The sequence below is a fragment of the Schistocerca piceifrons genome, chromosome 2 (genome assembly GCF_021461385.2).
Source record: "Schistocerca piceifrons isolate TAMUIC-IGC-003096 chromosome 2, iqSchPice1.1, whole genome shotgun sequence".
NCBI lineage: Eukaryota > Metazoa > Arthropoda > Insecta > Orthoptera > Acrididae > Schistocerca > Schistocerca piceifrons.
The window spans coordinates 135,729,745-136,018,102 of record NC_060139.1 but is presented as its reverse complement, the minus strand read 5'-3'; the positions used below and the strand labels follow the sequence as shown (position 1 = coordinate 136,018,102).

The 288,358-nt window shown below is 40.7% G+C and overlaps 1 protein-coding gene across 1 annotated transcript; it reads left to right on the top strand.

Annotated features, from left to right (window-relative positions):
- The first annotated feature begins 105,928 nt into the window (after positions 1-105,928).
- Positions 105,929-224,929, top strand: LOC124776487 (TBC1 domain family member 20). The gene is made up of 8 exons (XM_047251503.1): positions 105,929-106,459; positions 109,688-109,804; positions 132,760-132,909; positions 133,208-133,302; positions 149,196-149,389; positions 153,620-153,836; positions 204,447-204,556; positions 222,715-224,929. Exons 1-8 carry the CDS (start codon positions 106,195-106,197, stop codon positions 222,935-222,937), a joined length of 1,371 nt encoding a protein of 456 aa, XP_047107459.1. The 5' UTR covers positions 105,929-106,194; the 3' UTR covers positions 222,938-224,929.
- The last annotated feature ends 63,429 nt before the right edge of the window (positions 224,930-288,358 follow it).

Sequence of the window (288,358 nt, the reverse complement as noted above, 5' to 3'; positions counted from 1 at the left end):
TTGGTTATGAAATGTAGATTAAAACTGAAGAAACAGTAAAAAGGAGATGGGACCCGGATAAACTGAAATAGGCACAGACTTTAGAGAGTTTCAGAGGGAGCATTAGGGAAAGATTGACTAATACAGGGGAAAGAAATACAGTAGAAGAAGAAGAGGTAGCTTTGAGAGATGAAATAGTGAAGGCAACAGAGGATCAAGTTGGTAAAAAGCAATGTAGGAAGCGAAACATGGACGACAAATAGTTTAGACAGGAAGAGAATAGAAGCTTTCGAAATGTGGTGCTACAGAAGAATGCTGAAAATTAGATGAGTAGATCACGTAACTAATGAGGAAGTACTGAATAGAATTAGCGAGAAGAGGAGTTTGTGGCACAACAAAAAAAGGGATCGGTTGGCAGGACACATTCTGAGGCATCAAGGAATCACCAGTTTATTGTTGGAGAGAAGCGTGGAGGGTAAAATTCGTAGAAGTAGACCAAGAGACGAATACACTAAGCAGATTCAGAAGGATGTAGGTTGCAGTAGTTACTCGGAGATGAAAAAGCTTGCACAGAATAGAGTAGCATGGCGAGCTGCATCAAACTAGTCTCTGGACAGAAGACCACCACAACATCAACAACAACAACCACTGTGAGGGTAACAACCCCTACCTCTTGGGGTGGAGGGGGGGGGGCTGAAAAATGGATCGTAGCTCACGACGCGCAAATAGCCCGGCTATATTCATCCAGTATTTGAGAATGAGAGTACTTAATAACTGGCAACCAACTTTACACATAATTTTAAATCTTTACGAGACTTTTTCTCTCTGACACCCCCCACAAAATGATGAAAGCAAAAAGGCTTATTACTAACTACATTTTCGCTGTTCATGCAGTAAAACTGCCTCGTCGTGCATGACGTTTTAAGTTATTACTTCTTTACTATTAACCCCATTTGCAACAAAACTTTGCTGACAGTATTTACATATACCACTGAATGTACTTACAAAAATATACCACTGAACGACACACAGTTCAGGAGATATGACGTCTCAAACACTGAGATGCGTGAAAAACTGCCACATCATGCATGAAGTTTAAATTTATTATTTCTTTACTTCTAATGATGTCCACATGTACCACTGATTGTATCAGCAAAATTATATCGTTGTACAACAAATAGTTCGGGAGATACGACGTCATAAATATTGAGCTACGTTAAACGGAAGTACAGGGCGGAAGTCGCTAGAGATATAGAACAGCTGTGGAATTCCAACCTAACCGTCACCCGCCATACGGCCGACAACCAGGAGTGAAGGTCCGGGGTGCCATCTCTTTTCATAACAGGGCGCCTCTGATTGTCATCTACGGCATCCTAACAGTACAACGGTACGTCGATGACATTCTTCTACACCCCGTTTTGTTGCCCGCCATCTTGGGCTTGAATTTCAGCAAGATTATGCTCGTCCGCACATGGCGAGACTTTCTACTGCTTCTCGTCGCGCTTGCCAAACCCCACCTTGGCCAGCAAGGTCGCCGGATCTCTCCCCAGTTGAGAACGTTTGGAGCATTACAGGCACAGATGACCAGCCATTTCCCGATATTGACGATTCAACCCACCTCCTCAGGGGGATATCAAACAACTCCGTCAACCATTGCCAGGCAGAATAACTGCTTGCATAAGCCAGAGGTGGACGAACGCTTTACTGGCTTGCTCAATTTCTAAAGTTCTTTCTCTTGCATAATCCGTCGAATTTTTCTGAAACTGTGATCATTTGTTTATCTGTACACGAACATCACATCTACCGAATTCCGTTCCATTCCCATAATTCATTCGTGGTGCGTCTTTTGTTTTGTTTTGTTTTAGACTGTAATTCTAGTGAATTACCCGCACCTTTTGTCTGTCTAAGCTCAACTGCAAGCTCTTGACCTACGTCATAGCAACTGCGTTAGGTGAAAATTCCATTGTAACGTATAAACTAAAATCTTCCGTGGTACAAGTTAATTCCACAGACGCTTTCGGCCACTACATAAAATTGCTCGAAATTGTCTGTCCCTTCCCTTTTCAATCGTTTTACTTACGTTTACTCTGTAAGCTTCCTTCGTGTTGTTCAAGTTTTCGTATTTGGTTTCTCTTTTAGGAATTATCCTCTGTTTTACAAACATTTGTGGGTAGTCAGAACCATCACTGATTCACAGTGACATAAATTTTTAGGGGAATAACTCCCATGCACTAACCCTGATATGAGAACGTGGCACATCTTAATTCTGACAGCTTTTTGGGAAAGCATTTTGATGAAGCGAAAATTCTGATCAATCGATTATCCTAGAGAAATTTTCAAGTAGCTTGGTGGTAACTGCGGTAATTGCATACGTGACCCCTGTTAACTCCAGACGTAACAGGAATGGATCAGACTAAGGACTGCCGGCACGAAAAAAACAGGTTACACATGTAATTTTAGAGAAAACCAGAAAGAAGCGCAAGTCGTCATTTCTCAATGTCATCAACGTATCTACGTATCCGCGCAGTGAACCGAATATATTGGCGCTCCATTCCAAATGGTTAATAACAGTAGCTTAAAATAACAATTATTATTATTATTGACCAAATGTAATGAGAATAGAGGCAAATTGTAATACTGACACTGTCCTTTAACATTTAATTACAAATTAATTACGGTTGTGGATATTCAGAGTTTAAACCCGTGAATATACGCCAGCTTTTATCCATAGAGTTGGTATTACTTACAACGAGGAATCCGCGGATTTCTTTTTCTACGCCCACCTCGAACGAAAGCAGTTATTACCACGCACAGTTACCACACATTTGGATTTGATCGATTTGGGGAAAGGGACCAAATAGCGAGACCATCGGTCCCATTCCTTCGGATTAGGGAAGGATGGGGAAGGATATAGGCTGTGGCCTTTGAAAGTGAAAATGGTTTGTTTGTGTCTCAGTAATCGGGAGTAAGCAAAAAGCTGGAAATGATGGCAGAGAGCCACTAACACGGAAACCTAAAATGAATAGCTATTTGGTGAAATGTCAGATGTCACTTTTTTATGATTTTCCCTTTTTCACTGATAATGAAACCCCTGAAGGCAGGTCTATCCTTCTATGTTAAAAGGCTTGCAACATCTTAACTGCAAGTATGTTTATGTTTTCATTTGTATTTCCTGCGTATTTTGTTAAAAGGTCGAATGTTATGGACAACTTTCTTTTCAATAAAATACTTAATGTTACCTCGCTATTGAGTTGGCACAGCATTTTGGGATTTGTTAGCGGAGAGTACAACAATGCATTGTAGCTGACAGTACTTGGCCCCTGTTAGTTCACAGCGCAACAACGCATTATAAAATCTGCATTACTGCGTACCGTAAAAATTTTGCTGTTTCAAAGCACACTAAGAACCGTGGTTCCCTCAGATGAAGTTGAATGTGTTCTCGAAGGGAAAACAAAATCAACCCCCCAAAACTATAAGGGAAATAACAATAAAGTAATCACGATTGAGATGAACATCTTGAAAGAAATGCGTGGAAAGAACGTAGATGCCACAATAATGCGTGGGGAATGCTGGTACTTTTTATATCATTCAAACAGAGAAGTGAGAGAATTCATTTCTGCATAATTTCACTACACACTTCAATTATGGTTCCAACAACCTTGGCCATATTGTGGGATTGCCATTCATCAGTGGTTTAGTCAACCAACCTTTAATGTTGGCCTAAGCCAGCAGGTTGAATATCTAGAAATCTGTGCTATTCTACTGGTAAAGTGCTCATAAAAAAGGAAAAGAGGGAGGACCTTCACAAAACCATTCAATGCGAGGAAGATAACTGCAGTAAATTTTATGTGGACGTTCTGAAGAACGCTTTGGTGGAAGAAAATACCGAATTAGGGGACTAATATGAAGTTTTTACATTTTTTTAAATTTCCTTTTCCAACCATAAAAAAATGTGGAGCCATGCACAAAAATCAATAAAACAGCCATTTTTTAAATTTATATGTTTGTTATTTATTCCAAATTTGTTAACAGGGCATAATCCCTGAGTTTCTAAAATGTGATAACGTTATCATTCTGCTCAATATAAGAGATTTCTGATCAACCATCCTCTTTAAGAGTGGTAGTGCTGTGTTCTGGAATGGAAAACGTGGAGAAAACTCATGAAATGTAGTAATAAATAAGTGTCTTTCGTCTTTCCCGAAAATTCATTCTGATGGACGTCTAGCCTTTTAACAACTGACTTTTCAAATGTTTATTTCATGATACAATCATGGCAGGAATTGTGCAGCTAACTTTTAACACTTGAACGCAAGTAATTACGAAATTTACGGTAAAGTAGTGTCAGGAACCCTCATAAATGCTACGTAATTGTAGTGAGTTTCTTAAGTTAACAAATTAATTTTGTAATGTTGTTTGACGTTCCTTTTGTCTGTCGAGGAAGCTACCGTGGCGCCGCACGAACTTACACCAAGGTTGCGACAAGAAACCGTGCGAGATGAGACAGACGAGGCCATTGATGAGAAAAACTGCTCCCGGATTTAATGAAACGGGTTAACTGTCTAGCGTGTCACACTATCCAGACAATCTAAAGTACAACTCGCCTACTTCGCTTTACCTGTGAGACACGGTTTACCCCCACATTTTCAAAGTCAATAATTAAAAGCTCTATCAATTTTACTAAACGACTATCCTGGGAACCGCGACACGGACCTGAACCCATTTGCAGGCTGCCTATCTAACCGCTTCCAACGGCTAACAAAAATTAGATTTTCAGTACTTCGCGTAAATATTGACCGAATTTAAAATTTTAAAATTCTGTCATTACCTCTTCATTAAGAGGTATAATCTTACGTTAAAGGCAAGTATTACAGTTAGAAACTGTGTTTTTAAAAATATGTGTTAACTTTGCTGTATTGAATTTAACATACTTATTCCGACCGGTTTCGGTTCTCAATCAGCATCCAGAGAAAAGCAAAAAGCAATATATCGTTTAAATTCCATATGTCATGCTTTTCCCCGGATGATGGTTGAAACCCGAAGCCGGTTGAAATTAATGTGTAAAATTCAATACAACGAAATCAATATGCATTTTCTATAACATATTCATGCTGTAGATTGTCGTCTAAAAGGAATATTAGAAACTGCGTGTTTATCTCGAGGCAATTTGATGGCGCGTAAAATTTCCGGAATTTTGATCCAGTATTTGAGAACACTTAGCGACTTCTACCAAACTTTGTACACAATTCCAAACATTTTAAAAACTTTTTCTCGCTGATCTCCCCACACATTTCCGCTGCTCATGCAGTGAAACGCCAGCCTCAGGCATGACGCTACAATTTGTTACTTCAATACTACGGACTCGATTCGCAACACAGTTTGCAGACAGTGTGCTAATATACCACTGAACTCACCTGTACAATTATCTCATTGTACGCCACATAAATGAGACGGCATGAAGTCATAGACGTGTAAATGCGTGAAAAACTAGCTTGGCTTGATATGGCGAGCAGTAAAATCTCACCGTATAACGTTTTAATTTATTACATTTTTACTGTTAACTCTATTGGTAACACACTTTGCAGACTACATCAACACATATCACTGAACGTACCTGCAACAATATATCCTTTTACAACACGTACGAGGCCAGTTCAAAAAAATCCGGGGCATTCGTAATTTTGCGCCAGTGTTTTGTTGGAGCGAAATGCTGTTGGCGTGTGCACGCCTGTATTTACTGTGTAACGCCGGAACTTTCATTGTTGTATCTCTATTAGTTCTTGTTCAGTGCTGTATTGAGTAGAAACTGGTGCCGCACAGTTTGAAACTTTCCAGATGGCAGAGTTAGAGGAGCAGCGCGTCTGCATTAAATTTTGCATGTAACTCCAGATAATGTTTACAGAGACACAGCAAATGATGCAGGAAGCCTATAGTGATGAGCGCTTAAAACGTACTCGGTGTTATGAATGGTTCGCACTGTTCAAAAATGGCCAGAGGGAAGGTAAAGATGGCCCTATTCAGGACGCCATTCGACGTCTACCGACGACGCTAATGTCAGGAACGTCAACGAAATTGTGCGTGTCAGTCGGTAGACTGACTGTCCGAGAAGCTGCAGAAGAATGAAACATTTAAATTGGATCATGTCACGAAATCCTGGCACAGCATCTAAGAATGTATCATGTTGCCGCCATGTTCGTCCCACAGCCCATTAGTCAAGAGGGGAAAGATCTTCGCCTCACGCTCTTTGAAGAGCTTTTGGATCGCGCAAATGAGAACGAGATGTTCCTTTAAAAGAATCATAACTGGTGATGAGACATGGGTCTACAGTTATGATGTTGGGACCAAGGTTCATTTTTCACGATGGGTCGGGGAAGGTTCTCCAAAGCCAAAAAGAGCTCGTCAGATTAGATTAAATGTCAAACCCATGCTGATAGTTTTCTTGAAGAATGAGTTCATCAAGAACTCGTGCCACAGGGGCAAACAGTTAATCGATGGTACTACGGGGACGTGTTGCGACTCCTGCCAGAGAATGTGAGAAGGAAACGGCCTGAAATGTGGCGAGACAATTCATGGCTCTTGCATCACGATAACGCACTCCCACATTCATCCCTGTTGGTGCGTGACTATTGCACAAGAAACGAAATCACTACGCTGTCTCATCCTCCTCACTCTCCAGTCCTGTCCCCTGAAGATTTTTTTTTTATTTCCAAAGTTGAAAACTCCATCGAAAGAACTAATATTTGCAACGATAGGCGAGATAAAGGAAAATTCGCAGACGGCATCGCGTGATCCAGCAAGAGGCGTACCAAGACTGCTTCCGGAAGTGGAAACGGTGTTGGGAGCGGTGCATCAATTGTGGAGGAGAGTATTTCGAATTAGACCATGCACAGTAAGTAAAAGGTAAGTGTAGGAAAATTTCATGGACAAAGTTCTGGTATTTTCTGAACAGACCTCTTAGTTGAGGAGTATGACATCATGAACATTTAGATGCGTGACAAACTACCTTTCGCTTGAAATGGAGCGCAGATTACCCAGTGTATATACATCCAGTGTTTCATACTTTGTGTCTTCCAATAAACTTGAACCGTGATTTCTAACCTTTTCTAAAATTTCTCTCCCATACATGCTTAAACTGTTTTCTACAAGACGGTCCGATTCTATAAAGAATCGTGGTTTACAGGTAACTACCCCTTCCAGGTAAGATTCCCAGATTCGGTCACCTAACTGGAGTTAACAGCCCATTCAACGCTTCCAGCTGGTCCCACACAACATATCGACAATACAGTTACAAGTCAATAGGGTAAGACACACATAAAAACATCACTCTCAAATTTGCACCTAAAGCAGCGAAATCCGTCTCGTTCACTAAAACACTACCGCCCAGCCAGCTACTGCTTCCGAGCTGTTCTGAGGTGTCTGTCTGCCAAACAAGACCACGATCGCAAAAAAAAAAAAAAAAAAAAAAAAAAAAAAAAAAAAAAAAAAAAAAAAAAGAGAGAGAGAGAGAGAGAGAGAGAGAGAGAGAGAGAGAGAGACAGAAACTGTTGATCACAAAAAAAAAAAAAAAGAGAGAGAGAGAGAGAGACAGAAACTGTTGATCACAAAGGATCATCAACTCTCGGTTTCAGAAGTACACAACGAAAACATTACCTTTACCTCAGAGAACACACGACTTCTGCACCTCACTAGGCACCCAAGCCGTCTCCTTGATTTCATGAGCTGCATAACCGGCCCACAAACTTATTTAAAATATTTGTCTCGCAGCCAATCAGAAATCAGGTGCAAAAAGTATATATTGTTTTCCATTCCCTTGTCTCTGCTTACAGCGCTCTTGCACCTAAAGTGCGCGTCATTTACGATGGCGGCCGAGTTTAGGTTCGTTCTGCGCATCTGACATCACAAAACACAGTCAGCCAATGAACAGAGAACGACGTTGCCAGAGCTCGACTACAGTGCCAAGCATGGACGAGTGTCTTCAGTTTTAGAAACGTTCAGTCATAAATAAAATAATTGAACAAAAGCAATGTCTTGATAGCAGACTTTCTTTTATAGAAAGTTTGGAAAAAGCATTCTTTATACCAATTGTTTCATATTCTATTAATTAATTAAACCAAACAAGCAATAACTCTCCTAATTCAGGCGATAGCAAGGAAATTCATTCTCACTAACCGCTTCTTCTCAATAAAGAACAGCGGTAATTGTTTATTTCCTATTGTACTTCGACGAAACGTGAGAAATTCATAGTCATACCAACAGTCTTTGTCGGTATTCTGAGTGAATCTTTAAAGTACTCGAGGATTTCTGTTGAATGACGAGCTGCGTTAGCGTAATGGTCTGCCGGCACGGTAGCTCAGTGTGTTCAGTCAGGGGGTTAGCTGCCCTCTGTAATAAAAAAACTGAGTCAATGGCTCAACACTGAACTTGAACGGGTGTTCTGGGACATCCACACCAAACAAATGCAACGAACAAAATCGAACAAAATGAAAAGAAGAAAAAAAAGAAAGAAAACGGTCTCAGTGTTTAGCTGCTAAGCAAAAGATTCTGAGTTCAAACCTTGTTCGATGCTAAAGATTTTGTTTATTTAAAAACAATATTGAAGTGTCTTACTTCATGAATTTTATTCGTTTGAATGTAATTTTTTGAAATTTCTAGTGGCAACTAAAATCGACCATACAGAAAGTATACGCTGTGGACTTTTACCTCTGCAAACTCTTCAAAATTTCGTGCAATGGTATACTACATTTAATGCTGCACAATAACTGCGTTGAACATCGAAACAAAATTAAGTCATTTATGGGGGGAAGGTATCAGTCAAGAAGATATGTAAAAATCAAATTTTTGGGCCAAATAGTTTTTGTGAAATCGAATGATAAGTATGTCAAAGCAGTCGGAACACCATGTCTGCACAGGCGAGCAGTGCAGTAATGACAAAATCGCGCACAGCGCGGAATGCGGAGAGCACATCTCTGTAGCAGCGAAAGGGTTAATGCGAGCGTGGTGGCTTTACTTCATAAATTGCGCGCTCCCCCCGGAAGGTAAGTTTGCGAACTACACTTTACTATGGAGCTGCTACTCTTGGCGCGTACAACTGGCAACGCAGCAGTCTCCCGCGTCTGGGCGGGCATGCGCGAGCCCACAAGTTAAATGAATCAAACTATAGCAGGACATAACAGCCCTTTCTGCAACGTCCAACCTAGACAACCCAGTCGGCTCCAAACGGCCACCACTTAGAGGATTAGGGAAAATCCAGTCGATCCTCTACAAGCCAAACTCAAACTCCCTTGTTCTAGTAGCTGGAAACTGGATGAGGTGACAACAATACTGATAGTAGGCTAGAACACCTGGGCAGCTAGGAAATGAGGTGTTACAGTGCTAACGAAGTTGCAAAAAAATGAGGCCAAAGCTGCTATTCGCTCATTAAGGAACATCCTATTTCCCTTTAAAAAAAGGAATAATTTTCTTGTGGGAATCTCACATAGACACGACCTGGAGCACCAGTTATGTGTAATTCACGAAATTCAGTGTGTGAATGGGATACTAAGTAAAACAGTAAAAGAGCATTACCTGAAGACAGAGAATTATACACAGAACTTGGACTTCATCTGAATGGGGCAGGCAAAGAATGAATGGCCAAATACAATGAAGAGCCAAAGAAACTGACACACCTGCCTCATATCGTGAAGGGCACCACGAGCACGCAGAAGTGCCACAACACAACATGTCATGGACTGGACTAATGTCTGAAGTAGTGCTGCAGGGAATTGTTACCATGAATCCAGCAGAGCTCTCCACAAATCCATTAGAGTACGAGGGGTTGGAGATCTCTTCTGAACACAGGATATATAGAACCGGGATTGTTGTTGTTGTTGTGGTCTTCAGTCCTGAGACTGGTTTGATGCAGCTCTCCATGCTACCCTATGCTGTGCAAGCTTCGTCATCTCCCAGTACTTACTGCAACCTACATCCTTCTGAATCTGCTTAGTGTATTCATCTCTTGGTCTCACTCTACGACTTTTACCCTCCAAGCTGCCCTCCAGTGCTAAATTTGTGATCCCTTGATGCCTCAGAACATGTCCTACCAACCGCTCCCTTCTTCTTGTCTAGTTGTGCCACAAACTCCTCTTCTCCCTGATTCTATTCAATACCTCCTCATTAGTTATATGATCTACCCATCTAATCTTCAGCATTCTTCTGTAGCACCACATTTCGAAAGCTTCTTTTCTCTTCTAGAGAACTGGGATATCAGGGAAAAAACCGGGAATTTTTTTATCCGGAAGAAAACCGGAAAAAACCGGGAATTTTTTAGAATTTCAGGAATTTTTCATTGTTTCAGTATCAGCTAAATTTTTTAAATTTTGACTAGTAAGAATTGATAGTCTGACAAAGAATTTTACTGTATCCCGCTACTGCAGAATAATACTGCAGCAATGAAACGTAAACGAGAAAATAAAACCAAAATAAAACACAAGTTGCAAAGGAAATGCGCCATTTACAATAACAAAACAGTGCACACAGAAGCGCCTGCCAAAAGCAAAATGTGTCAAAGGCTTTAGGACGAAGACTGTGGAATACTTCAGTAACAGCAAACTGCTTCCGATGAGCGTGACGTCATGACCCTTTACTTTAAGTTCGTCTTTAGCAGTTGGCAGCAGGTGCGTGCGCAGTTGAGTTGCGTGTGAGCAACACCTTCACCTTCTGGCTACTTGATGGGTAGCTGCAGCGGTAACAAGAAGCAAACATGCTACCCAGAAAAAATGACCAACTATCCCGTATTTCCCGAGATCTCCCGTATTTAGACACTTTTTCACAATCTCCCGGCTCCCGTATTTTCAGGCTCAGTGGCCGTTTATCTCCCATTTTTAACTTTGTTTTTCTTATCACGTACCGATATGTAAAAATATTCGTTATATTCCTACCTAGGTAGTAATCTGATAATAGTTTAAAGAGTTTAATCCCACTATGTCTAAAAAGGGAATTGGCATTCAATGACACGCATGAAGTTGTAGAATACCTTAAGCTGGATTGTATTAATGAAGATGAATTATATGAGGAGTTTTGTAGTTCTAATGATGCAATTAAATGTGCTGTCTCTTTAAATGGAAATGTTAGCCAGAAATGGATACAGCTTTTTACAACTTTTAAATTAAATAACGTTAATTTTGAAAACTTATGTAATCTGGTTTGTTTTGTTATGAGTATACCAGGAAGTAATGCTCACACTAAGAGAGTATTTTCTCTTATGAATAATAAGTGGGCTGATGTAAGGAACAGAAGTAGCACAAGCTTAATCATATCTGAACTACAAGTTGCCATGAATTTTCCTTGTCCGTGTAGTGAATTCTTTGATTTTGCAAAAATGATTTAAAACTACTGACTGAGGCAAAATCTGTTGCAACAAATATATAAGTAATTGTGATGTGTAAATAAATAGTCTACTTTTACAAATACTACTTTGATTTTTGGCGAAATTTTGCCGTGCTATTAATCTCCCTGATTTTTTGTCAAGGATATAAGAATCTCCCTTATTTTCGTTTAGAAAAGTTGGTCACCCTAGCCCAAGCTGCCAGATTTGCGCATGTGCGGAGCAGTTTTGGTTGTAGTGTGAAGAGGGATAGTGACTCGTGTTTGCGTTCAGTGATTTTACTGCTTTCTCTTCGTTCACAGTTCACACATCAAATGAAAACAAAACGGATTTCTGTGGCCGGGAGCTATCAAATGAATTAAAACACATCCACATAATTGTAGAAGTCTAAAATATGTTATTAGTTTCAGTTTTCTGGTTTTATTTTATTTCCAGGTTTTTGATGGTCAACAAAAATGAAGTTATTATTGTCGGTTTGCTAAATAAATGTGGTTTTCATTAATCTTTTCCACAGATGCAATCAATTTATAAGAAACAAGGTGTTTCATTCCACACTATTGGCTAGTTAAAACCTTTCACTGAACTTCAAGTGCACATTTTCATCTTCTGGTATGTATGGAATTATGCCATAATAAAGAACCAAACATGGGACAATATAGTACTGGTACTCTAAGGAAATTTGCGTCCCAAAAAGCTCACTGGAAAGCTTGATATCAGTTTGGGGCCTACTTCCTTGTAAATCTGGACATATGAATGTTCCATTTAAGCCAAAGTATGCATTTTAGTATGGTTTACGAAATTACTATGCTCTAATGTCCTATTTTTTGGCGTCATGTAAGATCTATCAATGCTAGATATGTACGTCATCGTAGCTGCCGGCACGCAGGAGCGACAGTTTTCTGGCGCTCTTTGGCAGATGTTGAAGCGAATGTGTAAGAGGTCGTGCAAAAATATTGCGAATGGTTTTTTGAAAAGCTTTATTTTCAAAGGAAATTTGCTTTTACGCAAGATGAATTATGTTATGTGTGAGAATTGGCAACAAATTTCTTAAATCACAAATCGTTTGGCCGCCATTTTAACTAGCACTTTGAGTACCAGCTACTTAGAATAATGTCGAGACCAGAAGACCAGATATTGTCATTGTTCAAAAATTTAATGGCACATATGGGTGATGTATCTTAAAGTGTAACACATGCTAAGAAGACCAATATTATAAGTAAAAGCTAAGCTTTTCTTGTTGCTTATTAATCTTTAGCATCAATATTATATGTGAAAGGGTAGCTTTTCTTGCAGCTCCACTATGTACATTAATTTAAACCATTAACTTTTCCTGTTTGTGTGTTCACACTAGTTATCAGTGATGTTGCTATTGTCTGACAACATCACGTGTTGCATGCTCTTAATATCTGCTGTCATTGGCTGGCGAGACCACATGACATGAGCCACAATTGGTTTACAAAAGCGCATTGCAATGTCTGTTTAAATGCTTTGGAAAACTAATGGGCTGTGTTTGACGGCATTCGAATTTACACTTCCATAATACGAAAACACACTACGCATCTTAATATGAAAATATGCAGCGCACATGTTGCAACACATTATAGATCTTTCCAAAATGTGTTTCTTTTTTTGCTTTTTTTCCCCTTGCCGTGTTTCGTTTTTTAAAGTGCTGGCAAACGCTGGTATACAAAACCTTCACCTCTCAAGGGATTTGTATTTTTACAGCTCAGAGGGAAAGTACACTGTCGCTTATCATGGAAAAAGCGCATTTTCACGTTGGAAGAAGTGTACTTTCACGGGGGTAAAAGTGGGTTTTGAACCGGGAGATCCAGGAAAAATCCAGGAATTTTTTTCTCCTTGTCCATGTGTACACTCTGTATTTAGTTTCATCTGAGTGCTTTGGCAGTTAGGTTTTAGAATCTCTATGTATTACTCTAATTTTTAGACACACTTCCTATGTTTTCTTTGGGTCTACAGTAGAGTTCTGCAGCAGATGTGGATGGTTCGCTTATCTGGGTAGTTTAATTTTCCACGGTCTTGAGTATGGATAGGGACTGTGATTGTTGTGTGTGGATGTGAGCCGAGTTGGTGACACTTTGTTCTCAGCTCCAGGCTGTGATGGCTTCAGTTACACAGCTTGAGGCTGCATTGGAGGGGCATCACTGTTGTGGGCTGGCCATGGGGATCCAATGGGTGTCCAGCACCTCTGAGTCCTCCAATGTCGCAAAAATGGTATGATATTCTGGCGCACCATGTGAAATGACATATGTCCTTGTTATCCCAGAGTCTAGAGGTGGGTGTAGGAAGCAAGCAAGGAAGAAGGTCGAGGCCAGAAACAGGAATGCCTTTGTGCCAAGGGGAACCAACTCTGACTTTGTACAACAGTTCAGAGAGTCACTACGGTGTGTGCAGGAGCAGATGACTTGTGACCGTTGGGTACTGTGGATGACTGCCTGACATCATGGGAAATATCTAATGCTACAAGGAGTATATACGGTGCCTGTACTTATGCTGTCTGTCTTCACAGTATACGTAGAAGTGTCCCGTGATTGGTAGCTATATGCATGATGTAAAAGGGGCGACTTTGTATGGTGCACAATACGAATTATATGTTTACTACATCGATATAAGCTTCCGTCCTCAGTGGCAAAGCAGTCTAATTGAATGAGAGTCTTTCCGTATCTGACGATCTGTAGGCCACTTTTGCAGGGCTTAACTGTCAGTGCAATATGGCGATCTGTACAAAGTAGTCTTGCCAATGAAAGTCTCATTTGCAGAAAGAAAAAGGCGGACAGTGCTTCCACACCGACCACATCAGCAATTCGGTGGGTAAATTCAATAAGAGCCAATCAGAATGCTCCATTCTTTGACAAGACATCCTTTGTTCTGGGACATAGGAGTCTCTACATAGCGGTGAGAACGGTTGCTGTTTGGAGATGTTTGTTGAAAGCAGGACTTAACGATTTACAGGAAGGGTAACACAGGATTTCTTGTTAGGAGCGTCATTTGGTGTTATTCTGGGCTATTTTCGTAAACAGCTCCTGTTAGAGCAAGGATTTCCATGTAGGCAAGCTGAGATATCACGAAAGTTCCTACAAAAGCAACTGATAACTATTTCTGCAACACTTTACTATTTCCATGAGAGACTGATATGTGAAGGACGGGCACTGCTGTTAGGAGCATCAGGAGGAATGCATCATGTGTTATTCTGGGGATCATTGTAAAAGATTTCTGCAGTGTGTCCAGAGGGAGACTTGGCTGTTATATACATGGACATATGACGTCAGTATAACACTGACAACCTTCTAGCTGCACCTACAAGGTTGAGCTGCTCTGTAAACATCTCGCTGAGGGTGATCCGCTGTGCGAACATCTCGCTGGACTGCAGGTACAAAGGCTATGCATCATCACGCCAGCAATGGTGCCTACGTAGATATACGTTTTGACAGAGATATCTCAGGTGTCAATTATGAAAGGGATGTGGCCTCCTCATGCTTGCAGAACCCAAATGGACACGTGTGTGTGGCTCAGCAGCTGACGGCCATGTCATCACTTTGAGGAGGCTGCTGCTGCATCCTGACTCCTGGCAGCATGTGCGGTGGCGTTCTGTGTGAACCAATGGTCAGGGGACGGTGGGTGGTGCGTGCTTCACGATCGAAAGGGATGGGTGTGATGGGTGTTTCATGAGTGTATTCCTTGCGTGAACAGAATAAAAAGAAGGGCGATCGATTTAATTGCTTCTTACAAGACCTGCATCTTTCCAAACAGTAGAAAACGATGAGAAAGAGAAATCCAACCCTTGCAAACTGATTTTTAAAATAAATAAACAATATACCCTTGAATTTCCCTTCATGAGATCCTTCCTCTCCACTGCAGAGCCGCCACTATCCACAGAGGAGGGGAGGGGGAGATGGCATGGTGGAGAGGTGGGGATGGGGTGGCAGGGACTGGAGGGATCGATTTCCTGAAAAATTCTTTAAATAAATAAATAAACTATATTCCATACACTACCTTGAATCCCATAAACTGTTTAAATAAATAATTTTCCACACACTGTCTAAAATGTTTAAACAATATTCCATACACTGCAATCGATTTCAAGACAAATCCTTTGACTAAATAAATAAACTATATTCCATACACTGCCATAAATAAAACAACATTCTATACATTGTCTAAATCGTTTAAACAATATTCCAAACACTGCAATCATTCCCTCCAAATGACCAATCAACTGATCTTTTTCCCACCAGGTTCTTGGAGGGAAGATGGGAGTGGTGGGGTTTACCAGAGGAGGAGAGCCAATTAATTGATCAATTTACTTAAGCAGTCAATCAAATTGTTTAGAGTGGTAGGGCTGTTACAATAACTCAGACCTGAAAGTGTACATGTAGCAGTGAGGGGGAGGGTGTGGGTTGGATGTGTCCTCAGTGGTGGGGGGGGGGGGAGAGAGAGGGGGTGGGGAACAATAGGCTAAGGACATGTCAATCAAAAGGCAGGATCCTTTTAGCAGAACAATAGGTTATGGACCTGTCAATCAAAGGAGGAGAACAATAGGTTAATGACCTGTCAATCAAAGGAGAACATTAGGTTTACCCTTGACTACATACATGCCCCTGATGTAGGCAACTTGCAATAACAAAATGTGCTGATGCCCTTGTTGCCCTCCTACTGGCGCAGCAGTTGGCAACGCCTATATAACAACTGTTTAGTGTCGTTGTTAGATCGGTTACTGCTGCTACAATGGCAAGTTATTAACATTTAAGTGAGTTTCAACATGGTGTTACAGTCGGCACATGAGCGATAGGACTCAGCATCTCCGAGGTAGCAATGAAATGAGGATTTTTCCCGTATGACCATTTCATGAGTGTACTGTGAATATCAGGAAATGGAAATGCCGTGTGGCTAGGGCCTCCTGTCAGGTAGACCGTTCACCTGGTGCAAGTCTTTCGAGTTGACGCCACTTCGGCGACTTGCGTGTCGATGGGGATGAAATGATGATGAAAGACACACAACACTCATGGCCCCGCCGGGAATCGAACCCGGGACCCCGTGCGCGGGAAGCGAGAACGCTACCACAAGACCACGAGCTGCGAACTTGAATATCAGGAATCCGGTAGAACATCAAATCTCCAATCTCGCTGCTGCCAGAAAAAGATCCTGCAAGAATGGGATCAACGACGATTGGAGAGAATCATTCAACATGACAGAAGTAGAACCCTTCTGTTTATTTCTGCAGATTTCAATGCTGGGCCATCAACAAATATCAGCATGCAAAATCATTCAATGAAACATCATCGATATGGGTTTCTGAGCCGAAGGTCCACTATTGTACCGTTGAAGATTGCACAACACAAAGCTTTATGTTTTGCCTGGGCCCATCAACACCGACATTGGACTGTTGATGACTGGAAACGTGTTGCCTGGTCGAGCGAGTCTCGTTTCAAATTGTAGTCAGCAGATGGACATATACAGTTATGGAGACAACCTCATATATCAAAGGTGTTCAAGTTTGGGCGAGTGCAGCTGGAGTGATATGGGACCCCTGATATGTCTAGATACGACTCTGACAGGTGACACATACGTAAGCATCCTGTTTGATCACCTGCATCCATACATGTACATTGTACATTCCGACAGACTTGAAAAACTCTTGCAGGACAATGCGACAACCCATACGTCCAGAATTGCTACAGAATGGTTCCAGGAACACTAATCTGAGTTTAAACACTTCTGCTGGCCACTAAACTGGCTGGAAATGAACATTATTGAGCATATCTTGGATGTCATGAACGTGCTGTTCAGAAGAGATCTCTACCCCCTCGTAAACTTACAGATTTCTGGACAGCCCTGCAGGATTCATGGTGCCAGTTCCCTCCAGCACTACTTCAGACATTAGGCAAGTCCATGCCATGTCGTATAGCAGCACTTCTGCTTGTCGATACTACATTATATAAGGCAGATGTACCTGTTTCTTTGGCTCTTCAGTTTAGTTAACGCCATAATAACCATTTTCGTAATATTTAGTTATTTTATAGTACTGCATCAAAATTCAATTAAATGCACTTCTTTGTGTTCTTTTCTTCATACCAGAGACCACACTCTGCAGGTTGCTCTTTTCATAAAAAAATATATGACGTCGTTTGACATCTCTCGCAATATCGACTACCACATGGCCGGCTATCGACTTTGGGAGAAGGAAGAATATAAATATTATTTCTCCACAATTCACTCGAAGCCAATTTAAGCTGTTCTCTTAGGGTCCTGATTAACCGCACACATTCGCTACATATTCGGAAATAAAGAAACAAATATTTGTGAGGAAAAAAATACAAAATTTATTGTAGCAGCATTTAAAGTTGTGCTGTTAGGTTACAGCCTAATCACACACTCGCAAAATACTATATATTCGGCAATAAAGAGCCAAATATTAGTGAAAAGGCAGAGTGTGAGTTTTATTGCTGCTCGTTTCAGTCGCAGCTATTAAACCTGTACTCTTTAAATTTCAGCATAACCACACCTTCAGAAAACGCCACACAGTCGTAAATAAACAGCGAAGTATTTGGGACAAGGAAGATATGAATCTTAATGCCCCTCTTTTCCCTCGCAGCAATTTGAACTGTTCTCTTTGTTCCTGCCTAACCACACAATTGAAATGCGACACATATTTGGAAATGAAGAGCCAAATATTTGTGAGAAAGAAGAGTACGACTTTTATTGTTGCTCGTTTCAGTCGGATAAAATTAAGCTGTCCCCTTAGATTCCTGCCAAACCACATACCAGGATCGCTAAATATTTATTTCATCCTTCGTTCTCAGATCAGACTGAGTGTGAATAACATCAAATATTACAAAATATGCTTATATTACATTCAATAGAAAGTAAGAGACTGTGTTAACAATGCTAACATGAAAAGAATTGCATGTAAGAGGATGCGAGCCAACAACTTCCGACTTCAGAAACCATGACGTTATTAATTATACTAGCACTGAATCATGCGATGTTTAACTCCCTTTGTGTGGCTGGTTCCGACGGAGGTTCAAGTCCTCCCTCGGGCATGGGTGTGTGTGTTTGTCCTTAGGATAATTTAGGTTACGTAGTGTGTAAGCTTAGGGACTGATGACCTTAGCAGTCAAGTCCCATAAGATTTCACACACATTTGAACATTTTAGCTCCCTTCTTTGTTACCATATTCTATCTTGAAGCCTTCTGTCGTTGATGCATTATTAAGCGACATTTAATGATAACGGTGATGTGTTTGGGATAAATTTTCAGTACTCTGTTACAGTGAAACGGTTTACTGCAAATTATAAAATATGTCTGTTTCATTTTTAATTTGTAAATTATTGACGATAATAACTCACTCTTAAGGAAGCACCCTCATATGAAGGCATCAACCTTCGATAAATAATTACGTGAAATTTTATTACAGTAATAATTATAATAAATCATTCCAGAATAACGTGATTTTGTGAATCTCCGGTACGTGCGCATTAAATCTTATGAGAGGCCTGTATCGAATGCTAACGAAAGTCGATACCCGGTCGTCGATATAGTGTTTGGCGTCAATATGACAGACACATTGCGGGAATTATTGCCAAGGAGTATTACCCACTCTTTGCAGGTTCCATGGAATGCTACTGAGATAATAATATAATGGTAGTGAAACATCATAAAGGAAAACAATCGAACGACGATGGCATAGGTGGATAAGTCAAATAATCATGGCAAAAATAATAAACCACAACCAGTTTGATGCAAAATTCTAAAAGTATGTAACATTTCCTGCTCTTAAAGTCGTGAGAGTAAATTAACAAAATCCAAAGTTTTCAGCTGATTGATTGCGTGTACTTCAAGCTGAGAATGGGTCGTGTTTGCATTTCAGATTATTAATTATTTGAACAGGTAATGCCACATTTATTATTTATATTTAGGCGGTAATTTTAGTTGGAGACATTTGTTGATGTTCCTATGTGATTGCTGCAATATTCTTGAGTTCCTGCTGTTGGTAAATACTGAAACCTAATTTGCAATTCGGATACAGTAACTTTTGAAATATTATCGAATGCTCTGTAATAAACAACTTTTCGATTTTATTCTGAGCTGCACTTTAACAACACTTGATTTCCATTTTGTAATAAAACACCACACATTTTCTGCCGAAACTGAGTACATTAATTACCGTCCATCACTTCAGTTACTTAAACACACTTTCCACTGTCATTAAACAACTGACAGTACTGCCCCATATGGTCGCATCCACCATCACACACATAAATTTATAACAATGTCAGGAGTCTTCGACATTATTGGAAACAATATTTTAATTAGTTTGCAATAACAAATGACGTGTGTAAAATTTCTTACGAATAACATTAGCCTATTCTCGTCAGAAAACTTAAACAAAGTTCTTATGATTAGTTGCTTCAAATACAGACCCTTTCACTTACAAGTATTACATCATCAGTATGGTATTTTTAACAATTAATATTACAATATGTTAATTTTGAACATAATTAAATTTACCTGTCAGTTTCTTACAATTGTCATAGTTCATCAGTACAATTCTTATTATTTTATACAAATTATTGATTACATGTTCTGTTTAAGATTATTAATTAATGTGTGTTTATTTTAAGAACAGCTGGCTTTGTCTTCTTGCAAATCCTTGAAGGATATAGTTCTACTGAAGTAATTTTATATATAGGGTACAAACGATAAATGTTTACAACGTAGCACAGTGGTGTAGAGGAAGTCGAGATGAACAATTTTATTTACAGCACTTTGCGGTCTATCAAGTACAAAAACTACCTCAGTTTGGCTTCCAAAAACCGTACAGTGCATGCGCGATGAGAGAGATTTTCAACATTCTCTGTTTCTTTGTGTAAACTAGTAGTCCTAAAGAAAAAATGAGTATGATCTTTTTTGTAGGAATTTTTCGCAGTGATTTGTTTTCACTGAAGGTCGTGGTATTTTTGTTACTCAAGAAAAGCAATTAAGAGTGACCCTCAAACGCATACTCAATCCCAAACAACCCCCTTCCCCACCACACTAGTCAGAACTTCGATTATGTTGTTCATATGGCTCTCCTTCCTACCATTGCGAAAATACGAATTAATTCCCATGTTTAATCTTTTCGTATCTTCCTTGACTGTGCTGTTATGCAACTGGCTTGATGATCTACTTTTTTAATATTATTAATCTTAACTTTCCTGTGAGGGTAATGAAAGAAAAACGACTTCATAAACGATATGCAAAAGCTATTCAGGTTTGCCATTTGATCTAAACTTAACCCTTACATACATAGTAGTATCGTGTTAAGAAGTCCAAACAAAACGATTAAATTAATAATTTTTCTACTAAAATTCACAAGACTGTGAGTTAAAATTTTCACAAACGTCATTTCTACAATTTTTAACTGCACGACTAAGCTGATGGCGTATTAGCTCAGTCAATGAAGACTAAAGAAAGGTCGAATGTGGCAAATAATTCGTGCAGTTCTAATACTTTGGATAGCAGTGGGAAGGAATGCTATGGACAACATACTAAAAATACTGACCCTGGGGCGGGAGGGGGGGGGGGGGGGTAAGTGTGGATATGGGGTTGCTTTTGAGGATCACTTTTGTACAGTTTTCTTGAATAACTGAATACCGCAGTCTCTATCGAAATCAAATCTCAGGACAAAATTGAACTGCATGAAATTTTCTACAAAAAAGACGTTATTCATTTCTTCTCTAATAATTTGCACGAACAGATCGAGAGAACACTCAAAATCTCGCGTGAAGCGCTTGAGCTGTAGCTGGCGCCGTTTTTGTAGGCCAAATAGAGGTTTGTAGGCCGCTAGGGAAGAACTGATGAGGTTATGAGGGTGAGGGGTGAAGACAGGTGGGAAGCTGTGTAATGGAACAGGGGCCACAGAAAGAGAACAATATCTGACAGTTTCACCATTGGGCCCAACACCAGAATTGCCTTGCTACCTCAGTTAGCTAAAAGAGGCTCAGACAAATGTAAGCATAGTTAATACTCAACAAACTTTAAACAAAAACGGTAGATAGAAGGAGGAAAGTTCTGTTTTAGGTAGTAGCCATGGAAGAGTTGGGGGCCAGATCTTGCAGGAAAAATCAGGTGACAGGTACCAGGCCACAAGATTTTTCAAGCCCAGTGCATGTCTTAGCCACATGATAGAGGATGTAAGATTATTGCGCAAGGATTTTACAAGTGGAGCAGGAAACAGCATTGTTAGGAATCACGGTTACAATATTGAGTGTGAGCTGGTAAAAATATCATGTGTAACAAACCGTATAAATGTTGGCTTTGTTATTGCTTTCATACAGTATGATTGGACCCAATGGAACAACTCTGTCAGGAGTGTCTATATGGAGCTAGGTCAGCTGCTTCAGGAGGCTACTTTATGTTTGGTTCCTGTTGATGCTATTGGGAGGTGGGACTTCACAAGGCACGGCCTGCATCTCAGTATGAAAGGGAAGGATATATTGGCCAGGATAATAGCAAAATCTGTAAATGGGGGGGGGCACTGAAATTCATGGGAGTAGCACTTTTTTAGACTATTTTCAGTGTCCAACGATTCAACATTGAATGAAATTAAGCTAAATGACAAGCTCACACAGGCAGGTACTAGAAATGTTAAAATATCACAAGATTCTCATAAAAGTACACTGAAAAATTATGTCAGTATGCCTATGTCACAAGATTCTTATAAAAGCACATGTAACCAGACACACTATGTAGAGAGGAGGGGTTGCCATATACATTACAATTTATCATAGTGTGAAAAATTTAGAAACTAATTTTTGTTGTTCAGACCAGCATGTGAATGTGAGCTTAAACTAAAAAATGCTACTTTTAGAATTGTAGCTGTGTATGGGTTCCCATTGGGAATATTTCAGCTATTAATGAAAAGCTTGTATTCTTTGTTGTGCTATCTGTCATACAGAGGGAAGCAAGTTGTTTCTGGGGATTTCAGTTTACATTTTCTGAAAAAGTCTGACAGAAAGCTTGACTTTGAAGTATTACTTGGTTCATTCAATTTGATGTCAGTTATCGATTTTACTACTTGGCTAGCACAGGAAGGCAGCAAACTGGAAGATAATGTTTTTGTAGACCAAGATAAATTTAATCAATGCAAATCAATCCTCCAAAATAGTGCAGTCAATTAACAATTTAACAATGGGAAGTTTTAGGGAAAGCTTTCAACAGTTACTACAGAGAACCTGATGCTAATTTAAAATTTAACCTATTTTATGATATCTTTGTAGTCTATTTGAAAACAGTTTCCCTAAAAAATAGTGAATCATAATTGTAAGAAACCATTTAAAAAGCCATGGCTTACTAAAGGGATAAAAATATATTGTAAACAGAAAAGTAAAATGTATCTTATAACTAGAAGGAATAATGATCCAGAAATAATCATACATTATAAAAAGTACTTCACTGTATCAATAAAAGTTACTAGAAAGTCCAGGAGTATGAGTATTATGTCTGAGTTTTGCACCTCTGATAATAAAAGTAAAACAATTTGAAATATTGTTGAAATGGAAAGAGAGCATCTGAGAGCACAGAAAGACTATTTCTATAAAACTCAATGAAAAGTTTGTTAACAAAACGTCAGAAGTGGAAAAAATTTAATAACCATTTTTTAAGTAATGTAGAGAAAATAGGATTCTGTTACTTGCTAGAAAATGCAAGGCTGTAATAGAAGAGGCAAGTCCTATGCAATTTAATAAAACCAAAACTGAACCTACCTCGCCTACTGAAATTAGGAAATTAGAAATTCACTCAAAAGTAAAAGCTCACATGGAGTTTATGGCGTTTCCAACAGAGTACTAAAAGCTTGTTCTCAACAGATTAGTAGGATTCTCAGCCATAAATATAGTAGCTCACTAAAACAGAACATTGTTAAACAATTGCATAAAAAATATGATAGTTCTGATGCTAACAACTACCACCAATCACACTTCTGACAGCTATATCCAAAATTCTTGAAAGAATAATGTATTCAAGAGTAGATTCACATATTTGTAAAAATGAAGTACTAACAAAACGTCAATTTCAATAGAATATCCTATGTATGCTTTCACTGATCAAATATCAGATGGTCTGAACAACCAAACATCACACACAGGGATATTTTGTGATGTCTCAAAGGCTTTTGACAGCATGAATCACGAAATTCTTCCAGATACGCTTAAGTGTCGTGGTATGAATGGAATAATACAGAAATAGTTTAGTTCATACTCAGAGCGAGATGGCGCCATGGTTAGCATGCTGGACTCACATTTGGAAGGACTGCTGCTCAAACCAGCGTCCAGTCATCCTGATTTAGGCGTCACAGAGCTCAGATTTGGATCCCTTATAGTTCTTAATATATATTAATGATTTGCACTCTATGTTCAGGAAGATGCAAAGCTAGTTCTTTTAGCTGATGATACAAGTGTGGTTATCAAGTCCAACAAACAAGAATAAGCTGAGGAAATTGTAAACAATGTCTTTTAGAAATTTATTAAGTGGATCTCTGCAAATGGACTCTCACTAAATTTTGAGAAAACACAATACATACAATTCTGTACAGTGAATAGCATAACCCAAGTGATAAATATAGGCTTTGAACAGCATTCTGTTGCTAAGGCAGAATGTTCATAATTTCTGGGTGTGTGCATTGATGAGAAATTTAATTGGAAGAAACACATTGATGATCTGCTGAAACGATTAGGTCAAGCTACTTATGCTATTAGGGTTATTGAAAATTTTGTTGATAAACATATCAGTAAATTAGCCTACTATGCCTATTTTCATTCACTGCTTTCATATGGCATCATATTTTGGGGTAATTCATCATTAAGAGAGAGAGCATTAATTGCACAAAAGCGTGTAATCAGAATACTAGCTGGAACCCACTCAAGATCACTTTACGGACATTTACTTAAGGAACTCAGGATATTCACCGTACTTTCGCAATACATATATTCACTCACGAAATTTGTTATTAATAACCCATACCAATTCGAAAATAATAGCAAACACTGGAAGATAGGATGATCTTCACTATTCAGCACAGAAAGGGGTAAATCATGCTGCCACAAAAATCTTTGAGCATTTACCAAATAGCATTACAAGTCGGACAGATAGCCAATCAGCATTTAAAAAGAAATTAAAAGAATTTCCAGATGACAACTCTGTCTACTCAGTAGATGAATTTTTAGATATGTAATTGTAGCTGTAAAAAAAAAAAGAAAAAAGAAAAATTATGTTGTGGAAAGGAAACTGACATTTTCCACATCATTAAGAAATGTAGTACTCATGATCTATGGAACAAGTGTTAATGTAATGTAATGCAAATGTCTTATATCAAAGTTTTTGATTTGACATCCTCTACACACAGTGGTACATTGTAAATACACTCCTGGAAATTGAAATAAGAACACCGTGAATTCATTGTCCCAGGAAGGGGAAACTTTATTGACACATTCCTGGGGTCAGATACATCACATGATCACACTGACAGAACCACAGGCACATAGACACAGGCAACAGAGCATGCACAATGTCGGCACTAGTACAGTGTATATCCACCTTTCGCAGCAATGCAGGCTGCTATTCTCCCATGGAGACGATCGTAGAGATGCTGGATGTAGTCCTGTGGAACGGCTTGCCATGCCATTTCCACCTGGCGCCTCAGTTGGACCAGCGTTCGTGCTGGACGTGCAGACCGCGTGAGACGATGCTTCATCCAGTCCCAAACATGCTCAATGGGGGACAGATCCGGAGATTTGCTGGCCAGGGTAGTTGACTTACACCTTCTAGAGCACGTTGGGTGGCACGGGATACATGCGGACGTGCATTGTCCTGTTGGAACAGCAAGTTCCCTTGCCGGTCCAGGAATGGTAGAACGATGGGTTCGATGACGGTTTGGATGTACCGTGCACTATTCAGTGTCCCCTCGACGATCACCAGTGGTGTACGGCCAGTGTAGGAGATCGCTCCCCACACCATGATGCCGGGTGTTGGCCCTGTGTGCCTCGGTCGTATGCAGTCCTGATTGTGGCGCTCACCTGCACGGCGCCAAACACGCATACGACCATCATTGGCACCAAGGCAGAAGCGACTCTCATCGCTGAAGACGACACGTCTCCATTCGTCCCTCCATTCACGCCTGTCGCGACACCACTGGAGGCGGGCTGCACGATGTTGGGGCGTGAGCGGAAGACGGCCTAACGGTGTGCGGGACCGTAGCCCAGCTTCATGTAGACGGTTGCGAATGGTCCTCGCCGATACCCCAGGAGCAACAGTGTCCCTAATTTGCTGGGAAGTGGTGGTGCGGTCCCCTACGGCACTGCGTAGGACCCTACGGTCTTGGCATGCATCCGTGCGTCGCTGCGGTCCGGTCCCAGGTCGACGGGCACGTGCACCTTCCGCCGACCACTGGCGACAACATCGATGTACTGTGGAGACCTCACGCCCCACGTGTTGAGCAATTCGGCGGTACGTCCACCCGGCCTCCCGCATGCCCACTATACGCCCTCGCTCAAAGTCCGTCAACTGCGCATACGGTTCACGTCCACGCTGTCGCGGCATGCTACCAGTGTTAAAAGACTGCGATATAGCTCCGTATGCCACGGCAAACTGGCTGACACTGACGGCGGCGGTGCACAAATGCTGCGCAGCTAGCGCCATTCGACGGCCAACACCGCGGTTCCTGGTGTGTCCGCTGTGCCGTGCGTGTGATCATTGCTTGTACAGCCCTCTCGCAGTATCCGGAGCAAGTATGGTGGGTCTGACACACCGGTGTCAATGTGTTCTTTTTTCCATTTCCAGGAGTGTAGTTCTCTTTTGCACCCTGTACATAGCATTAAACATCATTTTACAATTAAATGTTAAAATATGACTATAAATGTATGTAATGTAATTGTGAGACAAATGAATCATGTATGACAATATGAGAGTCTCTGTCAGTTACATTACGAGGAGTGAAAAGTGTTTGACATGGTGTACCTCCTGCAAAATGTTAAGAAACCATGTGGGATCGGTTTCCAGATATGTGAGTGGTTCAAAGACTCTTAAGTAACACAAGGGGCATTCAGTATGTAATGCAACACATTTTTTTCTGAAAGCAGGAGGTTTTCATTCAGGATTCCAATACACCATATTATTCCCCACTCTTTGGTTACAAAACCTTATTTTTCAACATAATCGATGCAATAGCCTTAAGCCACCTTACTGGAAGGCCTTGTATGCCCTCAGGGTACCACTCTACTGTTTGATGTAGGAGCCACCATCTTGCTAGATTAAAACCTCACCATCATTCACTTACTGCTCCCCATGGAGTGCATTCTTCATTGGGCCAAACACATGGAAGATAGAAGGTATGAGATCCGGGTTGAGGGTGGATGAGGATGAACAGTCCAATCAAGTTTTGTGAGCTCCTCTCAGGTGCACAGACTTGTTTGAGAGCTTGCAGTGGCATGGAGGAGAAGTTCTTTTGCATTTTTGTGGCGATGAACACGTTGAAGACGTTTCTTCTATTACTGAGGAGGGTATGTGCAGCCAGCCGTCACATGAGAGATCGGAGAGGTTTGCATAGTCTTGATGCGGTGATGCCAGGCGCCTCGCCCATCGACTCACCCTGCTTTTGTTCACTGTTAGGTCTCCACAGTCATGCTGCAAACGCCTATGAATATCCGCGACGCTGAATGACGGTTCTTGCTTGCAATGCACCTTCGTCACAGACGCCAATTTGAACGCTACGTACAAAGCCACCAGTGACAGGAATTTCGTGAAACTTAGGAGTTGAAGTGGGAATATTCCACGATGTTGCACAACAAATTTCGCTTTTTTCCACAGAAATTCGCTGAGAAAAAAAGTGTTGCGTTGCTTATTGAATGCCCCTCGGTGAACCCAGAACGTTTTCCTGGGCAGCGAGTGTTCATAAGTCCGACCCCGGTAACTGAGTGGTCAGAGTGACGGAATGTCAATCCTAAGGTCCCGGGTTCGATTCCCGGCTGGGTCGGAGTTTTTCTCCGCTCAGGGACTGGGTGTTGTGTTGTCCTAATCATCATCATTTCATCTCCATCGACGCGCAGGTCGCCGAAGTGGCGTCAAATCGAAAGACCTGCACCAGGCGAACGGTCTACCCGACGGGGGGCCTTAGCCACACATTTCATTCATTCATCAGACACCAGGGTATCGTCAGGAGTGCCCCAGGGAAGTGTGATAGGACGGCTATTGTTTTTTTATATACACAAATGATTTGAAGGACTGGGTGAACAGCAGTTTGCAGCTGTTTGCTGATAATGGTGTGGTGTAAGTGAAGGTGTCTTCGTTGAATGATTATAGGGGGATATAAGATGACTTAGACGAAATTTCTGGTTTGTGTTCTAACTGCAGAAAAATGAAAGTTAATGCAGATGAGTGGTAAATCAATCCCTTAATGTTCGAATAGGCATTAGTAGAGTGGCTGATACAGTAACGCTGGTTAAATGTCAAGGTGTAACATTGCAAAGCAATATGAAATGGAACGAGCATATAACGGCGGTAGTAGGGAAGGTGAAGGCAAATTGTCGACTTTGGTTTATTAGGAGAATTTTAGGAAAGTGTGATTCATCTCTAAAAGAGACCTCTTATGGAAAATTAGTGCAACCCTGGAATCCCACCAGTTCTGATTAAAGCAAGACATCGAAGTGGGCTGCTAGATTCTTTACCAGTAGGTTCCATCAACATGCAGGTATTATAGAGATACTTCAAAAATTCAAATGGGGCCCCTTGTAGAGCAGGCGACGTTCTTTTCGAAGAACGCTATTAAGAAAATCAGAGAACCGGAATTTGAAGCCGACTAACACAACGATTCTACCGCCGCCAACTTGCATTTCGCATATGATTCACGAAGCTAAGAGAAATTAGGGCTCGCACAGAGGCAAATAGATGGTCGTTTTTCCGTCACTCTGTTTGCGAATGGAACAGGAAAGAAAATGACTAGTCGTGATATAAGGTACCATCAGTTACGCCCCATACGGTGGCGTGCGGAGTATGGATATAGATGTAGATGTAGAATACAAGGAAAGAAAACGTAAGGAAGACCCCAACTGGCAAACCCATAAATCATGCTGGAATCGATAAGTATGTCAAACGAAGGAGGTAGGCTGTAATAGACAACAATCGAGAACTGCCAGCCATTGAAAGACTGGTCATGAAGATGATAAAACTCCCCAATGATGACTTGGAAATGTGCTATTCAATGATAAACTGTAAATAGCTTCCGTTAAAACAACGAAGTTTGTCCTACAGACAGACATTTGCAAGACTCGTAGCCACACAACCCAGCGTTGCAGAGATGTGTACCTCGACATGTTAAATAATGGTTTACACCCTGACAGTGTCACATACTTTGTAACCGCTGTCGCAACTTCACACGATGTATCAGGAAGCAGTATGCAAAAAGCAAGAAAATAGCTGCCTTCATAGTAAGCAATCAGCCATTCACTTAACGCAAAAATCACAACTTCCAGATTTTTAATATTTTTGCATTTAAAGTGTGTATCTCACTGCTTTTATGTCAAAATAGGTGAGAGACTCTGAATTAAAACTTTCATTTTGAGGTATGTTGGAAGATTAGCTTTGAAACCCTGTTTATTTCACCAGAAGTTCTCTAAGAAATTTTTACCTTCTGTTTATTTCTTTTGCTTTTCGTTCAGTAATTGTATTCAGTTAGCCTAAATCAGGAGATTCTTAACGTATGTAATTTTACCATTTTCTTTTTGAAAGAAAAGTAGTTCTAGAGTTTCCAGCCGCGTTAAGTGATAAAAATTACACTAGTTTCCGGCGAGGCTGTCATTGCCCCCCCTCCCTTTTTTAAAATATTCGTGTTACAGCCGCGAGATTCTGTATTCTTAGGGTTTTGTTTTTGAGTTACATTATTTTAAATTTTGTTGTGGTTGATTTTCATGCTCACTATCAATCTCACTCTATTAAAGTCTCCTATTCGTTGTAGAAGTTTATTTATATTAGAGGCAAACAGTGGGATGTAATCACTAAAATGATGGTAGTTCGGATATGCTCTGTTAATACATATATCTCTTTCGTTTTCCCAGTTTAAAGATATTAAAACTTGTGATAGAACTGGACAGAATAGTTTTAGCGATATGTAGTCTCCTTATTTCCTCCAATTCCACCACTACTCTGATAAAGCGTGGTGAAAGCTGAATCAGTGACATACAGAGTCTAATTCGGTTAAACTGTTCATCTCAAATATTTCTGGAGCCGTTTTAGATATCGTAATTCTGTTTTCATCCAGACGAATTTTGAGAAAGTCTTCACTAAATGTCGTATAGTCTCTTTTCATATATAAATTTCAGAGCGATGAAACCATCAACATAGCTTTTTCAAACTGAACTATAATCATCTCTGCTGCTACTATCATAGTCCTGAAAGATACAGTTTCAGCGGCGTTTCACTTTTCGAAATCTGACTTCTAGTTTCGGAGTAATTACAATATTTAGAACTTATTTGTTTTCAGTATAAAACCAATTGCTCTATTATGTGGAAGTACGTAATTTCGTACCCAAATTGGTGCTTCTAGAATAAATCAGCCAGCATTTTTCATGCGAACTGCTTCCAGCCATATCATGTGTCACTCCACCGGCAGATTAACCAGTAGATTGTAATCCTGTCACTTGGCTCTGATGTGATGTCAAGGCAGTAGGTTCTTTCTTCAAGCAATTCTATTTACTGAAGAAGCTGCCTTTACAGATCATGGAAAGATTAAAGCAGGAATGCAATGCTGATCCTGGACCAAATGTAACATTTGACCTTCGACTCTGACCCTGGTGAACCAGTCCCTGGCCCTTCCCCTCTCTCTCCCCCTCCTCTCCCCCCCTCACTGACCTTCACCCCTTCTTATCACTCTATTCCCATCTTTCCTGTTCCTAAGCCTTACCTTTCTTGGAAATGAGCCACTAAGAGCGTTTCAGAGATAACACATACTTAGCTCTCTCAATAACAGATCAGTATTTGACTGTCCAATCACATTTCTCAACTCCTCCTTACACCTCACCCATTTTTTAGTATCATTTTAATCAGAAAGCCTCTAAATCTAAATGTGTTATACATACTTAGATGTCCTAATCACAACTCAGTATTTTACAGCCAACCAAATAAAATGCCAATCAGACACCTTCCATAGTAAGGACGGGTGAGATATGAAATAATTCCCATTAGGTTCTGCTGGCAACTGTGTAGTTCCTCACCTTGCAGATTGAAACAGGCATGTATTTCGCCTGTTTGCACACAGCCAAATCCTTTCACATGCGCCATCTCACAGCAGAATGCAGACATTGTGTGTTCTATAAAAATCCAGCCATTCCATGAAAGCTTTGTTTCTTTTACTTCTGTATGTGGTATGGCTGTGGTTGGATGGTAGCAGGAATTGGGCTCCAGTTGGTTGGGATAATTTTGGTAGATATTCAGAAGAAGACGTTTTGCAGATTCAAAAGTGGAGTTATATTGGCTTCAAACCTATTTTATAAGGGGCACAGATGTGTTGCACTCTGTTGTGATAGAGGCATGCCACAGTCAGGTCAGACTGATAAGCGTAAATCCCCAAAAGGAGGAGGAGCAGGGAAACATGTCTAATAAGGGGGAGAGCTGGTAGGCAAGAGACCAGCCCAGTGGTACTGGGATGTTGTCACCAGCCTGCCCACATCCCCACGTTACTATTTCTGGAACTTCCATTGGCTGCTCAAGGGGCACTTCGCACGTCCCTCGGTCAGCAATGCTCATATAATAATGACCTGACAAATGGTTACGAGTACCTACTGTGGGAACGCTGTCCATGTGAATGGAGTGTGCGTAGCTTTGTATCTAGCAGAATCCAGTACTACACTGGCTCAGGCAGATGCAGTTCCTGTGACATATTGCATCACAGGTAGATGTGAGGTTCAGGTTTATACTGGGGTTATGTGAGGGGTCCTGTAACTGTTTGTGTTGTTCTTGTGCTGCTGCCAAGTCATTTAAATTAATTAACATACTAAGAGCATGAATTAAGGACATGGAATTCGTAATCCCCCCCACCTTCATGTATCAAATGTTGGTTGTGCACTAAAATCTAGATGTCTGAAGCAGCGGGGAGGAGTCGCATCTTAACTAGGATTACAATTAACTCGGACCAGTGGGCATTGATTAATGAAAAGTGTGAGGGCTTGTTCCTCAATATCTTCCTTAAAATATTTTACCGCCTCATATAGAGCTAGTAACTCATGGTCATAGACCAAACACATTCGTTTGGCCCCTTTTAATTTTAAAAATAAGGGTTGCTGAATACTATTCACTGTTTGTTTTAAACTGCACAAACGGCATTATCTCTAGGGTCAACAGTGGTAGACAGATGGGCCTTAGGCGAGGAGTGAGCCAAAGTCTTGGTACTCTGAATTATTTTATCAGTTCAAAAGCTTGTAACTTTTCCTCTGACCACAGTACATCTCAATTCCCTTTTGAATTCTTTCCAGGCGGGGCATTGGTTAGAGGACCTTAAACTTCCACAGCCTGTCGAATGTGACCTCAATAGAAGCTAATCATGCCTAAAAATCTCCTAAGTTCTCTTAAGTTGTGGGCCTAGGAGTCAATTGAATTAAACCTGTTCATTCCTCCGTCAGTCCAATCATCTCGTGACGATACGGAATGCCCCGAATTTGTTGCATTCTTTTGTTGTAATTGACATTTGTTAGTATTCATTACTATGCCTAACCGTCCCAAATTATGAAAATGTAACGTGGCCATTTATCGCTGAAACTGTTCACTAACATATTTCATAGGTTGATACGCAAATTCCCTTGATCAAGTATTCGTTCAGTACACTGCTCTGTAAATGCAGACCTAGATTAACCTTGCCAATGCCTGTTTCTCACCTGCCTTCTGACTTCCTTATGTAGTTGGTGGTGGTCCGAAGACTGGAAAGCTCACAAGATGGCTGTGTGAAATTAGAGTCTCTGTTCAGAGGAATCTGCCGCTATAACACTAGCACTTTGGGCAGAGGCCTGTCTGCAGGCATTGAGCCTGACATTCTCACCCATCAGTACGCTGTGTAGAAGGGATGATAGAGAACACACATTCCACATTCCTTGATCGAAGGCAAGATCAAATTCCTCATAGAACCCACTTTAGCCAGATGTGAGATCTCTGGGCAGGTGTAGATCTCTCAAGGTGTATGGAAGTTCGACACAATGTCTCAGAGGAAGGCCCAGTTTAAACTTTCAAAATGCAGCTGATTGGCTCATGCTGTCATTTACTACATTTGCATCTATGTCTACATTATTACTCTGCGATTCAAAGTTGAGCACCCGGCAGAAGGTTCCTCGAACCAGCTTTAAGCTATTTCTGTACCTTTCCACTCTTGAAGAGCCTGAGGAAAAACGAACACTTAGATCTTTCCATGCGAGCTCTGATTTCTCTTATTTTATTATGATGATCAGTTCTCCCTATGTAGGTGGGCGCCAACGAAATATTTTCACACTCTGAAGAGAAAGTTGGCGATTGAAATTTCATGACAAAGTCATGACACCGTGAGAAACGCCTTTATTTTAATGACTACCACCCCAATTCGTGTAGCATATCCGTGGCATTCTCTTCCTTATTTCGTGGTAATACGAAACAGCTGCCCTTCTTTGAAATTTTTCAATTTGCTCCCTTAATACTATCTGATGCGGATTCTACACCACACAGCAATATTCCAGAAGATGTCGGACAATCTCTTTAGTAGACCTGTTGCACTTTCTAAGTGTTCTTCCAACAAATCGGAGTCTTTGGTTTACTCTATATACAACATTATCAATGTGATCGTCCCAGTGTGAGTTATTCGTGATTACACAATTGTTAAGGCTTTCGCGCCCAATTGTTGACAAACCACCTGTTGACTTTCTTCTCGAGTTCTTCGACTGACATTTGTTTGATGATTTTTCTGAGGTTTCGCCAGAACGAGTGGCTGACATTGTCAGAGCTTCACCTCCACTGCTGGTGGTGGACTGAAGTCGAGCTCGGGGCCGCCGATTGTATGCACCTGGCGCGCCAACGTCTAAGGGCTTTTCCGTTGTCATTTCCAGTGTGGTTCTTCTCTTGCTACCTGAAATGACCACGGAAAAGCCCTTCGACGTTTGTTCGCCAGGTATATACACGGCGTTACAAAAAGGTATGGCCAAACTTTCAGGAAACATTCCACACACACAAAGAAAGAAAATATGTTATGTGGACATGTAACCGGAGACGCTTACTTTCCATGTTAGAGTTCATTTTATTACTTCTCTTTCAAATCACATTAATCATGGAATGGAAATACACAGCAACAGAACGTACCAGCGTGACTTCAAACACTTTGTTACAGGAAATGTTCAAAATGTCCTCCGTTAGCGAGGATACATGCATCCACCCTCCGTCGCATGGAATCCCTGATGCGCTGATGCAGCCCTGAAGAATGGCGTATTGTATCACAGCCGTCCACAGTACGAGCACGAAGAGTCTCTACATTTGGTACCGGGGTTGCGTGGACAAGAGCTTTCAAATGCCCCCATAAAAGAAAGTCAAGAGGGTTGAGGTCAGGAGAGCGTGGAGGCCATGGAATTGGTCCGCCTCTACCAATCCATCGGTCACTGAATCTGTTGTTGAGAAGCGTACAAACACTTCGACTGGAATGTGCAGGAACTCCATCGTGCATGAACCACATGTTGTGTCGTACTTGTAAAGGCACATGTTCTAGCAGCACAGGTAGAGTATCCCGTATGAAATCATGATAACGTGCTCCATTGAGCATAGGTGGAAGAACATGGGGCCCAATCAAGACATCACCAACAATGCCTGCCCAAACGTTCACAGAAAACCTGTGTTGATGACGTGATTGCACAATTGCGTGCGGATTCTCGTCAGCCCACACATGTTGATTGTGAAAATTTACAATTTGATCAAGTTGGAATGACGCCTTATCCGTAAAGACAACATTTGCACTGAAATGAGGATTGACACATTGTTGGATGAACCATTCGCAGAAGTGTACCCGTGGAGGCCAATCAGCTGCTGATAGTGCCTGCACACGCTGTACATGGTACGGAAACAACTGTTCCCCCGTAGCACTCTCCATACAGTGACGTGGTCAACGTTACCTTGTACAGCAGCAACTTCTCTGACGCTGACATTAGGATTATCGTCAACTGCACGAAGAATTGCCTCGTCCATTGAAGGTGTCCTCGTCGTTCTAGGTCTTCCCCAGTCGCGAGTCATAGGCTGGAATGTTCCGTGCTCCCTAACACGCCGATCAATTGCTTCGAACGTCTTCCTGTCGGGACACCTCCGTTCTGGTAATCTGTCTCGATACAAACGTACCGCGGCACGGCTATTGCCCCGTGCTAATCAATACATCAAATAGGCATCTGCCAACTCCGCATTTGTAAACATTGCACTGACTGCAAAACCACGTTCGTGATGAACACTAACCTGTTGATGCTACGTACTGATGTGCTTGATGTTAGTACTGTGGAGCAATGAGTCGCATGTCTACACAAGCACCGAAGTCAACATTACCTTCCTTCAATTGGTCCAACTGGCGGTGAATCGAGGAAGTACAGTACATACTGACGAAACTAAAATGAGCTCTAACATGGAAATTAAGCGTTTCCGGACGCATGTCCACATAACATATTTTCTTTATTTGTGTGTGAGGAATGTTTCCTGAAAGTTTGGCCGTACCTTTTTGTAACGCCCTGTATAACGTGCGCCCGTGAGCTCGACTCCAGTCCACCACCAGCAATGGGGGATGAAGCTGTGACAATGGCAGCCACTCGCGCTGGCGAAACGTCAGGAAAATTATTCGTAATCTCTAAGTGTTTGGTTAAGTTTACAATACTTTATATTTCTATGATTTATCGTGCAACTGAAATTTAGCAGATTCCTTTTAGTGTTCGTGTGGAAGAGTTTACACTTTTCGTGGTTTAGAGTCAACTGTCGCTTTTTGCACTTTACAGATACATTATCTAAATCGTCTTGCAATTCGTTTTGATCAGCTGATGACTTTACATGACGGTAAATGACGGCATCATTTGCAAACAGTTTAAGAGGGTTGCTCAAACAGTCTCCAGAATCGTTTATGTAGAACAAGAACGACAGAGGGCCTATAACACCTACCTGGGAAACGCCAGATACTACTTCTGTTTTACTCAATGACCTTCCGTCAGTTATTGCGAACTGAGACCTTTCTGACAGGAAATCAAGAATTCAGTCACACAACTGAGACGAAGCTCTATAAGCAGGCAATTTAATTAGAAGTCGTTTGTGAGGAACGGTGTCAAAAGTGTTTTGGAAATCTAGAAATATGGAATAAATTTGATGTTCCCTGTCGATAGCATTCATTACTTCGTGAGAATAAAGAACTAGTGTGCTGCACAAAGACGATATTTTCTGAATCCGTGTTGGCTGTGTGTCAATATATCGTTCGAGCACCGTATAGGTTCCAAAATCCTACTGCAAATCGACGTTACTGATATGGGTCTGTAATTCAGCGGATTAATCCTATTTCCTTTCTCGGGTATTGGTGTGACTTGTGCAACTTTCTTTGGGTACAGATCTTTCTAAGAGCGAGCGGTTTAACCGATTGCTAAGTATGGAGCTGTTGTAACAGCATGCTCTTAAAAGAACTTGACTGGTATACAATCTGGACTGGAAGCCTTGCCCTTCTTAAATGTTTCAAGCTGCTTCGCTGCACCGAGGATATCTACTTCTAAGTTACTGATGTTGGCAGTTGTTCTTGATTCGAATTCTGGAATATTTACTTCGTCTTCTTTTTGAAGAATTTTTGGAAAACAGTGTTCAGTAACTCTGCTGTAGTGGCACTGTCATCAATAGCATCGCCATTGTTATCGCGCAGCGAAGGTATTGATTGCGTCTTGCCACTGGTGTACTTAACATACGACCGGGATCACTTTGGGTTCTCTACCAGATTTCCATACACAGTTTCTTTGTAGAAGCTATTAAAAGCACCTCTCATTGAAGTTCGCGCTAAATTTCGAGCTTCTTTAAAACTTCTGCAGCTTTGGGGATTTTGTGCTCTTTTAAATTTGACATGCTTTTTTCTTTTCTTCTGCAACAGTGTTCTGACGTGTTTTATGTACCATGGGAGTTCAGTAACATATCTTATTATTAATTTATTTGGTATATATCGCTCAACTGCAGTCGATATTGTTTCTTTGAATATAAACAAGATCTAGTCTATGCTTACGTAATCAGATTCGAAGAAGTGGAGACTGTCCCTTGGGAAGATGTCAAGTGAAGTTTTCGGCAGTGCCCACACTTTCGCGCTGTACCTACGTGCAGAGCTTTTCATTTGTCCATTTCAGAATCACGTCATGGAGTGGGAGAAATCTCTAGCGGCCTGCCTTTGAGCGACTGGCTGAGATATAATGTGACTGAAAAGAGCTGGAGATTGTATAACGCTCTTACACATTTTTCCTTCGTCGGAACTCGGAATCTCCGCGCTCATTGAGAAGCGATCTCCAGTTCTGGCAGCAAAATAGACGAGTTTCAGATGGCTCTTAGAGAAAATATTTTGCTTTAGGTCTTCATTCAGTGATGACTATGCTTGAGGCTTTTTGTAGGAGAGATGACGAGCCTTACTAGCGCTGGAAAAACATGTGTACGTCAGCTCTAAGTACGAAGAGGAGGGCTGAAATCATATGTTCCAGACATTGCTGCCTTCAGCTTGTTTATGTACGCACTGACCGATTGGTAAGATGGCGCACCGTCGTGCCTGCCGAAGCAGTTTAAAAGGAACGTAACGCGCTTCCCTCAGGTGGCGAGTCAGCGAGCTTAATCACACATGCAGCTTGCTGCTCTCAATGCGCGTTTTGGCATTCTACTGGTGCTCCCTTCTATCTTCCCATGTACTTTATACACTTTATTAACATCTTACGCAGTCACTGGTCATGTCCACAGTTTATTAACATAACTGTGTTTTATTCTCCCCTCCCACCTGCGCCAAGGTTGTTGTATTCCCTTGTTCAATTATTAATGGTTCTTTTGAAGACATCAGTGGCTAATTTTCATAGTGTCCATTTGTTTCCATTCACAGCTACAATATCCCTCATCCCATTAACATGTCAATTTGAGTGGTGTGGTACTCATTTATTTCATGCTTAATTGAGCCATTCCTATTAATATTCATTTAAGTAAGGCATTATCCGTTGTGCGAAAGTAACTTTGTTATCAATTATTTTGCATGACCATTTGGGGTGACTCCTCATTCTACTGGGCACTAGAATTTAGTTTTTTTGCATCCTACGGATATGCTCCGACCACAAACGACAACCCACACAAGACCTGTTGGAGGTGTTCTTCTTGCTCTTGTGGCGAACAAGGAAAACATGAGCACATTCTCCTGGTATGCAAAATAAAATGGGAGCTAGTGCAGAGTGGAATCTATGGATCGCTGCCACGTCTGTGCAGCGTTTTCCAGTCTAAACGGCATGCATAAAAATTCAAAGAATTGGAAGGGGGTAATAACAGCAGTTTCGGAAATGTCCTCAGTTGTAAATATTTGCAGGTAAGCCTTCCGGTAGTCTGTAAAGCTGAAAAGCAAAGCACTGGACAACGAATGTGAAAAGTCTTTGATATATGGTACCAGATGTCGATCAGGAGTGGCGTGGGCACTGAGGGCCCTATAGTCGCCACATATTCGAAACTAACAGTCTTTTCTTCGGAACCGTACGAACTGGTGATGGCCATACACTGTTTGAAGTGTGTTAATTTGGTTAATACGTCATCTACCGTGACTTCCGCAATCTGTGACTTGTCTGAGGAAAGACACTACTTTGTAAGACATGGGCAGTCCTTCTGTAATTTCAGTCCTATGCACTGCATCACCATTAATGCTGTGGTGGATCAGTGACTGGAATGATTCACATGAATATGATTCACTTCGGCGTTGCACTATACGTGTGATATAGGTGCAGAAGGAACGTAGTGTGTAGGCGATGACATCCTAGAAGATTCCAGCTGATGGATGCATTGCTGAGTGGTGTTCACAGCTTTCCTTTGGCAACGGAATATGTGCACATCGCCTTTAGTGTCCACTGAGTCCAAAGCCAGGAATGTCTGGGTCAGTAACTCCTCAGCGTGTCACAGGCTACTCATTGTCATCCACAGTGTTGTTAATGAAGTTCCACACTGTGATTTATAGGTCCTCCACATTACGCCAAATATTCGTGTAGTTGAAGTCCTATGATGGAAGGCGCTCAATTGTGGTGATAGTTGAAGGCTGTAATGACGAAAGCTTAAGTTTGCTCTCTTCCAACTGGCTGTGGCACTCCAACAGTAATTTCTGTAGTGAGGACTTTACTTCCTGCAACACGAGACATTCCTCTCTGCTGTCACTACAATTTATTGATTGCTGGCAGCTGATCCTCAAGTGGGAAAGATAAGTGCTGAAGCCTATACACAAGAGTTTTGGAGGCACACATGTTTGTGGAGCAACTTGGTTCAAAGGCCTCCTGAACATTTCATTAACGCAAATACCAGATTTTCTACACCAGAGCACTCCATCTTGCAAATCTGGACACAAATGGAAGTGATGTAGGAAGTACATCCCTAACACTGGGTCATTCACATAGCTGGTATGAAAGTCCACGTCAAAGTCTGGCCATTTTCGAGATCACTGTTGCGAGAAATAGCTCTGCATGTTGTAATACTTGATCCATTTACTGTCTTGAGTTGAGGTGCGGTATCTGCAGTGCAGGGAAGGAAAGTGGCATTCAGAAACGTGCTGATCTCAGACACTGAGTCCACCAAAAAATGCTGGTAAGTATAATGGTTGCACACATAGAGGCTGTCATTACCCTTCACAGACGCTGGAAACTGGTTTGTTTCAGTTGGTTTGATTTTTGGCATACTATGATAATGTCACGATCTGCGATGCCTAGTGAAAGTCACAGGCAGTGTTTGGATGCTCACGAGAAGGAAAGCACTTGCGTGCAGCAGTGCCGAAGCGAGTATGAAGCCAACACCACTGTGTGACTCGTTCGCCGCTGTCTGTATCCTGAGAGATGGGCGCTGCCCCATGATTCGTTGTTGTCAGCTGAGCGTGGTGTAAATCAATTGGCTGGAGGTGATGACCTTCGGTGGCACTGTTAGGTGTCTTCAGGAATGAGTGAAGGACTGAAGTGTAAAATGGCTGCAGCCACTTGTGGCGTGTTAGAAACCCTTGTGCGCGGCTGGCATAGCTCGATACCCGCTTGCCACGTCTATGCACAACGTGGATGCCAACCACATGTACTGCTGGTGGTTGCTGCTTGGCGAGGACGTCCACCTTGCAATACAAAGATGCAGTCTGCTAACTGCCACTTAACCTCTTGTGGGAGTTCTTTGTTACATATTAAAAATGCTTGAAATTCTTGGAGCAATTTGCTTCTCCATATGGTCCACAGTGAATTTTTAGGCATAATGTATTATGATCCACACAGTTTGTAAGTGGCTCCACAACTGTGGGGAGTGTCCACCTGTTTAACTTTTCCAAGATAATAGCCTGATGAATTTGCTGCTCAAATGATAACCACACTCTTTGAAGTACCTGGTAATGCCTTGCCTGACTCAAACTCGTTGTAAGTAGGTGGTGATAGGATAATATCACTGACTGTAGCAGCTTGTTCACCTACATGACACAGTTATGTTGAATATTTCGCTGCATCTTCAAAAATGTTATGAATAGTGAACACTGATTCAGCAATATCGAACCATGTTGGTGATTGGTCTGCTAAGAACTGAGAGATTCTAGGCAGCACACGTTTTACAGCAGAAACGTTGTTGAAAAAGCGTCTGTAATCAACCAACTGAGTAGATCCATGGGCATCGGCGATCGGAACCCCATTGATCAGCCACAATGCAGTAGAAAATCTAGAAATTTTCTGGTGTGCCTCAATTGACCGAGGTCCGCCAATGAGTTCAAAAAATGGTTCAAATGGCTCTGAGCACTAAGGGACTTAACGTCTGCGGTCATCAGTCCCCTAGAACTTAGAACTACTTAATCCTAACTAACCTAAGGACAACACACACATCCATGCCCGAGGCAGGATTCGAACCTGCGACCGTAGCGGTGGCGCGGTTCCAGACTGTAGCGCCTAGAACCGCTCGGCCACTCCGGCCGGCTGCCAGTGAGTAAACGTGGATTCTTCGCCTCAATAACCAGTGCGGAAGCACACGTCAGGTTGGAAGGAGTGAGGAAGCAGTGTTGCACTCGAACACTAGGATTTATCGGAGGGCCTGAACCACAGACAGAATCAGTTTCTGTGGTTCTCACATTCCAGATAAGTCAACCAAGTCCGTGGAGAGATGCAATGAGTATGGTCACATGAAACCAAGACGTCTGTGTCTACATGTGGGAGGACGTAGGTAGCGACTTTCACTAGCACTTTTGGACTTAATTTGTTCCATATAGTTCATTGCACTATGCAATCCATGGGAAACGCAGTTAAACTGATGAAAGGTCCTAATAACCTTTGATGATACGTGATATCCATTGTCTTGGCTGCAGCGCTGTTTGTTTGCCACGTATTGGGAAGACATGTGGGCTACCACTGTGGAAATTCGGTAAAGGCGAGTACGTATAATGACATTCAGCAGCGCGGGATTGTTGACTGTGCGGCTGATCCCGGCGAAGGTTCGAGTCCTCCCTCGGGCATGGGTGTGTGTGTTTGTCCTTATAATAATTTAGGTTAAGTAGTGTGTAAGCTTAGGGACTGATGACTGTTATAACCAGGAATAACACAATAACCTCTTCAGTCTGGTTTATTAAATCACAAATCACTTTTTAACAATTATGTTAGCCAAGCGTCTACCCAGGCTCACACTCAGAAGTAATGCAGAATTAAAGTTTGGTTATACCAATGTCCGAATTTGCATGGTAGGGTGCACGTTCCGTAATTATCACCAAGTCCAGTGAAGTTCAGTCTCTCCAAGTGAAGTCGCAAGATTTTCCGCCGAGCAGCCAGGTAACCTCGCGTGGTGCGGCGAGTCATCCACAAGCAGCTGGAACACGGCGTACTGCACTTCCCGATGAGAACTGTCGTTTGCAGGCGCAGACGCAGACGCACATGACCGAGGACTGAATCCTCAGCTGGGGGCGAAGTTCTAGCGCTTTGTGCGCTTCACCTTCTTAGATGATGTGGTGAAAATGTGGGATGCCACGGTGGGTGTTTTTGTTACTTGATTGACTTTTGTGCTGGTTTGTTATTTTTTTTAAATAATAAAAGAAAGATTAAAGGATAGTCAGAGGAACAGTAAGAGACGCTGAAAACGAACGGCCTAAATGGCTGGCCGGTAGGGTCGGATGACTCACGCTGAGTTGTGATGTCACTCTCTCCATGCTTTGCTACGTAGGTTCCAAATGTAGGAAGGTACCTGGCCCGTCACGTGTGTTTCTGCTAGCCCTGCGAATAATTGCCAGTCGTCTGGCGTAAAGATGGGGTATTTGTCAATTAGGGTTAATTCCTCCTTGGACATGAAATTTAGCCACTTGAGCTCATACTTGCTAAAGCGTTGGGGGCGATGGGGGAGGGGGGGGGGGGGCGGGCTAGCACCTGCTGGGGGACTGTCGTTTGCGGCGGCGGCCGGGTTTAAATAAGGCTTGCTAGTTAATGGACCCGTCGGCTGGGGTCGCTGTTTTCCAGGGAAAACCAATCGCAATGTTTCCTGGCGTAGCCAATTGCTGTGTGCTCACAAACGCGCGCGCGCGAAGGCGGCCAGCGATGGTAGCCGCGAGCCGCCCGGAGAAGTGCGGCCAGCGATGAATTTCTCGTCCACGTAAGGGAGCGTGCGTGTGAAGACGGCCAGCGATGGAAGCAGCGGGCCGCCCAGAGAAGTGCGACCAGCGATGTATTTGGCGGCCGCGTACTGGAGCGCGTTGTTCGGAGTTTGTTAGAAGTGGTGTATACCACAATGACCTTAGCAGTTAAGTCCCGTAAGATATCACACACATTTGAACATTGTGACATTCAGATACTGTTCCCGTGAATTACACACTTCAGTGTTGTGATTACAAATAGAAGAATCACAAGGCACTTCACACTAAAGGATATAACACCATACTTTGTCAGGAACAGAAAGACAAAGACAACAACATCTATAAAGATAAGCAATTGTTCATGGTTTCTGTTATCGATTCGCTGGTTGATATCGATCGCAGCGATCGGTAGCGGCAACACAATTATACCCAAGAAAGCTACACGTACACTAATAAAAACACAGTATTATCATCTGCCTGTATAGTAATTCACCAACATTCTTCCACAAGCAGTCATACCTTTCAATTTAAAATGTTTGCGACTGGCACTAGCTTTTAGCCCACGAACGTTTTCTGGTAACTAATGCCATCATCTCGTTTGGCTAAAAAATCAGTCCCTAACAACATATTCGTACAGAGGTCTGATGTATCAAAAACTCCATGTACATAGATGATGTCATCAATAGTCATCTTAAAAATAGCTTCATCCTTAACCAGTCTACTGTAACTTCCTGCAGCCATTTTAATCTTTGCACTACTAACAGGGTACACTACAATATCCTTACTACTAATATGGTTAAAGAAGGAGTCAGAGACCCATGACACGTCACTCGCTGTGTTGACCAGATAATCTATAGCAAGATCGTTAACAAATCCTCTTATTGCAGGTTGCTTTCTGTACTGACTCTCTTTTACACTGTTTCCGCTCATAAACCATCTCCTATATCCTTGAAGCTATCAGTATACACTGTCTTAACACATAAGTCACTTGGAGTTCCAGTATCTACATCTACATCGTACTCTGCAAACCACTGTGATGTTCATGGCAGAGGGTACATTCCATTGTACCAGTTATTAGGGTTTCTTCCTTTTCCATTCACATGTGGAATGTGGGAAGAATCATTGTTTGAATGCCTCTGTGCGTGCATTAATTATTCTAATCTTATCCACGTGAACTCCATGAGAGTGATATATAGAGGATTGTAGAATCTTCCTAGAGTCATCACTTAAAGCTGGTTCTTGAAACTTTGTTAATAGACTTTCTTGGGATAGTTTACCTCTATCTTTGAGAGTCTTCCAGTTCAATCCCTTCAGTATCTCTGTGACATTCTCCCATGGATCAAACAAAGCTGTTACCATTCGTGCTGCCCTTCTCTATATATATTCAGTACCTCCTGTTAGTCCTACTTGGTATGGGTCCCACACACTTTAGCAGTATTCTATAACTGGTCGCATAAGTGATTTGTAAGCAATTTCCTTTGTAGACTGATTGTACTTTCTTAGTATTCTTCCAATAAACCGAAGTCTGCCACCTGTTTCATCTACGACTGAGACTATGTGGTCGTTCCATTTCATATCCCTACAAAGGGTTATACCCTGGTATTTATATCTACATCTACATCTACATAGATACTCCGCAAGCCACCATACGGTGCGTGGCAGAAGGTAGCATGTACCATTACTAGTCATTCCCTCCGGTGATTCACTGGCAAATAGAGCGAGGCAAAACGACTGTCCATGTGCCTCCTTGTGAGCCCTAATTTCTCGTATCTCATCTTCTCAGTCCTTAAGCACAATGTATGTTGGCAGCAGTTGAATCATTCGGTAGTCAGCTTCAAATGCCGGTGGTCTATATTTTCTCAGTAGTGTTCCTCGAAAAGAACGTCACCTTCCCTCGAGGAATGCCCATTTCAGTTCTCGAAGCATCTATGTAACACTTACATGTTGTTCGAGCCTACTGGTAGCAAATCTAGCTGTCTGCCTCAGTTTTGCTTCCCTGTCTTCCTTCAATCCGACCTGGTATGGATCCCAAACGCTCGAGCAGTACTCAAGAATAGATCGCGCCTGTGTCCTATATACGGTCTCCTTTACATGTGAACCTCACTTTCCTAAAATGCTCCCAATAAACCGAAGTCGACCATTCTCCTTCCCTACCACACTTCTCTCACGCTCGTTCCATTTCATATCGCTTAGCAACGTTGCGCCCAGGTATTTAAACGACTTGAATGTGTCAAGTAGGTCAGTAATAATACCGTATCCGAACATTACAGGTTTGTTCTTCCTTCTCATCTGCGTTAACTTACATTTTTACACATTTGGAGCTAGTTACCCCTCATCAGGCCAATTAGAAATTTTGTCTAAGTCGTCTTGTACCTTCATACAGCCACTCAACTTCAGCGCCTTACCGTACACCACAGTATCATCAGCAAACAACCGCAGATTTGCGCTCCCCGCCCACCATATCATTTATGTACATAGAGAACAACAACAGTACTATCACACTTCTCTGGGGCACTACTGACGATACTCTTTTCTCTGATGAACACTCGCCGTCGAGACAACATAATGAATTCTATTGCTTAAAGAGTCTTCGATCCAGTCACATATCTGTGAACTTACTCCATATGCTTGTACATTCGTTAACAGCCTGCAATGGGACACCATGTCAAATGCTTTCCAGAAGTCAAGAAATATGGAATCAGTCGGTTGTCCATCCATAGTTCGCAGTGTATCACGTGAAAAAAGGATAGGCTGAGTTTCACACGAGAGATGCTTTCTAAAACCATTCTGATTCATGGACATAAGGTTATCAGTCTCAAGAAATTTTTTTTGTTTTCGAACTGAGGGTATGTTCAAGGAGTCTGCAGCAAACCGAAGTGACCTGGAATTTTGCGGATCCATTCTTTTACTCTTCTTATAAACTGTCGCTTGGAACTTTTTGCTGGGCGTGAGATTCACGATAAATGCAAGATAGGTAAGTGGCCAAAGCCGTAAGTACTCTTGTAAAACCGACTGGGATTCCATCCAGACCTGGTGATTTATTTGCTCTCAAATCTGTGAGTTGTTTCTCTAAGCCAGGAATGCTTATTACTGTGTCGTCTATAAAGGAGTCTGTCAGATGGTCAAATGACAGTAGGCCTACGTTTGTACGATTCTCCTGCGTGAACGGTTTCTTGAACGCGAAATTTAAAACTTCTGCTTTCGTTTTCCTAACTTCAACTGCCACACCAGACAGGTCAACAAGGGACTGAATGGAGGCCTCGCACCCGCTTAGCGATTTTATATACGACCAGAATTTTCTCGGGTTCTCTGCCGGACCTTTTGCTAAGGTGTAGCGGTGGTAGTTGTTGAATGCTTCGCGCATAGATCTTTTGACAGACGCACGAAGCTCTACTTACCTTTGCTGTCGTTGTTTGTGCATTCTCTTCTGAACCGTGTGTGCAACAGTCTCTGCTTCCTCATCACGTTCCGAATTTCGTTGCTAAACCATGGTGGGTACATTCCATCCTTTATCCATTTACTGGGCACATAATTATCCAAAACACGATTTACAATATGCTTAAACTTTGTCCATAATTCCTCTATACCCATCTTACTGGAACTAAGTGCTGTCAGTTCACTGTGTAAGTAAGATGCTAACAATAGCTAATTTGTTGTATCAGCAGAAACACTCTCCTAGCCTTCCTGACTGATTAACTTCCGTAACCGTAGTTGCTGAATGACACCACGATCACTAATCACCGTTTCTACACTGACACCGTCGATAAGCGCTGGCCTACTCGTAGCTATAAGATCTAAGAGATTTCCATTGCGTGTGGGCTGCTGAGATAACTGCTCAAGACAGTTTTCAGAAAAAGTGTTCAACAGCATTTCGCACGTCTGTCTGTCTGCACCCCCCGCAATGCATCCATAGCCATACCAGTCTGCACTCGGTAGGTTTAAGTCGCCTCTAACTAGTATTACACGATCGGGGTATTTACACGCTACTGACCGCATCTATCTTTGACAGACTTAGAACTATAGCAATAGAATCGAGTGGTTGGTAAAAACATTTAACAATTAACTTGGTTTCACCTAGGCCTGTTATACGAAACCAGTTAACTTCACTGCCACACGTAACTTCGACCTCAATAGAGACAATATTTTTGTCAAATGCAGTGAACACTTCCCCTCCTATGACCATTAATCTGTCATTCCGATATACATTCCACGACTCGCTAAATATCTCAGGGCTTTCCACTTCGGGGTTCAGACAGCTCACGGTTCCAAGAATGATTTGTGCAAGAATTTTCCTGGAGAGCAATAAATTCGGGAACTTTGTTACGAATACTTCGACAGTTTACCGACAGAACTTTGACAATCGGACAGGCGCTTCAGTCTGGAACCGCGCTACCGCTACGGTCGCAGGTTCGAATCCTGCCTCGGGCATGGATGTATGTGATGTCCTTAGGTTAGTTACGTTTAAGTAGTTCTAAGTTCTAGGGGACTGATGACCTCAGATGTTAAGTCTCATAGCGCTCAGAGCCATTTTTTTGAGTGTTTATCAGAGCACCTCAAACTACCGCCTAGCCTATAAAACATTCATGTGCACTCCACAAGTACTCTGGTACCCGAGTAGCTGCTTCCTTTGTGTAGTGCACCCATGATCCATCAATGGGAGTCCTAAAAATCTCCACACGATAATGCAGGTCTAGAAATCTGCATCCAAGGCAGAGTCGACAAAGCCTTTGGTTGTGACTCTCCACTCAGTTCCAAACAAAGGACCCCAATCAACTCTGGGAACAATGCTGCAAACTACGAGCTCTGCTTTCACGCCATGCACCAGGTCAAAAGTCTTCGCCACCTCCGCCAGCCGCCTTTATGAACTAAGGATGGTCTCAGAAACCATGTGACAGACGTCGTTGATGCCAACATGAGCCACAACTTGCAGACGACTCTACTCTGCATGGTCAATAGCTGCATGCAAGATACCTCCACATCTCGGATGAGGCCCCCTGGCAGATATACTCAACGCCCATTAGCTTTCTTCCCAGTCCTGAATGCTGTCTGCCTAAGGGGCTCCATAACCCCCCCCCCCCCCCAACGTTGGAGCTCCTGATAACTAGTAAACCCCTGCCCCCCCCCCCCCCCCCCCCATGTGTGTGCTCTGACCTTGCTGAAGGAGGGGCCACTTGCCCACTCACAGGCTGAATGGGCGAGGTGCAGTCTCCACATTGTCCCTCCACCCCAAGTGACGCGAACGCGTTACCACCCGCTACTCACCTTGCTGTGAGGGCAGATCCACTGCGTTGGGTGCACTAGGAGGTGCCTTGGAAGCAGAGCCCATGGGCAAAACAAGCCACAGCTGAGGTGTTCCACGCGATGTGCCAGAGTCCCTGACACTGCCACACCCCAAGGCAGTAGCCTGAAGGGGACTGACCATAGCCAAATGCGCATTTAGCTGTTCTCGAACTGAGGCCAGCTCCTCCTGTGTCCACACACAGCACTCACACATCCTAACCATCCTAGCAAAACTAACTGAGGAAGTAAACTATGATCCTAGACATGCAACTTGCAACCTTCGTAATGTATCACCACTGGATGCTGATGTGTTAATGAGCTATGTAGCTGGCTAATCAGTGAGCAACTATTGCTGAGTGAATGTACCCTGACAAAGACGCGAGATTGAACCTCTTACACAGAAAAATATGCACGAAATTTAATAAATATTCTTCGAGGAAAACACAGAAAAAGATAGACACTTAACTTGCCGCTCTCTAGATGTGAATCGGCTGAGAGCTGCTGCCTGACTCATGAGTCATTTCTATGAGTTGGTCGATTGCAACAGTGACTCATTGATATTATAGTCATAGAATACCACATTTTTCCGTTTTGTGAAGTGTTCAATTTTACGTTTCTGAACATTTAAAGCAAGCTGCCAATCTTTGCACCACTCTGGAATCTTATCTAGATTCGACTGAATAGTTATGCTGTTTTCTCAGTTAGTACTTCATTATAGATAACTGCATCATCTGCAGAAAGTCTGAGGTTACTATTAATATTGTCTGCAAGGTCATTAGCATACAATATGAACAGCAATGGTCCTAACAAACGTCCCTGATATCGCATCAACCAGACCCAAGTGTGCCACTCACTGCATCTGTAACAATATTCACTGCAGCAACCTGCTGTACTTTGAATACTTCATCTGCATACAGAAGACCCTTTGCGTGTCTGACAACGTTACAGGTTCTGCTTCCTGGTCGCCTGCAGTAAAATCTTGAAATGCCAGAATTGTTTCAGTCTGGGCTGGGCTAAAATTTACGTTGCCCTTATCGTTCATTGCTGCCAATTTGAACGGATTAGACTAATCATGAGGTTCCAGATCAAACAAATTACTTAAATGTTCATTTGCGGACGACTTTCTTGGCCTAATTTCTTGGCCGCTGCCTCTCATGACTATCATTCTGCTGCTGACTGCTGCCTTGCCTACTATTATATGATTTTTGTTACTCAACTGATGTCCGCGAATATGGGAATTCTGCTGATAATCTTTAACATCTCGCTGGAAGCGCACTCGATCACAGTTCTGTGCTTCCTACGAGTTTATTTCTCCCCTGTTGTTCCCATTGCTTCTCTGAAGTCCTTTTCTCCTGTTTGCGGTAGCACATGGTGTTGTCCACGCGCTGCACGAAATCAAGGAAATCATCTGTCGTATCTGTGAGACATTCGGTGGAGGATGCATATGGGGGGCGGGGGGGAGGGGGAGGGCGCCCCCCCCCCCCACTCCTTTGCGGGGCCGTCGGCATTGCCACCTGGGCCGCCCCCGCCAGTCAGCCCGCACGCTGTTCATTCGTTTCTTTCGTCAATCGACTGAATCAAGTTGTCGACTAGTTGTACTTTTCCATGTGGCACGCGCGTCCGCTTCATCTTATTTTATACGTTTCTGTCTGGCACATAGATAGCTAACACATACTTACGAGAAAAGTCGCGGCCATTCTAGTGATATCGATACGTTATTCTGTCTGGTATTTGTTCGAGAAAAGTCGCGGATATTCTGCTTTTCTCTTGTACAGAGAACCTTCGATACGTAGCGTTATAAATATGGACTTTTCGCGCGAACAGGAAGCTAGTTTACAATCAGAAGCAGAAACATTAAGACTGAGGAATGAATTTAAGGAAGAGAACCACAATTGATACTTCTTATATCATAAGATGGCATTGTCTTGTGTCTGTGTATTACCAGTTTAAATAAAACTTTCTTAAACTGTGCATGTGACTTGATTATTTTTTATTACGGTAAAAGCAGAGGTAGCTCAAGATATCTTCAGCGCCCCCTCCTTGAGGTTTTTATGCCTCCGCCACAGGAGACAGTAGACAAGGTCCCACAGTAAACAATCTTCAAAGTAGAAATTTCCGTAAGAGTCTCTATCTGCTTGTCCAAGTACATTAACTTCTGCAGTTCATACTGGCGAAACGCCGACATTCTCGCACAATTGCTGCTGTAACAAGGCTCAGTCAGATAAGCTATCTACAGCTGCTTACCTACCCCCGTCCCCCTCCACTCACCTCTCAATGCTTGTTCACCAGAAGAGCCTCAAATGCAATATAATCGCAGTGCTGCTACACCTTGGTGGTTTTCAGTGTAGTTTTTTCTCGTGATCTTGAAGACAGTGCTGATTAGATTTGTTCTGTTCAGCACTCTTCTACCGTGTTCTTATTCCTATTTATTCGAAACTGTCACCTCCTCTTTAATAACTCTCTTTTTCCAGTAAAGATTTTCTTCTTTTTTTTCCTTCTTCATGCCTCCAATATCTCAAGATCTTTACTAGTTTTCCTTATCAAATATTTGTCTCTTTCATCTTATGGTACTATCTTTATTTTATAAGTGCTGAACTTGTTGCTTAATTCGAGAAGTTTTAACCCTTTCACACCCAATGGGACATACAATTTTATTTCCCTGAGTTCACAGGGATAAGGAAGTCTCACCTCCGTATGGTGTTGTTTCCTAGTGTTGAGTCTATCAATTGTTTGGAGCCAGCAGGCTCATTGTTTGGCACCTAATCCGTGAGCTGTCGCTTAACGTTTTGAGTTATGCATTGTGTGTCTTGTGTTTTGGCGGTTTTATGTAATTTTTTCCTATCTGCAACAGATAAGCTCAGTAAAGGTATTCATTGTCTCTTTTACACTGTTTTCTAGAAATATATACATTTGTGCACATATTTATTGATAAAACCTTTGAAGTGGTTTAGTGGTATTGCCTTATGACCATTGTGTTCAGAGAGCTGCTGTTTTTGTGCCTTTTCTTCGCATTTGTGTCTAAAATTTTTACATTTACTATATATTTCATCCGGTGCTGTGATATATTGTTTCGCTCGATTTGATATGAAACGGAAAATTTCAAGAACTCGCAGCATTTTGTGATGAATTCTCGCCTTCTCCTTCTCTTTATATTTCTTCTAGCTTGAAAACTGCCTTACAAAATCCACATGAGAATAAAGTTGTTTACGCTTTCCTCCATTAGTGCAGTTGTACATAATGAAACTTTCCTATTGCAACGTTTAAAAGAAAACAGAGACGATGTCAACATTTGAGTGACTTATCACCAACTATCCTTCCGCTGGTCGAACCGCTCCATAGCTTCTAACAAATGTATATTCCGCAATGGATACAGGGCCGGATACAGCTGAAGTTCTACCAACTCTGTTTTTTTCCTTGTGATGAATATTGTCTCTTTCTGGATGTGAAAAGTTGACAGAACTTTAACTGGTTCATTATTTTGGACTTTGTTTGAAATATCGATGATATTTACTTAGTTTTTTCTTACAGATCCAAATCTGAAGTAAGTAAATCATTTTAAGTGAGATGTATATGTCTCACTGGACTCAAGGAAAAATAAATTTAGGCAATCATTTATTTCACCTTGAGTCCAGCGGGGCACACATATACCACTTAAAATAAATGGAATACTATAAACAACAACAGAAATTTAGAAACATGGCCTCACTCAGTATCCATTCCAAAAGCAGAAAACCGATTATTACAGTAATACGCGATTTTTAATTAATGCGATCACGAAAGCACTAAATAAAGTCTTGTGATCTGCATTTGTGATATCCTGTGTGATGAATCTGTAGAGTGTTCACATAAATAGGGGGACAGATCAGCTACTGTATGATGACACTGTTGCAAAATCACTTGAGACAGTGACTACCATACCTCCTATCACTTACGCCTCGGGAAACGATCAGAACAAGACAGTCCAAGGAATGAGATGTCATATGGAAGTTGGCAACAAGTATTATCCCCATATGCTATCTGCAAGTGGAATAGGGAAGGTCCCGGCGGAGGTTCGAGTCCTCCCTCGGGCATGGGTGTGTGTGTTTGTCCTTAGGATAATTTAGTTTAAGTAGTGTGTAAGTTTAGGGACTGGTGACCTTAGTAGTTAAGTCCCATAAGATTTCACACACATTTGAACATTTTTTTTTTTTTTTTTGAACAGGGAAGGGAAGAACAGACAGTAGTACCTTCTGTCATACAACTTATGGTGACTTGATCAATCTTGTTTAATGTCTTCATTATTTGAAGTCAGTCCCAATATACATCAATGTATCAAAACCTTAAGGAACAGGAAAGTGAGATGTGCTTTCTATCACACTCATATCGGATCAACATACTTTTTATTTAATTGAATGGCTAGGCCCTCCGTTGGGCAGGCCATTCGCCGGGTGCAGGTCTTTCAATTTCACGCCACTATGGCGACCTGCAGTCCATGAGGATGATAGGATGATGATGAGGACAGCACAACACCCAGTCTCTGGGCAGAGAAAATTCCCCGACCCAGCCGGATATCAAACCCGGGCTCAGAGGATTGACAGTCCATTACGCTCACCATTCAGCTACTGGGAGCAGACATCAACATGCTTATTCTCTCTTACATTTATCTTTTGTATTTTTCCGACTAAAGCAACAGCCATCTGGAAATCTGGACAGGATGCTTATTCCATATGCCCTATATCTCTTGTATTTTTCTCACTAATGCCATCGCCATTTGTAATAACTAAAGTTCAAATGGATATACTCCTTCGAGTATTCTTACAGAGTGCATCATCCAAAATGACTATGTAAAGTAACAGCAATCACAAGAAAATCATACAAGATAGATACACTACATCATTGTGGAAATGGCAATAACAATACCGTAAATAACTACTAAGTGTCTTAGGAACTGAGCTATCCAAGCACTACTCACGACCTATCCTCGCACCTTTACTTCTACCAGTACCTCGTCTCCTATCTTCCAAACATCACTAAGTGATCCTGCAAAATTTGCAGGACTAGCACTTCTGGTAGAAGGGTTTTACAGAGACATGGCTTAGCCACACCCTGGGGGATGTTTCTGGAGTGAGATTTTCACTCTGCAGCAGACTGTGCGCAGATACGAAACTTCCTGGCATGTTAAAATTGTGTGCCAGGCCGAGACTCGAACTCGGGACCTTCTGTGAAGTTTGGGAAGTAGAAGGAGAGGTAATGGCGAAAGTAAAGCTGTGAGGACGGGGCATGAGGCATTGAGTCATGCTTGGTTAGCTCAGTTGGTAGAGCATTTGCCCACGAAAGACAAAGGTTCTGAGTTCGAGTTTCGGTCTGACACACAGTTTCAATCTGCGAGGAAGTTTCATATCAGCATAAAACCTACTGCAGAGTGAAAATCTCATTCTGAATAAATTCCCAGTACGTGGATAAGCCATGTCTCCGTAATATCCTTTCTTACAGGAGTATTAGTCCTGCATCGGTGTACACACTATTACACAGTGAAAATCTAATTCTGGATGCATAATAATTTACTTACAAGATAAATTCAGTACATAATTAGGCCAGTTGCTCAAATGAGCTCCAAATACACTCCTGGAAATTGAAATAAGAACACCGTGAATTCATTGTCCCAGGAAGGGGAAACTTTATTGACACATTCCTGGGGTCAAATACATCACATGATCACACTGACAGAACCACAGGCACATAGACACAGGCAACAGAGCATGCACAATGTCGGCACTAGTACAGTGTATATCCACCTTTCGCAGCAATGCAGGCTGCTGTTCTCCCATGGAGACGATCGTAGAGATGCTGGATGTAGTCCTGTGGAACGGCTTGCCATGCCATTTCCACCTGGCGCCTCAGTTGGACCAGCGTTCGTGCTGGACGTGCAGACCGCGTGAGACGACGCTTCATCCAGTCCCAAACATGCTCAATGGGGGACAGATCCGGAGATCTTGCTGGCCAGGGTAGTAGACTTACACCTTCTAGAGCACGTTGGGTGGCACGGGATACATGCGGACGTGCATTGTCCTGTTGGAACAGCAAGTTCCCTTGCCGGTCTAGGAATGGTAGAACGATGGGTTCGATGACGGTTTGGATGTACCGTGCACTATTCAGTGTCCCCTCGACGATCACCAGTGGTGTACGGCCAGTGTAGGAGATCGCTCCCCACACCATGATGCCGGGTGTTGGCCCTGTGTGCCTCGGTCGTATGCAGTCCTGATTGTGGCGCTCACCTGCACGGCGCCAAACACGCATACGACCATCATAGGCACCAAGGCAGAAGCGACTCTCATCGCTGAAGACGACACGTCTCCATTCGTCCCTCCATTCACGCCTGTCGCGACACCACTGGAGGCGGGTTGCACGATGTTGGGGCGTGAGCGGAAGACGGCCTAATGGTGTGCAGGACCGTAGCCCAGCTTCATGGAGACGGTTGCAAATGGTCCTCGCCGATACCCCAGGAGCAACAGTGTCCCTAATTTGCTGGGAAGTGGCGGTGCGGTCCCCTACGGCACTGCGTAGGATCCTACGGTCTTGGCGTGCATCCGTGCGTCGCTGCGGTCCGGTCCCAGGTCGACGGGCACGTGCACCTTCCGCCGACCACTGGCGACAACATCGATGTACTGTGGAGACCTCACGCCCCACGTGTTGAGCAATTCGGTGGGTACGTCCACCCGGCCTCCCGCATGCCCACTATACGCCCTCGCTCAAAGTCCGTCAACAGCACATACGGTTCACGTCCGCGCTGTCGCGGCATGCTACCAGTGTTAAAGACTGCGATGGAGCTCCGTATGCCACGGCAAACTGGCTGACACTGACGGCGGCGGTGCACAATTGCTGCGCAGCTAGCGCCATTCGACGGCCAACACCGCGGTTCCTGGTGTGTCCGCTGTGCCGTGCGTGTGATCATTGCTTGTACAGCCCTCTCGCAGTGTCCGGAGTAAGTATGGTGGGTCTGACACACCGGTGTCAATGTGTTCTTTTTTCCATTTCCAGGAGTGTAGATAGTAAAGAATACTTAATTAGAAAAAATAAAGATGAAGACATCATATAAAACTGCAAAACGAAATGGAAATACACTCCTGGAAATTGAAATAAGAACACCGTGAATTCATTGTCCCAGGAAGGGGAAACTTTATTGACACATTCCTGGGGTCAGATACATCACATGATCACACTGACAGAACCACAGGCACATAGACACAGGCAACAGAGCATGCACAATGTCGGCACTAGTACAGTGTATATCCACCTTTCGCAGCAATGCAGGCTGCTATTCTCCAATGGAGACGATCGTAGAGATGCTGGATGTAGTCCTGTGGAACGGCTTGCCATGCCATTTCCACCTGGCGCCTCAGTTGGACCAGCGTTCGTGCTGGACGTGCAGACCGCGTGAGACGACGCTTCATCCAGTCCCAAACATGCTCAATGGGGGACAGATCCGGAGATCTTGCTGGCCAGGGTAGTTGACTTACACCTTCTAGAGTACGTTGGGTGGCACGGGATACATGCGGACGTGCATTGTCCTGTTGGAACAGCAAGTTCCCTTGCCGGTCTAGGAATGGTAGAACGATGGGTTCGATGACGGTTTGGATGTACCGTGCACTATTCAGCGTCCCGTCGACAATCACCAGTGGTGTACGGCCAGTGTAGGAGATCGCTCCCCACACCATGATGCCGGGTGTTGGCCCTGTGTGCCTCGGTCGTATGCAGTCCTGATTGTGGCGCTCACCTGCACGGCGCCAAACTCGCATACGACCATCATTGGCACCAAGGCAGAAGCGATTCTCATCGCTGAAGACGACACGTCTCCATTCGTCCCTCCATTCACGCCTGTCGCGACACCACTGGAGGCGGGCTGCACGATGTTGGGGCGTGAGCGGAAGACGGCCTAACGGTGTGCGGGACCGTAGCCCAGCTTCATGGAGACGGTTGCGAATGGTCCTCGCCGATACCCCAGGAGCAACCGTGTCCCTAATTTGCTGGGAAGTGGCGGTGCGGTCCCCTACGGCACTGCGTAGGATCCTACGGTCTTGGCGTGCATCCGTGCGTCGCTGCGGTCCGGTCCCAGGTCGACGGGCACGTGCACCTTCCGCCGACCACTGGCGACAACATCGATGTACTGTGGAGACCTCACGCCCCACGTGTTGAGCAATTCGGCGGTACGTCCACCCAGCCTCCCGCATGCCCACTATACGCCCTCGTTCAAAGTCCGTCAACTGCACATACGGTTCACGTCCGCGCTGTCGCGGCATGCTACCAGTGTTAAAGACTGCGATGGAGCTCCGTATGCCACGGCAAACTGGCTGACACTGACGGCGGCGGTGCACAAATGCTGCGCAGCTAGCGCCATTCGACGGCCAACACCGCGGTTCCTGGTGTGTCCGCTGTGCTGTACGTGTGATCATTGCTTGTACAGCCCTCTCGCAGTGTCCGGAGCAAGTATGGTGGGTCTGACACACCGGTGTCAATGTGTTCTTTTTTCCATTTCCAGGAGTGTAGTTACGTTGCAGCCAGGGTGTGTGTGTGACATATTACACTCCTTACGTCATATTTACTTAGGTTTTCTTTAACACAGCCATGACAGTTAAATCCATACCAATTAGTTACTCTTAAGTTATATGAAATAATCTCTACATGATTCACATGGGCTAAGTTCGCCCCTGGTAGCTGAGTGATCAGCGTGACGGAATGTCATACCTAACGGCCCGGGTTCGATTCCTGGCTGGGTCGGAGATTTTCTCCGCTCAGGGACTGGGTGTTGTGTTGTCCTTATCATTATCCTTTCATCCCGATCGGAATGTAAGTCGCCGAAGTGGCGTCATCTCGAAAGACTGGCACCAGGCGAACGGTCTACCCCACAGACTGTCCTAGCCTCACGGCATTTCCATTTTACGTAGGTTACGTGCTGCAACACACTTGATAATTTTCTTTTATTTTCAAACATAAATTTTGAGCTTCTGGAATTACTCCATAGTAGTCTTCATAACGCTGATGTGAGTAGCAGAATGTGAAATATGATGCAATAAGAGTTCTTTATTGGCAAAGCTCCTCACCTTGTACACAAGTTAGATAACACCTGCTAGTTTGTCACATAACTTGTCTGTATAATAATACAAGCTGAGTTTTTGGTCTCTTTGAAATCCTAATACTTTGACTGAAACATAAAGTATTCAATTTTAGTTTCATTTTTCTGTAACACATTTTCCAGAAATTAAGTGATATATATCTCTACCACTGCCACTACACTACGTTGCACAGTTTCGTGTGACGAGAATTATGTGTACCACTATATCTAATGCCAAAACTACTGATAAATCATAAAAACTGGACAGGAAAGGTCCAAGAACAGATCCTTGAAGTATACGCATTTTGAACTGCGGGACAATCTGACTTTTGATTATTTATTTTCGCCGACTGTTTCCTATTTTTCTTGTAGACCGTACTAAGAGTAAAACAATCTCTTCTACTCCATAGTGGTGGAATTTTCTGATAAGAATAGCAGGTGTTTCAGAATTAATATGCAAGTTTAAGAATTTGTAACATTGACTACATTCAACTTACAATTATAAACAATGCTCCAAATGAAAGGGCAACTCAAACAGTTGTTTTTGAATACGCGTGCACGTCTTTTTATGCATCTTTCGTTAGAAACTGCTGTTAGCATAGATGGCAACAAGTGAACAGAAAGATTTTTGTGTTTTACAATTTGCAAGGATTAAATCTGTGGATACAATGCGTAAGTTCCACATAATCCTGCAAGAGATAGTAACATCAATAGATGGTATCATCAGTTTGAAAACGCTAGCTATCTTTGCAAAGGGAAGATCGTGAGATGACGAAGAGAGACTGAAGAATGTATTGAATGGATGAGAGAGTATTTCATGCGTAGCCCCATGAAATCAGTTTGTAAAGATAATTGTGAATCAGTTATTTCAATGATATCTGTGTGGAGACTTTTAAGGAGACACTTACAACTACACCTTTATCATTTGCAGTTAACAAAGGCTGAAGTGTTTTAATAAAGGGTTCTTGAAGTAGAACTGCTCCAAACACCTTCATGTGTGGATCTGTCACCCCGATGTTGTTCGTAATAAAAGTTACCTTATCCCATCTTGATGATCGCCTTCATATATTTCCTTGATGCTGCGGTCCTTCTAAGTAGTGCCACTAATTTAATAGCTGAACTTTGTCTTCATCTGCAGAGGGCTGAGGGCTATAAGATACCTCATGCTTTCTGGTAACTCACAATGAAATCACACAACCACGATTTAAAGAATTCTTCCATGTTTTACAAGTCTCACAACTCATTACAACACAGAGTGTATGGATCACTTATTACAGTGTTCTTGTAATTAGTCTGTACATGAAACTCCATCGCATGACATCAGGATGGTGAGTCAGTAAGTCAGACCAAGATTATTTAACAAGCTTCTTTTGTTCCAGTGTGAAACCATTGTTGTCTGGACCTCTTCCTCTCGAGTTCACAGCATCCCCAATCCGAGATGGCAAAGGGTAAACAATTTCTCCATTCCAAGTAAAACCACACACTCATCATTGCGTCTTGTTAATGCACTGTTCTCACATTTCTCCATTTATTTCTGCACATAAATAAAGAAGTGCGTGCACTGTATGCAGTCTGCTGCTTAGTAGAAATACGTTTTCAAGTCCCACAAACATATTTTGTCGGCCTAAGAGGATAACAGTGGAACATGTTATTACATAAAATCTCACTTTACTCTACAGATTCCCACTTGGACGAAAGATGTCGTGAAACTCAACTTACACAACTAAATTGTTAACTGTAAAGGTCCATCTACATTTACATCTACATGGTTACTCTGCAGTTCACACGTAAGTGCCTGGCAGAGGGTTCATCGAACTATTTTCATACTACTTCACTACCATTCCACTCTCGAATGGCGCGTGGGAAAAAGGAACACCTAAATCTTTCCGATCGAGTTCTGATTTCTCTCATCTTATTATGATGATTATTTCTCCCTACGTAGGTGGGTGTCAACAAAATATTTTCGCATTCGGAAGAGAAAGTTGGTGATTGAAATTTCGTAAATAGATCTCGCCGCAAAGAAAACCGTCTTTGTTTCCGTGACTGCCACACGAACGCGTGTATCATATCAGTGACACTCTCACCCCTATTGCGCGATAACACGAAACGAGCTGCCCTGCTTTGCACTTGTTCGATGTCCTCCGTCAATCCTACCTGGTAAGGATCCCATACCGCGCAGCAATATTCCAGCAGAGGACAGACAAGTGTAATGTAGGCTGTCTCTTTATTGGGTTTGTCGCAGCTTCTAAGTGTTCTACCAACAAAGCGCAGTCTTTGTTTCGCCTTCCCCACAATATTATCTATGTGGCCTTTCCAATTTAAGTTGCCCGTAATTGTAATTCCTAGGTATTTAGTCGAATTGACAGCCCTTACATTTGTGCGATTTATCGTATACCCAAAATTTATCAGATTTCTTTTAGTACCCATGTGGATGACCTCGCACTTTTCTTTGTTTAGTGCCAATTGCCTCTTTTCGCACCACACAGAAATTCTCTCTAGATCATTTTGTAATTGGAATTGATCGTCTGATGATTTTACTACACGGTAAATTATAGCGTCATCTGTAAACAGTTTAAGGGGGCTGCTCAGATTATCATTTACATCATTTATGTAAATCAGGTACAGCAGAGGGCTTATGACACTACGTTGCGGAACGCCAGCTATCACTTCTGTTCTACTCGATGATTTACCGTCTATCACTACGAACTATGACCTCTCTGAGAGGAAATCACGAATCCAGTCACACAACTGAGACGAGACTCCATATGTACGCAATTTGATTAATAGTCGCTTGTGAGGAACGGTATCAAAAATCTTCTGTAAAACTAGGAATATGGAATCGATCCCTCGTTGACAGCACTCATTACTTCATGGGAATAAAGAGCTAGCTGCGTTGCGCAAGACTATATTTTCTGAATCCGTGTTGGTTATGTATCAAAAAGTCATTTTCTTCAAGGTGATTCACAATGTTCGTGTACAGTATATACTCCAAAATCCTACTGCAAATTGAGGTCAGTGCTACGGCTCTGTAATTTAATGGGTTACTCCTATTTCCTTTCTTGAATATTGGTGTGACCTGTGCTACTTTCCAGTCTAAAAGGAACAGACCTTACGTCAAGTGTCTGGTTGTGTATGATTGCTAAGAAAGGCGCTATTGTGTCTGCATACTCTGAAAGGAACCTGACTGGTATACCATCTGGACCGGAAGACTTGCCTTTCTTAACTGATTTGAGTTGTTATGCGACACCTAAGGTATCTACTTTCATGTCACTCATGCTAACAGCTGTTCTAGTTTCGAATTCTGGAATATTTACTTCGTCTTCTTTCGTGAAGGAATTACGCAAAACTGTATTCAGTAACTCCGCTTTAGTGGTACCATCATCGGTAACATTTCCATCGCTATCGCGCAGTGACGGTATTTTTTGCCACTGGTGTACTTTAAATACGTCCAGAATCTCTCTGGGTTTCCTACCATATTTTGACAATGTTTCATTGTGGAAACTATTAAAAGCATCTCACATTGACGTCCGCTCTAAATTTCAAGCTTCCGTGAAACTTAGCCAGTCTTGGGGATTTTGCGTTCTTCTCAATTTGGGATGGTTTTTTCGTTGCTTCTGCAACAATGTTCTGATGTGTTTTGTGTACCATGGTGGATCAGTCCCGTCTCTTATTAACTTATGCTGTATGAATCTATCTATTGCTGCCGATATTGCTTTGAATTTGAGCCATATCTGGTCTACACTTACCGGTACATAATTAGCTTGGAAGGAATGGAGACTCTCTCTTAGGAAGGCATCTAGCGAATTTTTATCTGCTGTTTTAAATAGATATATTTTGCGTTTATTTTTAGTGGTTTTGGTTGATATGGTTTTAAGCCTCGCTATAGTGACCTTGTGTTCACTAATCCATGTATCCGTCATGAGGCTCTCTATTAGATCAAGATTATTTGTGGCTAAGAGGTCAAGTGTGTTTTCGCAACCATTAACAATTCGTGTGGGCTCATGAACTAATTGTTCAAAGAAGTTCTCAGAGAAAGTGTTTAGTACAATTTCGGAGGATGTTTTCTGTCTACCACGGGCTTTGAACTTGTATTGTCGCCAACAAATCGAGGGTAGATTGTAGTCTCCATCAATTATAACTGTACTTTGATCACATAAATTTTACAAGTCACAATTATCGGTTTCTGCAACTGCGATTTTCAGACCTGTTACAAACAGAAAAACAGTGGTTTAACCATTTAAGTTCAATTAGGTGAAGTAAAATCTGCAACATGCCCAATGATACATAAGAAAAATAAAAAATGTTCACATTGTTAACAGTTATGCGTACCAGCCATACACAGGATGTATTTAATATTCAGATACATGTGTTAATGTCAGAATCTATATTTGTAGGTTCATAGTAAGTGCTGGTGATGGCCTCGATACGTACAGTCTTCTTACAAATAACTGAGACCAGCAGAGGGCACTATAGCTGGGTACATGACTAACGAGTATTGTATACCTAATAGTTAAAATGCAGAATGCATAGTCATTAATTAAAATTACTTCATATGGCAACATGAGCTGACATACTAATGCGGAATTAGTTCTGTATTTAAAAATCCAAAGTAAATAACACACTGCTGGCTAAAAGCCAGAAAAAGTGCATAAGTACCATCTACAAGTCTAAACCTTTCAGCGTGACAAAACAACTAAACACAACCGCAAGTGTTAGGTAATTAACAGATGCTCATTTTGTCATATGAAATAATTTTAATTAATGACAATATATGCTGCATTTTAACTATTAAATTTACCATATTGATCACTCATTTACCCTAGCTATCGTGCCCTCTGCTGGTCTCACTTATTTGTACAAATACTGGATGTAACCAGGCCATCACAAGCACTTACTTTATACCAAAATACATAGGCTTTGAAGTTGATACCTATATCAAAATATTTTATGGTATGTATGCTGGTATGTATGGCTGTCAATCACGCAAAGTGATGAATTCTTCTCTGGTTATCAGCCGAATGGTGGCATCGTCTTCTCGCAGTGTTTCATTGAGTTTCATACCGATCATCTTCTGGCGAAGTCAGCTAACTGAACTTGATTTGTTGCACCACTGGTTTTCTATTTGTAACAGATCTGAAGATGGGTAGCAGAAACCTTTCATTATGAATTGTAAAATCTCTGTGGTCAAGATGGACCATTACAAATAAAGTGCCATAACTTGATCATTTACAGATTTTATGTCTTCCATTGATAAATTACACAACTAATTACAATCTTTCTTTGTAGTCTACTAGGTTTGATAAAATATTATCCTTATTAAAATTAATATCTCATGAGACTCCATTTAATTCTTTTTTATTTTTACTCAGCAAAAAATGAAAAGAATGATTATACATCTAAGGAAATGTTGTCCATCACTAACTACACAAAGCCCTGGTGGTAAGAGAAAATATAAGTGGACTAACAGGCTCAAAAAGGATACCTTTTCTTTTGTATACACTGCAAGACATGATATTGGCAATGAATTAGCTTATACCAACACATACAGACCCTCCATCATCTACACAACTGAGTCAACCAATCGGAGCTTTTGCCACAAAAACGAAGCAGTTTACAATGACTTCTCGTGTCATCAACCACACATTCAAACAAATTGAGTTTCAATGTTTTCAGTGTGGAATTCATCTTGCTAGCGAGCGTAATGTAAAACAAGGCTGGAGTTGCTCTGTCATGGGAGCCAGTATTGTGCCTTTTCTCCAAGTAACGTCCTGCACTAGCTCATTGAAAAAAATAAGCTCTACCACCCCTGTCGTGACGAATGTATACTTTCCGTGAGGGGTGCAGTGGCAGCGTCCCTTGAGAGGTGAGCCTGTTGGGTGGTCAACCCTCCTGCATGGCCAGTCTCAAAAAAGCCACTGGTCCCCATTTACTTTGTGGAGGACGCCGCCTTTTAGTAGTTTACAGCCAGCCTCAACTCAGAGCAGACAGAAATTATTCCTGGCCAGAAAATTAACTCATGCTTCTTATCCACACAAACCACAGTGAGCGTCTTATTACATACTGACTGATCAATAGGTGAATAAAAATAGTGCAAATGATGTCTGAGAAGTGATATGGTGGCCGTCAGGAAGAATTTCCCCCTTGCACAACCCACCAGCTATGTTTAAACTGTTGTATTGGGAGTGTGATACATAACTGATAAACAGTATACCATATATCAGCAAGAATTTTCAAAACATGTGTACCCTTTGATAGACAAAATGGGAATCTGGAAATGGAAGGGAAGCCTTTGCCAACTTAAAGGATTTTTTTAAACTATTCCACAATAAACACACTCTATAAAGCGAGATAATCATCCATTCACAGTCACACTTATGAGCTGGTTGTTGTCAGGGGACAGGCTGGATGTTGCTCATAAATACTGGACCATCTGGTCTATGTAAGCATCACAGTCTTCCTCATAGATACAAATATGGACTTTCACAACGAGCAGACAAGTCATCCACACCATTACCAAGTTCAGTTTACAATATCTACTGATCCTCAAGAGTTTTCATCTCCTTCATACAAATCGAATTACAAAGTAAGAACAATAAATTGAACAACCAGTGACAGCAACAATCAAATGTACCTCCGATCATACATACATCAAAAATGTTCAAATCTGTGTGAAATCCTATGGGATTTAACTGCTAAGGTCATCAGTCCCTAAGCTTACACACCACTTAACCTAAATTATCCTAAGGACAAACACAAACACCCATGCCCGAGGGAGGACCCGAACCTCCGCCGGGACCAGCCTCACAGTTCATGACTGCAGGGTCTAAGACAACTCGGCTAATCCCGCGCAGCCATACATACATCCTATTAGCACAAAATATATGATAAAAATTCTATGTAGGCGTAGAATTTCAATAACAAGATATTCATAAATTTTTTTACACTACACTGTGTATAAAGGAAAATGATGATGATATCTAGCCCTTGTTAATGTGCCTTGAAACAAATAAGGTAGTGTTTTTAGGTAAGATGGAAATGGTAATCATTGACATTTGACATTTGACGTTTCAAATACCTGATGGTCACATGTACTGGTTGAAGTTAAGCAAATCGACTAACTACTAAACAAAAAATACAACTCGTAATGAGGAATAACTAATGTAGTAACAAAAAGCTGCTGTCTCAATTTAAGTAGTTGAACAAGTGATGAATGGACAAATAGAATTTTTTTTGAGAGTGGCTAAATACATATTGTACAAAAACCTACTTTTTATCAATACTGTAACTTATAATTATTAACCTCAGGAATGAACATGCACGAACGTTAAGATAGCTTGCACTTTGAATTATAGAAATACGTAAGGGAAAATAGAAAAGCTAAAAATGAGACAAGTTCACTTACAAAAACATACAAGGTTTTTGGCCCATATAACAAAAGTTATTTTTTTTATGCGAAGTCGTTTCTTGAAGCACTGGAGGTGATTTCTTTTAAACTGAATACGTTTCGATCACATGCATACACACAGTAATTCTTTCATTGATTCACACACACAAGAACACAGAAGAGGGTGGAACTGGCAGTGCAAATGGGGGCAAGCTAATTAAATGTTGGTGGACGATTGTAAGCTAATTAGATGTTGGTGGACGATTGTCTGGACAGAGACATCTCGCAGAAGCAAAGTCGTTGTGAGCAGATGTGACGTCCTCCTGTACAGTTAGCATGTCAGACCGTCAGATCTACAAAGATCTCACTGTGGTCTTGTAGTTACAGTTGTTGTGGCAGCAGTAGGGTTAGCTTAGAAAGGTACCTGCAGATCTCTACAGGGTGATTTTATGCAACGTGTACAGACTCTATGGATTGATTGATGAGAGGATATGGGGCAAAAAAGGACTAATGAATTTATGTCCAGAAATGCACGGTTTCCATGCTAGACACAATTTATTCAATCATACATTGCTACAGAGACTGTGGTCTAAAACATGCTGTACCATGCAGCCACAGTTACAGTATATGTTGAAAATGGTTTCCGCGTGCCTCAATGCATACATGTGTTCACTGTAGCATGTTCTGTCTCCCACATTCACAATGGCCAGGCAGCATTTGAACAGTGTCAAAGGCAGCATGAATACGCTGCTCCAGTGTGTCCACATCTGGAATGTGCTCTGCATACACGATACTTTTGAGATGGCCCCATAAACAGAAATCGCATAGTTTGAGATCCGGTGGACAAGCAGGCCATGCAACTGGACTCCCTCGTCCGACCCACCATCCAGGAGAGACACGATTGAGATGCGTCCGGACGTTAATGGCGAAGTGGGCTGGAGCATCATCACGTATTAGCCACATAGTTCCAGCCTGTTAGGCGATGTGGATGAAAGACTGGTCCCAAAATATGGTCGCCAATTATCCCAGCCCACACATTCCAGCTGATGATTCACTGTCACTACACCATGTTGGTTCTGCAGTCTATCCCACAGATGACAGTTATGAAAGTTGAAGATACCACTCTGTGTAAAGATGGCCTCATTCGTGAAAAGGATGGATGACACAAATCCCAGAATCGTTGTTGCCTGGTGAAGAAACCAATGATAAAACTGCTCGAGGTGTGGAAAGTCTGTCGCTAGTGAGCCCTGTACACGCTTTAAGTGATAAGGGTAGTAACAATTGCCATTGAGAACGTTCCACACAGGCATCTACCTTACTCTGTACTGGCAGGCCAACTGCCTGATTCTGACACTGCAGTCGCCTTCCGCTTTGTTAATCACATTTTCCTCCAAGTCTGGTGTCCGAACATTTCTGGTACATCCTTCACGATTTCCTGTTTCCTGAAACGACCCTGTCTCAGATAAACACTGTTTCAAACATTGAAAACTGTGGTTGTTGTTGGCTGGGATAGGTCTCCTGATACAATCTTACTGCCCACTGCCTGTTGCCATTAGCCTTTCTGTAATAAAACACCATGTCGGCAAGCTCTCTATTTGAATACAGAACCATTGTGTACAACACTGTACCACATCCACTACAAGGTGAGTCAGCAAGAGAAGGGAATCAGACACAACATTATCAATTACTGTGGCAGGAGAGGGCGCTGGGGTATGAGGTATGAGGAACAGTATCACCCTCCAGAAGGAAACCATGCATACTGGTATAGCATATACCAACAGCAGTCTCTGTAACAAAGTGTGCTTGAATAAATGGTCTCTAACATGGAAACCCTGTATTTTCGGACATAAGTTAACTAGAACTTTTTTTGTTTTGTATCCTCTTATTGTCCTCTTATTGATCAATCCCTAAAGTTTGTACATGGTGGAAAAAATAATCCTGTATGTTTCCATTTGGTTATTTGTCGAAATAGATCGATGTAGATTTTCTTGCCCGTTGTACAGCTGGATGTTTGTTAAAAAATGGAGTAGCTCGTTTTTATTCAGTGGTCATACAGGAGAATATGTTCTGATTGAGTTCATTTGCATGGGTGGTCAGAAACAACGTCTTCCGTGAGGAAAAGCTCGTATGTCAGGAAAATTGGAAATAATATAGGACTGCAATTTTGCACAGTCTGTCCTTAACTGCATGACAAACTTGTAGATCAAGTAGATTAGATAGCAGACAGAGGAGTCTAATGTGGCTATGAGACAATCCCCTGCATCATTGGATAAGATTCTCTAACAAGTCAAGCCATCACTTTCCTATTACAGTTATTGGCAATGGGATGGCGAAGCCCTCTTATTACTGCTTTGCCACTGGGCTGGCTGAGGAAGTCTTGTTTGAGAATATAGGCTGTTCCCAGGGAGTCACTCCTTCCACTTTCCCCATTGAGTCCGTTCTCAGGTGGCTCGGGGCAAGTATGGGCCCCCACTCCTGGCTGGCTGCCACGTACTTGCTTCCATTCAACAAGGAGGGCGAAGGGCAGAAAACGATAAGGCCACAGCATGCACCTCAGTGTCAGTGCTGCAAGGATGCCCAGTTGCCGCACCCCCAATTGCCTGCTCATACTCTGTACGTGTCGACTCCAAACACCATCTGCGCATTACTCACACTTCGCTTAGACATGGGTTTATAATCTTTGATTACAATAATTTTTTTTGTCAACCATAATGTTGACTGTTTATAATGTATCTAATGAAAAATTTTTGTTCTTTTGATTAACAAAATTGTAACAATATAATTAGACTTAATATGTGTAAGTTGGAATTGTAGAAGTTTCATTTGTTGGCCTAGATTTGTGGTCTCACTGTAGTTCCACAATTAGTTAACTAGTAAATAATTCACTACGCTGTCACCAAGTACATTTCAGTGCTACTGGTGTTAGTGAGCCATAGCATAATTTAAACTACTCTGCCATACAATACCAATTATTGCTAAGTTTGTCTAACCCTTCACCACACAAAAGAAGAAAGTGAGAAAACAAAACGTGCATAAGGTAGCAAAAAAAAAATTAAAAATCGGTTTCCTTACTGCCCTGAAATTGAGGTAATGATGTGGACTCAGTGGTGCTGCTCATAGACAAATGATGTATCAATTGACCTGCGAACATGGACTTCACATACATGGTAAAGCATCGATTGTACCACAAATAAAATGAATACTCTTTACCTCACAGTTTCTCATGTGTCTCTTGTGGTAGAGTATGTTACTCAACATGGACATGTGCTCACTCCATGACGCCTGCTCGGTTGTCTTGCTCTGGATCCCAAGTCATGTGGACATCCCAGGGAATGAACTGGCTGACAGTTTGACTAGTGAGGCACATACTTATCCACCGCCCACCATTCCATTCCCTTTCATGATTTCAGGTGCAGATATGTGGATACACATCAGATCTCTCTTTGCCAAAAAGTGGAATGACATGTGGTGCACTACTGCTCTCAGTAATAAACTCCACACAATGAAGGAGACTACTGCAGTTTGGCGCTCTTCCTTCTGCTCATCTTGGAAGGAGTCCTCTGTCTTATCCCATCTATGCATCAGTTGTACTAGGCTCGCCCATTGTTTTCTCGTGCGTAAAGAACCACACCAACAGTGTGGCTGTGTTGCCAGACTGACAGTATCCCATCTCTTGGTGGATTTTCCCCTTCTTTTGGGCCTTCCAGATTCCTTGTCTTTAATATTAGTACATGGTTCAAGGATGGTTGAACTGGTCGGCAGTTTCCTATCATACATGATTGTGGTTTTTATTTCCAGCTGTAACATTTTGCTTTACTTCTGGAGCAGGGGCAGCGTGGTTGTGGTTGGGGTACGGCAAGTTGAGAAAGAGAGAGTGAGAGGGAGAAATAGGGTGAAATATATGAGTATGTGAACCCCTTCGCTCAAAATATTTCTCTTCTTCATACCTCCTCTGTGTTACCACAGATGACGAGTCACTGATCTTATTTGTACTGACTGCAGTTCGTGCGAGGTGCCTATTTGGTTCCACCGTCCTGAGTGGAATGCAAAAGTTCTAATAAATGTTCGCCAAGCTGCAGTCCTCTACGGTTGTTGTTCCTTGTGCAGAAAACAGCACGTAGGTCGTGAATCCGCTATCTTGGGGCTGTAAGAAACTCTTAGCGAGAAACTGTTAGTTTAGAAATGATTAAATTTCCAATCAGTTTGTTTATACGAGATACCACCCGCTTTTTATCAGCAGAACATGAGAAACTGTTCAATTACATTCCGCTTTATAATCATAAATAAATTCTATTCCTCAACAAATTAAGGAACTGTGCATTTCTGTCATTACAGCTTTCACATCTACAAATTAGACATTGCAATTTAAGTCTCAACTCATACTGCGGCAGACAACATGATCGTCCTCCGAGACTGCCGAACCAGCTCTGATCGTACAGCCAAACCACTTCGCCCGCTTCAAGTTAGGCACCATCCGAAGATCGCCGAAATGCTGCGTCTGCATATTCGTTTAGCAGTTGCAAATTATTTTGCTGGTTATTAATACTTGTGGAAATAATGGAATGATAGCACGCTATTGAGAGATGCTTTAATTTGAACTGCAAGTAAACATGCTGTTTAGTTGTCTAACATTAACAATAGAAGATTATCATTTTGGCGCACAACTTCCGAATACAGCATCCAACAGCGGAGAAGGACCACAATTTAGGCGGTCTTCCTCACGATACCCGTACCGAGCAAACCAGCTGCCATCGGTACCTCACACCACATTATGTCATCTTACCACTGCTGCCTTCTCAACTGCTCTAAGAAGAGCTTCTTGCACCTGAATATGATAGCTGCAAAGCTAGAAATATTACACATCCTCATCCTTCTGAGATTTCAAAAAATTGGGAGGTTCTCGCAGGCAACAAACAATTTTAGAAATAAACAAATTTTGATTTGAATTTTTATAAATCTTTCAGCTATCGTCTCTCAAGAGTCCTACCATTTAACTATACTTGTAATTTCTTTTATTTTTGTGTGTGTGTGTTTTACTTTCGATAGATGTAACACGGAGACTTCTTTCTGCTCTGAATCATTAACGTTGGCTTTATCCATACCCACAGGCAATCTGGATAATGCATCATCCAGTGTAATTAATGCTTTCCCGTGGCAGGTATTCTGTTGTGAAGTCATACTTCTGAAGCGCTAAAGCCCATCTCGTTAGTCTGTTATGACTTAGTCTACAATCCATCAGGAATGATAGTGCCTTGTGTTCTGCAAGCACTTTTACTTTCCTCCCCATAACATAGTATCTGAATTTCTTAAACGCCCACAACACTGTTAACTTTTCCTTTTCTCTTACTGAATATTTTCTCTCCCATTATTTTAGTACTCGACTGGCAAAAGCAATGGATTTTATTTCCACTGTATCTCCGTTTTCTATGAATTGAGAAAGATGAACTCCCAATTCGTATTCTGAACTGTCAGTAAAAATGCAAAAAGGTACAATTAAGTCTGGATGTGACAAAACAATACTGTTACATAATCCATCTTTCATTTTTTGAAATTCTCGTTTGTACTCCTAGGTCCAGATCCAGGTGGCATTCTTCTTCGTTAATTGAAGTAGGGTTTCACATTAAGTGCCTGATTATTCGCAAATTTGCGATAGAATCCGGTTAAACCGAAGAAAGCCTTCATTTGCTTTTTGTTCTTAGGTCTTGGAAAGTTTCTTGTAGCATTCGACTTTTCTGGTTCTGGCTTAACACCTTCAGCCAGTTAAACCGAAGAAATCCTTCGTTTGCTTTTTGTTCTTAGGTCTTGGAAAGTTCCTTGTAGCATTCGACTTCAGCCGATATACTATGCCTTAGGAATTTAATTTTCCCTTTTCCAAATTCGGATTTGTCCAAAATAACTCTAATATTATTTTTCTCAAAGTTACGTAACACTTGACTCAAATTGTCATTGTGCTCCTTCCATGTTTTGGTAGCATTCAAAATATCGTCAATATACACTGTAATTTTGTTCAGTAGCTGCTCTCCCAGCACATTATCTAACATACATGTAATAGCAGCTGTCGAGATCTTCAAGCCAAATGGCAATACTCTATATTGGTAACTCCGTCCTAAGTAAATAAATGTGGTAAACTTTCTACAGTTCTCTACTAGTGGGACCGTTTAGAAGCTGGCGGTCAAGTATCTTGATGCGGTTGAACTTCTGTACAAGCTCCTCTAGTGCCTCAAGCCTATACATCTGTGGCAATATGACTTTGTTTAAGGCTCTAGTATCCAAAGTTATGCGTACTGAGCCATCTTCCTTTGACGCTATTACAAGGGAACTGAAACGATTTCTCTGAGATTGCTCGATAAGTCACCTTTCAGTCATTTTCTTCATTTATTTATCTACTGCTTTTCTTTTCGCCCACGGAATGCGATACGGCTTAAACCTAAACCTATCTTATATTTTTACCTGGAAACCATACTCATAATCCTTCGTGACCCTGGTTTCTTTGAAAATGCTTACTGATGCCGTAGTAGTGTTTTTTCCAGTTCGTGTGCCTCTTCTTCACTTAATCCCTCAATACTTGCAAATTTTTCCTTAATTATGACCTCTATATTTACCTCTGCATATGGGGCCAACCCCATGTACAAACATAAGCTTTCCTCTGGTTCACAGTTTCAATATATCTGTTCCCTTACGATCTGTACTCTCGCATAACCACCTATATTTTGTGTAGGCTCATTTCCAGTAAATTTAAATATTTGTTGCTCCTGTTCATCTCTTATCCTAATTATACCCTCTGAAAAACCTAGCGTTGTCATATTAGCAATTAACCAATCTGTCCCCAAAATCAAATTGACGCTCAGTCCAAGAACCACCATGGCATTCATTGAAAATGATGTGTTCTGCATTTTTAATTTTATTAATATCTGCTTCTTTATCATTTTACTTCTGGACACACACGCTGTAACCACTTTAACTCCCTGTACTGATAACTCGGGAACATCCGCATCCTTCTTTATTTCTTCGTATAAATTACTAGAGGCAGCACTAATTTCGCTACCAGAATCTAGGATCGCAATTGTTGTCATGTTTTGCATTCCAATTTCAATTGTTGGTTGGCACATTTCCTTTAATTCCTGCCTATCTTCATCCATGAGTGCATTTTTTATAACATCCCGTTCATCATATCCTAAGAATCTTACTAATGGTCCATTACATTCTGCGATCGGACCAGATCCGAACAGCCTACTAATTTTTCGGCTCTGTAGGATTTCCTATCTCTTACCTGAGTAAGTTTCCTATTTTGATTATTATAATATTCCCTGTTTCCACCGTAATAACCTCCTCTGTTCGTACCCTTTTGTAAAGTGCCTCTCCCTCTTCTGGACGAGCTGCAACTGTGACGCAGTTGTCTGTTTTCCTCCCAGTCACGCCATTCATCATTTCGATTTGTACCTCTGTTTCGGCTTTGCTCTCTGCCATTACGGCGGTCTGTCCGCCACCTGTTCTTTCTCCAGCCCTCCGGCAGTTGCCTGTTGCTGGGCAACGCGTCTAATTGCTCCAGCACGTGCATTAGATGACTGACATCACTTTCATTTACACTGATTATCTTCTCTTGTACTGATACTGGGAATTTAAGTATAATCATTTCTGTCAGGTCAGATTCTCTTAATGGGTCGGTCAAGTATTGGTTCTTTTTCCAGTAATGTTGGAAAAATTCTATGTTGTTGCTACAACCGCTACTTGCAAAGCTTCTGCCCTAAAAATTTCATTTATAAAATTATTTTGTGTGCTAGTAGACCAGTATTGATTCAAAAATGCTTGCACGAATTCTTTATATGTTTTACATGTAGTAATGACCCTAGTTCCTCACGATATTGCTTCTCTTTCTAATGTACTGACCACGAATTTCACATTTTGCTGTTCTGTCAAGTTTTCAGAAATGATGCCACCAAACTGCCTCATGAGACCAAATGTTCCCTTACTAAAGAAATGGTGGAATTTATAAGTATTAGCCTAATTTGCTACGTCACTTACATGGACAACACCTTTCTTTATTTTTCTTTCTTGTTCACACCAAATTTATACTTTTTATTTACATTCATTTTTTGTTTTGTCTTGCATCTCAAAAAGTACTTCCTGCTCTATTTCTCTCAATTTGCCCTGAATCGCAATTGTGTTACCTTTACAAGAGGGTTCTACATGTGAAATATTACGATTAAGTATTTCATGGTCCTTTTCGAAGATTTGTAAGTTATTCTATAGTACTGTGTTCTTATCCTAACATGCTTTGATAGCTTGGCTTTGCTCTTGTCTTACACTACTAGTTTCATTAACTGCTGTTTCTATCATTCCATTTCGATCCTGCAAATTCTTATTTAACTTTTTGATTGCATGGTCAACCTTTTGATTTATTTCTGATGTCAGACTTCTAAATTTTTACTCCATTCTTTTGTCTCATAGTCTATTTTCCTGCAACATCCCTCAGTTTTAGCTTAAAGATTTGTAAGCTTTTGTTCCATAGCATTGAACTTATTGTTGATTGGTTCTGTTCCTACATTGACTTCTTCTAACCCCTTATCCATTTTATTACTTAATTCCTCCTTATTTTCTTTTGGTGCTTTACTTAATTCTTCCCTGTTTCTTTTACTGTTTTACTTAACTGTTATTGCAATATTAATTTTAGTATAGATATTATATCCCGATCATCATCCTGAGTTGGTAAAGTGTCAGCTGATGCTGCATCAAGACTTAATGTATGTAACTCGACTATTGGCTGATTAGTAATGTCAATGTCGGAGTCATTTTCTCTGGCATTGTCATTCCAATGAATCATTTCGTTTTTACTAGGTACTACAAATCCTATTGCCACTAAATCACCAGCACCACTGCCCTCATTATTAGTTAACTCTACATTTTCAGTGAAATCATTCATGGCTACTTCAGAATTCTCAATGTGATTATTGGTTATTGAATTCGCTATCGCGGATTCATCACCAAAGTTTGAGTTTAGATTTTCTTTCAGTTTGGTTATTTGTGACTACATTCGACATATCGAAACCCATATCTGACTTCGCTAGCGTTTATTTTTATATGTCCCACCAGTTCGGCACTACTACCGTGAGACTGTACTCCTTCTCTACTTCTCAGAGCGTATCTTATTTCCTTTTCCCCAGGAGTATTAATACTAATGTTCCAATTACAAATATGTTCCAATTACAAATCTTAAACTGCTATGCGCAACACTTACACTACTTTTCTTCCGCGACCCACTGCCGCTGATTCTCGTAGCTTTGAGCTGCACAGCTGGCTGCAACTCCGCCATCATAATGTGCTGAAGCTGTGGCATCGATAGCTACGATGGCACAGCGTAGGTGCAAGTTTATAGGTTGGCACTACGACACCGACACAGTCGACAGCGCCATCTAGCCGGCGCTGTGCAGCTCTACGAGCGCCGCTCCAGATTCAGCCCATTTGATTCCGAGTAGACGACCAAGCAACATTGTTTTTATTTCATAGTGGACGAGACACTACAAATTTTGCCTGTGTAACTTCCATGAGCTTGGATACATCCGGCTTCGCACCTACGTGCTCCTCAGTGCAAAGTTGGTACTCACGCTATTATGTATTCATGTTCTTCCTAAAGTAAAGGTGATTTAAAGTCAAACACAGTACCGAAGCATTTCACCTTTTCCTGCTCCTATTCACTTCCAACATTCGACCTACCCTTCAGTTTACAGGAGCAGACCCACGCGCCGCCTACCAGGCGGGATACAAAAGAAGCTGTCACTTCCAACACGCCGTATAGTGGTAACTACGCCGGTGGCTACTTGCCACCGCCGCACCTGTTCAGTGGCTGCTTCACGCTGTGCTGTCTCAAAGCATGGACAATCTTGAAGTGATGACTAATAACGTAATCCCTTTGTCTGCGCACACAGTATATTTTTTGTTCTCGTTGCACTTCCGCACATCCCATTCCTCAGTTACCGATACTACTTTCATTATAACTGGAAATTTTGATTTCGTGGCATCAAATATTATAGTTCAATTAAAATTCAAAAACGGTTCAAACACAGTTCACAGCCTACTTATCACAGTGCTCGCGCAGTTCCCTGGTCCTTCACAGTACACACTTATCACAGCCCTTATACAGTTCACTGGTCGGTTACAGTTCTCAGTTCTCGCTAGTAAAATCTAGCCTCATAATTCTAAAGCATGTCCATTCAACGATTATCCCCACCAGGGATACCATGTACGGCAAGTTAAAAAAGAGAGAGTGAGAGGGAGAGATAGAGTGATATATATGTGCATATGATGAACCCCTTCCCTCAAAATATTTCTCTTCTTCACACCTCCTCTGTATTACCACTGATGACGTGTCACTGATCTCATTTGTACAAAGATTGCAGTACACACGATGTGCCTATTTGCTCACTCCGCTCTGAGTGGAATGCAGAAGTTCTAATAAATGTTCACCAACCTGCAGTCTTCTACAGTTGTTATCCCCTGTGCAAAAAATAGCACGTAGGTAGTGAATCCGTTATTTTGAGGCTGTAAGAATCTCTTAGCGAGAAACTGTTAGTTTAGAAATAATTAAATTTCCAATCAGTTTGTTTATACGGGATACCACTCCCTTTTTGTTAGCAGAACACGAGAAAGTGCATACTTACATTCCTCTTTAGGATCACACATAATTTCTATTCCTCAACAAATTAATGAACTGCGCATTTACGTAATTACAGCTTTCACATTTACAAATTATACATTGCAATTAAAGCTCAACTCGTACTACGGCAGACAACATGATGTCCGAGACTGCCGAACCAGCTCTGATCTTACAGCCAAACCACTTCGCCCGCTTCAAGTTAGGCACGATTCGAAGATCATTGAAGTGCTTCGTGTGCGTTTTCGTTTAGCAGTCCTTTATTATTCTGCTGTTTATCAATACTTTTGTTATAATGGAATGATAGCACGCTATTGAGAGATGCTTTAATTTGAACTGCAAGTAATATGCTGTTTGTTTGTCTAATATTATAACGGAAGATTATCCAATACAGCATCCAATAGCGGAGATGGGCCACAATTTAGGCGGTCTTCCTCAAGAAAACCATACCAAACAAACCATCTGTCATCGGTAGCTGACACCACATTACGTCATCTTGCCACTGCTGCCTTCTCAACTGTTCTAAGAAGAGCTTCTTGGGCCTGAATGTGATGGCTGCAAAGCCAGAAATATTACAGAGAACTTTTTTTCTTTTTTTTTTCTGGGACCTAAGACCACCTCCGTTTGAAAAGACTACTCATTTATCCCTCGGTTTTTCTAGTTATAGATTTGACTTTTTCTTTTGTGGCTTCTAGTGTGTGTGTTTTTAGCTTCCTTGCATTATAGTTTGACCCCTCTGATAGCTACTTTATGCGTGCAACTTCTTAATCGCAGGGCTGATGACCTCGCCGCCTAGTCCCATGACCCCTACCCCCCAATTAATAGAACTCATTCCTCTTCTTTCCCTTCTTCACTTCCTCTATCTCCCTATGTCCCTTATTTTTTTGTCTTTTCCATTGAAATTAATAAATTTCAAATTGTGTCCACTATAGACCTTGTTTCACTGACCTGTTCTGGTGACACTGCTCACGAACTGTATATTATATGACGCTGTAGTGGTGAACTGACCGCCCTCTGACTCCTTTAAGAAAATTCACAACATTAATTACAGTGTGTACATGTCTATAAGCGACAGCACCGTCATCTATACTCCTGTCTAATGCATGATCCTCTTCCTTTCTTTGCGACTATCCTACTTGAACTGCTTCCATGTCTGCTTGTTTCGTCCAGACAAAAACTAATTTCTGTATCAGTTACATTCATGTTATTCCCGTAATTCTGCTCCTTATTGTTTATACTCTCGCGCCTTTCATGCTCTAATTTGGCCAGACTCCTCGTAAACATATATAACTTCGTGTTCCTACATGAACCTCCTATGAATCTCTCATAATACTAAACATTTAACACTTAAATAGTACACATATATATATCACCAATATTACACCCATCCAAAATATTGTGAACACTGTATTCAGTCCAGCGTACCTCTGCTGGAAGTGGTGCAGAAACTACAGATCCAAACTCGTCATATATTGCTGAGAAAAATTTACAATGATAAATATGTTCACACAAGCCTTAAATGTGACTTGACTCTGTTGGTTCACTATCATATTCATCACTATCATTTTAATACAAAACTGAAAAAAACATTAACTGTAGCTGACAATAGCTAGTCTCCAGTATGTTAAAGCATTCATTTATTGACAACAAAGATAACAGGCACAATATACAATTTACTTATGACTGCAGATCTGAATATACGAAGTTCCAGATTTTAGTAGTCTCCAAAAATGGAAGATGTTGTCCACAACTAGTTACACAAACGCCCTGTGGGAAGAAAAAATGTAAGTGGACTAGCGAGCTCGAGACCATTATCTTTTGTTTTACATATACTGCAAGGTACAGTGTAGCCAACGGCTCATCATTGTGCAGAGTGTGGTGTTGTAATGGCAGTCTGTGTGACCCTATTACGATTTTCTGTACCAGAATAAACCTTTGCCACAGAAAAACAATCCCACGAACCTAATGAGATCTACACACAAGAATAACCCTAACTAGAGAAGGCCTTTCCCAGTAAGTAACTGTGGACTCGCAACAGTAGCGATAATCAACACAAAAAACAATAAAACCTTCTGGAATAATGAATCAAAGGTTTCACGCTACTGAAATCAAACATTAGCCATCGAGTAACGAAGGTCTTTATTACCCAAAGGTCAGAATGTATAACACAAACAAGTAATCAAAAGTAAAATGGGTCAGAATAACCCCTGCACATAACAAACATCATAAACAATCATTGGCAAAAGCTATGATAGGAATGGAAATGAATCCTTTTACTTCCCGTGGATATGAATTTTGGATAACATAGTCTGACTTTAAATACCATTCGGGAGTTGATTAAGATTGAGAACTGTCAAAATGGCCTAGCAATAATTGTGTGCTCAACTCTAAACTGGTGAAAATAAAATCTACACAGACATTGAACTAATACCCGACTTTCCCTGCAAAGGTGAAAATATTCTTATCAAAAGACACAGCTGTCTGTCAGAAATGACACTGCAGCAGTCACTTGTTATTTGTTGTTGTTGTTGTTGTTGTTGTGGTCCTCAGTCCAGAGACTGGTTTGATGCAGCTCTCCATGCTACTCGATCCTGTGCAAGCTTCTTCATCTCCCAGTACCTACTGCAACTTACATCCTTCTGAATCTGCTTAGTGTATTCATCTCTTGGTCTCCCTCTACGATTTTTACCCTCCACACTGCCCTCCAATACTAAATTGGTGATCCCTTGATGCCTCAGAACTTGTCCTACCAACCGATCCCTTCTTCTAGTCAAGTTGTGTCACAAATTTCTCTTCTCCCCAATTCTATTCAATACCTCCTCATTAGTTAAGTGATATACCCATTTAATCTTCAGCATTCTACTGTAGCACCACATTTCGATATCTTCTATTCTCTTCTTGTCTAAACTATTTATCATCCATGTCTCACTTCCATACAAATACTTCCAGAAACGATTTCTTGACACTTAAATCTTTAATAACAAATTTCTCTTCCTCACAAACGCTTGCCTTGCCATTCCCAGACTACATTTTATATCCTCTCTACTTCGACCATTATCAGTTATTTTGCTTCCCAAATAGCAAAGCTCATCTACTACTTTAAGTGTCTCATTTCCTAATTTAATTCCCTCAGCATCACCCGATTTAATTAGACTACATTCCGTTATCATCGTTTTGCTTTTGTTGATGTTCATCTTATATCCTCCTTTCAAGACACTGTCCATTCCGTTCAACTGCTCTAACAGTTCTTTTTCTGTCTCTGACAGAATTACAATGCCATCAGCGAACCTCAAAGTTTTTATTTCTTCTCCATGGATTTTAATTACTACTCCGAATTTTTCTTTTGTTTGTTTTACTGCTTGCTCAATATACAGTTTAAATAACATCGGGGAGAGGCTACAACCCTGTCTCACTCCCTTCCCAATCACTGCTTCCCTTTCATGTCCCTCAGCTCTTTATAACTACCATCTGGTTTCTGTCCAAATTGTAAATAGCCTTTCGCTCCCTGTATTCTACCCCTGCCACCTTTAGAATTTGAAAGAGAGTATTCCAGTCAACATTGTCAAAAGCTTTCCCTAAGTCTACAAATACTAGAAAAGTAGGTTTGCCTTTCTTTAATCTATCTTCTAAGATTAGTTGTAGGGTCAGTATTGCCTCACATGTTCCAACATTTCTACGGAATCCAGACTGATCTTCCCCACGGTCGGCTTCTACCAGTTTTTCCATTCATCTATAAAGAATTCGCGTTAGTATTTTGCAGCTGTGGCTTATTAAACTGATAGTTCGGTAATTTTCGCATCTGTCAACACCTGCTTTCTTTGGGATTGGAATTACTATATTCTTCTTGAAGTCTGAGGGTATTTCACCTGTCTCATACATCTTGCTCACCAGATGGTAGAGTTCTACATCTACATTTATACTCCGCAAGCCACCCAGCGGTGTGTGGCGGAGGGCACTTTACGTGCCACTGTCATTACCTCCCTTTCCTGTTCCAGTCGCGTATGGTTCGCGGGAAGAACGACTGTCTGAAAGCCTCCGTGCGCGCTCTAATCTCTCTAATTTTACATTCGTGATCTCCTCGAGAGGTATAAGCAGGGGGAAGCAATATATTCGATACCTCATCCAGAAACGCACCCTCTCGAAACCTGGCGATCAAGCTACACCGCGATGCAGAGCGCCTCTCTTGCAGAGTCTGCCACTTGAGTTTATTAAACATCTCCGTAATGCTATCACGGTTACCAAATAACCCTGTGACGAAACGCACCGCTCTTCTTTGGATCTTCTCTATCTCCTCCGTGAAACCGATCTGGTACGGATCCCACACTGATGAGCAATACTCAAGTATAGGTCGAACGAGTGTTTTGTAAGCCACCTCCTTTGTTGATGGACTAAATTTTCTAAGGACTCTCCCAATGAATCCCAACCTGGTACCCGCCTTACCAACAATTAATTTTATATGGTCATTCCACTTCAAATCGTTCCGCACGCATACTCCCAGATATTTTACAGAAGCAACTGCTACCAGTGTTTGTTCCGCTATCATATAATCATACAATAAAGGATCCTTCTTTCTATGTATTCGCAATACATTACATTTGTCTATGTTAAGGGTCAGTTGCCACTCCCTGCACCAAGTGCCTATCCGCTGCAGATCTTCCTGCATTTCACTACAATTTTCTAATGCTGCAACATCTCTGTATACTACAGCATCATTCGCGAAAAGCCGCATGGGACTTCCGACACTATCTACTAGGTCATTTATATATATTGTGAAAAGCAATGGTCCCATAACACTCCCCTGTGGCATGCCAGAGGTTACATTAACGTCTGTTGGTTGGTTGTGTTGGGGAAGGAGACCAGACACCAAGGTAATCGGTCTCATCGGATTAGGGAAGGACAGGGAAGGAAGTCGGCCGTGCCCTTTGAAAGGAACCATCCCGGCATTAACGTCTGTAGACGTCTCTCCATTGATAACAACATGCTGTGTTCTGTTTGCTAAAAACTCTTCAATCCAGCCACACAGCTGGTCTGATATTCCGTAGGCTCTTACTTTGTTTATTATGCGACAGTGCGGAACTGTATCGAACGCCTTCCGTAAGTCAAGAAAAATAGCATCTACCTGGGAGCCTGTATCTAATATTTTCTGGGTCTCATGAACAAATAAAGCAAGTTGGGTCTCACGCGATCGCTGTTTCCGGAATCCATGTTGATTCCTACACAGTAGAATCTGGGTTTCCAAAAACGACATGATACTCGAGCAAAAAACATGTTCTAAAACTCTACAACAGATCGACGTCAGAGATATAGGTCTATAGCTTTGTGCATCTGCTCGACGACCCTTCTTGAAGACTGGGACTACCTGTGCTCTTTTCCAATCATTTGGAACCCTCCGTCCCTCTAGAGACTTGCGGTACACGGCTGTTAGAAGGGGGGCAAGTTCTTTCGCGTACTCTGTGTAGAATCGAATTGGTATCCCGTCAGGTCCAGTGGACTTTGTTGAGTGATTCCAGTTGCTTTTCTATTCCTTGGACACTTATTTCGATGTCAGCCACTTTTTCGTTTGTGCGAGGATTTAGAGAAGGAACTGCAGTGCGGTCTTCCTCTGTGAAACAGCTTTGGAAAAAGGTGTTTAGTATTTCAGCTTTACGCGTGTCATCCTCTGTTTCAATGCCATCATCATCCCGGAGTGTCTGGATATGCTGTTTCGAGCCACTTACTGATTTAACGTAAGACCAGAATTTCCTAGGATTTTCTGTCAAGTCGGTACATAGAATTTCACTTTCGAATTCACTGAACGCTTCACGCATAGCCCTCCTTACGCTAACTTTGACATCGTTTAGCTTCTGTTTGTCTGAGAGGTTTTGGCTGCGTTTAAACTTAGAGTGAAGCTCTCTTTGCTTTCGCAGTAGTTTCCTAACTTTGTTGTTGTACCATGGTGGGTTTTTCACGTTCCTGACAGTTTTACTCGGCATGTACCTGTCTAAAACGCATTTTACGATTGCCATGAACTTTTTCCATAAACACTCAACATTTTCAGTGTCGGAACAGAAATTTTCGTTTTGATCTGTTAGGTAGTCTGAAATCTGCCTTCTATTACTCTTGCTAAACAGATAAACCTTCCTCCCTTTTTTATATTCCTACTAACTTCCATATTCAGGGATGCTGTAACGGCCTTATGATCACTGATTCCCTGTTCTGTACATACAGAGTCGAAAAGTTCGGGTCTGTTTGTTATCAGTAGGTCCAAGATGTTATCTCCACGAGTCGGTTCTCTGTTTAATTGCTCGAGGTAATTTTCGGATAGTGCACTCAGTACAATGTCACTCGATGCTCCGTCCCTACCACCCGTCCTAAACATCTGAGTGTCCCAGTCTATATCTGGTAAATTGAAATCTCCACCTAAGACTATAACACGCTGAGAAAATTTATGTGAAATGTATTCCAAATTTTCTCTCAGTTGTTCTGCCACTAATGCTGCTGAGTCGGGAGGTCGGTAAAAGGAGCCAATTATTAACCTAGCTCGGTCGTTGAGTGTAACCTCCACCCATAATAACTCACAGGAACTATCCACTTCTATTTCACTACAGGATAAACTACTACTAACAGCGACGAACACTCCACCACCGGTTGCATGCAATCTATCCTTTCTAAACACCGTCTGTACCTTTGTAAAAATTTCGGCAGAATTTATCTCTGGCTTCAACCAGCTTTCTGTACCTATAACGATTTCGGCTTCGGTGCTTTCTATCAGCGCTTGAAGTTCCGGTACTTTACCAACGCAGCTTCGACAGTTTACAATTACAATACCGATTGCTGCTTGGTCCCCGCATGTCCTGACTTTGCCCTGCACCCGTTGAGGCTATCGCCCTTTCTGTATTTGCCCAAGGCCATCTAACCTAAAAAACCGCCCAGCCCACGCCACACAACCCCTGCTACCCGTGTAGCCGCTTGTTGCGTGTAGTGGACTCCTGACCTATCCAGCGGAACCCGAAACCCCACCACCCTATGGCGCAAGTCGAGGAATCTGCAGCCCACACGGTTACAGAACCGTCTCAGCCTCTGATTCAGACCCTCCACTCGGCTCTATACCAAAGGTCCGCAGTCAATCCTGTCGACGATGCTGCATATGGTGAGCTCTGCTTTCATCCCGCTAGCGAGACTGGCAGTCTTCACCAAATCAGATAGCCGCCGGAAGCCAGAGAGGATTTCCTCGGATACATAGAGACACACATCATTGGTGCCGACATGAGCGACCACCTGCAGATGGGTGCACCCTGTACCCTTCATGGCATCCGGAAGGACCCTTTCCACATCTGGAATGACTGCCCCCGGTATGCACACGGAGTGCACATTGGTTTTCTTCCCCTCTCTTGCTGCCATATCCCTAAGGGGCCCCATTACGCGCCTGACGTTGGAGCTCCCAACTACCAGTAAGCCCACCCTCTGTGACCGCCCGGATCTTGCAGACTGAGGGGCAACCCCTGAAACAGGACAAGCAGCCATGTCAGGCCGAAGATCAGTATCAGTCTGAGACAGAGCCTGAAACCAGTTCGTCAGACAAACCGGAGAGGCCTTCCGTTCAGCCCTCCGGAATGTCTTTTGTCCCCTGCCACACCTTGAGACGACCTCCCACTCTACCACAGGTGAGGGATCAGCCTCAATGCGGGCAGTATCCCGGGCAGCCACAGTCGTAGTCCGATCGGGGGATGCGTGGGATGACCTTGCCGTCCCCGACAAACCCCCATCCGGAACCCCACAGTGATGCCCATTGGCAACAGCCTCAAGCTATGTGACCGAAGCCAACACTGCCTGAAGCTGGGAGCGAAGGGATGCCAACTCAGCCTGCATCCGAACACAGCAGTTGCAGTCCCTATCCATGCTAAATACTGTTGTGCAAAGAACGTCTGAACTAATCTACAGAGAGCGCAAACAAATCGACACAAAATTTAAACGGTTATTAAAATACAAGATTGCCTAGTAAATGCAGTAATGCTGCTACTTGCGCACTGCTGACACACTGCTCGGCGGCGGAAGGAGACTACGCGATTTTACACTATTCAGGTACTAAAACGCGATGCTAAAACTCTCAAATACTATAATACGCCAGAAATTTATGAATTAAACAATGCAAGTACCAAAAACACGCAAAGAAATTAAGAATTAAACTATGTAGCAAATGAGTGAGCTAGGAGTATACGACTTGCTGCTGCTGCTTATCCAACGACGGCAGGGAGCTTTGTAGGGAGTTTTGTCAGGACTGGCTCTCCCAAGGCTGCCAGTAGTTCTAATGGAATGTTGTCTACTCCCGGGGCCTTGTTTCGACTTAGGTCTTTCGGTGCTCTGTCAAACTCTTCACGCAGTTTCATATCTCCCATTTCATCTACATCTGCATCCTCTTCCATTTCCATAATATTGTCCTCTAGTACATCGCCCTTGTATAGACCCTCTATATACTCGTTCCACTTTTATACTTTCCCTTCTTTGTTTAGAACTGGGTTTCCGTATGAGCTCTTGATATTCATACAAGATACAAGTGATTCTTTTTCCTCCAAAGGTCTCTTTAATTTTCCTGTACGCAGTATTTATCTTACCCCTAGTGGTATATGCCTCTACAGCCTTACATTTGTCCTCTAGCCATCCCTGCTTAGCCATTTTGCACTTACTGTTGATCTCATTTTTGAGACGTTTGTATTCGTTTTTGTCTGCTTCATTTACTGAACTTCTGTATTTTCTCCTTTCGTCAATTAAATTTCATATATCTTCTGTTACCCAAGGATTTCTACTAGCTCACGTCTTATTACCTACTTGATCCTCTGCTGCATTCACTATTTCATCTCTCAAAGCTACAATTCTTCTTCTACTGTATTTCTTTCCCCCATTCTTGTCAATTGTTCCCTAATGCTCTCCCCGAACTCTCTACAACCTCTGGTTCTGTCAGTTTATCCAGGTCCCATCTCCTTAAATTCCCACCTTTTTGCAGTTTCCTCAGTTTTAATCTACAATTCATAACCAATAGATTGTGGTCAGAGTCCACATCTGCCCCTGGAAATGTCCTACAATTTAAAACCTAGTTCCTAAATCTCTGTCTAACCATTATATAATCTATCTGAAACCTTCCAGTATCTCCAGGTCTCTTCCATGTATACATCCTTCTTTCATGATTCTTGAACCAAGTGTTAGCTATGATTAAGTTATGCATTGTGCAAAATTCTACCAGGTGGCTTCCTCTTTCATTCCATATTCACCTGCTATGTTTCCTTCTCTCCCTTTTTCTACTATCGAATTCCAGTCACCCATAACTGTTAAATTTTTGTCTCCCTTCACTATCTGAATAATTTCTTTTATCTCATCATATGTTTCATCAATCTCTTCGTCGTTTGCGGAGCTAGTTGGCAAATAAACTTATACTACTGTGGTAGCTGTGGGCTTCATATCTGTCTTGGGCACAATAATATGTTCACTATGCTGTTTGTAGTAGCTTACCTGCATTCATATATTTTTATTCATTATTAAACCTACTCCTGCATTACCCCTATTTGATTTTGTATTTATAACCCTGTATTCACCTGACCAGAAGCCTTGTTCCTCCTGCCACCGAACATCACTAATTCCCACTATATCTAACTTTAACCTATCCATTTCCCTTTTTAAATTTTCTAACCTACCTGCTCAATTAAGGGATCTGACATTCCATGCTCCGATCCGTAGAACGCTACTTTTGTTTCTCCTGATAATGACGTCCTCCTGAATAATCACCACCCGGAGATTAAATTTTCCAACCTACCTGCTCAATTAAGGGATCTGACATTCCATGCTCCGATCCGTAGAACGCTACTTTTGTTTCTCCTGATAATGACGTCCTCCTGAATAATCACCACCCGGAGATCCGAATGGGGGACTATATTACCTCCAGAATATTTTACCCAAGAGGACGCCATCATCATTTAACCATACAGTAAAGCTGCATGCCCTCAGGAAAAATTACTGCTATAGTTTCCCCTTGCTTTCAACCGTATGCAGTACCAGCACGACAAGGCCGTTTTGCTTAGTGTTACATGGCCCGATCAGTCAATCATCTAGACTGTTTCACCTGCAACTACTGAAAAGGCTGCTGTCCCTCTTCAGGAACCACACGTATGTCTGGCCTCTCAACAGATACCCCTCCATTGTGGTTGCACCTAAGGTACGGCAATCTGTATTGCTGAGGCATTCAAGCCTCCCCACGAACAGCAAGGTCCACGGTTCATGGGGGGAGGACTTGCTATTCTTCTCTCTTTATAGTTCCTGCTGCTACCCTCGCTCACTGTGGTCAAGTCTCTGTCTACAGATGACTCTCCTGCTCAGCACGCTGTGCCCATGTCTCAATCTACAATCCTTAGTGCTCCACGCTTGTCTTCCAGCTACCTCTGCAAAGTGCTCCTCGGCATTTGTTTCCATCAGGATTGCCCCACTAAGCCCTTCAGGAAAAGCAGAGAGGCTCTAGGCTTTTTCAGCACCAATTGAAACGTCTTAGAACAAAATATACAGTCCCTCCATCGCCTATGCAACAGAAAGTCAGCCAATCGGAACTTTTGTCGCAAAAACAAGGTAGCTCTACGATTACTTTGATGTCATAAACTGCACATTCAGTCAAATTGAATATCACTGTTTTCAGTGTGAAACACATCTTGCGGATGTGCATGATGTAACGAAATTCTGATGCCACTCTGTCCTGGGAGCTGGTGCTACTGCCCACATTACCGTGGTGTCACACACACCATTTTCTCCCTGGTCAATGCCCTGCACTGGCTTGCAGAAAAAAGTTCTACCATCCCTGGCGTGATGAATATATACTTTCCCTATGGGGTGTGAGCCTTCTGTGTGGCCTGCCCTCTGGCATGGCCAATTCTCTGAAAGGACACCAGTCCCTCTGCCTTTTGTGTAGGGCTACTGCCTGTTATCGAACTAAAAAGCCAGCCTCGATTCAGAACAAACAGAAATTATTCCCAGCCAGAAAATTAACTCATGCATATATGCTACTTAATGTACATAAACCACAGACAACCTTTTATTAAACTGGCTTGTTATTACCATTCTATAAGGACATATTGACTGATTAACAGCAGCATAAAAACAGTGCAAATAAGTCTGAGAAGTGAAATAGAGGTTGTCGGAAAGAAAAGCTGCCTATCAACCTTAAATCAGCTAAATTAAATCTTTAGTCTTTTAATTTACTAATATAAGTATCATAGTTTATACTTTCGTTTTTGAAGAAGTATTTATTATTTATTTAAACTGATAATAGAACAGATTAATGTCTTTTTAACATTCTCTCTTCCTAAACATAATATGTCTTTCATAATAGCAAATATGTATTTCAATATGTGGTCGATGTCTTTTATTACTTTGGTGCTAACAGCTCAGTAATTCGCTCTTATATCATTGTGTTGCTATGAAAACCTATGCAAAATATTTATCCTAATTCATAAAGTTTGACCACCTTCACACTGTGTATATAACATCACCAGCCTTATATTTACTTATGTAGAAAAAGGGGAACAACTTTTTGCTTACCACAAGGAATTGCATGCTGAAATTTACTGTTTGGAGCTACGTACCATTCCCCATGGAATATTAGAGCAAGTACATATTATATTTCTCTACAAAAAGTGAAAAACCAACATGAGCTTATGAAATATAAATAACGAATTAGGAATTTGTATTTGTTGAAAATGAGTTTTACCTTAAATACTGTCCCACAGACCCTGAAAACATGAAACGTAAGTAACTCCTGTTTCACATCCTGCTTGCTCCTGTCACCAGCAGATCGCTGCACAGAAAAAAACGAGAGCTTACTGTCACTAGCAGACGTCTTCACTGTAAAATCGAGCAGAGTTAGTTCTTTGTACTGCAACGTCTTACTACCATCAACAGATTGCTGCATTGTCAAAAACAGAGTAGTAAATTAATTATTTTCCACATCTAAGATGTCGCAATATCCTAAAATGTCTGCAAAATACATCAGAAGTACAAAATTTGCGATGTTTACTTTTATTATTTAGGACCTGATTGAGGTTAGCTACAAGAAAAAAACTGTGTAGCTGAGTCTACACATTCAAAAAAGTGTTCCCACAACTAATGGCATACGGCAGTTGGAATGGAGATGCATGTGTGAACTCCCAGGTTTTAGTGGCATAATGTACGAGGTGCAACTTCTATCGTGTCACAAAAAGTTCAACTTGGTTGTACTTTGTTGCACCACTTTCCTTCCGTCACTGCTCCCTGGTGGCAGTATTTCGAAACATGAGCATTCCGTTGCAGTTTCCATGGAGTAATCGGTGCTGTGCTCCATTTGATTTTGATGTGCTTTATTTTATTACTGAAAAAAGTGAAAACAATGGTCGGCAGGTACACTTTCGCACGTTCTGGAGCTACATGAACAACAACTGACATTAAATTTTCTGCAGAAGCGTGTGTTTGTATGTATACTGAGGGGGGGCAATATTTGCAAACCAATAAAGTGAGTCATATAAACTTTGTGATTTGTGAGACCAGGCATTGTATAAATCGTGGATGATGAGTAAATGCAGGAAATAGCTGCTGAATGTAATGTGGCAGCTGTTAAACAAAAAATTAGTTATTCAAAATGCCTATATCAATAACACAATAAGATTCTACAGTCTTGGAAGAGTAGCGTGTCTGCAGATGATATTTACATGTCAGTGTGCTATTGCTGACAGCATTTTCGTTTCCAGGTGTTATTTCTTCTATAAACGTGTTTGTGGCCCCTGTTTTATCCCTATGTGAAATCTATTTTCAGCTCCAACATTTCGGTTTCGTCCTCCTTGTATTTAGCTCTTGTCACAGCTCTAGTGAGATAACCTTCACTATAACATTCATACCAGCCCATGTTATTTCAGTTGGCACCATATTGAAAGCTGTGGAATTATATAGAGTTTGTTGCATCCTGTGTGAACAGCAGGTCATGATGCCACTACAGGAAGCAACAAGCTGTGACGCCACATTAGTTGAATGTGTGAACCGGCTTAAAGGCGGATTCACACAAGCAACAAAAGTGTCGCCACAGCTAGTGGCATACCGTATTTGCAAAGCAGTTGCATGTGTGAACTCCCATTTTCAAAAAGTTCAACTTGGTCGTACTTTGTTGGGTCACTTTCCTTCTACCTCTGCACCCCGGTGACAGTATTTCGAAACATGAGAATTTTGTCACAGTTATCATGGAGTAATTGTTGCTGTGTTCTATATGAATTCAGAGTGTTTTCATTTTATTACAGAAAGAAGTGGACATAGTGTTTGGAAGGTACACTTTCGCAGCTTCAGGAACTACAGAAACAGTAACCTACATTTGATTTTCTGCAACACTGTGTGTGGGGGGGGGGGGGCTATATTTATAAACCAATGACGAATCCCACAATCTTAAAAGATTTTTGGATGAATTAATAAATAAACTTAATATAAATGTAACCAAAAGAAGCGAGTCATATGAACTCTGTGATTTGCGAGGTCAAGCATTGTATAAATTGTGGATTATGTGCAGCAAATAGCTCCCGTGTGTGAGGTGGCAGATGTTAAACAAAAAATTAATTATTCGAAATGCCGATATCAACAAATGCAATAAGATTAAAAAATCTTGGAAGAGTGGCATGCCTGCAGATGACATTTACATGCTAGCTATTGGTTAGTTTACCTTTGTCGACAGCCTTTTCGTCTCTGAGTGTTATTCCTTCCTGTGCGAATTTTTTTTTTTCGGATCCAACATTTGGGATCTGTCTTCCTCGTTATATAGTGCACGTTATGGCATTAGAACTGTGACAAGAGTTAAATATAAGGAAGATGAAACCCAAATGTTGGATCCAAAAATAGATTTTGCACAGGGGTAAATCAAGGGAAACAAACACATTTATAAAAGCAATAACACTCAGAGACGAAAATTCTGTCTGCAACGGCAAACCAACTAACAGCTGGCATGTAAATATCATTGGTAGATACGCCATTCTTCCAAGATTTTAGAATCTTATTATATTCGCTGATACTGGCTTTTCAAATAACTATTTTTAGTTTAACTGCTGCCACCTCACACTCTGGAACTATTTCATGTGCGTAATCCACAAGTTATACAATGCTTGGTCTCACAAATTATGAAATTTATACAACTGTATATATATTAAGTTTCTTTATTCATTCAAAATTTTTAAGACCATGGAATACGTCATTGGTTTGCACACACACACACACACACACATTCACACAGACACACACACACACACACACACACACACACACACACACACACACACACAGGTTGCTGTTCATGTAGTTCTAGAAGCTGTGAAGGTGTACTGCCGACCATATTTTTCAGTTTTTCAGAAATAAAATTAAAAAAAGACATTGAAATCGAATAGCACACAGCAGCAATTACACCATGATAACTGCGACAAAATGCCTTAACTAACCTTGCCAAATCTGATTAACCATGCTGACCCTGCGTGACAGCGGAAAACAGGCACAAGCGAAAGAAAGCACTGCAACGGAATGCTTGTGTTTCGAAATACTGCCACCAGGGAGCAGTGGTGATAGGGAAGTGCTGCAACAAACTACAACCAAGCTAAACGTTTTGTGGCATGATAAAAGTTGCGCCTCTTAAGTTGCTCCACCAAAAAATGGTCGTTCACACATGGAACTGAAATGCAACTGCAGTATTTCACTAGCTGTGGCGACATTTTTGTTGTTTGTGTGAACCCAGCTTAAGGTTAAAATCAGTTAATGTAATGTCACATACGTCTGCAATGTAAAAGGAAGAGCAAGTTGATTTCCATGTATACACCAAAATATAATGGTAGGTTTCCGTACGTAACTACAGCTGATATTTTTGAAGGAATCGATGTCACCATATGTAGCTACAGCTGATATTTTTGAAGGAATCGATGTCATAAAACTAACCTGACCAGGATTACAAAAGCAGAAAAAGATGTATGAGCTGAAATACTGCACTAAGTAGACAGGCGCTCAAGGAAGGAATAGGATGCTTTTATTACGCCATATCACTTAAATTGGAGTGTAAAGAGTAACAGTGAGAAATATGACATTTCCAACGACAGTATCAGAGTTGATATTATGGAAATGAATAAAACGACTTAACCATTTATTGTGAGACATCTCACACATTGCATGCACAATGAGGCTTGCCACATCAAATTATATTTATTATTCATCAAAATGCATGCTCATCGTTATATAAGCAAGACCCCTAATAAAATTCTATTTCGCACACCTTGCAGTCACAAAGAGGTATCAAACATACCTAACACGTTTTAGACCACTCCTCATTGCTATAAATGCTAAACAAATGCCACAACATGAATTAAAGTGACGCTGTTCTCCATGCAGTTAACTTGTGTAGATGTAGATATGGGAGTAGTTGTGTCCTAAAATTTACTGATTCACAAGCGAAAATGACTTTAGAACATTTTATCAACCCTTAATTCTGCCTCAGTTGAAACGTATGCTTAATATCAAGTCCTCAACCACATTGTTCATGTTCGGACCTCAAATAAGCAAAGCTTAAACAAAATGACCATAAATATTATGAGATACGATACTTCAATGTTGCAGTGTGATGGCATGACATTACCAGTTTGCAGGGACGATGATATCGCCATCATAATATACAGAAAACAAAGACGAAAAGAAACAACTCATCAAGACCTAAACAGTCTTGCACAGAAATCAAATGCATGATCCATTCTGAAGTGGTCCCCAGTCTGGTAATGCCATGGAAAATATAAAAGTTTCCTGTAGTTACTTGTATGGACACCATACATAATCTATAAAGTGGTTACCAGACAAACAATCCAGATCGAGTTTTTGCACACTCTGTAGGCCAAGTAGAACCTTTGGCAGAGCTTTTGTGCGAGTTATTTCTGTGTTCCCTTTGTGTTTTGGACTGTGAGCACTGCCATTAATGGCTGTTGAATTTCTGCTGCTTGTGACAGATGCATCCCTAGAAATCATAGCAGCTCCTTAACTGTGGTAGGCTGGGGGATCTTCATAATGGCTTCCAGTTTTTCAGGTGGCAGTATTGAGCCTGATAGGATAATGCAGTGCCCAAGAAAATCAACTTGTGACACACCAAAAACACGTTTTGCTGTGTTCAGAACATTGCTGTATTCGTCCAGCCTACGAGATGCTGATGAGGCTGAGAATACCAATATGTCATCAAGGTAAGCGAAACAGAATGGCAGGCCTTGCAACACTGAATAGATTGCAAGACACTAACCTCTCATGGCTTGTTCTCTTCCACTTTTTTTCTTTTTTTTTTTTGCCTTGATTCAACTTTCCTTTGTTAAGTTCCCGAGTGGTGTCGGCCAATAATGTCACTGCAGTAATGAACCCTGGAATGAGAGCTTTGATTTTATTCAGATAGCGATGGGTCAGTGACACTTTATTAGGTTGTGGATGATGTGCTGCAGCACGGCTACCTGAGCAACAAGAACAGGGTATGGCCACTCGACGCACCACATGGGGTGCCTGTCGTTTTCGCCTTTTGTAACAAGGGAGTAGTGGGTCTGGGATGTGGGCACCATCAGGGTCGGCACCTTGCAAATCGTTTAGCGTACTGGGTTGCACCACTCGCCTACCAGATGATGTCAGATGGCTGCACTGTCTGCGTCAGACAGCGGAGAATTTTAATGTCTGCATTCATGGAACATCGATTCTATGGCGCCCATGTAGATCACTACTGCCCTTCAGCCAAAGGCAGTTTCAGGCCTATACTTTCCAGCATCTGATTGGTGGATGATGTGTGCTAACACAAAATAGCACACTCTGATTTTGGTGGGATGACACTTGATAGGAGAAAAAATTGTTGTAATGGTTCAGAGGGGAAAGGAGCGGCAGAATCTGAGAGGTATGATAGACAACTGTTTCTGTGTTCTCCTACAATTGGAGATTTTCCTGCATGATGGGGACAAGGAGCTATCTATCAGTGTGAAGGCGAGTGAGGAGTTCAGAGGTTTGCTTCTGGACAGTCAGAGACATCAGTCCTTTTTCGTTTCTGGACCCAGACCGAATGTTAAAGAGTTCTTCATTTCTGGTCAGCCAGATTTAAGGTGGTCGCAAGAGTCCAAAGTATTACTTTCATGGTAGTGCAAGCAGAACCTGTCTGTTACCACTTGGTGACAACAACCGGATTTGTTTGTCGTTTTGGCTCGCACTATTTGGTTTGGATCTTTATCCACAGGCGCAGACTACAACTGAGAGCAGCTGCAACATCATTCCTGTGCTACTAGTTCCCAGCGCATGGTCAGTCTTGCAGGTGGTAATGTATTCACAGCACCAGCGCATTAATCTAATTAATTTGAACCCTTTCAGTTTGTGCTGTCGTCTTGTCGTCGTACACAGCCATGGCTTGCATGTGTGATCTGTATCAAAGGCTCTCATTCCCAATCAATAGTCAGGGGTAACCTGTTAAGGTGTACTCTCACTTATAAAGTTTGTAGGGCTCTAAAGTGTGACAGTTTATCCCAATCCTGTACATGAATTCAGCCAACATCTCATTATCCAAGTTACATTGTCCTTATTTATGTTCCATTCGATATTTGTGTCTGATTATACTTTAGGAATTCTCACAATAAAACACTTTGTGATACCAAACTCTTTGTATTACTTAGTAGTTGAATTTCACCTTTCCTATCAGGACCCCTTGCCAGATACGACTGATGAGCTATCAAATTATCATAAATGGAATTATGTCGAAAGTGCAACGCTTAAACTGACCACAAGCAGGTCCATATAATACTTTCCTTCCATAAATTGTCTGTTGCCTGATAGGAACTGTGGTACTTAAAAAGGGGTTGAGTGTATTAGCCTAACTAATATGGATTTCTTTAATGAATTTGGGTGACATGGCCACCTCTCAACCTCAGCACCTTGCATAATAAAGTTCAGTTTTTTCTCTCCCTTCATTTGTTTTAACTCCCCCATAGTGCACGACTCTGATGAGAATTTACTAATCATTGTGTCGTTCTTTTTATTTAGCTTTCCTTTGATCATATGGATGTGGTTTCTGCATCACATTCCATGTTTCATCTGGTGTTGCTAACAGTGTTTTGGATCAATTTTGGAGAGAATGAGAATTGATTATGCAAATTGATGTGACAAGTTTTATCGGAAGACTAGGGCGTGTAGTATAAATTTTAAATTTTTTACCAGATATTGTGCATTGCATATTTAAGTTTGTTGTTTAATTTTGTGAATGTTAATGTGAATTAATGCTATGTTGAGATAGCATGATGAACAGAGTAGAAGCTATGAACAAAAACGGGTCAGCGTATGAAATGGTTCATATTTTCATGGAACAGGATGATAGACACACTGATGTGAGGTACGAGTCAGTAACCAGTCGTGAGTGTAGTAGTGACTGTAGTAATATGTGTGAAGAAGAAGACAAAGGGATCAAAAGGGCAGTCTTGCTAAGAAAATGTGGCAGTGCACAGGAATCACATGTGATGTTGCACACAGTCGGTGGTCCAGAGCACTAGCAGGAGTCAAATTTACTATTCCAGATATTGGAAGAAATATAGTGGCACTAAGGCAACTGATGGCGTGGCACAGAGAAGTACAAGCGGAGCTGCTTATGTCCTTTATCGATCTTGAGAAGGCATATGAAAGAGTGGCGAGGCAAGAGATATGGAGATGTCTGAGAAGTGAATACCTGCCAGAAAAATATATCAGGGTGGTAGAAGACATGTATGAAGGTGCTATGACTCAAGTCAGGAGCAATGCAGGTGCAACAAAGCCATTTCCAGTGAAAGTAGGACTACATTAGAGATCTGCTCTCAGTCCATATCTTTTTGACTTTGTCATGGATGTACTAGTCAAAGATGTGGAAAAAGAGGCACCTTGGAGCGTGATGTTTGCCAGTGATGTTGTAATCTGTGAAGCAACCCAGGAGACACTTCAAGACAAGCTTGACTAGTGGAGGAAAGCTCTAGAGGAAAATGGAATGAGAATTAGCAGGGTGAAAACACAGTATATGTGTACAAAGGATGCCAAAGACCTATATATTAACATGCAAGGAGAACAGCTGATGCTGGTCAAGAAATTTAAATACCTAGGCTCTTACATGAAAAGTGATACAGGACTGGAGGCCGAAATACAGCACAGGATAAATAGTGGATGGATGAACTGGAGGAAACTGAGTGGAGTACTGTGTGATAAGAAGGTTAGCTGCAGAATGAAAGGAAAGCCTTACAAGTCTGTGGTGAGGCCTGCAATGCTGTATAGTGCAGAAACTTGGCCAATTACAAAAGCCTAAGAGAAAACGATGGAAGTGGCAGAAATGAGAATGCTAAGGTGGATGAGTGGGGTGAAACGAAGGGATAAACTAAGTAATGAGTACATCAGGGGAACAGTGGAAGTGGGGCCCTTAGGGAAGAAGATCCAAGAATGTAGGCTAAGATGGTATGGACATGTGCAGAGAAGAGGGGAGTACTACAAGGGGAGAAGAATTGAAGACCTAGAAATCGAAGGACCAAGGAGAAGAGGAAGACCGAAACTGAGATGGAAGGCAATGTAGCAGGGGACCTACGGGAGAAAGGATGGCTCAGTGAAAAAGCACTGGATAGACATTTATGGAAGAGAAGGATCCAGGAAAGCAACGCCCATCCCACGTCACGTTGGAAAGGGTCGAGATGATGATGATGATGATTATGATATTGGAAAAAATAAAAGTAGCAGAAAGAATCAGAAAAGAGGAAATGCGAGAATGAGAGAGGATGCATGAGGAGATGGAAAAGAGGCGTCAGGAGGCAAAAAAAAAAAAATGGGGAATCAATTTGAGAAAATCAATGACCACATAACAGTAGTGGGGAAGATTAGTAGCGAGGCTAAGCACACGTCATTAGCAGCGAAGAAGGAGGCTGGTTTAGGTAAGGTAGAAGTGGCAGTCGCCAAAGGAATCGCTTTAACAGCAAATAACCGTGTTTGGCTAGTGAGGTGAACTGCAAAATATTAAACCATCTGTAGAGTAGGTTAGGGTGGCGAACTCCTGTGGAGTAAGTTTGGACTAAAGTGTTAAGGAGAAAATTTACATAAAGTGCATACAGGAGTGTGTAGAATTTTTGACCAACTTATTTGTTGTTGTGTAGACCGATAAAGTAAACCAGAAGAGCAATGTTATCTTGTGCGTGAACACTGAGTGTGAATGAAATGTAACTGAGTTTCTTTTCATTCACAACAAACAACTCATTGCTGTTGTGGGTGGAGCAATACCATCCATTTGAGGCTCGAGTTATGAGAGTAGTTTCTTGTGTGTGTCGAAACTTGGCCGATTTTGTGACATGGATGGGGATGGGGAGCTGCTCGCCTTGTTTTTCGTTGGAGTATGGGCATGCCACTGGTTATCTTGCACCATTTTTTGAAGCAGTTTTTCTTGTAGTATTGGAATGCCACTGGTTGCATTGCACCATGTTTTTGGAGGAGCTTTTCTTTGGCGTATGGGCATGCCAACAATTGCTTACACCATTTTTGTAGATGTTCTTCACTGAAGAATGGGCTTGCCACTGGTTGTATTGCACGATATCATTGGAGATTTTCGTTGGAGTATTGGCATTCCACTGAGTGCATTACACCACTTTTCGAGGGAGTTTCGCTGGAGTATGATACCAAGTTAGCCACCTAGCTCTCCCACGCCACTACAGCATTGGCTACATTTTCGTGGAGGTAGTGAGTTTCTCGCAATAATGCCATATCAGCGAATGTGTGGACTCAGCATGGTAACACTGGACAAACAGTGTAATGGGTGTAAGCAGCATCTCCTCGACCTAATATTGTCTATGAGTAGGTGAAGCCATGAACACATGCGTAATAAAACCACTAACATAAACCACATATGGTTCCCATTAGTAAGTGAAGGAGAATATGTGAGGGGGTATGATAGAAGATCAAAAATACTTGTCTTGCCTCAAAGACCATCCTCAGTTACAGTGTACAACCTGTGAGGGAGGCGGAAAAAAGAGCCAGTGGTGGCGACTCAATGCTGAGCTGATTACAAGTGCAATGTTGCCTCTGCAGGACACACTACCCCAGGAGGAAAGGAGTCATGGTAGTGGTAACTGTATCAGTCAGTCTAGTATATAGGTACTTCTCAAAATGTAATTACTATTACTCCTTCAAAGTTGTGTATTACGATCATTAAGATCTTTATTATACATGGATGATTACTTGGGTTCTTTTTTATGGGGTGTATTATGCTCTGCTTTCAAATGTTATTTTCAGATGTGACAGAAGTCGTCGTCGAGGACAGTGTCGCTAGCAAGGCATAATGCTGAAGTTAGTCATGCTGTAGTTAGTATAATGGACAATTAGTCAAATGGTGATGGGCAGACAATAGCTGGATACCACTGTGTTATCAGAATAATGTATACTAGGAATAGGATTAATTATAGCACTAGTATATTTTTTCTGTGTCTTGAGCTTGAATCTGCTTATTATTTTGGGCGAAGGTTTGAGTGAGCACGATTTTTGTACCACTACATTTGTTAGTTCGGCCCTGTAGAATTATGTTGCGCAACATTAATGATAGTATGTAAGATGGCCAAAGTCTTGTCAATAAGTGTAGAGAAAAGACTATCTTTTATGTTGTTTCTGCATCATGTATTTGTAAAAATGTGTTGTGAAAATATTGGGGACAATGACCAAGTGAGAATCCATCAGTATTGTGCAGGTGAAGTGAGGGAGACTGCACGATGTAAGCTGAACCCAACTTCGGAGTTGCCAGGTCTGAGGCCAAAGCTTTGGGCTGTGTCAATGTGCTGACAGGCATCCCGCTGAGTGAATGTTGGGCTCTTCCAAATTCCACAGCAGCTTACTGGCACATGGTGGAACAAAGCCAGATGTGGGACAGGGCTGCAATGCTACACCTGGGCACATGCTAGCTGTTGGTGGTAGCAGACTGTGTTGCACCCGATCAGAAGAGGGCTTCACTGAGACTCCTCTTTGCAACAAGGGAAAACAACTTGTAGCAGATGCACATGTATGGTGACAACGATATCCACCTGCGGAATCAGTACCTCCAGTTCACGCTGATGATGCACACTGTCGGCACTACTTTTAGTGCTTTACTCTCCCATGCAATCAGCCAAACTGCAAGCGCTATGCAGTTCAGGCTAAGGAGTGTGGATACCTTTATTCTAATTCGGTTTCTCCTCTTCTAGAGAGACTAAAACATGAGCGATTGATGACGAATGACTCGATATGTAAACCAGCCTTCACGCTTGACTAACAAATCAGTGGTATCACCCCCTCCAGGTTATCCTATTCCTTGCTCAGCTCTGAACTAAACATTTTCTTTCCTCTCATCAGACAGCTGTCTGATAATCCTGTCATTAGCTCACGTGAGGTGAGGTCCATAGAGGGAATGAGGCACATGCCATGTTTCAATCATGACTGAGATGCCGATGGGGACTCGCTGTCATAATCTTCTGTAGAGTAGTATACCTGTGATGAGGTGCATTGCCATGACATGAGCCACCTGGTCTGACTGCCGGTACTTTTATCGACGCAGAAGGATGTTTGGTGCTGCCCACTGGTATCTATCCTGGCTGCATCTTCTGAGGGACATCTGACTGATGGCCCTTGCCACTAGCCGCACTTTCTTCTGAGAGCGCGATGACACTGAAGCCAAGTTGCAAACTTGCATCCCTGGACCGCTGTTATGGAGGATGACGACCTGTATGAAGTGAGTGTAAGTGTGAAGTCTAACTGTGTGATATGGTTCTTATTTTGTACTGCTAATAGCAGACCTCAGTCCTGCAAAATCGCTAAATCGCTCCCCCCCCCAGTCTAGATAAGTTGATTGTTCCCAATCTTGAGACCTTAATGAACTGTGTGTTGTAAATAATTTTTGACTGTCTTGGTATTGCCACACTTATCAGTGTCTTATGTTTTTTGCCATCTTTAGTTACTATACAACAAATTGTATTGGGCACATGATATCTTTACGTGCCTCTCAAGCTTCTAAACACATTTTTTTTTTTAATTTGACATGTTTTCCTAAATAATTCGGTAAGATAATTCTGTTTTTTTTTTTTAAGTTAAGTTTTTGGTTGTTTTGATCTTTAGAATTGTCTCATATAACTTGATACATGATTAAAATTGTTTTTTTTTATTTGTTTGTTTATTTACACGTCTAGTTCCGAAGGACCAAATAAGGAGCAAAGCCCCAATGTCATGAAACGTGTCAATACATGGAATTACAACATAAAAGTAATAACAGATAAAATAAAATGTTTATGAACGAAAAAAATCAAGACATAAGTTTAAGTAAACGCTATCAACAATATAACATAAGAATCAGCTCGATTTTTAGATGAACTCCTCAACAGACTAGAAGGAGTGGCCTATGAGGAAAGCACATGGATCACTGCTAAGATTTTTGAATTCTTGTGGTAGCTTATTAAAAATGGATGCAGCAGTGTACTGCACACCTTTTTGCACAAGAGTTAAGGAAGTGCAATCCAAGTGCACATTGGATTGATGCCGAGTATTAAACCGGCCGATGTGGCCGAGCGGTTCTAGGTGCTTCAGTCCGGAACCGCACGACCGCTACGATCGCAGGTTCGAATCCTGCCTCGGGCATGGTTCTGTGTCATGTCCTTCGGTTGGTTAGGTTTAGGTAGTTCTAAGTTCTAGTTTACAGTCTGGACGTCTCTGCGATTGTGACATTTCCTAGTGAAGACGAGTCATGAGTTCATAAATAGCAGAATGAATCAAATTCAACTGGCTCTGAGCACTATGGGACTTAACATCTGAGGTCATCAGTCCCCTAGAACTTAGAACTACTTAAACCTAACTAACCTAAGGACACCACACACATCCATGCCCGAGGCAAGATTCGAACCTGCGACCGTAGCGGTCGCGCGGTTCCGGACTGAAGCGCCTAGAACCGCACGGCCACTGCGGCCAGCTGCTCAGAGCCATTTGAACCATTTTGAAACGAGTATTAACTGAGTGAAAGCGGCTAATTTTGGGGAGTAAGCTGATATTATTAACAAGAAACTACAGTAAAGAATATATATATTGGGAGGTTGTTGTTGTTGTGGTCTTCAGTCCTGAGACTGGTTTGATGCAGCTCTCCATGCTACTCTATCCTGTGCAAGCCTCTTCATCTCCCAGTACCTACTGCAACCTACATCCTTCTGAATCTGCTTAGTGTATTCATCTCTTGGTCTCCCTCTACGATTTTTACCCTCCACACTGCCCTCCAATACTAAATTGGTGATCCCTTGATGCCTCAGAACATGTCCTACCAACCGATCCCTTATTCTGGTCAAGTTGTGCCACAAACTTCTCTTCTCTCCAATCCTATTCAATACTTCCTCATTAGTTATGTGGTCTACCCATCTAATCTTCAGCATTCTTCTGTAGCGCCACATTTCGAAAGCTTCTATTCTCTTCTTGTCCAAACTATTTATCGTCCATGTTTCACTTCCATACATGGCTACACTCCATACAAATACTTTCAGAAATGACTGCCTGACACTTAAATCTATACTCGATGTTAACAAATTTCTCTTCTTCAGAAACGCTTTCCTTGCCATTGCCAGTCTACATTTTATATCCTCTCTACTTCGACCATCATCAGTTATTTTGCTCCCCAAATAGCAAAACTCCTTTACTACTTTAAGTGTCTCATTTCCTAATCTAATTCCCTCAGCATCACCCGACTTAATTCGACTACATTCCATTATCCTCGTTTTGCTTTTGTTGATGTTCATCTTATTTCCTCCTTTCAAGACACTGTCCATTCCATTCAACTGCTCTTCCAAGTCCTATGCTGTCTCTGACAGAATAACAATGTCATCGGCGAACCTCAAAGTTTTTATTTCTTCTCCACGCATTTTAATACCTACTCCGAATTTTTCTTTTGTTTCCTTTACTGCTTGCTCAATATACAGATTGAACAACATCGGGGAGAGGCTACAACCCTGTCTTACTCCCTTCCCAACCACAGCTTCCCTTTCATGTCCCTCGACTCTTATAACTGCCATCTGGTTTCTGTACAAATTGTAAATAGCCTTTCGCTCCCTGTATTTTACCCCTGCCACCTTTAGTGTTTGAAAGAGAGTATTCCAGTCAACATTGTCAAAAGCTTTCTCTAACTCTACAAATGCTAGAAACGTAGGTGTGCCTTTCCTTAATCTTTCTTCTAAGATAAGTCGTAAGGTCAGTATTGCCTCACGTGTTCCAGTGTTTCTACGGAATCCAAACTGATCTTCCCCAAGTTTGGCTTCTACTAGTTTTTCCATTCGTCTGTAAAGAATTCGTGTTAGTATTTTGCAGCTGTGGCTTATTAAACTGATTGTTCGGTAATTTTCACATCTGTCAACACCTGCTTTCTTTGGGATCGCCTGTTTCATACATCTTGCTCACCAGATGATAGAGTTTTGTCAGGACTGGCTCTCCCAAGGCCGTCAGTAGTTCCAATGGAATGTTGTCTACTCCCAGGGCCTTGTTTCGACTCATGTCTTTCAGAGCTCTGTCAAACTCTTCACGCAGTATCGTATCTCCCATTTCATCTTCATCTACATCCTCATCTATTTCCATAATATTGTCCTCAAGTACATCGCCCTTGTATAGACCCTCTATATACTCCTTCCACCTTTCTGCTTTCCCTTCTTTGCTTAGAACTGGGTTTCCATCTGAGCTCTTGATATTCATACAAGTCGTTCTCTTATCTCCAAAGGTCTCTTTAATTTTCCTGTAGGCAGTATCTATCTTACCCCTAGTGAGATAAGCCTCTACATCCTTACATTTGTCCGCTAGCCATCCCTGCTTAGCCATTTTGCACTTCCTGTCGATCTCATTTTTGAGACGTTTGTATTCCTTTTTGCCTGCTTCATTTACTGCATTTTTATATTTTCTCCTTTCATCAGTTAAATTCAATATTTCTTCTGTTACCCAAGGATTTCTACTAGCCCTCGTCTTTTTACCTACTTGATCCTCTGCTGCCTTCACTACTTCATCCCTCAAAGCTACCCATTCTTCTTCTAGTGTATTTCTTTCCCCCATTCCTGTCAATTGTTCCCTTATGCTCTCCCTGAAACTCTGCACAACCTCTGGTTCTTTCAGTTTATCCAGGTCCCATCTCCTTAAATTCCCACCTTTTTGCAGTTTCTTCAGTTTTAATCTACAGCTCATAACCAATAGATTGTGGTCAGAGTCCACATCTGCCCCTGGAAATGTCTTACAATTTAAAACCTGGTTCCTAAATCTCTGTCTTACCATTATATAATCTATCTGATACCTTTCAGTATCTCCAGGGTTCTTGCATGTATACAACATTCTTTCATTGAGAGGACAATGTCAAAATATCCAGACTAGTGAACAACGGTCGACAAGAGGTTCGCGAACTTACCACTTACGAAGTGTCACATTATGTAGATGCCACACAAACACTGATAATTTTTCAATGCGCTGTTAGGTGTATGGGTGCTGAGTATCTGTTGCAAATTTCCTGTATCAAGTGTTGAATGTCAGCTGAAAGGACCATAAACTGCATTCAATGTACAATCCTCGTTTGATAAGGGATACTGCATGTGTGTAAGTTAACAGAACGACTCTGAAGGTTAAACTATTGTAATCCTCTAGGAAGATGACAAATGTGTTTGTGTTAGGAACACAGAAAATGACTTTTAATTGTTTAAGAGTGTCTGTGAAGCAGCAGGAGACAGGTGGTCCTATAATTAACAGCAACCTCCAGCACGGCCTTTTCCAAGTTCCTGTCTTTCATTTGTGTGGATGACTTGTTCGTTGAATGTGTGTGGTATCCCTGAGCATAAGTCTGTGTTGGGTGAGGTGTTGTAGTTAATGGGAAAGACAGGTGGGCTTCATCGTTAACTCTTCCACCCATCTTCTTGTCCCTGCCGACTTCCTCTGATTTGATTAAGATGTGATGTAAGTCCCAACTTCTCAAATGGCGTACTATTCTATTGCTAAGTGAGCCAATGTCTATAAAACAAAAACCTTTTGTAAGAGGAGGACTAGGAAAGACACCAAGCTCTTGCAGCTTGTCCCCTTCCACTTTTTTTTTGATTTGATTAAACTTTTTCTCGTTAAGTTTCCGAGTGGTGACGGTCAATTAAAGTCATTGGAGTAACGAAATATGAAATGAGAGCTTTGATTTTCTGTGGATAGTAACTGAATGACGGGGCTGTCACAGTTTATTAGGCGTGGGATTATGTGTCGCGGCACGGCTACCTGAACGACAAGAGCAGAGCATGGCACACTCTTCCCACCACAAGGGGTACCCAGCGTTTTTGCCTTTTGTAGCGAGGCGAGCAAGTTGTCTAGGATGTGAGCAGCATTGGGGCCAGTGCCTCGCACATCGTCTTAGTGCACTGTGGCCTGCCACTCACCTACCAGATGACACCAGATGGCAGCACTGTCTGCATCGGTTCGGAGAATTTTAATGTCTGTATCCATGGGGGGAAGACAGTATGGCGTTCAAGTAGACCACTGCTGTCCTTGACACAGAGGCAATTTCAGGCCTATACTTTCCTATGGATAGACCGAAAAATGCCATCTGATTGGTGGAGTGGTATGATGTGTGCAGACGCAAAAGAGCGCACACCTGGACAATCTTGTTACTGATATTAGTAGTAGCAATTACACTGAAAAAAAAACATGCTCCTTAGTGGGAAGAATTTAAGTCTCAGTCTCAGCAGTAGGTCTCACACCACTATTGGTTTGGGTCACAGCAATACAACATATGCCTTTGACAACAACCTGCAAAGAGTACTGCAGGTTTCTAGGGATGGTCATTTACTAATGTTGACACACTGCTGGACTATCGAAGCAACGGAAACTACTCAACACACTGCTTTCAGGCGAACATACTTCTGGTAGCTGGAAAGTGACTTGGATTCGGACGAGATAAGAGGCGTTTGACAAAGTCAGACAAGGTTTAGTACAAGATGTATGGTTCACTCATCCATGCATTAACCCACCACTTGCTCTCTTGGTGGCCACGAGCCAAGCCACTATTGGGGCAGCACTTCACCAGAAGGTGGGCAGCCGTTGGCAACCACTCGCGCTTTATTCAAAAAACCTTATGTCATGACAAAGAAATTGGAGTGCTATACATCGCTAGTTGCTAGCAATTTACGAAATGGTAAAGCATTTTCAGTCTTCAGTGGAAGGCAGGCATTTTAGCCTTTACGAGTCACAAACCGCTCACTAGTTTCTTCTAACATGCAACAGATCATGGATCACCACGTCAGTGGAGAGAAGAAGAATATATTGCACAATTTACAATTGATGTGCGTTACACTTTGTGCAGTCATAATGTTGTCAGAGATTACTTATCTCGAAACTGTGTCAATTTACTGGCAGTGTCGTGTAAAGAAATAGCAGCAGATGGCGTTTTTCGATCTGTGTGCAGGAAAGTATAGGACACAACACTACGTGATTTGCTCAGGAGTGAGCACATAGATTTGCAACTGAAACGGCTTCCGGTGTTATTTCGTACCACGGGTGTTTGGCCTGACACAGCGCGGAATAAGCAACACCTGCACAAACCTGTAGAATGTCAACATGTTGCGTTTCGAACGTTACATAATCTGGCTTATCTGGGAGTGAGGGCAATGGGTAAGTAGTAACAAACAATGTGGTGTGGCCAGGAATACAGAAGGACTGCAAAGATTGAGTGCATTCCTGTCTGGAACGTCAATGCGACAAGGTCAGCTGGCAAAGTTTCCCTAGAGTGGAGCAGTTCCCAACACTGACGATAAGATTTCCTCACATACATGTTGACATTGTCTGGCCATTACCCTGGATCGTCACTATTATTTACTCACAGCAATTGATCATTTCACGAGGTGGCCTAAAGCTTTTCCTATACCAGACGCCTCTGCAGTGGGGTTTGGCATCCTCAGACCATTACAGTCTATCATGCACGTCAGCTCAAGTCATATCTATTTTAGGGACTCCTTGGGGTATGCTGTTGCACCAACTTCCCACCCCCCAGCTACCACCCTGCCAGTAATGGAGTACCAGAGGAATTCATTTTACTGGCAACATTTCAGCCAATATTGACAGAAGTAATGACTGAGTTCACATGACAATTGAGCTCAAACATGTTGCGACTGCATATATGGCCATAACATGTCTGGTTCAGAGTCGACGCCTTACGACCACCATTATGGACTCCACATATTGGTATATACAAAGTGCTGACGAAAGGGAAGAACGCGTTCACAACTGAACAAAATGGTAAGCATGAAACAGTCTCGGTAGAGCAATTTAAACCTGGCTACCTCGTTGGGGAAGAATCTCAACAACACGATTCTGGCACTTTTCTGACAATCTTCAGTAGCACACTACTCTGAGGGCATCCGGTTTAAAGAAAAAAAAGGGGGCAGCTGGTGTGGCAGCATTAGGTAGTGTGCACACAAACAGACCGAGGGACAGAGAAAGGAGCTTTGGTGCAGCAAAGAATGTTTTTTTTAACAAAGTAGAATTTATGTTGCTATTATTTGGATGTATAGTAGTCACTGGTTGAGTTTCAATAAAGAGACTCACATGTGTGAGTTTATATTGTAGTTACATCATTCCCAGCATAATTACCCATAAGATAATAAAATTAATTTCAGAACTGAAATCGTGTCTGCGTGGCAATTCCTTCTATGTCATGGCAGAATTTTTGAGTTTATAATTGTATGATGTGTGTGTGTGTGTGTGTGTGTGTGTGTGTGTGTGTGTGTGTGTGTGTGTGTTTTACGAGGGAGACAGAGAGAGAGAGAAAAGGAAAGAAAATTGCACACAGTTAAGTACAAACCACTATTTAAAAAATTAAGAAATCGTTTAAATAGTTGGCCTGTTACCATATTTTTAACTGATGAAAAGTTTTATAATTTCACAACAGACTCACACGTCTTAAGGAGAGGTTATTATTGTTAACTGTTATTTATTGAGCATCCATTTTATCATATACAATGATATAGGAGTTGTCATGTTACATTATATGAGTTTGTAACTGTACAGTAAATTAATAACATAGGCCTACGGTGGTAAAACATATAAATATATATTTCATGCAGCATGTAGTAGAGAATAACAAAACAAACAATAATTAATTATTTACAGTGCATCCTATTTTCATACATTTGTTTTTCAGATATAACTTATCATTATCATTGACCACTATAGTAGAGAATAACAGAACAAACAATAATTAATTAATTATAGTGTATACAGGCAGACTATTTTCAAACATTTATTCAAATATGAATCATCATTATCATTGACCACTCTGAATAACAGAACAAGCAATAATTAGTTAATCCTAGTGTGTACAGGCAGACTATTTTCATACAGTTGTTCAAATATGAATTATCATTATCATTGACCACTATGTCACTATGTTTTGAAAATCCATGTACTCTGTAACACTGTAAAAACATTCTCTTAATAACATTTTTAAGCTCATTTTTAAAAATGTAAAACTTTTCTATCTTTTTATGCTTAAGGGAAGAGCACTAAAAAGGATTTTGGGGTGATATATTGCACTTTTGTGATATTGGGCTGTTTTGTGTGTTTCTCTGTGGATATCATTCCTGTATCTTGTTGGGCAGTCATGGCACTCACTATTTAAAGAAGAAAATTGGGGGTGAGATTATAAAAAGGAGATACTTTCGTAGATATATAAAGGTGGAAGCGACATTATTTGAAAATTTCCCTGCAGGACTCCCTTGGTGCAGCCCCTTTCATTATTCTTAATGCTCGTTTTTGAATAATGAATGACCGGTTTGCCAGACTTGAATTACCCTAAAATAAGACACCATACCGCAATAGACTACGCATAAGATCATAATAAGCACATATTACTGTTTTTACACGGCAGCAGTTTTTCAGCATTCTGAGTATGTAGCAGCATTTACTTAGCTTTTTATTGAGCATTTCAATATGTTTATCCCACTTTAGATGCTCGTCTAACCAGATCCCTAAAAATTTTGTGTTTGAAGTTTATTAAATCTTCTGGTCACCAAGTTTCAAAACTATATTGGGGTTTACTTTATTCGATACGTGGCTGAAATTCATCCATACTGTTTTTTTCTCATTTCCTAAACAGTTATCTTTAAACCATTTTCCTGCTTACAACATGCAACATGCAAATAATTACGATAACTAACATTGTTAATGACTATACGGTGATTAGCTATAGCTGTAGTGTTGTATGTATATGAATTTGTTTCCCCATCCAAAGCCAAATAATAATAAAGAAAAGTTGTAAGGTCATATTTTTGGAAATTAAGGAATATCGATTAGTACGATTAAAATCGATAATGTTAGTTAAGCCGTTATCGATAAACAAACAGCTGTTTTAGCAGCGGCATTTGACATGTTGTTGTTTTTATTTGGCTTGTGTAATTTAGAAAATGTACAACTTACTACGAATGTCGGAAACTGCCTCGGTTTCTGTTTCAATCAATGGAAAGAATGAAAATTGACATTATCTTTGCTGTTATTCATTGCAACTTGGCAGTAAGTAGCTTATTTTATTGTTCTGTGTAGCCACCGTCTTATCGCAAATCAACGTGCCTTGGGTAGATTCCTAGACAGAAGATCATGAGGAAGGTTTCTAAATATGTCACAAGAAATAGATGTTAACCCTCCGGTGGCAAGCGAGGATCATGCTGACAATGACAACGATCAAGAAAATATTGTTTCAAACGAGGTTGATGACAACTTAGTCGTTCCAACGAGCGTAAGTGGTGCAGTTGATGAACAAACTACGAATGAAGACGGCGGACCTGTGCCAGTTGATGAAGAAACTACGAATGAAGACGACAACCATGTGCAGGATATTGCCCCCAGTGACGATGAGGAGCAGGAACTTACATTCGAAGAAGGTAATCCACTATATTTATAATCCCTTGTCAATTCATCGGTGTGTATTGTTCCGTTGTGTGACAGTGTGCTACGAAGGCTTGTGCAACCAGTACTTCCATTGTGTCAAGCAATTTTTTATATGTATAATTACTGAAGTACTTCTTTTATTACCAGAAAATTCAGGAAATTTTTCAGAAATTTTCCAATAGGGGCAGTACTTAACTGTCATTTGATCGTGTTCGAAATGGTATAGTTTACATGAACATACATGTAAACATATAAGCAAACTTCATACATTATAACATCCAGTAACATTGTTTTCAGTAAGTGCTTCATGTAGATATATTTTTGCACGGTATAACTTGTTACTTTTCACACAGTGTTCACTCCACTGTATTAACATTGAAGCAAACAATTTTGTTTGAGATGGTATTATTAATTGGCTTACAGAATTAAGTACAACTTGCTACAAAATTGTGTGACTTGATTCTGAATATGATTTTCGCAATGTAGATACACTGAAACTTAGTAATGTTTTGATTAATTTCTCTTTCATGTGCATTTTATACTGTATGGTAGGTGTATAAAATTCGTCCATTATTTATGGGATAATTTTCAGTTGCTATAAGGCATGTTATTAATTTTGGTAATCATTTGTAATGTGACTTTGTGTCTATTTACAAAAATTCAGCAAACTAAACTTAATGTCTTGAGTGTTCCGTTTGAGATTTTCTTTTATTGTTTAACTATCTTCATTATATAGTTATATCTTACATCTATGCGTGTACTTCATTTGTGAGCTGCAGAAGTTGTCGCTTAATTTAATCTGGTATGCAGTTCCTTTCTTAAATTTACATGATTACATTTATTAGTTCCTGCATGATGAGAAGGTAAACTTTTTAGCTATGCATCAATTTTTACTAGCATCTAAACGGAGTACAATTACTCGACTTGTTTCCCACATTGTGTTCTGTAAATCATATTACAGGGGAGAACCTTTAGGAAGCAGAATGAATGAAATTATACATTAACAGGCTGAAGCAGAAACTGTAGGCTGCTTTCTAAAATTTTAATGATTGCTAAGCAAATGGAACACAGCATGTCTTGGGAAAGACACCTTCAGATATGAAAATAATAGGCGTACTCCACGGGAGCATTGTAAGACCATTACTTTTCGCAGTATATATAAATGACCTACTAGCCAACATTAGAAGCAGCATGAGGCTTTTTGTGGATGATGCTGTTGTTTCCAGAGAAGTTGCAAGGCTAGAAAATTGTAGTGAAATGCTGGAAGACCTGCAGAGAATTGATGCTTGGTGCAGGAAGTAGCAATTGACCCTTATTGTAAACAAATGTCACACATGTATACAGAGACAGAAAGACTCAGTATTGTATGATTATATGATTGCAGAACGATTCCTGGAAGCAGTTACTTCCATAACATATCTAGGAGTATGTATACAGAATGATTTAAAGTGGAGTGACCACATAAAATTAATTGCAGGTAAGGCAGATGCCAGAATGTGATTCATTGAAAGAATCCACTGGAAATGTAGTCCCTCAAAAACAGAGATAGCTTACAAAACACTCGTTCAACCAATAGTTGAATATTGCACATCAGTTTGGTATCTGTACCAGATAGGATTGATTAGAAAATATGGAAGTTCCAAAGAAGAGCAACCTGTTTCGTTACAGCTTCATTTATTAAGCATGGAAGTGTCACAGAGGTGCTCAGCCAACTCCAGTGGCTGATGCTGCATGAGAGATGGTCTGCGTCAGTGTGGTTTACTTTTAAAGTTCTGGGAGCCTACGTTCATAGAAGAGTTAATCAATGTATTGCTTCCACCTGCATGTATTTTGTGAAAGACGGGTGGCTTGCGGAGTATAGATGTAGTTGTGAATTGTAGACTCTGTTGTTGGCATTCTCTCTGGACTTCGAATGAATAAATTATATACAGATGTTCTTTTTGCAGCTTACAGTCACTCAGTGTAGTTAACTACTATTTGTTATGTCAAATAAGTTGCATTGTCACATGACATTTGGTGACTAATTTTCTGAATCATGTGTGAGAACAATTGTACGTTGAACATTGTGCTGAAACAATAAAATATGTCCTACATAAATTTTATGTCAATCATGCCTTGCAGGACTCCTCATGAACAACAGCATGTGATCAATACCTACCATACCAAACATACAGAATCTTGCAAGCATTGGCTTACCAATTACAAACGTGATCCTTAGTCTGATTGTGGTGAAAGACTCACCACTTTGATCAGGCAGTAGAGTATTTTTGTTGACCCAGCTGCCTTGTTTGCATTTGACTGCTCCTTATATTAAATTTGAGTCAAGAAAAGACAAAAAAATTATACAAGGGGGTTCAAACTACATATAGCAATATACAGCTGCGTTCAAGTCTCCTGACTCACTTCCTCCACTACTTACATATCATTCTAGGTTCACCAGTATCGATAACTTAGCACTGTTCTGACTTTAGCCCCATGCACCACAACAATTACCTTTTCCAATGATTAGATGTAGAAGTTCGCTCATTTAAAGTCCCTGGTGAAACATAAATAATTTAGAGAGATAAGATAACAAATCACCATTCTATGTAATATATAGGCCCATAAACAAGAAAGAGAACTTTGCTGGATTTTGTTGAGAGGTTTATGGTTGTGGGAAGGGACCAGGGAAAGGAGGGCTAGACCAAGATGGAGGTAATGAACTCCTTGAAAGGTAGTCGGGGGAGAGGGGGGGGGGGTTGGGTTGATAGATGAGAGTGGGTAAGATTCACGCTTGGATGGAGATATGGACTATCAGAGGCAGTGTTCGTTGTTGGCTTTTATTCCTTTCCTATGCACCTGCTGCTTTTCCCTCCCAGCTGTCACAGTCATCCCTGTACAACTGTCCCACTCACTCCTGGTATTATCTCTCCCTTGATCTGTTCCACCTATCTCAACCCCTCATCCCAGTGTAATTGTAGTGCTGGCCCAATGTATTCAGCTTTGACAAAGTAGCTATGGAATGTCTGACCATTACTCCATAAAACATAAATTACTTGTAGAAGTTTGTGTCTCTTTGTGCTGAGTTTAAATGGGCTTTCCACAAAGATTTGCTTGGTTATTTTAGTAGATAATTCTGAATAGAGCACCCAGTTGCAATGAGCTTATTTATTACTAATGTCTGAGGTTCAGTCTGACAATACTGATAGTAAGTAATTACATATGTTGCATTTTTGTTTCAGTTCCTGTTTCACCTGTTATGCAAGAGAAAATTAAGAGAATTGAAGCTGTTTTAGAGACATCACGTGATCCTAAAAGTCTAAAACAGTTTGCTTTGTCTGAAGGCGGTCTTGTCACTGGTAAATCTAAAAAATAATTAATAAATATGTCTATGGATAAATTAAAGCCAGAGTTGCAGATAATTCCTTAAGTGTATGATTATATTCACTTTTGATAGTGTGGCACCAATATTTATTGAAAGTTGGAAGCATGAAATTGGTGGAAAAAGTATTTTATTGAGGTATGGTAAGTTTTTGTAAGTGATATGTTTACATTACTGCTTTACGCGCTCCACAACGATGTAGATATGTATACACTGAAGTGCATAAAATAACTTCCCAACATTTACTTATACAAACCACATTACTACAGCGAAGAAGTCAGTAGTTTTGTAACATTCACATTCTTTGATATTATTGATAATATAGAAATTGGTTGGTTCTATTATGAAGACATTGCAACATTATGTAAATAGTAACTATGTGAGATTAGTCACACACTATCAGACTTTGTCTGTGAAATAAACAGAATATTAACATCCGTGACAAAATAATAATAAAAAAAATGATTTTCACTGGCATACCAGTGAAGAATATACCTGTATCCAAAATACAATGGTCGTTTCTGATAATAAAAATTCAGATCTAATTCATGAAGCAATCACTGCAGTTAAATAGTCAAATGGGGAAATATGTTCTGGAGTGTACTTTACTACAGATAAGTTGGAAAAGGTATCATTGTGGAGCCTAAGGGAGACTTAATCTTCGTTACACAAAGCTTCGTGATAGACACTGAAGTTGAGATCAGTGGCACCTACAGCATAACGGACTATGAGGCAGTCACTTCTATAAACAGAGAGATTCCAGGAAAGTGTGCACACACACGCAACCATCACACTCTTTCCCCTTAGCTGTGAAATTATCTTTAACCACCATTGCAATAATAAGAATCACACTACACTTATTGTTATTTTGAACACGTTGTTGTTGTTGTTGTTGTTGTTGTTGTTGTGGTCTTCAGGCCTGAGACTGGTTTGATGCAGCTCTCCATACTACTCTATCCTGTGCAAGCTTCTTCATCTCCCAGTACCTACTGCAACCTACATCCTTCTGAATCTGCTTAGTGTATTCATCTCTTGGTCTACCTCTACGATTTTTACCCTCCACGCTGCCCTCCAATACTAAATTTGGGGCCCCTTGATGCCTCAGAACATGTCCTACCAACCGATCCCTTCTTCTGGTCAAGTTGTGCCACAAACTCCTCTTCTCCCCAATTCTATTCAATACCTCCTCATTAGTTATGTGATCTGCCCATCAAATCTTCAGCATTCTTCTGTAGCACCACATTTCTAAAGCTTCTATTCTCTTCTTGTCCAAGCTATTTATCGTCCATGTTTCACTTCTATACGTGGCTACACTCCATACAAATACTTTCAGAATAGACTTCCTGACACTTAAATCTATACTTGATGTTAACAAATTTGTCTTCTTCAGAAACGCTTTCCTTGCCATTGCCAGTCTACATTTTATATCCTCTCTACTTCGACCATCATTAGTTATTTTGCTCCCCAAATAGCAAAACTCCTTTACTACTTTAAGTGTGTCATTTCCTAATCTAATACCCTCAACATCACCCGACTTAATTTGGCTACATTCCATTATCCTCGTTTTGCTTTTGTTGATGGTCATCTTATATCCTCCCTTCAAGACACTATCCATTCCGTTCAACTGCTCTTCCAAGTCCTTTGCTGTCTCTGACAGAATTACAATGTCATTGGCGAACCTCAAAGTTTTTATTTCTTCTCCATGGAATTTAATACCTACTCAGAATTTTTCTTTTGTTTCCTTTACTGCTTGCTCAATATACAGATTGAACAACATCGGGGAGAGGCTACAACCCTGTCTCACTCCCTTCCCAACCACTGCTTCCATTTCATGTCCTTCGACTCTTATAACTGCCATCTGGTTTCTGTGCAAATTGTAAATAGCCTTTTTCTCCCTGTATTTTATCCCTGCTACCTTCAGAATTTGAAAGAGAGTATTCCAGTCAACACTGTCAAAAGCTTTCTCTAACTCTACAAATGCTAGAAATGTAGGTTTGCCTTTCCTTAATCTTTCTTCTAAGATAAGTCGTAGGGTCAGTATTGCCTCACATGTTCCAACATTTCTACGGAATCCAAACTGATCTTCCCTGAGGTTGGTTTCAACCAGTTTTTCCATTCGTCTGTAAAGAATTCGCGTTAGTTTTTTGCAGCTGTGACTTATTAAACTGATAGTTCAGTAATGTTCACATCTGTCAACACCTGCTTTCTTTGGGATTGGAATTCTTATATTCTTCTTGAAGTCTGAGGGAATTTTGCCTGTCTCATACATCTTGCTCACCAGGTGGTAGAGTTTTGTCAGGACTGGCTCTCCCAAGGCTGTCGGTAGTTCTAATGGAATGTTGTCTACTCCCGGGGCCTTGTTTCGACTTAGGTCTTTCAGTGCTCTGTCAAACTCTTCACTCTTTCAAAGTTACACATTCCAAATTTGTCACAAACTTGTAAATCTGTGTGCAGCAAAGTCCACAAGATATCGTTACAAGACACATTTACGCATGACACAGCTAAGCCATTGCCTAAAAAGAGATATATTATTTATAATAAATTTCATTAACACTTTCGTTGCGGCTGACGCTTATAAGCGTCCGCACACATTGTCGGATTACTGAGTCTAGTTGCATCGTCTAAGCTAGCATCTAAGCATGTAAACGTTTGTTTTGTGTGGTCAGTTATCAAACGTATATTGTTCGTAATGGCGGCTAATGAACCGACACCTGGGCCTTCCAATGTGAAAAGGAGCAGGAAAAGTGTTAAATTGACAGAGGAACAGTTACTTTGTGTACTAGATGACAGTGATTTTCTGTGTAGTGAGGACAAGGCATACCACAGAGATTGTCATTTAGAGGCTGCTGAAGAATTGCAGAGTGATGATAGCATGGAAGCAAAGCTTTTGTATCTGTTTCATGACAGTTCCGAATCTGACGATACGGATCACGACAATTGTGTGGAAATCAACGACGAAAAAGTGCCCGACCTGTCACATGGAGATAATCCAGGTGAGTCCTGGCATAAAGAACCACATAATATGCAGTATCACCCATTGATGAAGGAAGAAGTTTTGCAAATTCATCCTGCTGGCAATTCTCCTATGGATTTCTTCAGATTATTGGTAACAGACGAATTGTTGCAACTTGTAGTTGACGAAACGAACGATAACGCAGTCAACATATGCTGAGCGAAAATACAAAGGAGGGATCTAGGATCTGTAAATGGAAACCTCTAAGAATAGGTGAATTACTAGTTTTCCTGCGTGTTTCGTTACATATGGGTAATGTTAAATATCCTCGATTACAAGACCACTGGAAGAAAGAACCACAGTTTGAGAATAGAGGAATAGCGATGAGTATAAGCAGAGACCGGTATTTGATCGTATTATGCTCTCTGCATTTTGCAAAAAATCCACTTCCAGATGATCGTTTAGATAAGATACGACCTATATTGGATTATTTTGACACGAGAATGTCTCAAGTGTATTACCCGGGAAGAGATCTATCAATAGAGGAATCAATGATTCTTTGAAGGAGAAGATTGTCATTTAGACAGTACATAAAAAGCAAATGTAATAAATATGGCATTAAGATGTACATGCTCAACAATCCAGATGGTTTCATAAATAAGTGCACTGTGTACAGGGGAAGTAGTGTAGATATGAGGGGGGAAAAGGTCACGCTGAAAAGGTCGTTTTGCATTTGATGGCAGAAAAGCTGCATGTTGGTCATCACATTTACTTGGACAATTATATAACAGTTTCCATTTAGCTACAACACTGTTGAACCTAACTTTCCACAGGTGTGCTCTGAAATTAAATGGGAAATATACCCTCGAAGACACTGTTTCGGCAAAACTTGGGAGAGGAGAGAGAATTGCGCGGTATTCTAATGGAGTTATGATTGGAAAATGGAAGGATTGACGAGAGGTTTCCTACATTTCCACAGAACATCTAAATGATATGAAGCAAGTGAGGAATGTGCTCCAGCAAATAGTCACGAAACCTTTGCCTATTATTAGGTACAATGCTTGTATGTCTGGGACTGATAACCAAGATCGGATGTTATCGTATAATTTATGTAAATAAAAGACTATCCACTGTCCGAAAAAACTATTCTTTCATGTCATTGACATGTTAGTTTTCAATTCTCTATATCTGCACAACAAATACTCAGGAAATAAAATGACATTGTACGATTACAGAATGAACATTCTAAAGGGCTTCCTTCCATTAATTGATGTTCCACGAAATGTGAGCAAGGAACATCACAAATAAACACACGTTGTGCAAAAGCGGGAAGCTACTGCAGGGGAGAAGCAAGTTATGAGGAAACGGTGTAAGAAGTGCACGGAACAGGGCAAGTGCACTTATACACCATATGAGTGTACAACCTGCCCAGACAAACCTGGATACTGCTTGAACTGCTGTATAATCTCCCAGAAGTAGCAAAAACGTGATAATATCGAGGAAATTACGATTATTAAAGACGACTTCTTTTAATTTTTTTGAATTGCATAGTTTCTTTTTATGATGTGAAAGGTGAGAACTTTTTTTATCTAGTACTCAGATAATGAGGTTTTGTTTCATGTTAAAGTTGACATTTTGCTTTGTAAAGCGTTCACTTCAGTTTTTTGCGAAAGAATTTGTTGCGCTAAATTTGTTTTAATAGCACCGCAATCAAAGTAATGGGGGACATGAGAGAAGCCTCCAAATAGGGTGTATTTCGCTTACTAATTTCTACACGTCCAGCGTCCCTTGGGTGTCTATGATAAATGTAGATGGGTAATTCTCTCATACCAGGAGCAAACATGCTACTAAATTGACGACCTCTATCAGAGTCAATCTTAAAAATGCGCATTTGAAGTATATATAATTTCAAATGAATCCAGTTTCTTTTTTTCTTTCTTAAGAATTTGCGTTTTCTAATCCAAATTTTTCCTGAATGCAGTGGATTTGTCACTTGTGTGAATTGTATTTTTTGTTACATTATCAACAAATCACAAACATCTGAATGACGCCTGTGACCCGTATAGGTGTCAGACAGCAAACAGATTTTAAAACATGACCTCAATACAGTCAAAGCTTATTTGAAGTAGTGTGTCTAAGGTGTCATCATTAAGTCAGTATAGAACATGATCCTACAGATATTACAAGGTCTTGACTTCGGCCTGTAGCTCAGGTGTGCTTAGGAGCATCGGCTCCGAGCGGTACCTGCCATTTCAGAGTGTTACCAGCCCGCACTCGCACGTTGCCGGGCCGCACTGGAGAGTTGCGCGCCTGCACCGATGCCGCAGCGAAAGTGTTAAGTAATAAATATACCGCTAATCAGTAACCAGATTTCTCACTTTCTTAAACATGCCTTTGCATGCAAGATGTTCCTTGAATTCATATTACACCCTTTTGATCCCAGAAAACTTTAACTTGGCTTTATGAATTATCTCAAAATATGATCCCATGTAACATTATGAAAATGAAAGAAATCAAAGTATGTGAGCTTTTTATTTTTGTATCACCTATCTCTGACCCGCAGGTGGCCCACAATTCCTTATGGGATACGCGTGTGGCGCACACGGGGCCCCGAGCTATTGAAGTCTCCTTCCTTTTTCTAGACTGCTTTCCTGTCCCTCTTCTCTCCTTCCCTGTCCTTGCTCCTTTTTCCCTCCCCCATCCTTTCCCTCTTGGTGGACTACTTTATATCGACCTGGCTATCCTACGGGCTTTGTTTTGGTATGTGCTCTTGCTTAGTTTGCTGTTTCCATCTCCTTTTCAGCATTTTTGGTCCCCTTCAGGTTTGACCTCCATTTCCAATATTTCCCGTTCAGCGTGAACCATTTGGGGATGAACTCCCAAGGTAGTTTCCATGGTACAGGCTTCTCTCCCCCTCCCCTCCATTTTCCCTTTGCACCCTGGCCCCCCTTCCTGCTAGGTCACCAGCATGGAAGCCAGTCCGTGTGGTGAAGCTGTTAAGTACCCACTTGGCTGAGCCCCCTTACAACACAGGAATCACACTGCTAGTACCTGAGCTGTTAATGCCTCGTGTATGCCAAGGAGGTGATGCTCATCACTTTGGGGCATCAGAACTCCTGGCAATGGCCGCCATGCCAGACGGCCCTTGCTGTGGCTGGGTGACTTCCACAGGGCGAGCCCCTGGTTGGAGTGGGTGGTACTAGGGCGGACGCCTTGAACATGAAGCGACAAAAACTTTAACATCCTGCCCATTCTGTGGCCGTCTCTAAGAATGATAGAAGACATGAGTCTCCTTCTGGTCCTTCAGCCTTCCCCTCCCTGGCCACCCCCTGGGAAGAGGGTCAAGTTCACTGGCTTGGGTTGAAACCTTTCCCTTGGTACCTGGTTTGTACCAGGACAGATAGCGAAAGTTTTGCCATGACCAAGCCTTTGTTTTTCTTGGAGACAATTGAAGATAAGTATTACGAAGTGGAATCCATGAGTAAAATGCGGTCTGGTTCTTTGCTTATAAAGACATTTTCTGCTGCCCAATCTGACTCCATGCATGCATGTGACCATCTTGGTGACAGCCCAGTCTCCGTCGCACCCCACCACGCTTTGAACTCAGTACAGGGCATCATTTTCCACTGGGATCTTCTTCTCCAAACTGATGAGGAGTTCCATGCAAACCTCGAGCAGTGATGAGTCTGATTTATCTACTGTGTACAGCGAGGCCCTAAAAACAATCACACCGATTAAGGCGCCTTTATCCTGGGCTTCGAGGGGGATACCCTCCCCGAGAAGGTCGAGGTGATAGTGTATCGGTGTGATGTAAAACCTTACATTCGACCACCGATGAGATGCCTTAAATGCTTACGGTTTGGACACACGTCTTCCCGTTGCACCAATGATCCCCTCTGTGGTGACTGTGGGTGCTCCGTCCATGACGGGAGTGCCTGTGCTCCCCTACTAGTGTGCGTAAATTGCAATGCGCAGCATCCTCCATGCTCGCCAGCATGCTTGGTGTATGTGAAAGAACGACGGAGTCAAGAGTACAGGACCTTAGGTCGACGTACCTACACCGAGGCTTGTCGAAAGTATGACTGGCTCCATCCCATGCCTATAACTTCCACTTTTGCATCAGTTATGTCCATTCCCCCTCCTACCCCCTCCTCTTCCCAGACCCATCCCATTCGCCCCACACCTTCTGCTTCACCCTCACTCTCCCACTCCCCATCAGTACCCATACCCGTCCCTTCGGGTGCTGCTCCCCCTCCCCCACCGGAGAAGTGTCCCCCTTCATCAGCAGCTGCCAGTACTGGAGCTCCTTCCTGGGACTCCTCATCCCGGCACCCTACTGAAAGGTGATCTGCAGCTCCACTTCGGCCACGCGATCCATGGCCGATGGGTGCCAAGATTGCCAGGTGTAATTCTGTGCCCAACCTCGCTGCAGTCTGCCCTTCTCTTCCTTCACAAGAGAAGAAAGAAACACAAGAACAAGGGCAAGGCCTCTCCTGTACCCCGAGGTGCCGTCTTCCCCTCCCCCAGCCAAGGAACCAACAGAGTCTGACCCGATCTATATGGACATTACCCCATCCTTATTGGTGATGGATGGTGACTCAGCGGCGTGACTGGCTCCGGTCCATTCCCTTCTCATTTGGACTCCAGCTTGAGAATCCTCCAGTGGAACTGTAATGGATATTTGAGTCACCTCCTGAGTTGCAGCCCCTTCTTTCCTCCTACTCTGCTGCTTGCATTGCTCTCCAGGAGACCCATTTTGTCAATTCTTACTCACACACCCTTCGGGGTTACGTGTTTTGTCGGAACCAAATTGGCCCCTTGCAGGCTTCTGGTGGTGTTTGCACCTTGGTCTGCAAGGACAATGTTAGTAAATGGATTCTCCTCCATACCACTCTGAAAGCGATTGCTGTCAGGGTCCATCTGGTGACACTAATCACAATCTGTAATCTCTACTTTCCACTTGACAGACCGCCCACATCCCTTGCTCTAACCACCCTTCTTCAACAACTCCCTTCTCCCTTCCTGCTTCTAGGGGACTTTAATGCCCACAACCCTTTCTGGGGTAGTCACACGACTATTGCCCTGGGTAGGACAGTAGAAGCTGTTCTGGCAGGGCTTGACCTCTGTCTACTAAACACGGCATTTCCATACACTTTAGTGTGGCACATGGCACTTTCTCTGCCATTGACCTCTCCATGTGCAGTGCCGATCTTCTTCCCTCCATTCAGTGGGGTGTCCACGATGACTTATGTGACAGCCATTATTACCCGATTGTTTTGATCTTTCTTCAGTGTATCTCACTCCGTCACCCTCCCAGGTGGACCTTCTCTAAAGCTGATTGGGGTGCCTTCTACTCTGCTACCATCCCCCCTGTACTACCACACAGCGGTATTGGTGAGTCTACTCAGACTTTGACTGCCACCATTCTTTCCACTGTTGTTTCAGCCATCCCTTCTTCTTTGGGTTTCCCCCATCGGAAGATGGTCCTTCGGTGGACTCCGGAAATTGCTGCTTCCATAGAAGACTGCCACCGTGCTCGTCAACGCTTCAAGTGGCACCCTTCTACTGCTCTCCTTCTGATATTTAAATGATTCCGCACCTGGGCCTGTTACCTAATCAAATTTCAGAAATGGATTTGCTGGAAACGATATGTGGCTACCATAGGACCACACACACGCTCTTCACAAATCTGGGCAAAACTCGGGTGAATTTTTGGCCATCATCCTCCCACCAGAATTGCAGGAATTTCTGTGCATGGTGTTGTCCTTACCCATCCGGACTTTGTCACAGAGCATTTTGCTCAACACTATGCTCAAGCCTCCGCATCGACTCAATATCCACCCATGTTCCTCCTCCTGAAAGAATGCTCAGAACAACTGCCTTTGTCTTTTGTTTCTCGCTGCTTGGAGCCTTATAATGCCCCATTTAGTAAGTGGGAATTCGCCAGCGCCCTCACCCTTTGTCCCGACGCGGCTCCTGGACCGGAGTGGATACATAACCAAATGCTCCACCACTTATCAGTGGCTGGCCACCGTTGTATACTGACCCTTGCGGCTTGCGACTGGTGCCTTCTGGACCAGCCCCGTGATTAGCCTTCTCGCAGAGGTGGGGATTCCACCGCTGCGAGTTTTGTGCCAACAAGAGCTGATATCTTATGTGCTCCGCAATTGGTGCACCCCAAAGCACCCTAATTATGGTCTCCTTTATCCAGACACGGAGATCAACCTCCCACGACGGTGGCCACAAAGTGGGCTTACCGTGGCTGCCAGCATTCAGTTGCTCTTTTATGAGCTCCAGCACTTCCCTTTACCACCTCTTTTTCTCTGGTCACGCACATACCCCTCTATGGTGCGTCTCTCAGCCACAGCTCTGTCTTGATCTCTCCATCAATTCAAAGGATTCTGCCCCTTTGGAGGCTCTTCACCACCAATTCTACTGTCTCCTCAATTCATTCCAGGGTTCGCAATTGATATATACTGATGGCTCCATGGTTGCTGGTCACACTGGTTATGCTTACACTTATGCGAGACACACAGAACTTTGTTCCTTGCCAGATGGCTGTAGTGGTTTTACTGCAGAATTGGTAGCCATCTTGCATGCACTGGACCATGTCCGTTTCTGCTCAGGACTGTCCTTCACTATCTGTAATGACTCCTTGAGCAGTTTGCAAGCTATCGGCCAAAGCTTCCCTCGTTACCCATTGATCATAGCTATCCAGGACTCCCTTTCTCTCCTTGATCAACGTGGATGCTCAGTGGTTTTCCTTTGGACTCCAGGCCATGTGGCGCTCCCTGGCAATGAACTTGCAAATTGACTGGCTAAATTGGCTACTAACAGACCACCTCTTGCTATTAGCATTCCGGAAATAGACCTTTGCTCGGCATTAGAATGTTGGGTTTTGGGACTTTGGAATGCAGAATGGCACACTATTTCTTCGCCAAACAAGCTCAGGGCAATAAAGGTTTCTACAACTATGTGGCGGTCCTCCTTACGGGCCTCTCGTAAGGCCTTTGTCGTCCTTTGCCGGCTTCGCATTGGCTGACTCACAGTTATCTCCTCCGTTGTGAAGACCCCCTCTCTGTCTGCTGGCTGTGGTTCATCTCTTACTGGACTGTCCCAACTTAGCCACCCTGCAACGAACTTTTAGCTTTCCTGACTCACTACTCATGGCGTTAGCCGACAATGCCTCAGTGCCTGATCTAGTTTTATGATTTCTGCATTCTGGGGTTTTTTATTGCTTCATTTAAGTGATAATTAATTGAAACCCTCTGCTGCCGACAGGTGTTGTTGATATACCTCGATGGGGACAGCTGAGATCTCCTGCTTGCATGGTAGATGCTCTATCCATCTGAGCCACCGAGGACACAGATAAATAATGCAACTGCAGGGACTTATCCCTTGCATGCTTCCCGTGAGATCCACATTCCCAACTGTCCACAACTACATACGTAATGTGCCCAATAGATATTTGCCCGTCCACTCATTACTCACGCACACTAAGGTGATAATTCCCGTAAGAGTTCGGGCAAACTGTGCACATTCACACAGACGAAGGTCAATGGCCAGGTAGCCTTTAACTATGTATGAAGATAATAACTGCTCTCGAAAGAACAGATACCATTGATGACTGTGCAGCTTCTCTAGAATAAATGATAATTAATTGAAAGCCGCAGCTGCCAACAGGTGTTGTTGATATACCTCAATGGGGACAACTGAAAATGTGTGCCCCGACCGGGACTCGAACCCGGGATCTGTATTTAAGGGTGGGACCTTCAACTTATCAGTGGGTGGAGGGGATGGCTGGCCGTCTTGCTCCCCCCCTTCGCCCCGATTGGACTGGCTTCAACTGGGCTTGGTGGTTCACCCCTGCCCTCTGCCTTCCCACTCCTTTCCTTATGGGTCTGTTTTATCTTGAGTGTGTATCTTGTCTACCTGTGCTTCTTCCTGCATGCCCGTCATTAGTCACTTTCTTTCCCTCTTCTTCCGCCTTCTTCCTTCCTTCTCTATCAATAGTTCGTAATTTTATAGCCATTGTAGTTCCCTCTTATAGTGTGAGGTTTTATCGGTTTTAGTTATTCCAAGGTCGGAAGGACTGATGACCATGTGATTTGGTCCCTTCTCCAATCCAACCAAGCAATCTATCTCTGACAATATCGGCATTGTGATAATCTTTATAGATTTCAGGCCTACATTATCCATACAGTAGGGAAAGGAAAAGGAAAATTTAAGTTACTACATAAAATCTATTAAAATCCTTGCCAATTCTTTTTGCAGTTAAAGTAAAGTAAAAATAAAAATACATGCTGTTCGTTCCTGTAAATCATAGATGCCATTTGGTGAAAAAAGCAATATCATACTAAAGTAAGAACACCACCAGAGAACTAGGTGATATACATAGAAGTTACAGTGAATTAGAACTTTTTAAAAAAATTCTAGTGTGCTGTGTGCGCCTTGATTGTTTCTTACATTTTACTGAAAATTTAAAAACAAAATTATATTCTACAATATATAAAAGCAATGAAAAAAACATTTATAGGTAGAAAGGATTTTTCTACAAAACAGAAAATGAGGAATGATTTAGTAGAATATACATGTTGTCAGCTGCTGATGGGACTCTTATTTCAGGTTGTGAGGTATTTACATTACTGACCGTATGCTCAACAGAGGCAACATGACCCAGACAGCACAGGGCAGTATCCGGCTGTAGATTGATGTCACATGTCTTCTAGCTATGATGTGTCTGTGTTAACTTGATTCCCTGCTGTCCTTACATTTAGTACGACAACTTTCAGGTCACCAGATGTCACCTGTGACATATGTATACGAAGTTTGTGGATGCTTATTTTTGTTTTACATTAATCTATATAAACAAACATGTAAATGTTCATTTGTACAAAATTGTAAATCTCTGAAAGTTTTTTTCCGATTACTTTGAAATTTTGGCACAATGTTGCATTTGAATACATGCATTTTTTTATGTACCTTCTGGAGTGCCATTTGGCATATAATTATATACATAGTGTGTCTATAATTAAATTTCCACTTTAAAAATGCTGTGGGAAAAGAACCACTGCTCAGAATGATGTCAAATTTGAACAGCATGTTATTGACACAGGGAGAAACACCATGGAACAAAAAATAAAATCATGGAAATTTGACTAATAGCTGGCACTATTAAGTGTCAGAATATGTGCGCCTATACACAGGTGGCACATGGCTGTTCCTCAGTTTGCATTCAAGACACCGAACATGACTGTCTCCATAAAGGATCGTACGCTGCTGGTAAAGTTCTTTTACAAAAATGGTGACTGTGCACCAGTAGCTCTGCAGAAGTTCTGGACCCTCAGGAGTAAGAAAAAAGGCATTGGTCCAATGTCTAGAGAAAATGATTGCAACATTCTAGAAGACATGTTCTTTTGAAGTGCAGTGAGTTAGAGGGAGGAAAGCAATTGATCAGACATCTGTCGAAGATGTGGCCACAGCATTGCAAAAGGAGTTGAGCGATGGTGCGCCAACATTCAGTGTGTGGGGAATTACCTTAGCATTGGACATGCGTGCAACAATGGTGCATAAAATCCTATGAAACACCCTGCATTATTATCCATACAAAACAACTCATGTTCAAGAGATACTTCCTACTGACCTGTCAGCAAGACAAACATTTGCTCTGAAATTTCTTGCTCACATCGAAGTAGAGGGACATGTCAATAAGCAGAATAGCAGGATGCAGGCAACGGAAAATCCCCATACACATCAACCAGTACCACTTCATTATGCGAAGATGACTTTGTGGTGTGGGATTGTCTTGTTCGCTTGCTTTATTTCTTCATTTGTTTTCCTTGGTGTCGACTTACTGCATTGCTACACTGGCTGAAAAATGGGGTTGGAAGATCAACACTGACTACTTCAAATGATGTAGCTGACAGGTGCACATTTGCGTTTCACAGTTCTTTACTTTTAATGTTCATAACCCCCAATAATACACAGTTATATGGCCAGTGCACTATTGTTTAACTTTCGATAAGTCTCATTAATAGGTTGCAAGTGAAGATCCACATACTGCTTCAATAGTTTACTGTTGTACATCAAAAAGCAGTAAAAACCTAACCACACAGTTCACAACTCTTGCAGAATATTGCAGTGTGTATCGAACAGACGCTGTTATTGTCTTAACACATAGCCTAATTGTGTTGCACTTATTTCACAGTTAAGTTGATGCATTGTTGTTGTTATAACCAACACAGGTTTCTTGTCTGAAACTTGGCCGTGGGCTGACTGACTCGGGACCAAAAATCAGGCTTTTATATATCCCCACAATAATAGGTACTGAAACTACACATTGTTTGAAGTTCAATTTACAGGAACTACAATTAAAACTTAACTATTAAATTAACTTTTTAACAGTTTCTTATACCACAAGAGTTAGGCTGAATTATTTATTTAAATCATGAAATTAACAAATATCATTATACAAACACTAATTTTGACAAAACTGTTAATTACTTTGGAATAAATTAAGGGCTGACTTTGCTAACATGTTTTCGGATGGGGCGAAATAGATACTTTATAATTACTAGTATTTCGTTTTTCAAATGTTTATAATTTGTACAGAATTTATATTTGTTTATAAGTCAACACTAGAATTCAAGTTATGAAACAATTACTGATTTTGCCCTATAATGAAAGTTACTAACTAGGAATAGTGAAAATAAATTAGAAAATCAATTACATACATAAAACTAAGCACAAAATTAATCTGGTGGTATATTCTTTAAGACTAAGGGCCAACCTTTTTCTTTTTTGAAAATGCAGATTATACTCACAGATGTTAATGATAATTAGATAAGTGGATAATTAGATAAGTGTGAAAAAAAAAATGAATTTCAAGGAGGCAGATGGCAAAACAAGAGGCAAAGTAAAAAAATCCCAGCTTGCTCACCACAGGATGTTGGCATTATTTATCGTAGGGCCATATTTTTTTGAGGAAATGAGTTCTGCGTCTACTGTGACCAGTACTGCCATGGGTAAATGCTACGAGAGTCTTGCGCATCAGCATCATTCCAAACCTTCAACAGTGTTGATGTGTGAGTAGGATTATTTTTATGCAAGATGGTACTCCCCTGAACATAGCACAGCCAGTGAAGCAGCTGTTGCAGAGGCATTTCAGAATTGCTAGAATTATCACTCATCATTTCTCTACCACCTGATGTCCAGATCACTTGATCTTAATCCATGTGACTTCTGGCTTATCTGAAAGATGATGTATTCGGTGCTCCAATTACGAACATGGCCATCGCCTGCTGTGCCACGCTGTCATCATGATTGCAGCCGGAGACATTGCCGACATCGTCATTTGACTGATGCTTTGCTTGGCTCTGCTCTTTGCACTGTCAGCAATGCCAGACGTCTACTGTTTCACATGAGAGGAGACTGGGTGCCTCCACCAAGCTCTTCCTGATGCACTACGCTGATGGCCAGAATAAAGAAGTTAGCTGAACAAATCCACTGTCGGCCTGATGCTCATTTCACTCTCCATAGGAGACAATCAAAGGGATTGATGTTGGATCATTGACATCGCCATCTTAGAACAATGTCTGAACCTACAGCCTATGGTACGATGAGTCCAAAAAATTGTGTATTGTATTTTGGTCATAGAGAAGAGTTTTGACAGCATTTTGTAAAGTAGATTTTATTCCAAGTAGAGGAAAAGTGTGTTTGTCTAGTTTTAGAGGTAATGGAAGTTCTGATTGTTTAGAGCCTGTTAGATGTGAACCTTGAGGGTCACTCAGTGCCCTGTACAAAAAGAGTTCAAGTAAAATGTTATACTTGTAATCATTGGGGGCATATGGCTGGGCAATTCTTGGGAGTTGAGTTGGCTTATGATTAGATGGAAGAATGAAGTTAATAGATTTTGTTTTCTTGTCTTGTGAATGTTAGTTCTCAAAATGAATGTTGTCAAGGACAAAGCTTTGACAGTGCCAGAGACGCGAGATGTCGGAGCCAGAAGTAGTATACGTATTGTTAGGAAAGGTAGCATGACTAACAGCAAATAACACAGAGCTGCATGGGTTCGTAGAATCACAGTCATCACAAAGGATTGTAGATTTGTCAATCACAAGTTTAATTGCTCCTTTTTCTGGCAAGGCAACCAAGAATGTGCAGACCTTTGTGGGAGACCTCAGAAATATGGCACAGATGGAAGTTTGGTCTGATAAGGAATTATTGAATGTTGCAAAGTTGAGACTAACAGGGTAAGATAAAACTTATGTATGACATACAGAAGCTCTTAAGGGAGCTTTGCTTGGGAACAATTAGGGGTAATAACTAAGAAAAATATGGGAACTGTAAAACAATTTTTTAAAGTGGTTTCATGCAGAAATCGCAGGACATGTATGGACAGGAGGTCTGACGGATTTTGTGGTGAGCTATAGAGTGTGAGGATATTGATTTGTCAACTAGAGTACAGGGTAAACAGATAGTGTTTGCAGCTAGTATAAATGTTTCAGGTGTGGATGAACGGGCATTTAAGGAGGCATGTCATCAGCCTCAGGCCATTGTGGATTAAGTGAGAGGAAGTAATAGTTTTAGAAGTAGAGCAATGGGGAAGAATAAGGCATTAGTTACAAGTGGTAACTCCAGGTCCATTACAGTCATTCCCAGTAAGATTGGATGCTATGAAATCATGTGAAGAGGAGGATTGTGAGATAGGTAGAATAGTAGGAAAACTGGGTTGAGGGTTTATTGGACACAGGGATGCATGTGTCAGTCACCAGTAGTGATCTGGTGAAACGTAAGCAATGGGACTCACCACGATACAGGTATCTTGGAGTGAGGGATAAAGATCTCACTCCGTGAGGATTGATGGACACAAACTTTTGCCTGGATACAGTTCAATTTAAACAGTGTGGAGAGATTTTGCCACACATGAGTGACGGCTATGACATGTTTGTGGGATTAGATTTCTTAAGTCAGCATTGTGCCATTATTGATCTTCGCAACATAGTGTGGAACATGATGGAAAAATTTTTGAGTTAGATTTGGTGTAGCGATGTCACCATGAATGACCACACTAAGACTTGACTCACACGATTGTGTACCTAAGGATACTGGGAAATCACTTGGGATCATTGTTGATTCTAGTTTGCCAATAGGTGATGGAACCATTAGAGGAAAGTATTAGATGATACGATTTGCTTAGTTAAAAGAGGTATTGTATGCATAAAGAAATAAAGGGTGTGAAGAAGGTACCTGCTTATGTAGATAATTTTAGCGCAGAGGACATAGGATTAACAAAGGGGCTGGTAATCGCTAATATGGATATCCTGGAGGAAGAAGAATGGGACATAGAGGGGTGTCAGCCACAGACAGTTGCCAGACACCATTGAAACTGGATTAAGAGAAAAATTGAAGTGCCTAATGGGAAGCAATATGGAATGGATGGAAAAAAAGGATTTATTTTTTTCAAAAGGGCCATTACCAGGTATACATGTTACACAGCACCACATACCAACTGGGAACGAATCACCAGTCTACTACAAACTATACAGGATACCTAGGTTCTTGCTGCCAATTTTGCAGGAATTTCTCAATTGACAGCTGAAAGATGAGATTATTGAAGAAAGTAATAGAGCATTGGAGGGCAGGAATACCCATCGTGTCAAAAGAAAATCAGTGGATGGAACACAAAAATGTAGGTTTTGTTGTGACTACAGACACCTAAATGTGAAAACCATAAAAGACGCCTACCCTTTGCCAAACATCACAGAAACTTTGGACCATTCAGGGCAATGCAAATATTTTTCAGCAATGGATTGCAGGAGTGGTTATCATCAAATAGAGGTTGCATTGCAGGATTGCCACAAACAGCATTTTCGACAATGTGAGGACATTTCCAATTCAAAACAATGCCATTTGGATTAAAAAATGTAACTGCAACATTTCAGTGATTGTTGGACGGAGTACTCAGAAGTTTAAAACCGTGGTAGTGTCTAGTATCTCTCTATTACGTGATCGTCTATGGGAGTGGTACGGAACACTGTACTCAATGATTAAGGGAAGTATTCATAAGATTAAAAGCAGCGAAGTTAACTTTGAGTGGAGAAAAGTGTAATTTTGTGATGGAAGTGGTAGCATACGTAGGTCATATTGTAGGTAAAGATGGAGCTGTATGTGAATTTATCATACCAGAATATGTAAAGGAGTTGCAATCGTTCTTAGGAGTCACAAACTATTACTGCCACTTCGTAAAATGATTGCGGTATTGTCACACCATTGACACAATTGTTGAGAAAGGGACTAAATTTGTGTGGTCAGAATAGTGCTAGCATGCTTTTGAGGAGCTAAAAAAAGTTTTAAGATGGAGTACAATATTGGTCTTTCCGGATTTTAATAGAGAATTTGTTGTATCATGTGATGCATCAGCACTTGACTGTGTGCTGTCACAGGAGGTAGAAGCCATAGAACATCCAGTAGCTTACACATCAAGACAACTAAATTCTGCAGAAAGAAATTATCGCACAATGGAGAAAGAGATTTTAAGCCTTATTTAAGGAATCACATATTTCAGATGTTATCTGTACATTAAAAAGTGTAGAGTAATAGCAGATCATGTGGCATTAAAATGGTTGTTGATGTTAAAGAATCCTTCTAATAGATAGAAGCGATGGGCAGTAATACTAAGTGAATTTGATATTAAAGTCACGCATGAACTTGGGAAGAAGCACAGAAATGCGGATGGCTTAAATTGACAAGTAGCAGTATTACTTATTTTCGGTAATGAACATAAGGAATGGCCAACTGCACAGAAAGCAGGTGATGAATGTAAGCAGTATTTTAAGCAGTCAGTTTTGTATGCTATGTCATCAGAACAAGACATAACCAGGGAAAAAGCACCACAGGTGCAAAGATTTGAGCTGGTGCCAGTGCAATTAGAGACTTGCCACTTGCACGAGTTTTTGCCAGTGCCGCAGGTGGTGCTGAGTATGAAGAAATCAACTTCACCTCAGCCAATTGCCGGCAGAGTACAATACGCCAGTGACCGACAACAGTGGACAGAAGCCTGCTTGGAAGATAGAAAAGCAGCTCTCACCCCCTTGGTTATAGATCATCATCCGAGGCTGAATTAGACAGGGAACATCATTTAGTGAACTCTTAGAAGTGAACAGACAGTTGTTGTAAATTGCATTTGCTATGTACTGAGAAATTTGCCAAAGGTTATTTGCACTTAGCCATTGAGGGACATTTTTTATTATGGTACATGCAGTGTTGGAGGCCTTGTTATTCAACAAGTCACAAAGATAAGTAAACGCTTTTAACTCATTGGTGTGGCTTTGTCACTAATTTGTTGGAATGTTGTAGAACCTTCATTCTCCTATCTTATTACCTGACCCTGCGGCATAGCTGTGCAATAGTGGCAGAGAGAAATTGTCTTAGTGGTGTACTGCACCAGAAGCCATTTCACAAACACTCAAACTTGGCCTACCATAACAACAGCTTATCGTAAGAATTCTACTACCATAGGATCTGAACTTACAGTAACAATAAACAAGGCTTACTGCCAGAGAAAGAGAAAGAAAGAAAGAAAGAAGAGAATAGCCCGCATCTCGTGGTCGTGCGGTAGCGTTCTCGCTTCCCACGCCCGGGTTCCCGGGTTCGATTCCCGGCGGGGTCAGGGATTTTCTCTGCCTCGTGATGGCTGGGTGTTGTGTGACGTCCTTAGGTTAGTTAGGTTTAAGTAGTTCTAAGTTCTAGGGGACTGATGACCATAGAAGTTAAGCCCCATAGTGCTCAGAGCCATTTTTAAAGAAGAGAATATGGACAGAGAGGTGGGAGGAAATGTACATATAGGCAGGGGGAAATGGAAGAGGGGAGAGGGGGGGGGGGGAGAGAGAGAGAGAGAGAGAGAGAGAGAGAGAAATGGTAGGACATATTTATGTGCCATTTCAATACATATATAGCAATTTTCCATGTAACCAGACTGAGGCACAGCAATGTGTGGCCAGGTACAGCTAGTTACAAATAAAGTTGATAAAATTTTTACAGATTTTAAGTTTGTGATGTAGATTATTCTTTTCATATTGTAGAGTCTAGAGATGGGCGGTGTGTGGCTGAAACTGGCGATTATTTTTGTAATCATGGTTGCTCTAAAATGAAAAGAAGTGTACAATATGTCAGTCACTCTTCTCCTTAGACAAGCATGTAAAGAATGTTGACAAGATGCACTAGAATCTGAAAACAATTGTCTCAGAAGTATGAAAACACTGTGTGTGTGTGTGTGTGTGTGTGTGTGTGTGTGTGTCCAATACATAATGAACTATATCTCCTTTCACAGTTACTTCCTTCTCCTAGATCTGTTCTGCCAAGGAACACCATTTGAACATCCAGTAAAGTAACTCCAGTTATAACTAAACAAAATTGTTTCTATAATCACAGATTATATTTTGTTAAGAGGTAGTTTTCAATTGTGAGAATGGAAAAAATGTTATCATTTGAAATAACATAGTGTTTTGAAGATTATAAATACATTTCTACTCATGTAACAAAAAATTTCATGCTTTCTGAATTACACTTCTACAGAAAATTCCATTCTTATGAGCGTATTAGATACTTAAGTATTACAGTACAGTTTCATCAGTCAACTGTGCCCACTTAAGAAAATGCATCAATTAAAAGATTTGATTCTGAGTTTCTACAGTCACAAAAATCACTTCCCCTTAGTCACATATTACATTCCACATCCAGATATCCTGATTATTTCATTACAAAACAGACTACATAATAGTCGTTCTTACTTCACCTGTACAATGTCTGGAAAGGAGGGTGTGATTTAGTCGTCTGCAGTCCTTGTGTATGCTCATCAAAAATAAAATTTTAAATAGATATAGTTATATATAAAAAGAAGTTTTTATCATCGCCTATTTCCCAAAAAATTATACAGGCACTGACTATTGCATCTCTAATTAGAACATGGCCACAAGCCACCTTCTTTACATCGACGTGTCCTTCCAAAAATGAGTTGTGCTGTCAATTGCGAGATCGCACTAGTAGTGTTTTCTCAACTGTACTCAGTTGTGATTGTATTAATACGAGAAAAAAACAAATAACAGAGGTTAATTGCTGGCCCTTGAATTTATACTTAGCTTGAAGAAGAAGGAATGTTTAGTTTTAATGGTAAATTTTCATATCTATAGATCTGTGTATAGTGCAATAAAATACCTGTAGATTGCAATTGAATGTGCAGATCCTCGTCAGGAAAGACCACAAATACTTCAACTGTGTGCCATTATGTGTAGTTTGCTAGTTACCTCCACGTTTTGACACTTGTTTCTTGGGAGGGGAACATAATTACACGATTGGGTGTATCAGATTTTGGTGTGTCAGATGTGGGTAGTGACTGCCCACTGCTGAAAACAGTTCCTATTTGAAAAAATGACAAGTTGATAAATTCTTTGCAGACTTGTTAACATTGGTTTAAGTAAAACAATATGGGGAGTTTTTACATCAAATAAGTAAGGCAACAAATTGAATGTCTTTTAACTTCAATTATTTATTAATTAAAATCACAACTGCATTAGTGGCATAAGTCATTTTAGAAAACCTTAGCAGACAGCCAAATTCACAAAGCAGACCCAAAGTATCTTCTGCAATAGAAAATTAATGGTTCAGACTGTTAATGTGTATTAGCACTCTTCCTTATAAAACTTAGCAGTCCATCTGCGTTTGGGGTGTATTTTTTCCCTCTTCTCCTGCTGATGTATTTTGTAGGGTTTGTGGTGGGTCTTATACCAGCTCTAGTGGTAAGTTGTGTCCCTGGGCGATACAACTGGGCAGTATTTTGCCGACCCTAATACACCGCCAGATGAGAGTAGTATTACCTTTATCCTCTCTTCTCAGAGTAGTTGTTTGGTGGTCCGGATCTTTCCGTGCCACCTCCCTGTCGGTCCAACTGCGGTGAAGATTTCTGAAATGCTTCCAGTTCTCTCTACTGCACTACTAAATAAATAGCCACACTTCTCACAAACAGGGGTATATTTTGCCCAACATTTTCACTATTTCTTTTAACAACACAACAAACAATTGCTAAGGTAATACCACTCTCTTGACTACATTCAAATATGTCCGTACATGCGTACTTTAGGACCTGAGAGAGCAGGCACAGATAAAAAACTACTGCTGTTCAAATGTTCATTACACCCTTGTTGGTGCGTCATTTACTCCATGGCTCCTGGATTCAGGCACTCGCTGCACCATGGCACAAATGACTCCCAGACAACCAGTGGTTGTAATACAATTTTTTACTGGTCCCCTTCTCGCTGGCTCCACCACTGCTCCACATTCACCGCATACAAGAAAGGAAAACACACAGTTTCCATTTCTCACTACATTTATCCTTATTCAACTTACTCGAGAGCACCTCTTTTCGACGGCTTTCAAATGGTGTGTTGGGATGTTTACAAATATCCTGAAACACTACACATTCACTCTCACTGAATAATTCTGACAATGCTCAGTCACAGAACTCAACTCTATGCAGCCATTTGCTGCCCAACTGTCAGTCACAAACTTTATTACTCACATCGTGGAGACAGACCACCTCACCCTTTTGTCACTAGAAACAGTCTCTTCTCAATCTTTGCAATTGACTCTGCAAGCTACTCTATCTTCCACCAATAAAACCAGCCTACTGTGGCTTGTACTCACAATTTTTTCATTTTATGTTCCACTGACTGTCGCTGTTGTCTCTTCCATGCCTTGCAATTACATTCTAGTGACGTGCATTATTATTGTAATATTTTTTACAATTTTCAGCCACCTGTAATTAAAAAAGTTACATAATAGATCACATGCCAGTGCTAATAATGAAGACATCGAACTCCATATATTAAAAACAAATAATGTCTCGTGAAATATTATGCTAACATGAATTCATTTGTAATTGCCTGATGCATAAATATTCCACACATTTTGATATTAAGAACTACTGATTAAATTTTGGAAAAGAAAAACAATCATTTTAGCATGCTGTGGTGTGTACATTATCATTGAGACTCACCACTGCCTGCTTGCTAGGGCACATGGAGCCTTCTGGATTATTTAACACTCCCTACTCCGGCTGCTAAGCTCCTCAGCCAATGCTAATGTCATACCAGAGCACTCCAAACAATAGCAACTGTTTCCAGCTTTCTGAACTGCAAATACCTCATCACATGTACATACAGCCTTTGCCATGTCTTGCAATATTTTTAAAGGGTGTGGGTATCCACTCTATTGTCTTTCATTATCTTTACATTATGCCACGTACAATCATATGTAGTGGCAATAATTGCAGAATGGTAGTTTTGGTTTAAGTGAGACATGTTCTCTCTCTCTCTCTCTCTCTCTCTCTCTCTCTCGTAATGATGTTCACATAAGAAGGCGCATGGAGGGGTGAAGCAAAGTAGGGAGGAGCAATGTACCACATGAAGCTCCAGTCAAAAGCATCATTCTGCAACACTGCCTGAAGGATGCTCTTCAGGCTGCGCATGAACATTTAGCACTCATTTTCATATTATTTTAGGTGCGGTGAAATTTCTTAGCTAATATAGTGCCCATTATGGATGCCATGAAGCAAAGAAGACAAGTAGTAAGTTATGAAGTGACAGCAGTAGTTTTCATAGCATATAAGTTCTACTGCGTTGAGTCAAAAGCAGAAATAGTGGCCCAGTGTAGTGGTCACCATAGTGTTGCCAGTTACCAGGAGAGGTAACGTCTGGATCATGAGGTGTGAGATAGAGACAGAGCACTTACTGAGGACATGCAAAGAATGCATCACGCTGGCGCATTCTTATGTATGCATCACTATAGTGTTGAAACTAGTAAAGATATAGTGTTTCTTAGGGTCTTTCTGATTAGCCTTTGCAATCAGTTTGTGATATTTAGAAGTTTCCTACAAACTAAAACATAAGTTACTGTTTTATTACTCATAAGTCTCTTCCATATAGATGAAATTCGAAGAAAAGTTTGGCCAATACTTGTCGGAATTGATGCACCATCAGATACTGAACTTCCCAGCCAAGCTGAATTAGAAAGTCATGCAGAATATCAGCAAGTAGTGCTGGATGTTAATAGATCTCTCAAAAGATTTCCACCAGGTATGTCCCGATCATTTGTGTTGTTACAGAAATTACAATATCAATTAGTAATTTTCACTTTCGTTATAGTTGGCCATAGCTTTATTTGAATGCAATGAAGGTAACTTGGTTTGAATTGTCTATCATTTGTTTTTGCAATCACTGGACTCTAAGTAATTCTAATTTTTCATGACTTGCTTCTTCAGCTTTCAGTATTTTACTTTGATTTGCTCAACAGGGAAAAAATGACATGCTATTTACATTCTATTGATATTGTAAAAATTCGCTTCCATTAATGTCACTGATAATTATTTGATAGGTATTCCTTATGAACAGAGAGTGGCTTTGCAAGACCAGTTAACAAGGCTTATACTGAGGGTAATAATCAGATATCCTCATTTGCGGTACTACCAGGTAAGGTACATTTGTAAAAGTATTTGCAAGATCTGAATTAGTTAAAATTTCACATTTAAAAGAAATGATATAATGCTAAGAACTGAGTTTGCCTGATGGGTGTTGGGAAAGCTATTACTACTATTGTTTGGCTGCAAACTAATGAAACACATTCCTCCATAAAAAAACTGTCTCCAAGAAAGAATGATAGATTCGAACTGTTTTGTATTTCCTGTGACAAAGAGACTTTTTAAGTTGCTATGAAGTACTTTAAAATTAATTTTCAGGCAAACTTTATAACAGAGTGGCAGTTGTTTAGATTGGGTTACCTCCCCCCCCCCTCCCCTCCACTTCATCAGCAGACTCTAGAAATAGTAGGACAGTTTGAAAAACTAAAGAATTCTGTTTGTTGTCTATATATGTTATTCTGATGGCAGATTTTGATGAAGATAAATAATTTTTTTCATCAGACATTTATTTCTTTTTTTTTTTTTTCTTTTTAATACTATGGAATGTAAAACAGTCTTAGTTCAAAAAATTGTTCTTTTATTTTATAACCTGTTCTAATCCATACAGTTGTTATAAGACGTGTTTCATTCTTGACTAGTATAAAAAAAAATTAAGAAAACTTGTAGCCAAAATAGACTTTCAAAACATGTAAAAACGTAGTAAAACTGTGATGAACAAAAACTATTGACCCATAGTGTAAAGTTGCTTTCAGCCTGCTGACAGCGATTTTACACTATAAGTCAATTGTGTTTATTTAAGTTAGTTTTGTTATATTTTTATACCTTTTGATCATGCCTATATTGTGTACAATCTGTTTTTTTTATACATTAGTTTAGAATGAAAGACATTTTCCATTAGAACCACTGACAGCCTTGGGAGAGCCAGCCCTGACAAAACTCTACCATCTGGTGAGCAAGATGTATGAAACAGGCGAAATACCCTCAGACTTCAAGAAGAATATAATTATTCCAATTCCAAAGAAAGCAGGTGTTGACAGATGTGAAAATTACCAAACTATCAGTTTAATAAGTCACAGCTGCAAAATACTAATGCGAATTCTTTACAGACGAATGGAAAAACTGGTAGAAGCCGACCGTGGGGAAGATCAGTCTGGATTCCGTAGAAATGTTGGAACATGTGAGGCAATACTGACCCTACAACTAATCTTAGAAGATAGATTAAAGAAAGGCAAACCTACTTTTCTAGTATTTGTAGACTTAGGGAAAGCTTTTGACAATGTTGACTGGAATACTCTCTTTCAAATTCTGAAGATGGCAGGGGTAAAATACAGGGAGCGAAAGGCTATTTACAATTTGTACAGAAACCAGATGGCAGTTATAAGAGTCGAAGGGCATGAAAGGGAAGCAGTGGTTGGGAAGGGAGTGAGACAGGGTTGTGCCCTATCCCCGATGTTATTCAATCTGTATATTGAGCAAACAGTAAAGGAAACAAAAGAAAATTTTGGAGTAAGAATTAAAATCCAAGGAGAAGAAATAAAAACTTTGTGGTTCACCAATGACATTGTAATTCTGTCAGAGACAGCAAAGGACTTGGAAGAGCAGTTGAATGGAATGAACAGTGTCTTGAAAGGAGGATATAAGACGAACATCAACAAAAGCAAAACGAGGATAATGGAATGTAGTCAAATTAAGTCGGGTGATGCTGAGGGAATTAGATTAGGAAATGAGACACTTAAAGTAGAAAAGGAGTTTTGCTATTTGGGGAGCAGAATAACTGACGATGGTTGAAGTAGAGAGGATATAAAATGTAGACTGGCAATGGCAAGGAAAGGTTTTCTGAAGAAGAGAAATTTGTTAAAATCAAGTATAGATTTAAGTGTCAGGAGGGCGTTTCTGAAAGTATTTGTATGGATTGTAGCCATATATGGAAGTGAAACATGGATGATAAATAGTTTAGACAAGAAGAGAATAGAAGCTTTCGAAATGTGGTGCTACAGAAGAATGCTGAAGATTAGATGGGTAGATCACATAACTAATGAGGAGGTATTGAATAGAATTGGGGAGAAGAAAAATTTGTGGCACAACTTAACTAGGAGAAGGGATTGGTTGGTGGGACTTGTTCTGAGGCATCAAGGGATCACCAGTTTAGTATTGGAGGGCAGTGTGGAGGGTAAAATCCATAGAGGGAGACCAAGAGATGAATACACTAAGCAGATTCAGAAGGATGTTGGTTGCAGTAGGTACTGGGATGGGAGATGATGAAGCTTGCACAGGATAGAGTAGCATGGAGAGCTACCAGTCTCAGGACTGAAAACAACACAGCAACATGGGATGATGATAGTTTGGATTAGATTAGATTTACTTTCATTCCAATTGATCCGTAGTGAGGAGATCCTCCAGGATGTGGAACATTTCAGAAAAACAACAATACATGACAAATATTTACAACTAAAACAAATAAGCTACTGTGCCATTCCACAGGTCCCAAGTGCAATGATAGTCATTTTTTAATGAACACTAAGGGTCATTTTACAAATACTAATGCACTGAATTTAAACTAAATGCACACCTTTTTGTACAAGACTAAGTGACTTAATCCTTGTGAAGATTATTTTTATTTCTAGTATTGATTCCATGAATTGAGTTGTTGGTTTGAAAAAGTGATATGTTTTTAATGACAAATTTCATTAAGGAATAAATATATTGGGAAGCAGTAGTTAGTATCCCTAGTTCCCTAAACAGGCTTCTGCAGTATGTTCTTGAGTTCACACCACATCAACTCTTACTGCACGTTTTTGTGCCTAGAAAACATTAGCTTGGCTTGATGAATTACCCCAAAAAATAATCTCATATGGCATAATGGAATGAGAGTAAGCATAGTATGCCAACTTTTTCATTTTTATATCCCCTATATCTGACAAAATTCGCATTGCAAACAGAGATTTGTTAAGACGCTTCAGCAGTTCTGTGGTGTGCTCCTCCCAGTTGAATTTATTATTAAGCTGTAATCCCAAGAATTTAACACTGTCCACTTCTTCTATCTTCTTGTCATCGTGTGTTAGACATATACTCTTGGGACACCCCTTACAAGTTCTGAACTGCATGTAGTGTGTTTTTTCAAAGTTTAGTGAGAAAGAATTGGCTAGGAACCAGTGATTAATGTCCACAAATATTTTATTAGCTGACCTTTCTAGGACTACACTTGATTTGCTATTTACTGCAATGTTTGTATCATCGGACAAACAAAACAAACTTGGCATCTGGTAGTGTTACTGACGAAAGGTCCTTGATATACAGAAGAAAAAGTAAGGGCCCCAAAATGGAACCTTGTGGGACCCCACATGTAATTAGTTCCCAGTTGGATGATGCCTGATAGCTTGATACATGTCTCTTTCCTAATAACACCCTTTGTTTCCTGCCAGAGATATAAGATTTGAACCATTTTGCAGCATTTCCTGTTATACTATAATATTCTAGTTTACTTAAAAGGATATTGTGATTTACACAGTCAAATGCCTTTGACAGATCACAAAATATACCAGTTGCCTGCAATTTTTTGTCTAATGAATTAAGCAAATTTTCACTGTAAGTGTAGATAGCCTTCTCAATATCAGAACCTGTTAGAATAGTGTATATCAAGACCATTCACAAAATAAAAGATAAAATTGTATTTGAAGACTGTTTCATTTTGTACATCAGGTTCCTGTGTCCTCCACTGTGATCAAGTCACTTGTTCCTTGGTCTCGACCTCAAATTTTCACTTCAGATTAAAAATGGCTTTTAATGGAATGAGGAAATTCCTCAGAAATTGTACACGACTTAAATGCTTCACTAGCTGGCGCTGAAACAGTTGATGCGGCAGGTTCATCAGTAAAATTGTTTCCCGTGATTAAAGGTCCAAGAAAGCAATATAGACTCTAGTAGTAACTTTGTTCACTTATTAACATCTGTTACTTGGCCTTCGGTCAATATCTACTCCCATCTCTTAGATGCATGCGTAAGGAAAGGAAATATTGTTTGCAAATGCCTCAAATGCAATTATGTTTTTCTTTGTTCCCCATGTCAAGATAAATAAAGAGTAATCTTTTCCTTTAACCTTCCTCTAAACTCTTTCCTTCATTCTTTCAGAATAAGCTCTTTTTCTCTCATCTAACCATTTGACTCCAGTTGTTATTTTGTTTTATCTCCCTTAAAACCTCCAATTTTCTTGATTTCTAGTCTAAATTTATTTCTGTTGAGTAAGATGTCCTCTCCAATCTGCAGTTCTTCTAAGTTCTATTTTGTTTTGCCTCCCCACCCACTTTCCTTGTCTATTTTCCTGTTTTGCAAAAATTTGTGGATCTGTTTTGTTGATAGCTTATCTTTCATTCTCTCTAGATTCTTTCCTAAATCTTCAAATGCCACTTTGCATTCAGCTGAAATTAGTGTTTCTGTCCCATGAGGGCTTCTGATGTTAAAACTATACTGTAATGCCATAATTTAACATCCAACAATGGAAATGCCAGGTAGAAATATCAACACTCTAGGAAAATATAGATTGCTACTTACCATAAAGAAGACACATTAAGTTGCAGGCATGCACACTTGAAAGACACTTACATAAAGCTTTTGGCCACAGCTTTCATCAATAAAAGACACATACATACCATCTGTACACAGAAGCAAGCACATCTCATGCAAAATGAACACCAGCTCCAACATCTGGGCTAGCATGCCACTATCAGGCGGGATGCGACCTGCGGTCTGGAGGTGGTGAGAAGGGGAAGGGATTGTAGTGTATGGGTGGGGAGAGAGACAAATGCTATCTGGTGGAGTGTACACAGACTAGAATGCCAACAGGCGCAGTCTCAGGAGGTTGTGGGGCAGGGAGGTGGAAAAAATGGAGCGAAAAAGGAGAGGTGCAGTGAAGAGGGAAGGATTGGCAGGTGAATTGGCAGTGTGAGATGAAAATTGGGAGGAGGCCATAGGACAGGGGGATGGAAACTTGTGTGGAGGGTGTAGGGACAGTATGTTACCATAGGTTGAGGCTGGGATAACAACGCGAGTGGAGAATGTGTTGTAAGGACAAATCCCATCTGTGCAATTCAGAAAAGCTGGTGTTGGAGTGGAGAATCCAGATGCCTTAGTTAGTGAAGCAGTCATAGAAATTTAGCCTATTCTGTTCAGCTGCATGTTGTACCGCATTGTGGTCTACTTTGCTCTTGGCTGCAGTCTGGAAGTGGCCGTTCTTTCTGATGGGCAGCTGGTTGGTAGTCATACCAGTATAAGAAGCTGTGCAATGATTACAGCAGAGCTGGTAAATGACATAACTGCTTTCACAGGTTGCCTGGCCCATGATGGGATAGGATAAACCTGTGACAGGACTAGAGTAAAAAGTGTTGGGCAGGGGAGGGGGGGGGGAGGGGTGTGTGTGTATTTGAACAGGTCTTGCACCTGCCTTTTGACAGGGATATGATTCTTGTGGTGAGGGGTTGGGATTGGCATAGGTATTGTGGAGGTTGGATGGGTGATGTAACACTACTTTAGGAGGGGGTGCAAAGTATCTTGGGTAGGATGTCCCCCATTTCATGGCATGATGATAGGTAATCAAAGCCCCGGCAAATGGTGTGGTTCAGTTGTTCCGGTCCAGGGTGATTCTGGGTGACAAAGGTGACATTACTTTGTGGCTGGTTCTTGGGGTTGGTGGGAGGATTGGGGGTCTGAGGGCGTAAATTTCATGGGAGATCTGTTTGCAGACCAGGTCTGGGAAATAGTGCCTGTGCGGTAAGACTGTCAGCATACAGAGAAGGGGATTCCTTGTTACTGCGTATACACCATCCTTGGATGTCCAGGCTGTATGGGAGGAAGTTTCTGGTTGAAAGGGATGACAGTTGTTGAAATGCAGGTATTGTTTGTGGTTGGTAGGTTTAATGAGGCCAGAAGGGAGGGTGGAGCCATCAGTGAAGAGCAGGTCAACAACTAGGAAGGTGGCACACTGGGTTGAGGAGGACCAGGTGATGCGGTTGGGAGAGGTGGTGTTGAGGTTGTGAAATAACACATTGGGTGTCTTGACCCTGAGTCCAGATTATGAAGATATCATCAATGAACCTGAACCAGGCTTAAGGTTTGGCCTCTTGGGAGCCTAGGAAAGTCTCCTCTGGATGGCTCATAAACAAGTTAGCATAGGATGGTGCCTTACGGGTGCCCATAGCTGTGCCGCAGATTTGTTTCTATGCCTTCCATTCAAAGTACTACTAGTTATGGGTTAGGTTAAAGTTAGCAAGGCATATGAGGAATGAGGTGATGGGTTTGGAGTCTGAAGGATGTTGGGAAATGTAGTGTTAAGTAGTGGTAAGACCATGGGCGTGAGGGATGTTGGTGTATAGGGAGGTGATGTCAACAGTTACAAGTAGGAATCCAGGAAGTAAATGGTTGGGGATGGTGGAGAGTTGGTGAAGGAAGTAGTTGGTGTCTTTGACATGGGAGGCTATATTATAGGCAGTTGGTTGGAGGTGTTGGTCAGTGAGGGCCAAGATTCTTTCAGTGGTGACACAACAACCAGCCATAATGGGGTGTCCATGACTGTTGGGTTTGTCGAATTCAGGGAGCATGTAGAAAGTGGGTATGCAGGGTGTCATAGGGTGAGGAGGGAAATGGATTCAGGGGTGAGGTCCTGGGAAGGACCTAAATACTTAAGCAGTGATGGGACCACTATTGCAGAGTTTATAGGTGGATGGAAAATTGTACTGAAATGCAGGAGGATCTGCAGCGAATTGACGCATGGTGCAGGGAATGGCAATTGAATCTCAATGTAGCCAATGTAATGTGCTGCGAATACATAGAAAGATAGATCCCTTATCATTTAGCTACAAAATAGCAGGTCAGCAACTGGAAGCAGTTAATTCCATAAATTATCTGGGAGTACACATTAGAAGTGATTTAAAATGGAATGGTCATATAAATTTGATCGTCGGTAAAGCAGATGCCAGACTGAGATTCATTGGAAGAATCCTAAGGAAATGCAATCCGAAAACAAAGGAAGTAGGTTACAGTACGCTTGTTCGCCCACTGCTTGAATACTACTCAGCAGTGTGGGATCCGTACCAGATAGGGTTGATAGAAGAGATAGAGAAGATCCAACAGAGAGCAGCGAACTTCGTTACAGGATTATGTAGTAATCGCGAAAGTGTTACGGAGGTGATAGATGAACTCCAGTGGAAGACTCTGCAGGAGAGACGCTCCGTAGCTCGGTACGGGCTTTTGTTAAAGTTTCGAGAACATACCTTCACCGAAGAGTCAAGCAGTATATTGCTTCCTCCTATGTATATCTCGCGAAGAGACCATGAGGATAAAATCAGAGAGATTAGAGCCCATACAGAAGCATACCGACAATCCTTCTTTCCACGAACAATACGAGACTGGAATAGAAGGGAGAACCGATAGAGGTACTCAGGGTACCCTCTGCCACACACCGTCAGGTGGCTTGCGGAGTATGGCTGTAGATGTAGACGTAGATGAGTCAGATTATTGATGGAGGCCTTCTGCCAGGTAGTCACTGCGATTCATAACAACAGTGTTGGAACCTGCGTCTGCAGGGGGGATGATCAGGTCAGAATTTGCTTTTAGGTTCTGTAAGGCTATTTTTTCTTTTTGCTGAAGGTTGGTTTCCTGTGAAAGGGACCTGGGGAAGGATGGTGAGGTTAAGTTGGAGGTAAGGAATTCCTGGAAGGTGACCAGCCAGTGGATAGGTGGGGGTGGGGGCAGGGGGGGGATTAAGGTTGGACGGTGGTGCAAACTAGAAAAGACAAGGGTTCAATGGTGAAATTAGGGTGCTTTCACTTGGAGGGATCGGCGGCAAAGAAGCGCTTCCATTTCAGGGATCTGGAGAAGGAGAGTAGGTCTTTGGAAAGTCCAGGGTCTTGGTGGAAAGGTCAACAGCCTAACACAACCTTATTTCTCATACATCTTACTAATTTTGTCCTAACTCATGACCACTTCTCATTTGAAGGGAAGATTACAAACAAATCGGCGGCGCAGCTATGGGCACCCGCATGGCACCATCCTATGCCAACCTGTTTATAGACCATCAGAGGAGACCTTTGTAGCCTCTCAAAATGTCACTCTCTTATCTTAGTTCAGGTTCATTAATGATATCTTCATGACCTGGACTCGGGGCCAAGACCCTCTGTCTTTGTTCCCTCACAACCTCAACAAATTTTCTCCCATCCACTTCTTGTAGTCCTCCTCAACCCGATGTGCCACCTACCTAGACATTTACCTCTTCCTCTGTGATGGCTCCATCCTCCTGATTGCTGATTGCATCCTACATAATAGTTGCATTCTGGCCTGAGATGCTGGAGTCGGCTTTTGTGTGTGCATGAAGTGTGCTTGCTTGTGTGTGAATGGTGTGTGTTTCTCCTTTGTGAATGGTGTGTGTTTCTCCTTTGCTGATGAAGGCTGTGGCCAAAAGCTCTATGTAGTTGTCTTTTAATTGTGCCTGTCTACAGCTTAATGTGTCTTCTTTACGGTTGGTTGCATTTTACATTTTTAAATTAACATCTATGGGAAAAACTCTTCATTTTTCAATTCTGATTTTAATTGCCTGTTTTTCACTTTTTAAGTTAGAATTGTCACTCAGGTATTTAACGTTGTTTTCTTGATGGCGCCTACTTGGATTTTAAAATTCCTTGTGAGTTACTTTGATTGGCCATTTATGTCTTTTCAGAAGTTATCTGCAGACCTGCATTTTCATCTGCCCCCTTCAAAAGTTAAAGTCTTTTCTTTGTATTCTCTTATGGTTATGTTATGAGGTTGTCTGCAAAGGCCAAACAATTTATTGTTTCTTTTAGTCTGCCCAGCAGTATGTAGTTATCATCTTTTGATTTTTCTTCCTCCATTTTCCATGCTGTTGTAACTTTTCGAGCACACAGCCGGATAACAATGGTGTAAAAATGTCTCCATGTCTAACTTCTAATACAATGTGGAAGGGACTGGAAGTTGTTCAAAGAAATTTAGCTTTATACGCTGTGTTTTTAAGAGTTTGTGTAGGTATTTAAAGTTTTTTCCTTTCTACTGTATATTACTTCATGATTTTGAGGACGGAACCTGTAATCTACACTTTCCTTCCTATTTCCATCTATTGTCCACATTAGTATTTCTTGAAGATTTGAGGGGAGCAAAGATTACAATAAACTTTCTAGTTTACTTAGCTTTTCACGTATAGTTGGCTCCAGTTCTTCTTGTCTAGGGGTCTGATTGTTGAAGCTGAAAATTCAAATTTTAGGTCCTCTGGTTGGATTGATCTAAATACATTCGAAGATTGTTGTTGCAGAATTTTTGTTTTTTTGTTAATATATTTTCCCACATTTTAGTATATCAAACAGTCTTCTGATTTTTTACGTTAATAAAGGCAACATTACATTGTTCATACAATATACAAAACTACTTCTGATAACATCAAAGGGTTGCTTATGACTCTCACACTCTCCAGAAATAATCATATTCCAAAGGGCTTACAATGTTTCTTAACAAATCAATTTCGATTAGTTTCTGTTACATTATTACTTTTGAATATTATTTCATGAATGAATCCAGAAATAAACATAGTATCTAGTAAGGTACTGTGTGCTTAATAATAGAAATTTTAAGTGTGCCAATAATTCGTAATTTCAAATGTTTCTAAAAAAAAAAGTAATTTTAACTGTACATTCAGAACTAGTACTTAATGATTATAGCATACAGACTAAAACATTTTATAAAGCAATTAATTTTCATAAATTTTAACTTGAAATATGACATACTGTGTATAAAATTATATGAAAATTTTCAGAAAAGCAACTGAGATAATACTGACCTGTCAAAAATTCGAAAAATAATACTGGTATCCAGAATGAGATTCTCACTGTGCAGCGGAGTGTACACCGATATGAAACTTCGTGGCAGATTAAAACTGTGTGTTGGACCAAGACTCGAACTCGGGACCTTTGCCTTTCGCGGGCAAGTGTTCTACCATCTGAGCTACCCAAGCACGACTCATACCCTGTCCTCACAGCGTTACTTCCGCCAGTACTGGTATCGACAACTATTGTTGAGGAAAAGTAATTATCCTATTACAACATCCCCTCACATAATATGGAAACAATGTGTTTACAATATTTTGTGACCTACTATAAGGTTTGCCAAATGGTGTACAAAATGATACCTAATGATAGAATACACATGTATAAAAGTACCTGATACATAACATTTTACAGAAAAGTAAGATAAATATCTATTATACAAGTCATAATCTATACATATAGGAGGACATGGCATTCAGATATTTAGATCTGTGGGACATTCTGTCACAAGACAAATGATACAAAGTCAAAATACAACATTACAACACTAAACTAAAGAAATAAGCGCAGAGGCAATGTAAAGTACTAGAGTTACAAATCACAAGTTTGCATCTATAAAGTCACACCTTCAGAATCATCAAAAGAGAAAAAAAAAAAAAAAAAAAAATCAGAGCCTAAGTGTACGGTGAGTGAGCTGACTCGAAAAACTGAAGATGACAGGTACTGACCAGAAGAATATACTCAGTCACAAGTAGGAGTATAGCACACAGTCAATCAGTGACATAAGCCAGAGTATGTAAGAGTGTGTTGACTCATGAAAAGAGAAAATAATGAAAAAAAATATTAGAACCTGTTCTTATCATGTGGGGACTGACCCATGAATCCCAACCACACTAGGTACACACCAGCAGAAATGTTTTGACACAACAAAATGAATTACATTCATAATCATTTATCAAAAAGTTCAATCATATGTAAAGAATAATTAGAGGAAGCATCTGCCTCAATGAATAGTTGCACACGCCCCTTAAGTACACACATGTGCGTGCGCGCGCACACACACACACACACACACACACACACACACACACACACACACACACACACACACACACGACCAGGGGTACCCAAAACACAGTTAAGCATGAGTTTTCACATCTCAAGTTCCAATGAGATACAATAATGCATAACTCAGGATGAATCCAGGTAATCAGAGTCGATGAATCCAGGTAATCAGTCATTAATAGCTTTGAATGATGGCGTAATCGAATAGCATGAGGACCAAAATCAGTGTGTGAAATCAGAAATGCATACATCTTGTTATACACTTGTTCATACAAACTAACCTACATACATAGAAGCCTAGAAGATTCATTTGCAATTAAAAAATATGTACCGAGTGCTGAGAAATTACATTGAAATGTATGACTACTAACCTGACAGTGCCTAATTTTGTCAGATTCCGATAATTATTTACAACATAGTTCATAGAACATACTCTTGAACTTTTTAAGTTTTCACATTTCTGTGTTGAACATAGCAACTCCTCAGTCATAGAACATCAACCCAAGTCTAACAAGATTTAAAGTTACATAATATATTGCGAAGTTAATAGCTCTACTTGAAAAAAATATACATTTATGTGGAATAACACTGTCCATAGCAATGACTTCTTTTCTAAACAAATAGTTCCTTGAAACATTACACAAATAAAAGAATTTTGCATATAGGATAATTGTGGCTAACAATTTACACATTTCAGTCACAAGACTAGTGTAGTTGACAGATGCTTGTGTACATTACCCAGCACCTTTGATCTGTTGAAAGTCGACTTGACCAAGAAGGGTTCAGCCATACAGGAGTGTGGGAGTGGGTCCACCTACATCTTTCAGTTTCCTCCATATATTTCTCGTCACATGCTCAAACGGATAGGTAACTTCCTGTCTAGCTTTCACACCGAATCCTGAAACATTGTTTCAATTGAAAAATGTTTAATCATTTCTGTAAGGTTTTGAACGTCACTACTCACTTCCTTCAGCATCTTTTGAAAATCACATCCTGTTATTTTAAAGTTTAATTATTAATTCTATCAGTTGGGAGGTTTAGGGAAAGGGGTACAGTTTAGAAAAGTAACTCAGAACCCCTGGTCAGGGGAAACTTACCGGGCTGGATGAGAAGGAAAGCTTGATTGTTGGGGACTGCACCAGACAAGAGTGCTTAAAGGTGGAATACAAGGTAATATGCAAGGCAGAGATTACTGCTAAAACATCATGCGTGAGCTAATAAGAGTGAGAAGCTAAGTGCATTGTATGTAACAGAGGTGAGAGGGAGGACAGTGAAAAATAGACAAGAAAGACAATGAAAGAGGTAGAAAACTAAAGTCGTGTGAAGAAAGGAGTAGTTACTGTGAATAAATGCTGAGGTGAAAGGAATTAAAATAAATTAAGGCCAGTTGGGTTGTGAGAACCAAGGACATGTTGTGGTGCTAGTTCCCATCGGTGGAGTTTCTCGAAATTGGTGTCTGGGGGAAGAATCCAGGTCATGCATGTGGTGAAACAGGCACCAAGGTCATGACCGTCATGTTGTACAGCATGTTCTGCAACTGGATATTGTGTGTGGTCTGTATACACTCTCTGCCCATGCCCATTCATCCTGACTGATACTGTTACATTCTGGTGTGCTTGTTGTGGAGCACACTTCCCACTTGGGTGCTCTCATGCTGGCCTACAGTTCCGCAGTGGGTCACCAAATTGAGTGTGAAACCAGCAGAGCTGTGACCTTGAAACTCCACCTGCACGCAGGGTGTCATAGCCGACTGCCCAAGTGTTTGTTTTGATTGTCTGAAGGTCACCACCTAGTGAGGTGGTGTTGACATGCTCAGTTAGTCTTTGAGTATGTTGATGTAAAGTGCTGAACACATTCATATGAGCATTACTATCTTGTCATAAAAATATCAGTACACTGTATTTTCAAGACGGCTCCATTGCTGGTGTGCAATAGCTGGTTCACAGAATGCTAAAGAGTTTGAATTTGCTGCACATTGTTATCGCAGGTCACCAATGTGAATTTCACTCTGGGAAAGGATAAAACCAGACTACAGCACAATTTCAGGTAAAATGCACTTTGTTATTTACATTGGTACAACCAGATATGTATCCATACATGTGTGAAGTTCAGCGTACACCACTCTCCTCTCAAGATATTCCAATTGTGGCTGCTGCAGTGCTGGTCAGAAAGTCTTATCTCCTCTACTCCTGCCACTTGGAAGTCTTCATATGTCTTTGGATTTTAATTTCTAACTTTTATGTTAGCCCTAGGTCTGCATCTTCCACCAGTTCCTCCATACCGATTAACATCATTTGTGCCTTCACTGTTAAGATTTATTAACAAGTGATGTTCATGGTTTTTCCCTTTTCTGATGTGTTTTACTTAACTGAAAGTGAGATAGTCGGACATTGTTGAGAAACCACAAGAAGGTGAAATGATTAATATTTTGCATCAGTGGTCATTGACAACTGTAAGATATTTGAGAAATTTATTGTATGTACAAGTACAACTGATTTTTATTTATTATTGAGCAGCTAGTGTTGGTCTCTGTTGAACCATCTTCAGACATAAAGATGATCCAATATACATCAAAATCGGTTACTAAAATTTTTTATGCAGCTATTTTACAAACAATGAAATTCATAAAATGTGAAATGAGTCAAGGAATACCTTAGCTGAAAGAACAGCTATAACGTGCATCCACATGTTACACCACAGATTAGCTAACGTTATTGACAGTCCTTTGTGTGGTATTGGTCAATGATATTTACCATTTGTATTTAAAATAACTTTAAAAAAAGTATTCATCTCAGTGTATAGAAAAGGCAAAGCAATTTATTTCATGTTGAGTTCCATGCATCCTTGATAAGAATATTACTACTAAAATATACATAGAGATAATGACAGTAAGAATAATGCATAATGATTTATTAGACTTGCAAATCAAAAATAGTCATCTGAGTAGCAAAGTAAAAGTGCTCCAATAATGTTTATACCAATGCTTAAAATTCAGCACATACAACAATGTATACAACAAGGTGTACAAAATTACCACAAAGAGTAAAGATATTTATCCAAAACATGGAGATGTAGATATTTTCTCTTTTTTATCCTTTCTTTTGGTGCAGATTTATTGTGCTGTTTCACTGTTTAGCTTCTGTTTAGTGTACTTAAAAATTGCATCACTGAAATGCAAGAAACTGTATAAAGATTTGCTGAAAGAAAATAATTTTCTGTCTGCAGTAAATGTGGGTGCTTATATTACTATTAAGCTCTCTCACTTACCACAGTTTACTAGCCTAAAATCTAGATGTTATTGTAAGAAGAAATTTTTCTGCTTGTCTGCAGACAACCAAGTAAATATATTTTGAAAGGGTTCATAATTATTTGATAAGATAATATGTTTGATGATTGATAAATTCAAATGCTACATTCTTCACTGCAGATATTATGCTTTAGTATGAACAGTATTCGTAATTCACAACTTTATTTATTAAATTTTTCACTTTGTACTACTTCTTGAACTGAGGTCGTTTTTTTCTTGTTTTCTTCATATTCTTAGACTTATAAACATGTCCTGCAATCTCTTTTATTGCCTTCATAGCACTCATTTTTTTTTTCTCCATGGTGACCAATGATCTAGCTCTGTTCATTCCACCATCTATCTTGTGATTTAAAATATGTTTGCCCCTTCATGATATATTTGCGACTGTATCATCAATCAGTTAAGTGGATCATTTTTTCTGAAATAACTTTTATCATATTGAAATTGGTTTGTATTTAGATAGCTGCTTTTCTAGTCCAATTTTATCTGTTTGTGGATTGTATGTGATTTAAAGTGTTACACATTACCTGTGCAGTCATCAACATTTTTGAGACACGGAAACACTGTGCACTACTTAGGTTATTGTAGATTAAGTCCAGGAGATTGCTGGGGTGAAATTAGATTTTGCTAAGGAAATTCCATCTCTGGAATGTAATAAACTAGTCTGGATGGGTGATTGAAATCACCCTTGTTGTATAATAAGCACTCTGTTCTCTTGAGTTGTGCTTCAGATAATCCTCAGCAACTGCATCTGGGACATTCCCTTGTCAAACTACTTCTGTCATCATTCCCTGCACAATCCTCCCTCCTCTCCCTCCCCATTCCCCCCCCCACCCCTATCCCAGATATATACACACAAGTGTATGCATATGACATCCACCATTTTTTCTATTCCTTCTCCGCTCCCCAGTCTTACTTAATTATTAGCTATTTGCACTTTTTGTTTTCTTTGCCTCTTCTAATCCATCTTTACTTCTCACTTTGTGACATCTACTATTTCTTAACTGAATTTGGCTTGCTAATGCACTGTCTTTGACCTCCTACTCTTTTTCCTTCATATTTGTGTACCTTATTCCTCATAATAGGTCTGTTCCTTGCAGCCAGGGACATGAGTGACTTGCGTCCCCATCTTCCAAAATTGCAACCTCTATCAATCTAATCCTTTTCCCTCCAAAAGGAAGGATCATGTCATCCTGAAAGTTAAATGTTGTGTTGTATTAAAATGTTTCTATTGACAGTACTGTGATTTGCACATTCTAAAGATAAGTGTTGACAAAACTTCAGTTGTTGTTTTAATGATTTTCTGTATTGAATATGTAGTTGATGTTTTAAAAATTAACTTGATGTTCACTTCTGATAATACTTTGTGAATGAATATAAAAAATTCCAGTTCTACTATGGTTAAGATTCTGCATTAAACATGATACCCTTCTGAAACTAGTTTAATGGAAAACTTTCTCACATTTGAGTAAGGCAAAGGCAGTTGCACACATAAGACCATCACTAGTAGAGGAAGGTTTCGTTCAAACTAACTTTGAGGTTGATGATAGCTTTTACTTTATACTGTGGAAACTCATTGGAAGATGGGTGTAACTGCTTATAAAAATGTTCAGGTATTGAGACACAGGGAAATCTCTCTTCATAAACAATTTATTGAGCACCAGCTACAATCCCAAAGTTCCCATGAGCTGAAAGAATTGTAATTTATGCAGTATACTAGAGATATAAACATAAACAATGATTTGTTTGTTTCAGGGTTATCATGATGTTGCAGTGACATTCCTTCTTGTTGTGGGAGAATCTGTTGCATTTAAAATAATGGAGAAGCTCTCTACTACTCATCTCAAAGATTGTATGGCAGCAACTATGGAAAAAACTTCCTATTTGCTCAATTATATATATCCTCTAATCCAGAGGTTGCACCCATCACTATGTGATTATTTGGAGAGGTACATTTGCTTTATATAACTTTATCTGTATGCACAGAGAGAAGAATGCAGTTTGATACGTATGTTTTTTGTTAGAGTATTTGCTGTATACATTTTCACCGATTGCAGTTACTAAATGCTATGAAAGCGTCCACATGGAAATTTTACGAAATTCCAGAGTAGATTGATAAAGATTATGATTAACTTTCAAATTTTTCAGTGGGTTCAGATTTCCTTATTAGTTTCTAAATGATAATGGCAATAATATTTTTACTTATCCACTTACTTCTCCTACTTCACTTAAAATCTGTGGAATATATTTGAAACATTGTATGTTTTTATATAAAATATTTATCCTGCCTTATAATTTTCTGTTGGTTTCACCTCCAGAAGAATCACAGCATGGGTGTATGGAATTAACACACACACACACACACACACACACACACACACACACACACACACACACACACTTACAAAACCTCCACGGTGGCTGTATCTTCAGAACTAATATTCATTAAAACTGCGTACAGTAATTAACATAGCAAATCTAATATTTTCAAATTTGACATTGGCAGTTGTCCCTCTATTATAAAACTAGCTGTTACCTGTGGTGCTTCGCTTGCATATCAGTAGTGTTGTTATGATGAGTGGTGGTAAGTAATCTAAGAATTTTACAAGATGTCTGTGTGTATAGTGATGTAGAGATGTGTATGAAAAAGCTTTCCCGTGCCAGTATGTAGGTACATAATGAATGTGTTTCTATTTGCTGTATGTGGAATCTGAAAGCATGCATTATGTTTCCTAATTATATTTACGAAAAGTGCCTCAATTCTTTACATTTATGCAGAAGTAGAATTTTTAGGGGTTTGTCTTTCTCACCTAGTACTGAATGTGACATTTTGCCTCCAGAGAAACACATACCAACCGTTTCTCCCTTCCATTTTAATGTGTTGTGTTGCCTACATTTATGATCCACCCCCATGACTAATTTCTGATTAATATAGTCTCTCAATAGATCATAATCAAACGTAGCCTCACCAAAAGCCTTTCACATTCTACAAGTAAAGGTACGACTCTGTCATACAACCTTTAAATGACACCATCGTTGTGAGTCTTCAAGCATCTTAGAAGTTGTAAGAGACACCAGACACTCAGCTGTAAAATGTGACAGGTTTTTGACTATTCTAACATCTCTGTAGCTCTTAAGACAATCTGATGTTCTGCATCCAAGTTCCAAGCAGACAGGAGGCTGCTCTGAGCTTTGTTGGATTCGAGTAACTTTTACAGCTTGATCTCTGTTAGAAGTACACACCAAATGAAACTTTAAGTCTGCGTGGCATATAGTAACAGTTTTAAATATGGCTCTTGGGCTTACCCTCCAATTTTATTGTTGTATCTCCGCTAAAACTCTCCATCTATGCCATGTGGTGTAAGAACTCAATATCATAAACCACACACCATAACATTGGATTAGCACTGTTATGGAATAAGCTATAGACACTCAGAATGCCAATCGTTGCGTCAGCGTCGTCTCCATCATAGTCACATATACAATATTTAAAAATGTTAATAATACTCGAAAAGATTTTTAAGTAGCCATTGCTCTTCCTTGGGATTCAAGCTTTCTTCATAGCAAATATCATAGGTATCGGTTCAATGGTAGAATCATGAAAACTTAACAGAGTGAGATACTTTCCCAATTAATAATACTAGCATTAATATGGAAGTGTGGATTACACGTGTTGGGATTTGAATAAGCATTGTGCTGATTGTGTTGAATAATATTACATCGGCGTATCAACCAAAAAGTATTTTCACAAGTATGATAATTTCAAAAGTGAAAGAGTAAATAGCTTTCTCAATGAGTAAATACTTTTCCTTAATTTGCTTAATATTCTTCAAATCAATAAATATCTTGTAATGCACACTTCATAAAGTAGTCTTTCTTCTTCATCAGGGTTCAAGCTGTCTCATACCAAATTTCATGGATATCTTTGTAGTCATGAAAAAATAAGAGACAGAGTTACTTTCGCATTTATAATATTAGTATGGAAGTGTGGATTGACATGGATTAAACATGCTGAGGATTGTAAAAGTATTGTGTTCTAGCTGTTACCCATGGCTCTCATATCAGTAAAGTCAAGTGAAATGAAATGAAATGTGTATGTGTCCCTTTATTGGTTGAGAAACCCTGGTTGCTTGGTGCATGTCTTCTTTCTTTTTTTTTATGCCAGTGCGGTGACTTGCACATTGATGATGATAAAATGTTGATGAGGACAACGCACACATCCCGACATGAGCAAAAAAGAAAGTGTTGTGAACTGCAACTGGGAACCAGTGATCATTAAACAGCATTCCTGATCACATGACCACTAACTGTTCTTGCAAAATAGAGCACAACAAAGAAGTTGTGAGATGTGTGATGCTCAGTGGTTAAAGTGTCATGGATTTGTGATTGATATTGGTATGGGAGTATAGATTAAATACATAAAAGTTTGTATAAATATTGTATTTGTTACTTTGAATTGTATGATATAGAACATATCAAACAATAAAAGTGTTTTCAAAAATAGATAAAATTCAAAAGTCAAAGAGTTAGTAGCTTTTTCAAAGAGTAATTATTGTTCCATATTTTGCGTTATAGTTTACAAATCAATGAATGTTATACTACACACTTTTTAAGGTCACCTGTGTTCTTCATCAGTGTTCAAGCTATCTTAATACCAAATTTTATCAAAATCAGGTCAGCAGTTTTGTCATGAAAGCATAACAGACAGAGTTACTTTTGCATTTAGAATATTTGTATGGATGGTCTGGGAATGAATAAACAGGCAACTCACTAACCAAACAAAATATTTTATACAGTTTTTGTGTCAGGGAAGTGAATCTGTTGTTGAAAGCTTGACATTATTTCAAGGAGAAGAAACACTCAAGAAATGAATTATTACATCTGTCATTACAGTCTGCTGTCACACTAATTTTCTCAATGAAGGGGTAATCACTGTGAAAATGAGTGACAGTAACTGCAATAAAATACAGTCATGACCCTTAGTCTATCTTTTGTTTTGGACGTTTTATGACACAAATCACATTTTTTTATTTTTAAATTAGTGTTAAACATCATTTTAATATTCAGATTTAATACTTTGCCCAGTTAAAATCAAGTTCAGAGTGATGCAGGGAAATACTGGGATGTCTCGCCACATGATTTCAGAATATTCATCCCAAGACATTAAAATAAGCTTGATGTGAGACAAATTAACATCCACCATGCTGATTTGATATGTCACACAGAGCAAGGTGGCATTCAAGAGGATGATGGTTCGAACTCATGTCAGGCCATTCAGTTTTAAGTTTTCCATGATTTGTCTAGATCACTCAATGCAAATGCCGGGATGGTTCCTTTGAAAGGGCACGGCTGATTTCTTTTTCCTTATCTAATCTGAGCTTGTGCTCAGTTCCTAATGACCACATTGTTGATATGATGATTAACATTAATCTCCTCCTCCTCCTCCTCCAATGTGTCACTAATCACTTAACACATCATTAGCAGGTTTTTGTGGAAACATGACTCACCGGCAAAGCAGCTTCCAGAAAACACCATTGAATTTCTTCATTACAGAGCCTGAATTTACTTGTGACTTCATATCTGACTTGGAAAAATGTTTATCAGTAAATGGTCTCTAGTTTGATTAGTAACAGTTTTTACTCATTGAAGTAAATTTAAAGTTTTACTACCAGGTACAGTTCACCACAGTTTGATGATGCAAGAAAATATTGGCTACTGAAGCATTTTGTAATGTTGATACGGAACTTTCTGGCGGATGTTATAATGTCGTCTTGTTGCCTATTTACATATTTAATATCAAAGAAGATAAAATTGTCCCCTCAACAGGACCAGCATTTGGTATACTGGTTTGAAGTTTTGTGTACTGAAAAAAGAGAAATAAGGAATAAAAAGGGCATTGGGTCAACCATTGTAATATTTGAGAATGCAAGCTTTCTTGGTGAACTCTGTTGATGGAGTTCTTCTCAAGTTATCAGCTGAATGGCAGTGTCCTCTTCAAGCAATGTGTGAATGTTTCCTTCTATTTCTCTTTAGGGTGAACTTTGCCTGAACGTGATGAGTAGGAAGCGCATTAAAACATTGCTTCAAGATGACACTGCTTCAGATTACCTGATTTGTATGACTGCGACATTGTTACACAGAAGAGCAGTGCTGAATTATAGTTCACTTACTATTTTCAGGTCAGAAGTAGGAACAATGTTTTGCTTGCCTTGGTTTCTAACTTGGTATGGCCACAATTTAAATAAATATCAAGATGTGGTTCGGCTGTATGATTTCTTCCTTGCATCACCACCACTAACACCATTATATCTGGCAGCAGAGATTGTAGTATATCGGCAAGATGAGATATTTGCAGTGGACTGTGACATGCCCAGTATCCACTCACTTTTGTCACAGGTATGCTATCATGTCTTTCAAGGCAAAATTATGTATTCCAAATTGAAAGTGTAAATATTTATTCTTCATTTCCTTAAGCAATAACTCTAACGTAATATATAAGGGATTAATAGAAGATAATTTGCTCTTCATCCTTGTTCAGACTGCTCTAAGTAATACACTGAAATGAGTCACTTAAAACTTATTTTGCAATTAATATTAGCTGCAGGAAAAATGTTACCATGTCCTTTGTTCTTTTCTTAGTTGACTGATTAAATCTGACTAAAATATTTAGTATTTTCTCTCCATTAACGTATGTTGTCTGTAAGATGTGCTTAAACACTGTTAGTATTAAAACTGAGTTCTATTTGTAGAAAATTGTTGCAGAGGCAAGTTCCAAACGTTTGCAAAATTAAGAAAACTTTGACAAACAATAGTAGAAGGTATTCTGCAAAAATTCATGATAAGGCCTAGATATAATTAATGTTGTTGTTGTGGTCTTCAGTCCTGAGACTGGTTTGATGCAGCTCTCCATGCTACTCTATCCTGTGCAAGCTTCTTCATCTCCCAGTACCTACTGCAACCTACATCCTTCTGAATCTGCTTAGTGTATTCATCTCTTGGTCTCCCTCTACGATTTTTACCCTCCACGCTGCCCTCCAATACTAAATTGGTGATCCCTTGATGCCTCAGAACATGTCCTACCAATCGATCCCTTCTTCTGGTCAAGTTGTGCCACAAACTTCTCTTCTCCCCAATCCTATTCAATACTTCCTCATTAGTTATGTGATCTACCCATCTAATCTTCAGCATTCTTCTGTAGCACCACATTTCGAAAGCTTCTATTCTCTTCTTGTCCAAACTATTTATCGTCCATGTTTCACTTCCATACATGGCTACACTCCATACGAATACTTTCAGAAATGACTTCCTGACACTTAAATCAATACTGGATGTTAACAAATTTCTCTTCTTCTGAAACGCTTTCCTTGCCATTGCCAGCCTACATTTTATATCCTCTCTACTTCGACCATCATCAGTTAATTTGCTCCCCAAATAGCAAAACTCCTTTACTACTTTAAGTGCCTCATTTCCTAATCTAATTCCCTCAGCATCACCCGACTTAATTAGACTACATTCCATTATCCTTGTTTTGCTTTTGTTGATGTTCATCTTATATCCTCCTTTCAAGACACTGTCCATTCCATTCAACTGCTCTTCCAAGTCCTTTGCTGTCTCTGACAGAATTACAATGTCATCGGCGAACCTCAAAGTTTTTATTTCTTCTCCATGAATTTTAATACCTACTCCGAATTTTTCTTTTGTTTCCTTTACTGCTTGCTCAATATACAGATTGAACAACATCGGGGAGAGGCTACAACCCTGTCTTACTCCCTTCCCAACCACTGCTTCCCTTTCATGTCCCTCGACTTTTATAACTGCCATCTGGTTTCTGTACAAATTGTAAATAGCCTTTCGCTCCCTGTATTTTACCCCTGCCACCTTTAGAATTTGAAAGAGAGTATTCCAGTCAACATTGTCAAAAGCTTTCTCTAAGTCTACAAATGCTAGAAACGTAGGTTTGCCTTTCCTTAATCTTTCTTCTAAGATAAGTCGTAAGGTCAGTATTGCCTCACGTGTTCCAGTGTTTCTACGGAATCCAAACTGATCTTCCCCGAGGTATATAATTAATACTGCTGCCAATAATAGCAAAAATTAACCTAACAATGGAAATTCCAAGTTCGAATACCCACAATATAAAGAAAATATTGGTTGCAGCTCACTGTAAAGATGAAGAGTTACAGACACTTACACATTAGCTTGCGGGGCCAAAGCCTTCTTCAAGGACAGTGACATAACATTTTTATTATGTGACAGATTATATTGATTTTCTTGAATACTTAGACTTGTATCAATCAATTATAATTAGACAATTGCAGAGGCTGGCTGTGGACCTTGTCAATTTGTGGTGGCTTGAGTGCTTCATTGATACAGGTGCCCATATAGTAGGTGCAACTGTACTGGAGGGCTATCTGTGGAAAGGCCACACAAACATGTGGTTCCTGAAGAGGGTGGCAACCTTTCTGTAGTTGCAGAGGCAACAGTAAGATTTTGGGTCTATTGAGCTGACCACGTAATGTTAATGAACATGACATTGCTGTGCTAATACTGCAAATAACTGAAAGCAAGAAAAAACTATAGCTGTTATTTTTCCGGCGGGCTGCAGCTCTTCCACATGGCTAAATGATGATGGCATCTTCATAGTTAAAATATTCTAGAGGTAAAATAGTAGTCCATTCAGTTTTTCAGACAGGACTACTTGGGAGGATGTCATCATTGGAGGGGGTGGGAGGGGGCTGCATTTGAGACATCAGAGCATGGAATTTTAGATCACTTAACATAGATGTTATAGAATTTAAAAAGGGAAGTGAATATTTTGAAGTTAGATTAGTGGGACTTAGCAAAGTGCGGTGCCTGGATGGAACGGAATTATCATGTGGATACAGAGTTATAAATACATAAACAAATAAGGGTAAAGCAGGAGTAAGATAATGAATAAGAAAAGAGAAATGAGAGAAAGACGCTATGATGAGCATAGTGAACGTATTATCATAGCCAAGCCAGACATAAAGCCATCGCTCGACACAGTAGGACAGGTTTATATGCCAACTATCTCTGCAGATGATGAAGACATTGAAAGAATGTAGAATGAGGTAAAAGAAATTTCACATGAGGTTGAGGGAGAGGAAAATGTAATTGTGATGGGGATCTGGAATTTGTTAGTAGGAGAAGGAAGAGGAGGAAATGTAGTAGGAGACTGTAGTAGGAGACTGTAGTAGGAGAAGGTAGTAGGAGAAGGTGAACTGGTAGAAAGGAATGAAAGAGGAACCCACCTGGTACAATTTTGCACATAGCATTGTTTAATCATTGCTAACACTTGATTTAAGAATCATGTAAGAAGGCTGTATGTGTGAAAGAGACTGAGACAATTGAACAGTTTTGAATCAATTATATAATGGTAAGGCAGAAATATGAAACCATTTTAAACTGTAAGACATTTCCAGAGGCAGATGTGGACTACGGTCATAATTTATTTGTTATGAACTGTGTGATGAAACTTAAGAAACTGCAAAAAAAAAAAAAAAAAAATAATAATAATAATAATAATAATAATAATAATAATAATAATAATAATAATCAAGAAGATGAGATCTGGATAAGTTGAAAGAACCAGAGATCATTGAGAGTTTGAGAAGTAGCAGTAGGCAATGTCTGACTGAAATAGGGAAAGGAGATGAATGATTCACGTTGATGGATGAAATAATGAAGGTAGCAGAGGATCGTGTAGGTAAAAAGACAAAACCTGATAGAAAATGTTGGATAAATTGAAAAATACTGAATTTAATTGACAAATGGAGAAAATATAAAAATGCAGCAAATGACACTGGCAAAAAGGAATGCAGATAACTAGACATGAAATTGGCAGGAAGTGTGAAATGGCTAAACAGGAATGGCTGTAGAACCATGGATATGTAGAGGAAAGATAGATGCTGCTATAGGAAGATTTAAGAGACTTTTGAGAAAAAAGAAGCACCTTGTGAATATCAAGAGCTCAGCTGGAAAGCCAGTACTAAAAGAAAAGAAATCTTAAGGTGGAAGGAATATATGTAGGTCTACGTAAGGGGAACAAACTTCAACACAATATTGTAGAAAGAAAAGTAGTAGTAGGTGAAGATGAAACTGTAGATATGATACCGCAAAGAAGATTTAATAGAACACTGAAAGATCTACGTTGAAACAAAGCCCCTGGAGTAGACAACATTTCCTCAGTATTATTGAGATCCTTGGGAGAGCCAGCCATGACAAAACTATTCCACCTGGTGTATAAGATACTTGAGGTGGACGAAATACCTGCAGACTTCAAAACGATTGTAATAATTCCAGTTCCAAAGAAAGCAGGTGCTGATAGGTGTAGATTTTACCAAACTATCAGTTAATAAGTCATGATTGTGTAACACCGACTTGAATTATTTATAGACGTCTGGAGAATCCGCTGGAAGCCGACCTCAGGGAGAGTCAGATCAGTTTTTGGAGAAATGTAAGACTCGACAAGCTGTGCTGATCCTATGACTGAAAGAAAGGCAAACCTATGTTTATAGCATATGTAGACTTAGAGACACCTTTTGGCAATTTAGATTGGAATACACTGTTTACACTGTTTGAAATTCTGAAGATAGCAGTAATAAAACACGTGGAGCAAAATGTTGAAGTCTGTACAGAAACAAGACTGCAGTTATGTTAGTCAAAGGACGTGAAAGGGAAGCAGTAATTGAGAAGGGGTTGAAACAGTATAACATAGCAAGCAGGAACCAACCCATCAACTATGACTGCATTCCTGTAAAGATTAGTTTTTTTTTTTTTTTTTTTTTTTTTTCCTCTACTCATTTTTCAACTTTCATCTAGTTGTCTATTTATGCTCATACAGTATGTGTCAGAATCTTTCAAAACTAATTAGACTGTGCTTTATAGTAGGTTTATTATTCAGACTATAGTTTTCAATATGCAGTATGTATAATTGTATGGGAAACCCTCTTAATTAAAAGTAATTGATAGTTGAAATTATGACTATAGTCGATAATGCTAATTTGGACTGAGCTAATAGATAGTTTTAGATATAATGACACTACTCATTTGAAAGACTGGCATCCAAACTTTAGAGTAAAATGTTTCGATTTAACTAAAATTTGTTATCTTACCAGATAATTAGTATTAAAGTTCACACACACCAAAAATTTCTATTTCAAATTTAGCCATTTTTCTTGTTAAGTTCCAGCTTTTGCCACTATAATCTTATTACTCAAATTTTCTGGGACTGAATGACACCTATCATTAATTAAGAATTTGCTTAATTTATTATGATTTCCAGGGTGGCAGTTGTACTTGTAAATTGTTAATTTCCAACATTGACACTGTAAATAGTTCTGTAAAATTTTGTGCTCTTCTTACTAACTACATACTCTGTAAACTAAGTTATTGTTGAACCATGTAATCCATTCCAGTCAGTATAATCTAATCCATCAGCTTTTCAAACCATTATGAAGTTTCCGAAGTACAAAAATGTTCATATGCCAGTCTTTATAAGGCCAAAGACATTCCAAAATCTTCATTGGTGACAGGCAAGCAATCGCGTAAGATCATGTAGTAAAGTCTGTCTGTTTCTAATCATTATAATACTAACTTATCTGTGAAAATCTGGCTTAGTGGCAACATCGTGTATCAAGTTTTCACAGTAAAATTCATGCTTAGCTTGCACTATGGTTAACATTTGTGTAACAAGTCAGTGTAAGATGTCAGTAATAAGTATATGTTTGTCACCAGTATTTGCTCATTGCATTTGTGGGACTTCAGGCATTAAGTGCAGACTAAAGATTAGCAGGCAGGTAACTACATACCAGTCATAGCCTGCCTCCTTTGTTATTCAGTCTGTGCTTTGAGAATGTGATAAAGGAAACCAGGGAACAATGATGAGAAGGAATAAAAGTTCAGGGAGAAGAAATAAAAACATTGATGTTTGCTGACGACACTTTAATTCTGTTGGAGGCAGAAAGGACTGGAAACAGCAATGTAACAGAGTGGATGATGTCTTGAAAAAAAGTTAAAAGATGAATGTCAAAGGGTAGGGGAATGAAGTCAGATTAAATCAGGCAATGCTGAGGAAAGTATATAAGGAAACAGGATACTAAAAGTAGCAGATAAGTTTTGCCATTTGGGCAGCAAAATAACCACAACGGCTGAAGCAGAGAGACTATAAAATGCGGGCTGGCTCTAATAAGGAAGGCAGTTCTGAAAAAGAGGGATCTGTTAACATCAAATGTAAATTTAAGTGTTAGAAAGCCTTTTCTGAAGGTTTTTGTCTAGAGTGAAGCCTTCCACAGAAGTGAAATGTGGACAAAAAGCCATTCAAGAAAGAAGAGGATGTAAGCTTTTGAAATGTGGTGCTGTAGATGGGTAGATCATGTAACTAACGAGCAGGTACTGGATCAGGCTTGGGAGAAAAGAAATCTATGGTACAACTGGACTAAAAGAAGGGATCAGTTCATAGAACACATTTGGAGGCATCAAGGAATTGTCACTTTGATATTGGTGGTAGATATTGGGGATGTTGTGGGGGGGGGGGGGGGGGGGGGATGTAAAAATTGTAGGGTGAGCCCAAGAAACATAGTAAGCAGGTTCAGTTGGATGTAGGTTTCAGTAATTGTTCGGAGATCAAAAGGCTTGCACAGGATATAATGTTATGAAAAGCTGCATCAAACCAGTCTACAAACTAACAACTACGACAAGAACAAGAAAAACGAGAACAAAATGCATGGGGGAGATTGTTAATAGTTGTTAGCTTCTAAGAACAGGAGTTGTGATTTTCGTGTATTGATATTACTCATGCTTATCGTGGTTTTTTTTCTGATTCTTGAGCATATAAAAATTCTCAATTAAGCTTTAGGAAAAAAAGAGATCTATACCATATCATCTTCTGGATATGTAGTTGCTAAGCCATTCCATTGTCTTCGTGACTATATTCATTGTACTGGATGATATTTATATTTTAAATGCTAAACTGCAACTTAAGTGTTCATATTGAGCCGCAAGTTCCTTGTGTAAACAAGTTCTTGACTAATATATTTTGTATTTTCCTTGGCAAAATGAATTTAGTTTTTTCATAATAATTGTAAATGTTACAATAAAATTTTGTATTGGGACGTAACTACTTTCCCAGAAGAACAGATAGAGGGGTAGTGTCCCATATGTTGTTTTTTCTTGACCACATAAGAAATAAATGTTGGATAAAAGGAGAAAAAGAGAAAAATTATGTGTAACAGGAAAAAGCTCATGTAGCTAATTATAAGCAATATAATAAAATTATGATTTACTCTTTGAATCAGTTCAGGAAGAAAAACAAACTGTATTGGGGTCTGTTAATACATGGCAGAATTCTGACGGTTAATTCTTTCTCATAAATGTCGTAGAAGGAATGGTTAATTAAAAAAAAGTTGAACACAAAGGGTCCATGGTATTGAACAGCCAAAATCATCAGTATCCCATATTTTCAACAGTTTCAGCTATAATGTTATTTCAAACTTGTAGGTTTTGCCTTGTCAGCCACATTAATGCATTCATCACTCTGCACACATCATTTGTACATTGAGGTGGAGTAACAATGCTTAGCTTTCTGGCTTACCTGAGTGAGAAAAATTAAGAGCATTTTACTAGTTTGTGTTCAGAGTTGAAAAATCCCAAACGCTTAAGTTTACAGAGATTGCAGACATGTATATTTATTATGATCTCTGCAGTGGGAAATTGTGAATACTTATGAAGGTGTTTTGAATTAAGAGTACTACTCTACTGAACAACATTACGAGGTTTGTGGATGTGGTACATGTTTCTCTTCTCAGTGGTCGTGTTTGTGAAATGGGAAATGTATGAAGATATACAGTCTATAGATAACATTTTTGAGCAATTAAAAGTAGCTTAAGAAGTAATTCCAGAGGTGGACCTGGACATCCTACATAAGAGGACCGCATATTATATATGAGCAGGGCTCGTATCACAGTTGTCAGCAAGGGATGCAGCGCCTTGAGAAAAATGCCTTCATGAAGGCATTCTGTGAGAGAGCTATTGCTGGTAGTAATTTGATTCCACAGTTTGTATTTATTGATGAATCAAATTTTATGATGTGGTGAGTGTTGCATCTCTCATGCAAATATATACAATTTCTTTCAACATTACTTCAGTAAATACGTGGTATGCTGCCTTTGATAACAAAGATGATAGACAATCTATTTAATGAATGACTATATTTCCAGTTCTTGCAGACTCACCAGTCTGAGTACTTGCTGAAAGAAATACCTCCCATACATGAGACTTTTAAAATACATCTACATCTATGTTGACTACATTTTGACAACTTTCAACCTTTCCACGTCAGACATTCCCTCCCATACAGCCTTGACATTCGAGGCAAAGATATTTGTTCAGATACAGAATCCTTACAGCAGTACACCACCATTGTTACCTCAGCCATCACTTTAATTAATTACCCTACCAGCGTAGTTCAAAAGCAGTTTTCCAGGCTATCGCATCCAATCCTGCTATTGTTGATGCCTCAATAAAGCAACTTAGGAGTATACCACTTTTAATTCAGTACTATCCTGATCTTGAATGTATTAATCAGCTACTTTGACAAGGCTATGACTTGCTAAAATCAAATCATACCCTGAAATGAGATCCATTCTGTGTGACAGTTTGCCCACCACACCTAGAATAGCTTTTGGTGCATTATCCTCCACCCACTATGCAGTGTCGTTTTCTGCACCGACAAGGACCATGGAATTCTTTGCACCTCATCTCCAGCATGGTAACCAGTCCGTTGTGGTGGGGCCGCCATTTACCCTGTTGGTTGTAGCCCCCCTGACCACACAGCAATTGCTCTGCTGATGCCTGCACCGTTAACTCCCCATACATGCCAAGGATTAGATGCCTGTCACCCTGGGGCATCGGGACTCCCGGCAATGGCCTTCCTGTCAGGTGGCCCTTGCCGAGGCTAGGTGGAGCCCGTGGGGAGCGTCCCTGGTTGGAGTGGATGGCATCAGGGTGGATGACACACCATGAAGTGTAGTAGGTCATCTCCTGCTGGTGGTCTGCCGCCAGCAGTCTCTAACCATTCAAACTCTCAGTACAATGCAAGGAAGTGTGATCCTAAATCATTCCCCTCCCTGGCCACACCATGGGAGGAATGCCAGGCTAAGGATGGCAGTGAAGCTTATTCACCCTGGTACCTCGTATGTACGAGAGTTGATGGACAATCTTTCATATACATGAAGCCTCAGTTTTTTGTGGAACATTTGGAGGACAAGTGTGGGGAGGTAGAGGGCTTGTCCAGAAAGCACTCTGGGTCAGTCTTGATAAAAACAGCATCGTCTGCCCAGTCATGGGCATTACTCACTTGTGACAAGTTGGGGGTGTTTCTGTTACTGTCATGCCCCATAAGAGCTTAAATGTGGTCCAGGTTATTATATTCCACAGGGACCTTCTTTTGCAGTCTCACGACGAGCTGCGCACCAATTTAGAGTGACGAGATGTTCATTTCGTTTGGCACATCCATCGGGGTCCGAGGGATAATCAGGTTGCAACCGATGCCTTCATCTAGGCCTTCACAGGTGACACATTGCCTGAGAAGGTCAAGGTGATGGTCTACCGCTGTGACGTCAAGCCATATATCCCTCACCCAATGCAGTGCTTTAAGTGGTGGAAGTTCAGCCATATGTCTTCCCGCTGTACTTCCAGTGTCACATGTTGAGATTGTGGATGTCCATCACATCCCAAAACTCCATGTGTTCCGCTTCCCATCTGTGTCAAGTGCGGAGAACATAATTCACGTTGCTGTGGCTATTACCTCCTCTTACCCAACTGCTATGAGAACAGTTGTCGCCCCATCAGTTTTTTGCATTCCTGTCGCCTCTCAGAACCAGAAGACTACACCAGCACCTTCACGGTGGGAAGCACTTTCGTCCCTGTTGCTCCGCACCACCTACTTCAGGAGCAATACCCCCCTAACAACGGGGGATATCACTCCGCTCTTGTGAGCGGGAGAAGTGTAAGTTGTCTTTGGCTCCTCTGGCTAGGAGGGGGTTGCTTGGGTCACTCCCTTCCCAGGTTCCTGGTAGTGGGAAAGATGATAGACACAGTGGATATAGACTGCTCAGACAAAAAGTCGGTGGCAGCAGGTGACCCTGAGGCATAAACTGCCTCATTGAATGTTCCATGCCTTTCCAGTCTCACGATGATGTCACCCTCCAGTGGAATTGTAGTGGTTTTTTCCACCGCCTGGCTAAGGAGCTACGGCAACTGTTAAGCTTTACACCCGCTTTCTGCGTTGCCATCCAGGAAAGCTGGTTCCCGGCAATGCAAACCCCTGCCGTCTGTGGCTATAAGGGGTGCTGCAGTAACCATAGCGACTATAATCGGGTGTCACGTGGAGTTTGCATTTATGTCCTAAACTCGGTCTGTAGTGAAATTGTGCCGCTTAAAATCCCTCTTGAAGCTGTGGCTGTCAGAATAAGGACGACACAGGAAATAACTGTCTGCAGTGTATATCTTCCTCCAGATGGTGCAGTTTCCCTGAATGTATTAACTGTGCTCATTGATCAGTTCCCTAAACCTTTCCTACTTTTGGGAGATTTTAATGCCCGTAACCCTTTGTGTTGTGGCACCATGCTTGCTGGCCGAGGCAGAGATGTTGAAACTTTATTGTCTCAGTTTCAGTGTGGCTCATGGTAGTTACTCGGCCATTGATTTATCAATCTGCAGCCCAGGACTTTTCCCACTGGAGAGCACATGACGACCTGTGTGGAAGTGACCACTTCCCATCTACCTGTCACTGCCCTGGTGTCAAGCCCACAGATGCCTGCCCAGATGGGCTTTAAACAAGGTGGGCTGGGAAACTTTCACCTCTACTGTCACCGTTGAATCTCCCAAACATGGTAACATTGATGTGATGGTTGAGCAGGTGACTAAAACAATTGTTTCTGCTGCAGAAAGCTCAATCCCTCGCTCTTTAGGGTGCTCCTGGCGTAAGGTAGTCCCTTGGTGGTTGCTGGAAGTCACTGAAGCAATTAAGGAGTGTAGGCGATCTCTACAGCGGCACAAGCAGCATCCTTCCCTGGAGCACCTCATAGCCTTTAAATGCCTCCATGCTCGCATTCACTAACTTACCAAATGATGGAAGCCGGAGTGTTGGGAGAGATATGTCTCGACCATTGGGTGCCGTACGTCACCTTCCCAAGTTTGGGCAAAGATGAAATGCATTTTCAGGTATGAGACCCCAATAAGTGTACCAGGTGTTAACATAAATTGTGTGTTATCTACTGACACAAACACGATTGCCGAGCACTTTGCTGAGCACTATGCTCGAGCCTCTGCACTGGAGAATTACCCCCCAGCCTTTCGCACTCTCAAACAGTGCCCTTGCACATTGCCCCGACACAGCTCCTGGACCGGATCGGATCCACAGTCGAATGATTAAACGTCTCTCACCTGACTATAAGCAACATCTCCTCGTCATCTTCAACCAGATCTGGTGTGGTGGTGTCTTTCCATCACAGTGGCAGGAGAGCATCATCATTCCGGTGCTCAAACCCAGTAAAAACCTGCTCGATGTGGATAGCTATCGGCCCATCAGCCTCACCAACGTTCTTTGTAAGCTGCAGGAATATATGGTGTGCTGGTGGTTGGGTTGGGTCCTAGTCACATGGCCTACGGGCTCCATGTCAGGACGGCTTCCACCATGGTCTCTCTATCACTGATAATCTTGTGTCCTTCGAGTCTGCCATCCGAACAGCCTTTTCCTGATGCCAACACTTGGTTGCCATCTTTTTTGATTTACAAAAAGTGTATGACACCACCTGGTGACATCATATCCTTGACACATTATACGAGTGGGGTCTCTGAGGCCTGCTCCCAATTTTTATCCAGTATTTCATGTTGCTCCATACTTTCCATGTCCAAGTTGGTGCCTCCCATAGTTCCCACCATATCCAGGAGAATGAGGCCCCACAGATCTTTGTATTGAGTGTCTCTCTATTTTTAATGGCCGTTAATGGTCTAGCAGCAGCTGTAGGGCCGTCCGTCTCACCTTCTCTGTATGCAGATGACTTCTGTATTTCATACCGCTCCATCAGTACTGGTGTTGCTGAGTGGCACCTACAGGGAGTCATCAACAAAGAGCAGTCGTGGGCTCTAGCCTACGGTTTCCAGTTTTCGGCTGCAAAGTCATATGTTACGCACTTCTGTCGGCATCGTACCATTCATCCAGAACTAGAACTTTACCTTAAAGATGATCCACTCACTGTAGTGGAGACATATCGTTTCTTAGGACTGGTTTTCGATGCCCGATTGACTTGACTTCCTCACCTTTGTCAGCTGAAGCGGATGTGCTGGCAGCACCTCAATGCCCTCCACTGCCTGAACAACACCAACTGTGGTGCATATTGCTCTACCCTACTGCAGCTCTACAGAGCCCTTGTTCAATCCCACCTTGATTGTGGGAGTCTGGTTTATGGTTCAGTGTCGCCCTCAGCATTGAGTTTATTCAACCAAGTGCACCACTGTGGCGTTCGCCTAGCGACAGGAGCTTTTAGGACAAGTCTGGTGACCAGCGTCCTTGTGGAGGCCAGAGTCACTCCATTGCAGGTTAGGCGTGTACAACTGCTGGCCAGTTACATTGCACACATTCGTAGTTCTCCTGCGTATACGAATCACAGTCTCCTTTTCCCACCAACGGCGGTTCATCTTCTGCACCAGTGGCCCAGGTCAGGGCTTCCAGTTGCAGTTCATGTTGGATCCCTTCTTTCCAAACTGTAGTCCTTGCCTTTACCACCTATACTTGAGGTCCATTCACATACACCTCCATGGTGTACACCGAGGCCACAGCTTCGCCTGGACCTATCACATGGCCCTAAGGACTCAGTTAACTCCGCGGCTCTCCACTGCCACTTCCTCTCGATTCTTGACATGTACTGAAACCACAAAGTGGTTTACGCTGATGGCTCAATGGCTGACCTCACGTTGGCTTCACGTATGTCCATGGAGGACATATTGAAGAGCAATCTTTGCCCAATGGCTGCAGTGTTTTCACTGCCGAGCTGGTGGCTGTATCTCGTGCTCTTGAGCACATCCGTTCAGGCCCTGGGGAGTCATTTCTTCTATGTACTGACTCCTTCAGCAGCCTACAAGCTATCGACCAGTGCTATCCTCATCATCCTTTGATAGTGGCCATCCAGGAGAGTCCACCTATGCCCTGGAACAGTCTAGTCGTTCAGTGGTGTATGTCTCAACCCCAGGTCACGGCGGAATCCCAGGCAATGAACTTGCCGACAGGCTGGCCAAACAGGCTACGTGGGAACCGCTTATGGAGATCGACTTGTCTTCAACTGACCTGTGTTCAGTACTATGCCGCAAGGTTTTGCGGCTTTGGGAGACGAAATGGCGTAACCTCAGCATGCACAACCTGCTTGCCATTAAGGAGACTATGAATGTGTGGCAGTCCTCCATGTGGGCCTCTCACAGGAATTCTGTGGTTTTCTGCTGGCTCTGCATTGGCCACACTTGGGTGACGCACAGCTACCTCCTGCGCCATGATGATCCACCTCAGTGTCAGTGCGGCGTCCGGCTGACAGTGGCCCATATCTAGGTGAGCTGTCCTTCATTGGCTGCCCTGCAATGGACTCTTCAGTTACCAGGCTCGTTTCTATTAAATTTAGCAGACAATGCCTCATCAGCTAATTTAGTTTCACGTTTTATTTGTGATGGTGGTTTTTATCGTTCTATATGTTTTAGTGCAAGTCCTTTGTCCCTTTGTGTTCTCCATTCTAATGCTTTTAGGGTGGGTGTTTTAATGTATCACAGAGTGGCTGGCTTTTCCTTTTTATTCTTGTGGTCGGCCAGCCACAGTCATCTATTCTCTTATTTTTACCCCTTCTACTGGTTTCTTGCTTATTTCTGTGGTTTTCTCTTTGTGTTTTGTCCATGGTAGTGTTCGTTGTCTTTCTGTTGTTCTTCTGGTTCTTCCTTTCTCCTATTATTGTGCTGTACATCTCCTTTCTTTTCTTCTTTCGCTTCTACTGGGAACAAGGGACCAATGATGTTACAGTTCGGTCCCTTCCCCCCCTCTTTTAAACCAACCAACCAGGAGGAGGAGCAGCCACTGGCTCTGAAAGCTTGCACATTTCCATGTCTTTTATATGTTAATTCTGTTGCCGCCACTTGTTGAGTCGATTTTATGAGGATTCGGTCAATATGTGTGTTAATAATAAAGTGCATTTCTGCTCTGTAGCAGTTTTCAACTCCCGGCTAAATGAAAGTCTTCTTAAATCTTGTTTCGACAACAATGTCTACTAAATCAGTATTCCAACAACTTTGGAGTTAACAGTTGGTATTTGTTATATATTGACTATACATCAAACAAGAAATTACTCATTAGCATGTGCCTTTATACTAGGCTAACATCCTGTTTAGACACTGATATTCCACCAGCTAGACAAATTGATATTTCAAAAAGATTCAGTATATATTGACATTATTGCAATATATCACGCTTGACTCATTGATACTTCTTGAAGTAGCATACAGTGCAGCACTCTCTCCTCCGCACTTGGGGACGAAAAGAAAGGAACTCATGATTTCAGCTGCATCGGCACTATGCGGAGTCAGCAGTCCCGAGTGAAGGCGCATGTTGGACTGGGATTCAATCCCCCGACGGCCACCTATCCACAGTCCCTGCTCATGTCCTCTATGCTCGCTAATTTGAGGTTCCCGCAGGAGCTCAGGCATAATTGTGCATTCACATAGAAGGTGGTGGAATCTTGGTCTGTTGAGGTGGATCAGTTATATGAATGCATTATGTCTGTTCTTTCAGATATGTCCGAAAGAACAGACATGAAATGGAATTTGCAGCTCTGATACATATTATGTAAATTAAAGGTGGGAGGGGGGAAAAAAATCAAAGGGACATATGCAAAAGAACAGACACATGCATTCATTCATATAAATGAGTCACCTCAATGTGCCATGAATCCACCACCTTTATTGCTAATGTACAATCATGTTAGAGCTCCTACAGGAATCTCAAAGTAGTGAGCTTGGAGAACACAGATGGGGACTGCAGATAGGTGGTGCTGGGTGGGAGTGTGGGTTGGCCGAGGGGTGAACTGAGATAGTACAGACAGTTCCAATGGACATTGTGTCCAGGTGTTGCAATGGTTAATGCAAATACCTAGTAAACAGGAGATTCTGGGTTCGAATCCCAGTTGCGGGCTTTCAAATAAAATAATGAAAGTATGTGAGGTGGTGGCCCTCAGTTACGTTCCCACTGACTCAGAGTTGAAATATTAAAACTTTTGGCTGGTTTCATTGTCTAGGGGCTGGGATACGTAGCTGTCGCAATACAAGCCAAATACTGCTGAGTCTACAGTATACAGTATGAATATAGACATGAATCAAATGGTCATAGGTTCCTATGACTCAGCAATTGTGAACGTAACGTAGAAGTTTATAGATGAAAGATTGCAATTAAATAAAATCTGCAGGTACTATCGTAATGGCTTTAAATGATGACTAAGATGGTAGATCAACTTTTGAGAATGTGATATATTTCTGCAAAACACTTATTGGTGTTGATGGTCCAGCAATTAAACAATATATAAGTTGAATAACAGGCAAACAAAAGATTCCTACTGCAAGTAATTAGTTATGAACAACAACATAGCTTGTGAGATATTCACTTCTAAATGCACACTACTTCTTCACTGTAGAAGCCACAGATATCTCACAAGTGCACAAGTCAGCACTACGAAGTATTTCTATCTGCCGAAACCACACGCAAACTGCTACACGCTCTCCAAGTCTTTCCTGCGACCGTATGTCCGTCGCGTCCTCACATCCAGCACCTCTCGAGTCCTCTCCCGTACTGTTCAGAACTGCCTATGTTCTCTCTGGAAACAATCCTCCTCCCCCACTTCCACACAGTCTCTCCAAGTGTCCTTTTTGGAACGATCGCTGTGATCAGCTAAAGCGCTCCCGCCCTGTCTCCAAGCCAATGTACACCCACAAACATAATGAAACACATACGAAATACTGGGTTTACATTTAAATAACTTGCAATTAAATAAATATTCCTACGGCTGGACCATAAACACGCTCTAACACACATTATTAAATACATAAACAAATTAAATAAACATACATCAAAGGAATAGCAAGCAAAAGTAGGCCAGTAGCCTAATGTCTCTGTGCTTTCCAAAACACAGTAAATATTTGACCAATTTCTTCGTGAATAGTATATATCGAATACAAACAGACATAGATGAATAAATATATTTATAAGCATGCTGCTACCATTTTTTCGTGTAACTGTGGAGTACTTATGGCCTGACACGATCGATAGTAATTGGCCACTTCGACCTCCAATAACTCGTGTACTATTCAAGTTACATGTCTGTAATTTGTACCAATTTAGGTTTACACTAATAGCTTTCTAAAGGCACATTGATCAACAAAATCGTGTGAACTGTTTAGATTTTGGAAATTCGTTGCTGGGTGTTACTTACATAATTTATTGTCAGATCCTAAACTTTAAACTAATAAAGATATTGAAAAATCTGATTACACCATTGTCGCGTAAATAATGGTAATGTACATGTTTCTTTTTGAGGTATCGTGATTCACCTGGCTACTATTAATTTCTATACAAACTGTGAAATGTCTGCCATGCTGGTTTCACAATGCCATCTTCGGCACTCTCGGCACACAAGTCTCTTTCATCGTCACAGCGTCACCAAGGAATTCCTAGCCACATGCTACCTGGACCCTGGCTAACATTTGGCACCACGTGGCTGCTGACGTGCCGCGGCCCGCCGAGAGGCCCCAGCGTGGCCACGTCAACTCCGAACTTAGAATATTTCCAGGGCGCCACCAATTATTATGGTACTGATGTATATCAAATATAATTATCAATTAAAAGTTATGCTATTAGAGTCGAAAACTTTCTAGAGCTGCACTACCGTGGACTAGTCTTTTTGTAACGAGTTGTGTAGAATGGGTATAAGGAAGAATGCCTCGTGCAGGGTATCTATGCTCACTGCAAGGTGAGTGGTGGCTTGTTATGCGATCACATCACTCGAGGTAAGAGTCAGTGTGGATCCTGGCAAACTCATGTTGGCACCTTTCACTTGGTTTCTAATGATATTCTCAGTTCATATGTTGGCTGGTGGAAATAGTGAAAACTGCTGGCCTCACTCATGAGGTGCAAACAGAGCTCACTATTTGCAGTATCGTACCCTGAGTTGATAGGGATCCTTTGGTTTTTAGTTGAGTGGAGGGTCTCAGCTGGAGGCTCCATTGATTCTGCGTTAGTGACGGCTGCAGATTTCTGGACCTCTGTTATGGGGCTGACAGTTGCAGGACTTACCTTGATAGGTCAGTGGTGCATTACAACAAGGAAGCAGCTACTTTTGTAGTGGAGTACTTGTCCTTTTTTTTTTTTTAGGTCCTCTGGTGAAGGCTCACCAGTCAATATACAAAGAGTGAAATCAGATCGCATACAAAGTAGACACTTCAGCTGTCAAAATTTTACAGTTAATTGTTGAAGCACCTGAATTACTGTCCTCCAGGAAAGTTATCAACCTCAAATTATTCTTGAAATTGAGAGCTGGCTGAAACCTGAAGCAGAAACCTTCAAAACATTTACTGAGGCATGGAACGTACATCAGAAAGACAGATTACACACCATAGGGAGGGGACTGTTCATTGCTGTCAACAAAAATATTGTCTATTGAGGTTGAATTTAAGTCTGACTGTGAAGTCATCTGGAATAGAGGAGCAGGCTAGGTGAATTAAAGTTATTTATCATATGTTTTTACAAGCCACCTGATTTCTCCATTACAGGTGTAGAATCATCCAAGGAAAGTCTTGCTCAGTAGTGCGGAAATACCCAGATCCTGCAGTATTACTTGAGTTGACTTTAATCTACGAAGTATAGAATTGGAGGTAGTATGAACAGACAGTCTTGTTGAAGTACTTTTGAATATGTTTCCTGAAAACTGCCTTGAACAATTAGACAACCCACTCACAGTGGAAATATTGTAGACCTTGTAACTACAAAAAGGCCTGACTCTTTATCAACAGTGTGAGTATAGAGACAGGGATTAGTGATTTCTATGTCGTCATAGTGATGATGATTTCTGAAGTTAATAAATCCATCAAGAAGGCTAGGAAAGTATTTATACTAGAAAAATCACATCAGCAGTTGTTAGCATCCGACTTAGACAATGAATGAACATCATTTAGTTCTAATATGACAGAGACAGAGGAATTATGACCAATGTTTAAAATGAATGTAAATCGCAGTCTTGAGGGTATATGCGAAGTAAGTGGATTACAAATGGAAAGGACACTCTGTGGTTTAATAATCAAATTTGGGAAATGCTGAAGAAACATTGTTGCACTCTTGGTTAAAAAAAGAATGCATAAAATTTGACAGGCAGAAGTTAGTAGAAATTTGTGTGTGTGTAACGACATCAGTGTGCAAAGCATACAACTTCCATTGTGATATCTTTGCAAAAGAAAATTCTGCTCATACATAATCACTAAGTGAATTAAAGGCTTCTATACAGTCACTTGACGACCAATCTGGGGTGACCTTAGAAGAGAGCAAAAGGATAGCTGAAGTTTTAAATTTCACGTTTAAGAAATCATTCATGCAGGAAGATCATACAAAAATAATGTCAGTTGACTGCCATACAGACTCCCACACGGAGGTCATAGAAATAGGCATCTGTACTGTAGAGAAGCAACTGATGGAGTTGAAAACGAAAAGTCACCAGGATCAGATGGAATTCGAATTTGGTTTTGCAGACAGCACTCTACTGTATTGGCCGCTTAGTTAGCTTGCAGTTATGACTCTCTCAGCCAGAGCAAAGTCCCAGGCAACTGGAAAAAAGTGCAGGTGGATCCTGTATACAGAGGGGTCCACAAAAAATGTACACACTCTTTGATAGTTAATATCTGTGGAATAAAGTGACATAATTGCAGTTTTGTGTAGTAGCATACCCTGTTGTTTTCTCAACAGATCTTGACCCATTTTCAAGCAGATGACAGTGCAACAATGAATGAAGTAAGATTGTCATTTTACTAATACAAGGCCGTGTTGAAGTAGTACTGGAAGTATGAAAACACGGTGGAAGCACAACAGCAGTGGTGTAATGTGTATGGAACTCAGCCACCAACACTTACAACAGTTTATCATATTCTGATTGAATTTGAAGCTGACAGTACTGTTCAGGATATGCATAAGAAACATCAACAGATCCAGCTTCCAGTGCTGCTGTGTTGCTACATTTTACTAGCTCACGTCAGAAATCTGTGAAGCAGGGTACACATGGATGTGGGGTAAGCCAACCAATTGTACAATCAATTCTGAAAGTAAGTGGAAAGTGTGCATTCCAAGATTGCTGTACCTCCATGTTTTTGTACTTCCAGTGCCACTTCAATATGACTATGTGTAGCTCAGCCAACAATCTTTCTGCATTCAGCACTGCACTGTCATTTAGTGGGAAACGCACACCAAGATTTGTTGTGATAGATAATGTTACTATGCAAAACTACAACGATGTCATATTTGTTCCAAAGATATTAAATACTAAAGAGTGTCTACACTTTTCTGGGTCCCTCTGTATCATCCCCTACGCTCCTCGGAGTATGGGACATCATCATCATCATCATCATCATCATCATCATCATCATCTAGGGTTGCCATACGCCACGGATTTCACAGACAGTCCGCGATTTTAGGGTAAATGAAAACGTCCGGGCCGAAAAGGCAAATGTCCGCGATATTTGCTGGATTTGAAGTCAACTTCCGGTAATTTGAAAAATTGCTGTCAAAGAAGCATCAATATGTTATCTCTTTACCTTCACATTATATAAAATCCAAACAGAACAGAACAGCTTTCAAGATATGGAAACAATGGGCAGTCAGGAATTTTATTTCTCCATTCCCAGTCATAACGCCAATGTAGAGAGACTTTTCCCTCATGAATTCTCAGTGGACAGAAGAAAGGAATAGGTTAACAGTAAAATCAGTTAATGCAATGATGCAAATACAGTACAATATGAAAAATGTAAGTTGCAGTGAATTTCATAAACTGATTGAGAACCAGATTAAGTTCCTTTCATCTATTCAAGGTTCTGAGAAATACAATTGGTATAAGAAAAGCTCAAATGATGACAATAGAACTTTGTGTACTGAATAATGTAATGCATATTATTATTTTTTGTAATAAATGCTTTCTTAATGAAGCAGTCCTTCCTAAACTCTGGATCATTAATTAAATGCACATTTCCCTTAGCTTATGGGTATGAGGACTCCTTATTCCTCTTATTTCCTTCGACCGGCTACGGTGACCGTAAGTTTTGTCCTGGTTTTGGATTCCGAGATTATGGCAATCCTATCATCATCAACAACAACATTGTTTTGCTTTAGAATTAACACAGTATTTGTGTGAATATAATAAATTTCATTGAGTCATGAAAGTTTCCATCCACAAATCAGCACAGGTTCAAATAGCATCGATCATATGGAACATACCTTGCCTTCTTCTCACATGATGCGCTATAAACTGCGGGTGGAAGACAACAGGCAGATTCTGTATTCCAGATTTCAGGAAAGAGTTTGACACGGTGTCACATGGTAGACTGTTTACGAAGGTCCGAGCATATGGTTTAGGTTCCCAGGTAAGTGAGTGGCTCGAGACATTTTAAGTAATGAAACCCAGTACATTGTCCTTGATGGCGAGTTTTCATCAGAGACGAGGGTATCATCAGGAGTGCTCCAGGGAAGTGTGACAGGACCATTCTCGTTATATATGTATATAAATGATCTGATGGACAGGGTGATCAATAATTTACAGCTGTTTGCTGATGGCACTACTGTGTACAGGAAGGTGTCATCATTGAGTAGCCTTTGGAAGATACAACGTGACTTAGACAAATTTTCTACTTGGCGTGATGAACCACAGCCTGCTCTAAATATGGAAAATTGTAGATTAATGCGGATGAGTAGCAAAAACAGTCCTATAACATTTGAATACTGCATTAGCTGGGTGCTGCTTGACACAGTTACATTGATTAAATATCTAGGTGATATGAAATGGAATGAGTTTATCAGATTGGCATTAGGGGAGGTGAATGCTCGGCTTCGTTTTAGTGGGAGGATTTTGGGAAAGTGTAGCTTGTCCATAAAGGAGATGGCATATAGAACACTATTGTGATTCATTCTTGAGCACTGTTAGTTTGTTTAGGTTCCCCACCAGGTCAGATTAAAGGGAGCCTTCAAAGCAATTCAGAGGCATCCTGCTAGATTTGTTATCAGTAAGTTTGATCAACCTGCAAGTATTACAGAGATGCTTTGTGAACTCAAATGGGAATCCCTGGAGGGAAGACGATGCTCATTTCAAGAGGCACTTTTGCCGAAATTTAGAGAACCGGTAGAACATTTCTGCTGCCACCAACATACATTTCACATAAGAACCAAGAATGTAAGGTGCAAGAAGTTAGGGCTCATATAAAGACATTTATACAGTTGTTTTTCTCTCACTCTATTTGCAAATGGAACAAGAAAGGAAATGACTAGTTGTCATACGTGGTACCCCCCCACCATCACCCTATGGTGGCTCTTGGAGTGTATATGTAGATGTACGAGGGTAATCTGAAAAATTCTTGGCCTGGTAGTGAAAATGACAATTTATGCATTCAAAGAAGTTTTATTTTTCATCATAATCTCCTCTAAAATCAATACATTTCATCCACCAGTATTCCAATGCCATTATCCCATCTTTGTAGTGTTACTCCGGAAGTGTTACAGAGTACCTATCTATAGTTCTGACCAGTTTCCTTCTGTTCAGAAATAGAGTGGATATACCAGCACTTCATAGTGCAAATCCCTCAATTTCCCCATTACCAAGGCACTGTTGTGGGCAGGTGCATTGTCCTGATGGAAGATTATTTTTTCATTCTATAAGCTGAGTCTGCTTTCACAAATGCATGCATCCAGTTTTGCTAGAAGTTGGTAGTAGTACTCTCCAGTTATGGTTTTACCTTTTTCAGAGTAGTCAATCGACAAAATCCCTTCTGCATCCCAAAACATGACGCCATGATCTTTCCCCTTCTTTGGAGCCGAAGAACTGCCTTCTATCCACTGCATAGACTGCTGTTTGCACTCAGTTGTGTGGTGGCAAAACCATGTTTCATGCACTGTAATGTATCAGTGCAAAAAGGTCACTTCTGTTTTTCTTAAAACACAACAATCTAATTTTGGAAGGTGTCGAGCAAATATATTTGTGATCTGGAGTGAGCACACCTGGCACTCATCTTGTGCTTTCTCATGTTCAGTTTCTGGTGCAAGATATGACTAACACATTCCTTTAATATCCATAGAGCATTAGCAGTTTAATCCACCTTTGTATGCTGATATTCCAAAATCATGTTGTGCACTTTGTTGATTATGTCTAGTGTGCGTGTGCTTTTTGAATGTTCTTTGTGGGTATTGTTTTGGATGCTTTCATGGCCATGTTTAAACTTGGCTACCCATTTTGTCACAGTGGAAATTGAAGGCGAAGAGCTGCTGTACATATCTGCAAGCCACAAATGAATTACTGTATGTGTTAAATCTTCTTTTATGAAGAATTTAATCACTGCACAGTACTCGGTTTTTTCCATTTTCAACACCACACTCACCACATCTGTTTCAAACGACTGCCTAAAGTCATCTGCTGCCTCGAATGACTTGCAATTTTATGTGGCGGCTACTAACATGTGTACGAATGTAAGGGAGAAAAGAGCATGTGAGTAGTGTTGCAGTCTCTGGGCAGGCCATCATAGAAGTAGATGTAGAAAGGTTCACGTGATGAAACTATTGCTTAGGGACAGAGGGATGGAGTTTGTATCCCAATAGGTCTAGAATGAAAGGAAAAGGAAGATCTGGGAATGTAAGGACGTAATAAAGACAGAGGAGAGACCCAAAAGACTGGTACCCTTCCCACCCCCAGCCCAACAGCTGACTACCTACCAGTGTGGTGTTCTTCACTGGTGGGCCAGAGAATAGTGGTGTTCATCAATCCTTGAGAATGTTCACTACCAGCTTCACCCCCTCAACCCCCCCCCCCCCCCCCCCCCCTCCCGTGGTCGTTACTATGGGATGCCGACGGAATGTGTAGTGCAGTTACCTTCTTTGATTTCCAAAGAGAAACAGAATAAAAGTAAACTTTAAGACGGCAATACTAGGATCGTATGCTTGATTATTCTAAGAAAGAGATAACTATTCTTTTCTCTAAAATGGTAATGATTTCTACTTAACAACTAAGTAAAACTGCCCACTCCTAACAAAAATTTGACAACCCATTACACTCATTCAAAAATAAATAAATAAATAAAACAAAGAAAGAAAATAAATAAAGAGAGAGAGGGATAAACACCTTTCCCATAAAACTTATTCAAACTACAGCTACCTTCCTGTTAATCAGATGCTTTCTTTTTTTGAAATTATTACCAGTAAAATAGCGGAAAATCTCTTACCCTGTCAGTTTATTAACTGTCCATGTCACACAGCATGATTATGTTGCAATTCACTCTTAAGTGATTATTATAAGGTGTATGGAACCACTTGGACTATTGCTCTATTAACATGAAAGATTTCTGGGTATGGAACTGTGTCACTTTATAAACATAAGGGGGCAGACAATTGAAAACGAGACAGGCTGTATAAGGAGCATGACATTGCGGTTGATAATGTAGTTGAGGTGTGCGTATAGAAGTGCCCTCTATTGGGAGTCAGGAAGGAACGGTGCAAATGTTTCCCACTGTAACATTCGTCTGTTAGACATGCTCGACACGAGATCAGTGGGATGTATGCGCGTTTGACATCTCTGTGGAGGCTGGGACAGAGGAACAGCGAGATGATGTATGGTTTCTGATTGCGGAAGCAGTGTTAGCAACTGAAATTCATGCCTGAATCTGTGCTGAGTATAGCGAACACAGTATGTCGTGCGTGTGCGTGTGTGTGTGTGTGTGTGTGTGTGTGTGTGCGCGAGATAAACTATTTTGAGATCATGGGTTATTGAAAGACAGCAGTGGGCCAGGACTAGCTCATTATGTCATTACCCCTCCTGCAGTTGCTGTGAAAATCTATGCACAGTGGGTTCTTCACAGTCCGATGGCGGAGCAGAAGTTGAACAGAACGTTGACATCACTGTAGCATCTGGAACAGTATGACAATGAAAAATATCATTTCCTGTTTCGTATTTTTGGGGTAGATGAAACATGGTGTCATCATTTCGATTCCCACTGCAAAAATCCAAAGCCATGCATGCCAGCTCTGGGAAAATCTTAGTGACCTTTTTCTTTGACTGCAAGGGCCTGCTGCTCATTGACTTTCTGGAAAAGTGTGCTGCAGTTAACGCACAGCAATCCGGGGGAAGGGCACCGTCAAGTCCGAACCGCCAGGACAGCCTCATTCAGGTGCAGGAGACTGACTGTCCACATTACCAAGCTTTATTAAACTAGCAGCAGAAGTTTTACTGGGAACCCCTTATACAGCCTCCATATAGTCCTGACATCTCCCCATGTGAATTCCATATTTGTGAAGCCCTAGAGAAAGACATTCATGGCTGTCAACTGCTTTCAGATGAAGAGGTGCATGTCTGAATAGAATCATGGTTACATAGGTAACTGTAAACATTTTGCCATGAAGGGACTGACCATCTTGCTTACAGTGGCTAAATGTATTAACAGTTATAGTGATTACTTTAAAACAATGAACAGTTGATGGGTATATTGAGGAAGTAAGTGTACTGTGACCATAATGGGTTGTAGCTTTTTTGATTTCTGAGGACAGGAAAAATTGAGTGGTATAGAGGGATCCCCTGACTGAGTGAGCATCACAGGAACCATAGTAGTGTGAGCATCACAGGAACATAGTAGTAGGTAAACACACATTGAAGTGAGTGTCCAGATGTGTGAAAGATATAAGAAATCCTGCCAGGTGCAAGCCATGTACTGTGAACCATTCTCTACTCGTGGAAGGAATAATGCCTACTGAAATTTTTTCGCGTATCAAAACAGTTTATAGTGAAGGTATTGTGAGCAGAACGAGTGTGCTTAAGTGGTGTAGGAAGTTTAGTGGAGGCAGGACAAATGTTCATGATGAACAGAGGCATGGAAGACCTTCTATTTTGATTGATGAGTTGGTGCAAAAAATTGAGGAAGCTTTTCAGTAAGACTGCTGATTGACAGTGGATGAAATTTTCATGATGTCTCCAAAACTTACGTGAGACACCAATGCTGAGATACTGGAAACTGTGTGCAGTATGAGTCTCTAAACAGCTGACAGAGCAGCACAAGAAAAATTGAATTAGTAACACCTGTGAGTTTCTTAAGCAAGGTGAATTGGAAAGTGAAGATTTACTGAGCTCTATTGTGACTGAAGGTGAAATGTGGGCGAGTCACTATATGCCTGATACAAAAATACAGTCATCACATGTGGCGTCACACAAATTCCCAATATACTAAAAAATTCAGAACCGCTTTTTCAGGCAAAAAGATCATGATTTCAGTGTTTTGGGGCCAAAAAGGCAACAATCTGATCAAATTTCTGCATCAGGGGGAGACCGTCAATGCACAACAATATTGCAAGACCCTGAAAAAACTCTAAATGAACATTCAAAACAAAACTAGGGGAATGCTGACAATAGAAATGTGCTTGTTGAACGATAATGCCTATCCTCATGTAGCTGTAGTTACCAAAGCCTCTTGAGCTCACTTGGTTGGGATATTTTGAACTGTCATGCATATTTCCCTCACTTGGTGGCTTCATATTATCATCTTTCCACCTCCCTGAAGACACACGTGAGTGGAATTAAATTTTCAAGCAACAAGCAGATGCAGAAAGAGGTCCTGAAGTGGGGGAAGGAGGTGGCTTGAGAGTTCTTAGAGGAGTGCATTAAGAAGCTTGTTCCATGGCTCAGGCATGCATTGAACAAGATGACAATTACTTGGAAAAATAGTCAAAAAGTGTATCAAAAATATCCTATAATTTTTTTCAAATGCTCTTTTTCTTCCCTTGTAGCTACCACTAATGAAACCAAGGTATTGTTGATATTATTGGGTCCCTTGTGGCAGAAGTATTGGGAAATTTTATTACAACCAGTAGCTTGTGGCTAGGGGAATGGGAATGACCTGTTGTCTGTTGGCTCTTACAGTGTGTGCCACGCCTGGTAGTCATTGGCGAATCGGGTACAGAATCGTGTTTTCCTCATGCTGGGCATAGGCCATATGGTGATAGTTACTCACCAGTAATGCTTGTGTCTTAGAGAACGATTGTTGAGCTCTTATTTCTGGCAGCCAGTATTGTGCAAGCCTAAGGCCATTCCTTTTAATCATGTTGTTAGGATTTTTTAATATTTCATTGACCTCTGACCTTCCGTGCCACCATCCCTGGCTTCTTGGCGAGTATGCAGGTTTTATATAATTTTATTTTCTTGCCATATTCTTTGAGGCATTTGGCTATGACAGGTTTGTTGTACTGCCCAGGTGGAATATACGAGGATGGTTTGGAAAGTTCTCAGAACGGAATAGGAAAAACCTACTTACATTACTGAAACTTTATTTTTTAGTGCAGTCTCTTTGAAGATTAATGCATTTGATCAACGATGTTCCAGTGCCTTGATCCCATCTCAAAAATGAGTTTCCTGCAAAGTAGTTGACAACTCCGGCTATCAATTCTTCATTTGACGTGAATCTTCATCCACCAAGAACAATTTTCAGTTTTGGGAAGATACGGAAGTCTGACGGAGCCATATCAGGTGAATAAGGTGGGTGTGGCAACAATTCATTCCTTAGTTCCTGAAATTTTGCCATGGCGAGAGTTGCAGCACCCATCTTGCAGATAATTTATTTATTTCTAATTCTTCAGTTAAAATGTGAGGTACCTTTTTAGATGACATCTGGCAAGCATGAGAAACTTCACACACTTTCAATCGGTGATCCTCCATGATCATTTCCTGCACTTTTACAATAATTTCTGGAGTAGTTACACTGCGCGGATCACCATGTAAGCTCTGCTGACCAAATTTAAATTCATGTCTCCACTTGGCAACTGTTGAATATGAAGGAGCAGTCCCCCAGTGTATTCTGGAAATCAGCATGAATGTCCTTTGCTTTCATACCTTTCTTTATAAAATCCGTAATCACTGCTCGAACCTCAATTCTCTCCCCCCCCTCCCTCCCCCCGTCTTTGCAAATACTATACGGGAACAACAACAGAGCCACATCACCGTCACAGCTCTCTTCCAAGAGCATTAATGTGGCACGTGCTTACAGGCAACAGTTCAATGAATATCACATGAAAAACTCGTTGCACTAGCGCTGACCTCTTGTGGTATTCCGAGGACCTTTCAAACCACCATTGTAGAAATTGTGCACCTACATGTGCGTTACTACTGAGTTGCCAATTTCTCCAGTACAGATTTCTCCAGACAGTCAGTCCACCTGTGTGCCTACAGTGTCCAAAGCATCTTTCTTGTCCTTGGTGGAACCTGTCACATCCAGACTCTGCAGGTGTTCTAGAAGACAGACTGGATTGATTTGGGGTTGTAACCATTAGCCAAGAAAGTTGGTCGCAGCCTTTTAAGGTTTTATATTGTGAGCATCACGTAGCTGCTGTTTGTGAATAGTCAGAGAACAGATGACTGAGTTGTTCTACCATATTAGTGGTATGATTGGACTCTAAATATCTGTGGTCCCTATGTTTTGGCTCTGTGTCATCCATTGCCCTGTATTCTTCTGTAGCTACTTAAAGTGTGAACTGGATCATCTTGTGCATTTTGATCAGATATTTTTGAAAACTGTGAAGCACCATGGGGGCCACATAGCGAATGAATATGGAGCATGAAATACACCAGTAGACCCAGGCAGAGGCCATTGCAACCATGGCCAAAATGTTGCTTTCGTCAGTGATAGTTACTTACAGTATGATGTGGTTTCATACCCAGAAAACTTTCATGCTGACTGACTCGAGCTGCAGAAGCCTGCACCACTATATTACTCTATTGTTCCATCCTCAAATAGCCAGTGGAAAAGTGACCATCTAAATCTGCCCATGAAAGCTTTGATTTTCATTTTATCATGATAATCATTACTCCCTGTGCAGGTGGGAGTCAACAAAATTTTTTGGCTTTTGGAAGAGGAAGTTGGTGATGGTAATTCTGTGAAAATATCTTGTCTTAAAAAATACCACCTTTGTTTTAATGATTATCATCCTATCTCACATGTCACTTGCATAAAACTGTCTCCCTTACTTCATGGTAATACAAAATGAGCTGCCCTTCTTTGAACTTTTTTAATGCCCTCCATCACTCTTACCTGATAAGTATCCCGTACCACACACCAATACTCCAGAAGAGTGTGTACAAGTGTAACATGGTCTCTTTAGTAGGTTTGATGCATCACTAAGTGTTCTGCCAGTAAAATGCAAACCCAGTCAAGAATCTGAGAGACCACCTGGATAAGGCTGCTTGTGCTGTGAATCCTCAACCGAGTAATCTAGCACAGCTGGCTACAACTCTGGAGCAAAAGGTGATTACTCAGGCTTTTGACATGTGGTCTCATGGTAATTTGATAGTGTAGTATGGATAAATAAGAGAGTGAAAAGCCATATCCTTGCCCTGCATTTATTCTATCAAACTGATAATTTGTCATTTTTCTTGATGCGGATTAAATCTGTTGTTTAAAGAAATGTATCTATTATCATACAGTTGCTGGGAACATAATCATTTGCCAGAATCTAAAATAATTTACGTTGACTGTATCAAAAGCTTTTTTGAGGTCGATGAAGGCAATATGTGCCTTTACGTTGAATTCTCTGTTTTTCTGGTAGCAATTTCAGTGAAAAACATCCTTTCCATCATGATCTTTCTTTTTGAAAGTCATTTGGCTCCTCACATATGATGGGTTCATAGTGTCTTTATAATTTCTTTTTGATGATGATGGCAAAAATTTTATATGCCAAGCTCGATAAGCTTATTTCTAGGTAGTTGCTACAGTTTTTTGGCTGTGGGCATGTGCGTTTGGGAACCTGTGTGCTTGGGTGTGTTAATGTGTGTGCTTCTACTAGAGGAAGAGCAAGAGCTTGGAAGTTAGTGTATGTAGTCTCAGTTGCATGTTTCTGTGCACCACTCATCAGTCAGCTATAGGTGAGTGGTTGCCTTTATTTTATGTATCATATGTAAGAAGTTTAGTGATCTGTCTTAAAAATGAATTGCTTGCATGTTTAAACAGCCATAGATTGACTGAATCTAATAAGAGGTTCTCATGTTCCAGAATCTATTGTCTTAAAGTACTGCAGCCATTTAGGTAAAGGAATGATATTTACTTTCACTATTTAGCTTCCTATAATTTTGAATGTTTGTGGTTGTAGTCCGTAAATATCATGTTTTAAATGGGCCACAAATCCTTCCCATTCTGCCTGTGTATTCCGTGTGTTTATTTTAGCAGTTGCTCTCTTGTTTTGCCTCCCTGTTCCCTTGTTGACAGATATTTCACAAATGCTTTTAGTCCTTCGTAGCTTTGTTGGCATTATCATCCCATTTTTCTCACTCCTGTCTTCCTATGCCATTTTACTTTCTGGCAAGGCTCTGATTGGCAGCTTCTCTCTTAGAGTTTATTAGAGAGCCTTCCAATCATCCATTGACTATTCTTTATGAATTAATAGAGGGAAACATTCCACATGGGAAAAACATATCCAAAAACAAAGATGATGTGACTTACCAAACGAAAGCGCTGGCACGTCGATAGACACGCAAACAAACACAAACATACACACAAAATATTAGCTTTCGCAACCAACAGTTGCTTCGTCAGGAAAGAGGGAAGGAGAGGGAAAGACGAAAGGATTTGGGTTTTAAGGGAGAGCGCAAGGAGTCATTCCAATCCCGGGAGCGGAAAGACTTACCTTAGGGGGAAAAAAGGACGGGTATACACTCGCGCGCGCGCACACACACATGTCCATCCACACATATACAGACACAAGCACACTGATATGTCTGCTTGTGTCTGTATATGTGTGTGTGTGTGTGTGTGTGTGTGTGTGTGTGTGTGTGTGTGTGTGTGTGTGTGTGTGTGTGTGTGTGTGTGTGTGTGCGCGCGAGTGTATACCCGTCCTTTTTTCTCCCTAAGGTAAGTCTTTCCGCTCCCGGGATTGGAATGACTCCTTACCCTCTCCCTTAAAACCCAAATCATTTCGTCTTTCCCTCTCCTTCCCTCTTTCCTGACGAAGCAACCGTTGGTTGCAAAAGCTAGTATTTTGTGTGTATGTTTCTGTTTGTTTGTGTGTCTATCGACGTGCCAGCGCTTTCGTTTGGTAAGTCACATCATCTTTGTTTTTGGATATGTTTGACTATTCTTTTGTAGACGAGATTCTCACTAGCTCATAAAGTTATTTTTGCTGTAACAGAGTATTCTGTGATCTCTCAAAAGGCTTACGTGGTGGGCATATTCTTTATTCATAGTCAGTTTGTTGTACTTCTTTTTATGCCTTCTTGGCCAAATTAGTATGGAGCTTACTAGAAGGGTAGCAATCAGATTCAGTTTCAGGACCTCTAAACACTCTTGCATATAATACCATATCAGCCACTTTGTTTTAGAATTTAATCTTTTATTGACCTGAGGTTCCTGGCTTCCCAAGTGAATTTGTGGCTCACTTCATATTGAACATTGTGTTCATAATTCTTAGCTGGTTATATAGCACAAAATTAATTAATCTGTACTCGTTACTATTGCAAATTTCTTCCCCATGAGGGTTTACTTACTGCTCAGTTTTGGTTTCACTTACCCGATTACTGCGATCATATCGGACTTACTGATTTTGCTAATGCTCTTCTGTAAACAAAAATGGAATTTGTCACTTCCTTCTTTCACTTTTTCAACCAGAGCATAGATACCAATCACTAGGTGTAGTCTCATAATAGTTTTAGTCAAAGTTGAATGATCGTTCACTCCAGAAACTGTAGCTGTCAGTTGTTGGTGTGAAGCATTTATGTACCACAAGCACGACTCCAGCTTTTGCTGTTGGTTTCTGATCAACTCCATTGTAGAACTGTAAGTGATTTGGAATCTAATTGAAATCTCTTAATTTCTTCTTTGTTACCAATATCACTACTATTGTTATTGCTTTTTTTTTTGCCAATATGTCATCTAGCTGGTCTGTTTTATGGGATATACCTTTTCATTATTTAGAATAATCTGCTTTTTCCATGCATTATCCTTTTTCATAGCTGAATCATCATGTTGGCCAATTCAATATTTTCCAGTTGAGACTTGAAAGTGTGAAGTTGTGTCCTTACAGGCAGTTGCTGGCAGATAGTGAGTCCAGTGATGGGGCTGCCATCTTGTAGTTTCTGGGCAAGCTTTGGAAGTTATTTCAGCCTCCCTGCAGATTGAGAATAACACTGTTGGTTGCCACCTCTAAGCTGAGGGACAGATACTACCCAGGGGATTTGAGATACTTTCTCCACTTCATCCACAATTGGGGTGCATGGTTCTCTTCTGGCTTCAAAACTGTTGACTATCTTCACCTGTAATCCTGATAAGGGCCCTTACAAAGTACCACCATTGAGGCCAGCTGGACAAAGGCTTAAAAATTTTGTACAGGCACCATTTAGTCAACCTGTGTTGCTTGCTATCACATTTGACAATAAAGTGCCTCTATTTTTGCCAGTCATACCTCATTTCTTCTCTGTTTCATCAAGAGCCAGTGCTTGCTCTTCTCCTGAAGATGCTGGGATTTCAGGGGCTCCCAGCAATTGCTCCGTGCCTTGAAACATTACTGTTTTTGCCAATTTTCAACACCTTTGAGTGCTTGGAGCAGTTTTTCATCCCACTGCAACACTAGTTTCTCACAGTCACTAAGTTTAAATCTATACTATGTTCCTGTGTATCATGCTTCTCTCATTTTCATGAGGCATTGAATAGAAGTGTGTGATATTGCTAGGTTCCACAAATAGATCTTTTTCTAGTCACCGCAGAGTTTTAGTAATTTATCAACACTGGTCAGCTCATTTATCATGAATTTGTGCTTTTCTATAAAAAAAAAAGATTAAAACATTTTGAGTCATCAGCGCTACAAATTACTTTGTTATAAGCTTTACAGTTTTTAGATTGAAAAAATAATCATTAGAAAGTTGCTCATTTGAGGGCAGTTTTGCTCAGATGAATTGATTAGGAATGTAACAAACAATGATGATGTAAAAATGATTCCTTAATTTGTGTTTCAAACTGTGGGAGGAATCTGATATTATTTTATAAGTCTAAGAACAACAGGTCATAACAGTCCCTTTACATGAGTGACACACATTGAATTAAAAAACCATGCATCTTCGATTTCAAAACAAATAAACCAAGATATAACATAATAAAATTACAGTAGTTATACTATATTAATAACGTTGATAATAGAGTGTCTAATAACAACAGTATAATGCCTATTAACAACAGTATAAGTTTAATTATATTTATGAAAAGTTGTGTAACATAATTCACAAGGAAACATTGTGTTTTTTGACATCAAATTCACAGTAGCAACTCAGGTGCTACTGGAAATAAGAAAATGGTTAGATAAATTAAATAAACCATACATTACTTACTATTAAGGGTCGCTGAAAGTGATTGAAAATGAAAAACCTAAAAGAAATTATCCAAAGGAATGACTTGGGTGAAATGTTTCAAACTGTATGGTCATTTTGGGGTGCCATCTGCCATTCAGTTGTTTAATTAAACAAATATTTTGCACAAATTGTTTGTTTCTTGGTTGGAACAAGATTTTTTTTGGGAAGGAGGGGTGGCGGGATGAGCTTTTAATAAATTGAAAAATACAGGCCATCCTAATGCACAAGTATGATCTTACACTTGCAGGGTCAATTTATTTTTTGTGGGGACTGTATAAGTACAAGAATAAAATTTAAGAATAGTGCTTTTACGAAAAGAGTGCTAGTGAAATAATTGACAGCATCAACAGATAGGCAAAGGAAATTGGATTATCGTGAAATGTTGAGAAACTAAAGAAGTATTTCCACAGAAAATGGTAAAGTTAAATAGCAATAAGGGGGACAAGAACTGAACTACAACAGCTATGCAAACCACCTGCAAAAATAAGAGAATACTCCATAACTTCCATAAATAAAGTAACGACTCCCTCAATTACGGAAACACTATAAAAGCTACACATGTATCCTGAAAAGAGTAATCAATGCAGACTAAAAGAATGCACAATGATCAGTATGTTGTCAAATCCAACAACAAACTAAAAGCGATCTGGAATATTATAAAAAGGAAAGAGGGAAAAACAGACTAATGCACACGAACATAGAAATTAAACACGACAATGAAATGATAATTAATCCTGAAGCTGTAGTGACCATTTTCTACAAATTCTTTGCAACTGTAACTGATGAATTGATTAAAAATAACCCAAAAAAAATATATCAACCAATAAATCATAAAAAATCACTTGTCAGTATTTATTACTACAGTCTCTAAAGATGATGATGATGATGATGATGGAGCCCTCAGACTGTCAAAAAATTTATATTCAGTTGACACTGATGTATTTCCAACAACTTTAGTCAAGAATTGTGCACACAATACTGCTGAACCACTAACTCAACTCTGTGACTGTTCTTCCAGTTAGGTGCCTTCCAAGAGTCACTGAAAATCTCAACAGTAATTCCTGTTCTCAAAGTGATAATAAACACATGAACAGATGTAGACCTATCACAATTTCATGCTGGTTCTCTAAGGTACTAGGAAAAATTATACACAAAAAACTGACTTCATTGACAAAAAAGGAATGCTGAGTGTATCTCAACATGGGATTAGAAACAACATATCTACAGAAATGGCTGTGTATGACTGCATTAATATGATGTTAGATCTGTTACACTACAGGCATTTTTCTTGAGCTTTCAAAAGCTTCTGTCACATTGTATCACAAAAATGGCCAATAAAAATTAAATGCAGTGTTATCAAGGACTTGCAGATAAATGGATTGCATCATAGCAATCGCACACACAAGATCACTATGAAGTACACCAACAAACAACTCAATTCAATAACTGAAATCCTATCTGGTAGTAAAACTGTTAATCAAAATGTGATCCTTGATTCAATGATGGGACCTCTGCTACTTCCTTGTGTATATCAGTGGCTTGAGCCTGAATGTTAATGCTCACAGGACCATTATTTTCACAGATGATACAACCTGTATTCTTCAAGGGGAACAGCACAGAGGCAATACTGAAAGCTGTGAACTTGATGGCTACTGAACAACTCAGCAACTGGGCTGCAAACAACAAATTAACCAGCAACACCATAAAACTATTTTAATGAACCCTCATACCCCAAAAAACACTGCTCAACCATTTGTAACAGTAAATAACCAACCAGTAGAAACTAACAAAGATTTCAAATTTCTGGGTCTGCAGTTACAAGATAACCTGGAATGGAATGGACATACTAAACAGCTAAACACTACAATAAGTACTGGCTGCTATGCACTGACACTGCTTGTAACCATGCACTAGCCAGAGAAGAGTAATAAGTGCATGCTATGCACATACAGACCGAGCTACGATAGGGTGTGACTTTCTAAGGAAAATATCCAGCTACCCTTAGCACTTGTAGAACCCAGAAGAGAACCATAGGGATAATTAATGGAAGCAAAACTAGAGACTCCTACAAACACATTTTCAGGAAGACGGTGATCCTAACACTGCCTTGTTTATATGTTCTTGAGATTGTAATTAAAAAAAAACCACATAGTGACAGCTGAATGCAGACTTATGAAAAACAGAAAAATTCATAAACATAACATTAGTACAAACTCAAACCTGCAGGTGTGAGCATGCAACACACAACTCTGTCAAAAACGAGCATTCCACGTGGGGCTATTCAATAAGCTGCCCTCGAGTCTAAAACATATTGAAGACAGTACACAGTTTTATAAAGTCTTGATGTTTTATTTGTTGTGTCGCAGCTCTTCTCCATAAAAGCAAACTTACTGGCCATATTTAAGTGGAACATATGAACTATTCATTGTACTCCCTGTCCTCCTCCCTGCCCCCCTCCCCCCCCCCCCCCCCCCGCCCCCACTCTATCACCTCCCAAAGCTGCAGCTGACAGCCTCAGAATGCCGCCATCTCGTCCCTGCATGCTCCACCAGGAAGCACTATTCTCCTCTCCCCCACCTGTATCCTGCTATCCGTCCCCTTTTCCCGCCACACTTCAGATTGCTGCTTTTGTTCAGAGTGACCATTGCATTTCGATCAGAGCAACCGGATTTAGCGTCGTGTGCTTGCTTGTGTGTGTGCGTATGCATGTGCGCATTTTCTTTTTGAGGAAGGCTTTGGCCAAAAACTCTGGTGTAACAGCCTTTTCATTATACCTGTCTGCAACCAAATGTGTCAACTTTACAGCGAGCAGCAGTCTATCCTTTTCATAATATAGTTGATATTCTAACCTGGATTTTCCAAAGTAACATTTCAGGTTATTTTATTTTTGTTGTCAATATTGACACTAATACAACAATCTCTCCATAATGTTAAGTCCTTACATTGTCTTCTTTTCAAATCATGGAAATCCCTCTCCACAAGATCTTTGGAATATGACTAACATAATTTAATAATATAACTTAAACTGCCAGAATGAAAATAACTCAGACATTGTGCAATTCTCCTATTGGATTTATCATGAGAGATTCTGCTCGAAACACAGTGTGGATGGAGCCAAACATGATATTGATGTTCTGTGTGAAGATATTTCAGAAGTATGATAAACAGAACAAACCCCCTCTTGTTGTTGTTGTTGTTGTTACTGTTATTGTTGTGCTCTTCAGTCCAAAGATTGGTTTGATGCAGTTCTCCATGCTACTCTAGCATTTACCCTTCACACTTCCCTCCAATACTAAGTTGATGATCCCTTGATGTCTCAGAAGGTGTCACATCAACCAACCCCTTCTTTTAGTCAAGTTGTGCCAAAATTTGTCTCCTCAGTTGTGTTCAGTACCTCCTCATTAGTTATGTGATGGACCCATCTAATGTTCAGCATTCTTCTGTAGCATCGCATTTCAAAAGCTTCTTTTCTTTTCTTGTCAAAACTGTTTATTGTCCACGTTTCACTTCCATACATGGCTACACTCCAGGCAAGTACCCTCGGAGAGGATTTCCTAATACTTATATCTACATTTGATGAAAACAAATTTCTCTTGTTCATAAAGTCTTTTCTTGTCATCGCCAGTCTACATTTTATATCCTCTCTACTTTGTCCATCATCGTGTATTTTGCTGCCCAGTTAGCAAATACTACTCTGTGTCGTTTTCTAATCTAATTCTCTCAACATCACCCCATTTAATTCGATCACATTCCATCATTCTTGTCTTGCTTCTGTTGATGTTCATCCCAATCCTCCTTTTGAGACACTGTCTGTTCCATTCAGTGTCTCTTCCAAGTCTTTTGCTTTCTGACAGAATTACAATGTTGTAGACAAAGCTCAAAGTTTTTAGTTACTCTCCCTGAACTGAACTGTTATTCCTACTCCAAATTTCTGTTTGGTTAACTTTACTGCTTTGTCATTGTACAGATTGAATAACATCAGGGATAGGCTTTAACCCTGTCTCACTCCTTTCTCCCAACCACTGATTTCCTTCAGTGCCCCTCGACTCGTAACTGCCATATGGTTTCTGTACAAGTTGTGAATAGTCTTTTGCTTCCTCTATCTTACCCCTGCTACTTACAGAATTTCAAAGTGAATATTGCATTCAACAAAGCTTTCTCGGACTCTATAAATGCTGTAAACATAGGTTTGCTTTTGTCTGGTCTCTGTGTGTGTCTTTCTTGTCCTGTGTCATCTCTTGTCATCTCCATTGTTTGTTTTTATTTCTTGTGGGGGTTTAAAGCATTGTGGTTGAAGGAATTGCTTCTGATTGTGACCCGAGTGTTCACACCTACAGCATTTCACCTCAGAGGAAGAAAAATTTGTTTATCGTGTCCTTGGTCGCAATGTCAACTACTTCAAGTTGTGTATCAACCATAATAATGGCAACAAGTCCATTGGGTTTTGCAGTTGTACCCTCCTCAACATGTCCATTGGAAGCTCTGCAAAAATACATCCAGTGCCCTGTTCTGTCTCATGCAGAATGATTCTGTCCATTTTCACTTTCTGTGACAACTCGTAGCACTGTGCATTGACTTTCCTAGTTCTGTCCAAAACTACTTCTACTAAGTTTTTTCATTTCTGTGACAAACCAGTAAGCTCTTCTAAAAATAAATAAATAAATAAAACAACTCGTGCTGTTTTTATTGCGGTAACATTGATAAAGCCCCTGTGAAAGCTGTTCAAATGGCATAGTTTTTGTGTCACTGATCAATCATAACTTGGCCATGTGCATGTATATCTCATCTGACAAACGACTAACTTAGCGACAGCTTCAGATCACTAATAAACACACACATATCTTTAGGTGATATACCTGAAAAAGGAGTTAACAGATTACCTGCAACAGGGTCTGTAGGAGAAATACATGCATTAACCAAAGCTTTATGGCTCCATTGCCTCAGCTTGTCTACACTTTTTAATGGCTTCCAAATTGCCCACCTGTCTTAGTAATGCAGAATTGTTTTCCTAAAACTTCAGGCGCTTCTTGCATCAACCCTGTTCATGTTTACAGCATTTGTACAGCCTACATTTAACAATACAATAAGAAATGAGGAATATCAAGTGAAAAGTTACCGCCAAAGAAAAATTACAGTAATCTTTACAATGTGTCACGACCCAATGTTATTCAGGATTCTGTGCTTCATGAGCCAATCTTCTGCATGTGCTACATTTAGGTGGCACTGCCTGCACACACATCAACTCGTGTCCAGCTAAGTTACAAAACTGGCATCTCACTGGTCGCAAAGAGTGCTCCTTATAATACCCCAAAATTGCTAGAGGTCCACAGGTGCATGTGGCTTCACAAGTGTCACTTGTGAATGTTCTGCTTACCAAACAAGGCCATACAATAACAACAACAACAACAACAACAACAACAACAACAACAACAAAAGGTCAAAACAAGTCACCAAACCCAAACTGCTGCATTGCATGCTGCAGCTGAAGACATGTCTCTGGACCCAGCTCCATCACTAGATGTAATGGTGCCAGACAGTGACGCTCCTGATGCCAGATGTTATGATCAAGGGATTGAACATTATTTTGGGTGGCAGTTGTGGTTAGGTCATGGTCAGGATGCTCATCGACCACCACCTTTTGGCATGGGAGAGTAGTGGTTTGCTGATCAGATGCCTGTCCGATGCCCAATAGGTGTAACTAAAACAGCATTAAAGAACAAACATTTGTTGGTAGCAATACACGGATGATGTAATGACATTCCAATCCACCCGTGGCAGCAGGGCAGTACCAGAGAATGCCCAGCTAGGAAGGTGCTGATGTCACCGTGTGGCTCACATTGTCTTCGCTGAGATGGTGAGACTTCAACCAAGCATTGGTTACTCTGCCCAGTGGCAGCTGAACAACATTGCGTGGGATGCACAAAGGCAAGGTGAATCACATTGCAGCCCCTGGATGGGAGAAGCAGCCAGCAGTATTTGAATCTGCCCACAGGAACAGAGGGTGGCAATAGTGTCTGCTGGCCCTTGTGATTTGCAGAAGAGGTTCTGTACATCCAGGCTCATGCTGAAGGCCACCAACTGGCCTGATGGTTGAAGGCACCAGCAGCACTGCAGCTAACAGGATCAAAATCTCCAGGGTGGAACTAAGCAGCAATATGGGATTGTGTAGGCTGCTAGATGAGCAGCTCAGCATAAGCCCCTCCTCACTGCAGGCCGCTCTCAGACTGTGCAGACCTCTAATTAAAATGACCAAATATTTATATAGGCCTGGCCCGAGCTTGTTATGCCATCTTAATGTTTTCTTCATGTCAGTCCACAACAGAGTTGTGACGTGGACATGGAGGTATCAGGCCATCCAAATCGTGGATGCTCTGCCTGTCTGCTGTGTCAGTAATTTGGTGCCTCGGACTGCCTGGCCTGGTCTGGTCTGGCCTGGTTATGGTGTGAAGGAACATATTTGGTGGTGTGCCTACAATACCTCAATTTCAGTGGCCAATCCTTGTTGAAATTCTGTCCTACTGTTACGGGTTAATCCACTGTCCTCAGCTCCTTGCGTTACCAAGGAAGGCAAATGAATTTTCCTTGGCTGCATCCAGTACATTACCCCCCCTGCGGGTCCGGGGATTAGAATAGGCCCGCGGTATTCCTGCCTGTCGTAAGAGGCGACTCAAAGGAGTCCCTCCCCCTCACGGGGGTAGTTAGCGCCTGCGTCCGGAGACGGACAGTTCCATGACCTCTATTTGCGGTCATTTTGCTTTTTCACTTCTCGTTTCTTCCTACCTTTGGTTGGTTCCTTTCTTTGCTCTTCTCCACCTCACTGTCTTCCTTACTCTTTCCCCTGCAAAATCTCCTTGCCTTCTTATTGCCTTCTTCTCCTTGCCTTCTCATTGCCTTCTTCTCCTTGCCTTCTCTGGTCTCCGCCTCGGCGTTTGAGACAGTCTGTCCTCTCTCTCTCTCTCTCTCTCTCTCTCTCTCTCTCTCTCTCTCTCTCTCTCTCCCCCCCCTCCCTCTCTCTCTCTCTCCTTTTTCCTCTTCTTCCTTCCTCCCTGTGCGCGCCTGAAGGCCGACCCACGCGTTCGCACGCGTAGCCGGTGACGGAGTAACGCGTAATTCCCCGCCCTGGGTAGACATCTAAGGCACGCGCGTACCCCCTGGTAAAGGCCAGGCCCAGGGAGGGGTGATTGCCTGAGCTGATACCTTCTGACCATGCCGACTGGTCCCTCTGTCTGTTTCTCGGGAGGTGTGACCTGAGGTGTAAACATTCACCTAAGGCGGGAGTGCCCTCTGAGAGGGTCCCCACAAGGAAGGAGCGCGCCATTGGAGACGCTGGCAATCATGGGGGATTCCTCCGCAATGGATTTCACTCCATCTCTCTCGACTTCTGCCCAAAAACGGAAACATGACCAGCCACCAGTGACAAAAGTACTACCGCCTGCCCCACAGTTCCTCATCGTTTCTCGATCTGAGGACGGAAAGGATTTTTCCTCTGTCAACCCTTTCGTTATCCAGAAGGGCGTAGACGTCATAGCCGGATCTGTCAAATCTTGTACCAGGTTGCATAACGGTACCTTATTACTAGAAACTGAGGGCGCCTTTCAGGCACAAAAACTGCTTCGGGCCACACTCCTGTACACGTTCCCTGTCCGGGTGGAGGCTCACCGAACTTTGAATTCGTCTCGTGGTGTAGTCTATACTAGCTCCCTCGACGGATTGACTGACGAGGAGATTCAATCTTTCCTCGCTGAGCAGGGCGTGACGGCTGTCCATAGGGTCATGAAAAAGGTCAACAATGACCTTGTACCGACCCGGGCACTTTTCTTGACCTTCGATAGTGTTAAGCTGCCATCGCGCATCAAGGCGGGCTACGAGGTTATTTCTGTTCGCCCCTATGTCCCGACACCTACGCGCTGCTACCAGTGTCAGCGTTTCAATCACACTCGACAGTCTTGTTCCAATGCGGCTAAATGTGTCACTTGTGGCAGGGATGCCCATGAGAGTGACTGTCCACCTCCGTCTCCTCGTTGTGTGAACTGTCAGGGTGACCATGCCGCATCCTCCCGCGACTGTCCTGTCTATAAGGAAGAACGCTGTATCCAAGAAATTCGGGTCAAAGAGAAAGTGTCCACCTCGGCTGCTCGCAAGCTATTGGTTAGTAGGAAGCTCACACTGCTCCCAGCGGTGAAATACAGTACTGTCCTCGCCTCTCCTCGGACTACCAGGGAGGTGGCAACCCAGACATGCGATCTGACCTTCAGCACCACGGTCGTCCATTCGGCCAGTGCTAAGATCGCACGGTTGACGTCTCCTCTTCCTCCCATCACCCCACAGACACCAGCCCCTTCATCAGCTTCTGCTAAGACGAAGACCCAGAAGTCAAATGCACGGGCCTTCAAGAAGGAACCGTCCCGTGCAGACTTCCTACATACCTCGACCTCCCAGCCTTCGACCGGTACTTCCACCAAACGTCCTTCCAAGAAGGCTCATAGGAAGCACAGTTCTCCTTCTCCGCCACGGCGCATTTCTTCTCCTGCGCCACCCAGCGGTTGCTGCCCCAGGCCGTCATCCGTTTTGCCTGGCCGCACCGCTGGTAGCCGAACATCTGGCCATTCACCGGCGGAGGAAGCTCCCCCTCCCGGCCATCTTCCCAAGATGGCCGATGAACCTATAGACCCAATGGACGATGACTGTCCGCCTACTGATAGCGGCGGCAGTGCTCGCTCGAAGCCAGGCCCTTAGCGGCCTTCGAGGTGACCCCTTCTTTCATCTTCCTTTTCTTATTACGGTGGCACTTATTCACTGGAATATTCGCAGCATTCGCTCCAACCAAGAGGACTTGAAGTTGCTGCTCCGCTTGCACCGTTCGCTCATCGTAGCCCTCCAGGAAACGAAGCTACGCCCATGCGATCAAATTGCCTTGGCACACTACACCTCTGTGCGTTTTGACCTACCCCCTGTGGTAGGTATCCTGGCTCATGGAGGGGTTATGTTGCTGGTCCGGGATGATATTTACTACGATCCCATAATGTTGCACACCGGCCTGCAGGCAGTTGCCATCCGCATTACTCTCCCCACTTTTACATTTTCCATTTGTACCGTTTACACTTCATCGTCATCTGCCGTTACCAGAGCAGACATGATGCAACTTTTTGCTCAGCTACCTGCACCATTTTTGTTAACTGGAGACTTCAATGCCCACCATCCCCTTTGGGGCTCTCCAGCATCCTGCCCGAGGGGCTCCCTGTTAGCAGACCTTTTCAACCAGCTCAATCTTGTCTGCCTCAATACTGGCGCCCCTACTTTTCTTTCGGACACATCTCACACCTATTCCCATTTAGACCTCTCTATATGTACTCCCCAACTTGCACGCCGGTTTGAGTGGTATGCACTTTCTGATACATATTCGAGCGACCACTTCCCGTGTGTTATCCATCTCCTGCAGCATACCCCCTCTCCGTGCTCCTCTAGTTGGACCATCTCCAAGGCAGACTGGGGGCTCTTCTCTTCCAGGGCGACCTTTCAGGATCAAACCTTCACAAGCTGCGATCGTCAGGTCGCACACCTCACGGAAGTCATTCTCGCTGCTGCTGAATATTCCATCCCTCACCCTCCTTCTTCTCCACGTCGCGTACCGGTCCCCTGGTGGACCGCAGCATGTAGAGACGCTTTACGTGCTCGTCGACGTGCTTTACGCACCTTTAAACGCCACCCTACAGTGGCGAATTGTATCAATTATAAACGATTACGTGCTCAGTGTCGTCGTATTATTAAAGAAAGCAAGAAAGCCAGCTGGGCTGCTTTCACAAGCACCTTCAACAGTTTTACTCCTTCTTCTGTTGTCTGGGGTAGCCTGCGCCGGCTATCTGGCACTAAGGTCCACTCACCAGTTTCTGGCTTGACGGTCGCGATTGACGTCCTTGTGGCCCCTGAGGATGTCTCCAATGCCTTCGGCCGCTTTTTCGCCGAGGTTTCGAGCTCCGCTCATTACCACCCTGCCTTCCTCCCCCGCAAACAGGCAGAGGAGGCTAGGCCACCTAACTTCCGCTCCTCGAATCGTGAAAGTTATAATGCCCCATTCACCATGCGGGAACTCGAAAACGCACTTGGCCGATCACGGTCCTCCGCTCCAGGGCCTGATTCTATTCATATTCAGATGCTGAAGAACCTTTCTCCTGCGGGTAAAAGTTTTCTTCTTCGTACTTACAATCGCATCTGGATTGAGGGACATGTTCCCGCATGCTGGCGCGAGTCTATTGTTGTCCCGATTCCTAAGCCGGGGAAGGACAAGCACTTGCCTTCCAGTTATCGACCCATCTCGCTTACCAGCTGTGTCTGTAAAGTGATGGAGCGAATGGTTAACTCTCGATTGGTTTGGCTGCTCGAGTCTCGACACCTACTTACCAATGTACAATGTGGATTTCGTAGGCGCCGCTCTGCTGTTGACCATCTGGTTACCTTGTCGACCTTCATTATGAATAACTTCTTGCGGAAGCGCCCGACCGCGGCTGTGTTCTTTGATTTGGAGAAGGCTTACGACACCTGTTGGAGGGCGGGCATTCTCCGCACCATGCATACATGGGGCCTTCGCGGTCGCCTCCCTCTTTTTATTTGTTCCTTTTTAATGGATCAACAGTTCAGGGTACGTGTGGGTTCTGTCCTGTCAGACACCTTTCGCCAGGAGAATGGGGTGCCACAGGGCTCAGTTTTGAGCGTCGCTCTCTTCGCCATCGCGATCAATCCAATAATGGATTGCCTCCCAGCTGATGTATCAGGCTCCCTTTTCGTGGATGATTTTACCATCTATTGCAGCGCGCAGTGTACACGTGTCCTGGAGCGCTGTCTTCAGCATTCTCTTGACCGTCTTTACTCCTGGAGTGTCGCCAATGGCTTCCGTTTTTCTGCCGAGAAGACGGTCTGTATTAACTTCTGGCGCTACAAAGAGTTACTCCCACCGTCCTTACGACTCGGTCCCGTTGCTCTCCCAATCGTGGAGACAACAAAATTTTTAGGTCTTACATTTGACAGGAAACTTAGCTGGTCTCCACATGTGTCATGTTTGGCTGCCCGTTGTACCCGTTCTTTAAATGTCCTCCGTGTTCTCAGTGGTATGTCGTGGGGAGCGGATCGAACCGTCCTGCTTCGTCTATATCGGTCGATCGTCCGCTCCAAGCTGGATTATGGGAGCTTTGTATACTCCTCTGCACGGCCATCCATCTTACGCCGCCTCAACTCCATACAACATCGGGGTTTACGACTTGCGATCGGATCGTTTTATACTAGTCCTGTAGAGAGTCTTCATGCTGACGCTGGCGAATTGCCACTCACCTACCGGCGCGATATACTGCTTTGTCGGTATGCCTGTCGGCTACTGTCAATGCCCGACCACCCGTCTTATCGTTCCTTTTTTGACGACTCTCTTGACCGTCAATACGGGTTGTATGTCTCTGCCCTGCTACCCCCTGGAGTTCGCTTTTGTCGCCTCCTTCAACACCTTAATTTTTCACTCTGTGCAACCTTTCGAGTGGGCGAGAGCCACACGCCACCTTGGCTCCAGGCTCAGGTCCGCGTTCACCTTGACCTCAGCTCGCTCCCAAAAGAGGTTACCCCCGGTTCGGTCTACCACTCCCGTTTTGTTGAACTTCGTTCGAAGTTCATCAATATGACCTTCATTTATACAGATGGCTCCAAGACCAATGACGGGGTCGGGTGTTCTTTTATTGTCGGGGCACAAAGTTTCAAATACCGGCTCCATGGCCATTGTTCGGTCTTCACAGCTGAGCTCTTTGCCCTCTACCAGGCTGTTCTTTACATCTGCCGCCACCGACATTCTGCTTATGTCATCTGCTCAGATTCCCTGAGCGCCATCCAGAGCCTCAGTGATCCGTATCCGGTTCACCCTTTCGTGCACCGGATCCAACACTCTCTTCAGCAGCTGGTGGACGTCGGTTCTCCAGTTAGCTTTATGTGGGTCCCTGGCCATGTCGGTATCCCTGGGAACGAAGCTGCAGATGCCGCGGCCAAGGCTGCGGTCCTCCAGCCTCGGACAGCTTCTTGTTGTGTCCCTTCATCAGATTGTAGCAGGGTTATTTGTCAGCGCATTTTATCGCTGTGGCATGCTGATTGGGCTGCACTTACAGACAACAAGCTTCGGGCCTTGAAACCTCTTCCCGCGGCTTAGACGTCATCCTCCCGCCCTTCTCGGCGGGAGGAGGTCGTTTTGGCCCGGTTACGCATTGGACACTGCCGGTTCAGCCATCGCCATCTGCTGACGGCTGCGCTGGCGCCGTTCTGCCCATGTGGGCAATTGCTGACGGTCCGCCACATTTTAATGTCCTGTCCGGATTTTAACGCACTGCGTCTAGATCTTAACCTGCCATGTACTTTAGATGCCATTTTAGCGGATGACCCACGAGCAGCTGCTCGTGTTCTTCGTTTTATCAATTTGACAAACCTCTCTAAGGACATTTGATGATGCTGTTTTTTAATCCTATGCCTGTCAGTCTGTCTTTTATCGTGTTTTCCCTTTTAGTTGTTGTTTTAAACTTGTGCCTCGCGGTGCATTCTTAACGTAGTCAGGGCGCTAATGACCATTGAAGTTGTGCGCCCTAAAACCACACACAAAAAAAAAAAAAGTACGTTACTTAATGGGCAACAATAGTAATAAATTTGAACAGAGCTTCGATACATATGTTATGTGTGACCTTATATTTCACTTTGTAGTCAAAACCATTCACTGATGCAGGGGAATAGCCTTAAGTCTCGCACTGTGCGTTATGGTGTTTTGGTTGTGGTGGGTGGAAGTGGGCGATTGTGGGTGACAAAAATTGTAATGCTAACATAATTAAGACTTGGCACTGGCAATATACATTGTGTACTGTAATCTCTGCCTAACACATCTCAATATTATTTATAATTAGCACAGGAAAAAATAACAAAGGAAAAACTACTCATGAAAACTGTGAATTGGTTCCAATTCAACATTTAAAGGAGGAGTAATTAATATCTCTGCTTAATAATAAAGAATGTGAAAATGTATTGTAGCAAAATGTCCAAATGTAAAAGCAGTTTTTCGCGACCCTTTATAGTGTCAAAAAGACAAAAGATGGCTTGAAACTATGAAGTCGATCAAGAAAGAGAAGTACATTTAGCAGTGTTAAGACATAATTCTCATTGAAGACGTAGTAATTGAACAGTTGAGCGACATGAAAATATCAGGGAGACAGACCAGAGAAGAAAGCAATAATGTACAAAAACTGAAGAATGGGTAGATATCTATAAAAGCAATGAATGGAATAAAGAAGTAATAAACAATCTTTGCTTAGGAAATCGGGTCGCAGCACAAGAATTTAAGACATCTTCAAATGCTGGCTGCACAAGGAGGAAAGGATGTCACTGTCTTAAAAATGAGGCATTTCATTATGATCCAACAATAAAATATAATGAACATCTAAGTATATTAATCAGGAGAATGGATAAACAGTATAAATATTGAAGGCAAAAAAAAAAAATTAGAGGAGAAAAACCAAGAATATGACACTCAAATGGTAAAAGTATTTTGCCAGCACTAAAATTACCTCCACCTGAATTCTTTGAATGTATGAAAGGCGAAACACCGGTTGTAACGTGCGCGTGGGGCACGATACTCATTAAAGCCTGTACTATGGTAAGTTGACGGGCTTCACCTTATGAGAGAGGATTTTTGTATAGAAATTGACTGCGTGTACCTGAATGGAGGCAAATCAGACTTACACCCACTCTGTAATAACAATGATACGTCAAGCAAGTCCGAACTGCAACTACACGTCAGGACGGACAAGAAACAACACAGAAGATGCTACCAATTTGTTAATAATATGGTCGCCAGCCTAATTAGGCATTAACTGAGTTTCTTCCCTGTACAAGTTGATATACGTTCAAGCAAAACAACACGTAGTAACACAGCATAATATGGTAAATTTTAAAACCAGAAAATCTACTGAACGGATAATTTCACTTTCTGTACTAATATGGATAAACCATAAATACATAACATTACACTATAATGTTTACTACAAAACTTCGTACTGTCTATTGATCTGATTAAAATCGGGCGTAGGTTACCCTAGAAATAGCACTTTCGAAACACACACATCATGTCAATTTTGATAAAGGTAAAACACTGATAAATTTTGGTTTCTATTTTGGCTTTGACCTTGCTGGTCAAATCAGTCTAGAACACTTCAGAATTCAAATGAATAAAAAAAAGGGGGGGGGGGGACCCTGAAACTGTTATGATCACTGTATAAAAAAATTTGATTACTGAAAACATTGTGTGCTCGAAGTTTCCACTATGTGAGTTACTACTCTTTTTATCTTATTTCCTGCTCATTTAAATACCATTATATCTGTCTCGAAATAATTAAACTTCATTACCAAACCAATTTCAAAATTATCTTCCAACTTTGTCAGACCTTTGTTATTCGTCTATTAGTTCATTAACAACAAAGTTCTTTAAACATCATTCTAACATAGCTAGGTCTGCAGGTAATTATTATTAACATAAACTTTAATTCTTCGTTTCGGGACACTCGGATTGCACAACATTTGGAAAGGACCCTGGCTAGGTTAGTTGTGAGGATAATTAAATGATAGGACAGTTCTGGTAAAATTTAAGTTGTTATTGAACAGTATGGAACAAAAGTAACACTGGTCCACACGAATACAGTACTAAAAGTTTCAACCTGTTCGTATCGATGCGGCGGTTGGTAGGCGGCAAGATGGCAAGGCACAGAGCACACATACAATCACAGCAATGGCTCTTGATGTACCGGCACTTTACTTCTTCTTAGCGTCGCAATACTTTTCCATTTAGTGCCTATGGAATTTTGCCATGCTGTATAGGCGTCGGAACGGCATATCCGAGGCTCAATGAAACTACGTCTTCCGGGAGAGCCTCCTCGATCCAGAACGTGTTACTCAGACCCATGCCCAACTCCGACTACTACTGCTGAGCCAGTTATGCCGTGCAGCGCCCGTGTGTATTTTCCCGCGCTCGCCTGCCATACACCTTTTACCGCTCCCCTACAGACAGGGTATTCACCCGAGGTTTTGCATTCTACATATCCTAATACATTGCCTATGTATGGACCAGACGCACAATTACAATTTTAAACATGTTACAACAGTTTCGACATTTGTTACACTTCAATTCTATTGCAATATTGCTTGAAATTTGACATAAACATTAATATTCACATCGAAAATTGTTTACAGTTTCTTTAACATAATGGCATGAAAAAAAAAGAAATGAAATCAGAACATCGATTACACTAATTTGTCAAAAATCAGAAGAAAAAATTATATGTACAATAGTATAATGTCGTTGTTGTTACACGGTATCGAAGGAATTTTTGAAAAAAAAAAGTAAACCACTGTAACACATGCTTCCAAATGGCATCATTTGGAGCAACAACAATAACCAACACAGAAGGATTTAATCCGGTGTTCGGAATCCAAGGACAAGTGTATCATAAAACTGGGTAATTGTTACCATTTTCAAGTGAAACACTGAAGTTTTTACGAGTTTACTTTGTAGGAAACAAAGATGATGAAGCCGGTCAGTGCTCTTTCAACATCACTGGATTGTATAGAGATAAGATTCTGTATCTACAATGTTTCCTACGTAAAAATAATTAGCTGGTATGAATGTTTAAAAATCAAATATAAAAAAGTGTTGCAGATAGTAATTTGAGCTGATAAGAGAGCAAAAGCTGAATATGAAAAATGGTTCAATGCACTTCAGTCATATGAAGTGGCCATAGTAATTGTGTACAATGACAGAAAGCCAAAATCCCAGAATAGTAGATTATTATCGGATAGTTTATGATAAAAATGTAAGTTTTTGGGGAATGACTAATGGCATCTGCAGATCTTTGCAATGCCCACAGTGAAACTGTCAGGTAGGATGGTTCCAATATTATCCTGTTGCTCAATAAGGTAAAGCCTTACAAATTTGAAAGCTTTTTTGATTGCCTGTGAGCAGTCTTATCATATAAGAATGGTTCAGGAATGAGAATTGCAGGTATCAACATGAAAAAGTAGTAATTTGTAATATGAAATTGACAGGATAGGTATTTCACAGCACAAAATGTACTCATAATGGACAGATGTTTTTATAATTGTAATCTGGATCTGAGTATACCAATGATGGAAAAATACCAATTTTATGTCAGGACACAAAGATCCACACCAACACCTGTCCTGACTATAACTCATTCTCCATTAACCTTTATATTTGAGAAATCCGCTAGGGGAGATGGACTCTTCAGAACCCTAAAATTCAGTTTCAGGTGGCTTCTTGGATAATATTGATCAGAGAGATTGGACATCCTGTGTTGCTCCTCTTAGTGACTGCAAAATGTGCTTAAAGATGCAAAATTGGGTCATTTGTTACTCAAGACTTATTTTCAATTATATCAGATCAAGCAGCTTGGTCTGCATATTCATTGTCTTACAGAAATCCAGTTGGGTCCTATCAGCTTTGCTGTACAAAATGCTTAACCTGTTTTACAGGTCCCCACTCACTTAATTTCTATATCATTTTTGCATGTGTGTGATAGTTTAAGGTAGACAGCGTGTTGCAATTTCTTTGTTTATGAAGCTCTTTCACGGGAGAAAATTTAGTATTTTGGCCTCATTTCATCCTCTTTCATTTTGGTGCCATTGTGGTCATCAAGCTTTATTTGACTGACTGATTTTTACTTAATAACAAACTTTTAACTTTTTTCACAATTGAGTTGGTAAGATCTTCTTTGAAATCTGTTGGACACTTTTGTCCATACTCTTATTTTGATTTTACTAGGTTTTTGTTTGCCAACATTGGTTTGGAATGGTTTGAATCTGCTATGCAGTTTTGTCTGCTGTTGTAGTATCATGCTGATATTGTTATTGAACCATGGTGTGTTTTCCCTATTACTCATTTATCTTCCATGGCACCAAATTTCTAGCACATTCAATAAGTCCGAATCTTCCTGTTGACCTAGAATCATGAAATTTGTAAAAAAGCAAGATTTCACAGTACAAGTAAAGAAAAAGTGTGAAAATTGTTAATTTGAAATTATCACCTGAAAGAATATTTTTTGTCATTTTTTGTGCGCCTGCCTGGCCGTCCATCTGTTAAGATGCCCTTTTTCTTGGGAACAGATAGGTGTACCAAATTCAGATTTACGTCACACATTAAGTTGTATGGTCCCTTGGCAGTATAAAGCATTTAAGCTCCTAAGTCAATGCAGTCAAAAGATACAGCTATTTATGTCACATATTTTGATACTCGCAAAGTCACCAATCAAAATCTATTGATTAACTATAAATTTACATAATTAAGTTTGTATGGAACTGTCAGTGCACAGATTGTACTCCTGCCAGGCCAGTTTAATTACCTTTAAAAAAAAATGCTGCTAACATATATTATAATTTGTGGATTGCTGCCACTTTGTTTTTAGTGTGATTCATGCTTCTGTGTTTACTTATCTTATAAAAGATTAGTTCCTCTATATTTATCTCTGTAAAAAGTTGCAGAGATTAGTTTTTAGGATATTATTTTATTGGCAATGTTAAAACCACTATACATGTGCATTTATGCCTCAGCCCTGCCTACAACCCTCTCTTACTTATTACTGTTGTTGAATTGTGTTGTTGTATAGTTACCATTCAGACTAATAAGTAGGATAGAATAATTGGTATGCTGCAGGACAGGAAAAATACTAATTTTAGAGTTTGACAGACATTGTACAGAAATGTAGATTTGGGGTGAAAATGAGTGAGGAAGTATTCTGTATCTACTAAATTAAAAGGAATTGTTACTACCTGTACATGAGCTGTAAGAAAAATGTCCATGAATCAAATGTAAGTTGCCATACTTTCTGGCATAAGGTTAAAAGACAGGAAACTTAGAAAAAGTGTAGATAGGATTAACAACAGATGGTTTGAGAGAGATTGCCAACAAGTTATTTAGTTTAGTTTTTTGAGAATGGAGGAGGGGGAGAGACAGTCTCAGAGATGCTGTGAATTTATTTTGTTGGCATTGTACACTTTCTCAAAAATTTGACATTTCAACCACCACATTAAATTTCAAGAGATTTTTAAGAGCAATTTCAATATTATTTGCTGTAGGCTACAAAATGTAAATGGTTTTTAATATAATATGCCCTGTTTAGTATTTTATTGTAATTATGTACAAAGGCAAATGTTGTGCCCATATATTTTAAACCTTCAATAAAGTAGAACGTAAGCAGCAACTCATGTTGTAGATATGTTTTGTAATAAAAATCTCAATTAGATTCCAGATGATTTACCATTTGAAGAACTATTAAAAAAGACAAGTGACCTATATCTACAGTACCCACCAGAAAGTATTGAAGCAGAAGTTTCTGAGAGGTCACGTAGAGAGTGAGTACAATTATTTATTACATCTCTATAGAAGATTAAATTTCTAAGTCTCGTATTTAACCATTTCATTAACTGAGAGAATTTCGAGGATTAATTTGGCCATATGTCATATGAAGTACACTTCTCTTTCCATTCTGGGTTTAAATATGTATATATTTAGGAACTTGTTGTATTGATAATGGCATAGAATATGTCAGGATGAGAGAAATTTGCATTGGTAACATACGAGGAACTGTAACATATGCGGCATGCTAAAGAACAAGCATACATACTTTGTAACTTGTTGCTAGTGCAAATTGTACAATTACTATCAAATTAGGGAAATATTATTCAGAGGGAGAATACATTGCAGCATTGTCTTCCAATTATTTTGGAAAGCTATATTACTGTCCTCAGCATTTTATTCTCATTCTTATTGCAACATATCTTTTCTTGCATTTTTTGTGAACCCTTTGTGTCATTAAGAGATCGAACTGTGCAATCTCTTTATGGTGATGCTCTCATACTCCTATTAATAGTACAATATAAGGAGCAATTCAGCTAAGCTGTTCACCTCAAATACTATATTTGCTGTACCACATAAGTTATCATTATTCTGTTTTCATCCAAATGAACTTGAAAAAATCCTCAAGAAATAATGTATTTCACAGATATATTAATTACATAGATTCTGGTATCAACTTCACCTTTTCAAATTGAACTATAGTAATTTCCTCTGTTAGAATTGTAGGAGACAGATTTTATTATGATATGCTCTTCAAAGCCTGACTGGTAGTTTTGGAGAAATTACAATATTTAGAACTTAGGATTTATCTGTTTTGAACATAAAACAAACTGTGGTCTTACATGGAAGTTATTATTGTTACACAGAACTGCTGTGTCAGGCATTGGGTGCTAAGCCTGATACAGTTAAGAAGGTCTACTTACAAAAGTGGAATAGAAGAGAAAAGTTTAATTTAAAACTGATACTAATCACATATAACAATGAAAATAATCAATTATTGACAACATAATGTGATTGGATCGATAAAAAAAACTACTCACCAAGTGTCTGCTGGAGAACGCACACACAAAAAGATTTTACTTGTAGAAGCTTTCAGAGCCAGTGGCTCCTTCTTCCAGCAGAAGAGTTGAAGGAGAAGGAAGAACGGTGAAGGAAAAGGGGTGAAGTTTGGGAAAGTGACCCAGAATCCCGGGTCAGGAGGGACTTATCAGACATCATTAGTTAGATTCCTTCTCATCCTGTCTGGTAAGTCTGCCCTGAACCAGGGTTCTGGGTGACTTTTCTAAAGTGTATCCCTCTCCTAACCCTCCAGTCCTTTCCCTTCACCCCTCTTCCTTCCCCTTCAACTCTTTTGGTGGAAGGAGGAACTGTTGGCTCTGAAAGCTTGGTAAGTTAAACCTTTTTTCTGTGTGTGTTCTCCTGCCACCACTTGGTGAGTAGACTTTTTTTATCTATCAAATTACATTATACAAACAATGGAAAATCCAGGATGGAATGTAACAATATTGTGAAAAGATAGTGACTACTCACCATATAGCAGAGTTGCTGAATCGCAGGTAGGCACAACAAAAGACTATCACAAAAGCTTTCAGCCAACAAGGCCCTTGTGAAAAATACACACACACACGACTCTGTGGTCTTGCGTGCACGCGTGTGTGCGCACACCACTGTTTGGTGAGTAGATTTTTTTATCTATCAAATTACATGAACAAACAGTGGAAGATCCAGGATGGAATGTAACAAAGGTCTTGTTGGCCAAAAACTTATTTTGTGACAGTCTTTTTTTTTCATGCCTATCTGCAACTCGATATTTCCACTATATGGTTAGTAACAACTATCCTTTTCATAATATTGATAGAATTACATGATACTAATCACAGTTTGTCACATGAGGTTGCAACAGAGACTTGAGGTATACACATTATTAAGCAATATATGTGTGTCGTAAGTTTAATCTGCCTCTCATGACCTCATCATAGTCCCTAATTTTCCTTCCTTTATGAGTTTGTCAAGATAAACATTTACATTGAAGAATAACACAAGCAACAGCAATCAACAGAAAACTATGAAAGAGTGTGGTTGTAAACATTACCTTAAAACTCCGTTTATGTTCCTCATGTGCTAGAAGCGCCCACTGTCTACTGCAATGTGTGTTTGAAAGTGATGGTGCAGGGACAGCAAGATAGATTGAAGAAATTCCTTTTAGATATCATTGCTGTGACTGTGTAATGTTTTAAATCCTCTTGAATACTCAGAACTTGTACATAGACTTCATCTTTGAGTTTATCCCAGAGCAAAAAAGTACAATGGTGTCAAATTGGGTGGACATCCAGGCCAACTGGTAACATCTTCACATCCAGTCTGACCAGTAAAGAGCTGGTTGAACACTTTCCTGCAGGTACCACCACATACATGTATGAATTTCAAATGGTATCTGCTCAATGAGAGTCAGTAGAAATTGAGTAATGAATTGTGCGTATCTTTTACTTGTTAAAGTTTCTTCAGTGGAGTAATGAGCAGCCACATGGTCTCCAGTAATCCTGCACACTCTGCTGCCTCTGATATTCAAATTGCCTCAGCCATTGTGGCCCAGTAACGCGTATTTCTTACTATTTGTACTCTAGCTCATCAAAGGATTTCCTCCAAAACCTAATAAAGTTTTCATTCTATTTTGTGTGTGCCTGTTGACTAAACACTTCTGCTCTCCAGTGGGCGTGATTTCCTATACTCTTAAATTATTCACACTCAGCATTCCATGATCTGTAATGGTACCTTCGGTAGCAAAGAGAATTCTTTGAAGAAAGAACCTGTTGTCTCAATGTCACATGAGAACTGAGTGACAAAACCCAATGTGTCTTCTGCAGTCTCACTGTTTAATCTGTTGATGAAGTGACACGTGAAACAGATGGAAGCTGTTTGCATGCAGTGTGAACAACATTGGGCTAACTTATTCCAGAGGCACACAAAATTTCTCAGGGGCTAACACATGGATTATCAACAGCAGTTAGTAAACCATCTACTACTACATGTGCTCTACTCATTGCAGGCGTGTTCCTTACCCTCTACATAGTATTCTGCTGTCCTTCCAATAACAATGTTTTGCACATAAGCTGAATTATCATTCTTGTTGGATATTGTCTGTCATGATACCTTTGTACATACAGCTCTTTGCATTTCTTCTGCATTCTCTGTAATGAAGTGTCTTATCCAGCTTCTTGTGGTTTGTGAAAGAATTTTTTTTTTTTTTTTTTTTTTTTTCAAACTAACCAGCACATGACTCTTTTAATGACACCGACAGAATGAAAAATAAATTTCTTCTGTACCCCTGTTATACTGATATCACAATGGTGCAGCATTGTTTCCTCATCATCCTATGTGACTTATTTCCTTATTTAAGACCATAATCAGTTTCATGTTCATAACAGATACAGCCTAAGATCTAAATATTGTAATTACTCTGAAACTACTAATTGCATTTTGAAGAGTGAAATTCCATTGAATTTCTCTCTTTTAGAACTAAGATACTAGCAGCAGAAATTACTATAGTTCCATGTGAAAAAGTAAAATTGATATCAACATCTCTGCAATTTGTAGAAGTATTAAGAGACTATACATCATTTAATGAGGGCTTTGTAAAAATTCATATGTATGAAAACAGAATTAAAATATAGTAACAATTCTGGAAATATTTGAGGCAAACTGTTTAGCCGAATCACTGTTTATATTAACTGATTAGTTGGTCTGAGGGATACAATGAGTTATAGTCTCCAGCACAACTATTCTTCGTGAAGTTATTTTTGCAAGTAGGTGCTTAATTACATCTTTAAATATGTAAGGTGGCTGTGTGTAGTGTCCCTAAATACTCATGTAAAGGTTACAGTTTCCACAAGTACAAATTTGTGGCAGCTTCTTGCCCATGGGTTTACAAATTATCTCTTAAGGCCAAATAATAATAATAAATGATTAACAGCATTTGGTAGCAAGAGGCAATGGAAATCACTACATTATAGCAACTAAATTCTGCCCACAACATGTGCAGATATTTCATGAAAGAGCTTTCATAGAAAGGGGAAGTAAGTTTTATCATTTAAAATGCCTCTATGTGAGTAATGGCCTGGGAAGGAATGAATAAGTCTAGTGGGTGGAATTATTAAAAGTTCAATGTTTGTGGAGAAAATAGGAAAATTGAAGAGAGGCAGTAATAGGAAGTTAATGTTAGTAGAGATTAGTGAAGTGAAATGATGATAGTGTAATCAGTGAGAGTTATGCTCAGGAACATGGATAGCAATGAGAATTTCTACAAACAACTCAATGACTGGGTTGAAAACTCAAACCAATGCCAGCCACAGTTGTAAAGATTGACACATCAGTGTCACCAAACACACTCAAGTAATAGATGGATGATGATAAAGAAAGGAGAATATTGACTTTATTTGATTACTGCAGGGAGGCAGAAAACAACTGTGGTCTTAGCCCACTGTTGCTCACACCAAAACTAAGTTTATTGTCCAGTTTTGTTCCACAGGGACACGATTTCTTCAGGATGTAAAGAAACCAATATTCTGAGTCTTTCACCATACAACATTTTGCATTGGAAAGTTAGGTGTGGTACAGTTTCGTACTCCTTACCACATAGTCTATACTTAGGGGCTTCTTTCTCTGTACTAATTGTGTGTAGGTGTTTATTAAAGGCCCAGTGGCTATTCATAGATATTAAAAGTTTGATGTGTCTTCTGTTCAAGTCATGGATTACAGAACTTCTCTTGAAACATGGCTATGGCATCATTAGTTTGCCAGATTTTTATTTTTGGATCATAGTCCAATATTCTATGTGCTGCCTCCTGATACAGCTAAGTAGTTTTTATTTTACTGTTGCTTTAGTGATGATTAGGACAGGTTCTGGTCCAATAAACAGAGTAGTCGCACCTGTCCTGGCTAGTCTATTAGCTTGTTCATTGCCCTGAGTGACCAGGGTCCCACAGCAGATTGCTTTCCCACAGTCTCACAAGCACTTCATGACATTCTGCAACAATCTTTGATCTGGTTGCAGGTTCTGATAGAGATTTCAGAGCTGCTTGGTTGTCTTAACAAATGTAAATGCTATGGTCCTTACAGCAAATATGCAATTTGCTAGCTGGTATTTCCATCAGGAATACTGTGGCCAGCTTTCCTAGAAAGATTGCTCTCTTTAGTGTAGGTTGTCCCAGCCCCAGTGCCTTGGAATGAAAACAACTCCACTGGCCTTCAAGCATGAGAAATGAGTCCATTCGATAGGCTGATACTAAACATACTAAACGCGCTACATAGGAATCTAATTAAACCCTTCCCTGCTTTTTGTAGTAAAGCTGGAAAAATTGTCTGGGTCTTGTGACCTGAATTGTCAAAAAATTCCCACCACCCAGTGTATCTTTTGATATCAATACATTCTCTGGCAGATTTCCAGTTCTCCATTTGATCACCTGTTTAGCCCTGCCTGTCAGGGACTGACCCCTTGTGTTATATGCCAGAGAGCATTGAGGGAAGTGAACCTTGAGAAGTATATCCAGTGTTTCATTTGCTTTTCTTGTGTATCCATCATCATCCTTGCTTAGAGTACCTCCTGGATTAGTCTGTGTACCCCGAGTAGCTGTACTGTAAAATTCCTCACATAATATCTGTCAGGATGATAACTTCGCCTGCTTGATCACACGGTTGTGTTTTACAGGACTGTCCCAGTATTTTGCCCATTGTCCTTTCTTGTATGGTTGAACAGTCTTATTACCTACTTCCTTTGCAATTCCAGATTTTTGTTCCACCAAGGTACATTTCTGTTTGTGCACTTTTGGTGATCAGGCAGTTTTCTAAATATGAGGCCGTAATGGCATATTTCACTGCAGTAGTGTAAGTGTGTTTCCCAGTTTCTTGTGTCGGCTTTTTCTGGGTCTGTTTATCCACAGAAATGGGAGTAGTAGACTCCTCCATTATTCTCTTGTTCTTTGTCTTTGAGGTAGGAATGTAATTACCCCCTTGACTCTGAGACAGTCACTTTTTTGGAGGTCTTATGTTCAAGACCTTTTCGTTCCCTTCTTTATCTTCCTTTTCCTTTTGTTCTTTGAGAAGTTTTCTCTTCTGAGCTCCAGACAAGGATTTGATCTTGACCTGGTCCAACTTCTCAGTAACACTTTCCACTTCTTGGACTGGTGTGTCACCTGATCCAATGATAGAAACAGTTTCTATTGATTCCAGCCCTATTGCTTGGTTGTATGATCTCATAGGTTCCTCAGTTTTTGTTTTGTTATGTGTTCTCCATTTTGCTCACACGAGAATTGGGAATTTATTTGGTCAACACCACAGAACCCTATGTGGAGCAAGGCTGATTACTGGGGGATTTCACCTGGCACCTTGAGGCTCGATTAATGCTACATCTTCCCATGTATCACACACCCTTTGACAAGGATCACATCACACCTTGAGTTGGATATCACGGGAGTTGCGGAAGGACTGTGGGAGTGGATGTGGGAGAGATGGGGTATTGTGGGACACTCTTTGGCTGGTTCATCCACTGAGGCCTTTCCAGCATGGGTGATTGTTTAGATGAAGCAAAGCTCTCAGCTTTTCTAGAACATATAAGCGTCTCCACCCACAGAGTCAGTACTTTGACAATGCGGGTTCCCCTAGAGAGGAAACAAGAAGAATACAAGAAACTGTCAAATGCTTGAAAAACTAATTTTTTATGGAGTTTGGTACACTGTGGTAGAGGTAAGAAAAGAATGCTGAATGATGGCGAATAAAGGCTAGATGAAATACATTAATTCTACAATATGGTGGAAATAGTTATTTCAAACATGCCATTCCAAAATCACAAGTGTTTTTTCCATGTAAAGACCAGACACTGCTGCAGTATACTAAAAAGACCATATCATGGTTACATAAAGATTAAAGAATCATACAGTAGGTGACAAAGCATAGGCGTACTTGAGTATATATGTGGATTCAGATAAAAGCCTGTTGGTAATGAAAATAAGACCATGATAGTACTGACATGTTCCAGTTGGTGTTTTAATACTAATTTCTGGAGGCGAGAGTTGTCCAAAGGACTGGCATTAAAACACATCAGTAACAGTTGATGAGATGCACTTAGAATTACTAAAACTGCTGAGAAGTGCAGGGACTAGGTGCTTATCTAGGTATCACTTATTTATAAAAAGGGATTTTCCATCAAATTTACAGAACAATATTGTCGCAACATTAGTTTATAACACAGTGGATGGAGATGATTTTGGTTTCCGTAGTTTAAGGTACTAGTGAAACAATTTTGATCTTGCACCTTCTGACATTTTTGGACCAACGGAATAAAGAGGGAATGTGCTGTTAGAAATCATGAGAAGCATGAGGATTGAATACAGACAACAATCAATAATCTAGAAAACTTGATGTGTTTAAGAAGAAATGAATAAAAAAAAATATTTCAGAAAAGGGATAAAACTGCAGGGACAGAATGTGGCAGTGTTAATCAACACACATCAGCCCAAAAAAACACGGAAGACATAGAACTGTTGAATGGAACTTTGATGGAACATGGACTGAGGATAAACAAAGGAAATGTGAAAGTGATGAACACACATAAAAAGGATATCGACTTAGTCACTATCAAAACTGGGTATTTTGAAAATACAGGAAGTAATGAAACTGTGCTGCACAGGAAGCAGTGTAACACCAGGTGGCTGAAACATAAGAGCATCAGAAGCAGATTGTCACAGGTGAAGAAAGATTTCTTCAGTGAAAATAGTCTACTTTTATAAACATTTGTGTTGTTACTTGAATAAGTCAAATTGGCTATCTGTAATTGATTACATTTATTGGTTTCAGAAAATAGCTTTACTAGTCAATACCACAGTTAATTATTTTTATTGATTACTAACTTCAGCTAGAGCTTTTAGCCACCTTCAGATATGGAATTAGACAGAAAAATGCAGATAAGGAAAAATGGTATAGTACAAACTGCCAGTAGAATAGTTTCACACAGGATATTCCCCGATATTCCCTGTCAAACCCCCCTTTTCCCCCTCCTGTGTACAATAGCCAACCCGTTGGACACATTATCATAAATTTTGTGAAAGCTGCATTGCTCGATCCTACTATATAGCTAGATGAAACATAAAAGTAAAATTGCATAAAAATATATTTACATGATGTAGTAGTATTAGGATGCACTGCGCCATCACTTCAGGAGAAAAGTTGAAACTACATAATGCTTACCCAAGACTAAGATTGTCGCATCTACTGTCTAGTAACATTATATTAAATAATCTCACATCTGCAGAATGAAATCACAATCAACGTACTATGTTACTGTAGAGACATAGCATCAGAAACAACACATAATTTTCACTCAGTTGTTTGAGGGTGTCGTATGTTCTACATCTACATCTACATCTACATTGATACTCCGCAAGCCACCCAACGGTGTGTGGCGGAGGGCACTTTACGTGCCACTGTCATTACCTCCCTTTCCTGTTCCAGTCGCGTATGGTTCGCGGGAAGAACGACTGTCTGAAAGCCTCCGTGCGCGCTCTAATCTCTCTAATTTTACATTCGTGATCTCCTCGGGAGGTATAAGTAGGGGGAAGCAATATATTCGATACCTCATCCAGAAACGCACCCTCTCGAAACCTGGACAGCAAGCTACACCGCGATGCAGAGCGCCTCTCTTGCAGAGTCTGCCACTTGAGTTTATTAAACATCTCCGTAACGCTATCACGGTTACCAAATAACCCGGTGACGAAACGCGCCGCTCTTCTTTGGATCTTTTCTATCTCCTCTGTCAACCCGACCTGGTACGGATCCCACACTGATGAGCAATACTCAAGTATAGGTCGAACGAGTGTTTTGTAAGCCACCTCCTTTGTTGATGGACTACATTTTCTAAGCACTCTCCCAATGAATCTCAACCTGGTACCCGCCTTACCAACAATTAATTTTATATGATCATTCCACTTCAAATCGTTCCGTACGCATACTCCCAGATATTTTACAGAAGTAACTGCTACCAGTGTTTGTTCCGCTATCATATAATCATACAATAAAGGATCCTTCTTTCTATGTATTCGCAATACATTACATTTGTCTATGTTAAGGGTCAGTTGCCACTCCCTGCACCAAGTGCCTATCCGCTGCAGATCTTCCTGTATTTCGCTACAATTTTCTAATGCAGCAACTTCTCTGTATACCACAGCATCATCCGCGAAAAGCCGCATGGAACTTCCGACACTATCTACTAAGTCATTTATATATATTGTGAAAAGCAATGGTCCCATAACACTCCCCTGTGGCACGCCAGAGGTTACTTTAACGTCTGTAGACGTCTCTCCATTGATAACAACATGCTGTGTTCTGTTTGCTAAAAACTCTTCAATCCAGCCACACAGCTGGTCTGATATTCCGTAGGCTCTTACTTTGTTTATCAGGCGACAGTGCGGAACTGTATCGAACGCCTTCCGGAAGTCAAGAAAAATAGCATCTACCTGGGAGCCTGTATCTAATATTTTCTGGGTCTCATGAACAAATAAGGCGAGTTGAGTCTCACACGATCGCTGTTTCCGGAATCCATGTTGATTCCTACATAGTAGATTCTGGGTTTCCAGAAATGACATGATACGCGAGCAAAAAACATGTTCTAAAATTCTACAAGAGATCGACGTAAGAGATATAGGTCTATAGTTTTGCGCATCTGCTCGACGACCCTTCTTGAAGACTGGGACTATCTGTGCTCTTTTCCAATCATTTGGAACCCTCCGTTCCTCTAGAGACTTGCGGTACACGGCTGTTAGAAGGGGGGCAAGTTCATTCGCGTACTCTGTGTAGAATCGAATTGGTATCCCGTCAGGTCCAGTGGACTTTCCTCTATTGAGCGATTCCAGTTGCTTTTCTATTCCTTGGACACTTATTTCGATGTCAGCCATTTTTTCGTTTGTGTGAGGATTTAGAGAAGGAACTGCAGTGCGGTCTTCCTCTGTGAAACAGCTTTGGAAAAAGGTGTTTAGTATTTCAGCTTTACGCGTGTCATCCTCTGTTTCAATGCCATCATCATCCCGTAGTGTCTGGATATGCTGTTTCGAGCCACTTACTGATTTAACGTAAGACCAGAACTTCCTAGGATTTTCTGTCAAGTCGGTACATAGAATTTTACTTTCGAATTCAATGAACGCTTCACGCATAGCCCTCCTTACGCTAACTTTGACATCGTTTAGCTTCTGTTTGTCTGAGAGGTTTTGGCTGCGTTTAAACTTGGAGTGGAGCTCTCTTTGCTTTCGCAGTAGTTTCCTAACTTTGTTGTTGTACCACGGTGGGTTTTTCCCGTCCCTCACAGTTTTACTCGGCACGTACCTGTCTAAAACGCATTTTACGATTGCCTTGAACTTTTTCCATAAACACTCAACATTGTCAGTGTTGGAACAGAAATTTTCGTTTTGATCTGTTAGGTAGTCTGAAATCTGCCTTCTATTACTCTTGCTAAACAGATAAACCTTCCTCCCTTTTTTTTATATTCCTATTAACTTCCATATTCAGGGATGCTGCAACGGCCTTATGATCACTGATTCCCTGCTCTGTACATACAGAGTCGAAAAGTTCGGGTCTGTTTGTTATCAGTAGGTCCAAGATGTTATCTCCACGAGTCGGTTCTCTGTTTAATTGCTCGAGGTAATTTTCGGATAGTGCACTCAGTATAATGTCACTCGATGCTCTGTCCCTACCACCCATCCTAAACATCTGAGTGTCCCAGTCTATATCTGGTAAATTGAAATCTCCACCTAAGACTATAACATGCTGAGAAAATTTATGTGAAATGTATTCCAAATTTTCTCTCAGTTGTTCTGCCACTAATGCTGCTGAGTCGGGAGGTCGGTAAAAGGAGCCAATTATTAACCTAGTTCGGTTGTTTAGTGTAACCTCCACCCATAATAATTCACAGGAACTATCCACTTCTACTTCACTACAGGATAAACTACTACTAACAGCGACGAACACTCCACCACCGGTTGCATGCAATCTATCCTTTCTAAACACCGTCTGTACCTTTGTAAAAATTTCGGCAGAATTTATCTCTGGCTTAAGCCAGCTTTCTGTACCTATAACGATTTCAGCTTCGGTGCTTTCTATCAGCACTTGAAGTTCCGGTACTTTACCAACGCAGCTTCGACAGTTGACAATTACAATACCGATTGCTGCTTGGTCCCCGCATGTCCTGACTTTGCCCCACACCCGTTGAGGCTGTTGCCCTTTCTGTACTTGCCCAAGGCCATCTAACCTAAAAAACCGCCCAGCCCACGCCACACAACCCCTGCTACCCGTGTAGCCGCTTGTTGCGTGTAGTGGACTCCTGACCTATCCAGCGGAACCCGAAACCCCACCACCCTATGGCGCAAGTCGAGGAATCTGCAGCCCACACGGTCGCAGAACCGTCTCAGCCTCTGATTCAGACCCTCCACTCAGCTCTGTACCAAAGGTCCGCAGTCAGTCCTGTCGACGATGCTGCAGATGGTGAGCTCTGCTTTCATCCCGCTAGCGAGACTGGCAGTCTTCACCGAATCAGATAGCCGCCGGAAGCCAGAGAGGATTTCCTCCGATCCATAGCGACACACATCATTGGTGCCGACATGAGCGACCACCTGCAGATGGGTGCACCCTGTACCCTCCATGGCATCCGGAAGGACCCTTTCCACATTTGGAATGACTCCCCCCGGTATGCACACGGAGTGCACATTGGTTTTCTTCCCCTCTCTTGCTGCCATTTCCCTAAGGGGCCCCATTACGCGCCTGACGTTGGAGCTCCCAACTACCAGTAAGCCCACCCTCTGCGACTGCCCGGATCTTGCAGACTGAGGGGCAACCTCTGGAACAGGACAAGCAGCCATGTCAGGCTGAAGATCAGTATCAGCCTGAGACAGAGCCTGAAACCGGTTCGTCAGACAAACTGGAGAGGCTTTCCGTTCAGCCCTCCGGAATGTCTTTCGCCCCCTGCCACACCTTGAAACGACCTCCCACTCTACCACAGGTGAGGGATCAGCCTCAATGCGGGCAGTATCCCGGGCAACCACAGTCTTAGTCCGATCAGGGGATGCGTGGGACGAGCTGGCCGTCCCCGACAAACCCCCATCCGGACCCCCACAGTGATGCCCATTGGCAACAGCCTCAAGCTGTGTGACCGAAGCCAACACTGCCTGAAGCTGGGAGCGAAGGGATGCCAACTCAGCCTGCATCCGAACACATGTTACCCATAAGACGTAGCATCAGTAAACAGTAAGGAAAATGTTTAGGTGATACACCATTTATTAAATATGAATAAATTGTATAAGGTTTACAAGAACTGTATCTAAAAAATGTTTATCATTGGACACTGCTGCTAAGAATGTTGATGTAAAACCCATGACACACTTCCAAACTGTGTGAGGCATCTTATTACTATGGAACAAGTTGTTACAGAGTTCATATTAATTTTACTCTTTTATATGATTCTGTATTTTTTTATACCTGAATAGTTTTAGTTACTTACATATTGTTACATAGATAATACAAATGTTGTTACAGGTATTTTGAAATATATTTATATGCCACTGACAGCAATGGGTTTTAATTATACAAATTTTCCATATTCTTTCTTGTTATTGAAATAATTTTTATTGTAATTGCTATAGATAGTAAATTGTTCAGTAGTTTTTCACTTCAGTGAATATTCTACCAGTAGAGCCATCTTGCAAAATGTTGCTTTCTTGCAAACCCTGACACATATCATCATGTAGTATTGTCCCTGCCACGAGGCAGGCATCATTTTTTACCAATGCTACATTTCATGTGTAACTCATTCTATAAACTGGATATAATAGACGGAAACATTCCACTATAAACTGTGTTGTTCATACTTCACTTGTGGAATCTATGTAGTACAAGACTTGCACAAGCAATAAGACATCCTCATATAACTGAATGAAAATAATGTATTGTTTTCTGATGCAACATAACATATTGTGTTAGTTGTAATTTCACTGTGCACATGTGGAGATTATTTGCTATAATGTTGTTATGCAGTGGATGCAATGATTTCTTAGTCTTGAGTAAGTAGTAAGTTTCAGTTTTGTTTTTGTTATGACAACACACTGCGTCATAATAGTTGCTCATGAAGTAAATATGTATTTTTAGGTGTCTTTACATTAATGTTGGATTGAGCTACGCAGCTTGCATAAAATTTATGATGGCAGGTCCTAGATGAGTGATGGTATACAAGGGAGGGGGCGAATGCTGTAGTATATACATGATTATGCTGTAGAACTATTGTATTAGCAGTTCGTGTCAGACCATTTTTCCTTACGTGCAATTTTCTGTGGAATTACAGATCTGAACAATTTTAGCCAAAACTAGTAATCAATAAAAATGACAAATTGCGATCCACACCAATAAAGGATTTTTTCTGATTACAGTAAATGCATTAATATTTACATAGAACTGAGCAAAAATTTCTAAGGCATTGTGTCTAAAGCACAGCACAGCATTGTGTGAAAGTGAAAAAAATGAGTTGTAGGAAAATTACAGAAAAGAACTGGAAGCATTTGAAATATGATGATATTGGAAAATGATAAAAGTTAGAGTGAAGAGGTATAATTAGAAAAAAAAGGAACCAATTGAATTATTGTGACACACACTCATCGTGGTTTGGCTGTATGTCAGTAGGTATTTTGCCGATGATGATGATGATGATGATGATGATGATGTCACTGTAAAGAATCCACTGCATGCAGTGTTCTCGTGTTGTCCATATTGCTTGTATTGAATGTCTGAAGTAAAAACATCTCCACCTTATTCTTTACTTATTATTATTATTATTATTATTATTATTATTATTATTATTATTATATCTTTCCTTTCTCAGACGTTATGTGTGGTTAAAAATGGAAAGTGATGCGGACCTTGATCAAGCGTGACTTGCTTTTAACTGTACGGTATATGTTACATTGCATTTAGGAACTTTTGGGTAATTGAACAAGTATCAATAATTACAGATTTCTGTAGTTGTATATATAAGTTTGGATGTAGCTGTATTGCTTTGATGTACTGGTGGATATTGTGTGGTATGACTCCTGTAGTTGATAGTATAATTGGTATGATGTCAACTTTATCCTGATGCCACGTCTTTGACTTCCTCAGCCAGTTGGATGTATTTTTCAATTTTTTTCTCCTGTTTTCTTCTGTATATTTGTTGTATTTGGTATGGATATTTCGATTAGTTGTTAGTTTCTTCTTTTTATTGGTGAGTATGCTGTCAGGTTTGTTATGTGGTGGTGTTTTATCTGTTATAATGGTTCTGTTCCAGTATAATTTGTATTCATCATTCTCCAGTACATTTTGTGGTGCATACTTGTATGTGGGAACATGTTGTTTTATAAGTTTATGTTGTAAGGCAAGCTGTTGATGTATTATTTTTGCTACATTGTCATGTCTTCTGGGGTATTCTGTATTTGCTAGTATTGTACATCCACTTGTGATGTGATCTACTGTTTCTATTTGTTGTTTGCAAAGTCTGCATTTATCTGTTGTGGTATTGGGATCTTTAATAATATGCTTGCTGTAATATCTGGTGTTTATTGTTTGATCCTGTATTGCAATCATGAATCCTTCAGTCTCACTGTATATATTGCCTTTTGTTAGCCATGTGTTTGATGCGTCTTGATCGATGTGTGGCTGTGTTAGATGATACGGGTGCTTGCCATGTAGTGTTTTCTTTTTCCAATTTACTTTCTTCGTATCTGTTGATGTTATGTGATCTAAAGGGTTGTAGAAGTGGTTATGAAATTGCAATGGTGTAGCCGATGTATTTATATGAGTGATTGCTTTGTGTATTTTGCTAGTTTCTGCTTGTTCTAGAAAGAATTTTCTTAAATTGTCTACCTGTCCATAATGTAGGTTTTTTATGTCGATAAATCCCCTTCCTCCTTCCTTTCTGCTTGATGTGAATCTTTCTGTTGCTGAATGAAAGAGATGTATTCTATATTTGTGGCATTGTGATCGTGTAAGTGTATTGAGTGCTTCTAGGTCTGTGTTACTCCATTTCACTACTCCAAATGAGTTGGTCAATATTGGTATAGCAGAAGTATTTGTAGCTTTTGTCTTGTTTCTTGCTGTCAATTCTGTTTTCAATATTTTTGTTAGTCTTTGTCTATATTTTTCTTTCAGTTCTTCTTTAATATTTGTATTATCTATTCCTATTTTTTGTCTGTATCCTAGATATTTATAGGCATCTGTTTTTTCCATCGCTTCTTTGCAGTCGCTGTGGTTATCCAATATATAATCTTCTTGTTTAGTGTGTTTTCCCTTGACTATGCTATTTTTCTTACAATTGTCTGTTCCAAAAGCCATTTTTATATCGTTGCTGAATACTTCTGTTATCTTTAGTAATTGGTTGAGTTGTTAATTTGTTGCTGCCAGTAGTTTTAGATCGTCCATGTATAGCAAATGTGTGATTTTGTGTGGGTATGTTCCAGTAATATTGTATCCATAATTTGTATTATTTAGCATGTTGGATAGTGGGTTCAGAGCAAGGCAGAAGCAGAAAGGACTTAATGAGTTTCCTTGGTATATTCCACGCTTAATCTGTATTGGCTGTGATGTGATATTATTTGAATTTGTTTGGATATTAAGTGTGGTTTTCCAGTTTTTCATTACTATGTTTAGGAACTGTATCAATTTAGGATCTACTTTATATATTTCCAATATTTGTAGTAACCATGAGTGGGGTACACTATCAAAAGCTTTTTGGTAATCAATGTATGCGTAGTGTAGCGACCTTTGTTTAGTTTTAGCTTGATATGTCACCTCTGCATCTATTATCAGTTGCTCTTTACAAATTCGTGCTCCTTTGCAACAACTTTTTGTTCTTCATTTATAATTTTGTTCTGTGTTGTATGTGTCATTAATTTCTGTGTAATGACTGAAGTTAATATTTTGTATATTGTTGGTAGGCATGTTATGGGGCGATATTTAGCTGGGTTTGCTGTGTCTGCTTGATCTTTAGGTTTCAGATAAGTTGTTCCATGTGTACGGGTATCAGGGAATGTGTATGGGTGTGCAATGTAACTGTTAAATAATTTAGTTAGATGTGAATGTGTTGAGGTGAACTTCTTTAGACAGAAATTTGCTATTTTATCTTTTCCAGGGACTTTCCAATTGTGAGTAGAATTAATTGCTTGGGTGACATCATGTTGGAAAATTATCACTTCAGGCATTTGTGGTATCATCTTGTATGTGTGTGTTTCTGCTTGTATCCACCGTGCATGCCTGTTATGATGTACCGGGTTTGACCATATGTTGCTCCAGATGTGTTCCATGTCTGTTATGTTTGGTGGATTGTCTATTTTAATGTGTGTGTTATCTATTGTCTGGTAAAATTTCTTTTGGTTTGTGTTGAATGTTTGGTTTTGTTTCCTGCTATTTTCACTTTTTTTGTATCTTCTAAGTTGTTTGGCCAATGCTTGTAATTTCTGCTTCTTTTCGTCTAATTGCTCTATCGCTTCTTGTTGTGAGATTTTACCTAACCTTTTTCGTTTTTTTTCTGACATTTCATTTCTTATAAATTGTGTTAGCTGTCCGATGTCTTTTCTCAGTTTTTCTATTCTGATCTGTAGCCTGTGTTGCCATGCTGGTTTTGTGGGTTTCTTCTGTGTGTGGGTTGGTTCTGATTCTGCCTAGTGTGTCTATTTAGTGTAGTGAGTGCTCCTATATAAACCAGCAGTTGTAACTCTTCCATAGTTGTGTTTTCATTTATTTTGTTGTGTATGATTGTGTTGATAGTTGTTATTGTTGTTTCGACTTGTGGGTTATTTGGCGGTCTATGCAAGAATGGTCTAATGTCTGTATTTGTGTCTTTGTATTCTATATATGTCAGCTGAAATTTTTCTTCTATATCTAACATGTGTGTCACTTCGTGTTCTATTTGTGCTTGTTCTGGTGGCTGTCTTAAGATTTCGTTTTCCTCTGATTGTTTAATTGATGCGTGGTGTTCTTTGTTTGTTTGCTCTGGGATGGTTCCTAGGTTTGTTGCTTGGTAATAACAGAACAAGAGGTGTCAATTAACTTCATCTGACCATCTCATCCTCTGTCTTTGTTTTCCTTCTAGGGTGGTTGCAGGAAGCATATCCTGCAAAACACCTCTATTTGGACTTAAATCAGTTTCCAGTTGGCTACCAGTGTTGTTACCATTGTGGGCGGGCATAGGGTTCAAGCGTCGTCCCCAACCATGACGGCGCTTGTCCGAGGCTTCTTTAGTTCTGTCCTGAACCAACTCATCACACTAAAAGGGGGGTTAGCCCTATTAGTGGTTTGTTCTTTTCGTTGCCTTTTACGACTGGCAGAACATACCGGAGGCCAATCCTTTCCCGGGCCTCCACGGGATTTATTATTATTATTGTCTTCACTTTCTCAGACGTTAAGTCCGGTTCAAAATGGAGTGACGCGGACCTTGATCAAGCGTCACTTCCTTTTAACTGTACGGTATGTGTTATATTGCATTTAGGAACTTTCGGGTAATTGAACATGTATCAATAATTACGGATTTCTGTAGCTGTATTATTATTATTATTATTAGTAGTAGTAGTACTATTATTATTACAATAATGGAAATACCAGAACAGAATTAGTGTGTTAGGGAAGGTTGACTACTGACCTGTGATTTACTGATGCACAATGAAAGATGTACGTGACAGCACAAAGGCATTTCTAGATTTTGAATTATCATCCCTTTTCTAGTTTAAGTACACACTCTTACACCAACATCCACAAAGGCAACTACACACTGACCCCCATAGTCACAGCAATATTCACTGATTGAGGAGTGTGTCTGCTTCTCTTTTGATGCTTATTATATTAGTTATTTGATAAAGATCTTATTTTTTAATTTACATTTTGATTCCCACAGTTTTGTTACATGTAGATTTTGAGTGATCTATTATTTACTTTTTATACTTTTTCACATGCTTCAATAGTTAAGAGATCTTACATGGTGATTTCAGTTGCAAGTGAGAAATACTGTGTTGTTACAGTGTTACATAAATCATACGCTTCAGTATGTGATATCCACAATAGTTGTTTTTAACAAGTATTTTATTAATTAACAAACTTTCTTCCACAGGTCGAGACCAAGGAGATCTGTTGTTCCACAGAGACCTTTGCCACCACAACAGTTCAGCACGCTCTGGAGGTGGTTGGAGTGGAGTGGAGTAGTGCATCAAGGAGCACCTCGCCGAAAATTCACAATGCTTGTTGTTCCAGTTGTTACCACATTAGTTGTCATTTACGCCTATTGTAAAGCAGCTGAGGCATACACTTTTGATCTCGTCACATCAATAAGATAGTAAAAGTAGAATCAAGGACAACTGAAACTATATAAGTGTTAGATTCATTACAGATTATTTGTTGGGCATTTTAGCAGAATCATGCCTTTTTACCCGTGCAATACTCCAACAATACTGTTTTTCAATGTTACAGTCATTGTACCTGATGGCATGATCTGCATCTGTGGGTTGCTAGAACATTACTGTATTCTGACAGATGGTATATATGGTGCTAAACATGGAGTACCGTGTTTGATGCTAGTGAAATTAAGAGGCACGTTTGTGTGCTGAGGCTACATTCGTATCAAACTTGTCAACATATATAAAGAGCGACTTATTTTTCAAAAATTATAGGGTGTAAAGAAGATTTGTGAGAAATACAGAAATGTCTTTACTTGAGTGTTGCATCGGTTTCATAGAATGTGCGAATAGTCTGCCTGAAAAAGGCCCCAATAGTTCAGAAAGAATGCTAATATTTTTATATGATTCCTTTAGCAATATATGCCACTACTGTGTTTCTTTTGTGATCAGGGACTAGTGTACAGCTATAGTTATGATTGATTCCTCAAAAAATTATATGTTCTGCACATATTCAACCCTGCAACAGTGGTTTAGACACAGATCTGAAGAATGATGAAACTCGAACTTCAAATGATGGATACTGCATTTATCTGCTTTTGTAAAACAGTAGAGGACTGAAGAAATAAGTATATATCATGATTGTTACATAATACTTGTTGATATGTACACATGCAGACCAGTGCCCATGTTTTTCACAAGTGCGAAATAATGTGTTCACAGTATGTGGCTTTTGTCATTACAATACTGCAGATTTGTACTGTACTTGTTTCCAAGTAAACAGTTGAGCCTTCAATAACAGCAAACATTAGAAAGTAATGACTTAATCAGTGACTATAATGCACATTCAAAAACACCATACTACTAAACAAATGAAGCAAAGTTGTGATTGACAGTGAAGTTTGGAAATATACATTCCTTGGTGTGGTATCTTTGATCATGAAAGATCTGTATTACTACCAGTTGTCTCACATTATTAAAAAGAAAACTTGCTTATGTTCATGAAGGGTCTAAAAGTTTTCGACCATAATTTCCATAATAGGTACTGTTAAAATTAACAGAATTGTGAAGACTGATCAGTTACTGTTTTTCTATTGATATTGCCTTAATCAAATGATTTTGCATAGAAAGAAATTACAGTCTGCAATGGCACTAAACCACATTTATCAGGTGCTTTGAATCTTTCTGAACGTGTATGTCAGTTTATGCCAATTGTGTTATATTTATTCCTATACAAATACTTAATTCGGTGCAAGGAGTAAGCATTGAGATAAAGTACATACTTGTGAAGACTGGCTCAAGTTACTATCCTCTTCTAACTTAATGCGGTAATTTCTATACCATTACAAGTGTCTGTTCCTGTAACTTCAGTGCACATCATCATTAGAACCATTACTTATGTATCTGAAAGTGATGAATTTATTTCTAGACTATGAAGTAAACCGAAATAATTGTAGTTTAGAGAATGAAAATGTTTTTAAACAAATATGGCTTTTAATCATAGGATTATTTTTTCTTGTAGTATTCTCATCCACATTATAACTTAGTCCTATTTTGAACAATGTATCAAATTTGGTCCTGTGGCACCTGTGTATTGCATTTTACCTTCAGTTTGATTTGATATCTCAATCAACAGCAGAGTTTTGAATAATCAGTACTTTCTGCTGGAACTTTCAGTAGCTGTCAACAGATTTCTGAAAGCAGAAGCATAGAGATTGTTTCAGGCAGAATTTATATCTGTGTAGAGAATATTGATTTGTCTCTCTGCCCATTCAGTGATTATAAATATACTGTTACATTCTTTTAAGGCCATTTGCAAACTAAGTAGTGCCATAATTGTTGTTGTTGTTGTTATTATTTGTTACTTCATGCTTTTCCTGTTGAAGACACTATTTCCTAACACTTTACTGTATTCTTACAATTTTTACCCCCCCGCCCCCCCCCCCCCCCAACACCAATTTTTTCAAGAACACTGAGTATTAATCGCATTAAAGACCTGGAGGAGATAGAAAATTGTCAGAAATGGGACACAATGTATAGCTTTTGAATGATTTTTGATGTCTGAGCTCTTGTGAAATAACAAAAAAATAGCATAGACACAAGAGACACCAATAATATTACTGTATTAGATGTTGAAGTGACACAATTCACGCTCTGTGGACAAACACTGCTTCTTGTTAAGAAATCATGTACCTGCAGACCTCACTTCATTCATGGTGTAATATATCAATGAAAATAATCAGTTTTTGGAAATATAAGTAACTGAACAGACAAAAGTTTATTCAACCGGTGGCAGCAGGAGAGCATACGCATAAAAGGCATTACAGTTTGCTGGTTTTCACAGCCAGTGGGTTCTCCTTCTGGCAGAAGGGTTGAGGGGGAAGGAAGAGGGGTGATGGAAAAGGGCTGGTGAGTTTTAGAAAAAGTCATCCAGATCCCCGGGTCAGGGGAGACTTACCAGACAGAATGAGAAGGAAAGACCAATTGTTGGGGACTGCGATGGATGAGATTTGAAAATCTCAGAGCTTAAAGATGGAAGATAGGGTAATATGCAAGGCAGAAATTAGTGTTAAAACATCTATCATGAGTTAATAAGAGTAAAGATCTAAGTGCATTACATGTGATAAAGGTGGGAGGGGACAGTGAAAAAATAGACAGGGCAGAAAATGAAAGATGTAGAAAACTAAAAGGGAATGAAGAAAGGAATAGTTACTGTGAAGGAATGCTGAGACTGAGGAAGTAATATCAGTCTTGCATATTGCCCTATCTCCCACCTTCAAATTCCCAGATTTTCAAATCTCATATGCAGTTTTTCCTTCCCATCCCATCCGGTAAGTCTCCCCTGATAGCAAACTGTAATACCTTTTATACGTATTTTCTCCTATCACCACTTGGTGAGTAGATTTTTTATCTATTTGATTACTTATATTCATTGATGGTGTATTTTGTTTTGGTTTAGTGTTTCTTTGATTTGACTTAAATCTTGGATGCTGGACCAACAAAACTGTCTTTTTTTCTGAAGACTGCACAGTACTGGTATCAGTAATTGTGATCTATTTAAAATTATAAGTTTTTATCTAAATTTTGCTCATAAAATTCTTGTAACTTATCCATGTTACTTTAGAAGACTGTTTCACATATGTACTTGCTTTCATTTTTTGAACAGTAGCCTACTGAATTCATGTGCATTGCTAGTTAAATAACAGAGGTAATGGTTACATTTTGTACAGAGGAGGAAGTAGTGTTGTACTGCTAATTATACTTCTGGTTGGGTATTTGCCTTTTAAGCTTCAACACTCAAACAAGATTTAAAGTACTGCTTATTTCGTTCCATGTGAAAATTTTTTTTTCTTCTTTGGTTTACTCATCCTTCTGAACAGTATTCACATGCAAGAACGAACTTCGTCTTTCATGATTTCTCAAATGTCGTTTATGTGCACGTAATATGCTTGCCATTCCCTGCCACTTCTCCTGTTCTCTGTATTACTGTTTAATATTAAATCAGAATGAGAGGGAGACATATGCAGTTGAGAATTAAAAAGTCAGCATTTTACATAGAATTTGCACTGAGAGAGGAAAAAGTTCACTCACTAAAAAATTATGAGTTTATTTGCTCTAATTATACATTTGTGTTGCAACATTATTATTGGGACTGAATATGCACTGGCAAAAGAAAGAAGTAAAGGATATGAAACATAGTTCAGGATAGTGAAACGTTTAGCTTCACAACTGAAATAGTAGTAACTGCAAGTGTTTATTACTTTCTGGAAATTATTTGGTTCCAAAGCCTTATGATGACCCAATAATTTACAAGTGTGATAAATGGGAATTTAATGACTAAATATTTCCTTTTATTCTTTCAAAGGATTACATGATGTTTCACTTATTCCAGTTTTTTTTTTTTTTTTTGTTGTGAACTGCTACTATAACTGGATAAGAAATTTAGACATTCTAAAAAGAAGTTATTAATAATGAAACATTAACAAATGGTAAAACAAGAGATTATTCCCAATATTCTTTCTTCTTTTAATCAAAATAACTGAAATATTGTGGTCTCTGTAGGGAGAACCCTAACATATTTATGATTTTGTGGATTATCAGGTGTAGAAGTATGAAATGTGAATTTTTTGTCAAAAAAAAAAACAAAACAAAAAAAAAGAGTTAAATTCAGAAGAATGGCAAGTAGTGCTTTATTCAAAGTATGCTTCGTTATTTGTTACACATTTTTCCCATCTTTCAGGCCATGGTGACTGCCACGCCAGTAAAATTTTTCCCTTTTGCTGCAACCCCTTCGTCGAGCCATTTTTTTTTTTTTTTTTTTCCACACCTTCATATGAACCAAACCACTGCTCAGCATCTGTGTGACCCATCGATGCACACAAATGGTAATCAGCAGGAGCCAAGTCTGGTGAGTAAGCTGCATGGAGTAGAACTTCCCAGACAAGTACTTCCAGCGTGTCGCAAACCAGTTTTGCTGTATGTGAAGGACCAGTGGCAGGAAGAAAATTACTTTGTGTTGTCTCTTAGGCTATTGTGGCATTTTTTTAAGCAGCAAATGGTTCATATTAAGTCCATTGTTGTTGGTAACACCTAGTATTAAGTTTTGCCAGGTTTTAACAGCTTATAATAGACCATGCCCCTCTGGTCCCACCCAACACAAAAGAGTATCGCCTTCTTGGCAAAGTGATTCAGGCTTGCGAGAAATGTGGATGGTATGCTTGGGTCTAATCATGATTTTTGCACTTGAGCTTCTCAAAATAAATCCACTTTTCATCCCTGTAACTATACACTGCAAAAATAACTTCCTTTTGTATCAAGGGAGCAAAATCTCAAGTGTTTTTGTGCTTTTCCATTTGCCTGTCATTCAACTCAGGTGGTACCCATTTATTGGTCTTCCGAATCTTTCCCATCTCTTGTAGTAGATTGGAAACAGTTTGTTGACTAATGCTCAATTGCTCAGTGAGTTGTTTTTGTGTTTGCGAATAATCTTCATTCGACAATGCTTCCAATTCCACATCTTTGTATTTTTTTGGCTGTTTTCCATGTTCCTTGTTTACAACATTGAAGCCACTAGTTTTGAAATACCGAAACCACTGTTCACGGATAACTTTCAATGGAGCATCTTCACCATAAGCTTCTTGGAGTAATTGGTATGATTCAGCAGCTGTTTTCTTCAAATGAAAACAAAAAATTAATGCTGTCCATGAATGCTCTTTGTTAGATATAAATATTGACATATTGAACACAACACTGTACACATACTTTTCCAGTTTATCATTCCTGCATGTCTGACGCATGATAACACAGTAAAATGACACGTGTCAAATCTTTATAGCACAAGTTGCATTGATGCTACATCTGTCGTCTGAAATCCGCATTTCATACTTGTACATTTCAGAGTGTAGTCATTTTACTGTTGCATTGTCAGTTCATAACATATTGTACAAGATAGAAGTGGAGTAAATTTTGTCCTTATTTGACAATGTATCTGGCATTTTAATTGAGAAGATCAATAGTTAATTCAGACACACTGCATTATTTCAACAGAAAACAGAATAACATTGTTTCCATTTATATATAGCCCAAGAACAAACTGTGTAAAAAAAATTATTACATTCACTCTATTTGCTTACATGGCATATCCCAATTAAATCTGATCATTTTATTTTTTGTTTTTAAAGCTTGTTTATTTATATTTCTTATTGAAAACTTGAATTCATTATTTTAGGCAATTATAGCCATTCTAGTCATTTACCATAAGGGTTTCAGGTAGTTTTGTTACTGTGATTTTACTGTTAATTGAATTATAATAATCAGATTTTTAGAATATCAGCAGTGGAAGTCTGGAATTTGTTTAATTCAAATATTAGAATTTGTGGTTACTTTTTCATATCATGTACATGATGGCACATGTGATATTTTGGTTTATACATTAGAAAGACCAGTATGAAACACTTACTGATGTATGATATGAGTAAGAAATAAGTTCTGCAGTGATTTGGTGTTGGCTGTTAAAATTCATGACAGATTTTGTAATTTGAAATGTGACAGTATAAATAATTTGCTTTTTCTAGTAAAATGAATATTTTACACTGTTTTAATGTGCACCTCTCTGTATTTATGAAATTTATTCAAAAAGTGATTACCAAAAAAAGTGAAAATCAACATCTAGGACATGCCATTTTCCAAAACTGAAAAACCAGGGCAAATGCAACAGAACCACAGTTCTAAAAGTAAGCAGCTAATTCCTATATTTCGTGTAAGAAGACTTTGATTAGGCTGAGGAGGCCAATGGGCAACAGGTAGAGGAAGTTTCACCCCATCAGCGGCCATTCCTGTGGTGGATACGGGAGATTTCTGTGGCCATTAAATGCCAAAGAAGGGCATTCCAGCAATATAAGTACCCTCCATTGAGAGACACTGTTACCTTCAATATCTCTGAGCTGGAACTCATGTCATTATAAAAACACAAAAGGAGGAACACTGGGAATGTTTTGTATCCATCTTTAGAAGCTGTAACTCCCTCACATAGACATGGATCGATTTATGGCATATTTGTTGTCAACAACAGGAAATGATATACCAGGCATCTCTAAGGGTGGAATAGTGAAATCTGCCCTACTGTCATCACCAACTTTCTGGTGAGGTATTTCACCCAAGCTTCAGCATGTAAAAACAACCCTCCTGCTTTCTGTCTCCACAAAAGATGAGCAGAGAGCATCACCCTTGGCTTTCAACACAGAAAATTTGGAATCTATAATATTCTTGTTTGTGAGAGAAAACTCCTCGCTGTATTTACTTTGTACCGAAATACCGTTCCAGTCCTTGATCAAATAAGTAGTCAAACATTAAACCATCTACTTATAAAATCTGAGCACCACATCCTTGCTATTCTGGGATTCAGATGGGGAATTTTCAGATTTTCTGACCAACAAGGCTATTGACGTAACACACAAGACAAATGTTGCAGAGTGGTTTTTGTTTGTTTATGGAGAAATTATGTTCCCAGATAGCATGCGAGTTACATTGTGTTGTTCTTTGTGTTCATGTGTTGGTGGCATTTGTAATGGTGAAAGAAAAATTGTTTGTTTGAAAGTCGGAACTGGTGTTTCTTCCACAAGCTTTGAGGGTTCTGCTACAATGAAGTGAATAAGTGGTCATGCAATTTTCACCGTAAAATGTATGATGTTTACAGTGAACTATTCTGAGTGCCATTTTGCCTACAATGCTGTAGCAGTATGTGATTATGTGGATTCTGGGTCCACAATGAGGCTCCATATTTTTATTATTAGCAACAGCAGAACAACACAAGGAGAAATTTTATACATAATGATGTAAGGAGATATATCCAACAAAATAAAAACATATTAGATCAAACAGATCTGAACATGGTACATCAAGTTGTAACTAACTATGGGTGGTTTATCTATGTGTTAATTTAGAGATGATGTAACAGAATTGCTGGGTCTACTTTGGAACATTGTGAACAGTGAAACAAACCAACAAAATATCTAAAAATGGCAATGCCCGGCAAAATCGAAAAAGTAAATAAAAATATTATCTTTGCTCTGCTTAAGGACTTTAAATCTTTATGTAGTTAATTTTCAAAACAAATTAATATGGCAGGAAACCTACAAATGTTTGAGGGAAATTTCTGGCTTTGCTTTTCGAACAAAAGTTGGTGAACTTAAAGCTAAGAAGTCATTTACTGAAGATGTATTTCCAAATGTGGAACTGGAAGCAATGTTCAATATATTGTCTATAGACAATGGGACAAAAATTGAAATGACTTCCAAAATTTTTGTTATTTATCCAATATAGACAAATTTGTGTAGAAAGTAATAACAACATAGAAGTTGAAAGAGAGACTTGCTTTACTTCTCAGGAATTCAAGCATACTGCAGGATAACAGGAACTGGGCACATTTTAATGATGACAGTACTTCCTAGAGCCAGGAACAGATTGAGATCAGTTCTGCTTTGGCTACAACCATCTTTAAACTTAGTGTTGACAACCCTATCAAATGGTACAAAGTGGCACCATCAGTTCAACATGTTGTGAATTCAAAACACCACAGATCTATGGATCTATCATTTTAACTTTTGATAGGATTTATAATGTACACACAGACTGATCTACACACACACAAAATTATTAGTAAGTGTGAGGGGAAGCTGTGTCGTTTGTCCATGTAGCAGACAAACCAGAGCTGGGCTTGAAAGCTCTGTTAGTGATCAAGTGAAGGAAGATACTGAAGATTTAGTGCTAATTATACCCCCAACAAGGACAAACAGAATGGAGACAATTGAAAGAGGAGAGCAGCCAACACACAGCGGACCTGGAAGATTATTGCCAGAATAGGATGAAATTGTTGGTAACAAAGTCCATGTTTGGCTTGATCAAGGAATAATAGAATCAAGTTCATTTGAATCTGCTAGCAGTAAGAAACAAAGAAAGAGGATAATTTTCTGTAGTCTACCATATTTACTCGAATCTAAGCCGCACTCGAATCTAAGCCGCACCTGAAAAATGAGACTCGAAATAAAGGAAAAAAATTTCCCGAATCTAAGCCCGCACCAGAAATTTGAGACTCGAAATTCAAGGGGAGAGAGAAGTTTTAGGCCGCACCTCAAAATCGAAACAAAGTTGGTCCATTGTAATACGAGACACAATTTAGGTCGAATGAATGACGATACAGCTACAGTAGTTTGGTTCGAGTCGTAAGCTTAACAGTTAAGCTTTACCAGGTAGCCATTGCTACGCGTCAGGCGCTCCGTCCGTATTTATACGGGTACCCTTCCTTTTTCACGTGCTTCGTCTGTCTGTTGTTACTTACACTGCTTTCTTTGATAATGATCAACAAGAACCAAATAATAGACTGCATATGATAGAACATGTTCTGAACGAGAGTTAGGCGAAAATTTTTCTCCGTTTGAAAATCTTTGCGGCCGCTTCTCTAGTACATCAAATTCTGCACAGGAATTAGTCATCTTAGATTTAAAAATCTAATCAGTTGCCGTGCTTCATTTCTGACTGTATCACTATTAGGCATAAGAAAAATACGAATGTAAACATGACACGATACGTATATTCTTCCTCGTTTGCTGTTGTCTCACTCTAGTTTCGTAGCTTATTAGGCAGATGGGATTTAAATGAGATAGCAGCAAACACGAAAGAATACATGGCATAATGTTTACATTCAATTTATTCTTATGGTGAAGAGAATACTGCATGTGTTTCACATTTCATCAGGTTCCTATTAGCAACCACCTCTTCTCACAGGTAGTAAAAAATTCAGCACGTAGAGTTGGCCATATTGACAAACATCCCAAACAGTCTTGCCAGTCGGATTTTCGTAGTACATTGAAATTCTGCTACATTCGAAGATGAACAATACGGAATTTGTATTTACTTCGTTGGATAATGTACGAAAATGCAGTGATCGAAACTCGGGGCGGAGAAAAAAAGCTCGTCTTCCACTTTTTTTTTTTTTTAATTTATTTACTGACGCAGAGATTTTGGCGCCAGTATTTATCTTTGTGCCTACAAAGCATGCCTGTGTAGCGCTACATATATTCGATGGCAGAAGTTAGTTGTGGTGGCACCTACTAACATTTTTCAGAACTTCCGCTTGCTTTGCACTCGATTCTAAGCCGCAGGCGGCTTTTTGGATTACAAAAACCGGAAAAAAAAATGCGGCTTAGATTCGAGTAAATACGGTATATGGAGACAGTACTTAAAATTACAGTGGAAGGTTGTTACCCATTATCTATTATAGATCATCTTGTACATAAAATACAGTAGTTCCCATGGCAGAGGTGTTGGCCAACTTCTGCAAGATGAACTAGGATCAGAATACCATGTCACCAATTTTTTAAAACCTAGTGCTGGTCTGGGGCAGGTGACAGAGGATTTAGGATCACTTTGCAAAAATTTCACTAAGGAAGATGCCATGGTTATAGAGGGTGGGACAGGTAATAGTATTTGCAGATATCCTGGGTACAGTATAGAGTGTCACCTGGCAAAGATTGCATCAGCATCGAAGCATACTAGTTTTGAGTTTGTACCGGTTCTTGGGCACCATGACCGACCTCATTTGAACTCTTCTGTCAAGAGAGTTAATTTGGAGTTGGAACAGTTGCTTATGTTGGGTGCAGGGTCACACATTGGTGTGGTTCCTGTTGATTCTCTCAATAGGTGGGATTATACTAGGCATGGCCTGCACCTCAACAGGAAGGGGAAGCGTAAACTGGCTGGGAAAATAGCAGGAAAGTTAAAGGCGGGAGGCACTGTCATGAGTGATAAAATACCAGTGGTTATAGGGTTCAGAAAAGACCCTTTCTTAGGGTACCGAGGACAGAAAGAAACCAAATTTTAAGAGAGGTTAGGACTGAGACAAACCTTCAGTATGAGAAAAAAATCAAAAAACATAATTCTAGCTTATTTCATCAGCATAAACAGCCATTGGTTAAGAATTTTCAACAGTCAACAGATATTTTAACTCTACCCATTTTTAACTCAATCAATGTGAAATGACTTTATTGCATCAGAATATTCGAGGACTGCAAAATAAAATGAATGAATTAATTATCTGCATAGATGAATTAGAGTCTTCAAAGCCAGCTGACATAATCTGCCTCTCTGAACATCATGTGGCCACTGGTATAGAACTTTTAAGTGTTACAGGGTTTAGGTTAGCATCTCACTTTTGTAGATCAGAAATGGAGAAAGGAGGAGTTACCACATTCATCTGGAACAGTCATAAATTAAAGAACATAGACATTCATAAATTTATTCTAGAACAGCATATGGAAGCATGTGCTACAGAATAATTTCACAAAATATCCTTCATAATATTAAGTGTATATCGAGCACCTGCAGGTAACTTTAATCCGTTCGTAAACCACCTTGAAACTGTACTGGCCCATTTAACAACCAAAAACAAAGAAATAGTGTTTGCTGGTGATTTCAATGTAGATTTCCTTAAAGACTCCCAATAAGAACTTATTTGAGTTAGTAACACTACCATTCAACTTAATTCCCACTGTAAAGTTCCCCACTAGGGTAGCCAATTGCTCACAAACAGCCATTGATAATATCTTTATAGAAAAGTCCAATGAACAAAATTATATTACAAAACCAATAGTCAATGGCCTCTCAGGCCATGACATGCAGTTCCTTCTGTGAAATGTTAATACTGAACAGGACATGAAATCTGTTAAATCTGAGCTCAAGAGGGTAATGAATAAGCCAAGAACTGATTATTTTAGGACACTCCTCAGAGACATTCACTGGACTGATGTTTACTGTGCTCATGGCATGAATGAAAAATATAACACTTTTGCTAATAAAATGCTTACCTTATTCGAGCACTGTTTTCCACAAAAACTTATCAAGGTTAGAGGAAAGTCTACAAAGAAGCCATGGATTACTCAAGGAATAGGGGTATCTTGTAAAACAAAAAGAAAACTGTATCTGTCAATCCGAAACAATTCTGATGTTGATACTATAGCACATTACAAGAAATACTGCATAATATTAAAGAGTGTAACACGGACATCAAAGCAAATATTTTACAAGGAAAAGATAGTCGTATCAGATAACAAAACAAAGACAATATGGGATATAGTGAAGGAGAAGAGCGGTAGAATCAGACATAAGAGGGACAAATAGCATTTAGAATAAATGATACATCGGTGACTGATGTGTATAGTGTTGCAGAACTTTTTAACAAACATTTTATAACTGTTACTGAAAAGAAGATAGAGTTGTCAGGTTATGTAGATGCTGCTATGGAATACCTCAGACCAGACATTTCAAGTAACTTCCATAACATGAATTTGACCCTCACTACCCCAGCAGAAATAATGTCCATCATAAAAATCTTTAAAATCAAAAACATCTAGTGGGTATGATGAAATATCAACAAAATTAATTAAAGAATGTGATTCTGAGTTAAGTGACATATTAAGCTATCTGTGTAACCAGTCATTTATCAGTGGAATATTTCCTGAATGGTTAAAATATGCTGAAGTTAAGCCACTGTTTAAGAAGGGAGGTAAAGAAATAGCATCAAATTTCCGTCCAATTTCACTTTTGCCAGCATTCTCAAAAATTTTTAGAAAAAGTAATGTACATTCGGCTTTATAACCATCTTATCTCAAATAACATACCGTCAAAGTCACAGGTTTGATTTATAAAGGGTTCTGATATTGAGAAGGCTATCTACACTTACAGTGAAAATGTGCTTGATTCATTAGACAAAAAATTGCAGGCAACTGGTATATTTTGTGATCTTTCAAAGGCATTTGACTGTGTAAATCACAATATCCTTTTAAATAAATAATATTATAGTGTAACAGGAAATGCTGCAAAATGGTTCAAATCTTATATATCTGGCAGGAAACAAAGGGTGTTATTAGGAAAGAGACATGTATAAAGCTATCAGGCATCATCCAACTGGGAACTAATTACATGTGGGGTCCCAGAAGGTTCCATTTTAGGGTCCTTACTTTTTCTTGTGTATATGAATGACCTTTCATCAGTAACATTACCAAAAGCCAAGTTCGTTTTGTTTGCCGATGATACAAACATTGCAATAAATAGAATATCAGGTGTCGTCTTAGAAAGATCAGCTAATAAAATATTTGTGGGCATTAATCACTGGTTCCTAGCCAATTCTTTGTCACTAAACTTTGAGAAAAGACAAACATGCAGTTCAGAACTTGTAAGGGGTGTCCCACGAGTATTTGCTTAACATACGATGACAAGCAGATAGAAGAAGTGAACAGTGTTAAATTCTTGGGATTACAGCTTGATAATAAATTAAATTGGGAAAAGCACACCACAAAACTGCTGAAGCGTCTTAACAAATCTCTATTTGTAATGCGAATTGTGTCAGACAAATGGGATGTAAAACTGAAAAAGCTGGCATACTATGCTTACTTTCATTCAATAATGTCATATGGGATTATTTTTTGGGGTAATTCATCAAGCCAAGCTAAAGTTTTCCAGGCACAAAAATGTGCAGTAAGAGTTATATGTAGTGTGAACTCAAGAACATCCTGCAGAAGCCTGTTTAGAGAACTATGGATACTAACTACTGCTTCCCAATATATTTATTCCTTAATGAAATTTGTCATTAAAAATATATCACTTTTTCAAACCAACAGCTCAATTGATGGAATCAGTACTAGAAATCACAACCAATGAAATTCAGTTTAAGAGAAGCCTAAAGGATTTATTGGTGGCCAGCTCCTCCTACTCCATTGATGAATTTTTCAGTAGAACCAACTGATTTGTCTGTGTGTCTGTGCAGTAATGTGTTCATTGTAAATAAGTATTATAGTAGTTTTATTACACATTTATTACCCTATAAATAAATAAAACAACTTTTTTATTTTAAATTCAGTGCATTAATATTTGTAAATGATCCTTTCATATAGTGTTCATTAAAAAATGACGATCATTCCACTTGGGACCTGTGGAATGGTACATTAGCTTATTTGTTTGAGTTGTAAATATTTGTCATGTATTGTTGTTTTTCTGCCATGTTCTACATCTTGGAGGATCTCCTCACTACGGATCAATTGGAATGAAAGTAAATCCAATCTGATGTAATCCTGTGAGTTTTACACACTGTACCTCAAGTATTGATTTTTTTCATGTTGATGTTGAAGAGGAAAGTTGAAAGTATACTTTGTGACACACACAGGACGGTTCCAACTCAAGAATGTTCCATTTGGATTGTCAAATTTGCCTGCAATGTTCCAGCACTTTAACCTTCTGGCAACTATTTAGAGAGAGATGGAATGTTTTTCAAATAATTTATTAGTTAACATGCCATTAGTGGTAACCATAACTGAATGGGACTAGATTCCATCTTCCCACATCAAGGTTCCTTTCTGACCTGGAATATATTAATTCTGAAATTGTGCAACATTGAGGAATGAATGAGGAGACAGTAATGGAATACTCCCCAGTGGGGGGAAATATAATTATCTCAGTTTTGAATATTGCGAAGATCCCTAAAAGAAGTGTATATCTACAGATCAGTTTCTCACCAATTTCCTTTGTAAACTATGTGAGCACATGGCAAGCTGATGACTGTGCTGGGCCCTTGAGATGAAGGACCTCTTGTATAACTCAGTGTGGATCTTGAGTGTGCCAGTCTACCAACTCCACCCAGAGTCTATAAGGATGCTCTTATACCTTCATCAGCATCTCATCAGTCCCTGCTTTGACATGCATAAAACCTATGACAAAACATGGTGGCACCATATCCTCACCACCTTACGTGAGTGGAGTGCAGTTTTCTTTCTCAGTGGTCCTTCAGAGCTGAAGTCAGTATTTCCTAGAGTGCTTGCACAGGCAGGAAAACAGAGTGCAAAAAGGCTCTGTCCTGAATGTGATCCACTTCTCAACTAGCCTCATATGTTAATGACTTCTGCATCTACTATAGTTGTTCCAACATGAGGGTTGCTAAGGAGCAGCTACAGGACCTTATGAGGATAGCAAAATATTGGGCACACACACATTACTTCCAGTTCAGCACTTACAGCAACTTGCATCGTGCATTTTTGTCAATGTAGAACAGTGGATCACCACCTAGAACCCTACCTATATGAGATGCTTGAGGTGGTTGACACATCACTTCTTATGGCTCACATTTGATGAGAAGTTAATTTGATTGATATATAACAGCTTAAGCAGACACACCACTTAAATCTTCATGTCCTTCACTGTCTGGGGTGCAGTACAGAGCTCTCATTTTATCACACTAAGATCATGAAAGACTGGTGTATGGATCAGCAGTGTCATTGGCACTGTGACAGCCAGACTGGCTCTACCATTGTGGGATCAGGCTTGTGATTGATGCCTTCTAAATGAGCCCTCTGGGTAGCTTTCTTGTAGGGGCAAGGATTCCCCTCCTCCTACTACCCCACCCCCTCCCCTTATGGATCAGCCTCTACCAGTTATTCCTCAACTATGACAAACATCTCCATAGCCATCCAGAACATCTGAATCTATCCTTCTGTTTCCTGAGCCTTAAGTAAGAGCTCCAGAAAATGACGTCAATGGGAAATCTGATATTGACCAGTTACAATCCATCAGTTCCAACTTTTGCTTAACTCCTCTCAATCCTCTCACTATTTTACACGTGTGAGCATTCACATGTGTTTCCTTGTCCACAATTTTGCTTGTATCTTTCTCCTAGGTCAAACAAAGTGATACACCACTTAGTTTTCGTGCAAGTTTTTCCTCTCAATACTGGGTGAGTATCCCAATTCAGATACCATTTATATGGTTAACTCAAGTGCTGAAGACCAGGCAGGATACATCTTAACACATGCAAGGACCAGTGAGCAACATCCCTACCTAGTGGATGCTCTTTACAGAGGAACTGGTGGCAACTGTGCTTGCCCTTTACTACGTCAGTATCCAATCACACAAGTCTTTCCTTGTTTGCAGTGACTCCATGAGACACCCACGGGCTATAGTCCACTATTATTCCCAGCAACTGCAAGGCCTTCATGGTAATGGAAAGAGCATAGGATCTTAAGGAATGAACACATGCATCAGTCTGCTGAAGCTACCAGGAAGGGTGCTCTGGAAATAAATGTATCAAGATCCAAAATGTGGATAACATAATATTGCCGACTCTTAGTGTGATGGAACCGTGAATGGAGTGTCAAGGTAACAATCCATAAATTATGAACTATTAAAAAGTCCACAACTTTGAGGCAGTCTTCTCTTGAACCACTCACATGAATCCACAATCCTCTGCTAACTCTATATTGGTCACACCAGTCTGATTTGTGGGTAGACCCTAGACAAGCTGTCCCAGCCCACTGCATTTGTCGTGCTACTGTATCTTGTTGGAGCCGCCTCCCCCCCCCCCCCCCCCCCCCCCATCCCTATTGTTATATGGTGAGCTTTGCAGGTGCCTGAGGCTCTCCCTGAAATCCTAGCTGATAATATCAAGACAACAAATCCAAGTTTTAGATTTTATCTAACGCAGTTGTATCTGAAACCTTCATTGTTAAGGTCCCCTGGCTGCCATATGGGGAGAGAAGGTTCATCTACCGTCACCTTAACATTGGTGAACTCTGGTTGCCCCCAGATGGAATACTGGTTAGATCCCCAACATCTCAACTGTGTTTTGATGTTATCCTGAGTCATAATTTCTTCTTAAAAATCTTTCAAAGCTTTGCCTGTTAGATAGCTGACTGGTCAATTCTGTTGATCTGGTACTGTTGTTGGGAGAGCATGGTGTGGTGGGAGTGCACAGTCCACCACATGACAGGCGGGGGTGGGCTTCCAATCGTACCCAACTGATGTCTACCGCACCCTATTACCTTTTAACCCCTGACCATTTTTAATAATTTATTCTTAATACTGCCTATTGCTGTCCTGTGTCAGTTTTCTTTTACCCTCTTTGTGGTTTGAAATTGAATGTATTTCTTCCAAGAATCTTTCATGCGCAGTATGGAGGGACCAATAACCCTAATAATTAGGTCTCTTAAAGCTTCATAATCCATCCATCCTCTGAAGATTAGAGATGGAAACTGGAGAACTTTTCCTTCACCTGTTTCCTATCTACTTTTGCCAAAACTATTGAACAGTTTACATATTACAGGTAAGAAATTTGAGTTCTCTCTCTCTCTCTCTCTCTCTCTGTCTCTGTCATTTTGCATAGAATCTTTTTGAAACTTAGACTACAATAAATTTTGTCAGAACCCATGTGATGGAGTACTATGCTATTGATTTACCTATCACAGTAAAAAAAAGTTTACCATTTAACATACGGAAAAAAAAATTACTTACCTTGAATGAATCCGACATCTTGTTCTAGGACAAAACAAAATATTAAAATGTACAAGGTGTCTTCTTTATTTTGACCTCTCCAAATACATGTAATTGTCTGTTGAGAAGCAAACTCTTAAGTGTGTCAAGCAAATGTCATTTAGGTACCACGGGAACATTAACCAATATGACAGCCTTTCTTGTAACTTTGTTTGTTACAAAGATAATACAAAGATACCAACAATAGCACATCTTTTTTGAACAGCACTCTATATTTTTTATTCGATAATCGACTATCTCCTCATGACCAGTTCAAAACTGTATGAGGATAGTTTGAAAAGTTCTCAGAATCACCACAAGAGGTCAGCGCTAGCACAACGAGTTGTTCACATGATATTCATTGGACTGTTGCCTGTATACATGTGCCATGCCAGTGCTCTTGGAAGAGAGCTGTGGCATTGACGTGGCTCTGTTGTTGTTCCTGCATAGTGATTTGCAAAGAGGGGGGGGGGGGGGGGGGGAAAAAAAAAAAATATATCGAGATTTGAGCAGTGATTAGGTACTTCCTAAAGAAAGGTATGAAAACAAAGGACATTCATGCTGATTTCCAGAATACACTATGTAACTCTGCTCCTTCATATTCAACTGTTGCCAAGTGGAGAAATGAATTTAAATTTGCTCGGGAGAGCTTAGATGATGAACTGCGCAGTCGTTGGCCAACACGTGTCACTACTCCAGAAATCATCGCATAAATACACAAAATGGTCATGGAGAATCACCGATTGAAAGTGCATGAAATTGTTCATGCTTGCCAGATGTCATCTGAAAAGGTATATCACATTTCAACTGAAGAATTAGAAATGAAAAAATTACCTGCAAGTTGGGTGCCGTCACTATGGCAAAATTACATGAACTGTTGTTGTTGTTGTGGTCTTCAGTCCTGAGACTGGTTTGATGCAGCTCTCCATGCTACTCTATCCTGTGCAAGATTCTTCATCTCCCAGTACCTACTGCAACCTACATCCTTCTGAATCTGCTTAGTGTATTGATCTCTTGGTCTCCCTCTACGATTTTTACCCTCCACGCTGCCCTCCAATGCTAAATTTGTGAGCCCTTGATGCCTCAAAACATGTCCTACCAACTGATTCCTTTTTCTGGTCAAGTTGTGCCACAAACTTCTCTTCTCCCCAATCCTATTCAATACCTCCTCATTAGTTACGTGATCTACCCACCTTATCTTCAGCATTCTTCTGTAGCACCACATTTCGAAAGCTTCTATTCTCTTCTTGTCCAAACTGGTTATCGTCCATGTTTCACTTCCATACATGGCTACACTCCATACAAATACTTTCAGAAATGACTTCCTGACACTTAAATCTATACTCTATGTTAACAAATTTCTCTTCTTCAGAAACGATTTCCTTGCCATTGCCAGTCTACATTTTATATCCTCTCTACTTCGGCCATCATCAGTTATTTTACTCCCTAAATAGCAAAACTCCTTTACTACTTTAAGTGTCTCATTTCCTAATCTAATCCCCTCAGCATCACCCGATTTAATTTGACTACATTCCATATCCTCGTTTTGCTTTTGTTGTTCATCTTATATCCTCCTTTCAAGACACTGTCCATTCCGTTCAACTGCTCTTCCAAGTCCTTTGCTGTCTCTGACAGAATTACAATGTCATCGGCGAACCTCAAAGTTTTTACTTCTTCTCCATGAATTTTAATACCTACTCCAAATTTTTCTTTTGTTTCCTTTACTGCTTCCTCAATATACAGATTGAATACATGAACTAAGGTATTAATTGTTGCGACACCTGCCTTATTCACCTGATATGTCTCCATCAGACTTCCATCTCTTCCCAAAACTGAAAATTTTTCTTGGTGGACGAAGATTCACTTCAAATGAAGAACTGATAGCCAGAGTTGACAACTATTTTGCAGGCCTGGAGGTAACTCATTTTGCAGACAGGATGACGGCACTGGAACATCATTGGACCAAGTGCATTAAACTACAAGGAGACTACATTGAAAAATAAAAAAATGTTTCAGTGATGTAAGTACTTTTTTTCTATTCTGTTCCAAGAACTTTTCAAACCACAGTGTACCATTCATGTAAACATGTTGTTAAAAGTGTAACTCGAAATTTACTCTCCTGTACTAGCTCACAATGCAAAGTGCCTGGGGTAACATAAACTTGCTGGAGTAGACAAACAATAGAAACACAAGGAAAATCTGCACTTCATACAGTTAGCCATCTTCTGCTGAAGGCTTGTGTGACTCCAACGTACACCATTGAAGAGGAGATAGAAGTACTATTTATCTATGGAGGATATGTGTTATCAGCTCAGGAACCGCAAAAATATTTTCTTTATACAATACATGTACATGTAGTACTTTTAAATGTTATGTTGTGCACAATAAAGGTAGTTGTTGATTAAAAACATCATCATTTCTTATTTTAACTGTGGTTGAAAGTAGGCGTAATGTTTCTCAGACTGAGGATCTATACAGAGAGTGATATTCTGACAATACCCTACCTTCCCAATGAATGTTTCCTAATCTTGTTGTGACACTTGCGGAAATGTAAGTTAACAAAATCGTTGTAAAACTCGCATAGACAAAGCTTCTGAAGTTACTGTTGTCACTTCTGTTGCTGTGAATCCGCACTTGAAAACATTACAGTTTGAACAGTAAATTGACCTTTGTAAAAGAAGTATATGTAGTGTTCTAACATCACTATTCCATCCTTTTCACATACACTTACACCAGATGTTCCACATGAATGATTTGCAAAATATTTTACAGTTGTCAGTGGGTGCAGCAGCAAATCCTCACCAACTAGAAATACTTCTCTAATGTTCTGTTTAGTGATGAATGTTCTTGGTCAAACAAACATCAGGTGAATGCAAAATGCATTTGTTATTGGTCCAATGAAAACACGTGATGGCTTATGTAGGTGGAACATTAGCATGTTTGTGTCTGAGATGATACACTAGGTACAACAATTATTGACCCTCGTTTCATCAATGGTAATCTAAACAGCAAAGCATCTATCAACTTTCTTGTATGCATTGTTCCACATCTTCTGGATGAAATACTGCAAAGAGCCAGTATACATCGTGTTACCAATACGATGACAGGCTAGCACAGAATGTCTTGCATGCCCTTCGTTTCCTGAACTGAAGGTATCCTGCCAGTTGGTTTGGTCATGGAGGAACACTGGATTGGCCTACTTGGTCTCCTAACTTAACTTTTGACAGGATGCTTAGAAGACCTTGTCGATTACAATATTCCAATGACTCCATATAAGAAGCATCCTGTATCGTGCTTACTTTTAATCACTTCATCAGGCAACAGTAGGCGCAATGATGAACTCTTTCATCAAACACATGGACCAGCGTATTGCTGTTCCTGATCACTACTTTGAGCATCCCTTAATTTTCTACCCCTTTTTCTGGCCTCAATGGATTACAGTACTATAAAATGGTATTGAAGATCCTCTTTTCTGTTTCTTATTATGTTGACTTGTATTTATGTGACTACGTGATACATTTTTGAACAGCTCTTGAAGAGGAAGTGGATTACCAAATAAAGACCTACTGCTGCTGTTTTTACCTTTGTAACCTCCCCCTCACTTATCGACCTTAATGACAGTTGGAAAATTAAACCGCGTGTGCCTAATGGAAATTTGGGAAAAGCAATCGTCACCGAAGTTAATCTGTCGGTAAAGAGGGAGGAAAGGGTTACATCTAAATGAAAGGAAAAATGCAAATGAAACTGGTGGAAATTAATTTTGAAAAGGGGTAAAGTTAATAAAGAAAGTAAATGTGCGGCCGTTACGTTAACAATTAACAAGTGGTAATCAGGTATTAGAGATTTGGGGGAAATTACGGTCGCCAGTCCTATGGACAATTACTATAGTAACTGAAAAAGAAAGGTTATTACACATATAATTAGCACTAGAAGCGTGGCAACTGAAGGTTGACACGTGTAGTGTGAAAACTGAAAGATTGTCAGAAGTAATAAATTTTGCTACACTCTGACTTAATTTAGCAAAAGAATTAATAAAACCAGAAAACTGAAAGTTAATTTAGTGACTGAAATTAATAGTGAGCTTTGTTTCTGAAGCACATCGAAATTCAGTAAAATATGGTTAGTCTTGGGCTACCTCAACAATCATTTCAAAAGCTACTTGAATCTGCGCAATTTAGAAATAAGAGATTCAACTTTGAACTTGAATTAAATGATTCTGAACAATTAACAATAGTAAAACTTAGTACGTACCAAGCTGAGCTGCAGTCACAGGTAAGCTAAAATACAGTAACAAAACTCGCACTCTTAATTTGTGCTTGAGTAATCTAAATATTGTAGCCAGCTATGAATACTTTAACTGAACTTTGAAATTAAAGCAGTGAAATGGACTAATATTACTTTAATGCTAGCGTTTGAATTTCAACGACACTCGGGTTCACTCCAGAAAAGGAAGGGGCCCTGCTTGGTAATGCAATTGGGACAATGAGCAACAAATGTTCATGCTAAGTTGCTGTAATTATAGTTACGAAAATGGAACGGTTTGAAAAGCTGATGTCTGCCATACAGTTCTAAGACTTTACGTGCTTCCAGTCTTCCTTGTTGGTTGATTGAAGGTTTGAAGCCGTCGATCAAGGAGGTGGCGACAGTCACTCATTGTCGGCCGTAGCTGTTGCAGAAGCTGGATGTTGGTGCGCCTCCTCCTCGACACGGTCACGAGGCGAAACGGGCTCTAGATGTGCGCCAGCTAATTCTTCCCGTCCGCGACACCATGTCAGAAACTATCATAGCAAGTCGAGCGCAATTACATGTTGCCAAACCGCGAAAGCGCGGAAACTCGCGGGAGCGTCACACAACACCCTGCTCCCCTGCACCGCTCCAGCCAGACTCCCTCTCTGCCTGCACTCCACGCGACGGAGTTAACACTACCAAAGATCCTAAACACTTTGGTTCTCCACACGACCTATCGATGTATTTGTTCGATAGCATAGTTTTCCCTAGTCCAGACCCAGCGTATAAATACAAATAATATTTACAAAACAACCAATTATACATATGACACACACATACACAAATAGTAAAACAATTACAATATATAAAGACACAGAAATGTCATATCTTGAGGTAACAAAACAAGGGAAAAAAAATTATAGTACAATAGATGGAAATAGGAGGATATGCATTTCAGGCATTACACGTGCCGCACATTGTCTGAGGATGTTCGTGTAACCTAAACAGACTCAGAAAATGTCCCAAAAAAGAAACAGCGGAAATGCATATGCTCAAAACATCAACAAAATTTAGCATTCGTCTAATTAAGCATTAATAAATTTTTAGACCATAATAATTGAGTGGAGACACTCCTAATCTTATTCCACTCTGTCATCTTGCACAAAATAAAACAGGTTGACAACATATTAAAATTCATAGAAAACATAGAAAATGGTTTAGCTATCCAAAAAATCAAAATTCCTAACAGTATCAAGAAATGGAATTATATTTACAAAATTAACCAGAGTACATGGTCATAAAAAACAGGTATATCAAAATACGCAAATTAATAATTAATTACATAGAATACACATTTTTATGTAACCTTTTCATAATTAATATTCTTGACATGAGAGTCCACTTAACGCTGAACAAGAAAATAATATTCAGCAGATCGAAAAAAACAAATATTGACAGCAGATTTCTTTCACATCTGCTGTCCGGGAAGAAAAACTACTCCGCCTTCCGTACACGCAAGTACAAAGAATGCCGACAGCGGCACAAGAGCCGACAGCGGCTCCGCCTCGCCAGTATTGTTGCGCCCGCCTGTGCGGCACGCTTGATCTCACTTGCCTGTGTAACGGCATTTCCAAAACGTCCGTTTCACTGAATTCTTTCGGAAAAACTCACTCCCGAGTAATCTCAAGGAGTCCATTAACACTATCACAGTGGATAACTCAACACTGTCCATCATCACACGCATGTACTAGCCTGAAACTTAAAACAGCGTCTAAGTACATCGGCAATGACTAGTAAAACACATATTCATGAAATCTTACAGCTAGTTACAAAATCATATTTACATTGCCTAATCTACTGTGACTCAGCTGAAAACAAACTAGCAGCTTGGATTTTTCAATTGATAAATAATCACTCTCTCTTAAATCATTTAGTAAAAATTAATTACTTATTAATTACAACTTCTTTAATGTCCTCTTGGTCAGGCAAAACCATGGCAATCTAGCAAATCGTTAAATATTACACTCTATATTTACATACTGTACAAATTACCCGGTCTGTGGTATTAATCAATCCTTGGTTGGTACAATTTCAAGTCTACAATGTTCCGTATACCTAATAGTTTTCCTGAGCTTGGATACTCTAAGCAATAAGCAATTGTGTGAGGTATACCAATGACTTTATATGGTCCATTATAAGCAAACTTAAATTTAGAGATTTCATTGTCTATCTTGCTCGATTTCTCATGAGCTTTTACAAGTACTAAGTCTCCGATTGCAAACTTAGCAAAACGCGCTTTAGCCTCATGACGACGTATGCGAGCATCGGCTTTTAGCTTCATTATTTCTCGCAAACGATCTTTTTTCACACCAATACTAATGTCAATCCGTGGAGGAAATTTGATTCTCTCTTCCACTAAACTTTTACTTCTGTCATCTAACAGGATTTCCTCTGGAGAAAATCCCGTAGATTCATGTCTCAAGGTGTTCATAATTCTCTCAAATTCTGCTACATATTTGCCCCATGCCCTATGGTTGTGATGGCAATAGGTACAGCAAAGTTAGCCTAGCTCGCACATATACCTCTCAGCGGGATTTCCAGCCGGACAGTAAGCTGAAATATGGATCACTTCGACCCCATTACTTGCCATGCCTTCATTCCACAATTTAGAAGTAAATTGTGCCCCATTGTCTGATAGAATCGCCTTGGGCTTACCAATATGAACAAAATAATCGTTCACAAGCTTGCTATAGACCGCTTTGGCTGTGGCTTTCCTAATCAGGTATAGTTTGATGAACTTGGAAAAAGCTTGTAGCACTACTAAAATGTAGGCAAAGTTTCCTGATGACTTGGGCAAAGGTCCGTACAAGTCCACGCACAGTAATTCAAAGGTGTCGTTAGGCATGGGACCACGACTTGTACAGTTGGTAACCTTCACCTTTTGACATAAATCGCAAGTTTTCACTCTGTCAGTAACGCGTTTTAACATGTTGTTAAAATGTACTACTTCACTCAGCTTTGGCCCACAGTGACCATACGCCAAATGGTAGTAGTCTATTACTTTCGTGATGTATCTGGTGGGCCAGCATACCCGCCAAATATTACTATCTTCACCCTTACGTATGTACAAGATATGATCGTATATCTTGTAATACTTCCTTAATTTCTCTCCTTCTGGACTCCTTTCGCCATATCGGGTTTTCACCATATTTAAACAACCGTTCTCGTTGTGATGACGACGTAGATGCTTACAGATGTTCACTATTAATTTATGTCCCTCAACTTCTTTAAAATAGTATAATTTGACCACTCCATCTGCCTCATCTTTCAATACATCTTGATTAGACTCGGGCAACCGCGATAGCGCATTCGCTACGCAATTGTCGGTCCCTTTTACGTAACAGATGTCATAGTTAAATTGCTGTAAATACAGCAACCACCTAGTCAGTCTTTAGTGAAGTAGTTTACAATCCTTCAGATAAGTGAGCGCCTTATGGTCCGTATGAATATTCACCTTGCGGTCCCATAGGTAACCCTTGAGCTTCTTTAATCTCCACACGATAGCGAGACACTCTTTCTCAGAAATGGTGTAGTTTCGCTCACTTTTTGATAAAGTTCGACTCGCGAACGCTATCGTCCGGTGTTCCTTATCCTCTCCTTTACCAACTTCTTGGAACAGTTCCACCCCCACCCCGTAATTCGACGAATCCGTTCCCAGATGGAAGGGTAGCGATAAATCAGGATGAAATAGTATGTTAGATCTTAACAACTCGTCTTTTAATCTCTCGAAAGCGGCCTGACACCCGTCAGTCCGCACAAAAGGAACATTTTTGCGTAAGAGGTTATTCAAATTTTCATCATTAAACACTTGTCCTTTTACAAATTTACGGTAAAATCCTGTGAACCCTAGAAAACTTTTTAACTGTTTCCTAGACTTGGGTGGAGGACAATTCCTTATTGCCTCTAGTTTCTCTGGGTCTTTCGTAATACCAGCAGTGGTATTTACATGCCCTAAAAATTTCAGTTCCTGCTTCACAAATTCGCATTTCTTTAGCTTTAGAGTCATTCCGCCACGGCGCAACGCTCACATACAGCCTCTGTTCACATACAGTTTTAATTTCAACACGTTTGTCCTGAGGCTTAGTCTGTAGCTTCGCCTCCAATACTGAAACCTTTTCCTGTAACTCGTCAACTAGTGAGTGTTGCTTTGCTACCAATTCACTAATTGTCACCTTCGTTGATTCCTCTTTGGTCAGATTGATCTCATCTGCCAATCTACCTGGAGGAATGTGCCCAGTAGTATCTGCAATTACTTCCTCTGGATCTGCGCAACCCACACTGCTACCGTCTGACCTTAAAATGTCAGCTCTAACCTCGTACACGCTGTAATCTACGTGCTTTTCTACCAATCGTGTCCGACTATCACTAAAATTCTCGTAATCTTTCTCCTCAATACTTTCGCAATGTTTAAACTGGAGTTTTGTGTCCGATGGGTCGGCCACTTCTAACACTATAACTTTCGGTAAAGTCTGCCGGTCAGGGCCAGAACTTTCCGTTACTACTTCAACATCCAACTCCTGCGGGACGAAACACGACGAATCTTGCTCGTGCTCCCCATTAACATCACCTATTTCTGGTGAAGTCTGCTGGTTAGAGCCAGAACTTTCTATCACTTCACAAATACTATCTTCCTACGGGACGAGACGCGGCAAATCCTGCCCGCGCTCCCCATAAACACTTCTCCCGTACAGGCCCCTACAATCTCTTAGTTCGTCGTATAAGTGACGGAACTGCCTTAACCAGACCTCATCCCTCTCTGCATCCCCTCGCTCGATGACAGACGTGTTATCCGACATCTGATCTTCTCTCAACAATTGCGAATCATTCTTAAACTCAATCTCCAGTTCCGCTGTGGGTGTTACAGCTGCCACTTTATAATCGATTTCTGGAACACTACTTAAATTGTTCTCACTGACAGTGAATGTATTTTCTACTGCCGTGTCTACAGCTGATCTACTACTCGTTGGCGCACTCCTTTCTCCCAATACTGGCACACTCTCCCGCCGTTGATTATTCCACACGGAATTTTCATAACGACGACACTTGGGTTTTCTCCTGTTATTAGGCTGCCAAAATTTCTCCACGCCCGGTCGGCCCCTCACCGACACGGCTAATGGTTTCCCTGTCTCGTCCCAGCAGATACGCTCCCCAGATACTGCTGAGGTGGCTGGTCACACCCTCTGGCGTTATTACTATTCTGTGAAGCCCGTATCATGTTGGTATGATACTGGTTTCTGTCATTCCTGTTATTATTTGCATTGTACCGATTGTTATTATGGTCCGAACCATTATTATTACTGCTGCCATGGTTGCGGGATGCATTATTCCCATGGTTATCATTGTTGTGGTACCCGTTGTTGTTACCACGGCCTCTACCACTGTCGCGATTATTGCGCCAATTGTCCTCGTCCTCAACTCTTTCCAGGAAATCATTGATTGTCTTGTAATTGCTTCCTACGTATCGTTTTGTATCATTTGGAAGCTTCTTGTAGAGTTCCCAGACTATTTAGGATTCCGTGCGGCGATCACGCAAATATTCCAACTTGCGAATCAAGCCCTCACAAAACTCCTTCATCGAGCCGCGCGAATTCGCATCGAAAGGCCTCGATACGACAAATTCGCGCCAGACACTTCGTTGTTTTTGCTCTGACCAGTATTCAGCCAGAAACAAATTTTTAAACTCGTTAAAAGTCAGGTTCATAATGTTGAGGTTTAAGTCCCAACGCTTGGCATCACCAGCCAACACGTCAATAACCGCATTAATTTTTCTCTCGTTAGTCCATGCTCTGGGTAAAACTCTTTCACAATTTTTAATGAAATCCATCGCGTGTATACCGCCTTTTTTCAAGGGGTCGAACCACTCCTCTTTCGTCAACAATTCCGAACTGTGTGCACAGATTGGCACATAGCTCTGTCTTTCGTCAAGTTTCTTTTCTAATTCCGACACTCTCGTAATTACTTGGCAAGTGGTTGTCGCAAGCATTTCCACTTCCCTCTTTTTCTCTTCGCAGGTATTAGCCTGCTTCCTCACTTTAGTATCTACTTCGGACACTAAGGCCTTCAAAGTTTCCACTTCTGTTGATCCTCTTTTTTCACTAATTGAATTTGTTCCGTCACCTTATTCTCGATGATCGGAGCAACTGCTTCTCCTACACTTTTCTCGATTCTGCTAATTTCGGAATCAAAACGAGTATTTATGCTCGCAATTTCCGCCTGAACGCTTATCATTTCCTGTTTAAGATTACCGATTTCGGTATTAATTACAACAATATCTTGTTTGATTTTATCAACTTTTGTGTTAACAACTCCAACATTGTTGTTAACAACATTAATAGCTTTGTTCTGATTGTCTAGCTTCCGTTCAATTTTTTCATACTGAGCTTCTTGCTTGGCAGACTGAGCTTCTTGCTTGGCAGCCTGAGCTTTAATTTCTGCCGATTGACTCTTGATTTCGTTAATCAAAACATTCAATAAATCAGTTAAATTCCCGGAAACTACCGGTTTTACTTCCGTAGTTGGTTCCTCTATATATGTTCCCCCGTATTCGTCATCAAGGGGTACAGTTTTGATTTTCACTTCCGATTCCGAAACATTTTCTAAAGTTTGGAATTCCATTTCTGCTCTTTGTTGCGTTTCGGCGGTCGCATCTTTCATGCTAGCAGCCTTCCCCTGCCAATGGGTTCCGCGGTGCGTGTTTCCCACTGTTTGACCGATTGTTCCTTATCCAAGTCTACCAAATTTTGGTAATTGTTGCCTTCACTCATTTTAATAATTTTCAATATAAATGCCAAATCTCAAATATAATTAGGATTACTCCCACTACTTATTCTCGCTGACGTAACGGCCTGTTCGTAACCAGTACTTTGTTACGAGATTTGCACCATGCAAAATTCGTGTCCAGAACAACCTCAAATCTGAAGATTGTCCTGTCATGGTCACCACATGTAACCTCCCCCTCACTTATCGACCTTAATGACAGTTGGAAAATTAAACCGCGTGTACCTAATGGAAATTTGGGAAAAGCAATCGTCACTGAAGTTAATCTGTCGGTAAAGAGGGAGGAAAGGGTTACATCTAAATGAAAGGAAAAAAGCAAATGAAACTGGTGGAAATTAATTTTGAAAAGGGGTAAAGTTAATAAAGAAAGTAAATGTGCGGCCGTTACATTAATAATTAACAAGCGGTAATCAGATATTAGAGATTTGGGGGAAATTACGGTCGCCAGTCCTATGGACAATTACTATAGTAACTGAAAAAGAAAGGTTATTACACATATAATTAGCACTAGAAGCGTGGCAACTGAAGGTTGACACGTGTAGTGTGAAAACTGAAAGATTGTCAGAAGTAATAAATTTTGCTACACTCTGACTTAATTTAGCAAAAGAATTAATAAAACCAGAAAACTGAAAGTTAATTTAGTGACTGAAATTAATAGTGAGCTTTGTTTCTGAAGCACATCGAAATTCAGTAAAATACGGTTAGTCTTGGGCTACCTCAACAATCATTTCAAGAGCTACTTGAATCTGCGCAATTTATAAATAAGAGATTCAACTTTGAACTTGAATTAAATGATTCTGAACAATTAACAATAGTAAAACTTAGTACGTACCAAGCTGAGCTGCAGTCACAGGTAAGCTAAAATACAGTAACAAAACTCGCACTCTTAATTTGTGCTTGAGTAATCTAAATATTGTAGCCAGCTATGAATACTTTAACTGAACTTTGAAATTAAAGCAACGACACTCGGGTTCATTCCGGAAAAGGAAGGGACCCTGCTTGGTAATGCAATTGGGACAATGAGCAACAAATGTTCATGCTAAGTTGCTGTAATTATAGTTACGAAAATGGAACGGTTTGAAAAGCTGATGTCTGCCATACAGTTCTAAGACTTTACGTGCTTCCAGTCTTCCTTGTTGGTTGATTGAAGGTTTGAAGCTGTCGATCGAGGAGGTGGCGACAGTCACTCATTGTCGGCCGTCGCTGTTGCAGAAGCTGGATGTTGGTGCGCCTCCTTCTCGACAGGGTCACCAGGCGAAACGGGCTCTAGATGTGCGCCAGCTAATTCTTCCCGTCCGCGACACCATGTCCGAAACTGTCATAGCAAGTCGAGCGCAATTACATGCTGCCAAACTCGAAAGTGCGGCAACTCGCGGGAGCATCACACAACACCCTGCTCCCCTGCACTGCTCCAGCCAGACTCCCTCTCTGCCCACGCTCCACGCGACGAAGTTAACACTACCAAAGATCCTAAACACTTTGGTTCTCCACATGACCTATCGATGTATTCGTTCGATAGCATATAGTTTTCCCTAGGCCAGACCCAGCGTATATATATATATATGTGAATATAATAGAGGGAAACATTCCACACAGGAAAAGTATATCTAAAAACAAACATGATGTGACTTACCATATGGTTGCTTCATCAGGAAAGAGGGAAGGAGAGGGAAAGATGAAAGGATGTGGGTTTGAAGGGAGAGGGTAAGGAGTCATTCCAATCCCGAGAGCGGAAAGACTTACCTTAGGGGGGAAAAAAGGACAGGTATACACTCATCTGATGATGAATCGCCAGGCGATTCGAAACTGGTCATGAATAAATAAAAATTTTAAAAAAAAGGGTGATTGGTTGCAGTAATTCCTGGAACCTTTATTAGTTAAAGTTTTACAGACACCAATTATTTTAAGATAATAGATTTCTATATTTATTGCACAGTTTTAAGGTTATATTCATGGCAACTGACATCTTTTAAACAAGAAACTAATAAAGTTTAATATTTTTTAAGTAATTATTTGCTAGCTACCTTCAATGTAATAAACAGCTTGTCCAATTTATCTTGAGCACTCCAGATAACTTTTTGTCCAGAGGCAAAATAAAAACAAAATGTATCAAGCAGATGATGATTATTTAGAAGGAGGATATTAACCAACAAGCTTGCCTTTCTTTTATCTTTGTCGATTATGAAGGTGTAACGCCGGAAATGCATATCCTCCTATTTCCATCTATTGTACTATAATTTTTTTCCTTGTTTTGTTACCTCAAGATATGACATTTCCGTGTCGTTATATATTGTAATTGTTTTACTACAGACATGTCACAAATGTCTGCTTGTGTGTGTGTGTGTGTGTGTGTGTGTGTGTGTGTGTGTGTGTGTGTGTGTGTGCTGATCTACTTTGGTCATTAACTTCAGTTTACACTTTCTGTGTGTAATCATTGTTCCTTTTACCTGGCTAGGTAGCAAAACAACACACACACACACACACACACACACACACACACACACACACATTCTCTCTCTCTCTCTCTCTCTCTCTCTCTCTCTCTCTCTCTCTCTCTCTCTCTCTCTCCCCTCCCCCCTCCCCCCCTATTCTTCCCACATACAGTGCTCACTTTTTCGTCTCTATATTTGCCACAGGTGCACGACCCCGACAATACTCCAAATTAAATTGTTTCATCTGATGAATCGCCAGGCGATTCGAAACCGGTCATGAATAAATAAAAATTGAGGAAAAAACAGCGATTGGTGCAGTAATTCCTGAAACCTTTAACAAGACAGTTGCACTGTTCCAAATCCAGAATGGATAAAAGCTTTATTACTTAACTCTTTGCTTTAGTTTTCAATCAGATGTGATACATTGTGAAATACAAAGCATATTCTGAAACTAAAGTCCATTTGGCTATAAATAAGTTTATGAGAAGGTTTTTATAGACAGTTATGTTTCATCACATACCTACTTCACATTTCCACATAATCGCTGTTGATATCTACACTTTTTCTGTTTTGCTGCACCAGCTTCTTTAACCCCTCTGTGTAGAAGTCTGTTATCTGGTATTTGAACTAGATGGTAATGCCAGTCTTAAGTTAGTCATAATTTTGAAATCGTAGTCCACCCAGCCACTTTTTCAAATGTAAAAAGAGGAAATAATCATTTAGTGCAAAATATGAATATTTCTCCTTGGTTCTGGCAGTGTTGTGAGCGCATGCATTTTCGTGAAGGGGGATTATGCCAGACAACAGTTTCCCATGGCATTTATTTTGGATTCCACATCTCAGTTTCATCAGCATTTTAAAGCATATGTCAGCTGTAATTGTTGACACATGGTCCATGAAATCAATAAAATATTGCTCATTTTGCCACAAAAAATGGTAGTCATAATTTTTCAATTCAAGAATGGAGATTGGTTAAACTGCTTTGGTTTGGGTGAACTTGAATGGCACCACTGCACTGACTATTGTTTCACTTCTGCATTGATGTATGATATCCACGTCTCATCACCTGTAACAATCTGGGAAAACAAATCATCTCCATCTTGTCTATTGCATTGCAAAGACTGTTGTGCACTATGCATTCTCTGCTCCTCGTACTAATCATTGAGCATTTTTGGAACCCACATCACACACACACTCATGATATACAAGCTGTTCAGTGACAGTCCTGTATGTTGAGGTTCAAGCAACATTTTGCAATTCATTAGCCAGACCACTAATCGTCAATCACCAATCATTTCAGAGTTTTTGGTTCACTTGATCAGTTATGTCTTTAGTCTGAATACTGGGCATACCAGTGTGATGTTTGTCATGAACATTTGTGTGGCAATTTTTTAGTGTGTCAGCACCATTTTACAACTTGTTTGTTCCTCATTGTTTCAGGTCCATACATTAGGCATAATTAATTATGGATTTCAGCAACTAAAGATCCTTTTGGCATCAAAAATCTAATCGCACCAAGCGCTACACAACTGTTGGGATCTATGATTGTCTTGGCCATTGCAGTCTGTTCTCACCAACTGACATACAACTACTGTATAAAACCGACACTGCAGTAGTTTCCTAAAGAGTCGATAGGCATTGCTGCATACATGAAACTTCATTCAGGCGTACCATTAGTTTAATATTGGCCACCAGTCCTTAGTTTTGGAATTTGCCTCATATATCTTGCTGGAAATGAACAAATAAAACAAATGAGACATTACAATTAGTGCTTCAAGGTAAATGTAATCGATAATGTACAACTAAGGCTTCATTGTACACAGTCTATTGAATCAATCCCTTGATATTTGCCTTACCTACATATTCTAAGGCAGTAGACACATGTACTCAAATGTCACAAGAGATCATTTTCTCATACTGCACGCAGTTGATGTTGTGGTGTAATGCTAATTATCATGTGATAAGCATCTACCAATCTGAAGTGGTGCTCTCAATTGCTTACTCAAGGTCATCAATTTTTAAAGAAGTGGTTTGTAATCGTTCTAATGATTGATATACTTTGTTGTAAAAGGATGGAAAAAGAGCAGATAACCACCCACTGTATAACAAAGAAGTCAAAAACTGCTAAAGCACATTTAAATAACTTTATTACAATAATTAAACTCTTGCTTACGTTCTTCTTAAGAAACTAGAGAGGATGAGACAGCAGTAGAGATGGTATGTGACATGGCTGTTTTCACAACTGGCCTGTGCCTAAGATGATACAAATACTAGTGACAGGGCTCAGATATGGTGTACTGGTTGGGTATATAGGTCTGGTATCCCATATTTTACTTTGATATGTTGCAAGTGTTCAGATGTAGTTGCGGCATAAGCGTGGACACAGAATGTTTTCTAAGTTTTGTTTCAACACTGAAATCTGAATTCAGCATTGAGGTCCTTTTACAAACACACTGTAACAGCACTCACTCCTTTTTAATTTAGTCAGTGAAGTAAATGATTGTGACAGAAACACAAATATGAATTGCCCGAAAAATATACTATATTCCCTCACTAAACTGTGAAGGGATTCTTACCCATTCCAAGCATTACTCTCTTGCATGAAACTTGGTAACTTTCCTGTCAGCACACCATCCCATAAGAGTCTGAACTGGGTACAAGGCTTAATATTTCACCAGGATTTAACATTAGAACATATTCTTAGCTCAAACATAGTTATCTCAAATAGAATGACCCCCTCCATTTGGAAACGATCATGTGAAACCCTACTTGCCCAATAACACCACACATACTGAAACATTTTGATCAAAACAGTCCAATAGATACAGTATTTGTTGATTTCCAAAAACCATTTGACTCAGTACTACATCTACACTTACTGTCAAAAGTACATTTGTTCATGGATCAAGCCAAATTTTTGACTGAATTGAGGAATTTTTGGTAGGGAGGACACAGCAAATTATCTAGGATGGAGACTCATCAACAGATGTTAAATAACTATGGATGTGCCCTGGGAAAGTGTGTTGGGACCCTTGGTGTTAAGATTGTATATTAATCATCTTGTGGACACTATTACTAGTAACCTCAAACATTTTGCAGATGATGCAGTTATCTATAATGAAGCACTGTCTGAAAGAACTAACTCTGCCCAAACAGGCATTGGAAGGACCAATGCTACTGACCGACTGCCATGTAATCTTCAGCTGGATGCAGAGGGACACGTGGACAGCACACAACCATCCCAGTCATAGTCAGTTTTCATTACCAGAGTCATTACTTCTCAATCGAGTAGCTCCTCAGCTGTCCTTACAAAGGCTGAGTGCACCCTGCTTTCCAACAGCACTCTGCAGACTTGGATAGTCACCCATCCAAGTATTAGACAAGCCTGATAGTGCTTAACTTCAGTGACCTGTTGGGGAACGGTGTTACCACTGAGGCAAGACCATTGGCACTGTTGAGAGGAACTGCATAAATACTGATCCAGTCCTTGATGAGGTTTCAAAGTAGTGCAAAGATTGGCAGCTTGCTTTGAATATATAGGAATGTATAATTGTGCAAGACACAAAATTAAAAAAATGTGGTATCCTGTGACTACAATATCAGAGAGTCATGGTTGAAATCTACACTTACTGGCCATTAAAATTGCTACACCAAGAAGAAATGCAGATGATAAATGGGTATTCATTGGGCAAATATATTATACTAGAACTGACATGTGATTAAATTTTCACGCAATTTGGGTGCATAGATCCTGAGAAATCAGTACCCAGAACAGCCACCTCTGGCCGTAATAACGGCCTCGATATGTCTGGGCATTGAGTCAAACAGAGCTTGGATCGCGTGTACAGGTACAGCTGCCCATGCAGCTTCAACACGATACCACAGTTCATAAAGAGTAGTGACTGGATTATTGTAATGAGCCAGTTGCTCGGCCACCATTGACCAGACATTTTCAGTTGGTGAGAGATCTGGAGAATGTGCTGGCCAGGGCAGCAGTCGAACATTTTCTGCATCCAGAAAGGCCCGTACAGGACCTGCAACATGCGGTCGTGCATTATCCTGCTGAAATGTAGGGTTTCGCAGGGATCGAATGAAGGGTAGAGCCACTGGTCATAACACATCTCAAATTTAACATCCTCTGTTCAAAGTGCTCTCAATGCGAACAAGAGGTGACAGAGATGTGTAACCAATAGCACCCCATACCATCACGCCGGGTGATACGCCAGTATGGAGATGATGAATACATGCTTCCAATATGCGTTCACCGCTATGTTGCCAAACACGGATGCAGCCATCATGATGCTATAAACAGAACCTGGATTCATCTGAAAAAATGACGTTTTGCCATTCGTGCACCCAGGTTCATCGTTGAGTACACCATCGCAGGCGCTCCTCTCTGTGATGCAGCATCAAGGGAATCGCAGCCATGGTTTCCGAGCTGATAGTCCATGCTGCTGCAAACTTCGTCGAACTATTTGTGCAGATGGTTGTTGTCTTGCAAACGTCCCCATCTGTTGACACAGGTATCGAGACATGACTGCACAATCCGTTACAGCCATGCGGATAAGATGCCTGTCATCTCAACTGCTAGTGATACGAGGCCGTTGGGATCCAGCACAGTGTTCTGTATTACCCTCCTGAACCCAACAATTCCATATTCTGCTAACAGTCATTGGATCTCGACCAATGCGAGCAGCAATGTCGCGATACGATAAACCGCAACTGCGATAGGCTACAATCCGACCTTTATCAAAGTCGGAAAGGTGATGGTACGCATTTCTCCTCCTTACACGAGGCATCACAACAACGTTTCATGAGGCAACGACAGTCAACTGCTGTTTGTGCATGAGAAGTCGGTTGGAAACTTTCCTCATGTCAGCACTTTGTAGGTGTCGCCACTGGTGGCAACCTTGTGTGAATGCTCTGCAAAGCTAATCATTTGCATATCACAGCATCTTCTTCGTGTTGGTTAAATTTCGTGTCTGTAGCACTTCATCTTTGTGGTGTAGCAATTTTAATGACCAGTAGTGTATAAACTCATATGAATACCGGGGTGTAACACTTTTTAGGGATGTGAAGTGTAGTGATCATACTGGCTCAGTTGTGGGAAAAGGAGAAAGGAATTGATAGACTTCGGTTTATTGGTAGAATACTGGGGAAATGTAATCAGTCTACAAAAGGAGGTTGCTTACAAATTCCTCAAATGATCAATCCTAAAATCCTGCGCAAAATGTGGGACACCTACTAAAGAGGACTAATATGAGATATTTAACATATACAGAGAAGTGCAGCACAAATGGTAACAGGTTTGTTTGATCTGTGGGAGAGTCTCACAGAGATGCTAAAGAAATTGAACTGGCAGACTCTAGAAAATAGACATAAACTATCCAGTGGAATCCTACTTACAAAGTTTCAGGAACTGACTTTAAATGGTTACTTTAGGAACATACTACAACACCCTACCTATTACCCCCATAGGGATCATGAGGACAAGATTATCTTAATTACAGCACTCACTGAGGCATGTAAACAGTCACTCTTGCTGCTCTCCATATGTGAATGAAACAGGGGAACACCCTAATAGCTGGTACAATGGGATGTACCCTCTGCCATAAACTTTCAGACTGGTTTGCAGATTATAGATATAGATGTTAACATAGGTGAAGAGAAAGATTAGCAATTGCACAAAAACCTGAAAGATCCACTATGTACATTGTGTACCTAATGGCCCACCAAATAACAAGTTTGACTCTAGAGCACTCACCATTCCTCTTACGGGAAATTCATTTCCTAAGTATGTGAAATTTATGTCTGCTGTCATGATTTGAAACTGCATTTCCCACTTCCAATGCAGTACTTTAAATGCCAATGCTTCAGGTGTGTCTTCCTGTTGTACAAACAATCCAATTTTTTAAGATTGGTTGGCTGCTTCATAAAAATTTCCCCTGTGAACAGCCAACATTCTGTGCGTTTTGCGTCAGTTGCAGTGAACATAGTATGACCCTCCCTTCCTCCTCCTCCTCCTCCTCCTCCACAGCCCCAATCCCTGAAGTAAGCTACCTTAGTCAAGGTACTTATAAGCCATGAAAGTAATGTCCCTGATCCCCTTTCATGCTTTAAAGTTTGGAAGATGTTTAATCGCAAATATGTCATCCCTACGGTAGTCAAGCCACTGGCAGTATCTCAAGTATGTACTCTCTCCATTCCCTCAGCATTGACTCCTGGTAGCCACATAAGTAAATCAGGCCATGGGGGAGGTTGGGCCACCTTTCTCTTCTGGTTCCCTTCACCCATCCAGAGAAGCAGCATCCTCCTTCGGCCTCTTTTGATGAAAGGCTCTCTTAGGGGGCCCGCTACCTGGAAACCTGCAGACCAGCAAACCAACATCAGCCAGTGGCTGAAGGGTCACAGGCCAGTTGTCCCAAGACTGCCTGCTTCTCTTCAGGTCTTAGCCTCACAGCAGAAAACCATTTGCAAGGGTCCTAACCCTTTAAGCAATTAAGAAAGAAAATAAGAAATCTTGGGTGAAGGCTGCACTTGGAACCTCGGTGGCACTGGACCCTCCCCATGCCATCAGACTCAGAAACTGTGTTCATCATTGTTTTTCTACTCCAACAGTGACAGACAGTGAACCTGGGACAGGACAGACTCAGAAACTGTGTTCATCATTGTTCTTCTACTCCAACAGTGACAGACAGTGAACCTGGGACATGACCTGGAAACAACAAGCTGGAATTTTTCCAGCTGCTCTTATTGTACTCCTGCTAAGTTTCATACAGATTTAATAGCCCTATAATAGTTTTTGATCCACTGATTGCAATGGGATAATTAGTCTTTCTGGAAACTTTATTAGTTAATTAATGAATAACTGAATTTAAACTACAATACAAAATTAAAAGCTATACTGACCTATTTAACAGCAAAAAAAGTAGAGATAAATAGTGATTGTAGGTAATTTTAATGTATGTTTTCATAAACTCTTTCAGTAAGAATTTTGTACACTCAGTAATACTATCATTCATCTTAATTCCTTCCATAAACTTCTCAATTAGGTTAGCTGATGTGGACATCAAAGCAAATGCATTACAATAAAAAGATGATCACTTTAGATAAAAAAAAAAAGACAATATGGGATATTTATTTATTTCAAGTTTCTGCTACCAGTCACTGGTAGCAGAAACTTGAAATAAATAATTATCCCACAAAGTCACGGTTCACAAACATAGCCATTATGGCTGAAAATAAAAATAAATATGGGATATAGTGAAGGAGGAGACTGGTTGAATGAGACCTGAAGAGGGGGAGAGAGCACTAGGAGTAAATTATACATTCTTAACAGACGTGTGCAGTGTTGCAAAACTTTATAGCAAGGATTTCATTACTGTTACTAAAGGAATGGTGATTTCAGGTTCAGTAGACTCTGCCATTGAATACATATTCAATTACAAATAACTTCCATAATACAAATATGACCCTCACTGCACCATTAGTCCCCTATAAATGCTTAAAATAAAAGTTCTAGTTGTTATGATAAAATATCAGTTAAGTTAATTAAAAAGTGTTCTTCTGAGTATAGTAACATTAAGTTATCTGTGTAACCAGCCATTTGCCAGTCGCACATATCGTGAATGGTTGAAATATGCTGATGTTAAGCCTTTGTTTAATAAAGGAGAGAAACAAGTACCATTAAACTTCCGTCCAGTTTCACTTTTGTCAGCTATCTCAAAAATTTTTGAAAAGGTAGTATACAATTGGCTTCTTAATCATCAGACAACAAATAATGCATTGCCAAAATCACTGTTCAGAATTTTGAAGGGTTCTGATACTAAGAAGGCTATCTACATATACAGCAAGCATGTACGTAAATCATTAGACATTACATTACAGGCTACTGGTATATTTTATGCCATATCAAACACATTTTAATGCATGAATCACATTATCCTTTTAAGTGAATTGGAATATTATTCTGTAACAAGAAATGTTACCAAATGGCTCCAGACGTACAAAAACAAAGGGTGTCACTAGGAAACAGACATGTATCATGTGTCATGCATCATACACCTGGAAGCTAATCATATGTGGTGTCACACAAGGTTCCATCTTAAGGCTCTCACTTCTTTTCCATACATCAATGACCTTTCATCTGGAACTCACCAGATGCAGATGACTCAAACATTGCAATAAATAATAAATCAGTTATAATATTAGAAAGATCAGTTAATAACACTAGTAAATGGTTCCTAGCCAATTCTATGTCACTAAGCTTTGGAGGGTGGGAGAAGAGAGGAAGGGGGGGGGGGGGGGGGGAACACTTGTGTAGTGAGGGTCATATTTGGTGTGGGGGGGGGGGGGGAGGGAGGAGGAGGAGGAGGAGGAGGAGGAGGAGGAGGAGGAGGAGGAGGAGAAGAAGAAGAAGAAGAAGAAATGCTGAACACGCAGTTTAGAATTTGTAAGAGGTTTTCCACTGGTATATGCCTAAAATATTATGACAAAGAGATAGGACACGTTGACAGTTTTAAATTCTGGCAATTACAGGTTAATAGTAAATGGTTAATGGTAAATTCAACTGGAAGTGGAATACCACACAACTGCTGAAGAACCTAAAGAAATCTTTATTTGCAATGTAAATATTGTCAGACATAGGTAATGCAAAAATAAAAATGCTGGAATACTATGCTCATTTTCATACCATATGTTGTGACTTACCAAACAGGAAAGTGCTCGTAGATAGACACAATAAACACACACACACACACACACACACACACACACACACACACACACACACACAAATATCAAGCTTTCGCATCACACACACACACACACACACACACACACACACACAGATATCCATCCGCACATATACAGACACAAGCAGACATATGTAAAGGCAAAGAGTTTGGGCGGAGATGTCAGTCGAGGTAGAAGTACAGAGGCAAAGATGTATTTTAGTGATTTATGAGGGGCGGCAACTTGAAATTAGCAGAGGTTGAGGCCAGGTGGGTAATGGGAAGAGAGGATATATTAAAGGGCAAGTTCCCATCTCCGGAGTTCTGATAGGTTGGTGTCAGTGGGAAGTATCCAGATAACCCGGACGGTGTAACACTGTGCCAAGGTGTGCTGGCCGTGCACCAAGGTATGTTTAGCCACAGGGTGATCCTCATTACCAATAAACACTGTCTGCCTGTGTCCGTTCATGTGAATGGACAGTTTGTTACTGGTCAATCCCACATAGAAGGCTTCACAGGATAGGCAGGTCAGTTGGTAAATCACGAGGGTGCTTTCACACGTGGCTCTGCCTTTGATTGTGTACATCTTCCGGGTTACAGGACTGGAGTAGGTGGTGGTGGGAGGATGCATGGGACAGGTTTTACACTGGGGTCGGTTACAAGGGTAGGAGCCACAAAGACCTAAGCTGTAGGGAAGGGACTGTTTCGTTTGGAATGGGTGGCAGCTGTCATAATGGAGGTACTGTTGCTTGTTGGTGGGTTTGATGTGGAAGGATGTGTGAAGCTGGCCATTGGACAGATGGAGGTCAACGTCGAGGAAAGTGGCATGGGATCTGGAGTAGAACCAGGTGAATCTGATGGAACCAAAGGAGTTGAGGTTGGAGAGGAAATTCTGGAGTTCTTCTTCACTGTGAGTCCAGATCATGAAGATGTCATCAATAAATCTGTACCAAACTTTGGGTTGGCAGGCTTGGGTAACCAAGAAGGCTTCCTCTAAGCAACCCATAAATAGGTTGGTGTACGAGGGGGCCATCCTGGTACCCATGGCTGTTCCCTTTAATTGTTGGTATGTCTAGCCTTCAAAAGTGAAGAAGTTGTGGGTTAGTATGAAGCTGGCTAAGGTAATGAGGAAAGAGGTTTTAGGTAGGGTTGCAGATGATCGGCGTGAAAGGAAGTGCTCCATCGCAGTGAGGCCATGGACGTGCAGGATATTTGTGTATAAGGAAGTGGCGTCAATGGTTACAAGGATGGTTTCCGGGGGTAACAGATTGGGTAAGGATTCCAGGTGTTCGAGAAAGTGGTTGGTGTCTTTGATGAAGGATGGGAGACTGCATGAAATACGTTGAAGGTGTTGATCTACGTAGGCAGAGATACATTCTGTGGGGGCTTGGTAACCAGCTACAATGGGGGGCCGGGATGTTTGGGTTTGTGAATTTTAGGAAGTAGGTAGAAGGTAGGGATGCGGGGTGTCGGTGGGGTCAGGAGGTTGATGGAGTCAGGTGAAAGGTTTTGTAGGGGGCCCAAGGTTCTGAGGATTCCTTGAAGCTCACCAGGAATGGGATTACCTTGGCAGACTTTGTATGTAGTGCTGTCTGAAAGCTGACGCAGTCCCTCAGCCACATACTCCCGACGATCATGTACCACAGTCGTGGAACCCTTGTCTGCCGGAAGAATGACGATGGATCTGTCAGCCTTCAGATCATGAATAGCCTAGGCTTCAGCTGTGGTGATGTTGGGAGTAGGATTAAGGTTTTTTGAGAAAGATTGAGAGGCAAGGCTGGAAGTGATATATTCCCGGAAGGTTTGGAGAGGGTGATTTTGAGGAAGAGGAGATGGGTCCCGCTGACCCCTCAAACCCAGAACCTCCCACAGAAGAACCCCAAATGTGCCCCACTTGTGACAGGATACTGTCCGGGACTGGATCAGACTCTGAATGTGGCTCTCCAGCAGGGATATGACTTCCTCAAATCCTGCCCTGAAATGAGATCCATCCTTCATGAAATCCTCCCCACTCCACCAAGAGTGTCTTTCCGCTGTCCACCTAACCTTCGTAACCTCTTGGTTCATCCCTATGAAATCCCCAACCCACCTTCCCTACCCTCTGGCTCCTACCCTTTTAACCGCCCCCAGTGTAAAACCTGTCCCATGCACCCTCCCACCACCACCTACTCCAGTCCTGTAACCCGGAAGGTGTACACGATCAAAGGCAGAGCCAAGTGTGAAAGCACCCTCGTGATTTACCAACTGACCTGCCTACCCTGTGAAGCCTTCTATGTGGGAATGACCAGCAACAAACTGTCCATTCACATGAACAGACACGGGCAGACAGTGTTTGTTAGTAATGAGGATCACCCTGTGGCTAAACATGCCTTGGTGCACGGCCAGCACATCTTAGCATAGTGTTACACCGTCCGGGTTATGTGGATATTTCCCACTGACACCAACCTATCAGAACTCCGGAGATGGGAACTTGCCCTTCAATATATCCTCTCTTCCCATTACCCACCTGGCCCCAACCTCCACTAATTTCAAGTTGCTGCCCCTCGTACATCACTAGTCACTCAACTACACCTTTGCCTGTGTACTTCCACCTCGACTGACATCTGTGCCCAACCTCTTTGCATTTACTTATGTCTGCCTGTCTCTGTATATGTGCGGATGGAGATGTGTGTGTGTGCGCGAGTGTATACTTGTCCTTTTTCTCCCTAAGGTAAGTCTTTCTGCTCCCGGGATTGGAATGACTCCTTACCCTCTCCCTTAAAACCCACATCCTTTCGTCTTTCCCTCTCCTTCCCTCTTTCCTGATGAAGCAACCTTGGGTTGCGCAAGCTTGAAATTTGTGTGTGTGTTTGTCTGTTTTTTATTGTGTCTATCTACCAGAGCTTTCTCGTTTGATAAGTTACAGCATCTTTGTTTTTTATATATATTTTCCCACATGGAATGTTTCCCTCTAATACATATATATATATATCTAATTTCTTTTTTGGTCAATCCAAGCTGAATTTTCCCAGGTACAAAAACATCTAATGAGAATTATTTGAGATATGAACACAAGAACATTCTGCACAGGCCTGTTAGGGAACGAGGGATGCTAACTACTTCTTCCCAATACATTTATTCCTTAATGAAATTTGCCAATAGAAAGTATCCCTGTTTTGAACCAACAGTCCAGTTTGTTGAATCACTATTAGAAATAAGGATGATTTTCATGTAGACTTAGTCATTTACTTTGGCCCAGAAAAGTGTCCATTGTTCAGGAACACACATTTTCAATAACTTGCCAGCAACTGTAAAAAGTCAGATCTATAAACAAATGTGTGATACTGCCATGTGTACTCACATGGCACCACCACCTGCTTACATGTATACAAGCCATCTGGAGGAATCCTTCCTATCAGTCATTACCTAAAACCCCTTATCTGGTCCAAATTTATTGACAACGTTCTCATGACTTTGACTCATGGCAAGGGCAATCTTTGTCCATTCCTCCATAGTCCCAAGACCTGCTCCCAAATCCATTTCACCTGGTCCTTATCAATTCAACAAACCACCTCCCTAAATATTGATCTCCATCTCTCATTTGGCTCCATAAATATGTCTCTTCATATGAAGCACACCAACCACCACTAGTACCTCTACTTTGACAGCTGTCACCCATGGACGCCACATCCGCAGATCCCCTGTGCCATCTTCTCCTCTTACACCATGACCCTGTTAGCCAGCCTCTGACCAGAACTCCTGTAATCACCCAGTGTCCCCCTGGCCTCAAAAAGCTCAACCACATCCTTCACGAGGGCTTTGACTACCTCTTGTCATGCACTGAAATGATGGATATCCTTGCCAAAAGTCTACACACACCACCCAAATTTGTGCAGCACCACCCAACGACCCTACAGAATATTCTTGTCCATCCCTGCTCCTGTTTTGTTTCCAATATCACACCCCATGGGTCATTGCCTTGAGGTTGACCTAGATGTAAGACATGCCCCATCATCAACCCACTACTTCTCACCACATTCCAGCCACATGTATTTTCTACCCAGTAAAAGCCAGGACCCCATGTGAAGGCAGCCATGTTATACATCAGCTATGCTGTAATTACTATGTAGCATGTTATATGAGCATGGACAGGTAACCAAATGACTACTCACTTGATGGCCAAGCCAAACTGTGACAAACGACAGACCGGTTGCCGAACATGCTGTGCACCACAGCAAAAATGTCTTCAACAAGTGCTGCATTATTCGGATCATTTCAGTACTCCCCTCCAGCACAAGTTTCTCTGAACTATGCAGGTGAGAGTTGTTTCTCCAGCATAACCTGTCTTCTTGCAATCCCCCTGTCCTAACCCCCATTAACCTATTTCCCACAGCCACAACCTCTTCCATATTCTCCTCTGTCACAGTCCATACCACTCCTTCCCTGTCCGGATCATACATAGCCTTCTCCCATTATTTTTCCTCCCCTGCCCCCACATCTCCCTCTCCCTCCATCCCTCTCCCACTCTCTCTAGCATCTCTGCTTCCCTCTTTGTCTCCATGTTCCTCTCTTCCTCCCTCCCTTGCTCCCCCCTCTCCCTCTCACTATATCTCTTTAAGCTCTTCTGAACACAGAACTCCTTGTGCAGCTGCTAAATTATCTGCCTTTCCTGCACCTGCCTTGCACTACACCCCTAGCCCCTCCCTGCTTTGTCCTTTCCTTCCCTACTCCTCCTCACATCCATCAGCACAAGACAACTGCTCTCTAATAATTGGTTTTCCTGTAGTTATGTTAGTGTGCCTTTGGGTGCCTGTATGGCTCTGTGCATGAACGTGTATACTTCTAGCCAAAAGAAGTACCAGAGTGGGAAAGCTAGTTAATACTGTGTCTTGTTGCTTGTGTCTATGCACCACACATCAGTCCACTGTAGGTGAGTGGTTGCCTTTCTTGTATTTCCTGTGTGTATGTATATTGATATACAATATTTAAAAAACCAACTTTGACATATTCTGATAAAACCTCCATGCTGAAGATAAGTATAAATGTGGCTATTTCCTCAAGATCACCATTCACCCGTTTCATTATTTTCAATCACCAATAAAGTGATATCGACAGTATGATGTTATTTCATGAGAAAGCATAAAATTGCATTAATGACAAGGAATACTTCTCACTATTAATGCAGGATCCCTTTTCAACAATCAGATAGTAAGATTCCTGTATCATTAGAAGTGAGCCCCATTCATTGCTTGTAAGCATCCTCACAAGAGATTATTTCCATCATCTATCTGAAAATTGCCCCGTTGGAACATGCGATGCATCACCTTGAGTAGATTTTGCATGCTCATACCATATAATCAGTGTATATCAGTCATACTGCAACTCACCATTACATGTGGCCTTTTTCAGTATTTTGAGCATGACATGCCAACTATTTTGGTTGCTCTGGTTACAGGAGTGTTCTCTATCCAATAAAGCAGCTAGCTGTAATTCAATGTTTTTTTTTTTTTTTTTTTTTTTTTTTTTTTGGTAACAGTTATTTATGAGACATATGTAAGTACAATGCTATGTGAAACTGAAGTCAATAAGTTCACAATAGAAAAATTTTAAAAATCATCATCTTGAGTCACAATAAAATTCATGCATCTAATTTACTGTGCATATATGTTAAAGTGGGTGCAGACCAGTAGCTGTATGGTAACACAGGTGTGGTGTTACTGATAAGACTCTGGTGGAAACCATGAAATACTTAGTTTGCTTGACTGAATAAGTAATCAGTCTGTAGGCAACAAAGTGTAGCTACACTATAGCAATCTCACATGCAAGTGTATTTGACTTGCTCAACAATGAGAACATTCCACTATACTATACGACAGAGACTATAAATATATTGTTGTAGACTAGAGAAGCATTGATTTGTTCAGAACACAGCATGGGCTGACATGCAGAGAATGAGAGTAAGCAAATGGCCACTTGGACTTAAATTGGCTAGCTAGCTGGTCCCATGTGATGTGTCAGCCAGAGATCCTGGCAGCACCCAGGTCCATATCTTGCATCAGTAAATCTGCTGTGTTTACAAAATCCCTCACTTCTGTAATTGACACACAGGGCCAAAATTGTCTGTGCTGATACAGAGGAGGATGGTGGGATAGCAACAGATGGTTGAGGAAGTCACTGTGGTCACTTCCGACGATGGTGCTAGAACCGGAGCTATGGACTCTGGGGCCAGAGTGGGAGCTTCAGAAGCAGGCTGCACTGATGCTGTTTCTGGCAGCCCTGGTGGTTCATCCAGTGGAGGAGCCACATTAAGGGGACTGATGACCTCAGATGTCAAGTCCCATAATGCTTAGAGCCATCTGAACCATTTTTTATGCCTTATTGATGTCGATGCGGATCCCCTGTAATGGGTGAGATAGCAGGATCTGATGCTGTCATCTGCAATAAATGTTGAAGCAATCAGTGCAGGGCTGTCATTATTGCAGTGGCGCTCTATTGCGGTGGCGCTCTCGATAATTAAGACATCTGTGTGGAGTGCTGCAACCAAAGCTGATTGCTGTGCCTGTGCATCATCTTGTGCGCTATTGAGCTGCAGTGGACCGCCAAATCCAACCAGGAGTCCACCCAAAAAAGCATGCTCACACCAGGGCACCCACACACAACTGTGTTGCATCCTTTTCGGCTTGCTCCTTTGCTATGAAGAGATGATCCAGTACCATCAAATGAGGGTGCCTGTGCAGTAATTCTGCACAGGTAAAGTGCATAAACATGTCGTACTCCTCACTCCATCTTCCCTACCACATATATTTTAACAAATAACCATCAAATATGTCTGTGCACTGTATAGACCCATGCAGCCAACTCCTTATTGATGACCAGGTGTCTTCAGTACCATTTATATGTGTAGCCATTTCAGTTCCTTGAATGTCACTTCGTGATTCACAGTCATATGCTTCAAGTTTTCATGATTAAAATAGTTATATGATCTGAAACAGAAATTACTGCAGTTCCAAGAAGGATATATTCTTATGTGACATTTAGTAGCACCACGTTCTTATGCCATGGAACAACTTTCAAAAAACACATGTGGCTTCTTCATTCTATTCTTCCAAATACCCACTTTCCTTTCACTTTATATCCTCTCCCATGTTTCGTTTTCCCATATATTTTCATCAGATTCCATGAGAACACCTTTGCCACCAACTTTTTCACTCAGTTTCAAACACATTTCTATGCACTCTTCTCTTTTGTACTTTACAAATAATCATAAGAACTGAGTCACCTCCCACAATCAGGAGTTCTTTTGAATGCTGAAAATAACTTGATGGTTGCAGCTCCACTTTGCTTCATCAGCCCCTTTTAAGAGGTCTTTGATTGACGTTAAAAGATGATCATTTGATATATTAGATAAAGTGGGTAATTCAGATGACAAAGGAATCACAAATGAACTTTCAGGTAGAAAAACATAGGTAAATGGGCATGAATACTGATAGAGTAAGCCATCTGGCATGAAAAGTTATAAGTAGTGTGATAACATCACAATAAGAACTGTTTGCTAGAAATCCGCTGTTTGAGATTTCTATGTCATATGTCTGTGACTGGAAATTGTGTTCATAGCAATAAAGTGTTAATATCATGGTAGCACTAGTAATGTGGGTGTTGGCCAGTGCAGCAGCTACGTCAGAGGGGGTGCGCGGCAGATGACTCCAGGGTCAGCATGGCAGCTACGTCAGAGCGGCTTGCGGCAGATGACTTCAAGGCTGCTTCTCTACGTCACTGTACTACACAGGAAGCAAGCGGCGGGTCTAAGAATGAGAGGCAATAAGGCATACCGATGCTGTTTACTGGGCTGACTGTACTTTGCACTCTTGATTAGTTGCAGGACAGAAACTTAATATTTTTGGGCTTCTGCACTTGATGAATGTATTTATGTGATTCAGGATGAGAAAACTGACTCAGTTGCAGGGGAGAAAGATATGAGATCGAACACACATGTCCACTGGGTGATCAGACACTTGCTCAGATAACTAGCTGAAATGCAGATTTTTTCCAACGGTAATACCTCAGGAAGTAGTTAATGGGCCACTGCAATCAAGGGATGAGCGATACCTCTATAAAATGGCTGGAAAAGCATGTCTAATATACAGGGTTACATTAGTTTTCATGATCCTGCCAGAAGGCATGCCCAAGCTACCCTTTCCTGACAGGAGAAAGTAAAAAGACAGAATAGAAACGTTGACCCAGCAATAGGATAAGAAAAAGACGGGGGGGGGCAAAAAATATCTGCAGTGACTAATACGGCAGTAGGGCGTACAATCCACAGGGACTTCCACAGCAGAATCAGTCGCCTACCCCAGCCTAGCAGGAGAGTAAGGAACCAAGTCAATGGAATTTGGCCTCTACTAAACTGGGTTTACTGTGGATCAAAACAGGTCTGGTCTTAGTTAATCAGCAGTGAATTGACTACATAGCACCTTGGGGAACATATATGATGTCCTTAAAACAAGATAGATGGGGCACAGGTGTGAGTCTGCTGAAACGTAACGATCATGTAGCAAATTGCTCATGGGTGCAGGTAATTACCAATACTATATGAAGATGGGTGGTGGAATTTCGAGAAAACTTCTTGGGCAGTTCGTGAGCCATACAGTAAAATCAGTCACAAACCACGGGCTAGCTGGCTTGGGAGTGGGGCATCTCTTTGCCCATGACTATGAAAATTGCATAGTTTTGACAGTGGGAACTGTTAGTGTGGGAAGACAGTGTCAAATATTCGGGTCTACTAGTGTGTGAATGTATGTTTGTGTTGTTGGTTGAGAAACAGCTCTGCTTAACTCCGATGTCAGGAAAAATTAGAAGGTAGCAGTGCTGTGAAATAATTCTGCTTAACCCTCTCGCCAGGGAAAAGAGGGGGGGAACAAGGGCTTTAAGCTGCAAAATTGAAAAGTGAAGGAACAGCGTAGACAGCTAGGGATCCACACAATTGCCAGTTGCGTCAAGCAAGGTGCGTGCCCTTGCGGGTAGTGTTCTCTGGTTTGCCTAACAAACAAGACATATGGCCAAAGTCTCCTGCCCTGTGGGAGTTAGTCACTCCGTTTACATTATCTACAGTGGGAAGGCATGTGGCATGTCCCTCCAAATAAGCATTCAGACACAAATGAGATAAGGCATGATTACATCTTAACTCTCTAAATAACTGATAGTAAAACATAGAAAAAATGAATAATTAAAATTGTACATAGACATAAGTAGTCGGCAACCCTTCGCAGTGACACAAGCAGTGACAAAACCGCAATACAAGCGAAAGTACAAAATATCATTTCCCTTAAACAAAACTCCCTTATTCTTCAGTTACCTTTCATAACAAAATAAGTGTAAGTATTCTCTGTTATCCTTGTTATACTCTTGTTTGTATCTCCATATCGATTGACATGTCTTTGGTATGTCTACCTACAGGTGTGCTGTCGTTAAGGTGTGCCAATGTTATGAGTAATGCAGTGTAATAGTACAGTGTCACGTTAATACTCCCTCTAACAAGGTTTTAGTTTAAGGCAGTTTCATGTCTCCTTTAGTCTTCAGATCAATAATTGCCATTACCCTCCTTGATATTATTAAACATTTTGTAAGATATTTCCTGCATTATTTGTATTCCTTGCCCTGTAACTACGTAATGTGGGTTGTTGGCAGGCTCCTATCCAATTGTGCTGAGTTATTGTTGTTGTTCCTTTTATTTAACTCTCTCACCTACCTGCTTCCTAATACTCGTTAACATTGGTTCAACAATACTGGTTGTGTCCCGATGACGTCGACAAAACTTACCTGTCGGCGTTTTGGTTTCTGAATAAAATTAGAGTCCATTTACCATGTGTAGAGTGCATAGGAAGGAAGGTAATTCCCTTTGTGACGAAAATGTGCGTAAAGTTATTCAAAATATTCGTCGTATACTGGTTAAGAATTCCATGTTGAGAAGTGCTACTTGGGGCGTTGGAGATGCAGCAGGTGACCCGCTCATATGATTGCAGAGTGCTGACATTACAGATATGACCGGCTCTAACCGGTGTGAGAGCAAAGCTGGTAGCTGTGACCACAGGATCTGTCCTGGCAGAGTGTCAAATGCTAAATAACTCGAATAATTCTCTGTGAAAGGCGGGTTCAGTGATTATTTTATTGTACTAACAGTGACTGTCAATGTAACTTGTATGCCTAATGTCACAGATAGAGGTATAGATGACTTCTCAATAATTTCTTTGCAGGTCATGGGTTCGATACTAGTAGGGGCTGTCTCTTTCCTAACTGAAATATATGGTAATTCTATATTTTACTCTGATTATTACTCTGTTGAAAGTTTCTTGCATGGTGTTCAATTGGGGCTTTTATCTTTCCCTTCTTTACAACTCCCGATTAGTGCGTGCATAAAACACTCTCAATAATACTGTGGCAACAGATTAAAAATTAATTTCAGTAGTAGTAGTAATAGTAGTAGTAGTAGTAGTAGTAGTAGTAGAGGTAAAAATGGTCGCATATAAGGTGTAGATGTTTCGGGTACTTCTTGCTTTTGCTAACGTCATATACCGCACTAGGCGACACGGCTCAGACGCTTCAGGGGTGCAGGGATGTGGACTTGCACAGGAGTCATTTCTTTTGCCTGGGGCTGGATACAAAACATATGGCTGGACCTGGTCCCGATAGGGGGGAGGGCGGTGGTGGACAGTAGAATAGGGCCTTTGTATGTGGGGGCTGAGCAGCCTTCCTTGCTGTGTGCGGAGTCAAGTTCCTCTGGGTGGTCACTAAATTTCTCCCAGACTTAGCTTATGTTGTTCACAACAGTTATTCATGAAGGATCTTCTTTTCAAGTGACTCAAATAACTCAATCGTTAAAGTTCGTGGAACTATCATGATCCATTTATTCACTAAGATACTAGGTTCTTCTAAAATGTACATAATTTATAAACTTATACTTCTTCATGAGTTGTGATGATGACTTGGCTCTCTCAAATATCGTTTACTTGAAACTTGGGGCTAATAACTTCTGAGACTGACAGTGGGATCTGCAGTTAGAATTGTTATTCTGGATTGGTATCAACTCGGTTTTTACTCTACTTTACTTTATTTTACGATGGCATTTCAAACTCGATCCTTTTGGCTGACATGTCTCCCACACAGCAGTCACATACAGAGTAAATATCACGGCAAGGGTCTGCTTCCTTGATGCCATATAGATCTGTTTATTAACCACAAGGGTGGCAATACAATGTAGTTGGAGACCGATTTGAGATCCCAATGCCTCCTATCTTGGTGGATTAGGCAGTGTTTAAAAAAAAAAAAAAAAAAAAAAAAAAAAAAAAAAAAAAAAAAAAAAAAAAAAAAAAAAAAAAAACCTTTTTTTTTTTCCTCTCTCTTGTTCTTTACTGAGAATTCAAATAGATGACACGAATAGATTTCTATCCCTGGGTAAATCTAGTACAATCTGCAGGGAAATATTAGGCTGGTGGATTTATTTTCATAACTATCTTCTTGGATTTGCTGGTTGCGCTGCAACAGTATGAATGTATGAAAGTGTAGTGTGAGAGCTTATCCATGTGCCAGAGACATTTGGTCCACGGGGAGGAAGAAGGGGAGTGAGGGGGTGGGGACTGGGGGCAGGAGTGTCTCTGTGCAGGAGGAAGATGAGAGGTCGGTCCGAGCAGCTAAGACAGGGTGGTGGGGAGAGTTGCAGACACTGCTTGCGCCAGCGGCAGCGGTGGGAGCTGGGTACGCGTCACAAGGCAGCGGGGCAATTGGGGGAGGGGAGGGGGGGGGGGGGGTGGAACTCTAATGGTTGCTCACTTGGCGGAGAGGCCTGTGGGGAGCATTTGACAGCAGTTTAACAGCGCCACAGTGGGTCACGCCCATGTAGAACACATTTCAAAAAAAATTTAAAAATAGTTGTAGTCTTCGGAATTGAATAAATTATATATCTATTAAAAGGTAATAGTCTGCAGATTCAGAAAACGCAAAAAAGTAAAAATTGAACTTTTCATGATTTTGAGCCTTTCCGGAGCCCCTTAAGCCTTTCTTGTGAGCACTGTAGCATCACTAACTAATCTTAAATAAAACTTGAAAGATTTTGTGACAGACTTCTGTGGAGCATTGCATTAGCCACCGCTGGTCATTAAGCACAGTATGGTGACATGATTATTAAAGTCACAGAGTCTAGAAACAGACCCAGGTGTTCCAAACCTTATTACTCCTTTTCCCACCTTATTACTCCTTTTTCCGGTAGGTCATCTGAGAATCTGTTACAATTTGTAGAGGTTCTCCTGTCATCTGCTGAGATAGGGAGTTGGTTGGACAAATAGGTGTTGCAAATAGCAAGACTGCACATTTCAGGGGAAGTAAAGTCCTTTGCACAATGCACATAGGTGCTAAACAAGGTGGAGACTTTCGAGCATTTGAAACAAGGATTATTCCAAAGGTATAAGAAGCAGAAGGGTGCATAATTTTTCCATGAGCAGTTAAGTGTGATTGCTAGGGTGTCTAATGAAGCCTTAGATGATTTTTCAGACAGAATTAGTGAAATTAATGTGCCCCTAATGTGCATCCATACAAATTAGTGGATAATGATGAGGTGAATAGGAAACCAAGCAAATGGCACTTGATGTCTTTCTGAGGTTAGCAGTGGAAATGTCTAGGAGGGTGCACACTGATGCACCAAAGTATCTCCATACAACAGTGAGTCTAACAATGGAATTTGAAGAAACTAATGTTACAACCAGGGTTGTAGCCTATCCCCGATGTTACTCAATCTGTATATTGAGCAAGCAATAAAGGAAACAAAAGAAAAGTTCGGAGTAGGTATTAAAATCCATGGAGAAGAAATAAAAACCTTGAGGTTCACCGATGACATTGTAGTTCTGTCAGAGACAGCAAAGGACTTGGAAGAGCAGTTGAACACAATGGACAGTGTCTTGAACGGAGAGTATAAGATGAACATCAACAAAAGCAAAACGAGGATAATGGAATGTAGTCGAATTAAGTCAGGTGATGCTGAGGAAATTAGATTAGGAAATGAGATACTTAAAGTAGTAAAGGAGTTTGCTATTTGGGGAGGAAAATAACTGATGATGGTCGAAGTAGAGAGGATATAAAATGTAGACTGGCAATGGCAAGGAAAGCGTTTCTGAAGAAGAAAAAGTTGTTAACATCGAGTATAGATTTAAGTGTCAGGAAGTCGTTTCTGAAAGTATTTGTATGGAGTGTAGCCATGTATGGAAGTGAAACACGGACGATAAATAGTTTAGACAAGAAGAGAATAGAAGCTTTCAAAATGTGGTGCTACAGAAGAATGCTGAAGATTAGGTGGGTTGAGCACATAACTAATGAGGAGGTATTGAATAGAATTGGGGAGAAGAGGAGCTTGTGGCACAACTTGAGTAGAAGAAGGGATTGGTTGGTAGGACACGTTCTGAGACATTGAGGGATCACCAAGTTAGTATTGGAGGGCAGCATGGAGGGTAAAAATCGTAGAGGGAGACCAAGAGATGAATACACTAAGCAGATTCAGAAGGATGTAGGTTGCAGAAGTAAGAAATGGTCAAAATGTATTTCCAGCAAATGTAAAATGTTTTAATTGTGAGTGTATGGGGCATGTGCAGAGGCATTGCTGCCAGCCACAGAAGAATAGTGGTGGTCCAAGTGGCACTAAGCACCCATCAGATTTGAAAGGGGACCCCAGAACCACTGAGAGGCATTTCAATAAAAACAATGCTGAAAATACTAATGCAGAGGCAGAGTGTGTCACAGTAGGTACTCTGATGGAAAAGGTGTAAGTTTCTTTTGAACACAGGGGCGCATGTGTCAGTAGCCCAAAGATTTAGTGGGGAGGAGGCAATAGGACCCACCACTTTATAGCTTGCGTGGGGTAGGGGATGACAATATATGGTCACTGGGGGTCAGTAATGATGAATTCTCAATTGGAAACAACCAAGTTTAGGCAGTATTTAGAAGTAGTGTCTCATGTAAGCGAGGTCTGTGGCATGATCCCAGATTTAGACTTTCTGCATCAGCATCATGCTGTAATTGATACTGAATTATGTGTGGTGAAACTCAGTGGAAAACTCAGGGGAAGCTATTGTCAATGTTGATCTGTCATGAGGAGCATCTGTCATAGTATACAATCCAGTCAAACTGTAAGCATTGATTTGAAGGCTCAATTCACATGACTGTGTGTTGAGTGGCACCAGGAAGTTGCCGTTGGTGAGAGTAGAGCCTAACTTATCAGTCAGTATGTTGTGTATAGTGGAAATGCTGGAGGGTAGTGATGTATTGGATGCAGCATATTGTCTAGTGAGAAAGTGGTGTACATGTGCAGGAGAAGTATGGAGGCAAGGATGTGCTGATCAATGGTGGATAATTTTGGCACTGAGAAGGTTAAGTTGTTGAAGGGAATATTAGTAGTAACATTAGAAATTCCGGAATATGAAGACTGCTGCACAGAAGATGTAAACTATGAACAGGCACAGGATGTCAATAAGACTGTACCACTCCATGAGAAAGTTAAGCATCTGAGTGGGTTGAAGAGAGTGCATATGAAAGAACTGTTGTTAGGGTTTCAAGATTTGTTCTTTCCATAGGGGTGATTGCTCGCAGTGCTTGTGACCCAACACAGGATTCGTACAGGGAACAAAGCACCAGTATACCAGAAGCTGCACAGAAAACCATGGTCCCTGCAGCTGATTTTAGAAGAATTTATCAATCATAAATTGGTGAATGGCACAACAGAAGAGAGTAGTAGCCCATGGGGGGCAGGAATTTTAATCGTTCCGGTAAAGCCTATGGACAGTTGTAGTAAGTATCGATTTTGCTGTGATTATTGCCATTTGAACAGTAAGACCCCATTCCAAATATCACAGAAACAATTGATAATCTTGGGCAGTGCCAGCTTTTCTTGATGAAGAATTTGAGGAGAGGGTACCATCAGTTGGAGGTGATTCCAGAGAACAAATCAGAGATGGCATTTTCAGTATCTTGGGGACGTTAGCTGTGTAGAAGGATGCCGTTTGGTTTGAAAAATGCGCTAGCAACATTTCAGAATTTATTAGATGGAGTGTTGAATGGATTAAAGCCTCATCAATATTCAGTGTATCTGATATAATTGGTCCCCCTCCCCCACACACGCACACACACACACACACACACACACACACAAAATACACAAGAACATAGGCAGCGACTGAGAGAAGTATCCAGGAGATTACAGGTACAGGCTGTACTTTCAAATTTTAAACACTGTAAAGTGTCATCTTGTGTTGGAAGAAGTAAATTACTTGGGACATGTAATTAGTAAGTATCGTGTGAGGACTGATCCAAGATTGATACAGGTGGTGCGAGATTTTCCAGCATGAGGGGCAAGCAAAGAATTACAGTATTTTCCGGGCCTTGCAAATTATTATAGGAAATTTGTGGGAGGGTTCACTAGCATAGCATGACAGCTTATGCAATTGCTCATAAAAGGAATCAAATTTGTGTAGCCTGAGGAGTGTCAGAGAACATTTGTTGAGTTAAAGGAAGTGTTGATGTTAAGCCCATTGCTGATGTCCCCAGATTTTTGGAAGGAGCTTATAGTACCATGCAATGCATCAAACCACACTGAGACAACTGACTGGAGCTGAGAGAAATTATTCTACTACAGAGAGGTAGATGCTTATCCAGGTGGTCAGAGTAATATACTTCCAGTATTACCTTTATGGAAGAAATTTAAAGTAGTGACTGACCATGCTGCTTTGAAGTGGTTACTAGGATTGATGACCCATCCAGTAGACTGATGAGATGGACATTAAAACTCAGTGAATGTGAGTATGAAGCAATCCACAAACTGAGGAAGAAACACAGAAATGCAGACCCAGTAAGCAGGAAGACAGCAGTGATACAAGCACTAGGTCAAGACCTTGCTGAGTGACAAGCAGCACAGAGCACTGACAGAGAATATAAGGAATATGGCAAGCAGTAGCAGCTCAGCATGTGTGATATAAGGAGACTAGTTTGGGTCCATGAGTGGTAGTACCAGCAAAGTTACAGGAAGAGGTGCTTATAGAGATGCAAGTTTATGTTTTGTCTAACTATGGAGGGTGCAGGCCAATGAATTTGAGGGTAGCAGAGGAGTACTGGTGGAAAGGAAGAAAAAGTGATGTTGATCAGTACTTCAAGAATTGTGCAGTGTGTGCAATATACAGATTTAAGTTGAAACTGAGTACTGTTGCAGAGATTTCCAGAAGTGGTAGTACCATTTGGTTTATTGGAGTGGATGTGTTAGGATGAGTTTAAGAACTAGTCCAATTCACCCTCAGTCAAATGTTAGGAGGAGCAGGTTCATGTAACCATTGTGAGGATACTTAATTATTGTCAAGTCTCACCATGTGGATTGGGATACGTGCTTATCTTTTGTGATATAATTCAAAAGTGTAAACAAGTACAGGGTTGTTGGAGGGGAGAGGGAGGGAGAGAGAGAGAGAGAGAGAGAGAGAGAGAGAGAGAGAGAGAGAGAGAGAGAGAGAAAGTATCATTTCATTAACAGTGCAAATGGTGGGCAGAGACATGAAGAACATTTGCACCAAATGGACCTACTCAGCGATGTCACACTTAAGGAGCCTAGTGCTACTTATCACCAGCATTCAGTTCAAACAACAAGTGCAGGACAATGCAATGAACAGTCTTCTGCATCAGGTCCGTTCAAGTCAAAACCGTTCAGTACAAAATATGTGGTTCACCTAGCTGGACCTCATGAGATGTGTTCATATTTTGTTTCTGTGTCACAAATGTGACATGAGCTTGGACTGAACATGCTGTCACGATACACTCTGGACTTCAATGTAATTTCATTACTACCTGGTGCCGTACCTAAATTATTGACATTTCTACCAGAACACGCTGCATCATGGTTTCAAATTGCATCATGGAAGACATACACAAAATTGTGGCCTTATTGAGTAACATTTCAAACTATGCTCCTGTAAAACACCACAAAATCTATGCTACTTCAATGACTCAGCAACACGCCTGAACAACAGCTCCATCAGGTTATTTATGGGAAAAGAATTCATAGCAAGACACATTTGTAACCATGACTGCACATACCAGAATCTGTATCTCTATGCATCATGTCGGACAACACTCTTTCGTCAATCTGGTTACTCAGACTATCTCCACTAATTCATTGTGCCTTCACTTTGAGGGAACATGATTCAAAGGACACTAATTCATGTTTAGCTGATAGGCTTTATGCAATCCCAGAACAATGACAGGGAGCAGAAAAACAACGCTGTAACATTTCCTACACAAATTTAATGCTAATATGGGGTTCTCAACAAATGCACAAGGACTCTGAGCCCCGAGCACTCACGAACATTCCTAACAGCACCTGACTAGGATACACTGACCTGCAGTCAGCTGGGGAGACTGTGTCCATAGTGGATATTAACACTCTGTGCATCAACAAGACGGTGTGGCAACAGTGTTGCTGCTTCCGTGCCTGTTTTGGCAAGAAAGTTTGCAACTGCTCACAAGCTTGGGACTTTTAGAAACTTCAGAAGTGGCCAAGAATGAGCACTCTGAATCACAACAAGTAGTCTAATTGATAAAGGATTGGGAGCAGTGGCCAAACCAGTTTTTTGAGCTTACAGGAGTGGATACCAGACTTTATGTACGGCATGACAAAGCACGTTGACTCCCACCATAGTGCTTTGCAAGCACTCCTACTTCATGTATTAAGGTCCGTATAAAATTTTCACAATTTTCTTTTCAAAATTCCAATGTTAAAGTTCCTACATTAAGCATATATTGTGTAAATTATCAAAATTGTAGAAACAAAACTTCATTATTCAGATCAACAATATTATGAAAAGAAAAGTAGTTGCTAGTCGCCATATAGTGGAGATTCTGAGTCACAGATAGGCACAACAAAAAGACAGTCACAAATAAAGCTTGTCGTTTATTTTTGATGAAGGCCTTACTGGCTGAAAGCTTTATTTGTGACAGTCTTTTTGTTGTGTCTGCCTGTGACTCAGCATTTCTGCTATATGGTGAGCAGAAACTTACCTTTCCATAATACTGTTACATTCCATCCTGTATTATTCAGATCATTCAGTTTGTTGCTCTGGTTGCAAAGAGCTAATTACTTTTGTCAGAAATAATGGCAATCAAATGTTATTGCAATTATAAAATTTAATACATCTCGCTACAGGGAAAATCTTAGGAGCTAATAGGTAAATTCAGGAGGAAAGACCATTTTCAAATTAGAGAGATAGTTTTCCTCTTTTCAGTAAAGTATTTAGATTAACACAAACTTAATTTCAATTTAGGATTAAACAGCCAACTGCTTGCTCATAAATGATAGGTAAATTGACCTAGGTTTTGACACCTACTAGCGGTGTCTTCACCAGAATGAAATGTTGCTAAATCGTATAAAATAATACATAGAAATATAATAGAGGGAAACATTCCACGTGGGAAAAGTATATCTAAAAACAAAGATGATGTGACTTACCAAACGAAAGTGCTGGAAGGTCGATAGACACACAAACAAACACAAACATATACACAAAATTCTAGCTTTCGCAACCACCGGTTGCTTCGTCAGGAAAGAGGGAAGGAGAGGGAAAGACGAAAGGATGTCATTGGTCATGGTGCTGCAAGATATATACAAACTCCACATGAGTGTGAGCTGTTGTTGCTCCTATTACATCCAGGTCACACCTAATACTATAGTCCGAATTGCTAGCCAGGCTGTTTCCTGCTCCTCCTACTATAAAAACATGGTCCTCACCATCAAAATCTTTGCACAAGGCCCCCAGGTTTTCTGTAACCTGACTAAGTTTAGCACCAGATTTCACAATGCTTGTGACCTGGTACTTGACTCCTAGCCTATCCTGTAGCACCTGGCCTACACCTCTCCCATGACTGCTACGTAACAGCAAGACTCTTTTCTTTCTGCTTGAATTTACTCCTGACCTAGCATTACAATTGTTACTATGAGTCTGCTGCACCCTACGTTGCTCAAATACTGTTTTAGGTTCTTCTACTTCAGGCAACAAATCAAACTGATTGCTCTCTGGAATCTGAAAAGTGATTTCTGGGGTTTTCTCCTTCTAACTATGACTTGCTACCTGTTCAAAGCTCCCATTGTCTCTTTCCCCCTTCAACCTGTCTAATTCGAAGTACACCATTTCTAGTTCAGCCTGAAAGGCACAAATCTTTTTTCCCTGCTCCATGATTTTGATTGGGGGTTGTAGCATACTCCTAGGGTCACCATTTAAAGCTGGTTCTTGAAACGCTGTTAGTATACTTTTTTCAGGATATTTTGTGTCTATCTGGAAGAGTCTGCCAGTTCAGTTTCTTCTATATCTTACCACAGATGGAACAAACCGATGACCATTTGTGCTGCCCTTCTCTGTATATGTTCAATATCCCCTGTTAGTCCTATTTGGTACAGGTCCCACACACCTGAGAAGTATTCTACAACTGGTTCCCTTGAGTAAAACATAGATGCAAAAATGCTTCTCTGCAAGGTGGGACAAAAGTTGTTATTTGTTTGGATACTTTCAAATCATACAGAAGACTGGTAAACGAATCTCCACTGGTAAGATAAGGATTTAGGCCATTTAAACATCATAAAGACATGGGCATGATGTTCTTGAATGGATCTTCTTGGATGTATGCACAAAAGTTTGAAAACTTCCACATACAGTTGAGCAACACTTATTGAAATATGATGATAATCTCAGATTGTCAATTTCTGCTTCCCAGTCACAATATGCACTCTTAATTCACTGAAAATTGTCAAATCAACACACAGTGGGTTTTCAACTTCGAAGTATTGTAATAAACACAGCCAATAACAAAAAGATACCCACCTCATTGTCAAGCTAGAATATGAGGCTCAAATTTGAAAAAAAATAAATTATTTTTAACCTATAGTTTCCCTGCAATTGTTTGAGAACAACTGCATAGCAGAAAACAAGGTGATCCAAAATATATGGTGTTTTAATTTTTATGCTTCAAGTAAAATGTTTTCTGAAAAAGTACTTCACAACTTTGCTTTATTTACATACAGTATGTTCTTTCAGCAGTGCTGCAGATGACTCAACATTCAGTTTTCTGCTTTCCTTGAATCAAACCTAGATGTTGGCACAATTCTTTGTGTGCACAGCAAAGAGGTCTGCCATAAAAAGTCCACAACAAATAATTGTGCAATGAGTCTCAACAACGCATCACAGTGCGTACTAAGCTTCTCAAGGTAAGTGCTGTAACATGGCCTAAATATATACATCATGAGTGTTATTTTGGCACATCAGACAGCCTCTAATAGCTACTGAATCACTCACACTCGCATACACCAATGATTCAAATACAAGGGTATTTCGGAAAGTAAAGATACACCATACGCCAGAGGAACAGAAGAGTTTTGGTGAGCAAGTTGGCAACACTGGTGTTAACCTTGAACCGTTAGCTTTCTCCTCGCAGTCGTTCGGCAGTTGAACGTTGCTTCTGGTTGGAGTAGGTTGTGTGTAAAATGGCTGCGCCGATTCAGAATCCTGCCAAATGCGAAGTGCGCTCCATCATACGTTTTCTTCATGCAAAAGGTCAGCGACCAGTGGATATTCACAAAGAAATTGTTTCTGTTTATGGGAACATTATGAATTGACAAAATGTAACAAAATGGTGTCGTCATTTCTCTGAAGGTAGGACCGATGTTCATGACGAACAAAGAACAGGTCGGCCATCTGTGATCTCTGATGCCCTTCTTCAGAGAACAGAGGAAGCAATTCGTGTGAATAGACGTCTCACATTGAAAGAACTGCTTCAGATCATACCGGACGTGTCAATGACAACTCTTTATGACGTTGTGACTGTCAAGTTAGGGTACAGTAAATTATGTGCACACTGGGTTCCAAAACTTTTAATGGAAGAACACAAAAAGAAAAGGGTGGGCTTTGCACTCTACTTCCTCACACACTGTGCTGAAGCAGGTGATGAGTTCCTTGATCATATTGTGACAGGTGACAAGACGTGGGTTTGTCACCATACACCTGAATCCAAGCAACATTCAATGCAATGGCGCCATTCGAATTCACCAGAAGCCACGAAATGCAAAACGTCGATTTCAGGAAAGAAAATCATGGCTTCTGTTTTTTTCTGGCAGACAAGGCATTCTTCTGTTGGAATTTATGCCTCCTGGAATGACAATTAATGCTGCTGCATATTTCCAGACTTTGAAACGTCTTCGAAGGGCAATTCAAAACAAATGCAGAGGAATGCTGACAAGTAAAGTCCGCTTGCTTCATGACAATGCTTGGCCTCACACAGGACTCATAACCAAAGCACTACTCAAACAATTCAAATGGGACGCATTGGACCATTCGCCATACAGCCCAGACCTGGAGCCCACCGACTTCCATGTCTTCTGTTACCTGAAGTCACATCTTGGTGGAAAAGCATTCCACGACGATGAAGAGATCAAAGATGAAGTTGAAATATGGTTCCGAAAACAGGTGGCAACCTTCTATGACTGTGGGATACAAAAGCTTGTGCACCGACTTAACAAATGTTTGGATAACAGGGGTGATTGTATCGAAAAATAACAAATAATCCAGTTAATAAGATGTAACTGACATTTTCTAAATAAATGTTCTATTTAAGGACTGCGAGTCATTGTATCTTTACTTTTCGAAATGCCCTCGTACAATACTGACTTTGGTTATAAACATATTACTTACATCACAATGTGCTCCCATCATTGCCATGAGATGTCATTCCAAACCCCAATTCTATATGGAACACAAATAATGTTAATGCCTCCACTCTCTCCGGAGGACACCACCTTGATGAAGCACTGTCCGTGTGGGTGGAGAGGCTTGCATATCCACGGGAAGCTGAGGGCTATGCCGAAGGTAGAGGACCTACTGCCGGAAAGGCCTCAGCCGATGGATCAGACTAAGAGTGTTCCAGAACGTCGCCTCTTCCCTATCCACTCCTAGTCCTACCCTATTCCCTGACCCAACCCAAGGTGTGATGCGATCCGTGCTGAGGGGTGCGTGGCACATGGGAAGATGTGTCACAAACGGAGCCTCAGGGATACCAGGCGACCTCCCTCAGTAATTAACCTTACACCATATGGGGTATTCGTGGTGTGGACCTTCTAGATCCCCAAATCTCATGGGACCAACATGGACACGACTACAGAAAAAGAAAAAGAAACTGAGGGGCAAATTGAGACCTCAGATACCCAAACATCAGGGACTGAACCGATGGAAGGCACTTCCACTACTGAATCAGGGTCTACACCTGAGCCAGAAGTGGGAACTGTAACTGAGAAGCTAGACCAAATTAAGATCAAAGGCTTGTCTGGGGCCCAAAGAAGGAATCTACTCAGGGAACAGAGGGAAAAGGAAGGCAAAGAATGGCTTCCTAAACACAAATGGAGGGAAGTAAAGGGACTAGAACCGAAGACTCCCAGGAAAAAACTGTCTCAGGTTGAAGGGGACACGCAGACCCCCACAACGTCAAAGACAGGTCAAAAGCAGATAAGGGAGGAATCAAAGACTCACTCCTCACTGGATAAGCGAGTCCAGAAAAATCTGAGGCAAGAAATAGGGAAACAGCCCTATAGTACTGCAGTCTCGGTTTTTAGGATGGCAGTTATCCAGAAAGGTTATCCACTGGTGGTCATTACCTCGCAGCAGGAGGAACTAGTACAGATGGCCCTCTTCGAAAAGATTGGGGGTGGGGGGGGGGGGGGGAGGGGGGGGAGGAAGCTGGCCCAGGTCCCAACTTCAGGAGGGTCTATCTAGACCGTAGTGCACTCATTTTTGTCTGTGAGGGGGTACACACAGTAGAATGGCTCAAGGAGAAGGTGCCCATGACATCCCCATGGGAAGATGCGAAGCTGCTGCTCAAGACGGCAGCGAAGTTTCTTAAGACTGCAAAGATATCATTATGGGTACCCAAGATCCTTAAGGAGGAAGTCTCTCCCAAGACTCTGTTCAGGAAAATAGGGGCCCAGAAACCAAAACTCCTGACAGAAGACTGGAGAGTGATTAACCAGAAGGTTGCTCCGAAAGGATGAATCCTGGTGGTGGAGGTTGGTGAGAAGTCCCTGAAGGCGATGAGGGAGCAGGACCTGAAACTGTCTTTAAGGTTCTCGCAGGTCACTGTCAGGGTTCTCAAAGACCTCAAAGATGGCAGTAAGACGGAGCCTGGAGGTGCTGCAGATTAATCTGCAGCACAGTAAAGGGGCCTCTGCTGCCCAAAGCCGCTGCCTGGGGACACAGGAAGTGGACGTGGCCCTGATACAAGAACCCTATTTATACAAAGGGGGTGTATCGGACCTCAGAGGCACTGGAGGTAAGCTGATCTATGCTAGAAATCTAAGAAACTCCAGAACATGCATCTATGTTAGAAACAGCATTTCTTTCATGCCAATGATGGACTTCTGCTCCAGGGACTTAGTGACCATCAAAATGCAGCAATGTGAGGAAGGTATCATGAGGGAAATTGTCTTGGCCTCAGCATACCTTCCTTACAAAGACAGTTCTCCCCCTCCCTTGGCGGTCAGAAGACTGGTAGAGAATTGCCGTCGGCAAGGTGACCAACTGCTGGTGGGGTGCGACACCAATGTCCACAACCTAGTGTGGGGCAGCAAGGACACCAACAGTAGAGGTGAGACCCTTCTTGAATTCCTCTTAGCTAACAACTTACAGGTCCTGAATAGGGGCAATGAACCTACATTCAGGAATAGCAGAAGGGAAGAAGTAATTGACATAACATTTGGTACCATGACGATGGGTAGCTATGGCATGTGGTGTTGGAGCCATCCTCTTCGGACCACATGTACATTAAATTCAAGGTTGAAATCGGAATAGACAGACCATGACTTATAGAAACCCCAGGAAAAACAGACTGGGAGACATATAGGAGGGACCTTGACTTAGGCTTATCAGAAATTAAAACCATGATAAGGAAGCCAGTAGAATTTGAGAAGTAGCAGAGGCTGTTACCTCTGCCATAGTGACCTCATATCAGAACAACTGCACAATCACCAGGAAGTGCACAAATAGGAGTGTTCCTTGGTGGAATAACAAATTGGAAACGCAAGGAAAACAGGTACGGAGACTGTTTAATATTGCGAGACGCAAAGGACAATGGGCTAAATATCGTGAGACCCTTGTCAGTTACAATCTTGCAATAAGACAAGCAAAGTAGGCATCCGGGAAGGCATTCTGTGAGGGAGTGGAACGCACGGCTGCACAAGCCAAACTTCACAAGATTCTTACTAGACTACCAACTAATCCAGGAGGAACATTGAGGAAGGAGGATGGGGAATATACAAAGACAGCACATGACATGCTGGAATTGCTCCTCAAAACTCACTTTCCTCAATATGCTCTGCTGGATAACACAGACCAGTATGTGACCCCAGAGAGACAACATTTCTCAGATTCTCGAAGAGAGGACTGGGAATCAGCCAAGGAGTGTGTGAACTTCAACAAAATCCAGTGGGCGGTGGGAACATTCCAGCTGTTGAAGTCACCTGGCCCAGATGGAATTTCTCCAGCTCTCCTGCAACAGGCAGGAGGAAAGCTTATAAGAATTATATGCAGGCTATTTAGGGTTAGCTTAGCAGTAGGAATCGTTCCCAATGTTGGAGGGCAGTGGAGGTTGTCTTCATTCCAAAGCCAGGGAGAATTGATCATACCAAGGCCAAGGATATGAGACCAATCAGTCTGTCCTCGTTCATTCTCAAAACACTGGAAAAACTGGTTAATGTATACATTGGGGAGAGGAGGCTATGTAGGGTCCCTCTACACCTGAACCAACACGCATACCAACCAGGTAAATCATGTGAAACAGCTCTCCACCAACTCATCGGGAAGGTGGAAAAAGCACTTCATTTCCAAGAAATAGCCCTCTGCATCTTCCTGGATATCGAAGGGGCCTTTAGTAACATGACCTTCTATTCCATGCTAAGGGCAGCAGAGGTGCATGACCTGGGGACTACTATATGTAGATGGACCAGAGCCATGCTTAGTGGAAGGAAGGTAGAGGCTACCATGATGAATGAAAAAGACGGTAATTAAGACCACTAGAGGCTGCCCTCAAGGAGGAGTATTGTCTCCTCTATTGTGGAATCTAGTGGTGAACGAACTCATTGAGAAACTAAATTCCAGACAATGCTTCTGCCAAGGATACGCAGATGACCTTGTCATAGTAATACTTGGCAAATTCACTGACACAATCAGGAATATGGCACAAGGAGGGTTGGACATTGTGCAAAAATTATGCATTAAACAGGATCTGAGAGTTAATCCTAAGAAGACTGTTGTGGTGCCATTTACGAAGAGACATATTCAGCATGCAAGTTGGAATCCAAAGCTCTTCAATGAAAAACTACCCGTGAAGGGGACAGTGAAATATCTAAGGGTAACCTTGGATGAGAAGCTAACTTGGATTCCTCATATTAAGAGTATCTGCTCCAAGGCAAAAAGCACTTTAGTGAGTACTAGAAGGGCTTGTGGCAAAAACTGTGGCCTAAGTCCGAGGGGTATGCACTGGATATACATCACAGTGGTTAGACCTAGGATTTCCTATGGGGCCGTAGTGTGGTGGAAGAAGGTAGAACAGCGGGTTGCTGCTAAAGAGCTTGCTAAGGTGCAGAGATTGGCCTGCTTAGCCATAACAAGCGGAATTAGCAGCACACCAGCCGCTGGAATGGAAGCCATGCTGGATATGCCTCCACTTCCCCTTTGGATTAAGATGGAGGCATCAGCTGGGGCATACAGACTTAAAACTGGCCAAAACTGGGTCTTATTTGGATATCCAGAATCACACACTAACATAGTGAGTGAGGTAAATATAGGTATGGCTGGGGAAATGCCCGCTGACTATATAATAACTCCTAACTGCTTCAACAAGCCTTACAACATAATAATTGGAAGTAGGGAGCAGTGGGAGAAAACAGTTAGACACTGTATGGGGGACATCATTTGTTTCACCGATGGGTCGAAAACAGATCAAGGCATTGGGGCAGGGTTGTACTGGTTTCCTAGGGAAACTGGCCTCTGCATTCCAAGCCAAAATTACTGCAATCAGGGCATGTGTGGAGGAGAATATGAGTAGGTGCTACAATGATCGTAGCATCTACATCTATTCAGACAGCCAGGCAGCCCTGAAATCATTGGCAGCTCCTGCAACAAGATCTAAGATTGTTGCAAATTGCCACAGGGCTCTGGTGGAGCTAGGGGGAAGCAATAGGGTGTACCTAGTGTGGGTCCCTGGCCACTGTA

Excerpts from the sequence above, each read along its gene's own strand:
- LOC124776487 (XM_047251503.1), top strand. The coding sequence starts at position 106,195 with ATGTCACAAGAAATAGATGTTAACCCTCCGGTGGCAAGCGAGGATCAT. Across the intron at positions 106,460-109,687 it reads GGAACTTACATTCGAAGAAG|TTCCTGTTTCACCTGTTATG; the intron begins GTAATCCACTAT and ends TTTTTGTTTCAG. Across the intron at positions 153,837-204,446 it reads TCCACTCACTTTTGTCACAG|ATTCCAGATGATTTACCATT; the intron begins GTATGCTATCAT and ends AATCTCAATTAG.